This window comes from Stegostoma tigrinum, chromosome 20, assembly GCF_030684315.1.
Source record: "Stegostoma tigrinum isolate sSteTig4 chromosome 20, sSteTig4.hap1, whole genome shotgun sequence".
NCBI lineage: Eukaryota > Metazoa > Chordata > Chondrichthyes > Orectolobiformes > Stegostomatidae > Stegostoma > Stegostoma tigrinum.
The window spans coordinates 56285929-56548180 of record NC_081373.1 but is presented as its reverse complement, the minus strand read 5'-3'; the positions used below and the strand labels follow the sequence as shown (position 1 = coordinate 56548180).

General features: G+C 43.9%; 3 protein-coding genes across 12 annotated transcripts; all 3 read right to left on the bottom strand.

Moving 5' to 3' along the window:
• Positions 1-32695: 32695 nt before the first annotated feature.
• si:ch211-250c4.3 (uncharacterized protein LOC100535981 homolog) lies at positions 32696-217263 on the bottom strand. Of its 7 annotated transcripts, none has more exons than XM_059653181.1 (15): positions 217162-217263; positions 207785-207938; positions 193212-193284; positions 182371-182413; positions 166628-166781; positions 156133-156205; positions 145950-145992; positions 142588-143121; positions 83705-84462; positions 59430-59591; positions 48585-48756; positions 47617-47750; positions 41055-41170; positions 40040-40158; positions 32696-34062 (listed from the first exon to the last, which is right to left on the bottom strand). In XM_059653181.1, the coding sequence occupies exons 8-14, from the start codon at positions 143114-143116 to the stop codon at positions 40062-40064; spliced, it is 1968 nt and encodes a 655-aa protein (XP_059509164.1). In that variant the 5' UTR covers positions 143117-143121; positions 145950-145992; positions 156133-156205; positions 166628-166781; positions 182371-182413; positions 193212-193284; positions 207785-207938; positions 217162-217263; the 3' UTR covers positions 32696-34062; positions 40040-40061. The 7 variants fall into 7 exon arrangements, with proteins under 7 accessions (XP_059509164.1, XP_059509165.1, XP_059509166.1 ...); XM_059653182.1 differs by lacking the exons at positions 207785-207938; positions 217162-217263 and adding exons at positions 197177-197398; positions 198078-198317; XM_059653183.1 differs by lacking the exons at positions 182371-182413; positions 193212-193284; positions 207785-207938; positions 217162-217263 and adding an exon at positions 176005-176106.
• LOC132210776 (arylamine N-acetyltransferase, pineal gland isozyme NAT-3-like) lies at positions 176472-177347 on the bottom strand. The gene has a single exon (XM_059652941.1). It carries the CDS (start codon positions 177345-177347, stop codon positions 176472-176474), a length of 876 nt encoding a protein of 291 aa, XP_059508924.1.
• Positions 217264-217453: 190 nt separating the features above from the next.
• Positions 217454-234766, bottom strand: LOC132210789 (arylamine N-acetyltransferase, pineal gland isozyme NAT-3-like). 4 transcript variants are annotated; one of them, XM_059653189.1, is made up of 3 exons: positions 234369-234766; positions 223518-223570; positions 217454-218509 (listed from the first exon to the last, which is right to left on the bottom strand). In XM_059653189.1, exon 3 carries the CDS (start codon positions 218502-218504, stop codon positions 217629-217631), a length of 876 nt encoding a protein of 291 aa, XP_059509172.1. In that variant the 5' UTR covers positions 218505-218509; positions 223518-223570; positions 234369-234766; the 3' UTR covers positions 217454-217628. The 4 variants fall into 4 exon arrangements, with proteins under 4 accessions (XP_059509172.1, XP_059509171.1, XP_059509173.1 ...); XM_059653188.1 differs by having other exon boundaries at positions 223528-223570; XM_059653190.1 differs by lacking the exon at positions 234369-234766 and adding an exon at positions 224900-224953.
• Between the last annotated feature and the right edge of the window lie 27486 nt (positions 234767-262252).

The window sequence follows — 262252 nt, the reverse complement described above, 5'->3', positions numbered from 1 at the left end:
TTGTTCTAGTAGAGTTGCCATTGTTTCCCTTGTTAGTGGTGTGTCTATTGATGTTTGGTTTATCAATTTTTCTTTAATCAATTCAAGTGTTCCGTTCACCTCTACTTAGAACAGATTAAAAGGACTGAATCTTTTAGATTTCTTTATCCCAATCATCAGGGCATTTTTGACAACCAGTCATTGTGTCTAAAGTTTGATGCCACTTTCCAGTGCACTTTCACCTTGTGGGTGGTAAACGAAAGATGAAAATTACTTTATTCCCAAACTAGTCATCATTTCTTTGAATATTTGCGACGTAAAATTTAATCAGATTATATTTCTTTGGATAATTCACATCTTGTAAAAGAATTAAACTAACTTTTCCTCTGCTATTTTTGTGGTATCTACCGAAAGGTACTGCTTCAGGAAACTTTGTTGAAACATCTATAAATGTTACAAGAACTGAATCCCATCCTTAGTTTTAGGTAGGGGTAGATAAAATCTTTTAAGAGTCTGCAAAAACTGGTACCAGAATTAAAGACACGGGTTTAATTGATGGTTGAGATTTTCCATGACATATGTGACCCCTTCTCTACATTATCTTGGCTAATATATATGTTTAGGATTTTAGTCTGTATGTTCCTAGTACCTAAGTGACTTGCCACTGGAATTTCATAAGCTGCTTTTAATATCTTACTATTTCATTGTGATACTCAGATGAAACTACCACTTCCTGGCCCATTGCACATTCTTCATCAGCTGGAACCCGCAAAACCTTCTCTGTTAACTTTTCTCACTTTCTTCAGGAAAGAGAGGTGTCATGGGTACCCGCATGGGCCCCAGTTAAGCCTGCCTCTTCATGGAGTACATGGAACATTCCTTGTTCCAGTCCTATTCTGGCCCCCATCCACAACCCTTTCTCCGAAACATTGATGATATCATTGTTGCTGCTGCCCCCTCTCATCTGGAATTGGAAACTTCATCAATTTTGCCTCCAATGTCCACTCTGCCCTCACTTTCACCTGGTTTACCTCTGACTCCTCCCTTCCCTTCGTCGACATTTCTGTTTCCATTTTTGGGTATAGACTCACCACTAATACCCGCTACAAACCCACATCCTCACACCCCACTTCCTGTAAAGACTCTATCCCATTCTCTCAGTTCCTCCGTCTCCGTCATATATGTTCAGATGATGCCACCTTTGACAAGAGACCCTCCAAAATGTCCACCTTCTTCTTCAGCCGAGGATTCCCCACTCTGTTTTGACAGGGCCCTCAACCAGATCTGGCCCATATCCTGCACTTTTGCCCTCCCCCACTTCTCTACCTTCCTGCAACAGCGATAGGGTTCTCCTTGTCCTAACTACCATCCCAAGAGCATCCACATCCAGAAGATCATTGGACGCCATTTCTGCCACCTCCAGCAAGATGCCACCACCAGACAGATGTTTCCTGCCCCTCCCTTGTCCGCCTTCCGCAGGGATTGTTCCCTCCGGGACAACCTGGTCCACACTTCCTTCACCCCCAACACTTCCCCACAGCCCTACAGCACCTGCCCCTGTAACTGGTGAAGGTGCAACCACTGTCCATTTATCTCTTCCCTCCCCAGTATCCAAGGGCCCAAACATACCTTCCAGGTGAAGCACCACTTCACCTGCACTTCCTAGAATCTAGTCCATTGCATTCAGTGCTGACAATGTGCTCTCCTCTACATTGGGGAAACAAAGCATAGACCAGGTGACTGCTTCGCAGAGCATCTACGTTCTGCTCGCAAAAGAGATCCTGAACTACCTGTTCTTTGCCACTTTAACGCACCACCCTGTTCCTTGGCCAACATGTCTGTCTCTGACTTGCTGCAGTGTTCTAGCGCAGCTCAACACAAGCTGGAAGAACAAAGTTTGGGGCTGGATGAACACAGCAGGCCAAGCAGCATCTTAGGAGCACAAAAGCTGACGCGGCTTGAGGTGGGAGGAGGGGATAGGTGAAGAACAGGTTAGGCAGGCTGGGACGAGCTGGGGTGGTTTTGGGATGCAGTGGGGGTAGGGGAAAATTTGAAGCTGGTGAAATCCACATTGATGCCATTGGGCTGCAGGGTTCCCAAGCCGAATAAGGTGGATTTCACCAGCTTCAAAATCTCCCCTTCCCCCCACTGCATCCCAAAACCAGCCCAGCTCGTCCCAGCCTGCCTAATCTGTTCTTCCTCTCACCTATCCCATCCTCCCACCTCAAGCCGCATCTCCATTTCCTACCTACTAACCTCATTTCGCCCCCTTGACCTGTCCGTCCTCCCCAGACTGACCTATCCCCTTCCTACCTCCCCACCCATACTTTCCGCCTATCTACTCCTCTTTCCATTTTCAGTCCGCCTCCCCCTCTCTCCCTATTTATTTCAGAATCCTCTCCCCATCCCCCTTTTCTGATGAAAGGTCCAGGCCCGAAACGTCAGCTTTTGTGCTCCTAAGATGCTGCTTGGCCTGGTGTGTTCATCCAGCCCCACACTTTGTTATCTTGGATTCTCCAACATCTGCAGTTCCCATTATCTCTGGAAGAACAATACCTTATTTTCCATTTGGGGACCCAGCAGTCCTCCAGATTCAATATTGATTTCAATAATTTTAAGACCTAAACTCTCCCATTCCCCTCAACAATAAGTATACCGTTTTGGATGCTGTTGAGGGCGATGACTACCAGGGGAAAGCAGTGGGGCACAGGTCTCTGGCACAGAGTCTGTCCCTGCTGCTCAGAAGGGAAGGGGGAAGAGGAGCAGAGCATTAGTCATTGGGGACTCCATAGTTAGAGGGACAGATAGGAGGTTCTGTAGGGACGAGAGAGACTCACAGTTGGTGTGTTGCCTCCCAGGTGCCAGGGTGCGTGATGTCTCTGATCGTATTTTTGGGATCCTTAAGAGGGAGGGGGAGCAGCCCCAAGTCGTGGTCCACATTGGCACCAACGACATAGGTAGGAAGAGAGATGGGGATTTAAGGCAGAAATTCAGGGAGCTAGGATGGAAGCTGAGAGCTAGGACGAACAGAGTTGTTGTCTCTGGTTTGTTGCCCGTGCCACGTGCTAGTGAGGCGAGGAATAGGGAGAGAGATGAGTTGAACACATGGCTACAGGGATGGTGCAGGAGGGAGAGTTTTGGATTCTTGGATAATTGGGGCTCTTCCTGGGGTAGGTAGGACCTCTACAAGCAAGATGGTCTTCACCTGAACCAGACGGGTACCGATATCCTGGGGGGGAAATTTGCTAAGGCTATTCGGGTGGGTTTAAACTAATTCAGCAGGGGGATGGGCACCAAAATTGTAGTTCGACTATAGAAAAGGTTGAGAGTAGGATGGTCCGAAATAAAGTTTCAGGGAAGCAAGATGGCACCGGCAAGCAAGAAGTTGGTTTGAACTGTGTCTACTTCAATGCCAGGAGTGTCCGGAATAAGGTGGGTGAGCTTGCAGCATGGGTTAGTACCTGGGACTTGGATGTTGTGGCCATTTTGGAGACATGGATAGAGCAGGGACAGGAATGGTTGTTGCAGATTCCGGGAGTTAGATGTTTCAGTAAGAACAGAGAAAATGGTAAAAGGGGCAGAGGTGTGGCATTGTTGGTCAAGGACAGTATTACAGTTGCAGAAAGGATGTTTGGGGACTCGTCAACTGAGGTAGTATGGGCTGAGGTTAGAAACAGGAGAGGTCACCCTGTTGGGAGTTTTCTATAGGCCTCCGAATAATTCCAGAGATGTAGAGGAAAGGATAGCAAAGATGATTCTCAATAGGAGTGAGAGAGACAGGGTAGTTGCCATGGGGGACTTCAACTTTCCAAATATTGACTGGGAACACTATAGTTCGAGTATGGGTCAGTTTTTGTCCAGTGTGTACAGGAGGGCTTCCTGACATAGTATGTAGATAGGCCAACAAGGGGCAAAGCCACATTAGCTTTGGTACTGGGTAATGAGCCTGGCCAGGTGTTAGATTTGGAAGTAGGTGAGCACTTTGGTGATAGCGATCACAATTCTGTTATGTTTACTTTAGTGATGGAAAGGGATAGGTGTATACCACTGGGCAAGAGTTACAGCTGGGGGAATGGCAATTACGATGAGATTAGGCAAGATATAGGGAGCATAGGATGGGGAAGGAAACTGCAGGGGATGGGCACATTAGAAATGTGGAGCTTATTCAAGGAAAAGCTCCTGTGTGTCCTGGATAAGTATGTACCTGTCAGGCAGGGAGGAGGCTGTAGAGTGCAGGAGCCGTGGTTTACGAAGGAGGTGGAACCTCTGGTCAAGAGGAAGAAAAAGGCTTATGTTAGGATGAGATGTGAAGGCTCAGTTAGGGCACTTGAGGGCTACAAGGTAGCCAGGAAAGGCCTAAAGGGAGAGCTCAAAAGAGCCAAGAGGAGACATGAGAAGTTGTTGGCGGTAGGATCAGGGTAAACCCTAAGGCTTTCTATAGGTATTTAAGGAATAAAAGAATGACGAAAGTAAGATTAGGCCCAATCAAGGATAGTAGTGGTAAGTTTTCCCAGCCACCATCACTTCTGAGGAAATGTCACCAGTCGTAAATGTTAACTCTTTCTTCCTTCACAGATGCTGCCAGACCTGCTGAGCTTTTCCAACAATTTTATTTTTGTTCCTGATTTTCAGCATCCACAGTTCTTTTGGTTCTCATCAGCTGTTATTTGAAGTGGTCTTCATTTTGGTATTAGTACTTCATCTTTCAAATACTAGTACTCAGGTGTTCTTTCTGACTCAATATTTGAGTAGACTGTTTAGTATAACATTAGTTGATTAATTTGCTACATCACTTTTAAAGTAGATGGCCAAATCCTATCAGCCTCATTCTCTTTACCTTCATCTTTTTTATTTAGATGTTTGAACATTGTGTCAGATAACTGAATTTCCAAGCCTCTCACAGAAGTTTACAATTTGGACGTGAACATAGGAGATATGATTAGTAAGTTTGCACATGACACAAAAATTGGAGGTGTAGTGGACAGGGAGCATGATTACCTCAGAGTACAGTGGGACCTTGATCAGATGGGCCAATGGGCCAAGGAGTGGCAGATGGAGTTTAATTTAGATAAATATGAAGTGCTGCACTTTGGAAAAGCAAATCAGCGCAGGACTTATACACTTAATGATAAGATCATGGGGAGTGTTGCTAAGCAAAGAGACCTTGGAGTGCAGGTTCAGAGTTCCTTGAAAGTGGAGTCGCAGGTAGGCAGGATAATGAAGAAGGTGGTTGGTATGCTTGGCTTTATCGGTCAGTGCATTGAATATAGAAGTTGGGAGATCATGTTGCAGTTGCATAGGACATTGGTTAGGCCACTTTAGGAATATTGCATTCAATTCTGGTCTTCGTGCTATAGGAAGGTTGTTGTGAAATTTGAAAGGGTTCAGAAAAGATTGAGAAGGATGCTATCAGAGTTGGCGGGGTTTAAGCTATGGGCAGAGGCTGAATAGGCTGGGATTTTCCCTGGAACATTGGAAGCAGAGGGGTGACCTTGTGGAGGTTTATAAAATCATGAGGGGCATGGATAGGGTGAATACCCAAGATCTTTTCTCCGGTGTGGGGGAGTCCAAAACTGGAGGGCATAAGTTTAAGGTGAGAGGGGAATAATTTAAAAGGGCGACAAGGGGCAATCTTTTCATACAGAAGGTGGCGTGTGTATGAAATAAGCTGCCGGAGGAAGTGACGGAGGCTGGTACAATTACAACATTCAAAACGGCATCTGGATGGGTGTATGAATAGGAAAGGTTTAGAGGGATATGGGCCAAATGCTGGCAAAGGGGACTCGGTTAGCTTAGGATATCTGGCCAGCGTGGACGAGTTGGACTGAAAGGTTTGTTTCCATGCTATACATCTCTATGAATCTAAACAGAGAACATTTGGCCCATTATGTCTGCACCAGTCAACAAAGACCTGATTATGCTGATCCAATTTTCCAGTTCTTCCCCTTAGCCCTGGACGCTACGAAAGTGCAAGAGAATTATCTAAAAACTACTTAAATGTTATAAGAGTTTCTGACAACCATTTATGTGTTGAGCTGGAGGAAGTGGGTGAGGTCCTTACTTTGCATAGGCATTCACACTGGAGAAGGATATGGCGGATAGTGAGTCTCAGGACAAGTATGTTGAGGTTCTTGGGCAAGTCAATATAAAAAAGGAGATGTTGGGTATTTTGAAAAGCATTAAGGTAAACAAGTTCCCAGGATCTTATGGGATCTATCCTAGAATGCTGAAGTAGGAAAGTGAAGAAATTGCTGGGACCCTGTATGAAATCTTTTTATTCGTTTTATTCACTGGAGACGTCCCATAAGACTGAAAAATAGCCAATGTTGTTCCTTTTTTTAAGAATGGCAACAAGGATAATCCAGGAAAGTACAAGTCATGGAGCCTTGTGTCAGTGGTATGGAAATTATTGGAGAAGATTCTGAGGGATAGGACTTAATCACCTGAGGAAAAATATGGATGTGTTAGCGATATGCAGCATAGCTTTTTGAGATTAGATTCCCTACAGTGTGGAAACAGGCCCTTCGGCTCAACAAGTCCACACTGCCCCTTGAAGCATCCCACTCAGCCCCATCCCCATATAACCCACACACCCCTGAACACTACAGGCAATTTAGCATGGCCGATCCAACTAGCCTGCATATCTTTGGACTGTGGGAGGAAACTGGAGCACCTAGAGGAAACCTACGCAGACACGGGGAGAATGTGCAAACTCCACACAGACAGTCGGCCAAGGCTGGAATCGAACCCTTGTCCCCCGCACTGTGAGGCTACAGTGCTAACAACAGAGCCACCGTGCAGAAAAGGTTTAAACTAAGTAATGGGGAAGAGGGGCCAAACTGGAAATTTAAGAATGAAGTTAAAGGGAAAGTGAGAATACGAGAGGTTAAGAAGGACATCAGAATCAACAGAGCAGAAAACTCAAGAAGGGATCGTACAGTATGGCCAAGTGAAATAGGGATTGATAGGAAGGGTGAGGGGAGAAACAAATTAAAAGTATTATATATGAATGCACGAAGCATAAGAAATAAGGTGGATGAGCTTGAGGCTCAGTTGGAAGTTGGCAAGTATGATATGGGGATAACTGAGACGTGGCTTCAAGTGGACAGGGCCTGGGAAATGAATATTCAAGGCTATACGTGCTATCGAAAGGACAGACTGGTAGGCAGAAGCGGTGGGGTATCCCTGTTGGTGAGAAATAATATTCGGTCCCTTGCGAGGGGGGACATAGAGTCAGGAGATGTAGAGTCAGTATGGATAGAGCTGAGAAATTCTAAGAGTAGAAAGACCCTAATGGGAGTTATCTACAGGTCCCCAAACAGTCGTCAGGAGGTAGGGTGCAGGTTGAATCAAGAGTTGAAATTGGCCTGTCACAAAGGCATCACTACAGTTGCTGTGGGAGATTTCAACATGTGGGTAGACTGGGAGAATCAGGATGGTACTGGACCCCAAGAAAGGGAGTTTGTAGAGTGCCTCCAAGATGGATTCTTAGAACAGCTTGTACTGAAGCCTACCAGGGAGGAGGCAATTCTGGATCTGGTGTTGTGCAATGAACCGGATTTGATCAGGGACCTCAAAGTAAAGGAGCCATTAGGAGGTAGTGACCATAATATGATAAATTTTAATCTGCAGTTTGAGAGGGAGAAGGGAGAATCGGAAGTGTCAGTATTGCAGTTGAATAAAGGGAATCTCTGGAGCTGTGAGGGAGGAGCTGGCCAAAGTTCAATGGTACAATACCCTATCAGGGATGGTAGTGGAACAACAATGGCAGGTATTTCTGGATATAATGCAGAAGGTGCAGGATCAGTTCATTCTAAAGAGGAAGAAAGATCCTAAGGGGAGGTGGGGGCAGCCGTGGCTGACGAGGGAAGTTAAGGACTGTATAAAAATAAAAGAGAAGTATAACATAGCAAAGATGAGTGGGAAGCCGGAGGACTGGGAAGCTTTTAAAGAGCAACAGCGGATAACTAAAAAGGCAATACACAGAGAAAAAATGAGCTATGAAGGAAAACTGGCTAAAAATACAAAGGAGGATAGTAAAAGCTTTTTTAGGTATGTGAAAAGAAAAAAAATGGTTACAACTAAAATTGGGCCCTTGAAGTCAGAAACGGGTGAATTTATTATGGGGAACAAGGAAATGGCAGATGAGTTGAATAGGTACTTTGGATCTGTCTTCACTAGGGAAGACACAAGCAATCTCCCAGATACAGTAGTGGCTTAAGGACCGAGGGTAATGGACGAACTGAAGGGTATTTATATTAGGCAGGAAATGGTGTTGGATAGACTGTTTGGTCTGAAGGCAGTTAAGTCTCCGGGACCTGATAGTCTGCATCCCAGTGTACTTAAGGAAGTGGCTCTGGAAATTGTGGATGCGTTGGTGATTATTTTCCAATGTTCTATAGATTCAGGATCAGTTCCTGTGGATTGGAGGGTGGCAAATGTTGTCCCACTTTTCAAGAAAGGAGGGAGAGAGAAAACAGGAAATTACAGACTGGTTAGCCTGACGTCAGTGGTGGGAAAGATGCTGGAGTCAATTATAAAAGATGAAATTATGACTCATTTGGATAGCAGTAACAGAATAGGTCAGAGTCAGCATGGATTTACGAAGGGGAAATCGTGCTTGACTAATCTTCTGGAATTTTTTGAGGATGTATCTATGAAGATGGATAAGGGAGAGCCAGTGGATGTAGTGTGCCTGGACTTTCAGAAAGCCTTTGATAAAGTCCCGCATAGGAGATTGGTGAACAAAATTAGGGCACATGGTATTGGGGGCAAAATACTGAGTTGGATTGGAAATTGGCTGGCTGACAGGAAGCAAAGAGTAGTGATAAACAGGCCCCTTTCGGAATGGCAGGCAGTGACCAGTGGGGTACCACAAGGTTCGGTGCTGGGACCGCAGCTGTTTACGATATATATTAATGATATAGACGAAGGTATTAGAAGTAATATTAGCAAATTTGCTGATGACACAAAGTTGGGTGGCAGTGTGAAATGTGAGGAGGATGTTATTAGAATACAGGGTGACTTGGACAGGCTAGGTGAGTGGACGGATGCATGGCAGATGCAGTTTAATGTGGATAAATGTGCGGTTATACACTTTGGTGGCAAGAACAGGAAGGCAGATTACTATCTCAATGGAGTCAAGTTAGGTAAAGGGGAAGCACAACGAGATCTAGGTGTTCTTGTACATCAGTCAATGAAAGCAAGCATGCAGGTACAGCAGGTAGTGAAGAAAGCTAATAGCATGCTGGCCTTCATCACGAGAGGAATTGAGTATTGGAGCAAAGAGGTCCTTCTGCAGCTGTACAGGGCCCTCCTGAGACCGCACCTGGAGTATTGTGTGCAGTTTTGGTCTCCAAATTTGAGGAAGGACATTCTTGCTATTGAGGGAGTGCAGCATAGGTTCACAAGGTCAATTCCAGGAATGGCAGGACTATCATATGTTGAAAGATTGGAGCGACTGGGCTTGTATACTCTTGAGTTTAGAAGGATGAGAGGGGATCTGATTGAGACGTATAAGATTATTAAGGGATTGGACACTGTGGAGGCAGGAAGCATGTTTCCGCTGATGTGATAATGGGAACTGCAGATGCTGGAGAATCCAAGATAATAAAATGTGAGGCTGGATGAACACAGCAGGCCCAGCAGCATCTCAGGAGCATAAAAGCTGACGTTTCCGGCCTAGACCTTTCATCAGCATATTTCCGCTGATGGGTGAGTCCAGGACCAGAGGACACAGATTAAAAATAAGGGGTAGGACATTTAGAACAGAGTTGAGGAAAAACTTCTTCACCCAGAGAGTGGTGGATATATAGAATGCTCTGCCCCAGAAGGCAGTGGAGGCCAACTCTCTGGATGCTTTCAAGAAAGAGATAAGACAGAGCTCTTAAAGATAGTGGAATCAAGGATTATGGGGATAAGGCAGGAACAGAAATACTGATTGTGGATGATCAGCCATGATCATAATGAATGGTGGTGCTGGCTTGAAGGGCCGAATGGCCTACTCCAGCACCTATTGTCTATTGTCTATTGTCACAAACTTGGTTTAGATTTTTGAGGAAGTGACAAAAATGATTGAGGGCAGGGTGATAGATGGTGACGATATGGACTTTACCAGGGCCTTTGACAAGGCTCCTAATGGCAGACTGATACAAAAAGTGAAGCCACATGGGATCTGCAGTGAATTGGTAAGGTGGACACAGAACTGGCTTAGTCATTGAAGATAGAGAGCAGTGGTTGAAGGGTGTTTTTCACAGATTGGAGATCTGTGACCACTGATTTGCAACAGGTATCCATGCTGGGACCCCACCCCTTTGTAATATGTATATAAACGATTTAGAGGAGAATGTAAGTGACCCGATCAATACGCTTGTAGACAACACATAAACTGGAGGAGCTACACATAGTGTGGAGGATTGCCAGTAGATACAATAGATACAGTAGGCTAGAGACTTGGGTGGAGAAATGGAGGATGAAGTTTAATCTGTACAAAAGTGAGGTAATACATTTTGGGAGATTAAGGCAGGAGGGAATTATATAGTAAATGGCAGAATTTTTAGTAACATCAACATACAGAGGGATCTAGGTTTACAGTTTCCTGAAAGTGGCAACAAAGTGCATAAGATGGTCAAGGAAGCGTCAGTTGCGGCTCAGAGAGTAAAGTTTGGCAAGTCTTGTTGTAGTTGAGTCGAACTTTAGTTAGGCCACTTTTGGGATATTGTGTACAGTTTATGTTGCCACACTACCAGAAGGATGTGGAGATTTACCAGAATGTTGCCTAGTTTAAACAGTATTAGCAATGAGGAGAGATTGGACAATCTTGGTTTATTTTCATTTCAACATTGATAGATGAGGGGGCGACCTGACAAAATTATGAGAGGTATGGAAAGAATGCATAGTTGGAATCTTTTTCTCAGTGTAGAACTGTCAGTAATGGATGAAGGTAGAGTAGTGGATGTGGTACACATGGATTTAAGTAAGGCTTTTGGTAAGGTATCCCATGGTAGGCTCATGCAGAAGGTAAGGAGACATGTGATAGGGGGAAATGTTGCAGACTGGATTCAAAATTGGCTGATCCTCAGAAGACAAAGGCGATAGTGGATGGAAAATACTCAGCATGGTGCTCAGTTATGAGTGGTGTACCATAGGGATTTGTTCTGACGTACAAGATGATCAGAGGATTAGATAGGATGGACAGTGAAAGCCTTTTTCCTCAGATGGTGATGGCGAGCATGAGGGGACATAGCTTTAAATTGAGGGCTGATAGATATAGGATAGATGTCAGAGGTAGATTCTTTACTCAGAGTAGTAAGGGTGTGGAATACCCTGCCTGCAATAATAGTAGACTCACCAACTTTAAGGGTATTTAAATGGTCATTGTATAAATATATGGATGATATTGGAATAGTGTAGGTTAGATGGGCTTCAGATTGGCTTCACAGGTTGGCACAACATCGAGGGCTGAAGGGCCAGTATTGCACTGAAATGTTCAAAGTTCTTTGGTCTATGTTTTGGGTCCCCTTCGATTTGTGATTTTTGTAAATGATTTGGATGAAGGAATGGAAGGGTGGATTAGTAAGTTTGCGGACGATACGATGGTGGGTCAAGTTGTGGATAGTGCAGAGGGCTGTTCTAGGTTACAAAGGACATTGATAGGATACAGAGCTGGGCTGAGAAGTGGCAGATGGAGTTTAAGTCTGAAAAGTGTGAGGTGATTCATTTTGGAAGGAAAACTTGAAAGCAGAATACGGGGTTAAGGGAAAGATTCTTGGCAGTGTGGAGGAGGAGAGGGATCTTGGGGTTCATGTCCACAGTTCCCTGAAAGCTGCCACCCAGGTGGATAGAGTTGTTAAGAAGGCATACGGTGTGTTAGCTTTCATTAATAGAGGGATTGAGTTCAAGAGCCGTGAAGTTATGCTCCAGCTATACAAAAAACCTGGTTCGGCCACATGTGGAGTATTGTGTCCAATTCTGGTTGCCTCATTACATGAAAGATGTGGGAGCATTGGAAAAGGTGCAGAGGAGATTTACCAAGATGTTGTCTGGAATGGAGGGAAATTCTTACGCGGAAAGGTTGAGAGAGCTAGGGCTTGTCTCTTTAGAACAATGAAGCATGTGAGGTGACTCAATAGAGGAGTACAAAATATCAGAGGTATAGATAAAGTAGATAGCCAGAGACTTTTTCCTCGGGTGAAGGTAGCTATTACGAGGGGGCATAGCTTTAGAGTGAGTGAAGGTTGATATAGGGGAGATGTCAGAGGTAGGTTCTTTACTCAGAGAGTGGTTGGGACATGGATTGCATTGTTGGAGAAGGTAGTGGAGTTGGCCTCATTAAGGCCATTTAAGCGGCTATTAGATAGGCATATGGATGATATGACAAGGTAGGGATGGACGCTAGATAGACCTTAGGTTTAGGGTAATAGTTTGGCACAACATCATGGGCTGAAGGGCCTGTACTGTGCTGTACTGTTCTATGTTTTATGTTCTATGTAATGAGTGGACATTGATTTGATGTAAAATACAGAAAGATTAAAGGAGGTGTCAGAGGCAAGTTTTTTACACAGAGGGTGGTAAATACCCTGGAATGCACTGCCAGAGGATGTGGTTGAGGCGGATACAGTAACAATGTTTAAGAGGCAGCTTGACAGTTATAGGAATAGAGGGATACCGTCTGTATAGAAGCAAAATTATTTTAGTTTAGAAAGGCATTGTGTGTGTGGGCAGGAGGGCCTGTTCCTGTACTGTATTTCCTCTGGTTATTGACCCCTTACAAGTAGAAAAAAGTGTTTTCTATCCAACCTATCCTTAACCCTCATAATTTTATTCAGCTCCACCAGGGCCCAGCTCAAATGACACTACTTCAAGGAAAATTACCCCGGACTACACTAAAAAAAAACCAAAGAACAGCGAGTGCTGGAGATCAGAAACAAAGAGAGAAATTTTTGGAGCAGATCTGGCAGCATCTGTGGAGAGAAAGCAGAGTTAACATTTCAGCTCCAGTGACTTTCCTTCAGATCCCTTCAGTTTTACCAGCAATTTCTGTTTTTGTTGAAGTATATCCAAACTTTGTTCATAGCTCAAATACTTCAACGTAGGGAGCATCCTGGTAAATTTACTCTGCACTGTCTTTAGTTCAATTACATCTTTCCTGCAGTGTGTTCACTAGAACTGCATACAGTATAGCTTTGTTCTCGTATTCTAATCATGAACTAATAAAAGCAAGTATGCATACTACCCAAGCCTTATCTACCTGCCCTACTATCTTCAGGGATCAGTGGATATGCAGACTCAGTTCCCTCAGATCTTCAGTTCTTAGCAAGTCCTAGGACTCAAGGTGTTGCCTTGTTTGTCCTCACAAGTCTAAGCCTCACACTTTTCTGGTTTGAATATCATGTGCCTCTGTTCTGCCCACCTGACCATTCCATTGAAGTCTAATTTCTTCAGCAATATTCAAATCAATAAACTCTTTTTTAAAAACTCGCATCTGAAGTTTATGTTTTCCCATCATAGCCTTGTATTTTACTCCATACAATATATTATACCCTGACAGTAGCCTCCTATTAAACATTGACCAGTCACTAGGAGATACGGAGGTTGGCAGCGGAGGAGGCAGCATAAGGGCTCCTGTGCTCGGGCTTGTCTTTGTCTGCATATTTTTTTCTTTTCCCTTCTTCCCCTTTTGTTTCTCAAACTTAACTGTTAAAGACAGCTCTTCAGCAGGAGGCAATTATGCTAGACTCTGGAGCGGCAGGGATGTCTTCAGAGGCAGCAAAATTACGTAGTCGGTTGGTTGGCCCGTGAACCCAGGAGTGGGACAAATCTTTAACATTGAGGGCTATGGAATACTTCTACATCAACCTTTTACACAGGAACCTTATTCTGATTAATGTAGGCCAAGCCGTGCCATTTAAATAGAATTGGAAATTGTAAGTCCTGTATAATGGCTGATAGCTTGTCCTCACACCCCACATCCTTCAGGGAAGGCAATATTACATGGAAAAGCATGGTGGTGAATTTGAGGTGAGGGAATATCTGTTCCATGACCCAATGCAGCATGTGAAATATTGTGTTATTTTTGTGCATGATGGCCCACAAAGTGACATTTTTAAGGTGACCTCTGATTACTTATGTCTCACAGAGATGACTGTAGTGATTGTAATGAGGTAAGCCAGGTGGATGTCATAAAATATGAGTTCCCTGATTGGGGTTGTTAATCTGGTGTAATCAGGGAGCCCCGGCTATAAGAAATAGACAGAAGTTTCAGAGGTTCTGTTTATTCTGTCAGGTGGCTTTGAGGAAGCTGAATCCATTTCAGGGACTCTCCACATGTAAGTAAAGGGTCACTTGGCGATGGGATTGCGGCCTGTGTGGAGTTATTTCAGTGGCATTAAAAGAAAAACATGCTGCTGAAGAAATTCAATTCTTAACAGTTGTCTTTAAGTCCTGGTGAGTATTTAACATAGAACATAGAACATTACAGCACAGTACAGGCCCTTCGGCCCTTGATGTTGTGCCGACCTGGCATACTGATCTGAAGCCCATCTAATCTACACTATTCCATGTACGTCCATATGCTTATCCAATGATGACTTAAATGTACCTAAAGTTGGCGAATCTACTACCGTTGCAGGCAAAGCATTCCATTCCCTTACTACTCTCTGAGTAAAGAAACTACCTCTGACATCCGTCCTATATCTTTCACCCCTCAATTTAAAGCTATGCCTCCTCGTGCTTGCCGTCACCATCCTAGGAAAAAGGCTCTCCCTATCCACCCTCTCTAACCCTCTGATTATTTTATATGTTTCAATTAAGTCACCTCTCAACCTTCTTCTCTCTAATGAAAACAGCCTTAAGTCCCTCAGCCTTTCCTCGTAAGACCTTCCCTCCATACCAGGCAACATCCTAGTAAAACTGCTATGCACCCTTTCCAAAGCTTCCACATCCTTCTTATAATGCGGTGAACTGTACGCAATACTCCAAGAGTGGCCACACCAGAGTTTTGTACAGCTGCAGCATAACCTCTTGGTTCCGGAACTCGATCCCTCTATTAATAAAAGCTAATACACTGTATGCCTTCTTAACAGCCCTGTCAACCTGGGTGGCAACTTTCAAGGATCTGTGTACATGGACACTGAGATCTCTCTGCTCATCTACACTACTAAGAATCTTACCATTTGCCCTGTACTTTGCCTTCTGGTTACTCCTACCAAAGTGCATCACCTCACACTTGTCCGAATTAAACTCCATTTGCCACCTCTCAGCCCAGCCCTGCAGCTTATCTATGTCTCTCTGCAACCTACAGCATCCTTCGTCACTATCCACAACTCCACCGACCTTAGTGTCCTCTGCAAATATACTAACCCATCCTTCTACGCCCTCATCCAGGTCATTTATAAAAATGACAAACAGCAGTGGACCCAACACCGACCCTTGCGGTACACCATTAGTAACTGGTCTCCAGGATGAACATCTCCCATCAACTACCACCCTCTGTCTTCTTTCAGCAAGCCAATTTCCAATCCAAACTACTATATCTCCCACAATTCCATTCCTCCGCATTTTGTACAATTTCTGGCATCATGCTGTTATTTGTGAAGCTTGATTCATTTGATCGTCCTATAAGACTGGGCCCAGGATGTGGAAATCTGATTTATTTTTGTTGCATATACCTAAGTACAATGAAAAGTTTTGTTTTGCGTGCAGTACAGGCGGATCATAATGTACAATGACATACAGATCATAGGGTGTTTAGGTGGAGAGAAGTATATAAGGTTATGGCTGCATAAGAGGTGCACTAAAGTAAGATCAGCATTAGATTTGAAGTTAGAGAGGCCCATTCAGCAGCCTAATAACAACGAGGAAAAGGCTGTTCTTCAACCTATTGTGTTCAAGCTTCTGTATTGTCTGCCTGATGGAAGAGGTTGGAAGAGATTATAACTGGACTGGGAGGGGTCTTTGATGATGTTGGCTGCCATTCCAAGGCACCGAGAAGTGTAAATGGAGTCCATGGATGGGTGGTTGTCTTGTGTGATGGTCTGGACTGTGTTCACAACTTTTTATGGTCCTGGGTAGAGCAGTGGCCATACCAAGCTGTGAAACACCTAGATAGAATACTTTGTATAGTGCATCTTTGTTGCTGAGGGTCCTTAAGGACATATTTGAATTTCCTAAGCCTCCTGAGGAAGTAGAGGTGTTGTGCCTTCTTGACCATCACATCAAAGTGGGAAGACCAGGACAGATTGTTGGTTATCGTCATTTCTGGGAACTTGATACTCTCAACATTCTCCACCTCAGGCGTTGGTGTGGGTAAAGACATGTCTTTCTTTCTTCCTGAAGTCAATAATTAGTTACTTAGTTTTGCTGACATTGAGGGAGAGATTGTTATCTTTTCATGACCACACCAACTGTTTAATCTCCTTCCTGCATTATGATTCATCATTGTTTTGATATATGTCCTACAACAGCAGTGTCATCAGCAAACTTGTGGATGGTATTCATATAAAATTTGACCACAGTCATGATTGTACAGGCAGTGCAGTAGTGGGCTGAGTATACATTCTTGCAGGATGCTGGTGGTTGAGGATTATCTTGGAGGAAGTGCTGTTGTTTATCTTCTTGCGGTCTGTCAGTTAGGAAACTGAGAAACCAGTTGCAGAGGGTGAAGCCGAGACTTAAGTTTCAGAATTTGGAGATTATTATTGGAAGGAATTGTTTTTCCCAGGTGAATGACATTGGGGTAGATGATAAGTAATGAGTAATTCTCCTGAAGCTTGTGGAGCCATAGCTTTTTCAGTTATTTGGAGCCTAACTTTCCCTGACATACCAGACCCAAAAACTTTTCAAGAATTGATAGATTTAGCTAAGGAATATTACAAACTCAAGTCTCTTCTAATTCTGAGACGGTATCAGTTTTACTCAGCAATTCGAGAACCAGGGGAATCCATATCAGGACTTTTGATTAGGTTAAAGCAACTGGCAGAGACTTGTGATTTTTGTTTAACTCTTAATGAGATGCTGAGAGACTGTTTGGTTTGTGGGATTAATGATGTAGTCGTATAAAAGGACCTACAGTGTGAAGCCCAGCTGGAATTCAAACAGGCACTGCAGCTGGCTATATCTTTGGAAAATATGGCAAGTGGAGCATATGAATTACAGGGCATTCCAATGGAAGTGAAAATACTCACCAGTCAACTGAGCTTGGGGAACACCAGTTGAGTGAAGGCAATTGCATAGCTTCACTCAGGACATATCCTGAACACAGGGACTCTAGGTCAGCCCACAGAAAAACCCCAAAATAAAGCCTCGGCCAAACAATTAAAATTTTCCTCAGGATCCGGACCTGCAAACCAATGAAATTGCTGCTGGTAAATGGACTTGAGACAGCAAACGAGTCCCCTATACCTAAATGGAGTAAGAGAACTCATAGGCCAGTATCCAAGAGACTACACACCCTGGAAAGTCTGCCTACATGTGGTTTGGAACAGTTAAATTGCTCAGCAACATCTAAATCAGAACCAATCAAAACAAACGTGTAGTTAAATGGTCACCCGGTTCTCTTAGAGATCAATACCAGTGCGGTAGTTTCAGCTGTCACAGAACTAGTCTTTAACAAAATTCATTCTGGACTCCAATCCTTACGTTTGCACAAAATCTTGTCTGGACTGAGAATCTATACTGGGGAACCTTTGCAGATTAAGGGTACAACTTTGGTTCTGGTCTCTTACGAGAAGAAGCTGGTTCAGTTACCACTGATTGTAGTAAAAAGCTTGGGCCCAAGCCTGATAAGGTGAATTGGGTTGAGAAAAATTCACCTAGATTGGCTCAACACTTTTCAATGAGAAAATGGCTGACTGAGTGAAGTCCTAATTAAATACCTGGAAGTTTTTCAAGAAGGTGTAGGGACTATCAAAGGAGCCAAGGCCACCTTGCATGTTGACCAGGAAACAATTCCATGATTCTGCAAGGCTCACCCTTTGCCTAATGGGCAGAGGCAGAAATCAGTAGGCTGGGAAGTGAAGGAATCATTAAGCCAGTCCAGTTTGCAGAGTGGGCAGCACCAGTCATACTAATTATCAAGCCTGAAGAGTCAGTTTGCCTTTGTGGGAATTTTAAACAAATGGTAAATTGCTTTTCATAGCTGATTAGATATGTGGAGACGGTTTAAGGAACAGTTGTTGGGAGTGATGAGTAAATATGTCCCTCTGAGACAGGCAAGAAGGGGTAAGATTAAGGAACCTTGGATGACGAGAGCGGTGGAGCTTCTAGTGAAAAGGAAGAAGGTAGCTTACATAAGGTGGAGGAAGCTAGGGTCAAGTTCAGCTAGAGAGGATTACATGCAGGCAAGGAAGGAGCTCAAAAATGGTCTGAGGAGAGCCAGGAGGGGCCACGAGAAAGGCTTGGCAGAAGGAATCCGGGAAAACACAAAGGCATTTTACACTTACGTGAGGAATAAGAGAATGGTCAAAGAAAGAGTAGGGCCGATTAGGGATAGCATAGGGAACTTGTGTGTGGAGCCTGAGGAGGTAGGGGAAGCCCTAAATGAGTTTTTTGCTTCTGTCTTTACGAAAGAAACGAACTTTGTAGTGAATGAAACCTTTGAAGAGCAGGTGTGCATGCTGGAATGGATAGAGATAGACGAAGCTGATGTGCTGAAAATTTTGTCAAACATTAAGATTGACAAGTCGCCAGGCCCGGATCAGATTTGTCCTCGGCTGCTTTGGGAAGCGAGAAATGCAATTGCTTCGCCACTTGCGAAGATCTTTGCATCCTCGCTCTCCACTGGAGTCGTACCTGAGGACTGGAGAGAGGCAAATGTAATTCCTCTCTTCAAGAAAGGAAATAGGGAAATCCCCGGCAATTATAGACCGGTAAGTCTCACGTCTGTCGTCTGCAAGGTGTTAGAAAGGATTCTGAGGGATAAGATTTATGACCATTTGGAAGAGCATGGCTTGATCAAATACAGTCAACACGGCTTTGTGAGGGGTAGGTCATGCCTTACAAACCTTATCGAGTTTTTTGAGGATGTGACTAGAAAGGTTGATGAGGGTCGAGCTGTGGATGTGGTGTATATGGACTTCAGTAAGGCATTTGATAAGGTTCCCCATGGTAGGCTCATTCAGAAGGTCAGGAGGAATGGGATACAGGGGAACTTAGCTGCTTGGATACAGAATTGGCTGGCCAACAGAAGACAGCGAGTGGTAGTAGAAGGAAAATATTCTGCCTGGAAGTCAGTGGTGAGTGGAGTTCCACAGGGCTCTGTCCTTGGGCCTCTACTGTTTGTAATTTTTATTAATGACTTGGATGAGGGAATTGAAGGATGGGTCAGCAAGTTTGCAGACGACACAAAGGTCGGAGGTGTCGTTGACAGTGTAGAGGGCTGTTGTAGGCTGCAGCGGGACATTGACAGGATGCAGAGATGGGCTGAGAGGTGGCAGATGGAGTTCAACCTGGATAAATGCGAGGTGATGCATTTTGGAAGGTCGAATTTGAAAGCTGAGTACAGGATTAAGGATAGGATTCTTGGCAGCGTGGAGGAACAGAGGGATCTTGGTGTGCAGATACATAGATCCCTTAAAATGGCCACCCAAGTGGACAGGGTTGTTAAGAAAGCATATGGTGTTTTGGCTTTCATTAACAGGGGGATTGAGTTTAAGAGTCGTGAGATCTTGTTGCAGCTCTATAAAACTTTGGTTAGACCGCACTTGGAATACTGCGTCCAGTTCTGGGCGCCCTATTATAGGAAAGATGTGGATGCTTTGGAGAGGGTTCAGAGAAGGTTTACCAGGATGCTGCCTGGACTGGAGGGCTTATCTTATGAAGAGAGGTTGACTGAGCTCGGTCTCTTTTCATTGGAGAAAAGGAGGAGGAGAGGGGACCTAATTGAGGTATACAAGATAATGAGAGGCATCGATAGAGTTGATAGCCAGAGACTATTTCCCAGGGTGGAAATGGCTAGCACGAGGGGTCATAGTTTTAAGCTGGTTGGTGGAAAGTATAGAGGGGATGTCAGAGGCAGGTTCTTTACGCAGAGAGTTGTGAGAGCATGGAATGCGTTGCCAGCAGCAGTTGTGGAAGCAAGGTCATTGGGGTCATTTAAGAGACTGCTGGACATGTATATGGTCACAGAAATTTGAGGGTGCATACATGAGGATCAATGGTCGGCACAACATTGTGGGCTGAAGGGCCTGTTCTGTGCTGTACTGTTCTATGTTCTATGTTCTATGTTCTATCCAGTTCTTTGCATTGAGGTTTTATGGGCAAATCTGGCAGGCTGTCCTTATGAAGCTGGACATGATCTATGCATATTTGCAATTGTGGTTAGATGAAGATTACCAGAAGTAGCAACAATTAATACCCCTAAGGGTTTGTACCAATTTATGAGATTTTATGAGACTATTTTCCCACTTGAAAAAGCTTACCTCGAGCGGGAGCAACCTTCATTTTCAGGAGGAGCAAGAGAGAGAGAGCATCAGGAGGCTGCCGGGAAGATCAGTTTACCCACTTTAAAAAGCCTACCTCGAGTGGGAGCGGCCTTCATTTATTTGGGCAGCGGCTGTATGTATGTAGTTCAACTCGGGAAGGGGCCATACTGGACCTGATGTTGGGGAATGAACCCGGCCAGGTGATTGAAATTTCAATAGGGTACTACTTTGGAAATAGTGACAATAATCCCATAAGTTTTACAATACTCATGGACAAAGATGAGAGTGGTCCTAAAGTAAGAGTTCTAAACTGGGGGAAGGCCAACCATACAAAAATTTGGCAGGATTTGGGGAATGTAGATTGGGAGAAACTGTTTGAAGGTAAATCCACATTTCATACGTGGGAGGCTTTTAAAGAGAGGTTGTTTAGCGTGCAGAAGAGACATGTTCCTGTGAACATGAGGGATAGAAATGGCAAGATTAGGGAACCATGGATGACAGGTGAAATTATGAGACTAGCTAAGAGGAAAAAGGAAGCATACATAAGGTCTAGGTTACTGAAGACAGAGGAAGTTTTGGAAGAATATCAGGAATGTAGGGCGAATCTGAAATGAGGAATTAAGAGGGCGAAAAGGGGACATGAGATATTGTTAGCCAACATGGTTAAGGAAAATCCCAAAGCCCTTTATTCATATATAAAGAGCAAGCAGGTTGCTGGAGAAAGGATTGGCCCACTTAAGGACAAAGATGGGAAGTTTTGCGTTGAGTCAGAGAAAATGGGTGACATTCTTGATGAGTACTTTGCATTAGTATTCACCAAGGAGAGGGACATGATGGATGTTGAGGTTAGGGATAGATGTTTGCTTACCTTAGGTCAAGTTGGCATAAGGAGGGAGGAAGTGTTGGGTATCCTAAAAGGCAGTAAGGTGGACATGTCCCCAGGTCTAGATGGAATCTAACCCAGGTTATGGAGGGAAGCGAGAGAGGAAATAGCTGGGGCCTTAACAGATATCTTTGCAGCATCCTTAAACACGGGTGAGGTCCCGGAGGACTGGAGAATTGCTAATGTTGTCCCCTTGTTTAAGAAGTGTAGCAGAGATAATCCAGGTAATTATTGACCGGTGAGCCTGACATCAATGGTAGGAACGCTGCTGGAGAAAATACTGAGGGATAGAATCTATTTCCATTTGGAAGAAAATCAGTTTATCAGTGATAGGCAACATGGTTTTGTGCAGGGAAGGTCATGTCTTACCAACTTAATAGAATTCTTTGAGGACATGACAAAGTTGATTGATGAAGGAAAGGCTGTAGATGTCATATACATGGATTTCAGTAAGGCGTTTGATAAGGTTCCCAATGGCAGGCTGATGGAGAAAGTGAAGTCATGTGGGGTCCAGGGCTAGCTAGATGGATAAAAAAACTGGCTAGGCAACAGGAGACAGAGAGTAGTAGTGGACGGGGGTTTCTCAAATTGGAGACCTGTGACCAGTGGTGTTCCACAGGGATCTGTGCTGGGACCACTGTTGTTTGTGATATACGTAAATGATTTGGAGGAAGGTGTAGATGGTCTGATTAGCAAATTTGCAGATGACACTAAGATTGGTGGAGTAGCAGATAGTGAAGGGGCCTGTCATAGATTACAGCAGAATATAGATAAACTGGAGAGTTGGGCAGATAAATGGCAGATGGAGTTTAATCCGGGCAAATATGAGGTGATGCATTTTGGAAGATCTAATTCGCGAGCAAACTATACAGTAAATGGAAAAGTCCTGGGGAAAATTGATGTACAGAGAGATTTGGGTGTTCAGGTCCATTGTTCCCTGAAGGTGGCAACACAGGTCAATAGAGAGTGGTCAAGAAGGCATACGGCATGCTTTCCTACATCAGATGGGGTATTGAGTACAAGAGTTGGCAAGTCATGTTAAAGTTGTATAAGACTTTTGTTCAGCCACATTTAGAGCACTGCGTACAGTTCTGGTTGCCACATTACCAAAAGGATGTGGATGCTTTGGAGAGGGTGCAGAGGAGGTTCACCAGGATGTTAGACAACAAAATGTGAGGCTGGATGAACACAGCAGGCCAAGCAGCATCTCAGGAGCACAAAAGCTGACGTTTCGGGCCTAGACCCTTCATCAGCATCTGCAGTTCCCATTATCTCTGATACTATTTTAACCTCACCAGGATGTTGCCTGGTATGGAGGGCACTAGCTATGAAGAAAGGTTGAGTAGATTAGAATTATTTTCATTAGAAAGACGGAGATTGAGGGGGGACCTGATTGAGGTCTACAAAATCATGAGGGGTATAGACAAGATGGATAGCAAGAAGCTTTTTCCCCAAAGCAGGGACTCAATTACTAGGGGTCATGAGTTCAAAGTGAGAGGTGGAATGTTTAAGGGAGATATGCGTGGAAAGCTATTTATGCAGAGGGTCGTGGGTGCCTGGAACGCGTTGCCAGTGGAGGTGGTAGACGCAGACACGATAGTGCCTTTTATGATGTATCTGGACAGGTACATGGATGGACAGGAAGCAAAGAGATACCGACCCTTAGAAAATAGATGACAGGTTTAGACAAAGGATCTCGATCGGCGCAGGCTTGGAGGCCGAAGGGCCTGTTCCTGTGCTGTCATTTTCTTTGTTCTTTGTTCTTTGAGACATCCATCTGGGGTGTTGTCAGCCTGTGCATTTTTTCAGCGGACGATTGAGAACATTTTACAAAGCCCAATGCACGTTGCCATTTATCTAAATGATGTGCTAATTACATGGAAGACCAATAAGGAGCACTTCAAGAACCTAGATTTTTCTCCCAGGCTGGTATACACCTTAGAGGGGAAAAAATTGTGTTCTGAGCACCCCAAGAGACCTACTTGTGCTACATAGCTGACAAGACCAAGTTACACCCCTTACAAGATAAAGTGAAGACAATCAAAGGTACCCTGGCTCCCTTGTCTGTACTGGAGCTTAGGTCTTTCATTGGGCTGGTAAATTAATGTGGAAAGTTCATACATAACCAAGTCTCTATCCTGGCACCTTTGCAACAACTCTTAAAAAAAGGGTCAGCCTTGGAAATGGTTGTGTAGGCAAGCCAGAGCTTTCAGGTACACTTGACACACTGTGATCCCAAGAAGGATCTGGTGTTGACATGGATTGAGGTAGTGTAGACTCATAGGTGGCCCAATGGAAAGGAATTCTCAAAAGCATATGCATCCAGGACTTTGGCTATTGCATAGAGTCAAACCACCCAGATAGAGTATGAAGGTTTGGAGGCCATATTTGGAGTCAGGAAGTTACACCAATATCTTTGTGGAAGTGCATTTGTAAAAATAATGGACACAAACCTTAGGTCTACTTAAAGAGGACAAGACAGTGCTGCCCATAGCTCAAGCCAAATTCAGCCATGGGCTGTAATACTAAGTGCATATAATTATGGGTTGGAACTGTATCTGGGGAGCCAGGTAGCAAATGCAGATGCATTGAGCCACCTCCCTCTGGCAGGTACACCTGTGGTGGTACCAAACTGGAAGAGTCCATGATGGTTTTAAATTTTCTGGACACACTTCCAGTTACAGCTGACAATTGGACTCAACATGTTCTGGTCCTGGCAAAACTGAAAGAGCTGGTGGTGATAGTGGAAACCAAAGGGCTGTCACAATCAGTATTAAAACCTCTTTGGACCCGGAGGGACCAGATCACATTAGAGGATATCATATTATTATGGAGACCAAGAGTAATTGTCCCAAGTAAAGGTTACTACCACATACTGGCTGAACTCCAATAGGGTCTTCCAGGTGTTTCTAGAATGAAGGCATGAGATGTTATGCCTGGTCGCCAGGATTGGATGCAGATATAGCTGCGGTGGTGGGGCAGTGCCCAGAGTGCTGACAGGACAAAAATTATTGCCAGTAGCTCCCCTATATTCATGGGAATGGCCAGGTAAAATCTGGACTCAGTGACACGTCAACTATTCAGGTCCTTTCATGGGCTCAATGTTCTTAATCACTGTGGATTCCTACAGTGGCTAGATGTGAGCATAGAGTCATTTGTCAAACAAGGGGACGACAGTAGAAAAACTGCACAATTTGAAATACATGGATTCCCGGAAGTGTCTGTCACATATAACGGGCCATTGCTTACCAGCAGGGAATTTGAGTATTTTCTAGGGTTGAATGGCATTTGTCATATAAGGATAGCTCCATCATCCAATGGTCCAGCAAAAAGAGCAGTCCAACTTTGGAGGCAGGCTTAAGGAAACAGCCTACATCTTCACAAGATACCAAACTGTGCTGGTTCCTGTTTGATTACAGGTCTACCCCTCATGCAAATACAGGCATAGCTCCAGCAGAGTTACTGATGGGGAGAAGACTGCACCAGGTTAAATCTGATCTTCCCAGTCCTAGTTGGGTACGTGGGGTTTGCGGGATGGAGGTGTGTGAAGCGGCAGCAAGAATGCCAATGCCAGAGAAAAGATTCTACTAAGCATGAGAGATAATTTACTCAGGCGATGCAGGAACCATGGGAATGGCCCTGCATGGGTAAGAGGCATGGTCAATGTGAAGTCAGATCCAGTGATGTATAACGTTTGGGTAGCTGTGACGGTTCTGAATAAGCACGTGGACCAAGTGAGAGCTGAAAACTCTCAAAACGTGCCCAGCTCCTTGACAGCGTTTCCAACTATTCTGGAAACTGTGGGTTCTTCTTCTCTTGCGTTGAAGATACCTCGGAATCTGAGATGGACACAGCAGATGTCTTGAAACTTTGCCTCCTTGCATCCTGGCACACTGCCTCCAATCCACACAATTGACTTCCAAGCTTCCCACCAAAGCAGTGAACTTAGACAACTTCCCTTAACTGTCACTGGATTGACTCCCATGACTGTGGCCCACCTCTTGACTGATGTGATGGACAGCCCCAACTGATGGGTAACTGATTTCTGTACGTCTCCCAGACTGACTTACCATGACTCCGTGGATTGGTTTCACTGGACCTGAAGGACTGATTGTGGTCCACTCCAGAGATTGACATATCTTTGCTCCCAGATTGATAACAAATGCTGCTCTTTACTTACTATGCCAGGCTCCCTGACTGATGGCAGAATCCCCTTGCATTGACTGAGGAAGTCTCCACCTTAGACTTTGAAACATGACTATTTGTTTGAAGTACATGCAAATTGTTTACCATTTCGGCTGCTTCACCTGCTGTAAGTTTGAGACTGACACAGTATGGTGCTGTACAGCAACATTTCCTTTTGCTTAAGTGATCACTGCTAGTAACTTTAACAACTGGTATACCAGGCTGCTTCCAATATGAACTCCTTTTTTCCTGAACTGAGGAATCCCCGTGGTTGATAGGGCCCTCAGCTATGTTTGACCCATCTCTCACACTTCTGCCTTCAACCCTTCCCCTCTTCCCAGAATGATAATAAGGTCACCCTTGCACTCATTTTTCTTGACCAGTTTCCGCATTCAAAGTTTCATCTCTGCCATTTCCAATACCTTCAGCAGAATATCACCACCAAAAACAGCTTCCCCTCCCGTTCACTGTCAGCATTTCACAGGGACCATTCCCTCAGTGACACACTGATAGACTCCTCTATCATTCCTGACACTCCCCATGGCACCTTCCTATGCAATCACAGAAGATGTAACACTTATACATTTACCTCCTCACTGCCCAAGTCCCCAAACACACCTTCTACGTGAAGCACTGTTTTACTGGTGCTTCTTTCAATCTAGTCTACTGCACACAGTGAATGGCGAGGCCAAAGGCAGACTGGGTGACCACTCTACAGAACACCTCCACTCTGTCCATAGGAATGACCATGACATTCCAATCGCTTGCCATTTCATTAAACTACCTTACTCCCATGCTAACATTTATGTCCTAGCACTGCTACAATGTTCCAACAAAGCCCAATGTAAGCTAAAGGAACAGCGCCTTAGTTTCCACTGATGTATCTTACAGCCTGAGGTCTCAATATTGAATCCCACAACTTCAGAGCGTGACGTCTGTCCTCCATTTCTCTTGACATCATTCCATTCTCCCGCAGCCATGTCTTGTTTGTATCTTGTTTACTCTGCTCTCAGTAGAGCAGACTAATTTTCTCCTTTTCACACTTTCAATTATATCTCAATCTCTCTGTTACCTCCATTGTCTCCCCTTTTGTCTTTTGCTCTGCACACCCTCACAATCTGTTCCACACGCTCCTCCTCCCCCTCTAACAAAAACATAAAAGCAAATATTTTCCAGTCCCTTTCTGTTCTGAAGAACAGTAATGCTGGACTTGAGACGTTAACTCTGTTTCTCCACAGATACCGCCAGATGTGCAGAGTTCTCCAATATATTATGTTTTATCTATTTCAGATTACCATCATCCTAGTATTTTGCTTTTATAACTATGACAAACTGCCTGGCTTTATGTCTCTGCCAAATGATAAGGCATATACTGCCAGCTTTCAAGGTCTGGCTGAAGGAGTGAAAAAAATACATGGCAAGTCAAGACAAGGCAGAGATGTTGTGCCGGGAAGATTCCCTCCTTCAAGAATGTAGGAACGTCTTTAGCGTGCAGAACTGATCATGTTGGGTTATTCTGACAGTATTATTGGGGAGAGGGGCTGTGTGAACTTGTTCTATGTACAACAAAAATCTTCACTAAGATCAAGACCGGGAGATTAAAATCCTTTTCAAGTAACAGCACAGCAATGAAATTAGAGTGAAGACAGTCCACAATCATTCCAGAAGGTTTCAGAATAAAGTGCTGCACTGAAGGATCTTGACAGCAGGGGGTGCCAGAAAGCTTCTCTGGCAATCTGGGCTTTTCTGTCTTCCCTCAATCCCAATTTTCTGCAGGTTATAGGATGTGGGGAGATCCCATCAAGTCCATGGGCATGTGACACACAGTTTTCTTTAATGGAACCCTGCAAAAATTGGACATTGGGTGAGACAGGAGGCCAGGCTAGTGCCAAGATTGAGTGAAGACATCAATGGGATTGTTGGTGCATATGGACAGGAACAGGAGGGACAGATCTTCCACAGATATGGGGAAAGAAGCCTGAGGCACTGACAAAGAAGGTAGGGTTAGAGCGAGCTATGGAGACAGAACAAAGAAACTTACAGCACAGGAACAGGCCCTTCAGCCCTACAAGCCTGTACCAACAGGCTGCCAACAACTAAAACCCCCTACCTTTCTGGGCACCATATCCCTCTATTCTCATTCTACTCATATATTGTCAAGATGCCCTTTAAAAGTCACAATTGTATCAGTTTCCTTTCCCTCCCCCAGCAGCGAGTTCCAGACACCCACCATCCTCCGTGTAAAAAACTGGCCTCATACATCACCTTTAAACCTATGGCCCCTAATAACTGACACTTCCATCCTGGGAAAAAGCTTCTGACTGTTCAGCCTGTTCATGCCCTGCATAATCTTTTGGACCTCTATCAGGTTGTACCTCAGGGCGGCATGGTGGGTCAGTGGTTAGCACTGCAGCCTCACAGCGCCAGGGACGCGGGTGCGATTCTAGCCTCGGGCGACTGTCGGTGTGGAGTTTGCACGTTCTCCCCGTGTCTGCGTGGGTTTCTTCCGGGTGCTCCGGTTTCCTCCCACAGCCCAAAGATGTGCAGGCTAGGTGGATCGGCCATGCTAAATTACCCGTTGTGTTCAGGGGTGTGTGGGTTATAGGGCAATGGGTCTGGGTGGGATGCTTCGAGGGGCAGTGTGGACTTGTTGGGCCAAAGGGTCTGTTTCCACACTGTAGGGAATCTAATCTAATCAATCTTTGTAGTTCCAATGAGAACAACCAAGTTTTTCCAGCCTCTCCTCATAGCTAATGCCCTCCATACCAGGCAACATCCTGATAAATCTTCTCTGTACCCTCTCCAAAGCCACCACATCCTTCTGGTAGTGTGGCAATCAGAATTGAACACAGTTTTCCAAATGCAGCCTAAATAAGGTTCTCTAAAGCTGCAACATTACCTGCCAATTTTTAACCTCAATGCCCCGGCCAATGAAGGTAGGCATGCCGTATGCCTTGTTGACGACTTTTTCCAACTGCGTTGCTGCTCTCAGTGACCTGTGTACCTGTACACCCAGATCCCTCTGTCTATCAGTACTCTGAAGTGTTCTGCCATTTACTGTACATTTTCCACCTGGATTAGACCTTCCAAAATGCATTACCTCACATTTTTCCAAATTAAAGTCCATCTGTCATCTCTCTGCCCAAGTCACCAACTGATCTATATCCAGCTGTATCCTTTGACGGTCCCCATGGCTATATGCAATTCTACCAACCCTTGTGTCATCGGCACATTACTAATCAGACCAGTTAGGTTTCCTCCAAATCATTCATATATATCACAAATAGCAAAGGTCCCGACACTGATCCCTGAGGAACGCCACTAGTCACAGCCTTCTGTTCAGAAACACACCCTTTCACTGCCACCCTCTGTCTTCTATGACTGAGCCAGTTTTTTATCCATCTTGCAAGCTCACATCTGACCTCTTGCGACTTTACCTTCTGTATCGGCCTGCCATGAAGGACCTTAGCAAAGGCCTTACTGCAGTCCATGTAGACAACATCACTGCCCTACCCTCATTGATCATCTTCGTCACTTCCTCAAAAAACTCAACCAAAGTTAGCGAGACTCGACCTTCCCTTTGCAAAACCATGTTGCCTCTCACCAATATTCCCACTTATTTCCAAGTGGGAGTAAATCTTATCTCGAAGAATCCTCTCCAATAATTTCCCTACCACTGATGTAAGGCTCACTGGCCTGTAATTAGCTGGATTATCATTGCCACCCTTCTTAAACAAAGGAACAACATTGGCTATTCTCCAGTCCTCTGGGACCTCTCCTGTAGCCAACAAGGATGAAGAGGTTTCTGTCAAGGCCCCAACAATTTCCTCCCTTGCCTCTCTCTGGGGTATTCTGGGGTATATTCCATCAGGCCCTGGGGACTTGTCCACCTTAATGATTTTCAAGATCCCAATACGTCCTCTATTTTGACCTAAACATGATCCAAAGTATCTACACACACTTCCCCAAACTCACCATCCACCAAGTCTTCTCTATGGTGAATACTGATACAAAGTACTCCTTCAATACCTTGTCCACTTCCTCTGGCTCCACACATAAATTCCCTTTCCTGTCCTTGAGTAGGCCAACCATCTCCTTGGCTACCCTCTTGCTCTTTATATATGTATAAAAAGCCATGGGATTTTCTTAAATCCTGTTGGCCAATGACTTTTCATGTCCCCTTTTAGCTCTCCTGACTCCTTCCTTAGGTTTCTTTCCATTTTCCTTATATTCCATGTTCCATAAACTTGCCATACTTATCCTTCTTCCATACAAGAATGTGCCAGTCCTGAGCTCCCAGCAACTTGCACTTGAAAGCCTCCCACATACCAGATGTTGATTTGCCCAGAAACATCTGTCTCCAATCTACATTCTTAAGTTCCTGCCTAATATTGTTGTAATTAGCTTTTCACCAATTTAGCACTTGCATCTGACAACCGCACTTATCTTTATCCATCAGTACCATAAAGCTTACTGAATTGTGATCACTGTTCCTGAGTTACTCCTCTACTGAGACATTGACCACCTGGCCAGGCTCATTCCCTAATACTAGGTCCACCCTGGCCCCTTTCCTAGTTAAACTATCTGTATACTGTTTCAGGAAGCCTTCCTGGATGCCTCTTACAAACTCTGCCCCATCTGCAACCAAGCATTAAGTGAGTCCCAGTCAATATATGGGAAGTTAAAATCACCCATGACAGCAACTCTGTTACTTTTACGTCTTTCCAAAATCTGCCTATATGTTTGTTCTTCTATCTCCTGCTGGCTGTTGGAAAGCCTATATAAATCCCTTCCTGTTCCTGAGCTCTACCCATATTGCCTCACTGTATGAGCCATCCAAGTTGTCCTCCCATAGTACAGCTGTGATGACACCTTAACAAGTAGTGCAACTCCCTGACCCCTTTTAAACCCCCTATCCTGCATGAAACATCTGTATCCTGGACCTTAAGAAGCCAATCCTGTCCCTCCCTTAACCAAGTCTCTGTAATAGCAACAACATCATAGTTCCAAGTACTAATCCAACCTCTAAGTTCATCTGCCTTACCAGTTACACATCTTGCATTGAAACAGATGCACATCAGTCCACCAGACCCACTTTGATCAGAAACCACACACTGCCTGCTCTTCCTCTGAGTCTTACTAGCCCTATTCTCTAGTTCTCTTTCAATCAATTCACCTTTGCTTTGATTCCCAAGCCGCTGCCAAGCTAATTTATATCCTCCCAAGTGACACCAGCAAACCTCGCAGCCAGAAAATTTGTGTCCCTCCAGTTTAGTTGTAACCAATCCTTCTTGTACAGGTCCCACCTGGCCCAGGAGAGATCCCAATGGTTGAACAGTTCCAATGTGGTACACAGGCCATGGGAACATGCAGGCAATGATGTTACCCTGAAAAAATGATCAATTGTGCAAACGTGATGGAGCAATGACACCAAACCCCCAACCCGAGTCTCAGAATGTCTGCATTCTCTGGGCTGGAACAGGACCATTTTATTAGTGCAACAGGTGGGTATGCAACAAGTTTCCCACATCCTGACTTTCTTCACCCTGGACTCCCTCAATTTGCTGGCAATGTTTGCAGGATTTCATAACCAGCTTCCCACCAATGTGTCTCCCAGGAGCCCGATGCCAAGAATGTAGGACTGCTGCTTGCCCTCTGCTTTGGCATTTTCCTTGTCATGGCTAGTTCTCATGCCTCTGATGGTGAAGATCTAGAGAGAACCTTGCTGTGTTTGAGTGAGGGGTTGAAAGGTCAAGGTAGGCTTTACCCTATCCTGTGTAAAGTGACGGACCGCGTGTATTGGTCATTGACAAAGATCAGCATTGATTTGACTGTTTGCTGTGTCCAGCTGGCCAAAATTTCTATGAAGAGAGCCATTAAAACAAATAGTTGAAACTTCCTGGTAGCCATTGCTGAAATGGACACCACCACTTTCTCTAAATGGGGATTCACGATCTCTCTCTGGCAGATGCTGACATACTTCCTGTGTTGTTCCACAGCTTCCATCTTTATAGATGACCCCATGATGCTCAGCATCTATATATGGCTGAGCAGAATTTGGTAAGTCCTGCATCATGTCCTGTCGGCCGATGTAGCTTCCGAACATTATGCTGAGATGTGTGTATCTAAACAGGTGGAGAGCGCGTTTCACTGGTTTGACAGTGCTCCCTTAGAGTGTGCAACCTCCTGTGGGGACCCCTTAGCCTCCTCTGACCCCAGCTTCTGTGTCAAGCTTGATTGACCTTCAGGTGATAAACACCATGACTTTGAGCTGGCCAGGATACCAGGCTCAAGCACGTCATGATACTGATGATCATCTTTCAGTTATAGCTGACAGTCTGGCCTCCCTCCTAGTATAACCACCAATAGTAAGCCCGCTGTTGTAATCCCCCACTTTTGTAATGCTCCCATTGTAGTGCTGCATTGTCATATTTCTATTGTAACACCTCAGTTTTAACCACTCTCATTTTATGTCCCTCACTATAATGCACCCATTTTATCCGTCCATTATGATATCCAAATTGTAACCCCCTGACTTAACTGCTACCCACCTCAGTATGCTCCACATTGTAACACTACCATTGTAACTCTGCCATATTGATATGCAAATGATGCAAGGTGAAGTCGGGAAAAACATTCTCGCATAGTGAGTAGTTAAATGCACTCCTGAAAATTTGGTGAAGGCAAGTTTCAATTCAGAAAATCAAGAGGGCATTGGATGATTGTTTAGATAGAAATATTTTGCAAGGATATGGGGATAAAGCAGGAGATTGGCAGAAGGTGATGATGCTCATTTGAAAAGTGAATTGCAGGCAGAAACACCTCCTTCGACACCGTAACAATTCAGTGATTTTAATCCCTGTTATAACGCTGCAATGTAATGCACCCTTTAACTTCCCAATATACTCTCCCATTATAAGCCCCATTTTAACCCACCTACTATAGACTCCTGCCTTTCCATTGTTACCTCCCTGTCTGTAACCCTGCTATTCTAATCCTATTGAACACAGCCTTGTCACCTGCTGCATTAGTGTAATATTTCCCCTTTACACAGACCCATCGCTGTGTGGTCTCTATGGGTGAGGGTAGAGATTAAGGTACGTAAACGCAGCAAATGAAGATTGCATCATTACTTTCCAAAATTCAATTTACTTTGGAGCCACGTCTCATTGTTATTCAATAACTTGACATATTTTTGAATGTTCAACTATTTGAATATTTGCTTTTTTATTAGTACCCAGAACCATCCTAGGGCATTTTGTTGAGTTACATAGAAGTCTGTGACTGACTATTTATGAAATTACACAGATAAAGCTTCACAGTTAGATCAATCTGATAAATATATCTATATATGAAAGATAATGTGTAATAAACTTTTCATAGTATTCACATTGTTTAAAAGCAAAACAACTTTCGAAGAAGAAGGTCTGTTGAGTCATATAATTTAAAACATTTCCGCTCAGGCACAGTATTAATTCTTTCTGCCCTCGTCAATTTTACTGATCAGATCTTGTTGCGGTCTTATCCTTTCTGGGAGATTAATGTAAGACTCCATGTATTGGCCCAATATGGCTATTCACAGTATTTCTTTGGAGACCTGGTGATCCCTTCACTGCCAGTTTTGAAAAGAAATTCCAGGTGTTCAGAGTCAAACCAATTGGGAAACTGCCTCAGTTTAGGCAGAGGCAGAGCCTTCTCCCGGTGTCATCAGGGGAGTATCAGACATTGGCCTCTCTTGACTGGCTTCAGTAAGCAACGACACCCCTTAATTCAAACATGCTGGGGTGGGGGTTGGATTTGAGCATTCTCTCAATGAGCACCACTGCCTTCAGGGTTGGACCTTCAGAATGAACTGTGGGGGCATTGGTGATAATTGAAATAATAGTAACATGTGGAGATTTAAATTGCTGACTAAGGAAAAATGCTGCATAATCTGCAAAAATGTGCTCATTGAAGCCAGTCTCTTCAATGGAACTACCCTAAATATGTCCGAGACCTGTAACCATAGTTGCGATTGAGCCAGAAATCGAACGAAGAAATTGAAAACAATACAAGATAAAGCAATCATTTGACAAAAACAGAAATTGCTGGAAAAGCTCAGCAGATCTGGCAGCAACTATGGAGAGATATCAGAGTTAACATTTTGGATCAAGTGACCCTTCCTCAGAACTTGAGTTAACTCTGATTTCTCTCCACAGATGTTGCCTTTCCCAGCAATTCCTGTTTTTGTATTTCATTTACGCCATCTGCATTTCTTTTGGTTTTTAATCATTTTTGACAATCCTTTTGGCATAACTTGAAGTTGGACTTTTGTCAATTAGTGGATAGTATAAACATAGAAAAGGTTGCTGCACCTCATGCAGTTACAGAGAAGGTGGGATAAACATAGCCTTCAGCATTGCTGACCTGGCTTCTAACAAACTGGTCTGTTTTGTATTTAAAATAACGTTCCAGAAACCCCTGGATGATAGATCAAAGCAGCTACTCAGTAGTGCCAACTGTGCTATGGTGATACTGCAGCCCCAGAGACTGCCCCTCGACTGGATCAGATTGATGGTCACTCGCTGTCGGACTTTCTCTGGACAGTGTTCTTATCTGTAATAATATGGAGCAAATGTCAGATCAATAGAAACAACTGACGTTACATTAGATATCAAATCCATCACGTTATTTGACAGTGATTTTGAAATTCAGTAACATCTAACCCTTATATTTAAACTGGAGGGATCAACTGCATGAGACCAGCAATCTGATAACTAGCTATATCTGAACATTGCTTACACTAAATTCTATAAGTGTAACCCCCAGAATGGAACAGAAACACATGCAATTGATCCTAACTTATATCTTGCAAATGGTAATTTTCAATTTGAAATAATTTTCTCTTGGGGTCTATGCCTTACATGAATTGTAAATATGAACACTACTACTATTGTACTGAAGCGCCTAGGAGTGGAACATACTGGATATATATAGGTTGAATTTAGTTGTACTTTCTGAATTTTTCAAGCTAAAATATCTTGTCGTGCGGCTTCACTAATTTTATGAATATATTTTTGGGAGAAATATTAACAGTGGTACGCAGTCCTGCATCACACTTTAGACTCATTCTTTTGCTATAAATATTTGGCATTGAAACAGTCTTCATGAAAATTTATAACAACATATGATCTCAATGTGTCAAGATTTGAATTGACAAACTACTCAGTTGACTCACAATGTTTATGGTAAAATCATTTCTGACAATTTTTTTTCTCCATAACTGGGGGTACAGACTCGATAGGCTGAAGGGCCTCTTGTGTATTGTATGGTCCTATGATAACTGAAATTTCTATTTTACGAAGAGTTTAACAAAAGAATCAAAAATTATAAAAGTAATAGTTATATGGTTAAATTTACATATTGAGTTATTCCTCTAGCTTGCTAGGGACTTATTAGGAAGATCTCATCATCATTCAATAGTTTACGAAGGTGGGAATATTGTCAATGGGGATTGGGAATTGGAGTCATGTGAGCACAAAGGAAACACAGTTGTAGTTGTTAAATTGACAACATAATTGTTCACATTCTGTGCTAACATCAAGGAAATCCCTCTCATCTCACCTCAGTCAGAAAAGCGCTGCAAAAGTAAAGCATCACATTAGAGACGAAGTGAGACAGTCCAAAAGAGAGTGAGACAAGGAGCTGCACTGCAAATTTTGGTTCCACCTCAGTCCCATTCTCTAAAGGCACCCTATGCAGGGTATGGGCAGAAAGATCAGCGGTCTTTCTTCTGGGTCTGAATGTCCCAGGGTATTCAGTATTTAGGAAGGACATGCAAGAAGGAAAAGATGGTGGAGTGGCATTGCTGCTTAAAGAGGAAATTAACACAACAGTGAGAAAGGATATTAGCTCTGTCAATGGGGAGTCTGTACGGGCAGAGTTGAGAAATACCAAGGGGCAAAAAGCATGTTACAGTTTGATTTTCTTTAGAAAGCATTCGAACAATGTGCATCCATCCCATCACATATCTCCCACGCTGCCCTAACCCCTCTAGAACTGTCCCACCCCCTCCCAGACTGCCCCGAATATAACAGGAGAAAAGTTAGGTGAATAGTTGATGAGTATTTTGCTCTTTTTTCTCTCTGCTTCACGTATTGGTTGAAACAAAGAGCCAGGAAATGATAAACTCTCAGCATAAGACTGGCTAATTAAAGAATTATATTAAAACATACTGAGGATATAGACAGTGCACTGACTGGTACAAGAGACGATCATGTACACCTTGGGTAATAGCTGAGCCTGGGCATCATTGTCCTGGGGCTCCCCTGTGTACTGTGTTACCAGCTGGGTCAGCTCGTGCTCAGGATGTCCAAACTTCTAGAGAAACTGGAGTCTTTGTGGAGTGTTTGGTGATCAACTTTCTCTGGATCATATATTCAGGTGCCCATACCGTGGGCACTGATTGTTTAGGATGGGAGGTGGGTGACTGTCCAGAAAATTAGGAAGAGGTAGGGGGCGTAGGAAGATTTCATGGTGAGTTCTAAAGCAAGTGCTTCATATTGGAACATGTTAGCCTCATAATATCCTGAAGAAGTACAGCCCAAAACAAGGCAGGAGGTTGTGGAGTGGACAGGCCTGTTTGACCAAGCAGCCTGTCTTTCTTTCATGGTTACATCTCTACCTGACAAGGGAGCACAATTTTGTCCAGCCTGTAACAAATGGGCACAGTATGAGCTGGAGTCTATCATTGCTCCCCAAGACCAAGTTTTTATTTAAAATTTTCTAGGTTTTAGTTGTGAGTTGATCTTTGTCACAGTTCCCATTTAAGGAGCTATCACACTTTAATTTGGATTGATTCTGTTTGAACTGGTTCATTTAAAATAAAAAGAGTCAGGAGGAGGTTCAGAGGTTCCCCTGCTTTCTGCAGTCTTGAGGAGCCTGTGTTCCACAGGTACCGAGATCACATGAGGTTGCAGCTCCTGTTTCACTTTTTTAAAGGGTCGAGAAGCAAGGAATGCACTACTGAGGTCATTCTATAGACATCCAAATAGACATAGAAATAGGAAACCAGATTTACAGGGAGATTACAGGGAACAACAGAGTGGTGACTCTTGTAGAATTTAATTATTGAAACGTTGATTTGGGTAATGTTCGGCTAAGCAGAAAGGAGGGAAGGGATTTCTGAAATGAGGTTAGGATAACGTCCTTATTCAGTATACTTCCAGTCTAACTAGGAAGGAGTTAGATCTGGACCGGGTAGCTGGGGGAACAATTAGGTAAGATTGATCATTGTGTAGTGGCTAGATTAGTAGTGGAGAAGAGCTGGGAACAATTATAATTAAAACTTATAAATTGGGAAAAAAAATTCAATGGGATCCGAATGAGTTAGCATAAAGTGGAACTGAAATTTTACAGGAAAATCTGTACAGGAACCACGGCTGATCTTTAAGGAAGAGACGCTTTAGGTGTCAGCTAGGTGCATTCCCGCAAGGACAGAAGGTAGAGTAGCCAAAGTCATGGCTCTATGGATGATGAGGAAATTGAGATTATGATAAAACAGAAAGAGGGTGTATGATGCAGATTCACGTGAATTCTTGAAGTGGGGTGTAGGACAGGGTAGGTGAGGAGGAAATAAGACTGATCAAGAGAGAATATGAGAACGGAAGAGTGATCAACATAAAAGGGAACCCAAACGTCATCTACTGCCCTATAAATGATAAATGGTTTTTGAGGCAGCTTGGAGTCTATGAAGGTAATCTGTTCTGAAGGGTGCAAGGCTAGAATCTTAATGAGCTCTTTTGTATTGTGTTTATTAATGAAGAGGAATCTGACACAATATTAGTGGATGGTGCAGCATTGGATAAGATGAAAATTGAGACAGGAGAGAATACTGGAAAAGCTTGGGATATATAAGCCTGGATAGGATGAATCCCAGGTTGCTAAAGCAAATGGTGGTAGAGATAATAGAGGGGCTTCTCATAATCTTTGAATGAGCCTGAGCTACAAGGATGGTGCCAGAGGAATGGAAAATGGCCAATGTGACACCTTTATTCAAGAGAGGTTGTAAGGACATCCCTACAGGTCAACTGGTCTAAACTCAATGGTTGATGACGTTTTGGAAAACATAATCTGGGGAAAAGAAAATAATCTGAAAGCTTTTGAGTTAGTTAAGAAGAACCAGCACAGATTTGCAAAGTATGATTGACTAATTGATGTTTTCGGTGAAGTATCAGAGCAGGCTGAAGAAGGAAATGCCATGAATGTTGTCTATATGGATTTTAAGAATGTGTCTGACAAAGTAATCAATAAAAGACTAGCTAAAAAAAATTGAGGCTGATGGAATAGGAGAGTTAGTGTTTGACTGAATCTAAAGATGGTTTAAAGAGAGAATGCAGTGGGTTTTGGGAAAAGTTTGTTTATCAGATGTAGCTGGTTAACAGTGATGTTCCTCAAGGGTCAGTGCTAGGATCACTATTTTCTGTATGTAAAAGGACATCAGAGTACAGAATAAAGTTTCAAAATGTGCCAATAATACCAACTCAGAGGAGTTGCAGATGGTGAGGATGGTACCAATTGAATGTAACAGGACATTGATAGGTTAGCAGAATGGCTAAACGACAGATGCAGTTTAATACAGGTAACTATGGGGTGGTGTATTTTGGCAGATGAGAAAGGGAGAGACAATATACAGGTGTAATCTTTGGAGGTGATAGGCATATTGAGAGTGTGATTGTAAAGCAAATGGGATTTTGGCCTTTGCAAAAGGAGACAGTAAGTACAAACTAAGGAAGTTATGCAGAATCTTCATAAATCTCTGGTTGGCTCCATTTTAGGAACATTGTGAGGGTTCTCAAGAAGATGCAGAGGAGATTTACCAAATTTTTTTTAGGAATAGGGCTGGAGTGTCTGATTCAATACAAGGTTAGGGTCAGAAAAGCTGGGGATGTTTTCCTTGGAGCAAAAGTTGAGAGGGGTGTTGACAGTGGTGTTCTAGATTAGGGTATTTTTAGATACGGAACGTGGACTAAAAATGAAGATGTAGAAGATGAAGAGATTTAGCAATAGGCAGAGACCTAGCCCCAGAAGTGAAAATTGAAGCAAAAATTCCTTGAGTAAGTGAAAAGATTCCCATTCCTTGGGCAGCTAATCACAGGCAATGGGAAATACAAAATAGATTAGAGATTTTTTTCCCCTTTATTCATCAACAGGATGAGAGCATCACTGGCTGGGCAGCATTTATTGCCCGTCCCTAATTGCCCAGAGGGCAATGGGTCTAGAGTCACATGTAGGCCAGATAAGGTAGGGGTGGCAGCTTCCTTCCCTAAAGGCCATTAGTGACCCACATGGGTTATTTCCAACAATCAGCAATGGAATCATGGTCATCATGAGACCTTTAACTCCAGATATTTTATTGAATTCAAATTCCACCATCTGCTGTGGCAGAATTTGAACCGGGGTCCCCAGAACATTATCAGGGTCTCTGGATTAACAGTCCAGCGATAACGCCATTGCCTTCCTGAATGAAGGCTGTGTAAACACCATTCAAACTGAATCTGAACTTCAGGAACAGAATGCTGAACTGTTACATTCTATCATTGGTGTCATGCAGCTCAGAGACATTGACAATAGACAAAGAAATTACTATGTGAGCTCAATACATTGGAGTTGTGCACAGAAAGATGATCCATTCACTCACACACACAGACACACACATACACACACACACAGACACACACACACAGACACACACACACAGACACACACGCGCGCATTAATAAGGAAGTGCTGGAAATGGTTGGAGAAGAGACAAAATGAATGGATAACATCTGAGAGCAAAAGACTGAGAGGAAGAGAATGAGGAGCGTGAGAGGGAACAATACTTCAGTCAGATAGCTGTAGTTGAAAGGAGGTTTGGCAGACAGAGGAGAAGGTGGACTGGAAGTAGGACTCCTGTGTAGAGGCAGCACAGTACTGGGAGAGGGTGAGATACGTCTGTGAAGAATACTTACGAATGAGAGAAAGTAGGCAAGGAACAACTCACCCCAACAGCTAAGTGCACAAGGACAAAAGGGCACAGATATTTAAGTGTAGTGGAGGTGCAGTGAATGGCGCTGGGTATGGGTGAGGAGTCTGCTGGGGTTGAGAATTTGCACTGGCGGTGGGTGAGGAATGTAGAGGGGACATGGGAATGGTGCTGGGAGTGACAGGGAATGTGGCTGGGGTAGGCAATGGTGTTGGGGCATGGGGAATGCTGCTTGGGCATGGAGGATGGTGCTGGGAGTGGCAGCGAATGTGCTGGGGGGGGTAGGAAATGGTGTTTGGGGCATGGGGAATGGGGTTAGGAGTGGCAGGGCATGTGCTGGGCATAGGAAATGGTGTTGGGGGCATGGTAATGGTGCTGGGAGTGGCAGAGAATATGGAGAAGCACCTTTTCGAACAGTGCATGAGTGAAAGTTGCAGGGCAATAGGTAATGAATGTGGAAGTGGGGCTGACTGGATAGCTTGACAGGGAGCTGGCATGGATTCCCTCTGAGGTGTAACTGACTCTATGACTCTGTGATATTAATGGAAGCTGAAAGATGAGACTCACTTCACTAAATTTGCCCAAATAATCAGGGAGTGTGCTCCCAGTCACTGTTCCTGTTGAGGCCCCATGCACTGGCAGAATTCGTCTCCTTTATCAGAGGACTGCTTCTTCCGTCTTCGGGCCTAAAGATGGAAACAGATTATTTAACAATGATTCTTCTGTCGTTCTGAACCACCTGCGTGACCCAGGTATGCTTTGTAGCTCAGGCAGTTGGCAGATATAGGCTAGAACCATAACTCTGTCTGTCTGTGCATGTCGGATAATCACTTTGGTTGTTATCTACCTGTTAGAGCATTGCCCTGCCTTTTCTCTGCCAGTGGAACTATCACTCTGCCTGTTCTGTTTTCTTGGAACATCGCTGTCAATTCACTGCCCCCGGGGTTCATTGCTCTGTCTTTCTCTATCCTTGAAGCATCGCTCTGCCTGTTCTGTGCCCCTGAGTCACATCCTAAAGTCTGAAACTGCACTCAGGGGTTTCCTAGAGTATTTGTGGTATCTGATGTGGGAGGCTTGATCAAATGGTAGGATGTGGGCAAGGTTCTCTGACCCCAGACCCTTGGTATGGTCAACCCTGAAGGTCACAGGTATACAATACCTGTCTCTTTACACCAGAATGTGAAGTCAGGCAATTCCCTACTCAATAGTGGCATGCAGAAAGGAAGGGGTCAGAAACATGTCTAAGTGCTTAGAAAAATTCGGTGTAGAAACCTTCATGACAGACACAAACCTGTTTCTTTCCCCACCCCAAGTGAATACACGAAGCATTGATCATTCCCCTTTCTCCCCACCCTGACCCCAACACTTGAGTGCATCCCCTAACACATGGTACACTCCCTCCTCATCCACTGATATCACTAGACATCCATAATACCTTGCCGCCTCCCACCAATTCTAGACAAAGAGACAGTGCAAAATTTAATCCCCCCCAACTTGTGCATGTGGTGCTGATCTGCAAAAGATAATGAAGGAGTAACATACAGCACATTAGGCATTATGCAGGGTAAGAGCCAATAGTTACCTATAAAGCTGAGGGCAGGACTGCTTTAACATGACGAATGAATCTCTGACTGGGCGATTTTTTAACTTGGAATTCCTAAGCAGGAGCTTGATCTTCCCAGTGGATTGGCCTTCCTCCTGAAATGCACAACAGAAAAGATTGACAATGTTCCAGATGTTGTTGAAATACAAACAAAGTGCTGAAGGAGCTCAATGGGTCAGGCAGCGTCTGCAGAGAGAGGAACTGAGTTAATGAGCTGTGTTTCTACCATCGAGGTGGAGCTCAATGGGTCAGGCAGCGTCTGGAGAGAGAGGAACTGAGCTAATGAGCTGTGTTTCCACCATCGAGGTGGGTAGCTTGAGTCAGGACATTTCCCAACCTGGTTTGCCCGCATCCAAATAAGAGCCCTATTGGTTTCATTCTGGGGATAAGCCAGACTGGGAGCCAGCTGGAGTCAGGAACCTCTGTTCCCTGGACATAGATCAGATAGGCTGCCAGGTTGGTAAGCTGGCTAATAGGCCCATTCCAATTCTCGGGGACTTTGCCATGGTTGGTTTAGTCAAACATCAAGCCCTCACCCACATCCATTTACTCCACCTCATGTCTATCCATGAGCCAACTCCTATGAACCCTTTGGAAACTCTAGGCCAGCTCATGATTGCTTCCTTGTCAATCTCAATACATTGATTCCAAGTATCAATACCTGCCAACCTGTGCCCCCCTCACCCATCATTGTCCTAACACCCTGCATGCCAACTGGCCTATTAGTAAATCTCAGGCTTAAAGGTAGACTACTCTCAGATAAAATAATTACAGAGTTCACTGCAATAAAATTAAAACACATCCATTGATAGAAGGCAATTCAACACATTTAAATCTGCATGAATACTTAATCCCTTATGAAAATGTTTGTATTTATAACCCTACCTCAAAGTTAGTAAATCATCTAATTTCCTTTTTAAGTTATAAATCGATCTCCACTATAATAATGATTGGTTTCTTTCCATATCTTATCATGAATAATGTCATGGGGGGGTAGACAAATGAGTTTTGGGGTTTTGATAGGTGAAGTAAGTGAGATGGGGTGGGGAGTAAGTGGGTAAAAGGGGTGGGGATGGGTAGGTGGTCAGATCAGAAGGAGTTGCCGGGTTTGGTTTGGGTCATTAGTGCAGTTGGAGAATGGTTGTGGGGGGGGGGGGCGGCGGCGGCACATGGGGAGATGGCACAGCTGAATGTTATGAGGGCCGACAAAGAGTCCAGGAAAGTTGGACTTTCAGTGGGAGTTTGAGGTTTGAGGTGCATCTAAGGGCTGAGGGGAGTCAACTGGAGGAGGCAGTCAGATTGCAGGGGTTATCCAGGTCAGAGGTCAGTGTAGTAGGCAGACTGGCAGTGAATCGGGGGAGGTTGCATGATGGGGTTTAGTTAGGCCAGGTTGGGGGTGTGGGGGGTGATCGGGGAGCTGGTGAAAGGTCAAGAGGGAGTTAAAAGGTCATTTTCATTAGGGATTAAGTATTCAAGCAGTTTTAAATGTGTTGAATAGCCTTTTATCAATGAATGTGTTTTAACAGTGAACTCTGTAATTGGTATTTAGCTAGACAAGATTTGAAAACAAGAATTAGAATGTCACAATGTTTAATGGGGAACTAGTTGTGTGTGTGAATGGGCACAGAAACAAGTGAATGGGCTTTGCAGTGGATTAAAGCATGGGCATCAAAGTTTTAAACAATATCAGGTTATGATGAGCAGGATGTCAATGACCAGCATTTGAGTGGAATGAATACAAAGTCATAAATAAGGGTTTCAGCTGTCAACAGGCTGGAAAAATGTTGCATTCAGGTGATGTTTTGTTGGTGGGAATATAAGGTCGTTAACATGCTCGCTGTGCTGGCTTGTTTTTGTTCAGACATTTTGTCACCATGCTAGGTGCCATCATCAATAAGGCCTCCGATGAAGTGACATTATTCTACTCCTCTTGGAATTTATATTGTCCAGTCCGTTATGGTGAGTAGTGCCATTTCCGGTCACAATCTGTATGGGTTTGTATATGGGGTCCAATTCTGTATATTTCTTGGTTGCATCACAGGCCAGGACACACTGCAACACTCCAGAACTACGCAGGAAAAAGGAAGAGCACCTATACAAAATCTTCGCTATAAATCAATATCCCCGCAACTTCATCCACAGGCGCCTACTAAATAGACAACAGCAGGAGGACACAGTACGCCCTAACACACTGGCCATGCTGCCCTACATCAAGAACATATCAGAACTGGCAACGAAAATCTTACGACCACTAGGAATCATGGTAGCGCATAAGCCCACAGCCACGCTACTACAAACACAGTGTGTGGGTTTGTATATGGGGTCCAATTCTATATACTTCTTGATTGCATCATCATGGGTTGAGAACTATGCCTCTAGGAACTCCCGCGTGTGACTATGTTTGGCTTGCGCTACTCTGGTTATGATGTCCCAGTTAAACTGATGGCCTTCACTGTTCGAGTGTACTGATATTTGGGAAAGTTCATTGCGCTGTTTTGCTGCTAGCTGATGTTCATGTATTCTGATGGCTAGTTTCCTTCCTGTCTGTCTGATGTAATGTTAATGGCAATCATTGCATGGTATTTTGTAAACTACATTGGTTCTACATGTTGTGGGTATAGGGTCTTTAACCCTTGTGAGTGTTTGTTGTAGCGTGGCTATGGGCTTGTGTGCTATCATGATTCCTGGTGGTCGTAAGAGTTCCGTTGCCAGTTCTGATATGTTCTTGATGTAGGGCAGCATGGCCAGTGTGTTAGGGAGTACTGTGTCCTCCTGCTGTTGTCTATTCAGTAGGCACCTGTGGATGAAGTTGCGGGGATATTGATTTATAGCAAAGATTTTGTACAGGTGCTCTTCCTTTTTCCTGCGTAGTTCTGGAGTGTTGCAGTGTGTCCTGGCCTGTTTAAATAATATCCTAACACAGCTTTGTTTGTGGATATTGGGTTGGTTTCTGTGGAAGTTGAGGATTTGGTCAGCGTGGGTTGTTTTTCTGTATACCAAAGTTTGGAACTCCCCGTTGGTCATATGTTCAAACCTGACATCGAGAAATGGAAGCTGATTGTTTTTTGCTTGTTCTTTCATGTTTTTTGCTTGTTCTTTCATGAACTTAATCCCGGTGAGCCTGTTGTTGATGATGTGGTGGGTCTCTTCTTGTTTAGTGCATTTAATAATTACAAATGCGTTGTGCATGTACTGGATCCACAGTTTAGGTTGAATGTGCAGGAGATAGTGTGTTCTAGTCTTTGAATGCTACTTCTGCAATGAGTCCTGAGATGGGTGACCCCATGGGTACGCCATTGATCTGTTTGTAAACTTGACCATTAAAGACGAAGTGAGTGGTGAGGCAAAGGTCTAGTGGTTTGAGTATGTTGCCACTGCTGATGGAGCTGCTGGCCTGCATTGTTGCTTCGTCTAGTAATGTGGCCAGTGTTTCTTTGGCTAGTGGTATGTCAATTGATATGAATAAAGCTGTAATGTCAAAGGATACCATAACCTTGTTGAAGCTGATTTTTATGTTCTTCAGGGTATCGAGGAAATCTTGGGTTGCGTGGATAGAATTAGGTGCTCCATCTAGCAGGTGTTTTAATCTCTGTTGTCGGTCCTTGGCCAGTTTGTGTGAAGATGTGCCTTGGTAGGGAGACAGTGGGTCTGAGAGGGGTGTCTTGTATTTTTAGGCAGTCTATAGAAGCGGGAGGATGTTTGCGCCCTCTGGCTTCATTCTCATGAAGTCCGTCTTGGTCATCTGTCCTGCATTCATTAGTTGCTTCAGTGTCTGATCCAATTACCTAGCTGTAGTTTTGGGTCTATCGCCACCTGTTGGTAAGTGTTTGTATCTGCAAGCAATGACTCTGCTTTCTCAATGTAGTCTGGTTTGTCCATAATGACGGTCATGTGCCCTTTGTCTGCTGGTAGGATTATGATATTCTTGTCTTTCATAAACTTTTCTCTCTAATGTGTTCAGGGTGTCCCATTCATTCCTTTGGCTTAGTGTGGGGATTATAGTTTGTCGGCTGGCTTGTTATGCTTCATCTGTGAGTTTGTTATCCTTTAATGTATTTTCCAGAGCAGCCATGAAATCTGTTCTGTTCCCATCTTTGTGGTTACAGTTCAGTCTGTGTAATAGAACATCTCAGTTTCTGTGAGTTTCCTGTTAGATAGGTTTCTTATCCATGTGTCTAGTTTGTTGTTGCCCTTGTTTTTGTGGTGGATCAGTTTGGTGAGTTTCTCCTATAGTTCATGTCTTCTCTTAGTTTTGGTTTTGTGTTAATGGTCTGTTCTAGGGTTGTAGTCCATTGCTGGTCCGTAGTGGTTAGATACTGGATTTTTGACGGGCAATTTCTCATTCATACCTGTGGAGTCAATTATGGGCATCACTAATTATTGTTCATAGCATTCTGTGTCTGTTCTGTTCAGCTATTTTGTAGCCTGTGGGTTGTTGAGTGGAGGCTGTATTTCACGCAGTACCTGGTTCCTGAGGCATTTGTGGAGGAAGTGAAGATGTTCACAGGTAGCACTCAGTCGGTTGGTGAAGGTTTCCCAATGTCTGGCAATTTTTTAGAGTGTTGTGCCCGTAGGTGTTAAAGGTTTTTGCAAAGATTTGTAGCTCGGGTCATGGATGAGGTTGTTGACTTGCTCACCGAGCTGGCTTGTTTTTGTTCAGACGTTTCATCACCGTGCTAGGTAACATCATCAATGAGGCCTCCGATGGAGCAATGTTGTTCTACCCACTTAGAATTTATACTGTCCAGTCCATTATGGTGAGTACTGTCATTTCCGGTTCTGCTCTTTATGGATTTGTATATGGGGTTCAATTCTATATGTTTGTTGATTGCGTTATGGGTTGAGAACCATGCCTCTAGGAATTCTTGTGCGTCTCTATGTTTGGCTTGGGCTACTATGGTTGCAATGCCACAGTTAGACTGATGGCCTTCATTGTCCGAGTGTACTAATGTTGGGGAAAGTTCCTCGTGCCGTCTTGCCTCTAGCTGATGTTCGTGTATTTGGTTGGCTATTTTCCTTCCTGTCTGTCTGATGTAATGTGTGTGGCAGTTGTTGCATGGTGGGAATATGACACAAAAGCTGTTAACAGTCTGGTTTAGTGTTGGGCAGTTGTCAGGATTATGTCTGTGCTTCAGGAATGGAGTTTGTGGCAGGGATCAATTCAAGGCTAATCTCTGTTAATTGGGAGTATGTTGTCCAATTTCCACTAACCTGAGGAACTGCATTCATTCTTCACTGACAAAACACCACAGCTCCCTACGCTGCAGTAGTAGTGAAGAGTGAGCCATCAAAGTCTTTGTACTTTGATGGTCTACACAACTCAGCAACTCAGTGGTTGATCTTTATGCATGTTTTAATATTCCCTCTTGTAGCCAAGTTCCACAAGTCAGGAGTGTGATGCAATACTTCCCAAAATACAAAAAACACAAGAAACCTGACACCGACCATGACCCACTTGATTGGCACTACATCCATAAGCATCCACTCCATCCATCACTGAAGCTCAAAAGCAGAAGAGTGCACTATGTACAAGATGCACTGCAGAAATTCACCAAATATCCTTTAGACAACACCTTCCAAACCCATGACCACTTCCATGTAGAAGGATAAGAGCAGCACATACATGGGAATACCACCACCTGCAAGTTTCCCTCCAAGCCAGTCACCATCCTGACTTGGAAATATATTGCCATTCCTTTATTATTGCTGGGTCAAAATCCTGGAATTCCCACCCTACTAGCATTGTGTGTCTACCTACAGCACATGGACTGCAGTTCTTCAAGAAGACAGCTCACTACCACCTTCTCAAGGGGCAACTAGAGATGAGCAGTCAATGAAAATGCTCATGTGCCATGATAGGATCAAAAGAAAGCTTTCTTTAACCAAAAAAACCCAGAAATTGCTGAAGAAGCTCAGCAGGTCTGGCAGCATCTATGAAGGAAACATTCAAGAGTTAACATTTCGGGTCTGGTGACCCTTCCTCAGAACTATGACCCTACCTCTGGACACCTGTTCACCGGACTGGAAACGGTAACTCTGATTTTTTTCTTCACAGATACTACCAGACCTGCTGAGCTTTTCCAGCAACTTCTGTTTTTGTTCCTGATTTATAGCATCCACAGTTCTTTCAGTTTTTATATAGACCAAGAAAAGACCAATGCGTCCCATAGAGTATCTGTAACCTGCTGTAGTTCTATAGTCTCAGTCTGAATCCCCACTTGGGACTTCCTGACAGAGGCACTGTGCTAAATGACTGAACCCAGATCTTCCAGGGTATGCTTCAAAACATCAGCTTTAACTCATTTAACAGGGAAATTGGCCAAGAAACAGGATGCACGGACAGTCACAGGTGTAATGTCAAACCAGCTGGTGGCCCAAGGAGAGTTTCAGAATCTTCTAGTTTCAAAAATGTTTTTCCATTGTAAAACACCAAGTCAATTCAGTAATTTTCTGACAACATTTTCTCAAATCAGTTGCCAACATTTTTAAAAATAATCTCACTGCTCTTCAAAGTGTAATGTTAAAAATCCAAGTTACTCACATCTTGGTGGTCCGGGCAGTGAGAATTGTGCTCACTCAGTCCCTCATGGCCAAGAATCAGGTCTTGCTGACTTAACATTTTTCTGCACATGTGCTTTCTGCTCCAATCTCTGCTGTTTGGCTGTGTATCCTCAGCTGTAATAGAGGCACCATTATGTACCAGATGTGACCTGATCACTCCTGTTCATAGCAAGCTCACTGTTGTCATATATTTTAAACTCAGGACACAGCAGCCTACCCGACCCCAGCTGAGAGCGTGGGGTAAGGGACACCCGACAAACTCTTTGAAGTACTACGTCTGAAAGCTCCCAAGCAGTAATGGCGGCTTCGTTCACACTCTTACCTAAACCCTATTCAGTGTAAACCAGGCAGGGTCAAATCTCCAACGATGGTTGAGTGCACTTTGCATTCAGCAGCATACCCTAATCCACTCACTCATTGCTCAGCAATGTATAAAGCAAAGAACTCTGCTCAACAATAGCCTAAACTGTTCATTCACTCATGCACTCACCCCTCGCTAACTGAGCCCCTCACTCAGCCAGAGGCCTCACTGACTGAGCCATCACTCACTCACCCCTCACTCCCTGAGCACCTCACTCAATCACAGCTCTCACTGACTGAGCCCTCAATCACTCACTCACCCCACACTGACTGAGCTCTCAACCACTCATCCACTCCTCACTCACCACTCGCTTACCCCTCGCTCACTTTCACCCCTCACTCACTGAGTTCCTCACTACTCACCACTCATCCTTCACTTTCCCCTCTCCCACTCTCACTCATTCACTCTTCATTATCTCACCCCTAACTCTCACTCGTCTCTCACTCACTCACTTTCTCTCACTCATCATTCATTCACTCACTCACTCCTGCGTTTGCAAGATTCCATGTTCAGAGACTGAACAGAGTGGTATTTCTGTAAACACAGTGTAGTTGGTGCTGGGCAAGGAGCTAAAGTCAGTGACAGACCTTGTTGGCTATTGCTCTCTGTCCTCCCTATGCTCTGCGCTGTGTTCTCCCCCTTCAAGGCGATCCCGTGGTTAGGAGAGCTGCTGCAAGATCCTATCTGGAGATCAGGGAGGTTTGCCAGACTCTGATAGATCCCAATAGCTCCACACGAACAGTGATTCAGGAAAAAGTCCTGGATGGGAAAGAAAGAAAGGATCACTGTTAGAGAATCATTGTGAAGGACCTCAAAGGACAAGGCACTGACTGCCACTCCCCCTCTGTCTCCCTTCTCTTCCCTCAGTTGTCCCTGTTCCCCATGCCCTCAGCCCTCAACTCCTCAACCCTCCCAAATTCCCCACTCGCCCCCACTTACCCTTTCCACCTCCCCCATTTCCCTCTCGCTCCTCTCTCTTGCCCATTCCCCTCTCTCCAATCCACTTCCCCTATCCCTGACAACTGCATTCCCCACAAACCCACCCCCAACTGCCACTTCCCTCTCTCTCCTCTCCCCCCAACTTCCCCAATCATTATTTGATGCTGAGAATCAGAGGCATAGTGAGGGAGTGAAGAACTGAATTGTTTTGGCGGTACAGACTTGATGGGACAAAAGGTCTGTTCCGTACTGTATGATTTAATGGTTCTATGACCAAAGAACTGGGACCGAAGACTGATGGATTGAGAAATTAAGGGAATGAGGAACTGAGGGTATGAGGGCATGAGGGAGTGAGGGAATGAACTCTAGGAGCTAGGGACTGAGGAAGCAACTGACTGAGGAAATGATAAGCTATCATCAGATTTTTAAATGTTTCTGAGTTGGAAATGTACCACCATGTCCTGCTGATCATCTTTTTGATGATGAAGGCAGTCTGACACAAACAGAAAGGAAGTCGGGAGAGCAGTGTTGTCTTTTAGCAGCTGCATAACAATTAGCCTCCACAAGGATGTCCTGTTTTCCTGTGGGTTCTCAGCTTCAAAAACCAGTGGAACATAGTTCAATAGAAAAACCACACACATGCGCGCGCACACACACACACACACATACATGCACGCACAGACACAGACACGTGCGTGTACACACACACACACACACACACACACACACACAGACACGCACACACATGGACATACACAGACACACACACAAATACATGCACACACACACACGTGCATACACACACACACACACACACACACACACACACACACACACACAGGCAGACATACAGATGTATATATGTACACACACACACACACAACAGCAGACATACAGGTGTACACACACAGGCAGACATACAAATGTGCATACACACACACATACACACACACCACCCAATCTGTAAGACCATTAGATTTAGGAGCAGAATGAGGCCATTCAGCCCATCGAATCTGCTCCACCATTTAATCATAGATGACATATCTCAATTCAGTCTCCTGCCTTGTCCCCATAACCTTGATCCCCTTACCAATCAATAACCTAATTTACTCTGTTTTAAATATACTAAATAACATGGCCTCTGCAGCAATGAGTTCCACAGAGTCACCACTTTCTGACTGAAAAAATTCCTCCTCATCTCAGTTCTAAAGGGTCATCCCTTCACTCTTTGCCTCTACCTGTGGGGCCTCGTCTCTCCTACTAGTGGAAATATTTTCTCAAGTCCACTCTGTCCGGGCCTCTCAGTATCCTATAAATTTCAATCAAATCTTCCCTCATTCTTCTAAAGTCCACTGAGTACAGACCAGAGTCCTCAACCACTCCTCATATGACAAGCCCTTCATCCCTGGGATCATTCTCGTAAATCTCCTCCAATGTCAACAGATTTTTCCTCAGATGCAGGGTCCAAAACTGCTCACAATATTCCAAATGTTATGTGACCAGAGCCTTGTACAGTCTCAGCAGGAAATGTAGGGAATCTAATCCAATCTAATCTAATCTTTGCTCTTGTATTCTAGCCGTCTTGAAATGAATGCTAACATTGCATCTGCCTTCCTTACTGCCAACTGAAGCTTAAAAGAATTCTGAACTAGGACTCCTGAGTCCCTTTGAGCAACAGATTTCCAAAGACTTTCCCTGTCTGGAACATAGTCTAAGCATCTAATCTTCCTAGCAAAATATACAACCTCACACTTTCGCACATTGTACTCCATCTGCCACTTCTTTGCCTACTCTCCTAGCTTGTCCAAATCCTCTGCAGCCTCCCTGTTTCCTCAATGCTGCCTGTCTCTCCACCTATCTTTGTGTCATCTGCAAACTTACCATGGTCCCAACACACACGCACACACACACATCCACACGCACACACAGATCCAGGCACACCTAATCAGACCCATACACGTATACAGATAAATACAGACACAGTTTGACAAAGAAAAAGATCGGCAGAATGGGACCCTAGAGACCCTAACCTTATCGTGCACATACATTGAAAGAGTAATTGTTCAGTGAGACACATACACACGTACACATGCACATAAATAAACCTAAAGATACAGATTGAGGGAAAGAATAAAAACTCACACATACATTAAGGTGAGTGAAAGAGAGAGGTTCCCTCAGAGCTACTTATGTTGTCTCTACCCAATCATATCTTTTATAATAGATTTTAAAATTTCCCCACCACGGATGTCAAACTGGAATAAAGCTCATCTAGTCCAGAGGATTTATCAACCCTTTATACAATTAACTTTTCAAGAACTCTTTACTAATACTAAGATCTTTTAGTCCCTCAGTTTTACAAGCCATTTGATTGCCTATGATTTCTGGGAGATTGTATCTTGTTCTATGAAGACAGGCACAAAGTAATTGTTTATTTTTTTTGCCATTTCTCTGTCCTCCACCATATATTCTCCCATCTTCACTTGTAATGGACCCATATTTGTTCTATCTAATCTCTCCAATTGCACACACCTTAAGAAGGCTTTTACAGTCTGTGGTTCTGCTATATACTCACATTCATATCCTTTTTTTCACTTTCCTCCTAGGTTTCCTGGTCCTACTTTGCTGGGTTCTACTTGCTCCCAATCCCAGATTTTCCCTTTTTCCTGACATTCACATTCCTTTATCTAATGCAATATTTGATTTATTTTGTTAGTCATGGTTAATTCCCCTTGGGATTTTGTGCCATGGAGGAGTGAATATCTATCTCATACTGAGTAGTGTTTCTTTAAATATGAAGTAAAGGTAAAAGATAAAGTGGCTGTAGTCCCAGGGGACCATGGAGCCATTCTCTCATGAGATTCAGACAGTGAAAATGATTGGGGGTGGTTTAACCTGAGCACCACTACACCTCAGGTGAGGATGAAGTTGAAGGCAGGGCCATCATGGTGACTGCAACCAGTACAGGATTTGAACCTGTTGTTGTTAGACTGTATCATAAACCAGCTATCCAGCCCCTTTGTTATATATTAGCTGCTGTCTGTCTCACATTTTTCCAGCTTTTCCCAAAATCACCATTGCCAACTTGCCCCTTATACCCTCAAAGTTTCCTTTGCTCAGATTTAAGACCCTAGTTTCAGAGGATATCACATTGTAATCTGTTATGAAATTATGGTCACTATTTCCCAAAGGCTGCTTTACAGTGAGGTTAATGAGCTCTGTCTCATGACACAACATACAGTCATAGAGTCATTGAGGTAGACAGCACGGAAACAGATCCTTTAGTCCAACTCGTCCATGACGACCAAATATTCTAAACATAGTCCCATTTGCCACATTTGGCCCACGTCCCTGTAAACCCCTACTATTCATATACACATCCAAATGCCTTTTAAAATGTTGAAATTGTACCAGCCTCCACCACTTCCTCTATCAGCTCATTCCATACACACACCATCTTCTGTGTGAAAAAGTTGCCCCTTAGGTCCCTTTTAAATCTTCCCCCTCTCATCTTACACTTATGCCTTACAGTCTTGTACTCCCCAGCCCAAGGGAAAAGACCTTGACTATTCACCCTATGCATGCTCCTCATGATTTTATAAACATCTATAAGGTCACTCTTCAACCTCTGGCACTCCAGGGAAAATAGCCCCAGTCTATTCAGCCTCTCCCTATTGCTCAAACATCCCAACCTTGGTAACATCCTTGTAAATCTTTTCTGAACCCTTCCATATTTCACAACATCTTTCCTATAGCAGGGAGACGACAAGTGAATGCAGTATTCCAATAGTGGCCTAACTAATGTCCTGTACAGCCACCATATGACCTCCCAGCTCCTACACCCAATGCACTGACCAATAAAAGCAAGCATACCAAACACCTTCTTCACCATCCTATCTACCTGTGACTCCAGTTTCTAGGTAGTAGGAACTGCAGATGCTGGAGAATCTGAGATAACAAGGTGTAGAGCTGGATGAACACAGCAGGCCAAGCAGCATCAGAGGAGCAGGAAAGCTGGCGTTTCGGGCCTAGACCCTTCTTCAGAAATTTCTTGGGTGGCGCGGTGGCTCAGTGGTTAGTGCTGCAGCCTCACAGCACCAGAGACCCAGGTTCGATCCCACCCTTAGGCAAATGTCTGAGTGGAGTTTGCACATTCTCCATGTGTCTGCGTGGGTTTCCTCCGGGTGCTCCGGTTTCCTCCCACATTCCAAAGATGTGCAGGCTAGGTGGATTGGCCATGGGGAACTGTCCGTGGTGTGTGGGTTATGGGGGGATGGGTCTGGGTGCGATGCTTCAAGGGGTGGTGTGGACTTGTTGGGCTGAAGGGCCTGTTTCCACACTGTAGGGAATCTAATCTAATCCTAATCTGGCCTCTAGGCCCTCCGCTTCTTCCTGTCCCGCAGGCCCGACCAGTCCCCCTCCACCGACACCCTCACCCTCAACAACTTCTCTTTCGATTCCTCCCACTTCCTACAGACTAAGGGGGTGGCCATGGGCACCTGCACGGGCCCCAGCTATGCCTGCCTCTTTGTAGGTCACGTGGAACAGTCCCTCTTCCGCACCTACACAGGCCCCAAACCCCACCTCTTCCTCCGTTACATTGATGACTGTATCGGCGCCGCCTCTTGCTCCCCAGAGGAGCTCGAACAGTTCATCCACTTCACCAACACCTTCCACCCCAACCTTCAGTTCACCTGGGCCATCTCCAGCACATCCCTCACCTTCCTGGACCTCTCAGTCTCCATCTCAGGCAACCAGCTTGTAACGATGTCCATTTCAAGCCCATCGACTCCCACAGCTACCTAGAATACACCTCCTCCCACCCAACCTCCTGCAAAAATTCCATCCCCTGTTCCCAATTCCTCCGCCTCCGCCGCATCTGGTCCCACGATGAGGCATTCCACTCCCGCACATCCGGAATGTCCAAGTTCTTCAAGGATCGCAACTTTCCCCCCACAGTGGTCGAGAATGCCCTTGACCATGTCTCCTGCATTTCCCGCAACACATCCCTCACACCCTGCCCCCGCCACAACCGCCCAAAGAGGATCCCCCTCATTCTCACACACCACCCCACCAACCTCTGGATACAACACATCATCCTCCGACACTTCCGCCATCTACAATCCCACCCCACCACCCAAGACATTTTTCCATCCCCAACCTTGTCTGCTTTCCGGAGAGACCACTCTCTCCGTGACTCTCTTGTTTGCTCCACACTGCCCTCCAACCCCACCACACCCGGCACCTTCCCCTGCAACCGCAGGAAATGCTATACTTGCCGCCACACCTCCTCCCTCACCCCCATCCCAGGCCTCAAGATGACTTTCCATATTAAGCAGAGGCTCACCTGCACATCTGCCAATGTGGTATACTGCATCCACTGTACCCGGTGTGGCTTCCTCTACATTAGGGAAACCAAGCGGAGGCTTGGGGACCGCTTTGCAGAACACCTCTGCTCGGTTCGCAGTAAACAACTGCACCTCCCAGTCGCCAACCATTTCCACTCCCCCTCCCATTCTTTAGAATGCATGTCCATCATGGGCCTCCTGCAGTGCCACAATGATGCCACCCTAAGGTTGCAGGAACAGCAACTCGTATTCTGCTTGGGAACCCTGCAGCCCAATGGTATCAACGTGGACTTCACCAGCTTCAAAATCTCCCCTTCCCCCACCGCATCCCAAAAACAGCCCAGTTCGTCCCCTGCCCCCACTGCACCACACAACCAGCCCAGCTCTTCCCCTCCACCCAATGCATCCCAAAACCAGTCCAACCTGTCTCTGCCTCCCTAACCTGTTCTTCCTCTCAGCCATCCCTTCCTCCCACCCCAAGCCGCACCTCCATCTCCTACCTACTAACCTCATCCCACCTCCTTGACCTGTCCGTCTTCCCTGGACTGACCTATCCCCTCCCTACCTCCCCACCTATACTCTCCTCTCCACCTATCTTCTTTTCTCTCCATCTTCGGTCCGCCTCTCCCTCTTTGCCTATTTATTCCAGAACCCTCACCCCATCCCCCTCTCTGATGAAGGGTCTAGGCCCGAAATGTCAGCTTTTGTGCTCCTGAGATGCTGCTGGGCCTGCTGTGTTCATCTAGCCTCACATTTTATTATCTTCTAATCTAATCTAATCCACTTTTGAGCTAGTTCTGTATCCAAACAGCTGGATCTCCAAGTATTCCATCATCTAACCTTGCTAACCAGTTAACTATATGGAACCTTGCTGAACATCTTATTGAAGTCCACATAGATTACATCCACTGCTCTGCCTTCAATCCTCTTTAAAACACGATCAAATTAGTGAGACACAATTCCCCATACATAAAGACATGTTGATGATCCCTAATCAGTCCTTGCCTTTCCAAATATATGTAAATCCTGTTCCTCAGGATTCCCTCCAACAACTTACCCACCATCGATGTCAGGCTCACCGGTCTATTGTTCCCTGGCTTTTTCTTACCGCCGTTCTTAAGTAGTTGCACCACATCAGCCAAACCCCTGTCTTCCTGCACCTCACCTGTGGCTATCAATGATACAAATATCTCAGCAAGGGGCCCAGCAATCATTTCTCTAACTTCCCACAGAGTTCCAGAATACACCCCAATAAGGTCTCGAGGATTTATCCATCTTTATGTGTTTTAAGACATCCAGCATAATCTCCTCTAATATATGGACATTTTCAAGATATTGTTTTTTATTTCCCCATGTTCTCTATCTTCCATATCATTCTCCACAGTCAACACTGATGCTAAATAATCATTTAGTACTTCCCCAACTCCTGCAGCTCCAGACATGGGTGACCTTGTGGATCTTTAAGGGCCCTGTTCTCTCCCTAATTACCCTTTTGTCCTTATTGTATTTGTAGAATCCCTTTGAATTCTCCTTAACCCTATCTGCCAAGGCTATCTCATGACGCCTTTTTGTCCTCCTGATTTCCCTCTTAAGTTTACTTCTACTGCTTTTATACTCTTCTAAGGATTCATTTAATTTCTGCAGTCCATACCTGTTATATGCTTCCTTCTTAATTTTGACCAACAATTCAACTTCTCTAGTCTTCCAAAGTTCCCTACACCCACCAGCCTTGCCCTTCTCCATAGCAGGAATACACTGTCTCTGGACTCTTGTTATTTCATTTTTGAAGGTTTCCCATTTTTCAGCCACACTTTTACCCCATCAACTTGTGAAAGTTCTCACCTAGTATTGTTAAAATTGGCCTTGCTCCAAATTAGAACTTTAACTTTCAGATCCAATCTATCCTTTTCCATCACTATTTTAAAGCTAACAGAATTAAAGTCACTGGCCCTAAAATGCTCCCCAACTTACACCTTAGTCACCAGCCCTGCCTTATTTCCCGAGTGTAGGTCACATTTTGTCCTTCTCTAGTAGGCACATCCACATACTGAGTCAGGAAATTTTCTTGTGCTCACTTAACAAATTCCTCTCCATCCAAGTCCTTAATGCTATGACACTCCCAGTCTATGTTTGGAAAGTTAAAATCCCCACGGTAACCACCGTATTATTCTTACAGATAACTGAGATCTCCTTACAAATTTGTTTCTTAATTTCCCGCTGACTGTTGGGGTTCAATAGTACAATCAGAATAAGGTAATTATCCCTTTTTATTTCTCGGTTCCACCCAAATAACTTCCCTGGATGTATTCCCGGGAATATACTCTCTAAATACAGCCATTATGTTATCCCTAATGAAAAATGCCACTCTCTCTTCTGTCTTACACTCACTTTTGATCCTTCCTATGGTATCTATACCCTGAAACATTAAACTGCCAGTCCTAAATAAAAACCGAAAGAACTGCGACGCTGTAAATCAGGAACAAAAACAAAGTTGCTGGAAAAGCTCAGCAGGTCTGGCAGCATCTGTGGTGGGAAAAACAGAGTTAACATTTTGGGTCCGGTGACCCTTCCTTAGAAGCTGCCAGTCCTGTCCATCCCTGAGCCACGTCTCTATAATTGCTAACATATCCCAACCCTATGTTCCTAACCACTGCCCTGAGTTCACCTGCCTTACCTACAGGGCCTCTTGCGTTGAAATAAATGTAGTTTAATTCATCAGTCCTACCTCATTTTCAACTTTGTTTCTAACTGCCCTGTCTGTTTGACTTACTCATTTTCACAACTGCACCAGCCCCGGACTGATCTCTTTCCTCACTATCTCCCTTTGTCCCCCCTGCTTCTGCCTACCCCTTACTAGTTTAAATGCTCTTCAGCAGCTCTAGCAATTCCCCGCACCAGTATATTAGTTCCATTCTAATTCAGGTGCAATCTGTCCTCCTTACACAGGTCACTCCAGCCTCAGGAGAGATTCCAATGATCCAAATGTCTGAATCCTTCTCCCCTTCACAAGCTCCTCAGCCACACATTCATCTGCTCTATCCTCCTATTCCTACCCTCACTACCTCATGGCACTGGCAGTAATCCAGATATTACTACCCTCAAGGACCTACTTTTTAAAGTCCTGCCTAACTTCCCATATTCTCTCCTCAAAACCTCATCCTTTTCTCTTCCTATGTTGTTAGTTCCAATGTGTACAATGATCTCCTGTTGGTCCCTTTCCCCTTTGAAAATATTCTGCACCCTCTCCAATATATCTTTGATCCAGGCTCCAGGGGTCAACACACCATTCTGATGTCTCACTGTTGGCTGTAGAATCGTCTCTCTCCTCTGAATAGAGGGTCCCCTATCACAATCAATGTCTTGGAACCTGACATTCTCCTCATTACATTAAAGGCTGTCTCAGTACCAGAAACCTGTCAGTGCTACATTCCCCTGAGAGTACATCACCCCTTACATTTTCCAAAACAGTGTACTTGTTTGAGGTGGGAATAGCCACAGGAGACTCCTGCACTACCTGCCTCCCTCTCCTACGTTTTATGGAGGTAATTCACCTATCTGACTGTATCTTTGGTTTATCTCCCTCCCTGCAAACACTATCCATCATACCCGCTAGCTCCTATAAATTCCTCATTGCCTCTAACTGCTGCTCCAACCGATCCATGCGATTCGATAGGATTCACAACCAAACACACTTCCTGCAGACATCATCATCAGTAACATGGAAACTCTCCCTAATCTCCCACATCTAACAGGAAGAACATATCAATTTACTAAGGGCCATCTTTGCACCATAACAATCTATAGATCTAGAAAACAGCAGTCTTACTGCTTCTAAAAACACTGCACCAGGCTGACTTAGTACCTATGTTTTTATATTTTTGAAGTTCAATCAAGAGACAGATGTCAATAAAACACATAATAAAACAAAAAAACACTATTCACTATTGTAGATTCAGAAAAGAAAAACAGTAAGGTTACATGTTAAAAAGCCACTTAGCTGCTCCCCTGCTGCGAGTTCCCACACCGATTTCTCCAAGGTCAGCTGTGAATGTCGCTGTTTGTTTATTTTTCTTAGAACAAACACTGATGTCCAGAGATGCTTGAAAACAGACAGCAAAGGTAGCCTCTCTGATAAAAGGTCTAGGCCCGAAACGTCAGCTTTTGTGCTCCTGAGATGCTGCTTGGCCTGCTGTGTTCATCCAGCCTCACATTTTATTAGCAAAGGTAGCAGCTGTGTGGGTTACTGTTGGGTCAGACAGCAGTGTAGGTTTCTTTCTCTTGACAAATGGTTTTAGCCCAAATCATTGACCTCCCTGCTCCTCGGATGCTGTCTGACCCGCCTTGTTTTTCTAGCTCCACATTTATTGACTCTAGCTTCCAGCATCTGCAGTCCTTACTGTCTCTAGATTTCTTTCTCTGTTTAATTTTCTCTCCATGTCGTCACTACCTTTGTTTTCTTCCTTTTTAAAGTAGCGTTGCTTTGATCTTTTTTCCCCAAGTTCCAAAACAATGCAACAGCTTGTAAAACAGTAAATGGTGCTCTCAGAATTTGAGGAAATCAGCTCTAAACACTGAAAGTACCTCAAAAAAGGAGCAGCTCTTACAGTCACAAAAGTTTCCTGTCCTCCATCTTAGATTACCCAGAATCCTTAACTAAATCAAAATTACTCCTTCATTTGTCCTTTAACAAGAAACCCATCTTGATGCAAGCATTAGGAAATCATCTTCCATAGCATTAGCCTTCCCTAATATGCTATTCCAGTCTTTTAACCCAGTCCCTGGGAGATACACACAAGTGATGGGGCTCAACGAGCTGAATTTTTGCAGTCCTTTTGTGACAGTCTGGGAGATGGAATGGCTGGCAAAATAGTGTGGGAAAGATTGGATAGGATGCCACCCACTGGGTGGGAGGCTCCATCACAAGTACTGGGTGAGATGGCAGCTGGCACATCCATCAGGAGTCCAAGTGAATCAGTACGTACAAAGGACCTTCTATCATCATCACAGGACCCCCTCATCTCCTGTCATTCAGCTTGAGGCTTCTGGACATTGGGTGTCCTCACAAGACTGGACTCCCACCAGTTCAAAACTCACGCTGTTTTCTTAAATAGACAAAGACTTTGAACAACAGATGGAGCCTCTTACCTCCTTCATCCTGTTCACCTTGAGCGCTCTCTCTGCGATCCATGCTTGCTTCTGCAACTGCTTGTTTTGGTCCTGCAGTTGGCCTATGGTCTCAATGAGCTGGCAGATGTGCTCCAAGTAGCCCAGGCCTGAGCCCCGATCACCCACCTTTTCCTGGTTCACCTGGGAGCAGAGTTCATGGTCTTTATCATAAAACACAATGGAACACCATAGACAAGTTACAGTCAGCACTGGACAACATTTCTCAAAACTCTTCAGGCCAAACTGATTCTGATTCTACACTAACTCTGATTCTGTGGGAATGCCACTGACAGTAGTTTGTCTGTGGAGTGATGCTGACTGTGTGACTATAGTTGTAACATTGACAGCATGAGTGACGCAGGCAGTGACAGTGTGTCTGTGTGAGTGACATTGACAGTGTGACTGTGGGAGTGACAGTGTGTGTGTAGGAGTGACATTGACAGCGTGACTGTGGGAATGACATTAACTGTATGTCTGCGGGGGTGGCACTGATGATGTGTCTGAAGGAGTGACAGTGAACCCGTGTTTGGGGTGTGACACTGATAGTGTTGCTTTGGGAGTGACACTGAGCATGTGACTGTGGGAGTGACACTGACCCTGTAACTGTGGGAGTAACATGTACAGTGTGACTGGGAGTGACACTGACCCTGTGACTGTGGGAGTGACACTGACCCTGTAACTGTGGGAGTAACATGTACAGTGTGACTGTGGGTGTGACATATACAGTGTGACTGGGAGTGACTGCAGGTTCTTCATAATGCCTAGCTGCAAGTGATGATGCTTGGAATCCTTTAGCACATGGGATTGCTGTTGCTCAAGAAGACAGCTCGCTACCACTTTCTTGAGGGCAACTAGGGATGAGCGATAAATGCTGCCCCAGCTAAAGATGCTCACATCTCTGAACACTTCTTGCAACAATAAATCTGGTTAGACATTCGAAGGAGCTTTGTCACTTTGTTGTTAATTGAAGAAGGGTAAAGTCTTTTAAACCATGTCACGTTTATGGAGATGCTCGTGTGTGTGTGTGTGTGTGTGTGTGTGTGTGTGTGTGTGTGTGTGTGTGTGTGTGTGTGTGTGTGTGTGTGTGTGTGAATGCCTGGGACATTCTGCAGGACTGGGTGAGGTTTGATTTATGAACTTTGGCAAATTTGTTGATCTCAGTCAATTATTATGAGAACCAATATTGCCAATGCTGGGGTCAGAGAAAAGTTGCCAAGTTTACTGACTCAACATGTCTTTTGATCATTACGAGCATCTTATATCCATCATTACAGCAAGCCTGCACTTCTAGATAAAGAAACATAGTGGATTACAGAGTCTGCACAGCTCAGTGTTATTATAGCAATTAAACTCTCCGGATATCTGAGTCTACACCTTCACCCACATGCTTGTACCATGTCATCACACAGCCACTTTCCTTCCTATCCTGTCACATTGTTCAGTAAGAACAGGATTGCAGACAATTTCCCTTCTTCCTGGACTTTCCCACACTAGCTGCACAATTCCAGCACCAGTGGGAACGAGGGCCCATTGTATCAAGAAACTTGAAAATTCCATGCAAGACATTCCGAGCCACGCTCTGACATCATCCTATTCCTCATCAGGTCACCTATGTCTCCTTGCTTCTCAAAGAGTTGCTTGTTTCCTCAGCTGTGATTTCACAGATTAAGAAATAAACAAGAGATCGAATCACAGCCAGGAATGTCCTAAAAAGGTGACCTTAGCAGCTTCGGGCTGGGGTGGGAATGGAATTTGGAGCAGATATACACACCAACCACAAGAACAAGGCACACAGGTTAAGAACAAAGGTGGGAAGGAATTCCAGCCAAATAAAATGTTGAGCAAACTGTTACTTTCTACAGATGATAAAAATGTGCCTCAGCCATTGCCATTCAGTTACTTGGTTCACTAAGGAGTCAGTGCAGTACGAAACATATGAGCTAAAGGTGGAGCCTCTTATATAGATGATAAAACTGACAGGAGGCACAGTGCATGAACAATTTTTTTTAGTTTACGAAAATTTGAAATGACAGGGACTCAACGTGCATAAAGCTAGCAGGATATAAGCTGTGACCACTCCCTGAACCCTGAGGGATGTCCTGTTTAAATCAGCCACCAGGGAGAGGTTTCTTAGGGAGAAAATGACATGCCATTCAGCAGCTGCGAACCAAGAGGGTGTTGGGGTACTGTAACAGAATGGATAGAAGATTGACCAACCAATAGAAGACAGAGAATTGGGCCATTTTCAGGATGGCAACCTGTAACACAGAGTTCAGTGCTAGGGCCACAGTTATTTAGAAGGTATCATAATGATGAGGCAAGTGAATGCACTATCACCAAGTTTGTGGATGAGACAGAAATAGGTGGGGAGGTAAGTAGTGAGGACAACATAGAGTCTGCAGAGGAATAGACAGGTTAAGTCAGTGAGCAAAATCTTGAGAGATGGAATATCATGTTGCAAAATATGAGATTATTAACTTTGGCAGAAGAACCTGAGAGGCAACTTCATTCATACAGAGAGTGGTGCGTATATGGAATGGGCTGCCAGAGAAAGTGGTTCCGGCAGGTTTAATAGCAACATTCAAAAAACATTTGGATAGGTACGTGGATGGGAAGGGTTTACAGAGATATGGACCTAATGCAGGCAATTGGAACTTGCTTAGTGGGCACCATGGTCAGCATGGACCAGTTTGGGCCAAAGGGCTTGTTTCCATGTTGTATTACTCTATGGCTCTATGAATAGAAGAACATAGAACAATACAGTGCGGAACAGGCCCTTCAGCCCTCAATGTTGCGCCAACCTGTGAATTAATCTAAGCCCCTCCCCCTATACTATCCCATCATCATCCTTATGCTTATCCAAGGGCATTTAAACAAGAACTGAATATTATTTAATTGGAGAATGATTTCAGAAAGCTACGGCGCAAAGGTATTTCGGAGTTCTCATCTGAGAATCATGAAAATCTAGAATACAAGTTCGGTAGCTATTAGGGAAGGCAATGGAATGTTATCTTTTATTTCAAAGGGAATGGAGTATAAAAATAGTGTGGTTTTTCCTAAAGGGTCTAGTCTCCACAGTATTTCACTTTAGTTACTACTCAATATTTCATGGTATATTCAAAGCTGTGATAGATTGTTGATACCATGAGGAATCAATGAATGGTGTGAAGAGGGTGGCAAAATGGAACAGAGGCAGAAGATCACCAGACTGATTCCTGGGATCCGGAGACTGGATCGGTTAGGACTATATTCACTGGAGTTTAGAAGAATGAGGGGAATCTCATTAAAAACTATTAAATTCCAACAGGTCTAGCAGGACGAATGTTCCTGATGACTGGGGAGTCCAGAACCAGGGATCACAGTCTAAGGTTACACGGTAAGTCATTTAGGATGGAGATGAGAAATTTCTTCACCCAGAGGGTGGCAAGTCTGTGGAATTCTCTACTACAGAAAGCTGTTGAGACATTGAATGCTTTCAAAAAGGATTGAGATACAGTTCCTAGGGCTAAAGGGATCAACCAGTTTGAGGAGAAAGTGAGAATGGAGTATTGAGTTGGATGTTTAGCCATGATCATACTGAATGACAGAGAAAGCTTGAAAGACTGGATGACCTACTGTTACTTCCCTCTTCCATGTTTCCGTGTTATTTCCTTTTGTAGAAGAATCTATGACCAGAAGGCATAATCTTAGACTAATGGGGTACTCATTTAAGACAGGGGTGTGGGTTGGGATAAGGGTTTCCTAACTTACCATGTGCCTCCCTGTTGATAGAGGACGCAGTTGGGAACAGAGGAAATTACAAAACATTGGCAGTAAAATGTGAGCTTGAAAATCAGCAGCACAGACTTTGTGTCTGTGTTTACAGCCCATGATTTCAACGAAGGGAGATGTTGCGAAGCTGAAAAACTCAGTCCATGATGTGGCAGGAACCTGTACAATTAACCATAGGGCATTTGTTTCACTCCTGCAAAGAACAAGTTCATTTTTGCAGATCACAAAATAGTGCTGGAAAAATTAAGCGGGTTAGGCAGCCTCTGTAGAAAAAAAAACAGACAACTTTTCAGGTTGAAAGCCTTTCAACAGAACTGAACAGAAACCATGCTAAGTTCCCTCAGAATCATATCTTTCAATAAGGTTGCCTCTTATTCTTCTAAACTCCAATGAGTTCAGGCCCAATCTGCTCAAATTCTCCTCCTAAGAAAATCCCTCCATACCCAGGATCAGCCCACAGAACTTTCTCCAGACTGCCTCCCATGCCAGTATATTTTCTGTTACAGTGTGGAAGCAGGCTATTCGGTTCATCGAGTCCACACCAACCCTCTGAGAAGCATCCCAGTGAGACTGGCCCACCTATCTCTGTAACCCTGCATTTCTTATGGCTAACTCACCTAGCCTGCACATCCCTGGACACTATGAGCAATTTAGCATGGCCAATCCACCTAGCCTGCACATCTTTGGACTGTGGGAGGAGACCAGAGCGCCCGGAGGAAACCCACGCAGACACGGGAAGAATGTGCAAGCTCCAAACAGACAGTTGCCTGACTTTGCTTAGGTAAGGTGCTCAAAACTTTTCACAGTCTTCCAGCTGTTGTCTGACTCACCTTAAAGTAGCCTAACGTGTGCTCCCTTTTCAGATACCTGCTGGCAATACAATATATTCCCTCCACTGCTTCCTCTTTATTTTTAACCTGCTCATTATTTCATTTGAGAGTTGTGAGCCAGGGCTAAGTGACAGGAGAGAGCAGGAAGCTGAAAAGAGAAGGTCTGTGAGAAAAAGAAAGGAGGAGGTCTGTGATAGAGTGGAGACCAAGCAAAAGTTAAAAGATTTCATGACACAATGCTGAAAAGATCAGTAATGGATATAATGAAGAAATGAAGTTGTGTCCAAATGAGACATGAACCAATGGAATGTAACATGAAGGGATAAAGAGAAAAAAAAAGTCAAAGAGCAAACAGTGAAATAAAGAAGCAAAATTCACGCACAGCAAGACAGAGGCAGAAGTTATGATATAACATTGTTGAAAATCCAGAATACTGGTAAGTGCTGAGTTGAGTGTTGTTCTTGAACCTGTTGAGTTTCTCTGGAATATGGCAATAGGCAGCGGACAGAGACCACAGAAAGCTCTTCCATTTGGGCTGATAATCATCACTGTCTGTGAAGTGCTTTCCTCTACATGGGAGTCAAATATAAACACAAACCGGGTGACCACTCTGTAGAGACCTCCACTCAGGCTGCACACTGAGATTTGAATTACTTCATAATTTGAAATCTTCACCTTTCTGCCCTGGTGATCACAAAAATCAGGGAAATAACACCAGGAATACTTGGAAATGAAGGTACAGTTTGAAGGATGTAAGGCAGCTAAGACAACATATTTCATTCGCCAGCTTTAATGCTTTTCTCTTTCTGGGTTTGGCTTCCTCAGTTGGTCTTCATCTTATTTTAGGAAATCTTTTTATGATTTAATCCACCCTATCCCAGAGCTTCTCCTGCCCCCCTGCACCACCCCCTCCTCTAATTTAAAATCTCTTCCATTTTTATTTCTGTCCAGTTCTGGTGAGAGGTCACTGATCACAAACATTCACTCTGTTTCTTGTCACAGATGTTGCCTGATGTAGCTTTGTTTTTGTTTTTCTTTCAAATTTCCAATGTCCACAATGTTTGACATTTATATCAACAGTTTTGTACTTCACCATTTCAGCTGTTTCCCCTGGAATGAATGTAGGAACAACACTATGTTACACAATGAGAATAGTCAATCTTGTGCCAAAAGGAGTGAAGCAGTTCCAGCTCATCACTGATCTGCCTCGGGGCTGCATTACTTTTCTGCACAGTCAGATAGTATAGCCTAGTGTCAGCCAGACTGAAGATCAGGTTCTCTCACTTGGCAGGGAAATTAACAAAAACTCACATTTTCTCAAAGTGCTACTGGTCCAACCCCATGTCTAAAGGGGTGACCAGCTATTGCTTTAGATAGCCCGGGTGTTTTTGCAGCTGTTACTGACTTCCTGTCCTTTGTGTCAACTCTGAGATGAAATTCATGTTTAACCATCATAACCGAAGGAAAACGTTGGTTCACTAATGTCTTTTAGTGGAATCTGCTGTTCTTACCCATTCTGGCCTCTGTGTGACTTCAGACCCACAGCAACGTGGTCAAAACTTAACTGCCCTTCGAAATGGCATAGATTTGCTCTTTCTCCCTACAAATTGTGCTAGCCAGTCAGTTAAAGGACAATTTGGAATAAGCAACAAATGATAGCCTCACCAGTGATGGCCATATCCCAGTACAGAATAAAGGAGGACAGTACCTACTTCCAGCTCTTTCTGAAAGCATCACTAATATCCATCCGACGTTGCCAGCAAGTATCACCAGGCTGCAGTGCTTCTACACACAGCTTCGAGGGCCGCTCCCATCTGCAGACTTCTGTCACCTACTCCAATCCCTCAAATCTCCTGCATTGCTTACTTACCTCCCAACACTTATCCTGTCTTTCAGCCTCATGTCTTCTTTCAGTCCCCTACATGATCATAGATCATAGATTATAGAGCAGTGCATTGATATAGTGCAGCCTCTCCCCAATTGTCCCTTCATCTTCACCCCAACAGGTTATGTTAAACTGGTAGGATCCTGAGATATCTAATCTTCCTATGGGATGGGTTGGAGGAAAGGAAGTACATTTTCTGAGGGTGCTTACTTGTCCTAGCTGTTAGCATTGGAAATCCAATGAAGTTGAATGATTTGCATTTTGTTTGTGCAAAAAGGAAAGAAACACCTTAGAGGAATAGGGTTTAATATAGACAGTAGAAGCAATGAGCAGGACATCTAACATGTACTGGAATATAGCACCTTACAAGTTAAAGGTGGCTGGGTTTTTGATATGCTTATAATGGTAAAACAGCAAAACAATGCTGATTGAGTGCCATCACATTCAAAACTATAGACAATAAAGGCTGTTAATGTGTTGGCAAATTTTCGAGTCTAAGATTAAAATTCTGGTATGTACTTTCAGAATAAGGAGCTGATCAAAGACCCAAATTCATGTCTTAATGATCCCAACTGGCATGTGATATTGAATTCATTGGCCCTGAAATGCCACTGCAGTTCTTTTGACTTTCCACCATTTCTCTCTGCCAGTTGTCATTGATTATAGAACAGCCTGGTCACCCTCAACAACTTCTCTTTTGATTCCTCCCACTTCCTACAGACAAAGGGGGTGGCCATGGGTACCCGCATGGGCCCAAGCTATGGCTGCCTCTTTGTAGGTTACGTGGAACAGTCCCTCTTCTGCACCTACACTGGCCCCAAACCCCACCTCTTCATCCGTTACGTTGATGACTGCATCGGCGCCGCCTCTTGCTCCCAAGAGGAGCTCAAACAGTTCATCCACTTCACCAACACATTCCACCCCAAGCTTAAGTTCACCTGGGCCATCTCCAACACACCCCTTACATTCCTGGAGGTCTCTGTCTCCATCTCAGGCAATCAGCTATGAAACTGATGTCCATTTCAATCCCACCGACTCCCATAGCTATGTAGAACACACCTCCTCCCACCCAACCTCCTGCAAAAATTCCATCCCCTATTCGCAATTCCTTCACGTCCGCCGCATCTGCTCCCAGGATGAGGCATTCCACTCCCACACAACCGAGATGTCCGCGCTCTTCAAGGACCGCAACTTCCCCCCACCCCCGCCGCAGTGGTTGAGAATGCCCTCGACCATGTCTCCTGCATTTCCCACAACACATCCCTCACACCCCACCCCTGCAATAACCGCCCAAAGAGAATCCCCCTAGTCCTCACATACCACCCCACCAACCTCCGGATACAACGCATCATCCTCTGACACTTCCGCCATCTACAATCCGACCCCACCACCCAAGCCATTTTTCCATCCCCACCCTTGTCTGCCTTCTGGAGAGACCGCTCTCTCCAGGACTCCCTTGTCCGCTCCACACTCCCCTCCAACCCCACCACACCTGGCACCTTCCCCTGCAACCGCAGGAAATGCTACAATTGCCCCCACACCTCCTCCCTCAACCCCATCCCGGGCCCAAGATGACTTTCCATATCAAGCAGGTGTTCATCTGCACATCTGCCAATGCGGTATACTGCATCCACTGTACCCGGTGTGGCTTCCTCTACATTGGGGAAACCAAGCGGAGGCTTGGGGACCACTTTGCAGAACACCTCCGCTCGGTTCGCAACAAACAACTGCACCTCCCAGTTGCGAACCATTTTAACTCCCCCTCCCATTCCTCAGACGGCATGTCCATCATGGGCCTCCTGCAGTGCCACAATGATGCCACCTGAAGGTTGCAGGAACAGCAACTCATATTCCGCTTGGGAACCCTGCAGCCCAATGGTATCAATGTGGACTTCACTAACTTCAAAATCTCCCCTTCCCCCAATGCGTCTCAAAACCAGCCCAATTCGTCCCCTCCCTCCACTGCATCCTAAAACCAGCCCAGCTCGTCCCACCCTCCCTAACCTGTTCTTCCTCTCACCTATCCCCTCCTCCCACCTCAAGCCGCACCTCCATTTCCCACCTAATAACCTCATCCCGCCTCCTTGACCTGTCCGTCTTCCCCGGATTGACCTATCCCCTCCCTACCTCCCCACCTATACTCTCCTCTCCACCTAACTTATCCTCTATCCACCTGCGGTCCGCTTCCCGCTCTCTCCCTATTTATTTCATAACCTTCTCTCCATCTCCCTCTCTGATGAAGGGTCTTGGCCCGAAATGTCAGCTTTTGTGCTCCTAAGATGCTGCTTGGCCTGCTGTGTTCATCCAGCTCCACACTTTGTTATCTCTGTTGATCCAGTGACACTGAAGGAACAGCAGTATATTTCCAGATCAGAATGGTGAGTGGCTCTGTGGGGATCTTGCAGGTGGTGGTGTTCCCATACATCTGCCGCTCTTGTTTTTCTAAACGGAACAGTCATAAATTTAGAAACTGTAGGAGCTGCAGATGCTGGAGAATCTGAGATAACAAGATGTAGAGCTGGATGAACACAGCAGACCGAGCATCACCAGAGGAGGGTTGACATTTCGGGCCTGGACCCTTCTTAAGAAAAAAAGAAGGGTCTAGGACTGAAACGTCAGCCTTACTGGTCCTCTGATGCTGCTTGGCCAGTCATAAATTTAGAACGTATTGTCTAACGGAGCTTTGGTGAATTTCTGCAGTGCAATTATAGATAATACACACTGCTGCTACTGAGCATCAGTGGCAGAGAGACTGCATGCTTGTGGATGTGGTACCAATCAAGTGGGCTTTTTTCCTGGATGGTGTTAAGCTTCTTGAGTGTTATTGGAGCTGCACCCATCCAGGTAAGTGGTGGGTATTCCATCAGACTCCTGTCTTGTGCCTCGTCGATTGTGATCAGGTTTTGGAGAGGCTGGAGATGACTTAGTCATTGCAGTTTTCCTAGCCTCTATCTTGCTATTGTATCTGTTCCAGCTGTTAGCTTTCACCTCCTTGACGGATTTGTGCAAGTAAGAAGTCCAAAGTTATCCAATTTTACTTCACAAACTTTAGTAAGAAAAGACCTTAATTTGTATGTGGTATTGGGATGTTGGTAAGAAGTTTTTAAGCTGGTGTTTCTTCAGATGTCAAGTAAAGTAATACATTTTTGAGGAGAAAAAAATCACAGGTTGTTGTTGGGATACACTTTACACTGGTGTTCCAGTGAGTCTGGCATTTGGAATAAAGAGAAGGCCAAATTGGGATCCTAATTGGTTAGAAGAATGGCCTGAAGTCAGTTGTCAATTGTCAACACAGGGTTAAGGTTAGGTTATTGGAGGGAGTCCATGACCACAAGACCCTTTGGTTAAGAATTGCAAATTGGACATGGGCTGAGTGTTGCCTCCAGCAAGGGTAGCTACTTATTGCTGGGAATAAACATTTGTCAAAAGGGAACTTGCTAAGGGGCTCCTGTTGGGTGACAAAGTTGGGAGTTAGTAGTTGAGTATTCACTAGGAAGTTAGCACTTAACAGGACATGTGATAATGGGAACTGCAGATGCTGGAGAATCTGAGATAATAAAGTGTGAATCTGGATGAACACAGCAGGCCAAACAGCATCTCAGGAGCACAAAAGCTGACATTTCGGGCCTAGATCCTTCATCAGAGAGGGGGATGGGGTGAGGGATCTGGAATAAGTAGGGAGAGAGGGGGATGCAGACCGAAGATGGAGAGAAAAGAAGATAGGTGGAGAGGAGAGTATAGGTGGGGAGGTAGGGAGGGGATAGGTCAGTCCAGGGAAGACGGACAGGTCAAGGAGGTGGGATGAGGTTAGTAGGTAGGAGATGGAGGTGCGGCTTGGGGTGGGAGGAAGGGATGGGTGAGAGGAAGAACAGGTTAGGGAGGTAGAGACAGGCTGGACTGTTTTTGGGATGCAGTGGGTGGAGGGGGAGAGCTGGGCTGGTTGTGTGGTGCAGTGGGGGGAGGGGACGAACTGGGCTGGTTTTGGGATGCGGTGGGGGAAGGGGAGATTTTGAAGCTGGTGAAGTCCATATTGATACCATTGGGCTGCAGGGTTCCCAAGCAGAATATGAGTTGCTGTTCCTGCAACCTTTGGGTGGCATCATTGTGGCACTGCAGGAGGCCCATGATGGACATGTCGTCTGAGGAATGGGAGGGGGAGTTAAAATGGTTCGTGACTGGGAGGTGCAGTTGTTTATTGCGAACTGAGCGGAGGTGTTCTGCAAAGTGGTCCCCAAGCCTCCGCTTGGTTTCCCCAATGTAGAGGAAGCCACACCGGGTACAATGGATACAGTGTACCACATTGGCAGATGTGCAGGTGAACATCTGCTTAATATGGAAAGTCATCTTGGGGCCTGGGATAGGGGTGAGGGAGGAGGTGTGGGGGCAAGTGTAGCATTTCCTGCGGTTGCAGGGGAAGGTGCTGGGTGTGGTGGGGTTGGAGGGCAGTGTGGAGCGAACAAGGGAGTCATGGAGAGAGTGGTCTCTCCGGAAGGCAGACAAGGGTGGGGATGGAAAAATGTCTTGAGTGGTGGGGTCGGATTGTAGATGGCGGAAGTGTCGGAGGATGATGCGTTGTATCCGGAGGTTGGTGGGGTGGTGTGTGAGAACGAGGGGGATCCTCTTTGCGCGGTTGTGGCAGGGGCCGGGTGTGAGGGTTGTGTTGCAGGAAATACGGTCAAGGGCGTTCTCGACCACTGTGGGGGGAAAGTTGCAGTCCTTGAAGAACTTGGACATCTGGGATGTGCGGGAGTGGAATGCCTCATCGTGGGAGCAGATGCGGCGGAGGCGGAGGAATTGGGAATAGGGGATGGAATTTTTGCAGGAGGGCGGGTGGGAGGACTTGTATTCTAGGTAGCTGTGGGAGAAGCATATTTTCAAAGGTTTGTGCGTTGCCAGAAGAAATCCAGATCAGGGTTAGAATCCAACATTAAGGGCTAAAGGCTTTAAGAGACAGAGCACTGTGAGGTGTATTGCTTGAAAAAGACACCCAAAGGAAGAAAAGCAGTCAGCAAATGGTTGTGAAACATGCAGCTACAGCAGTTAAGGTAAAATGCAAAACTAGAGTTGAAGTCCTAAAGGGGCCTTGTGTTGACATGACAGTTATTAAATTAACATCCCACAGAATGTTGTAGATTGAGAGACAGAGAAAAACTCAAAAGTCCTGGGAACTACAGGAAAGACAAGCTGAAATATGCTGAGTCATTGTACCCACACACCCCACCTCACACAGTGTCAATCTTTATTGTTGAGTGAATCCTTTTAGTTTGCATTTTAAAGCAGTGTTTGTCCTTTTTGCCAGCAAGAAACCTTTTGCAGCTCTGAGGTTTAGTATAGCACTGTGCAAGAGCACTTCACACAGTGCCACTGTCCTGCTTTTTCCTCACAATCCTTCTTCTTCAGATAATGATCCAAATCCCTTTTGAGAGCTTTGATTGACTTTGTCTCCCTCCACTCTGACTCTCCAACAACACATTCCAGACCCTTGCTATGTGAAGAGCTTCCCTTCCTGTCACTATTGCTTCTTCAATGCGTGCCCTCTTCTCAAACTTTTCACGATGGGAACAGATCCTCCTTGGGTACTCTGTGCAGACCCCTATGTTGGAGAATTCTTGTGGAATGTCAGGATCTCTGTATCATGTGTATTCAGGAAGAACACCACTAGTTGTTTTCCGAGATAACAAAGTATGGAGCTGAATGAACACAGCAGGCCAAGCAGCATCTCAGGAGCACAAAAGCTGACATTTCGGGCCTAGACCCTTCATCAGAGAGGGGAATGGGACAGGGAACTGGAATAAATAGGGAGAGAGGGGGAGGCGGACCGAAGATGGAGAGAAAAGAAGATAGGTGGAGAGGAGAGTATAGGTGAGGAGGTAGGGAGGGGATAGGTCAGTCCAGGGAAGAAGGACAGGTTAAGGAGGCGGGATGAGGTGGTAGGTAGGAAATGGAGGTGCGGCTTGAGATGGGAGGAAGGGATGGGTGAGAGGAAGAACAGGTTAGGGAGGCGGAGACAGGCTGGGCTGGTTTTGTGATGCAGTGGTGGGAGGGGAGATTTTGAAACTTGTGAAGTCCACATTGATATCGTTGGGCTGCAGGGTTCCCAAGCGGAATATGAGTTGCTGTTCCTGCAACCTTCAGGTGGCATCATTGTGGCACTGCAGGAGGCCCATGATGGACATGTCATCTGAGGAACGGGAGGGGGAGTTAAAATGGTTTGCCACTGGTTCCCGCAATTCCTGCAACACATCCCTCACACCCCGCCCCCGCCACAACCACCCCCAGAGGATCCCCCTTGTTCTCACACACCACCCCACCAACCTCAATGCATCATCCTCCGACACTTCCGCCATCTACAATCCGACCCCACCAACCAAGGCATTTTTCCATCCCCACCCTTGTCTGCCTTCCAGAGAGACCACTCTCTCCACGACTCCCTTGTCCGCTCCACACTCCCCTCCAACCCCACCACACCCGGCACCTTCCCCTGCAACCGCAGGAAGTGCTACACTTGCTTCCACACCTCCTCCCTCACCCCCATCCCAGGCCCCAAGATGACCTTCCATGTCAAGCAGATGTTCACCTGCACATCTGCCAATGTGGTATGTTGTATCCATTGTACCCGGTGTGGCTTCCTCTACATTGGGGTAACCAGGCAGAGGCTTGGGGACCACTTTGCAGAACACATCCGCTCGGTTCGCAACAAACAACTGCACCTCCCAGTCGCGAACCATTTCAACTCCCCCTCCCATTCCTCAGACGACATGTCCATCATGGGCCTCCTGCAGTGCCACAATGATGCCACCCGAAGGTTTCAGGAACAGCAACTCATATTCCGCTTGGGAACCCTGCAGCCCAATGGTATCAATATGGGCTTCACTAGCTTCACAATCTGCCCTCCCCCCACTGCATCCCAAAACCAGCCCAGCCTGTCTCCGTTTCCCTAACCTTCTTCTCACCCATCCCTTCCTCCCACCTCAAGCCGCACCTCCATTTCCTACCTATTAACCTCATCCCGCCTCCTTGACCTGTCCGTCTTCCCTGGACTGATCTATCCCCTCCCTACCTCCTCACCTATACTCTCCTCTCCACCTATCTTCTTTTCTATCCATCTTCGGTCCGCCTCCCCCTCTCTCCCTATTTATTCCAGTTCCCCGTCCCCATCCCCCTCTCTGATGAAGGGTCTAGGCCTGAAATGTCAGCTTTTGTGCTCCTGAGATGCTGCTCGGCCTGCTGTGTTCATCCAGCTCCATACTTTGTTATCTTGGATTCTCCAGCATCTGCAGTTCCCATTATCACCAGTTGTTTTCCTGACTGGATGCATTAGAAATACAAAATTTTGGCGCATCAACCCCTGGAGACTGCAGTGTGCAAGCCACATGATTATTAACGAAAAATTAAGGGTTATTTTTATTTTCTTTAACTATCATTGTTTATTAAATATAAACACAATGGAGAAGGAGAAAAGCTGTGTGACTGGTCCAAAGATTTCACCAAATAGTTATATTTGTAACTGTTTTGATGCTGTCTTTCTAGAGTGGGGATAAAAAAAGGGACCAAGAAGGTAGAGAAAAGGCATGTGAGGAGGCTGAGCAGGAAAGCGAAAAGATAGAGAGGCAGGGACAGAGATAGAGAAGGATAGAAGAGTGAGGAATACAAATAGAGACAGAAATGCATGATATGGAGATAGCCAGGGAGAGTGAGACAAAGAGTCAGCAGAGTCAAAAAATAGTTTCAGAGAGTGTGCGAGAAAGCAAGGTGAAAGAAAGAAAGAAAGAAAGGCAGTGGCGAAGGAAAGGGAGGGATACAAGTCAGGAGAGAGAGATAGAGAGGGAGGGAGTATTACTGCATATACTTGGCAAGAAATGTGAATAGATAGGTAAAGAGGGTTTCTGTTGCTCAGGGAAATATCAGAACTCTTGAGGAACTACGCCGCATATACATGTGTCAGACTGGCCTGTAAGATACTCCATTGACACAGTGGATGAGAGAATGTGAGTATGGACACTTCATGTTAACCCAGGCCCTATGAGCTCTGAAGGACTATAGGGAATATAACTAATCCCAGCAAAATAAGGGCAAACTGGAGGAAGTACACTGAAAACTGGCATCACTCCTCAGTTTGTACCTTTCCTCTGGTACAGACCGTTCCCAAAGAAGCATGCCAAGATAAATATCACCTGCTGCTGGTGGAACAGCAACTCAGTGAAAGGCATTCCTTGATCTGCCTGAAACCTGATGGTTCTTCAGGACAAAGAGCTGTTGACAAATGAGTGTTGCAAACTTACATGATGTAATGTCTAGGACTATGTGCTGAAGGATAAGCTAAAGCTTGAGGCAGCCATCAGAGAGCCACCATGGGCAAAGGTCATAGTTTGAGGCATTCATGGCACAGTACACAGAGGGATACCATATAAAACTCTCAGCTTGTAATTATCAGAAGACATTACACATGAAGTATTAGTGTACAATAAATCTATAATTATATTGAGGCACCACGTTGTGTGTTTAAAAATACTGATCTGGATTGGACATTATGTAATATTAAATTTAAACTTATGTTAGGTTTTTTTAAATTTCCATGCATAAGCATATTTTTAGAAGAAAAAAGCCTTTGCATATGAATTATCATACCATGAGTATGGATTGTAATCCTAGATCACCCATAGACATGATAAACTTTCAATTGGAACATATTTTTGAAAAAAGGAGCCAAAGGATGACTGCAGATGTAAATTCAATATCTGTCTGGAGGTGAACCCTGGAATGTCACACCTGAGATATCAAAGAAGGAAAAAATGGTACAAGCTGAACTGTATTATCCTGTGAATGTCTCAGACTGTGAACATGATGTACGAGAGACATGTTTGCAGTTTCAGAAATACACAAGGACAGGATTAAAAGCCAGTCTCAAACCTGGTCTGAGTGAGCTAGTGAGCTGAGCTTAAAATAGTATCAGAGATAATGGGAACTGCAGATGCTGGAGATTCCAAGATAATAAAACGTGAGGCTGGATGAACACAGCAGGCCAAGCAGCATCTGAAGGGTCTAGGCCCGAAACGTCAGCTTTTGTGCTCCTGAGATGCTGCTTGGCCTGCTGTGTTCATCCAGCCTCACATTTTATTATCAGTGAGCTGAGCTACTCATTTGTACTAGCTCGGATTTGAGCTCTAGCATGTTCTGAAAGGTGCTGTCGATTTAACCACCCCACCTATCGCCCCTGTGTTGCAGGTGAAGGTATCTATTTCTCAAACTGCTAGAGGCCAATTAACAGGTCAGTCAAAGGGAAATGGGGCAAAAAAATTTCCGTCAAGATGGAAACCCAAGATTCTCAAAATCAGCTTCCCAACTATTAACATCCCACTGTGTACTTTGCACAAACAATCTGAGAGACTATATAGTATATCTTTTAATGTCTTTTTTGGGCTGAACTTTAATTTCTAATTTGTGTGTATGTATGTGTTGTATTATTGTTTCTTGTCATGTTTAGTGACTAATAAATTAACTTTTTTGCTATGTCAAGCCTGGTTAATTGTCTTCTTTTAAATCAAAATTTATTTGGTCTCAGATAAAGGCATCTAGAGAAGGAATGATCCTTTTTAAATGAGCCTAGCTGCATTCCCTGACAGAAGGGTTGATGAATAGAGAAGGTCCCGATCCAAAACTCAACAATTTCAGAACCTTCCTAATGGCCTGGTCAGAGCAAATGGCAATCAGTTATCTGATTTTTTTTTGTGTCACTGCAGTCTCTAATTCAGATAAAATAGATGGAATGTGAAGTAAAATTAAGCTCGAGGTGAAAAACAGAACATCTGCTTTGAATGTATTGCTCAGCTCTAAGCAACATGGTCTCAATACCCAGTATTGTTAATCAGCCTTGCATCAATGGAATTGGAAATTTCATCTTTGAGATTCAATTTAGATTTAAAGTGGATTTAATTTTAATCTTCTCGTGACAGTAAGGTTGATTGAACAGAGCCACCCAGGTTTATCTGTGGTTATATATCTGACCAGGTCATTCTCGATCCACAACAAACCCTGGAGTTGGGGGTGGTAATGGAAACAATGTCAACACCCTCAACATAGGACAGCCCCTTTTGTGTAAAAATGTTAGGAATGTAAACTATTTAATGTTCTACTGACCATGGGAACTGCATTTCCTTCAAACGTTTCAGTTATTTTCTGTTTCGGGATGGCTGGCTACATATTTTTACAATAAAGCTGAAGATTAAAGACAGTGTTAATGACTAAAGGTTACATACAGCTGGGATTTTAAGTTTACTCTTTCTTACTCAGGGATTGTTTTCAAACTGCAGCTCCTTCAGGAATCTTATTATTTGGGCTCAAATAAAGTACACTCTCTCCTCTTATTTCTACAGAATTCATATATCAGCAATCCTGCATTTTCTTCTTGTGCCTGAATGTCAAAACTGGAAGGCTCCGCAGTGTCTGGGTCATCCTTCCCTGTAATGGAAAAACTTCATCTCCTCATCTTCCTCCCACACCTACAGACTTTGAAATGTTAAGCTGTAAATACCCTAACACAAGGCACTATCTTATCTCACACATTCTTGCATCTTGCTGTTTTTGGCTTTAATTTCTGAATCTTCAAAATCCAGCCTTGGGTATTTTGCAAATGTGCTTTCACCAGTGCTCTCATGCACGGAGATGCTGAATTCTGAATGCAAAGCAAGCCCCTGATTCGGACATTAAATTGCTTTGAAACCTCAAACAGTTACAAGAAGCACAGGAGATAACAAAGTGTAGAGCTGATGAATACAGCAGGCCAAACAGCATCAGAGGAGCAGGAAAGCTGACGTTTCAGACCCGAAATGTCAGCTTTCCTGCTCCTCTGATGCTGCTTGGCCTGCTGCGTTCATCCAGCTCTACACCTTGTTATCTCAGATTCTCCAGCATCAGCAGTTCCTGTTGTCTCTACAAGAAGCACATGCCTGTTAATCAGGAAAGTTGCACCAAGAAATTCAGTGGCAGGGCCCATGTCTGTAAGGCTCTTTGCCAAATATGTGTTTTAAGGCTCCTATGTAACTTTTTATAGCTGGTTTTGGGAAAAAGCCACCTACCTGCAGTCTAACATGGCAAATCAGGAAAGAATGCAGAATGCTGCAACACAGAGGGATTTGGCAGTCCTAGCGCATGAATCACTAAAACTTAGCAACCAAATTTATTGGTTAATACAGAAGGGTAAATGGAATGTTGGTCCTTATTTCAAAGGAAATGGAGTATAAAAATAGAAAAATCTTGCTAAAAACCATACAAGATACGAATCAGCTGGAGTACTGTGAACAGTTTTGATCCCCTTATCAAAGGAAAGGTATATTATTATGGGAGGCAGTCCAGGGAAGGTTCATTCAGCTGATCCTTGGAGGGGCTGTGAGATTGAGTAGGTTGAGCATTTTATTTGTTGAATCTAGAAGAACGAGAGGTAACCTTATTGAAACATGATTCACATGGTACTTGACAGGATAGAAACAGAAACAGAGTCTGGAGCCGGAGGGCATAATTTCAGAGTGATTTAAATCAGAGATGAAGAGAAATTTATCTACCAAAGAATCATGAATGTGTGCAATACATTACTGCAGAATGTTGTGACACTACGTCATTAAAATATATAGTCAAGGCTGAGATAGAGATTTTGAATCAGTACGAGAATAAAGGATTATAAGGAAAAAGCAGGAAGGTGGAGTTGAGAATTATCAAACCAGCAATGATCTCATTGTATGGTGCAGGAGACTTGGTGCGCTGAATGGTCTATTTCTTCTCCTATGTCTTGTGGTCTAATGGGACATCTAAGGGAACAGGTCCAAACTAACTATCTTACTTGTTGAGCTAGGAGAAGCAACAATGCTGTTTCTCCCGTTGAAGCCACATCCTGCTAACCACTTCTACACCCCAATGCAATTCCCCATCATCCAAACTCTACCCTGTCCCCTTCATCTTGACTCCTCTCCTTGATTCCCCTGTCCTCCCCCTTGATCACAACCCCTGGATTCAACCTCATCTCCAACCTCTGCTCACTCCTGGCCACTGATTGTGGGTTCAATTGCTCTGTGTTTGATTTTGTGTTTCTGTTTACTAGTGATCCGCTCACTCTGTTTGATTGGTTAAGCCTGGGTGTGGATGCAGCAACGTCAACAAATGGGGTTTGGGGGGCATGGGGGACGTGGAAGATGACAATCAGATAAGCTGCCATTGTATTAAATGGCAGAGCAGACTCAAAGAGCTGAATGGACTTACGAGCTTGAGTAGGTTAATGTTGAAAAGGCTGCAAACTGCTGTTGGTATGGAACTGACATTTTCATACACAATAAAACCTGTTACACACATAGGAGACTGGGGAATATTCCAGTAGCTCACTGAAGACATGTATACATCTGGTACTGTGGTAAGTGTTCTCAAAAATCTCTTCAAGCCAAATTAAACTGTGATGATCGAATGCTATAAATTCCACCAGAGATGCCAGGGCAACGGTGAAAGCATTTAACATATTACAGTGTCTCAGCAATTCGTTTTTACTTGTAAATTTGGCAAAATAGCTAATAAACGAATCCATGACCAAATCACTGAAAAGGCTTCCGTTCCACGGAGTAGGGAATGTTCCCACTGGAGGGTAATTTTTTTTGTCTCTATGATCTTGGGATGTGGATGTTGCTGGCAAAGCCATCGTTTGTTGCCCATCCCTAATTGCTCTTGAACGGAATGGTTTGTGAGGTCATTTCAGAGGCAGTTGAGAGTCACTACATTACTGTCGGATTTATATGACTGGCTAAGGACACCAGAGAACCAAAAAGGTTTTTACAATGAGTGAGAATAGTTTCATGGTTACTGTCAATGAGACCAACTTAAGACCCCACATTTATTAATTGGATTGAAATTTCACCAATTTGCCAGAGTGATGAACCCATGTCCCAACAGCATTAGACTGGAGCCACTGGATTACCAGTAAAAGGGGTGGTCTGGGTCCGCTTCTTTATTCACCTGCCCTCTTGACTGGCTGGTTGCAACAAGGTTAAGCTAGAAAGCACCCCCTCCCTTGTAGAAACCATTTTCCTAATCCAAATGAATTTGTGTTTAGAAGGAGCCAATTTAACCAGGCTTTGTAGAATCAACAAAGAATGATTTATTAATTCGTAAATGCCATTAGAAACACCAAAGCAACACATGTACAAGTGTGGAAATGAGAGGTAAAAGAAAATAAAAGTTGAAAAGTATATACAGATTTCAGAGTCACTCATGATTGTAGAATGCCATAGCTGTTTACTGTGAATGCTACCCATAGCATTGGCATTGGTAGTTGAACAATCAATTTTGATATTCTTGGCTTTGCAGTTTGATTGAATTTTTTTGTCCTGATTTCCCTCATTAATGGCTGGCTGGTGGCATCCATTTACCTGTGTTACAGAGGTATATAATGGCTCAAAACTGTGAACCTCACAGCGCACCAGTCTACACATTAGGGTAACAGGACTGAAGCTCACTTTTAACGCCTGCCCTGTGTATTGTTGAAAGGTGACACACAGTTGTCTTTCTGGCTGTCTGATGAAGGCCTGAGAGGAAACATGGAATGTCACAGCTGAAAAGGTCCCAATTGAACTTCAAACTGAGGCGCTTCAAATGGTGAGATTCACTTCAACAGATAATAAAATGTGAGGCTGGATGAACACAGCAGGCCCAGCAGCATCTCAGGAGCACAAAAGCTGACGTTTCCGGCCTAGACCCTTCATCAGAGAGGGGGATGGGGTGAGGGTTCTGGATTAAATAGGGAGAGAGAGGGAGGCGGACCGAAGATGGAGAGAAAAGAAGATAGGTGGAGAGGAGAGTATAGGTGGGGAGGTAGGGAGGGGATAGGTCAGTCCAGGGAAGACGGACAGGTCAAGGAGGTGGGATGAGGTTAGTAGGTAGGAGATGGAGGTGCGGCTTGGGGTGGGAGGAAGGGATGGGTGAGAGGAAGAACAGGTTAGGGAGGCAGAGACAGGTTGGACTGGTTTTGGGATGCAGTGGGTAGAGGGGAAGAGCTGGGCTGGTTGTGTGGTGCAGTGGGGGGAGGGGACGAACTGGGCTGGTTTCGGGATGCGGTGGGGGAAGGGGAGATTTTGAAGCTGGTGAAGTCCATATTGATACCATTGGGCTGCAGGGTTCCCAAGCGGAATATGAGTTGCCACCCACTGCATCCCAAAACCAGTCCAACCTGTCTCTGCCTCCCTAACCTGTTCTTCCTCTCACCCATCCCTTCCTCCCACCCCAAGTCGCACCTCCATCTCCTACCTACTAACCTCATCCCACCTCCTTGACCTGTCCGTCTGCCCTAGACTGACCTATCCCCTCCCTACCTCCCCACCTATACTCTCCTCTCCACCTATCTTCTTTTCTCTCCATCTTCGGTCTGCCTCCCCCTCTTTCCCTATTTAATCCAGAACCCTCACCCCATCCCCCTCTCTGATGAAGGCCCGAAACGTCAGCTTTTGTGCTCCTGAGATGCTGCTGGGCCTGCTGTGTTCATCCAGCCTCACATTTTATTAAATTGGATTCTCCAGCATCTGCAGTTCCCATTATCACTTCACTTCAACAGATCTCAGCAGAAAACCATCTCCTGTGAATTATGTCCCAAAGTCCAGTTTTTTCCTTCCAGGAATAAAAGGGATTATAAATAAAATGCAAATTGTGGCCTGTTTCTGTTACTGGGCTGATGTGCTAGTGTGCTGTGAAGGTCACAGATTGAAGACAGCCATCTCACTCCAGCATTGCAGGTAAAGGACTTTCTTTAGCTCTGAGCACTGGTGACCAGGTCAGCCAGTGAAGTCCCCATTAAAAAGGAAACAGAACAAAAGACTGTCAGCTAACTGCTGAGCCAAGAATCTCAAAATCAACTGCTTCACTACCAATGTTACCAGTATCACCAAAGTCACCAGCCTCATCTTCACGAAACCGAAAAACTGATTTGTAAATCTTTTTAACTGTTATCTCTTTACCCAATTCATGTTTCTTATCTGTGTGCATGCAGGTCACATTTTATTATCTTTTTCATAAACCTTTCTTTAATTTAAGTAAGCCTGGTTAAATTGGCTCCTTTCAAAATGTAAATACATTTTGATTGGGAAATGGTGTTCACAAGGGAGGGGATCCTCTTTCAAAATAAAGTAATTCAAAGTAAGGCCATTCGGCTCATCGAGTCCACTTTGCTATTTATTCATGGCTGATTGGCATTTCAACTCCACTTACCTGCACTCTCCCCATAGTCCTTAATTCCTTGCGAGATCAAGAAACCGGTCTTGACAACAGAAAGGAATCATGAATGATCCAGGAAAACAGAAATTGGGGATAAAAACAACTTCAATGATCCAAAAATTGATCTGAGTCCAATATATTGGAGTTAAATGTTGGCATGACAAATGGTGGCTAACAAATGATCTACCTTCAAAGAGGCAACAGTTTGGACATGTTCAATTCCCTTAAAAGGGAATTTCAAAGAGGTAGAAATTAAATGAAGAGAAATAAAAGGTAGCAAATAGAATTGACAACCAGGCTGAGTATACTTGCAGGAATATTGAAGGAGGTCAAAGTGGAAATTGTAGAGGCACTGACTATAATTTTTAAATTTTACTTAGACTCAGGAGTGATGCCAGGGACTAGACAATGTTAAATGTTAAAATAAAACAAAGAACTGTGTCTGCTGAAGTCTGGAAAAAGAAACAGAAATTGCTGGAGAAACTCAGTAGATCTGGCATCATTTCTGGAGAGGACATTTCTAGTCCTCATCATTCTCCAGAAATGATGTTAGCTAGGAAAAGCTGGTAAATATGCTGAAGACAGGGAGTGGAAGGGAGGGAAGATTAAAGAAATAAGCATTAGGTGGAGATGGAGCCCAGGAGGAGAGAAAGAACATTTGGCAGACAAAGGGATTGATAATGGTGAGCATGGGAGAAAGAAAAACTGATACCAGGGACTATTATTGGATGAAAATGGGGTGGCCATGCTGAAACAGGCCATGCTATAACAGGGCCTAGGGTATGGGGTGGGTAAAGTATGCAGAGGATGGTGTTCAGGCCTGAAAGCTTTTGAACATGATATTGAGTCCAGAAGGCTACAAAGTCCCCAAGTGGACAATGAGATGCTGTTCTTCCAGCTTGTACTGAGCTTCGCTGGAGCAGCACAGCAAGCCTGAGGCAGTGATGTTGGCCAAGGAACATAGGGGCAATTTTTGTGCACAGAACATAATGCATGTTGTGCAAAGTGGTCACCCAGTCTGCATTTTGTCTTCCCAGTATAGAGCAGACCAGATTGTGAGCAGTGAATATTGTAGACTAGATTAAGTGAAGTGCAGTTAAATTGCTGCTTCACCTGGAAAGTGTGACTGGGACCTGTTACTACACCATCTGCGGTTGCATGTGAAGATACCGTGGGAAGGTGTTGGGAGTGAAGGAGGAGGGAACCACAATGTCCCAGAGGGAATGGTTCCTGTGGAATTCTGACAAGAAAGGGGAGGGGAGAATATCCTTACAACCTTTTACTGAAAAAAAATGATAAAGATAAGCTGAGGAACAACAGGTCAGTTTATCATCCATGTTACAAAATTTCTAGAACAATAATATAGTCCAAAATTAACCAACATACAGCCACAAGTTAAGTGAAGAAAGCCAACATGGATTTCTCAGGGGGTATCCTGTTACATACATTACTTGTTATACCATCTACATAGGGCGGCACGGTGGCTCAGTGGTTAGCACCACAGCCTCACAGCGCCAGGGACCCGGGTTCAATTCCAGCCTCGGGCAACTGTCTATGTGGAGTTTGCACGTTCTCCCCGTGCCTGCGTGGGTTTCCTCCAGGTGCTCCGGTTTCCTCCCACAGTCCAAAGATGTGCAGGCTAGGTGGATTGGCCATGCTAAATTGCCCATAGTGTTCAGGGGTGTGTGGGTTATAGGGGGATGGGTCTGGGTGGGATGCTTCAGGGGGCGGTGTAAACTTGTTGGGCCGAAGGGCCTGTTTCCACACTGTAGGGAATCTAATCTATTGTAGCCTCCGTTATGACCCAAACATGTTACGTTCCCATGTTATGGTGCTTTCCAGTAATATAACCCACCTTTTAAATACTTGCCTGTTCTACCCCTCCTTACCTAGTATCCCCTGTTATGATATTCCCTGTCTATTGTAGCTCCTTATCAACAACCACAACTTTACACTCCCTGCCTGTTAAACCCCCATTTTCTGTGATATCTTTTGGTTGCTAAATCCCTTGTCTATAACAGCTGTCAGCTGCTATGTTCCTTGTCAGTAATGTCACTTATTTGTTACATTCCAATCCTAATATTATCCCCACCTGTCACACTCCTCACTTGTCTTACCTCTTCATCTGTTATATTCCTCATCTGTTATGCACTTTGCACCATACTCACCGTGCCTGTTACATCACCAAGTGCCTGATACACTGCCTTTGCCCTCTACTTGTCTGACCTTACTTGTAACATCTGTTATAGCTCTCGCCTGAAATAACATTTCTTGTTATAAACCCACCTCACCCGCCTCATCCTTCTACTGTTCTGTGTCTGCTCCCCACCCCCTAAATATGTTTTGGTTTCAAAGTTTGAATCCATGGTATCACAGCCTCTTGGTTTCCTCCCTTTCTTGATGCTTTTCAGCGATGAAACCAAATTCGCTTTGAAAACCTTGTAAAACTTCCTAACGTCCAGTTCAGGTCTTCCTGAAACCACACATTATGAACCTTGAGGAAATGTTAGAATAACAAAGGCCTGTCTCACCTGACTTAGCCTGCAGCATTCCTCCATGTAGTCGTTCAGACTGTCGCTTGATGGTCGTCTTTTCAGTGTCTCTTGATTGAGAGGGGTTTCACTTACATGTTTTCCTGCTCCGTTCAGTTTTGCTGCTGAATTGGTGTCTGCAATGACAATTTCAACAAGGGAGACATGCCTGGGCTGGGCCACTTCCTCATTTATAACGGTCGGACTCTGATTCGTGTTTCTGCTGGCGTTGTTGGTCTTTTTCCAATTCGCAGTGGCTGTGGGTAATTTCTTGATCTGCACTGGAGCCTCCCTGGGCCTTGGGTCTTCTTTTGAACACTGGTCGGGGTTGTGACAGTCAGCTGTGAATGGGCAATGCTGAGCTCCCGGGGACAAGGACACAATGCTCAAAGCCATCTCAGAGTCACAGGACGACTCCCTCCGATGCACGTTAAAGCTCTGTTCAGATCCTGAGGGGGTAGACGGAGAGTTCGTGCCGCTGGGCAGTTCAACCCCCGAGTCCTCAGATTCCGATTTATAGAGTTTTAGGATGGAGCAGTTAGACGGCTCGGCGACTAAAGCACACTCTGAGAAGGAGCTCTGGAATCCAGACTTCAATCGTTCTGTGTGTTTATGTGCTTCCTCAGCAGGGTTGGCCTCAGGATTTCCTGTCTTGGCTGGGACTGGATGTGACAGGGTGTCCTCATTCTGTGAGCCATTCTGGAGGGGGGTCACTTTGGTCAGAACCACCTTCTTCTTGCACGACTCCTGTCTCACCACTAGAAACACAAAAGCCACAGGGTCATCAACTTCAAACATACTCAGCTCACACAAAACTATCAAACTCAAACCCACTGCTGGCCATTCATGGAGCTTTACAGCACAGAAACAGACCTTTTGGTCCAATTCATCTGTGCTGGCCAGATATCCCAAATTGATCTAGTCCCATTTGCTGCCATTAGGCCCATATCCCTCTAAACCTTTCCTATTCATATACCTATCCAGATGCCTTTTCAATGTTGTAATTGTACCCATCTTCACTGGGATCTCATTCCATACACACATCACCCTCTGCGTGAAAAGGTTGTTCTTCAGATCCCTTTTATATATTTGCCCTTTCACCTTAAATCTATGCCCGCTAGCTTTGGACTCCCCTACCCAGGGAAAAAGACCTTGCCTATTCACCCTATCCACACCCCTCATGATTTCATAAACCTCTATAAGCTCACCCTCAGCCTCCGACACTATAGGAAAAAAAAAATCCCCAGCCTACTCAACCTCTCCTTATAGCTCAAACCCTCCAATCCCAACAACATCCTTGGAAAATATGAGATAACAAAGTGTAGAGCTGGAAGAACACAGCAGGCCAAGCAACATCTTAGGAGCACAAAAGCTGACGTTTCGGGCCTAGACCCTTCATCAGAAAAGGGGGAGGGGAGAAGGTCCTGAAATAAATAGGGAGAGAGGGGGAGGTAGATCAAAGATGGATAGAGGAGAAGATAGGTGGAGAGGAGAGAGACAAGTTAAAGGAGTGGGGATGGACTTGTCTGTCTCCTCTCGACCTATCTTTTCCTCTGTCCATCTTCGATCCGCCTCCCCCCTCTCCCTATTTATTTCAGGACCTTCTCCCCTCCCCCTTTTCTGATGAAGGGTCTAGGCCCGAAACGTCAGCTTTTGTGCTCTTAAGATGTTGCTTGGCCTGCTGTGTTCATCCAGCCCCACACTTTGTTATCTTGGATTCTCCAGCATCTGTAGTTCCCATTATCTCTGATACAACATCCTTGGAAAACTTTTTTTGGCCCCTTTTAAGTTTAACAATATCTTTCTTATAGCAGGGAGACCAGATTTGAACTCAGTGTTCTAAAAGTAGAATTTGAATTCAGTTGTAAACTGGAATTAAGAATGTACTGATGACCACGAAACCATTGTCAGAAAAACCCATCTGGTTCACTAATGTCCTTTAGGGAAGGAAACTGCCAACTTTACCTGGTCTGGTCTACATATGACTCCAGATCAACAGCAATGTGGTTGACTCTCAACTGCCGTCTGAAATGGCCTACAAAGCTACTCAGTTCAAAGGCAACTGGGGGCGGGCAATAAATGCTGGCCAGCCATCAACACCCACGTCCCGCAAGTGAATTTTAAAAAAAAGTGGCTCTGGGTAATAGAACCAGTGCATGCATAATGGACTGAGTGGCCTCCTTCTGCACCATCACAATTGTCTGATTCTGCTAGCCTGATTAACAACGTTCAATGTCCCCCAACCCCATCCCATGGCCAACTGGAGGGCAGTTTCAGCAGCACTGCCTGGAGCTGGGACTGCATCTGTGGTCACTGTGGAAGCACTCCACACAGCTACTGCAATCTGGTGTTTTGGGTTGTGCTGGAGTCAGTCAGACAGGTCTGAGTGAGGGCTATTGAGGGAGGGAGCAAGGTTTAGCTGCCTACCACAGAGTGCTCAGATGAGCGGGCCTCATCCCCTGGCCTGAAGGGTATAGTGGGGCTCCCAGTGTTCCCCAGATGGTTTCCCTCTGCCAACAATAATGTTAGCACTCACAGAAGGAGGATTATGGTTGGCAACTTATGTAACTGATGGAGAGGAGGAAATACTGCCAGCTTCCCAGCTGCTGGTAAAAATGACATTTGAAGTTGAAGAGTGACCACCAGCCCTTTCCCACCTTTCCTTGCTGCTTTACGGGTCCCGTTGGTGAAGTTTGATCATCTATGGTGGGGGCTAGGGGGTCAGGGGGATTTAAATGGAAAGATGCAGATAGGAGAGTCCATAACCCCCTGATTACCCCCAGGACTTCCTCAGAATGGGAAAAGTCAAGGTCATTCTTTTCGCTCCTGGGCCTGTCCTAGTGTTCAGTGCCTCTGGGATCTCCCGAATACACCAATCAATAAACAGTAAACTGAAATATGTTGTTGTTTGTTCTAGTTTAGAAAAATCCATAGTCACCGTGACAGACTCAGGCAGTGCCCTCTACCCTGGCTACAGGTGGTGTAAGTCCCCCTTGGCTACAGGCAGTGCTGTCCTCCTCAGCTACAGACAGTATCATCTTGCCTCAGCTACAGGCAGCACCAATCTCTTGGCTACAGAAGGTGGTCCACTCCTCAAATAGAGGCAGTGCTGTCCTGCTCCGTTAAAGACAGTACCGTCCTCTCTCAGCTACAGACATTATTGTCCTCCTCAGCTGCAGGTGGTGCCAATCTCCTGGCTATAAGCAGCACAGTTCTTCTCACTTATAGGCATTGCCAAGTACCCTCGCTTGGCTGTTGGCATTGCTATCCTCCTCATGTACGGGAAATTTCATCATCCCTTGGCTACTGGCAGTGCCATCCTCTCAGTTACAGGCATTATCACTCTCCCTTGGCTACAGGCGGTGTTATCCTCCCTGTGTACAGGCAATGCTATCTCTTGACTGTAGGCAGTGCCATTATTCCTGGTTATATACGATACATCACTAACCCCCAGAAATAAATGGGTCTTTCTCTAACGTGCAGGTACTATAAGCTCTAAAGGATGTTTATTGAAGAAGATCTGAGTACAGGAGTAGCAAAGTCTTGCTTCAATTGTATAGGAGCCTGGTTAGTCCGCACCTGGAATACTGTGTGCAGTTTTGGTCTCCTTATTTCAAAACGTTTTATTGCCAAAGAAAGAGTTCAGAAAAGGTTCCCCAGACTTGTTCCCAGGTTGGAGGGACTGTCCTATGAAGAGAGATTGAGTAAACTGGGTCTGTATTCTCCAGAGCTTTGAAGAATGAGAGGTGCTTTCAAAGAAACTTAAAAAATACCTAAAGAGAGAGGTTTGATACTGGTTAGATGGTTCCTCTGGTGGGGGAGTCTGGAGCCCAGGGTATAATTTGGAGAAATTTCATTACTTGTGGGTTGTGAACGTTTGGAAGTCTCTACCCCAGATGGCTGTGAAAGCTGAGGCGCTGAGTATGTTTAATGTAGAGTGATAGATTTCTAGTCACTAATGGTATCAAGGGATATGGGGACAGTTGGGGGGTGGGGGGGAGAAAAACATCAAAGTGGATAATCAGCGACGATCGTATTGAATGGATGGCCTAATCTTGTTCCTCAGATTTGGACCACTGTCTACCTCTTGTGCTAGTTTCCAGTGCAGGGGTGAGAGGGCAGTGACTGCGCTATCATCCTTCACAACATAGTGGGCAATGAGGGTTGTGCTGGGAGTGGCCCCCAAATCGTGAGTTACCAAATCCATGATTCCCACGACACCTGAATCATCAACATGATACAGACCTCAATTTTGCATCTTTATCCATTCACTTGAACTTGCTTAGATAAAAGCTGGCAATAAGTACATATTCCCCAAGCCACACTTGCTCATCATAGCCCGAGAACTAATCCCCAGTCAGTACCCTCTGTCTTCTTCCCCTTAATCCATTTCCAATTCATATATCACCTCTGTGCTCAAGAGTTGGGAACAACTCTTACGTGAAACCTCACTGACTTTTTACATGTTCAAAGACAGACATAGTTAGTTTATATTGCTGTTATTTGGTCCACAAAGCTCAGGGGCCAGAGATGGGAATATTACTGTGTCAAATCAACTCTTTGTAAGTTCACCTCTGAAACCAACTTTCGATACAGTCATTTTAGAAGCATCCCAGATAATCAATCCTTCGCTCATTCAGCAGGAAATGTTTGGTCAATCTGTAATGGCCTGAAACGTCAGCTTTCCTGCTCCTAAGATGCTGCTTGGCCTGCTGTGTTCATCCAGCTCCACACCTTGTTATCTCGGATTCTCCAGCATCTGCAGTTCCTATTATCTCTGTCTTCTCTTCTGTTGGGACTCGGGGATCAATGAATTCTGAGATTAGCTGCATGGTCAATCCAACATGACCCTGTCTGATATAGATGGCAGCGAAGTCTATCAATGTTAAAATCGGGACTGCACCTATGAATCTGGTATCTCAGCAGGAGAGAGAGAGTGTGAGAGAGACAGAGAGAGAGAGAGAGAGAGAGAGAAAGCAAAAGCCAGGGCAGGTAAGAATTGAAAAAGTAGCCTGTTATTTGTACAATCCGGGGCTATAACATGCTCGAAGTTTGATCTTAACACCTATGTATATTAGCCATTAATGCTGTGTAAACCCAGGGGTCAGCAGTGCTAAAAAGTAAGCTTTGATTCATCATCTGATCAAATACTATCAGGAGCAAAAATCTCTGGGATGGTATTTTTTCTCATGGACCAGGTCAGGTGCTGAAAACTGAGGGGAAAGTTTCACACTGAGAAGCAAAAATAATTGCAACAAAACACAGTTCAACTTCATACTATCAGTGTCCCTAAACCCCAGGGACAGCAGCAGTTCAAAAAGTCAGCTCACCTACTCCACAGCAGTTGAAGATCAGCAATAAATGTTGTCCCAGCCAGAAAAGCCCACATTCCATGAAGAAACAATATTTAAAAATTATAGGTACAGATGTGATATGTGTTGAGTGAGTGGGCAAACATCTAGCAGATGGGGTGTCGTGTGTAAGGTTATGCACATTGGAACTGTGGTACATTCAACAGGGGAAGGACTCAGATTAGTTAAGAGAGTGCTGGTGGACTCCTTTGCAAATAGGGTTCAATCAGAGACGTCAGTCCAGCTCACAAAGTATCCCCTTCTGAGTAAATTTTCTGAGGATAGTGTGGAGGACAGGTCACATTCCTGGGCAGCTTTAAACGGCAGTGAGCACAGCCTACTTTAACTGGCAGACTGGCTCTATTACAGTAAATCCACGAAAGCACCACTACATAGAAAGCTCTTCTGCTTCCTACCTTTTTTCCAGGAACCTCCTGCTCCGAAGATGCCATTTCTCCCAAACATCATCTCTCAGGCAGCAACCTTAAAATGTTTCGGTGGCTCTCTGCTTCAGTTTCCAGTCCTCCTCTCACGATACAACCATGTCTGCTGACAATATCCTCAGATGTTTAAACTGGAGGCATTCCAATGCACTGTGTTGGCGGGATGAGATTTGCAATGAAGGAAGGAAGCTGGGTGTGAACAGAACTCAAACACTGGCTGCAGCTTCCACAGCTCAAAGCAGTCATCCAGAAACTGCTGTGAGGAAGGCACAGCTCCCTGCTCGAGAATGCGAGAGGGCTGGGAGAAGGAGGAGGATACCAGCTAATCAGCCCATCCCACAATCCTAAAACTGGACGGGCCAGTCTCAAGCAACCACTCACAGCCTTGCCTTAAGGGGAGGAGAAGATTTGCGGTCACTTAATAAATTCTGAAATAAATCAAAACCCTTCTCATAGCAAATCTGTTAATGCAGAGGAGGAGGTTTCAAGCTGCTCTCCTTGGAAATAGTGTGGATTCTTCTGTTTTCTTGTTTTTATAGCTTTGCCAGAAGCAGGTGCTTCGAGAAGCAGCCCTAGAATTAGCACAACCCAGGATAGTTACCCCAGATTCTTGGTATCCATGAAAAACGTCCAGTGGTATCTTTTAATACTTTGGATAATGAGTAACTTCATAACCATTGTACCGCCTATAGTGAGCACAGGGACAAGTGCTGAGACAGTTGGGCAGGAATGTGCCCTATCAGGCTGAGGCAGCTGGTATGTGATGTTAGTTAAATATTTCCTATGTTTTCGTGACAGCCTCGTGCAAGGCAAGGATTGTGAAGTCAGCTCTTTTGAACAGATTTCCAGCAAAAATCAGCATTGTTTGTCAATCTGGCTGATTATGTGATCATCGTGTCTATATCCAGCACTCCTGGGCCTGACTGTGATTCCTCACACTGCCTTTGTAATGTGAGGGCCCAGAGATTAAGATGTAGGAGCAAGACAGGCCATTCAGTCTATTAAGTATGCTCCGCCACACAATGAGGTCATCACTGATCAGATTCCACTTTTCTGCCTTTTCCCGGTAACCCTCAATTCCGATACAAGTTAAAAATCTTCAGTCTCAGCCTTAAATATACTTAACAACACAGCCTCAACAGTCCTCAATGGTAAGGAATTCCACAGATTCACTTTCCTCACATGGAAGAAATTGCTCCTCGTTTCCATCCCAGGAGAGTGACTCTTGTTCTGAGATTATGTCCTCTGGTCCTTGATTCTCCCATAGGGGAAACAACCTCTTTACATCCACCCTATCAAGTTCCCTAAGAATCTTACATATTTTAATATGTTCACCTCTTGTTCTTCTAAGCTCCAATGAGTACAGGCCTAAACCTAGTCAACCTCTCCTCATAAAAAAAGCCATCCATACCTGACATTAACCTTCTGACTTTGTCTGCACTGCCTCGAATTCCACTATATCTTTCCTTAGGCAAGGGGCCAACAGCTGTTCACAGATTTCAGGCATGGTCTAACTAGTGCTTTGTATAGTTTTAACAAGGCTTCCCAGTTTTATAACCATACCCTTTGAAATAAAGGCCAACATTCAATTTCCCGTCTCTATTACCTGCTGAACTTGAATGAGAACTTCTTGTGATTATGCATGAGTCCTCCCAAATCCCTGAAGGTTGTAGCTTTCTGCAGTCTTACCCTATTTAAATAAAATTCAGCTTCTCTATTCTTCCTGTCTGAATGCCTGACTTCACACGTTTCCAAATGTTTGCTTACTGTCTTAATCTGTCTATATTCCTCTGGAGGTCCTTGGTACCATCCTCACCACTTGCTTCCCTTGTTTCATGTTGTCTAAAACTGTTCTGCTATTACATTTTCGAAATAACAGATATTAAGCTAATTCGCCCATAGTTCCCAATCTTTTGTCTCCTTCCCTTTGCAAATAAAGCTGTTACATCAACAGTTGTCCAGTCCTCTGGGAATTATCCAGAATTTAACTATTACTGGAAAATTTTTACCACTGCATTCACCTTCTTTGTAACAACTTCTAATTTCCAAGGATGCATCTCAGCAAGTTCAAGGGACTTAAGCCCCATTAGTTTCCTTAGTACGGTTTTCTCTAGTAATAGTTACTGTATTTATTTTGTCCTTTAGTTATTTAATACTTTTGGAATGTTGTTAGTGACTTCTACTGTGAAGATGGCTGTATTTAATCCATTCCTCTGCCATTTATTGGTTCCCATTATTATTTTCCCAACCTTATTCTCTAAGGCACCATGTTCACTTTTGCATTTCTCTTCTTTTTTGGATATTTAATGAGTCTTTTGCTGTCCATTTTGATTTTACTGCAAATTCACCCTCAAAGTATATCTTTACCTGTTTTTATTTATTTATTGGTTGGTTTTGGTTTTGAAAACTTCTGTTGGTATAAAACTTTCTCAATTCCCTGGCTTACCACTAATCTTTGCCTTATTTTATGCTTTTTTTAATACTATCTTTAACTTCCCTGAGAAATTCTGGTTGTCTTATTCCTCTCCTGGAATTTTTTTTTCACTGGAATGTACTTTTGTTTTGAGCTTTGGACCATTTTCTTAAATGTTTGCCATTGTTCCTTAATTGCTGCTAAACTCTTTCCCAGTTCACTCTAGCTAGCTTTCCCCTCATTCTTTTGTAAAATCCCTTATTTAAGTTTAGCCCTGTTGTTTCTGACCGAGATTGCTCCCTGTCAAACTGAATGAGAAATTCTATTGTGTTATGATCATTGATTCACTGAGATTACTTATTAAACCTGTCTCATTAGTTCACCAGAACCAAAGCTTGAATCCCTGTTTGGATCCACAGCACATTGTTCTAGACGTTTCCCTGAATACACTCTGATTTATTTCTTGTGGCCAATTTGGCTTTCTCAATTTGTATGAATATTAAAGTCAACCCTGATTAATGTATTACCATTGTTATATGCCTTTGTTATCTCCTGTTTTCTTTTTCTCACTGTCCCACTGTATAACTACTGTTTGGGGAGCTATAGACTACTTCCACCAACATCATCTTCTTGTTAGTTGTTACCTCGACCCAAATGGATTCCCCATCTTCATTTCCAAGATCATTTTTTGCTATTGTACTTATTCCATCCTATAGTAACAAAGCTACCCTGTCATCTTTCCATCCTCAAATAAAGCAAACAACCGTGGATGCTGGAAATGTGAAACAAAAACAAAAAGAGCTGGAAAATATTAGCAGGTCAGATTGTGTCTGTGGGGAGAAAACTGAGTTAACACTTTGAGTCCAGTGACCCTTCTTCAGAACTGATCCTTTTCTTCCTGCCTATCCTTTCAAGTCATATATTCCTGAATATTTAGTTCCCAGCTTTCACCTCCTTGTAACATATCTCGTAATGGCTATAAGTTCATACTCATTGACTCTATTTGTGGCATTAAAGAATCTAACTTGTTCTGAACACCATGCAAATTTCAGTAAAGAGGCATTAATTTGCCCCTTTTATTGTTTTCCTCATTCAACCTTATTTATAGCTGTTTTTCTACATTTGTATACTCTGTCCCTTCCTGTCACACTTTGCGTATCCTTTTTCCAAATAGCTGCCCTGTCATGCTGCCAAATGCTTTTCCTTTGTACGCTCACATTTCCGTTCTTCTAAATCCTCCCCTCTCTAATTGGCTTAAAGCCCTCTTGACAGCCCTGACACTAGTCTCAGCCCAGTTCAAGTGGAGCCTGTCCCATCAGAACATCTCTCCTCTATTCCAGTACTGCTACCAGTGCACACAGACTGAAATGCATTCCACCCAAACCAATTTTTGAGCCATGCATTTAATTCCAAGACTTTGTTTGCGCAATGACAAGGTGTGGAGCTGGATGTACAAAGCAGGCCAAGCAGCATCCAGCTCCACACCTTGTTAGCTCGGATTCTCCAGCATTTGCAGTTCCCATTATCTTTGTTTGCGTTATGACAGTTTGCCCATGATTTGGCTAGTAATCTAAGGTTATTACTTTGGAGATTTTGCTTTTTAATCTAGCTTCTAACTGTTCAAATCTTTTCAGCACAATTTCCTTTCTAATCCTAATACATTGGAATTAATGTGGATGAAGACAACTAGATCCTTAGTCCCAAATTGCTGTCTAGCTGTGAACTTTCTGCTGGGTGCTCCGGTTTCCTCCCGTAGTACAAAGATGTGCAGATTAGGAGAATTGGCCATGTTAAATTTGTGCAGGCTAAGTGGATGATCCATGGTAAATGTAGGGTTATGGGGATAGGGAAGCTGGTCCTGGGTGGGGTGCAGTTTGGAAGATTGATGCAGACTCAATGGGCCAAATGGTCTCTTTCTGCATGGTAGGGATTCTACATTATAGCCAGGGAATTCATTTGGAATGGCAATGTTCTGGAGCTTGGTAAATTTAATAAGGAGGAGGTATTGGATATTTCAATGGGCATAAACGTGCAAAATTTCCCAAGGCCTGATAAGAAGTATCCCAAGCTACTATGGGAGGTAAGTGAGGAGATTGCTGGGGCCCTGGAGGAGATATTTAATATTTCACTGGCCACAGAAGTACCAGATGACTAAAGGATAGCCAATGCGACTCCTTTGTTCAACAAGAACAGCAGGTATAGGCCAGGTTAGTCAAATGTCAGTGGTAGGTTAAATTATTAGAAACAATTGGATTAATTGACACTTGGTAATGTAAGGATTGATTGGGGTAGTCAGCACAGAGGGAGATCCTATCTGACTAATTTAATTGAGTTTTTCGAACGATGACTAAATATATTGATGAAGTTGGTGCAGTTGATGTGGTTTATATGGACTTAAGGCCTTTGACAAGGTTCCAAATGGAAGGCTGGTTCAAAAGGTAAGAGCCCATGGAATCCAAGGCAAGTTGGCAAACTGGATCCAAAATTGGCTTTCAAATAGGGTGTAAAGAGTATTGATCGAAGGTTGTTTTTGTGATTGGAAACATGTGATCAGTGGTGTACTACAGGGATTGGTGTACTACAGGGATTGGTGCTGATTCTTGTTTGTTATCTTGGATGTGAATGTAGAAGGTATAATTAGTAAGCTTGCAGATGAACTGAAAACTAGTAGTGTTGTTAATAGTGAGGAGAATGGTCTCAGGCAAAAGTCTGATACTGATCAGCTGACAAATTGGGCAGACCAAAGCAGGTGGAATTTACTCCTGAAAAGTGTTGAGTGAGGCATTTTTGAAGGTCTAATAAGGGAAGGATATACAAAATGAATGGTATGTCCCCAGGGAGTACTGAGGAATAAAGGGATCTTGATATCCAAGTCCATAAATCCTGAAGCTGTCAGCACAGTAGACGGGGTGGTGAACAAGGGAAAGGGGTTGCTTCATTAGCCAGATGTATAACATAGAAGCAAGAAAATCTAGTTACAAATTTATGAAACATTGGTCAGGCCACAGTTGGAATACAGTTTGTGTTTCCAGTTACCACATAATTGGAAGAACTTGATTGCGCTGGAGAGGAGATTAACCAATATACTGTCTGCAATGGAAAGTCTCAGTTAAGACAAGAGACTGGAGAGACTGGGTTTGTTTTCATTGGAGCAGAGGGGACTGAGGGGGTATCTGATTGTAGTTTACAAAATTATGACGGGCCTAGACAGAGTGGATCGTGAGATTTAGATCTGAGGAAATGTTTTTTTCACCCAGTGGCTGGTAGGAATAAGGAATGTCCTGCTTGAGTGGGTTTTGGAAGGCAACATTTAAGAAGTAACTGCACAAATACTTAAAATGTGAGGGCACAGCAGGCTAAGGACGAAGTACAGGTAAATGGGGTTACTGTGGCTTGGTGTTTGTTGATTGGCGCAGGCATGATGGTCTGAAGGGCCGTTTTCTAAGCTGTCAACTCTGTGACTCTATGACATATTAGTGTCCAGAATTTTCCACATACTGCTGCAGCACCACATCGTCACGTCATTAATCATATTTGGTTTAACTTATACATTAATTACTCTAGATGTTGTGCCATTTACAATTTATTATAAAAAGTCACCAGTACCAATCTTATACTTAACTATGTTACAGAGATAGTAGGAACTGCCGATGTTGGAGAATCTGAGATAACAAGGTGTGGAGCTGGATGGACACAGCAGGCCAAGCAGCATCAGAGGAGCAGGAAAGCTGACATTTTGGGTTGAGATCTGAAGTGTTAGCTTTCCTGCTCCGCTGATGGTGCTCAGCCTGCTGTGTTCATCCAACTTCACACCTTATTATCTCTTATACTTAACTATGATGTGGAGGTGCTGGTATTGGACTGGGGTGGACAAGGTCACAAGCCGGACAACACCAGGTTATAGTTCAGAGATAGTAGAAACTGCAGATATTGGAGAATCTGAGATAGCCCAGTGTAGAGCTGGATGAACACAGCAGGCCAAGCAGCATCATAGGAGCAGGAAGGCTGACGTTTAGGCCTGAAACGTCAGCTTTCCTGCTCCTGTGATGCTGCTTGGCCTGCTGTGTTCATCCAGCTCTACACCGTGTTACCAGGTTATAGTTCAACAGGTGTGGTTGAAATCACAAGCTTTCGGTTCAAACATGCAAAGTCAAGAATCTTGCAATTAGCTGCTTGCTATCAATGATGCACTCTGCACAAACAACCCAGAGATCGATCCATACGTAGTTTATCATTTATTTGGACTCCCTTCTTATCCCAAAATTTGCATGTGTTGTGTAATTAATTCCACTCACATTTCATAACTCACACCTTTGTCAACTCAGGAAAACCTGGTTACATTCGCTCCTTATACAACATAAATTAATTTGGTTTGTGGAGAAAGCTTTTCAGAAGTCAGTACAACCTTACTAAACTAACCTTGTAACTATAAACAGAGATGGGTGAGGGTGGTGGGTGAAGAAAGTAATTCACCCCTCATTAAATTACCTCAATGAGGGATGAAATGCGGGCTTAGCGATTCAGGACAGTGGATAACTTGAGAACCTTGCGCGGATGGGATCTGGGGAGAAATAGACAGTATTGACGGAGGAATGGACTAGAATGGGAGAAGGACACAGAATCCAGGAATCATTCAGAATTGGCCGAGAGGTGGGGAAGACCAGATTGCTGGTTGTTCTGATAAACTGTTTCTTAACCAGAAATAGATGGGGAAATCCAGTCACAAAAATATTAAAATTGAACATTTTTAGCCAGCTTTTGAAAAGCAGCAGGATTAGTGAGGAAGTGCGATATTTGGTGAAAGACAGGAACAAGGAAATCCTGGGTTTTACCTTGGAAGAGATTCAATGTTTTCGAGAACGGAACCCAGATAATCTCTGCTGCTCCAAACGGCCCCGTTCCGAGGGAGCTATCTCCACTCTGTTCAGTTTCAGAGCAGATGTTCATGATGTGGATGAGGAGAATTTGACGAGTTTGGGCGGCCAGCGAAAACAGGAAGGGAGCTGAGGAGTTTGAAGGCGATGAGATGATAAAATAGCGTTGGTTCTCTTGAGATCGAGAGTACTCCCACAACAGAAAAGAAAACATTTCTGAAGCAAACAGTGCGAAAACAAGACCAGGATTGTACGTATGAACACTCAAACTCCCTAATTTCTTCCCCTCCCTACATCATCAGTCATCGCCCCAAACACAGTGTCTGTTACTGCCCAGCACTGGACCCTCCAATGTGAGTCACTCTAGAACATTTGATTGCATTACCGATACAGTTTTGCAAATAATTCTGACAAATTCAACACTGTAAATCCCTCGTTATTTACACATTGGAACATCCCACTCTCTTTACTCGCACAACTTACAATCCAGGTATCCTTGCTAATGAAATTAGCTGTCAGTTATTACCATCCCTAATTGCCCTTGAGAAGCTGATGGTGAACTCATTTATTTATGATTAAGCCCATGTTAGAAAGTGCAGTAGAGTGAGCCTCGAACCATATGTACACTGCGTAGGGAAAACATTCCCTAAAGGGCATCAATGAACCAGATGGGTTGTTACAACAATCTAATGTTTGCATGAGTGCCACGACTGAGCCTAGATTTTAACTTTCTGTTAATGGAACATATATTTCCAAGATGCTGTGGGGGGAATTCAACTTACATCTCCTAATATAGTCCCAGCCTAGGGCTTGCTAGTCTGGCACCGTTGCCACTATATTACTGTACCCCTACAGCTTCAGCAATCTTCCAAATGAATTGGCATTTCTTCTGTCCATGAAATTGAAAAATAGAGCTCAACAATAAAAAACCTCAGCCGCAATTTCTAGGACAATTGTTGTGGGTGGAGAGGGGCGTTCTGATTTGCATAAGTGTGAACCCGATGCGTATGTAAAATTATATCATATCTCTTCAAATAATGCTGATGTGGTTATGACAGCGGAATGGCTGCACTAGATATATTCCAAAGTCTACACTGTTAATCTTTGCAGGACTGATTTTTTTTCTGACACAGTACAATGTTTGTTTCTTCGTCATCCTGGGTGGATGTGTTCAAACAGTACACATACACGTCCAGTCCGGATTTTTGAAGATTACTGCATTGGGTATCTCTAGCATTACGTGAGTGTGTGACATCAACTCCGTCCATGTGGCGTGCACCCTAGATGCTACTTCCATAAGACCTCCACAAAACTAAAAACCAGAGCTGTAAGCTTAGCTCTTGCGAGGTAGTTGTCAGTGTCCTTGCGGTGTTATTTCTCTGTTGAGAAATGTAAAACAGGGCTCTCTGATGAAGGGTCTAGGCCCGAAACGTCAGCTTTTGTGCTCCTGAGATGCTGCTTGGCCTGCTGTGTTCATCCAGTCTCACATTTTATTATCTTGGAATCTCCAGCATCTGCAGTTCCCATTATCTCTCTCTCTCTCTCTTCTAGACCAGCATTGTGTTCCACTCTGTTGACCAGTAAATCATCATTGTGTAAGATCAAGAGGTTTTGCTACCACCATCCTCTGTCTGAATAGAGATCGACAAGATGTTGAAAGAAAACCATTATAATAAAAAGAGACTATTGTCTTAAAAAAGTTGTAGTTTATTTTAAGGTAGCAGCAAAGTACAAGTTGCACCGGGAGAAAAAAAACAGTAAAATTGGTGAATGAGCTATACTGATCTGACTCGTCTTCTATACTTCAAAATGCAGGACCACAGTAGATTCATTTTCAAATGTGATCTTTGTTTTGCTGTCCTTTTTTCTCCAGGAAAGAAACAATAGACATTATTACAGAGAATATGAGGAGGACCTGGATGTTAGATCTTTACTCTTTTGAGATTCTAACCTGTTCTACTACCAGGTCCATATGACACCATCATAGGAGGTGATTGTTACATGGCACTCCTCATGACTAATCCTTTTAGACCCTTTCAACTTTCTTCTGTAATTTTCGATCCTTTTTTTCTGAAATGAATGCACTCCTGCTGTGATACATTTCCATGGTTACAGACCTATAGTACCACACTGACAGTTCTTCACTTATCAGTCTGTACAGTATGTTCAACCTTGGTCCTATATTCCTTTTTCTTTAGCAGTGTAGGGCTGAAATTTCACTCCCAAGCTGGGGGTTGGGTGTTGGGGATGGGGAGCAATGGAGGGAGAGGAGTTGGGGGGACAGAGGTAGAACAGTCCCTGGCTTTGCGAACATGATCAGGTTGAGAGTTTTGGTCTGTGATGGGTGCGGTTCATGCAATTCACAATGGATGACCTGAGGCACAGTGAGGAGGCTGCTAGCTAGGCTGTCTCTGTGCACACACTGTCATTCCTACACAATCTCCATGTCCCATCTATGCCAACCAATGAAACTGCATGCACTATCCCATCTACCCCCACAGACCTTCATACCTACCATCTGAATCTCTGCCCCTCCAATCACTACCCATTTCTGTTCTTAGCTGCTGCACCAACTTAGTGGCAACTCAATGCAATGCATTGCCCACAGCTACCACCATTTTCCTTTACAACAACCATTCCAATTCTATCATGGGTAGACCTCATGACCTAAGTTAAACTAAATAAAACACTATCAATGATGAGGTAGCCAGAACTGCTGATGCTGGAGTCAGAGATAACAAGGTGTGGAGCTGGAGCAGCACAGTAGGCCCAGCAGCATCAGAGGAGCAGGAAAGTTGACGTTTCAGGTCAGGACCCTTCTTTAGAAATGTTCCTCCAGCTCCACACTTTGTTATCACTGTCAATGATGAAAGCAATTCATTACATTTCATTACCATTAGTCTCTTATAAAACAAGCATTGGAATTCAGCAAAAACAAAGTTGCTGGAAAAGCTCAGCAGGTCTGGCAGCAGCTGTGAAGAAGAAGACAAGAGTTAATGTTTCGGGTCCAGTGACCCTTCTGCAGAACTCTGTTTTGAGGAAGGGTCACCGGACTCAAAACATTAACTCTATTTTCTCCTTCACAGATGCTGCCAGACCTGCTGAGCTTTTCGAGCAACTTTGTTTTTGTTCCTGATTTACAGCGTCTGCAGTTCTTTTGGTTTTTATTGGAACTCAGCATCCCACTTCAAAGTGTTTATAGATATGGCGATATCGATCAAGTTATCTAACGACACACTGTAATAAAACAAGGTCGTGAAACTAGCCACACAGCAAACACAGATGTTGTTAACATTGATAAAAAGGTGTGAAGCTGGATGAACACAGCAGGCCAAGCAGCATCAGAGGAGCAGGAAAGCTGATGTTTCGGGGCTAGACCTGCTGTGTTCATCCAGCTCTACACCTTGTTATCCCAAGATTCTCCAGCATCGGCAGTTCCTACTATCTCTGTTGTTAACATTGCATTTTTTTCTCACATACTGAAAGTAAATAAGTTTTAAAATACCTTAACAGTTCTTTTTGACAAGTCTCTCGGCAGTTCTAGTAAACGTATGCCCTCTTTATGCACAGCCATCGCCTTTCAAAAATTCTAAAGGTAATTTTACCTTCCCCAAAGGTTGCTATAATAAAAAAAATGTATCTTAGCTCTTCAAAACAGTGCTTCTATAGGGCAGTGGCAGTTTTAGAAGAAGGTCAAAAATAAAGTGCTTGTGTGTGGTGTTTCGGTCATCTTTACATTACCCACCCCCCCCGCCCCCACAAGCACCCCCTACATGTGAAATAGTAGCTGCTACATTAAGGCATGAGATTCTGGATACCAGCGTCAACAGCCATTTTCATCAGGAGTGGGAAGCTTGCTAGCTTTATGAAAATTCGTAGAAAATTTACAGCATTGCATCTATGTAAACATTGTTTCTTGTTCTACTTTGCTGTGTACGTTATATGATTGAATTCTGATCAAAGTACTCTCCCATTGATATTCCTCGTATCTGCACAGATTCTTTGATTAAAATTAAGACCAAACTGTTTCTTCTCCTGTTGGGTTAGCTACATGCTGGCTGAAAATGCTTTCTTGGATGCCCCTCCATGCCCCTTACCTTTCACTCTGATTTCATTTCAGATAATATTGAATTGGTTAAAATTCCCTACTATAATTGCATTTGTCAATGAGTTGTCTGTATATTTGCTTTTTACCTCCAACATGGGTATTCTATGTGGCAATGCTTATGTTATCCCTCTAAGTATAGGAAACTGGATATGTACATGAAGAATTTATCAGACATTTATTACAACTAATATGTACAAACATTACATTCCTCAGTCACCTAAGTGTCTCGACTTAGTTTAAACTGTTATGTTACAATAGAGGAGCATGCTTCCATTTGAGTGTTATGCTCAAAGTGGTTCTGGGGTAAGATGGAGTACAGGATCTTATACTCTGAGGTCACATGCTACGATATGGTGGTAATATCATGTACATGCCTCTTAAAGGTATACTGATATGCTGACTGTAAGACATAACACAGCGAATATGGCTACTCACACTTCTTTTAATCTTCTCTCTATTGTGTATGGAGACTCTGTGACTTGAAATATTGTTCTGTGATTCCTGTCCTTCTTGAAATCACATTTCTGCAATAGCAATGCCTCATACTTCCAATGTATATCTGTGCCCTCAGATGATCTGTTCAATCCAGTGGAATCCTTAAATTGAATACAAGCTGTCAGCACTGAACAACTCCTTTGGTCTCCACTTTCCAGCTTTTGTTTTCTCTGCCTTCCATACTCACTTAAAAACTTATCTTTCACTTACTGCTGGCTCTGATGAACTGCACACACTGTTCAAGGCCATTTCAATAGTGGTTATCTTTCTTTCATTTTTCTAGCGCATCATCTTATCTGTAAGAAATTGTATCTTTCATTGCTTGAAGATATTGATATATTTTTGTCTAATTCACCAGTTGCCAGTTTTCTGGGCAGTCCTTTTAGAGTTTGATTCCAGCCCGGTGATTGATAACATTTTCAAATCTGTCACATTTTAATGCAGTATCTGAATTCGTATCAGTGATGAAGATTAAAGAAACATTTACATTTATGTAGCACCTTTCCTGATCTCTGGATATACCAAAATGTCCTTTAGCCAATTAAATACTTCTGAGTGTTATTGGTATTGTAGGAACAGGAAAGACAGAAGTGAAATAAATACTAGTCCCAGAAATATTAGAGTCAGTCCATAAACACCATCCTCATGTTATAGAGTCATGAAGTTATACAGCACAGAAACAGATCCTTTGGTCCAACTCCTCAGCGCTGACTAGACATCCCAATCTGACCTAGTCCCATTTGCCAGCATTTGGCCCATATCCTTCTAACCCCTTCCTATTCATATGCCCATCCAGATGCCTCTTCAATGTTATAATTGCATTCACTTTCTACGACTTCCCTCTGGCATCTTGTTCCTTACGTGCATCACACTGCGTGAAAAAGTTTCCTCTCGCGTCTTTTAAAAAAATTTTTCCCTCTCACATTAAATCTGTGCCCTTTGGGTTTGGACTCCCCCACCCGAGGAAAAATCCATGCCCCTCATGATTTTATAAACCACTATGAGGTCACACCTTAGCCTCTGACAGTCCAGAGAAAATAGCTCCAGCCCCTCTCTATAGCTCAAACCCTCTAGTCCCAGCAACATCCTTGTAAATCTTTTCTGTACCCTCTCAAGTTTAACAACATCCTTCCTATATCAGGGAGACCAGAATTGTATGCAGTATTCTAAAAGTGGCCTAACCAATGTCATGCGCAGTCACAACATGATGTTCCAACTCCTATTCTCAATGTCCTGACCAATGAAGATAAGCATGCCAAATGTCTTCTTCACCATGCTGTCTGTCTGTGACTCCAGTTTCAAGGAACTATGTAACCACACCCCTCAGTCTCTTTATTCAGCAACACACCCCAGGGCCCTACCATTGCTCTTGATTTTTCTACCATTAAATTGATTTCTTATCATTCTGATGATTTATCCCCAGAAACTGGAAATTTGTCTCTTAACGTCACTGAATGACACGGTTATATACATCAGGGAAGCAGGGCCCTGAGAGAGAAGTTTGATGCGTGAGTCATGCTGTTAATTATTGGCTGGAACATCCAACATTCCTGATGCTAGTAAGGGCACTTTGCTTCTCTTAAAGGGGAGGTGCACTTCGGCCACTAACACCTGGACAGCAGCTTAAGAGGTGGTTGGGCAAACAGATACTTCAGAGTGCTTTGTCTTTCTTATACACTGCGCTAGAGCTCCAAGAGAGCAAGCAAGACCAGTTCCCTTTCTGCCAAGCTGCTTACCATCACTCCATCATCAGCAGCTTCCTGGGCCCTAAGCTCTGTAAGTCCCTTCCAAAACTTCTCCCTTTCTTTCACTGCTTTTAAGACTTTGTTATAACTAGTCCCCAGATGAGGTTCCCCAATTTGTTACAGTTCTAGACAGGGCACCCTTGTGGAAATCTAAAGAAGAAATTGCAGGGCCCTTAGCAGAGATATTTGTATCATTGACAGCCACAAGCAAGGTTCAGGGAGACTGGAGGATGGCTAGTGTTGTGCCATTATTTAAGAAAGGGTGCAAGGAAAAGCTAGGAGCTACATACTGGTGAGTCTGACATCAGTGTTGGGTACATTGTCGGAGGGGATGCTAAGAGACAGGATTTTCATGCATTTGGAAAGGCAAAGAATGACTGGGGATGGTCAGCATGGCTTTGTGCAGGGGAAATTGTGTCTCACAAATTTGAATGAGTTTTTTGAGGGTATGACCCAGAGGATAGATGTGGGGAGATTGATAAAAGTTGTCTACATGGTACTTAGCAAGGCTTTTGACAAGGCTCTGCATGATAAACTGGTCAGTAAAGTTAAATTATGTTGGATTCAGGGAGAGCTAGCCAAGTGGGTACAAATTGGCTTGATGGTAGGAATCAGAGACTGGTGGTAGAGGTTTGATTTTGGGCTGGAAGCCTGTGACCAGTGGTGTTCTACAGGGATCGGGGCTGGGTCCACTGCTGTTTATCATTTTATATAAATGATTTGGATGAGCACATAGGAGGCATGGTTAGTAAGTTTGCGGATGGTACCAAACGTGATGGAATAGTGGACAGTGAAGAGGTTATGTAAGAGCGCAAGCAGACTTGATCAACTGGGCAAATAGGCTGAGGAGTGGCAGATGGAGTTTAATTTAGATAAATGTGAGGTGTTGCATTTTGGTAGGAAAAGACAGGGCAGAACTCACACAGTTAATGGTAGGGCCCTGAAGAGTGTTGTCGAACAGAGACCTATGGGTTCAGGTATACAGTTCCTTAGTCACAGGTAGACAGGGCGGTGAAGAAGGCATTTGGCACGCTTGCTGTCATTGGTCAGGGAACTGAATAAGTGAGTTGGGATCTCATGTTGTGATTGCACAGGACACTGGTGAGGCCATTTTTGGAGTAATCGCCCTGCCATAGGAAGGACGTTATTAAATTGGAAATGGTGCAGAAAAGATTTATGGGCCAAACTCAGGCAAATGGGACTGGTGAAGGGTCTAGGCCCGAAACGTCAGCTTTTGTGCTCCTGAGATGCTGCTTGGCCTGCTGTGTTCATCCAGCCTCACATTTTATTATCTTAAATGGGACTGGCTTTGCTGGGGAAACCTAGTGACATGGACAGATTGGATTGATGGGTCTGTTTTCGTGCTGTGTGACTTTATGACTCCTGGGTGAGCAGGAATGATTTGCCTCTCCTTTATTCACCCAAAAACCACAACAACATCGATTTTAAAAAGATCCCTTACCTGTGGATACAAGATAAAAGCTTTTTAAAAAGTACTGATCTGTCACTGAGTCATTTGTGAAGAGTAGAAAGTAGTACATTGTGTCTGATATAGGTCCCGTAGTGTTGACATTGGTTGTTAAGCTATCAATTTTGAGATTTTCGGCTTTTCAGGTTGAAATTCTTTTAAGCTGTTTCCTTTCAATGATAGCTGGCTGACAGCACTCAGAGTGAGACATTATCTTTTTCCCTTTCTTGTTGTGCAGGAGAGTTTGATAATTGTTCCCAAACTACAAATTCAGGACACACTAGTCTACACACATATATGTAATGCCATTAATGTACAGAGACAAGGTGTTGCAGATGGATTCTGTTGTCCTTACCAGGTCTGGTCTATGTGTGACTCTAGATCCACATCAATTGACTCCTCAACTGCCATCTGGGCAATTAGGGAAAGGCACAAATTGCTGGCCTAGCCAACTACACCCACATCTCATGAACACACATGAAAAAGTGAAGGACAGGATGTGTGTTATTCTCTTCTGCTCTTTTAAGAATTTGCATTAGAATTAGCTTTATTGTCAGATATACTCAAATGAGTACAGTGAAAAGTTCACAAATCACCACTTATGGTGCCAACTTAGGATCCCATGGGCTTTTTTACCTTTTGCTTTCAGTCTCCCATACAGGACCTTATCAAAACCCTCTCTGAAGTCCATGTAGACATCATCAAAAGTATTGTCCTCACCTACAAACCCGGTCACCTCTTTGAAACAATTTGGACAGACATGATCTCTCCTTAGCAACAACCATGTTAGATGTTCTTGATTAATTCCTGCCTCTCCAAATGCAGATTAATTTTGTCCCTTAGAATTGCTTCCGATAGTTTCCACACAACTGACAGTAGACTGACTGGCCTGTAGTATCCTTGTTAATCCCTTGCCCACTTCTTGAATAATGGTACCCATTGGCTCCAATCCTGCAGCACCTCTGCTCTTCACAGAGAAGAATCGAAAATTATTGCCAGTGCCCCTGCTGTTTCCTCCCTTGTCTCACTCAACAACCTGGGAGATATTTCATCCTGCCCTGGAGGTTTATCTACTTTGCAGCCTGTCAGACCACTCAGAACCTCCTCACTGTCCACAGTAATTTCTTTAACTGTATCCCCGACCTTCTCCCCTACACAGCATTCGTTTAGAACCCTCCCTGTATACTTTGGCTCCACACACAAATTACCACTGAGGTCTTTAATGTGCCCTACTCTTTTCCTTGTTATTCTTTTACCTTTAATGTACTTGTAAAATAACTCAGAATTTTCCTCTATTTTACTTGCCAGTACCTGACATTTCTGTTTTCCTACTTTCTTTTTTTAAAGTTTCCCTTTGCAGATTTGGTACTGCTGTAGGGCTTCTGCTGTTTTGAACCTTCCGTATTACTGATAAGCCTCCTTTTTTCTCTTAATCCAATGCTGTATGTCCCTCAATAGCCATTGTTCACAATTTTTGATCATCACACCATTTTCTTTATTGGAACATGATGGTCCTATACACTCCCTTCTTGAAAACATCTTGATGATGTTGCACAGATTTATCGAAAAGTACCTACCGCCAGCCCAATCTGGCCAAATCATATCTGATTTTATTGAAACCAGTCTTCCCGCAGTTGAGAATTTTTGATCTCAGGTCTATCCTTGTCCTTTTCCATAACAATCTTGAAGCTAATGTAGTTATGATCGCTGTCTGCAAAAGCTCCCCCACTGATACTTCAACCATTTGTTACCTCAAATGAAGTTCAGAATGCCCCACACTGTCTTGTCGGGCCTTGTATGTACTGTCTCCTGATGCAAATTCAGAATTCTGCTCCATCTAAACCTTTCACACTACCCCATGAATGTTGGGAAGTTGAAACCCCTTCCCCCGCCCCCGTCAACTATCAACCATATCTACAAAGGGGAAGGAGTGGTAGAGCAATGTAGAGGGGGTGGGAAACATTCAGCTGTTTAATGCATATTCAGGAGACACATGGTGCTGACAGAATCCTGTTAACACATATTTGGGTAACACTAGGCAGCAGATCCACAAACGTTGCTGTCTTATAACCTGTGCACCCGAGGAATTGACTCCTGACCTCTAGGCAGCCCAGGCTATTTCAATCCAGTGATACTTGATACAACTGTAACGCCAAACTTTCTTTTTTTTAAATCAATTTTATCATACTTTGCTTCGGAACTAACAACTTTCTGATACATATTTATTCATTCGAAGGTTTGTCTTTATCTGACATGTTCCGATAGGAGGACTGACCTTCAGGAAATCTGACACAATCTTTAAGTGTTTGTGCTGCGTGGCATTTGTTAGGAATTCAATCATTACCACCAGGGAAAGTGACAAGTCCAGAGCATCTGCCCCATTTATTATTGCAGCAGTAATTGGAAAATAATGGGAAAACTTCTTTGTGACAAAGGGTGGCTGAGACTGTTCCCCTGTGCAGACCTACAGATAACCCAGAATGACATTTAAGTGCTGCTTCTGAATGCCCTTGAACACCAGTTTCAAACTGCTATACTGTTATTTATCATTGAAACTGTTGAAGTCTGAACAGAACCTCATCCATTGAAAGCATTCCTGGCTACATATCATTTACACATAAAACAAGCTGCAGGATCAGCTCCTAAGCAGTCATGTCATTGCTTCTGATGCAATATTTTCATTTCTTCTCTTTCTACAAGACATATTGGCCCAGATAGAGAGGGAACTTATGAATGATGAAAGTCAGCAAAGTAACATTGAAATGTTAAAACTGTGGAACTATGAGCAAGTATTGAGACTGACTGGTGAGGCAAGAGTTAGAGCTCCACAATTGTCCCTGCATACTCACACACCAGGAGCTGGAACTCTGTGTTTGGCCCCAAAGTCTGTTTACAGTTACTGCCATCTGGAAAAAAACACATGTCCACCTCCATGGAGGAAGCTTGTTATAATTTGCAACCAATGATCTTTTCTTTTCATAGTTTCTCCTAAATAGCAAGTGCTGTTCCCAACATTTTAGAAGAAGTAACAGCTGGATTGTATCTTTCACCAGGTGGCAGTGTTGATGATTTAGACCATGAGTCTGAATGAGAACTGAGGCTTGTGCTGATCAAAGAGGAATAGCTGAGATAAAGAACCAGTGGAGTTTTATCTTTCTTATCTGTGGAGTTCTTTGGAGGATTTTCTAAGTCCATGACGATCAGTCAGGAGCCTCAGTGAAAAATTTACCACACTGACGAGGCTCATTCATTTGTCAAAATAGACAACTGCACACTTTCCCACTATAAACTCTATTTGCCAGATCTCTGCCCATTCACTTATCCCCGTCCCTTTGTTTGAGAGAGGTTACTAAAGTTTCCAAAAAAAGTAATTGGACAGAGTATGAAAAGGGTCAGGAAGATAACTTCACGCACAGCAAATAAGGGGACAGCTATGGAAAGGGGAGGCTCAGTCAGTGCAGGATTGAGGACGTTATATTTAAATGTGCACAGTATACGAAACAAGGTAAAAGAGCCGGTAGTGTAGTTTTGAAATCGGCGGGCCTGATGTTGTGGGTATCATAGAGATGTGGTTGTAAGGATATCAGGGCTGGGAACTAAATGTCCAAGGATATGTGTCCTGTGTAAAGGACAGACAGGTGGGCAGAGGGCATACTTGCCTTGTTAGTAAGGAATGAAATTAAATTGACAGCAAGAATTAATTAGAATTGAAAGTTGTGGGTAGGGATGACACGATGGCTCAGCAGTTAGCACTGCTGCCTCACAGTGCCAGGGACCCAGGTTTGATTCCAACGTCGGGTGACTGTCTGTGTGGAGTTTGCACATTCTCCGTATGTCTGTGTGGGTTTCTTCCGGGTGCTCCAGTTTCTGGATTGGCCATGCTAAATTGCCCATAGAGTTCAGGGGTGTGTATGTTAGGTGGATGATCCATGGGCAATGCACGGTTACAGGGATAGCATAGAGAGGTGAGTCTGGGTGGGATGCTGTTCAGTAAGTCGATGTGGACTTATTTCCATACCGTAGGGATTTTATGAAGTGCAGGAATATAATCAAGATAGCGAATGAAATGCTGTCCTTTATAACTGTAGACAGTGCAAGGATGTAGAGGCTATGCTGCAGTTATACAAAACGTTATTTAGACCCCATTTGGAGTATTGTGAGCCACAGTGAGCCTGGTCACCATGCCTTAGGAAGGATACATTGGCCTTGATGTGGGAGTATATGAATTTACAAAAATGATACCTCGACTTCACAGATAAAGTTATGAGTAGAGATTATACAAATTAAACCAATTCTCTAGAATTTAGAAGGTTAAGGGGTGACCTGATCAAAATCTTCAATATTTCAACAGCAAACCAGATGAAGATAAGCTGTAGCCACTGGTTGGGGATTCTAGGATGAGGCGACATAGTTTAAGAGTTGGGGCCAGACCGTTCAGGAGAGATATTAGGTAGCACTTCTACACACAAAGTGTGGTAGATTTTCGGGACACTCTTCCACAAACAGCGGTAGACGCTGTCCCTTAATTTTTTGTTAAGCAAACGTTTTTGGGTATATGGACAAAAGGCAGCTATATGGAATTAGGCCACAGATCAGCCATGATCTCATTGAATGATGGAATAGGCTCAAGGAGCTGATTCACCTATTCATGTTCCTGTGTTCCTGTTACCTACTTCCCTAAATCAAATGAGTTCTGGAAAATTAAAACCAACTCATCAACTATCTCACTAGCTATTTCTTTTTTCACTTCCTAGGATTAAATCTGTGATTTGTGGATTTGTCACCATGCAATTCCAACAATTTACCTAATACTACTTCCCTGGTAATTTTCTTCAGTTCCTCCCTTTCTCTGAATTTGCGGTTTATTGTGATTTCTGGGTATTTCTTGGATCCTCTCTAATGAAGACCAACACAAAATATCTGTTCAGTTTGTCTGCTATCTCTTAATCCTCCATTAATAATGGAGGATTATCTATAGGCACATATTTTGTTAACTCTTTTCACCTTTTCTTAAATATCTGAAGAAACTTTTCTGAGTTTTTTTATTTTTGGCTAACATTCCCTCGTACTGAGAGATATGATTAGATTAGATTCCCTACAGTGTGGAAACAGGCCCTTCAGCCCAACAAGTCCACACTGCCCCTTGAAGCATCTCACCCAGACCCATCCCCATATAACCCTCACACCCCTGAACACTACGGGCAATTAAGCATGGCCAATCCACCTAGCCTGTACATCTTTGGATAGTAAAAACTGCCAATGCTAAAGTCAGGAATAACACAGTGTGGAGCTAGAGGAACACAGCAGGCCAGGCAGCATCAGAGGAGCAGGCAAGCTGTTGGGACCCTTCTTCAGAAAAATGATTTTTTCTGAATTAGGGTCCCGACCCAAAATGTCAGCTTTCCTGCTCCTCTGAAGCTGCCTGGCCTGCTCTGTTCCTCTAGCTCCACACTGTGTTATTTCCCTCATGCTCTATTTTTTCCATCCTTCATTTATCCTTTCATAATTCTTTACAGTTTTATTTGTATTCTGTCTAACCTTTGATCTATCTCTGTACAATTATGTCTTTTCTTTGAGTCTGATAGTTAACTACAGAGGTCTATTCCTCAGAATTTTCTCTTTTATTGGAATGTATCTATTCTGCAGTTTCTGGAACATCCTCTCATATGTTTTTGCCATTTGCAAGTGGATCTTGTAGGTAGAGGGGATACCCGTTGCATCTTTTGCCACTGTCTTTGCCTGTGGTATAGTTTCCAGGTTTGGAAGATGCTGTCTAAGGAGCCCCAGTGAATTTCTTGGTGGGCTATGATCCCCTGCTAAGAGCCCCTTTCCTGCTTTGTCCGCCAATGTCTGACAGTTTCCCCTGGTCATTAGGGGAATATTTGTGTGTGTCCAAAGCAGAGTAACTGCTTTGTGTAAAACGTTTTTGAAACTAGCTCAAACCCATTGAGGATATGCTGGACTGCTCCCTGTGGACTTAATCAACTTTAAAAAATTCTAGGAAGTACTGAGAAACCAAAGCTATTAAAACCTATCACCCAATCAAAATGAGTAGCTGTTGAATACTAGTTGATGCCTTTAAATAACACGGGAGGGGACCTTCCTGTAGCTGAAGCCTGTTCGGTGGTGCAGGTTGAAAATGGTGTCACCTAGGATGGTCAGTTCCAAATAGTAGCATTGCTGTCAAAACACAGGTACACATTTGTCATGATATGTATACTTCCAACATGCTTCTAATGCCACACAGCCACTTTTACAAAATGTTTGCTGCAATGTTTACTCAATGAGCAAGAACGCCCTTGCCAATGTGTCGGCTTCAATGCATCCCATCAGTGCTCATACATACTACTGATATCAAGTTTGGAATTCTATGCTATTCAGAGTGTCTACCAGACCAGGAGCTAAGCATCTGAACTCTCCCGTGTGTGTTTGAAGAACTAACAGCCAGCTCCATCTTGCTGCAAAGAATGAAGGAGATTAAAACCCAACCAATAGTCTAAGAGCATTCCAGAGGTTGTGGACACTGCAGCGTAATATCTGGAGGGAGTTGATGGAAATAATTGGAAGTATCAATGAAACAATATAAAAGATTGGATAAGGAATGGAAGTGGTCACTGCTGTCATGAGGCAAGAGTTAGTGCCATGAAACAGTGAGGAGTGAACACAAAGTCAAGGGAAGGAAATGTAGAATTACAATCTTCACTGACATCCACAGGTACCTTGGCTTTCTACTTTGAGTATTCCCATGTTCGTGATCCTGAAGGTGTTGAATCAGGAAGAGAAGGAGGAAAGAAAACAGAATGGTGGAAATGATGACTAGGCCAAACACAATGTCCACCGTGACGTTTGTACAGATCCAGAATGGTGTGCTATGTGCAGAACTCACACCTGTCACCACTTGACCTGCTCGTTGTCATTTGGTGTTTTGTGGCAACCCAGAGTCTGCTGCTCACTCTGTGCACTCTTTCTTCCACAGGGAACATAACCCACAATGTGAGAGAGATTAAAGACTGTAACTCTGCCCCATTCAATAGACAATACATTGCAGTTCTTCTGAGAGACAGATTAGGACCCAAATATGAAGCTCTGTAGTATGACATTGAGTGATGTGCCCGGGTTATAGTGAACCTGTAAAAAGGACTAGTTTGGTTGCAACAGGACTATCACATCCAGTTCTGTACAACAATCTTCAAGAAGGGCATAGGCACTTGAGAGAGAGGCAGCGTATAGTAAAGATTCATAAGAATGTTCTGGGGATGAGAAACATTGGTCACAGAGCTAGATTATGGGGAAGCAAAGGCATAGTGATAAAGTCATTGGACTACTACCCTGGAGTCATGGGTTCAAATCCTCTCCCCAGTAGCAGTTTTTAAATATTTAATTTTGATGAATTGAAAACTATTCTTGGTGATGGTGACATTGAAATGATGGTCAATTATTGTAAAAAACCCATCTAATTCGCTGGTGGTTTTTAGGGAAGGAAATCCGTCATCCTCACCTGGTCTGGTCCACATGTGACTCTTGGAGTGTTTCACCCTTGACTGCCTTTTGAAATGGCCCCAGCAACCCTCTCAGCATGAAGGCCGTTTTGGATGGGTGAGAAAAGCTGGCCTTGCCAGTGATGCCTACATCACACGAACAAACAAAGAAAATAAATTGGAGAAAGGCAAGTTGAGAAGGGATGCAAGAGAGATGTTCAAAATCACAAGGTATCTGCACAATGGATTGGGAGGAACTATCCCCACTGGTGGAAGGAGGGAGCATTGATATAATGTCCAATAGAGACATGAGGTTCTCTTTTCAGGCAATGAGTTGTTAGGGTTTGGAAGTTACTGCCTGAGGGAGTGTGGAAATTTCAAATAGGTAATTGGAAAAAATACTGAATGGGAAAAGAGCTTCATAGCTGCAGGGTAAGCTGGGCAGTGGGACGAACAGTGAGAAAAAGCATGCTCTGACCAAATAGCTCCCTTCAGACCTGCCATCATTCTATGATACTATGAGTTGTAATAAAATGATGACCCTGTTAAATACCATGCCTGGACAGTTTCTGGAAAGCTGGTGGTTGGGATGTTTGAAAGCAGAAAAGGGTATTTCATAGTGAGAATGTGCAGTGTATGACCTTCTTCAGAATGAGCTTGTACAATAAGTTAAAAATATTGAGGAAATTAGTTATGGAGAGACCATTTAATTTCATCTTCCCTTACAGTATGATCTCTCTTTTGCCTCCCCTCTTTCCTGTTCTTTCCATCTCTCTCCCTGTTCTACCTCCATACAGAAGCCTCATTTTATCATCAGTCCAGAACAGACAGCATCCTGACAGTTCCCAGTGAAAGACTGACACTTACCAAACCAGCCTTCCTGTTGGGTGCTTTTAAACGTGACCTCCCCCTCATTCACTGCTTGCATTTGTTTCCTCACAGCATCCTATTCTCCAATGCCTCTGCTTTCTGGCAAATCTTTAAAATCAACTTGCTCCACCACAGCTTTTTAATTAGTTTCCTTTGATTTCCTGTCCAGAAATTCTGGACAATAGGTTCTCTGCCTGTTAGCGACCCTAAACTGCCATCAGTGCACCATCTTAAAAGCAAAGGGAAATCTCTTGCGAAAAGAGATTCTGTGAGTTTAGTGAATCTGCTGCCAGCCAGTGGCTGTATCGGGTATTGCAATGTGTTTTCAGCAGGTACAGAACCTTCCTACATTCAGGCAACACATTGTGGTTGGGTTTTCTGGGGAATGCCCCTCTGCTTATTTTATAATGAAAGAAGATATCTCCCTTTTCATTCATGGGATGTAGATGTTGCTGGTGAGGTTACTTGTCACTGGCTGTCGCCACTTTCTGGACCTGTGGATTGTTAAAGTGTAAAGGTGCCCTTTTGTAGAGTGATGTGCTCTTCCTGGTGGATATGAAAGATTAGGGACTGTTTCCATGTTAATGATTATTATGTCTGCAAGAAGTGTGCTTGGTTGCGAATCCCATCGGATCACGTGGATCGGTGGGAGAGGCAGCTAGAGGCAATGAGGAATTTACAGGAGCTGGGGGTGTGATGGATGGCAGTTTTGGGAAGGTAGCAAAACGGCAGGTAGTTAGGTAACAAGGTGTGGAGCTGGATGAACACAGCAGGCCAAGCAGCATCTTAGGAGCAGGAAAGCTGATGTTTCGTGCCTAGACCCTTCATCAGAAAAGTTAGATAGGTGGGTTATCACTAGGAGGGGTAGGCAGGTAGCGAAGGAATCTCCTGTGGCACGCCCCACCTCAAGCATGTATGCTGTTTAGGAAAATGTCAGGTTCCAAGCCATTAATTGTGCAGAGGACTCTCCATTCGGAGGCACATACAGACACCTCTGTGGCCGACAACAAGATATCAGAATGGTGTGTTGCCTCCCTGGTACCAGGATCAAGGATATCTTTGGAGGGCTTTTTTCTTTATTCATTAATGCGATGAGGGTGTCGCAAGCTAGGCAGCATTTATTGCCCATCCCTAATTGCCTAGAGGGCAGTTAAAAGTCAACCACATTGCTGTGGGTCTGGAGTTACGTGTAAGCCAGACCAGGTAAGGAGGGCAGTATGTTCCCTAATGGACTTTAATGAACTAGATGGATTTTTCCGACAATTGACAATGGATTCACAGTCATCATTAGACTTTTAATTCCAGATATTTATTGAATTCAAATTCCACCGTCTGCCCTGGCGGGACTTGAACCCAAGTTCCCAGAATGTAATTTGAGTCTCCGGATTAACAGTCCAGCAATAATACTACCAGTCTATCGCCTCTCCAAAGGGGACAGGGACCATCAGGAGGTCGTTGTATATATTGGAATTAACCACAAAGGAAGGGGAGAGAACGTAGGAAATTAGGTAGCAAGTTAAAATGCAGGTCCTTGAGGGTAATAATATCTGGATTACTCCCAGTGTGACCTGCTAGAGAGGGTAGGAATAGGAGGATAGAGCATATGAATGTGTGGCTGAGGAACTGGTGCAGGGGGCAGGGAAACTTTTTTGGATCATTGGAATCTTGCTGGGGTAGAAATGACCTGTATAAGAAGGACAGGTTGCACCTGAATTGGAGGGAGACTAATATACTGGCAGGGAGATTTACTAGACCTGCTCAGGAGGGTTTAAACAAGTGGCAGGGTGAGGTAGATGGGGAGAGCCCAGGGATGGAGTGAGAAAAGAGATCAGTCTGAAACTAGTGTAGTTTGGAAAAGAAGCAAGTCAAATGGTCAGGCAGGTAGGAGCAAAACAGAGAATGAGGTAAGGCTGATAAATTAAACTGCATTTATTTCAATGTAAGAGATCTGATAGATAAAACAAATGAACTCAGGGCATGGTTGGGAATATGGGACTGGGATATCATAGCTATTACAGAAACATGCCTCAGGGATAGACAGACTGACAGCTGAAAGTTTCAGGGTACAGATGCTAGAGGAAGGTTAGAAAGGGGAGCAAGAGAGAAGGGAGAGTGGTGTTTTTGTATAGGGATAACATTATGGCAGTATTTAGGGAGGATATTCTGGAGAGTACATCCAGGGGAGTTATTTGGGTGGAACGTGAAATAAGAAAAGGATGATCACTTTATGGCGATTGTGCTGTAAATGCCCAATAGTCAGCAGGAAATTGAGAAGACAATTTGTAAGGAGATCTCAGTTAACTGTAAGAAAAATAGGGTGGTCATGGTGTTGAATTTTAACTTTCCAAACATAGACTGGGACTGTCATAGCATTAAGGACTTGGATGGAGAGGAATTTGTTAAGTGAGCACAAGAAAATTTCCTGACTCAGTATGTGGATGTGCCTACTAGAGAAGGACAAAATGTGACCTACAGTTAGGACATAAGGCAGGGCTGGTGACTAAGGTGTAAGTTGGGGAGCATTTTAGGGCCAGTGACTTTAATTCTGTTAGCTTTAAAATAGTAATGGAACAGGATAGATTGTTAAGGGCTTGGATGGAGAGGAATTTGTTAAATGTTTACAAGAAATAGTTTCTGATTCAGTGTGTAGATGTGCCTACTAGACAAGGAACAAAACCTGACCTACTCTTGGGAAATAAGGCAGGGCAAGTGACCGAGGTATCAGTGGGGGAGCACTTTGGGGCCAGTGATCATAACTCTATTAGTTTTAAATAATGATGGAAAAAGATAGACCAGATTTAAAAGTCAGATTTCTAAGTCAGAGGAAGGCCTATTTTGATGGTATTAGGCAAGAATTTGCAAAAGTTGGTTGAGGACGGGTATTCACAGGTGAAGGGCAAGGCTGGTAGGTGCAGGGAATGCTGGATGACTAGAAAATTAAGGCTTTGGTCAAGAATAAGAAGGAAGCATATGTGAGGTTTAGACAGCAGAGATCAAGTACATCCCAAGAAGAGTACAAAGGCTGTAAATGTTTACTTAAGCGAGCAATCAGGAGGGCAAAATGAGGACATGAAATAGCTTCGGCAAATAGGGTTAAAGAGAATCTGATGGGATTCTACAAATACATTAAAGACAAAAAGGTGGCTGTGAAGAAAATAGGGTCCCTTAAAGATAAGCAAAGTCACCTACGTGTGGGACCGCATGGGATGAGAGACATTCTAAAGGAGTATTTTGGATCAGTGTTTACTGTGGAGAAGGATATGGGTGATAGAGAACATGGGGAAATAAATAGTGATGTCTTGAAAAATGTCCACATTACAGAGAGGAGGTGCTGGAATTCTTAAAATGCATAAAGGTGGATAAATCCCTGGAACCTGATCAGGTGTACCCTGGAACTCTGTGGGAAGCTAGGGAAATGATTGTTGGGCCCTTTGCTGAGATATCTGTATCATTGATAGCCACAGGTGAGGTGCTGCAAGACTGGAGGTTGTCTAATGTGGTGCAACTATTTAAGAAAAGCGGTAAGGAAAAGCTAGGGAACAATAGACCGCTGAGCCTGACATCGATGGTGGATAAGCTTGACTTGCAGGGTCTGTCTTTTCCTGGCTCTTGTGATCTCTCGGCTGATGTTAATGGCTCGCTCCATGTCGGTTGTCCAGTCTTGATTGGTAGCTTCCTGGAATAACGTTCTTTGGTGCGTAATTTCTCTGTTGTATTTGTGGAACCGGTTGTGTGCGTCGTTTATTATTACCCCTACCATCTTGTGCCCATTTTGTTCTGCTGCTTTCCAGGCTTGTGGTTTGTCAATGGGTGGTTTGTACTTCACACTGCATGGTAATACCTGGTTCCTCAGGCATCTATGTAGAAAGTAGAGTTGTTCAGGGGTTGTGCTCTCTCGCTTGACGTAGTTTTCCCATTTACTTGCCAAATTGAGTGTGTTGCGCCCGTAGATCTCTAAGGTTTTGGAGTAGATTTGTAGCTCGGGTTGGACAATTGGGGAACCGCAAACAAAAGTACACAGAAAAGCCACACACACAGACCAGGTACTGAACTTCAGTAACCATCCCAACACAACACAAATGAAGCTGCGTGCGAACGCTATTTAAAAGGGCAACAACACACTGTAGCAACACAGAGCTACACCAGGAAGAAGAAGAATACGTCTTCCAGGTTTTCAAGGATAACGGATATCCAGAGAATTGGGTCAGGAACAAAGAACAAAGAACAAAGAAACCTACAGCACAGGAACAGGCCCTTCGGCCCTCCAAGCCTGCGCCGATCAAGAGCCTCTGTCTAACCTGTCATCTATTTTCTAACGGTCTGTGTCCATTTGCTCCCCACCCATCCATGTACCTGTCCAAATATATCTTAAAAAACGCTAACGTGTCTGTGTCTACCACCTCCACTGGCAACGCGTTCCAGGCGCCCACCACCCTCTGCGTAAAGAACTTTCCACGCATATCTCCTTAAACTTTGCTCCTCTTACTTTGAACTCATGACCCCTAGTAATTGAGTCCCCCACTCTGGGAAAAAGCTTTTTGCTATCCACCCTGTCTGTACCCCTGATGATTTTGTAGACCTCAATCAGGTCCCCCCTTAATCTCCATCTTTCTAATGAAAATAATCCTAATCTATTCAACCTCTCTTCATAGCTAGCACCCTCCAAACCAGGCAACATTCTGGTGAACCTCCTCTGCACCCTCTCCAAAGCATCCACATCCTTTTGGTAATGTGGCGACCAGAACTGTACACAGTACTCCAAATGTGGCCGAACTAAAGTCCTATACAACTGCAACATGACCTGCCAACTCTTGTACTCAATACCCCGCCCAATGAAGGAAAGCATGCCATATGCCTTCTTGACCACCCTATTGACCTGTGTTGTCACCTTCAGGGAACAATGGACCTGAACACCCAGATCTATCTGTTCATCAATTTTCCCTAGGACTTTTCCATTTACTGTATAATTCGCCCTTGAATTTGATCTTCCAAAATGCATCACCTCGCATTTGCCTAGATTGAACTCCATCTGCCATTTATCTGCCCAACTCTCCAGTCTATCTATATTCTGCTGTAATTTCTGACAGTCCCCTTTGCTATCAGCTACTCCACCAATCTTAGTATCATCAGCAAACCTGCTGATCAGACCACCTACACCTTCCTCCAAATCATTTACATATATCACAAACAACAGTGGTCTCAGCACAGAACCCTGTGGAACACCACTGGTCACAGGTCTCCAATTTGAGAAACTCCCTTCTACTACTACCCTCTGTCTCCTGTTGCCCAGCCAGTTTTTTATCCATCTAGCTAGCACACCCTGGACCCTTCACTTTCTCCATCGGCCTGCCATGGGGAACTTTATCAAATGCCTTACTGAAGTCCATGTATATGACATCTACAGCCTTTCCCTCATCAATCAACTTTGTCATGTCCTCAAAGAATTTTATTAAGTTGGTATGACATGACCTTCCCTGCACAAAACCATGTTGCCTATCACTGATAAGCCCTTTTTCTTCCAAATGGGAATAGATCCTATCCCTCAGTATCTTCTCCAGTAGCTTCCCTACCACTGACTTCAGGCTCACCGGTCGATAATTACCTGGATTATCTCTGCTGCTCTTTTTAAACAATGAGACAACATTAGCAAGTCTCCAGTCCTCCGGGACCTCACCCGTGTCTAAGGACACTGCAAAGATATCTGTTAGGGCCCCGGCTATTTCCTCTCTTGCTTCCCTCAGTAATCTGGGATAGATCCCATCTATGGAGATGTGTACACAAACAGCATCAGAAAGAGACTACATGCCCCAACACACTCTTCACTCTACCCTATATCAGAAACGCGTCAGAACTCACCACAAGACTCCTACGACCCCTGGGCATCAGAGTGGCACACAAGCCCATGTCAACCCTACGACAACTGCTCACCCGAACCAAGGACCCACTGCCCGCCATGGACAGGACCAATGTCATCTATAAGATCCCCTGCAAAGACATGAGAAATACTACATCGGACAAACAGGAAGGAAACTAACAACAAATGCACGTGAATACCAACTGGCTACAAAAAGACATGACCAATACTCACTCATCTCAATCCACATGGACAAGGAGAACCACGACTTCGACTGGGACAACACCAAGATCCTGGGACAGGCAAGGCAGAGACAGGCAAGAGAATTCCAGGAACCACAGCACTCCACAAAGCATGCTATTAATAAACACATTGAACTTGACCTCATATACATTCCACTAGGAAGGAAACCCGGAAGTGAGGCACTCCATCACAATGGACCCGAGAGTTTAGAAACCAGGTGGAAAAACACACAAAGTCTCATTGGAGGCTGCATTGAGGATGTTACCAAGCATGTTGTCGAAACGTCTGCGAAACAAGAAACCAGCTCAGCGAGCCAACCAGCCTCAACAACCTCAAAAAGGCTGGCTAGATGGGGACTTTTTTCATTGGATTGCAGGAGTACACAGTTAGATGCGAAATGTCAAGTGCTAAGAGAACCAATGAGCAGCCTGGTGCAGTTTCCATGCCTGGCCCTGTGTGTGCAATGTGACCCTGCCACTGTCTTTCAACACTAATTGTCAGTGCATCCTGCAGTGCAAGTCAGGGCTTCCTAAGTGGCCTGTGAGTGGATCAGAAAGATGCCAGGATAATCAAAGAGGCATGGCAAATGCCAGATGCCAATGTCCATGGACAAGGGTTGTGTGAGGCTGGTGCATGTGGATCATGCCCTGAGACACTGTTTGGTTCTGAGCAACATGGAAATGCTTTGGAGCCGGAATCACCAGGTACCCACACTGATTTCCACGTTGAGATTTCTTGATGTTGACCTTGCCTGGCAATAAGATAAGCTGAGTATTAATGAGGTGAGTGGGCAATAGCAAGGCGTTTATCAAGGGATAATCCCCTGAACTAATAATTTTGGGTGGCACGGTGGCTCAGTGGTTAACACTGCAGCCTCACAACACCAGCGACTGGGTGCGATTCCAGCCTCGGGCGACTGTGTGCGTGGAGTTTGCATGTTCTCCCCATGTCTGCGTGGGTTTCCTCCGGGTGCTCCAGTGTCCTCCCACAGTCCAAAGATGTGCAGGATACATGGATTGGCCATGCTAAATTGCCCGTAGTGTTCAGGAGTGTGTGGGTTATAGTGGGGTGGGTCTGGGTGGGATGCTTCAAGGGGTGGTGTGGACTGATTGGGCCGAAGGTCCTGTTTCCACACTGTAGGGAATCTAATCTAATCTAATCTAGTGAGAAATCCACCGCGTTGCTTGTCATAAGTGAGATGCATCTGATGTCAAAGTGGACCTCACTGGATTTCTCATCTGATTCTGCCACAGATCTCACCATAGGCCGCACCAATCAGACCTCAACAAAATTCTGACAATATGTTTCATGGTGGAATGGTGTCCCACCAGAATCAGCAATGCAGCTGAGACAAAGTGTACATTACATCCCTCCATCCATTTAACAAAATCTGGGGAATGAGATTCTGATTGGGCCAAACTTGTCTCCTGTGTCCCTGATGGTGAGTGTAGTTGTAAACAAAGAGCGCATGGATTATGTTACAGTGATCAGCTACAGTAAGTTTTAAAGAACTTTAACACAATTCAGCCCTTCTTTGAACAAGTGAACCAGATTGCCCAACAAAGAGAGAGAGAGAGTCTAAAAAAGTGTTTTATATTGATTTCAATGGGGTAGATTCAATATCATAATGTACACCGTGAGGTAATGCCTGTGAGGCTGAAGTTAACAGATGTGTAATAACTAGCAGATGTCAACTGCACAAACATTTTGTTGCGCTGAGTTAGTGAATGGGGTATAAAATTAGACAGAAGGCAAGATCTTTGATGGTGGGGTCAGATTGCAGATAGTGAAAATGTCGGAGGATGATGCGTTGGATTTGGCGGTTGGTGGGGTGGTACGTGAGGACGAGGAGAATTCTGTACCACCCAAGTACCACCCCACCCACATCATCCTCCAACATTTCCGCCATCTGCAATCTGACCCCACTACCAAAGACATTTTCCCCTCCCTACCCTTATGTGCTTTCCGGAGGGACCACTCTCTCTGTGACTCCCTTGTCCACTCCACACTCCCCTCCAGCCCCACCACCCCTGGCATTTTACCCTGCAACTACAAAAAGTGCTACACCTGCCCCTATACCTCCCCCCTCACCCCCACCCAGGCCTTTTCACATCAAACAGATGTTCACCGATACATCTGCTAATGTGGTATACGCTGTTCGTGTTGTGGCCTCCTCTACATCAGGGAAACCAAGTGAAGGCTTGGGGACTGCTTTGCAGAACACCTACACTCAGTTTGCAACAAACAGCTACACCTCCCATTTCAACTCCCACCCCAACTCCTTGGACGATATGTCCATCCTGGGCCTCCTGAATTGCCACAAATACAGCACCCGAAAGATGCAGGAACAGCAACTCACATTTCGCTTGGGAACCCTGCAGCCCAAGGATATCAATGTGGACTTCACAGGCTTCAAAATCTCTCCTCCCCCGACCACATCCCAAAACCAGCCCAGCTCGTCCCTGCCTGCCTAACCATTCGTCCTACCCCAAACCCCCTCCCCATCTCCTACCCACTAACCTCATCCTGCCTCCTTGACCTGTCTGTCCTCATGGACTGACCTATCCCCTCCCTAACACCCCACCTACGTTCACTTTCACTGGCACTAACCCCGCCTCGTTGACCAGTTTGTCTCCTCTCACCCTATCTTCTCCTCTACCCATCTTCTATCCGCCTCCCCCGTCTCTCTATTTATTTCAGAATCCCCTTCCCCTCCCCCATTTCTGAAGAAGGGTCTGGACCTGAAACATCAAACTTTCCTGCTCCTCTGATGCTGCTTGGCCTGCTGTGTTCATCCAGTTTCACACTGTGTTACCTCAGATTCTCCAGCATTGGCTGTTCATACTATCTCTGAGCTGTTCTTGCACCTGTTGGTGTGTGTGTGTGTGTGTGTGTGTGTGTGTGTGTGTGTGTGTTCAGGTTTCTGTATCTTCTGTTTGAGGGAATAGGTTGGAAGAGACCATTACTAGGGTGGGAGGGGTCTTTAATGTTGGCAGCCTTTCTGCGGCAACGAGAAGTGTAAATGGAGTCTGTGGATGGGAGGGTGGCTTCTATGACGGTTTGGGCTGTGCTCACTACCTTCTGTAGTATGCTGGAGCTTTGATGTTACATCCTGAATGGTGTCATTAAAAAACTTAAAGTCCAACTCAAAAATATTCTCCAGGAAGGGAGCGCCAATCAGGACATTCAGCCCCAACGCGATCAGGAAATGACAGTCCATCTGGAGGATATAGTGAATGAGAGAATCACATAAAAGTGAAAAATGCATTGATTCGGGAAAGACTATAAAGCTGTGTTAAAAATATCTCAAAATGATCTGTGTGTTATATACAGAGGCTGGCTCATTGACCAAGCCTGAGAGAGGATGAGACAGATGCACAAGAGCTAAGTTCCTTCATGGATTATGAATTAATATTTAATCTCTTTGCCAAAGTACAAAAACAGCATTGCCACTGTCAACTCAGAAAACCAGCTCAATCCTATCCACGCCAAATCCCAAATGTGGCACAACTAAGTGGATTGGTTTGACTTGAACAGACTTTGGCAGGAAGAATAGAGGAGCCGAATAGAGAAAGACTGCAGAAAGCTGCAGGACAGAGGGATTTGGGAGTTCTAGTGCATACATCATGAAAAGCCAGCATCCAATTTGAGCAGGTATTAGGGAAGACAAATGGAATGCTGGCCATTATTTCAAAGGGGACAGAGTACAGGTAGTTCTCCTGTAATATAATAGTTGCATTCTTGCATAGCCTTGTGCTACAGAAAACCACATTGTTGGAAAATCGCTGTAGAAAATGTGTACAGCAGAAGGTTTACGTTATCCAAAGAGCTATTCATCAATTGTGTACAGCCAATTTGCATTAACAAAACATGCATTATAACAGAACTACCTGTAAAAAATTAGGAACGTCTCGTTGAAACTATACAAGGCATAAGTCAGACCACATTTGGAACACTGTGAACAGTTCCAGTGCCCTTATCTCAGGAAAGATTAACTGGCCTTGGAGACAACCCAGAGAAGGTTCACAAGATTAATCTTGCATTTGGAGGGACTATCTCAAGAGGAGAGGGTCGGTAGGTTCAGCTTGAACTCTTTCGAACACAGAAGGATGAAAGGAGTCCTCATGAAATGTAGAAGATTCCTAGGGAATTGACAGAGTTGATGCAGAAAGGTTGTTACCTCTTTTGGGAGAGTCAAGGACCAGAGGGAATAATCTCAGATGAAAAGGTCACACACTTAAAATGACGAAGGGGGAGATCTTTGCTAGAGGATAGGCTATCTATAGAATTCTTCAGCACAGAAGGCTGTAGAGATAGTTTGTTAAATATGTTCCAGGCTGAGGTAGACAGATTTTGAATCAGGAAATCGAGGGTCATGGGGAAAAGGCAGAAAAGTAGAACTGAGGGTTATGAGATCAGCCAAGGTCTCATTGAGTTGCAGGACAGATTTGATGTGCTGCACGATCTATTTCTGCCCCTACACCTCACTGTTTTATTTACCAGCAGTGACAGAAAAGAGTACACCGGTGCCAGTAAACCAGGTAGGACACGTTGGATTGATTCCAGATGACAGCTATGTACCATATAACAACAGCTACCTCGATGGAGTAAACTTGAGAGACCATGTATTAAGAAGGATGCAACATGGTCAAGTCAGATAAGGGATCATCCTGAGGTATCCTGTGAGTTTCATAAAATGCCTGTAAATTACACACTGTTAGAGCTAACTGAAAGCTGGCATTAACATTGTGTGTTGGAGAGGGATAGACACTGTATTACCATCAATAAGAAAGAATGTAATTATCAATTTGAAAACCCAAGCACTGTTCATGGGATAAACTGCACCCCCCCATCATATTTACAATCACACCTGCGCAGAAATTAGTGTAAGGAATACAATGAACGGACAATTACAGGAATTTGCAGACAGGTTTGATTATAATGTCCTGCAACTTCCCGAACAGGTGACGAATAAAAGGGATCATTGCAAAATCCCAGAAAGTGCATTCCCACTTTTAGCAACGCAACAAGTACGTTTAATAAAAAGATTGACAATACAAAGATTACCACATGGTGAAAGAATATGTGGAATTGAGTTTTGCATGTGCTTGTTTATTCATGGATTAGAATTTTATCAAATGTCTTCACTTATTGATTATCATGTTTCTGCTAATCTGTGTACAGCAACACAGAAAAAGGATGTATCAACTGCTGGCTCCATTAGTAACTGAACTCAAATGACAACATTTAATGTTCTGAAACTCCAGTGGTGTATACAAAGAGATTACTTTGGATGATTTGCAAAATAAATAAGCAGTAATTAAGGTTCTAGAATATCACTGTAATCTATATTTTAAAGGGGAGTGGCTGTAGGCCGATTTCAGGAAATCACTAATTCTTGGAATCTTTTCTTGTGTATCTAATTTCTGTTTTGCTTTGGCTTCGAAGAAAATCTTAACTCGAGGAAGGCGTCACCAGACCTGAAACATTAACTCTGTTTTTTCCTTCAAGATTCAGCCAGACCTGTTGAACTTGTCCAGCAACGTTGTTTTTGTTCCCAATTAAGAACCTATCTATCTCTGTCTTAAATCTAGAATCCAAAACTAGAGGGCATAAGTTTAAACGTAGAAGGGAAAGATTTTAAAGGGACCTAAGGAGAAACTTTTTCCACAAAGGATGGTGCATGTATGGAGCGAGCTGTGAGGGGAGGTGGTGGAGATGGGTACAATTAGAACATTTAAAAGGCACCTGGACGGGTACATGAATAGGAAGGGTTTAGAGGGCCAAATGCAGGAAAATGTGACTAGATCAGTTTAGAATATAGGGTGGGGTTGATGAGTTGGATCGAAAGTCTGATTCTGTGCTGTATAACTCTGTGACTTGGCCAGCACAGCCCCTCTGCAACAATGAGTTCCACAGAGTCACCATCCTCTGGCTGAAGAAATTACTCCTTATCTCAGTGTTAAACAGTTGTTCCTTCACTCTGAGGCAATGCCCTTAAATCCTAGTCTGTCTTTCTGGTGGAAACATCTTCCTCATATCCACCCTATCCAGGCCTCTCGGTGTTCTGTAAACTGCAGTAAGATTCCCCCCAATCCTTCTAAACTATATTGAGTACAGACCCACAGTCCTCAACTGCTCCTCATATTACAAGCTCTTCATCCCAGGATCATTCTTTTATACCACTTCTGCATCTCCTCCAATACCAACACATCACTTGAGAAAGGATGTACTGGCACTAGAAGTGAGAGGGTTGGCTTATGAGGAGAGATTAAGCGAACTAAGACTGTACTCACTGGAATTTAGAAGAATGAGGGGAATCTTATGGAAACATATAAAATTATGAAGGGGATAGATAAGATAGGAGCTGGGAGGTGGTTTCCACTGGCAGGTGAAATTAGAGTTAGAGGGTGTAGCCTCAGAATAATGGGGAGCAGATTTGGGAGTGAGTTGAGGAAGAACTTTTTCACCCAAAGGGTGAAATTCCCTGCCAAGTGAAGCCATTCAGGCTACATTGTTGAGGGTTTTTAAGGCAAAGATAGGTTTGGAACAGTTAAAGGAATTAAGGGTTATGGTGAACGGGCGGCAAAATGGAGCTGTGTCCATGGAAAGATCAGCTATGATCTTATTGAATGGCAGAGCAGGCTCAATGGACCTGATATCCTACTCCTGCTCCTATTTCTTATGTTTGTATCCCTCCTTAGATAAGGGGCCCAAAATTGCTCACAATACTCCAATTGTGGTCTGACCATAGCCTGAAACAGCCTCAGCAGTCCATCTCTGCTCTTGTATTCTTGCCCTCTCAAAATGAATGCCAACATTACATTTGCCTTTCTAATCAGGAAGTTAATCTTAAGAGAATCCTGAGCCAGCACTCCCACATTCCTTTGTGCTTCAGTTATCTGTAGGCTTTCCCATTGAGGAAATAGTCTACGCCTCTATGCTCCAACTGAAGTGCACACCTGTCTTGTGTCATCGACAAACTTAGCAATAATGCCCTCAATTACAACGTCCAGATCATTAATGTATAACATGAGTATTTGTGGTCCCAACACTGACCCCTGCAGACCTCCATTAGTCACAGGCTGCCATCCTGAAAAATACCCCTTTATCTGCACTGTCTGCCTTCCACCAGTCAGGCAATCCTCTATCCATGACAGTACCGTGCCCTAACACCATGGTTTCTCATCTTAATTAGCAGCTTCCTGTGTGAAACCTCTCCTCGTAAGACAAGCCCTCCAGTACAGGCAGCATCCTGGTAAACCTCCTTTGCACCCTCTCCAAAGCCTCCACATCTTTCCTATAACAGGGCGATCAGAACTGGACACAATATTCCAAGTGTGGTCTCACCAGGGTTTTGCAGAGCTGCAGCATAACCTCGCGGCTCTTAAACTCGATCCCCCTGTTTATGAAAGCCAAAGCACCATATGCTTTCTTAACAACCTTATCCGCCTGGGTGGCAACTTTGAGGGAGCTATGCACTTGAACACCAAGATCCTGCTGTTCCTCGACACTGCCAAGAATCCTGCCTTTAATCCTATATTCAGCATTTAAGATCAACCTTCCAAAATGCAGGGGAAGGGGTCTGGGTGGGATGCTCTTTGGAGGGATGTGTGGACTTGTTGGGCTGAATGGCCTGTTTCCACACTGCAGGGAGTCTATGATTCCTACTGTATGCTTTTGCTTTTATGCTGTCCCTGACTTTCCTTATCAGCACTAACTGCCATATTCTCCCCTAGTATATTTCTTCTTCGTTGGGATGAATTTCTGCTGTCCCTCCTGAATTACCCCCAGAAGCCCTGCTTGCTACTTCTCTGTTTCCCTGCTAGAGTCCTCTCCCAATCAACAATAGCCAGCTCCTCCCTCATGTCTTTGTTGTTCTCTTTATTCAATTTTAATACCATTACATCTGATTCCAGCTTCTCCCTCTCAAACTGCAGGGTGAACTGTATCATATTATGGTCACTGGCCCCTTGGGCTTCCTTAGCCCTTAAGCTCCCTCATCAAATCTCCCTTACTTCACACCGTCAAACATTAAACATTGATTTTAACCCTGGAGGGATTGCGACTTAATGATGCACAAAATTAATTCAATTATATAGCCAGTTCTGAAGAAGGGTCACTGGACTCTAACGTCAACTCTGTTTTCTCACCACAGATGCTATTAGACCTGCTGAGTTTCTTTAGAAATTTCTGGTAGCTGTATTTTAAATATCTGGATTTTGGCCCTGATCCCAAGCATACCCGAATTCAGCTGTGTTTTGACTGGATTTTTTTTACCCTCAATGTTTATGTCAGAGCTATTTCATTGTTTTCAAAGAGTAATTGACCTCATTATATTGACTGCAGTGTCCCTTGAGCTACACGCCAGTGCAGTGTATAAGCTGACACGGGTGGTCAATGAAACGGAATTCGATTGATGGACAATATTCATTTGAGAGACATCAAGGATGGCTCTACAGCCTGATGTTTTCTGAAACAAGCAGATTTTGCTCTGTCTGTCAGAGATGACACTCACCTTTTGTTCTGATTTTCGGTTTTGAGAAACTCAGGAAAGAAGAGTCAAAAGACTGGAATTAGGCCACACTGCTCCCAGAATTCAGTGCTGTAGGCAAGTGGTCAATGGTCCACCAGTGAAGATGATGGAGAGAACAGACATTGATGGAGAGACCAAGTGGAGATACCCCTCCCATGTAGAGTTATTCAGAGACTTGGTCATCTATGTGTCAAAGGTCATTTTACCATTCTAAGGACTTGACTAACCTAACATTTCTTTATCATTTTGGGTAGAGGGTAGATTGATTTGGGGTTAATGTTTGGGCTTTACTAAAGTTGCAACTGTTTCCTTCTTCCCAGATGTATAACCAATTACTGTCCTTCTTCTAATATCTGGGCGTGAATGGGTAATGAACAATTAAACAACTCACTGGAAGGCTCCACAAATACCCCTGCCCTCAATGAGAGAAAGCCCAAAATGTCAGTGCAAATCATAAGGCTGACGCATTCACAGCAATCTGCAGCCAGAAGTGCCTTGTGGATGATCCATCTTCGCCTCTTCCAAAGGTCCCCTTTATCACAGATACCAGTCTTCAGCCAAACTGATTCACTCCACATGATAGCTAGAAATGGCTGAAGGCAAGATAATGCAAAGATTATAGGCCCTGACAAATTTCACAATCATACTGAATACTTATGCTCCAGAAGTTGCCTCACCCCTAGCCAAGGTGTTCAAGTAGAGTTGCAACACTGGCTAATGCTCAACAATTTGGAAAATTGCCCAGGAATGTTCTGTGCACAAAATGCAGAACAAATCCAAACTGGCTAATTACCACCCTATCAGTTTACTCTTAATCATCAGTAAAGTAATGAAAAGTATCATCAACAGTGCCATGAAACAGCACCTGTTCAGCAATAATCTGCTAAGAGATGCCCAGTTTGGATTCTACCAGGGCTAATTCAATTCAATTCAGTTCAACACATTGGCACCACATCCACAAACATCCATTCCCTCCACTACCAGTGCTCAGAAGCAGCAGTATGTACAGGGTGCACTGCAGGAATTCAAGGATCCTCGGACAGTGCCTTCCAAACACATGACCACTCACACTTAGACGAATAAGGAAAGCAGATATATGGAAATGCCTCCACCTGCAAGTTCCCCTCCAAGCCACTCACCATCCCAACTGGGAAATATATTGCAGATCGTTCACTGTCTCTGAATCAAATTCCTGGAATTTCCTTAATGGCATTATAGGTCACAGCACATGGACTGCAGAGGTTCAAGAAGGCAGCTTTCCACCACGTTCTGAAGGGCAATTCGGGACGGGCAATAATTGCTGCCAAGACAGGAACATGTATGTCTCGTGAAAGAGTTAAAAAGAAGGAACTGAGTTGGTATTTTTCATCAATTTTCATAGCGGAAGACACCACCAGCCTACCAGAACTTCAGTGAGTGGGGGCAGAGGTGAGTGTAGTGGCTAGCACAAAGGGGGAGATGTTGGGGCAGCTCAAAAGCATGGAGATGGATAAATCACCTGGAACCAGAAGGACCACACCCCAGGGTTGTGAAGAAGATTGCTGAGGAGATTTTAGAAGCATTGGTGGTGATCTTTCAGGAATCACTGGAGACAGGGACGGTGTCAGAAAGGAAGGGAGGCAGAAGTCAGGAAATTATAGGTCAGCTAACTGACTCAGTCACTGGTAAGACTTTGGAGTTCATTATTGAGGTTGAGATTACAATGTACTTGGAAGTGCAGGTAAAATAGGGCAGAGTCAGAATGGCTTAATCAAGGGGAGGCCATGCCTGACAAATGTTAGAATTCTACGAGGAGATATTGAGTAAGTTAGACAAAGGAGAACCAGTGAATGTGATCTATATATATTTCCAGAAGGCATTTGACAAGTTACCTCACAACAGGCTGCTAAATAAGAGACCATGGTGTTAGGGGCAAGGTACTGTCACAAATAGAGGATTGGCTGACTGGCAATAGGCAGAAAACAGAGATATAGGGGTCTTTTTCAAGGTGGCGCCTGGCTTCGAGTGGAGTTCCACAGGGGTTAGTGTTGGGATCACAACAATGCATGTTATACATTAATAATCTGGATGAAAGAACCGAGGGCTTTGTTGCTAAGGTTATAAATGCCACAAAGATAAATGGAAGGACAGATTGATGAAGCCAGGAGGCTGCAGAAGGACTTGGACAGGCTAAGAGAGTGGACAAAGAAGTGGCAGATGGATACAAAGTGAGAAAGTGTGAGGTTATGCACTTTGGTCGGAAGGGAGGTGTAGATTATTAACCAAATAGAGAAAGGCTTCAGAAATCTGAAGCACAAAGGGGTTTGGGAGTCCGAGTTCAGGATTCTTTTAAGATTAACATGCAGCCTCAGTTGTCAGTTGGGAAGGCAAATGCAGTGTTCATTTCAAGAGAGAAAACAGAAAGGCAGAAATACACTGCTCAGGCTGTGATCAGACCACAATCGGAATAGTGTGAGCAGTTTTCGATTATGAAAGGATCTGCTGGCTTTGGAGGGGTCCAGGAGAGGTTTACAGGAATGATTCTGGTGATGAAGGGCTTGTCATATGAGGACTCTGGTTCTGTGTTCAGTAGAGTTTAGAAAGATGAGGGGGACTCACATTGAAACTTACAGATCCTGAGAGGCCTGGATAGGGTGGGTGTGGAGAAGATGTTTTTGCCAGGCGGAGATAATTTAGAATCCCTGCAGTGTGGAAGCAGGCCATTTGAGCCCATCAAGTACACACCAACCTTCCAAAGAGCATCCCTGTAACCATGCATTTTCCATGGATAACCAACCTAGCCTGCACATTCCTGGACATATTCTTGGGCAATTTCACATCACTCGCCCACCTACGCTGCACATCTTTGGACAGCTGGAACAGCATGTTATAGTTCAAAATGACCTATCTTTTCAAAAACCTCAAAATGACCTTAAATATAACCAATTACATTTGAATGAGGAGAGAACTGGCTAAACTGGATTGGATAAATAGATACAGATGCATGGCAGTAATTAAAGAAAGAGAAACAATTGAAAAAAAGTTTTCAAAATGAGCAACAAAAATATAACCACTGAGAAAAACAAACTTAACAAAACTGATACACCTGAGATACATCTAGGAACACTCTACATTGTATACAAGAGTCAGATAATATGGTGAATAATAGCAGTGAACCTGAGACTTGGAAATACTTATAAACTCAGAAGGGGAACCAAAAATGAGGAGATTCGAGTTTAAACACGTTGATCACATAAAACAACAGATGAAGAGTTTGTTAAGAATAGCCTTCATAGCACATTAGTCCACAAACACGCAGACCAAGGGTTGCAGCTCGTTTTTAACCCATTTTGTGTATTTGTGGAAGGGAATATTCCCTCACATTGCCAAAGAGTCCATGGCTACGGGCTAATTGCTAGAAAATGGAGTTAAGTCCAATCAGATCTTTGTTGACTGGCATCATGAAAGGCTGAATGGCCTCCTTCCATATGTGTAAAAGCCAATGAGAATAGAGAACAGAACCCAAATTATTTACAGAAACATTGAATATTTGGACAATACAATTTTTTATTATCTTTAAAAGAAGTCTGCAGGCCAAGCGTGGCTGATAACATAATTTCTGATCATGGAATTCACTGAATGCTGAAAGATTCCATAAATGAACCCTTGGAATGTTGTTTCTAGTAGGGTCGTGAGGAAACTTCAAAGCTGGAGAGTGACTTCAAAAGACAGACATGCGAGGCTATTTAAGACAAGATAATGTTTCAGGGCTTGAAAGGGTAGTAGCGGATGATATGGTCAATATTTAAGAAACATTTACTTGTGTATTTGTGATGCCATGACATTCAGGTTATGTACCAAGTGCTCGAAAATGGGATTACAATAGATTGGTGCTTGTTTTTGACAGTGCAGACTTGATGGGCTGAAGGGCATCTTTCTGTGCTGTAGACCTCTGGCTAATGTAGTTAACCCTGCTTACCTGAAGATTGGAGGCAGAATGTCCTTGGCCATTGAAGTGTTCCCTGACTGGAAGGGAATAGCCCTGTCTGGTGATTGTTGCGTGCTAACCATTCATCAATTGTCGTAGCATCTGCATGGTCCCACTAATATACCGTGCCTCGAGGCATCCTTGCCTGTGACAATGGATAAATAAGACACTGACACCTCCACACCTGTTCATGGTATTGTAAGGATAATTGAGAGAACCATAGACCACTCTTTGAATGCCAATACCTCCACTGCAACAAACCATACCATGGGCTGATCTGCTATGTGATACAATTTGAATTGAATATCTATCACTCTGCTGAGCTTCATCTTACTGCAGCAGAGTTGCTATTTAAACAAACTACTGTGAACAACCTTCTGCAGATACCATTGTCTACACTCGCAGCAGTATAATGGGCGAAATGCCAAATTCCCAAAATGGAATAGCCCTTATCAAAACATTGGTCATACATTGAAGTGCAAGAATTCAAAGATTAAACAAAACCATCAGAAACTTTAGACATGTGGTTGGACAACAATTGTGAATTGGCAAATGGCGTGACACAGCAAAAAACTGACGTCAAATCAGATTAATGTACACAGAAACAAAGTAACTCAATATTTAACTGAACATAGCTGAAAACACAGCACTCCCACAGAATTATGGACTTATTGGAAGATATCAGACCAACTTCACTGTAGACAAGTCTGGGCATGTTGGTAAAACACAACAATGATCAGAGGTTCATTAGGTCATTGTTAAACTCTGCCACACTTGAGCCCATTAATCCAATTAATCAAGATCTCCTTGTAATATTAGATAACCTTCTTCACTGCCCGTATCAACACCAACTTGATGTCATGAAGTTGTAGAGTCATAGAGCTGTACAGCGTGGAAACAGATCCTTCGTTGCAACTCATCCATGCCAACCAGATATCCTAAATAAGTCTAGTCCCATTTGCCAGCACTTGACCCATGTCCCTCTAAACCTTTCCTACCCATACACACATCTAAATGCCTTTTAAAATGTTGAATATTGTACCAGCCTCCACCACTTTGGCAGGTCATTTCATACACACACCCCCTATGCATGAAAATGGTGTCCCTTAGGTCCCATTTAAATCTTGCTCCTCTCATCTGAAACCATTCTCTTGCGTAAATAACTTTCCACGCATATCTCCCTTAAACTTTCCTCCTCTCACTTTGAACTCATGACCCCTAGTAATTGAGTCCCCACTCTGGGAAAAAGCTTCTTGCTATCCACCTTGTCTACACCCCTCATGATTTTGTAGCCCTCAATCAGGTCCCCCTTAATCTCCATCTTTCTAATGAAAATAATCCTAATTTACTCAACCTTTCTTCATAGTTAACACCCTCCATACCAGGCAACATCCTGGTGAACCTCCTCTTCACCTTCTCTAAAGCATCCACATACTTTTGGTAATGTGGCAACCAGAACTGTACACAGTACTGTATATGTGGCCGAACCAAAGTCTTATACAAATGTAATATGATATGCCAACTCTTGTACTCAATACCCATTCTGATGAAGGAAAGCATGCCGTATGCCTTCTTGACCACCCTATTGACCTGCGTTGTCACCTTCAAGGAACAATGGACCTGAACACCCAGATCTCTCTGTTCAACAATTTTCCCCAGGATTTTTCCATGTACTGTATAGTTTGCTCGTGAATTAGATCTTCCAAAATGCATCAGCTCGCATTTGCCTGGATTGAAATCCATCTGCCATTTATCTGCCCAACTCTCCAATCTGTCTATATTCTGCTGTAATCTCTGACAGTCCCCTTCACTATCTGCTACTCCACCAAACTTCGTATCATCTGCAAACTTGTTAATCAGACCACCTACACCTTCCTCCAAATCATTTACGTATATCACAAACAACAGTGGTCCCAGCACAGAACCCTGTGGAACACCACTGGTCACAGGTCTCCAATTTGAGAAACCCCCTTCCACTATTACTCTCAGTCTCCTGTTGCCTAGCCAGTTTTGTATCCATCTAGCTAGCACACCGTGGACCCCATGTGGCTTCACTTTCTCCATCAGCATGCCATGGGGAACTTTATCAAACACCTTACTGAAGGCCATGTATATGACATCTACAACCTTTCCCTCATCAATCAACTTTGTCATGTCCTCAAAGAATTCTATTAAGTTGGTAAGACATGACCTTCCCTGAACACAACCATGTTACCTATCACTGATAAGCCCATTTTCTTCCAAATGGGAATAGATCCTATCCATCAGTATCTTCTCCAGCAGCTTCCCTACCACTGACGTCAGGCTCACCAGTCGATAATTACCTGGATTATTCTGCCACCCTTCTTAAACAAGGGGACAAGATTAGCAATTCTCCAGTCCTCTGGGACCTCACCCGTGTTTAAGAATGCTGCAAAGATATCTGTTAGGGCCCTGGCTATTTCCTCTCTCACTTTCCTCAATAACCTGGGATAGATCCCATCTGCACTAGGGGACTTGTCCACCTTCCTGCCTTTTAGGATACGCAACACTTCCTCCCTCCTTATGCTAGAGTAAGCAAACATCTATCCCTAACCTCAACATCTGTCATGTCCCTCTCCTTGGTGAATACCAATGCAAAGTACTCGTTAAGAATGTCACCCATTTTCTCTGACTCAACGCAAACCTTCCCTTCTTTGCCCTTAGGTGGGCCAATCCTTTTTCTAGTTACCCTCTTGCTCTTTATATATGAATAAAAGGCTTTGGGATTTTCATTAACCATGTGTGCTAACAAGATCTCATGTCTGCTCTTAGCCCTCTTAATTCCTTGTTTCAGATTCGCCCTACATTCCCGATATTCTTCCAAAGCTTCATCTGTCTACAATCACCTAGGACTTATGTATGCTTCCTTTTTCCTATTAGCTCGTCTCACAATTACACCTGTCATCCATGGTTCCCTAATCTTGCCATTTCTATCCCTCATTTTCACAGAAACATGTCTCTTCTGCACGCTAAACAACCTCTCTTTAAAAGCCTCCCAGATATCAAATGTGGATTTACCTTCAAACAGTTTCTCCCAATCTACATTCCCCAGATCCTGCCGAATTTTGGTATAATTGTCCTTCCCCCAGTTTAGAACTCTTCCTTTAGGACCACTCTCATCTCTGTCCATGAGTATTGTATAACTTACGGAATTGTGGTCACTATTTCCAAAGTATACCCCGACTGTAATCTCAACCACCTGGCCAGGCTCATTCCCCAACACAAGGTCCAGTATGGCCCCTTCCCGAGTTGGACTACATACATACTGCTCTAGAAAACTCTCCTGGACGCTCCTTATGAATTCTGCTCCATCTTGACCCCTAGCACTGAGTGAATCCCAGTCAATGTTGGGAAAGTTAAAATCTCCCATCACCATCACCCTGTTGCTCCTACACCTTTCCATTATCTGCTTACTTATTTGTACCTCTATCTCACACTCGCTGTTGGGAGGCCTGTAGTACAGCCCCAACATTGTTACTGCACCCTTCCTATTTCTGAGTTCTGCCCATATTGCCTCACTGCTTGAGTCCTCCATAGTGCCCTCCTTCAGTACAGCTGTGGTATCGGCTTTGACCAGTAATGCAACTCCTCCACCCCTTTTACCTCCCTTTTACCGCCTGAAGCATCGATATCCTGGGACAACTAGTTGCCAATCATGCCCTCCCCTCAACCAAGTCTCAGTAATAGCAATAACGTCATACTCCCAGGTACCAATCCAAGCCCTAAGCTCATCTGCCTTACCTACTGCACTTCTCGCATTAAAACAAATGCACCTCAGACAACCTGTCTTTTTGTGTTCATCATGTGCTCCCCGACTACTATTCCCTTTAGTCATGCTGACTCCATTATCTAGTTCCCTACAGGTTTTAGTTACTACCTCTTTTCTGTCCAATATTTGGTTCCCATCCCCCTGCCACATTCGTTTAAACCCTCCCCCACAGCATTAGCAAAAGCATCCCCAAGGACATTGGTTCCAGTCCGGCCCAGGTATAGACCGTCCAATTTGTAATAGTCCCACCTTCCCCAGAACTGGTCCCAATGTCCCAAAAATCTGAACCCCGCCCTCCTGCACTACCTCTCAAGCCACACATTCATCCTGGCTATTCTTTCATTACTGCTCTGACTAGCATGTGGCACTGGTAGCAATCCTGAGATTACTACCTCTGAGGTCCTACTTTTTATCTTGGCTCCTAACTCCCTCAATTCTGCTTGTAGGACCTATCCCGTTTTCTACCTATATCGTTGGTGCCTATATGCACCACAGCAATTGGCTGTTCACCCAGCCCTTCAGAGTGTTCTGCAGCCAATCTGAGACATCCCTGACCCGTGCACCTGGGAGGCAACATACCATTCGGAAGTTTCGTTTTCAACCACAGAACCATCTATCTACTCCCCTTACAACTGAATCCCCAATGTCGATAGCCCTGTCACTCTTTCTCCAGCCCTTCTGTACAGCAGAGGCAGCCACTGCACCGCTGCCCAAATAAGAGACTCCCGCTTGAGGTAAGCTTTTTAAACTGGGGAAAACCTACCTTCCCGGCAGCCACCTGGTACTCTCTCTCTCTATCTCTCGCTCCTCCCGAAAATGAAAGTTTTGGACTCTCTCACCCCAGGGAAAAGACCTTGTTTATCACCCCATCCAGTCTGCTCAGAATTTTATAAACGTCTGTCAGGTCACCCATCGGCCTCCAATGCTCCAGGGAATATAGCTCCAGCTTATTCAGCCTCTCCCTGTAGCTCAAACCCTCCGGCCCTGGCAACTTCCTCGATAACCTTAAACCCTTTGAAGTTTCACAACATCCTTCCGATAGCAAGGAGACTAGAACTGTGCACAGTATGCCAAAAGTGGCCGAACCAATCTCCTGTAGACCTGCAACTTGACCTCCTAACTCCTTTACTCAATGCACTGACCAGTAAAGGAATGTACCAAACACCTTCTTCACTATCCTATCTACCTGCAAAGGAACAATGAGCCTGCACTCCAAGGTCTCTTTGTTCAGCAACACTCCTCAGGACCTTACCATCAAGTGTCTAAGTCCTGCCCTGAAATGTCTTTCCAAAATGCAGCACCTCATATTTATCTAAACTCCATCTTCCATTCCTCAGCCCATCGGCCCGTCTGATCAGGATCCCATTATGCTCTTAGGTAACCTTCTTTGCTGTCCACAATGCCTCCAATCCTTGTGGCACACTGTTAGTCACATGCCTCCAATCTGAAAAACAACCCTCCACCACCACCCTCTGTCTTCTCCTTTGAGGCAGTTCTGTATTCCATCTGATATAACCTTAATAACCAGTCTACTATCAGGAACCTTGTCTAATGCTTTACTAAAGTCCATATAGATCATGCACACTGCTCTGTCCTCATCAATCCTCTTTGTTACATTCTCAAAACATTCAATCAAGTTAGTGAGACATGATATCCCATGCACAAAGCTATGTTGCTTACCCATAATCAGTCCTTGCCTTTCCAAGTACATGTTAATCCCTCCAACAACTTGCCCACCACCATCAGGCTCACAGGTCTATAATTTTCTGGCTTCTCCTCACCACCTTTCTTAAATAGTGGCACCACATTAGCCAACCTCCAGTCTTCCAGCACCTCACCTGTGGCTATCAGTAACACAAATATCTCAGCAAGGGGCCCAGCAATCACTTCCCTAGTGCAAACTTACTAACCATCCTTTCTATATTCTCATCTTAATCACTCTGAGGTGTGATGGGACCTGGAGGTAAGTGCAAGGGGAGGTGGTGGGGATGAAACAGCACCAAGGTGCAGAATGTGAACATCCACTCAAAGCTCATTCATTTGATAGTTCATACAGTGCAGAAAAGGCCTTTCAGCACATCGAGTCTGCACTAACATAACTACCACTCAAAGTGCGCTAATTCCAATTTCCTGCACTTGCCCCATATCCTTGAACGTTATGATATTTCAAGTGCTTATCCAAATATCTTTAAAGGTGCAAGGTTTCTCACCTCCACTACCTTCTCAGGCAGTGCTTTCTAGATTCCCACAACCTGCTGAGTTGCTCCTTACTCTAAAACTATGCCCCCTTGTAATTGACCCCTCAACCAAGCTGTTCTCTAGTCACCCTGTCCACTCCCCTCATCATCTTATACACATCAATCATGTCCCCTGTCAGTCTTCTCTCCTTGTAAAGGAAACAATCCAAGCCTAGCCAGTCTCTCCGTATAGCTCAATTTCTCTAACCCAGGCGACATCCTGGTGAACCTTCTCTGCGCCACATCTAATGCTGTCACATCCTTTCTGTCGTGACTTGACCAAAACTGCACATAGTACTCCAGTTGTGGCCTGAGCAATACTCTGTACAACTCCATTGCTTCCTTGATATTATACTCTATGCCACAACTGATAAAACCAAGTGTCCCAAATGCTTTCTTAGCTATCCTGTTCACATGTTGTGCCAACTTCAGCGATCTGTGAATAACTACCCAAAGATCAGTCTGTTCCTCTAAGTTACCCAGTATCCTGCCATTCATTAAATACTCCCCCAGCTTGTTTCTTTGTCCAAAGTGTGTCATCTCATGCTTATCAGGGCTAGATACCATCTGCCAGTGGTCTGTCCATCTGACCAACCCATCTATATCTTCCTGTACTATACAATCATCATCTTTGCTCTGAACCACTCTACCAATCTTGGTCAACAGCAGAAACAGAAATTGCAGGAAAAGCTCGGCAGGTCTGACCGTATTTGTGGAGAGAAATCAGTGTTAATGTTTTGGGTCAAGTGACCCTTCCTCACTCCACCTGAAATGTTAACTCTGATTTCTCTCCACAGATGCTGCCAGACCTGCTGAGCTTTTCCAGTAACTTCTGTTTTGGTTTCTGATTTACAGCATTCTCAGTTCTTTTCATAAAGGTTCCAGTAGTGCACTGCTGGACATTGGCCTCCAGACTCTGGAACAGCCTCCAAGCACTACAATTGTGTCGTTTTGGTAAAACAGTTTCTGATCCATGTCACCATGTTTCCCTGAGTTCCATGTCCTTTATCTGTTCAATCAGCCTCACATTTGGGACCTTGTCAAAAGCTTTGCTAAAATTCATATAAACTACATCAACTGAACTTCCCTTATCCACACACTTGAGCACATTTTCAAAAAAATTCTAACAAGTTTGTTAGATATTGTCTCCCTCTGACAAAGCCACACTGACTATCCCTAATTCATCCATGTCTGGCCGAGTGATTGTTAATTTTCTCCTTCAGAATTTTCTCTGATAGTTTCCCTACCACTGATATGAGATTCACCATTCTGTGATTTTCTGGTTCATCTTCTTAAAAAGTGAAACGATATCAGTGGCCCTTGGTCCTCTGGTACTTACCTGTGGCCAGAGAGGAATTAAAAGTTTGTGTCAGAGTTCCTGCAATTTCCTGCCTCACTTCCCCCAGCAACCTGGGATGCAGTTCATCAAGGGCAGGGATTTGTCCATTTTTAAGCCTGACAGGAACTTCAATACCTCCCCATTTCCCATGTCAAACTGTGCAAGTTTCTCACAGTCCATTGTCTTGAATTCCATATCCATGTTCTCCTTTGCCAGAGTGAAGACCAAAGAGATGTAGTCATTCAACACCCTTCTAATACCCTGCATATTCTCACACAGGTTGCCCATTGGTCCCTAATGGGCCCTACACTTCCCTGGTTAGCCTCTCCCCTTTAATATTTTTATAAAATATCTTAGGATTATCCCTAGTTCTGTTTGCAAGTCCTTTTTCATGCCTCTTTTTAGCTCTTCTAATTGCTTTCTTAAGCTCCCTCCTACACTTCTTGTATTCGTGTAGGGCCGCAGCTAAATCTCTCCCTTTGGATTTGCTAAAAGCCTGACTCTTGCTCATCAAGTTCTGAATTGTCTTAGACATCCAGGGTTCTCTTAACTTATTGGTCTTACATTTGCCAGTACATGTTGGGCCTGTACTCTCCCCAGCTCCTTTTTGAATGGCCATCCATTGCTCCACTGTACTTACCCACAGTCATACTGTGGCCAGGTCCTGCTTTATTTTCATAAAGTCAGCCTTCCATCAATCCAAAGGTGTCTTTTGCAGGTCATCTTTTTCGCCATCCACAACAAATTTGAACTGTACTGTGTTGCAAGATAATAAAATGTGAGGCTGGATGAACACAGCAGGCCAAGCAGCATCTCAGGAGCACAAAAGCTGACGTTTCGGGCCTAGACCCTTCATCTAGGCCCGAAACGTCAGCTTTTGTGCTCCTGAGATGCTGCTTGGCCTGCTGTGTTCATCCAGCCTCACATTTTATTATCTTGGAATCTCCAGCATCTGCAGTCCCCATTATCTCTGTACTGTGTTGCAGTTGCTTTCACTGAAATGTTTCCCCACTGCCACATCAAACACTCCCCCAGCTTCTTTCCCCAGAACCAGATCTAGCACTGCTCTGTTCCTTGTTGGGCCTTCTATGTGTATTGATACAAAAAACTCCCCTGGTTACACGAAATCCAAGCCCCTCTAAACCCTTAACACTATGACTATCCCAATTTATGTTGGGCATGTTGCAATTACTGAAGAATAATTACCCAATTATTTACTCTTACACACCCCTGGGAACTGTCTACATATTAGCTCCTCTATTTCCCACTGACTGTTTGGGAGCCTTAGATAAACTCCCACTGAAGTAGCAGCACCTTTAATGTTCCCAAGTTCTACCCACAAAGCGTCATTTAAAGATCCTTCTAAATGTCTGTCCTTATTGCAGTAACTGGCTCCTTAATTAATAGTGCTGTACCGCCATCCTTTTAACACCCTCCTCTGCCTCGCCTAAAGGTCCTGTAGCCTAGAATGTTAAGTTGCCAGTCCAGCCCTTCCCTCAATTGTGTTTCTGTGATGGCAACAATATGATACTTCCATGTGTTAATCCACACCATTAGCTCATCAGACTTACCTATAAAGAACATGAGACAAAATTCCTTGTATCAGTCACATTTAAATAGTTTATGTGTGAAATCCCTCAGCAAAAGTTATAAACTTATCAAAATTATACAAGATGAAATGGGTAAAAAGATTCACATGTCTTTGATGCTGAAGTTATACATTGAATTGCTTGTTCACCTGGTTTATAAAAATATGGAACTCTTTTGGCTTGTCATCAATTTCTCCTCAGGGTTGATCACCTTTTTGCAGAAACAGCCTCCATTCAAAAGACAGAAATCCCTTCTTCTTGATGCCACTGGCTATAACCCCAGTTTTTGGCTGTTTCTTTTTGCCCCAGAGCAAAAACTGAAGGTTTATAAAGATGGTTTCTCACAGGAGCAGGGTTTTAGATTTGGCTGTTGGATCACAATGAAGACAATCAATTTTGCCAGATAGTGTTGAAGATTCATTTTCAGGTATCCTTGTTTATCCTTTGCTCCTGAAATAGGGGTTTCAATCCTCCTCTGAATAATAAGTTTCAAACTCAAATTTCTGTTCCAGCAATAATGATAGTTGAGAAGCCTCATCCCCAGAGATATTTGAAGACTTCACTGTGGGTTGTACATCCCAGCTGATGATTATTCATGGGCAGGTATTTATCCCTGAGATAATCTTTTCAGGCTACTTTAGACCATCCAGCCATGCTATTTAGAAATTCCTCAGTAGACTGTTGACAGCTTGGCTGTTTTCAGATTAGGTGACTTTAGTAGCCATTTTTGAAATGTCCCAGTTTATTTTGAATTATTTTACTCTGAAACCGAAGTCCAAGACTTTTAAATTACTCGATGAGATTTTATAGCTGAATAGTTTGTATTTTATATTGTCAACACAATAGAGACCAGCCCTCATTGAAACTGAGAAAATGATTTCCCTTCACCCCAATAAAACAAAAAAAACTATGAATTGTCAATCATTTAACTATAAAATTATCAATCTTTAAGCTGATAAATTGATTATTCATTACTGTGCTGTTATTGCACTAATCCTAATGAAATTACAAATTTATTCCCTAATGGATGTGAGTTTGCTCGCTGAGCTGGAAGGTTAGTTTTCAGACGTTTCGTCACCATTCTAGGTAACATCATCAGTGAGCCTCCGACGAAGCGCTGGTGTTATGTCCCGCTTTCTATTTACTCGTATCTTTCTATATCACTCGTATCCTTACATACAGATAAGGAAGGACACCACTTTGATTGGGACAACACATCCATCCTAGGACAAGCCAAACAGAGACACGCACGAGAATTCCTAGAAGCATGGCATTCCAACCGGAACTCCATCAACAAACACATCGATTTGGAGCCAATGTGTTTGTTGATGGAGTTCCGGTTGGAATGCCATGCTTCTAGGAATTCTCGTGCGTGTCTCTGTTTGGCTTGTCCTAGGATGGATGTGTTGTCCCAATCAAAGTGGTGTCCTTCCTTATCTGTATGTAAGGATACGTGTGATATAGAAAGATACGAGTAAATAGAAAGCGGGACGTAACACCAGGGCTTCGTCGGAGGCTCACTGTTGATGTTACCTAGAATGGTGACGAAACGTCTGAAAACTAACCTTCCAGCTCAGTGAGCAAACTCACATCCAGAACCTCAACCTGAGCTACAAATCTTCTTATTCCCTGATGAAATTAGTGATATAAAACTGACAGGATCCCAACCCCCCATAATGTGTTAACTTTCAGGAGAGGAAATATGTTGCTGGATGTTATTATATGGTGAATTGATGTTATTCAATCAGGAAATGAGTGAAATTATTCACAGGCGTTATCTTCTTGTCCAACATCAAGTTGAATGTCTCCCTGAGTACATGTTGTAATTCTTCTTCAGTCAGACTTTTGGAGGTTCTGACATCCGTTCCATCTTTCCCATTGAACATCTTTTCAATGTAGGTTGTACCCTTCAGAATTTTAATGCCATTCTGGGTTTGGTAACAAACATAGGATAATTCTTTAAACATGGCCCCAGGAGTCGTTATTAAATAGGTTAATTTGTCCTGAAAATCCTCAATTTTATAAGGCTTAAGGGCAAAACAAAACAGTTTTTCATAGGCAGGTTGGTTCTGCAGAAACTCACTGTTGCTGCTTTGACCTTCAATGTGAAGTTTCCTTATAGCTTTATCCATGTACCAGATATTGTTCTCTTCAGTCAGGCGGAATGTGCCCGGAAGCTGAGACTGTTCTTTGCCTGATACCAGCTCCAGTGGTTGTCGTAGCTGGTAGGATGATACAAAGCCCACATCAGCAACATAACTCTTAGAATCAATGGTGACTATGAGGATACAATGAGATGGGTAGGATTCGTAACAATCCTTTGCTGGTTTGTACAATCTTGCAGCTGTAAACATCACGTTGTACCCCATCTCCTTTAGTACCCACCAGAATAAGCCATTATGCTCCACACAGCAGCCACCTCTTTGCTTCCTCACCATTTTGTCAAAGACTGCTTCCACATTGACCTCAATTGTTTCTCCACAGTGTGGATTGAGATTTTCATACGGAATAGATGTGACATGGTTTTCAAATAATTTGCTTAGTGTCTCCAGGTCAGCTTTGTTGCAAGGTCCTGTGTAGCCAATTCGTGCAAAATATTCAGAAAGCTTCATCTTCTCTGTGGTAAAGAAAATAAATTAGAACAGAAGACAGAAAGTCCAAATTGTATCCTGTCAAAAGCTAGCGACTGATTAGTGACTTATTTATTTCTTCAATATTTTCTGACTCTTCACCTATTTCTTGATGGCTAATCTTCTGCATACCACCCCACCCCATCATGGTCTGTTTCAGCCATGATCTGGGTCAGTGACACTGCTTCTGTTGAATCATAGTGCGAGAGGGACCAATCAGGATCTCTTCTCTCTCAGTATTAAGTGTTAGAAATGCTAACTTTCAATTATTAATGAAAACACCCTTACACTGAGTTAGAAAAAGGAAGGAAAAGTGTTGCTCTGAGTACTAGCCAGGAACAATTGAAAGGAAATGGGACAAAAGAATTTCAGCTACTGTACAATGCCAAGAATCTCAAAATCAACAGTTCAAATACTAGAGATAGTAGGAACTGCTGATGCTGGGGAATCTGAGATAACAAGGAGTGAAGCTGGATGAACACAGCAGGCCAAGCAGCATCAGAGGAGCAGAAAAGCCAGACGTTTCGGGTCGGGACCCTTCTTCAGAAATACTAACCCAACATAAAGGCTGCGATATTCCACAACGTATTTGTCACAAACAACCCAGCAACTGATCCTTATATCTCAACTTTTACATTGGTTTGGCTGCACTTCTCTTTTCTGATCTGTGTATATTCTTTATGCGTATTCATTTCTCACATTTAGTCAGTAATAAACTCACTCTTTCTTTAATCAATTGGCTCTTTTTAAACATTATTTTTCAGTCTGGGAGAAAAGGTACCCTTTTCAAGACAGTCAAGACACTATCAATGTTGAGGTAACAAAGTGTGGAGCTGGATGAACACAGCAGGCCAAGGAGCACAAAAGCTGATGTTTCAGGCCTAGACCCTTCATCAGAAAAAATGTTGAGGTCCTGCTTTTTAATTTAGGCTTGAAATTCTGAAACTGTCTTGGCAAAACATCATTCTCTGTTCTAATTACAACTTAGTTTTATGTGGACACAATGACTTGATCTGAACCTTCTTGCCCAATGTTCACCTCCAGACAAGCGAATGCTCTTTAGCCTGGCATCACACAGACAACACTCAAAACTCTCGGTCCCAGCTGCAGAGAACAGTATCTATCTCCCTGTGTATACAGTCATCCACTGCTACTATAATCCTTTACAATCCCCTCACTCTGCTGACATCGGACACCACATACGAAAAAGCAGAGTATTATTTAAACTGAGAATGACTACAGAATTCTAAGGATCCAAGTGTTGGGGTGCATGAGTCATAATAAGTCAGAATGCAGGTGTAGCACATAATCAAAAAGTGTACTGAGATACTATCCTTTATTATCAGAGGAACTGAATATAAAATAATAAAATAGACTATGCTGCAATCTTATAGGCACTGGTGACGTCACATAAAATCAAAAAATCCATACACTGTGGAAACAGGCCATTCAGCCCAAATCCATACCAACGCACTCCCCAAGAAATCCTACATTTCCATGGCTAAACCACTTAACCTACACATCTCTGGACACTATGGACAATTTAGCATGGCCAATCCAACTATCCTGCACATCTTTGGACTGTGAGAGGAAACTGGAGTACCTCAAGGAAGCCCACACAGACAGAGGGAGAACATGTAATCTCCACACAGTCACCCGAGGCTGGAATTGAATCTGGGTCCCTGGCATTGTGAAGGAGCAGTGCTAACCTCTGAGCCACCATGCTGCCCCATCTTGAATACTATTTAATGAACGAGGTAAATGTACCAGAATAAAAAATAAAAAAATGAAAAACAATAAACCAGGGTGGTTTACTGAATTAATACCTGGAATGAGTGGACTATCTCATGCAGTGAGGTTGGACAGACTGGGCTGGACTGCTAAAGTATTCCCAACTCAGAAGGAACATTCCTGTCTAGCAGTTGTTGCACAGTGTCCACTCACCAGTCGTGGAAGCTTCTGAACGGTCTTGCCAATATACAATGCCTTGGGGCACCTCTGCCTGCAGCAGATGAGATTGACAACATTGGGCGAGTCACACAAGTACCTGCCGGGAACATAGTGGGCGGTGTTCCCACACATGATAGCACTGCCCACGTCAATGTCCTGACATGGCTTGCAGAGCTTGACATGGCGAGGTCGTGTGGCATTGCGGTCGATGTTGTCCTGAAGGCTGGGCAGTTTGCTGCAAACAATGGTCTGTTTAAGGTTTGCTGGTTGTTTGAAGGCAAGAAGTGGAGGTTTGGAGATGGTCTTGGTGAGATGTTCATCATCATCGATGTTGTGTTGACGGCTGTGAAGAACATAACGTAGTTTCTCTGCTCTGGGGAAATACCAGATGAAGACATGTACTCTAACGGTCATATCGCATGTCTGGATGGCAGTTTCCTTCCCTAAAGGACATTCGTGAACCAGATGGGCTTTTCCAACAATCAATAATGGATTCATGGTCATCATTAGATTTGTAATTCCAGATATTTTATTAAATTCAAATTCCACCATTTGCCATGTGGGATTTGAACCTGGCTCCCCAGAACACTATCTGGGTCTCTGGATTAACTGTCTAGCAATAACACCACGTCATTGCCTCCTTACACACACACTTCCATATGGTTGGCATATATCAAGGACAACAAGGGACCCTGCATTGATCCCACTGGACAATAACCAATTGTCACAGACTTTTACCACCCCCCAAGTCTCTTACCACTAAGCCAAACGGACAGTCGTGCCTGTATCTTTACAGTCTGTGCTCTTGATTCTAGTTTTATATAAAAATGCCATCAGAACTAGGATTGGTCTTACCTCCACTCACCTGTGTCTTGGAGATTCTTCCGGCACTTCAATCACTTCCTGTCCTGTCAATAGAAAAGCGCCCGTGAGTTTTGGATTTCAGAATTCAGTTTCATCAGCAGTGTTCCCAGGCATGGTGACAAAATGTCTGAAGAAAAACAAGCCAGCTCACTGAGCAAGTCAACAACCTCATTCAGTTTCATCCAGTTAGAAAATGGGAGTTTTAAATTACAAATAGATAGACGCAGGGAGTATTTAACAAAATCCTCAACCTTTCAATTTTGTTTGTGAAATTTGGTTGAGGATTGAACCAGACATTTAGCGATTTTTAAAATTGAACACTCTAGGTCAGGTCAGAAACAAGCAGGAGACATTTCAGTTGGCCTAAAATCGCACAGATAAATTGAGGCAACAGGAGTTTATTGCAGACAGGAACACTTCAAACGGCGCAGCACGATGTGGCCTTCCCCCAATTAATCATTACTCATTTAGCCCTGGCATCACTGTTTGGCCTTTTAACTTATTTTGCGATTTTAAAAATGTTTGCCAAGCAAATAAACTTGGCATTTCAGAAACAGTTCCACCATATAGCCCGGAGAACTTCACATCAGATATTTTACCAACACATTAACGCTGGTGTCGCATGGAGTTCTGTAGAATATGCTGTAATCCAGTGACAAAAGAGCTTTCGAAGCACGGATAGAGCAGCATTGTAAACCATTCCAAATTCCGATACCTGAGTTCTGTATTCACTTGTTTTGGTACAATGTCAGAAGTCACACGATAACAGGTTATAGTATCCAAAAGATTTATTTGAAATAACTAAGAGACGGTAAGAATTGCCGATGCTGGAGTCAGAGCTAACACAGCGTGGAGCTGGAGGAGCACCACAAGACAATTCTGCTCACCCCGCCTCTTTGACCTGGCACAACCTATCCATCTTCTCTCCCACCTATCCGCCTCTCACACCTCACTGAACAATCCCCACCACTGCCTAACTGCACTTATGTGTCACCATCCTACCTACCTTCCCCAGCCCCACCCCTCCTCTCTCTGTTTATTTCGGAGCTACCTTCCCCGCTCCCCGTTTCTGAAGAAGGCTCCCGATCCGAAACGTCAATTTTCCTGATGCTGCCTGGCCTGTGTTATTTGAAATCACACAAGCTTTGGGAGTGCAGCCCCTTTGTCAGGTACAGAGAGAGAGAGGAGAGCACACAATTTACAGGCAGAGAAATCAAATATTATATAACTGGTGAGAATGCAGCGTCAGATAGTAAGTCTCTGCAGATGGCCAAGAGAGTTATACAGTGAGTGAAATGTTCATAAAGCTATTGTCAATGCTGTATTTCCGTGACAATTGGGCAGAGTGTTAGGAATGTACACAAGTTGACATCTAGGGGTCAAACACTGAATTGTGGGTGTGAAGCCTTATTCTGAATCTGTCTCAGAATTTTAGCCTGCAATCAGGCTGGTTTTATTCCGAAAGCAAGAATTTATAAGATATCACACTGACTGACTATGGCTACTGTTTTTTCAACAAAATTGCATGTATCTGCAAATAATCAAACATCTTGAATAAAATGATTCACCCCACAGATTTATACGTGCATGTGCTTGAGAGGGAGCACGTATAAGAGTGTGTAATAAGTAATTCAAAACTTACCAACTTATTAAGGTGGAGAAGTAATAACAATCTATCGAGGTAATGCTGTCACAACAGGAAAAGCAGGAAGATTTTACAGATACAGAATAGTGCGGTGGGATCATCTGTTGATCTTATCCATGGAAGATGGGCTCAGCAGTGATCTTGGGTTTGTGTTGCACTGCAGGGGACTCCACCATACTGTTCTGAACAAGGCCTCACACCTATAATTCAGTGTCTGACCCGAGATGTCACCTTTGTACGTCCCTATCGCTCTGCCTGATTGTCATGCCAACACAGCATTGACATTAGCATTATAAACACTTTATTCGCTGTATAATTCTCTTGGTCACCTGCACAAACTTATTATTTGACACTCCACTCACACCGGTTGTATGATCTTTTGATCTCTCTACCTATCAACTGTGTCTCTGTGTGCGCTGTGCCCTCTCACTGCACCCAACGAAGGGGCTGCGCTCCCGAAGCCAGTGGTTTCAAATAAACCTGTGGACCGATGTCGGGAACGGTCTGACGTTGTTCGCCCGGTCCAACACCGACAACTCCACGTGGAAAATCCCTAGAAAATTCTAACAGGACTAGATAAACATCAGTATGTTCCTGATGACTGGGGCGTCCAGGCTAGGGATCACAGTCTAAGGATATGTGGCAAGCCATTTAGGACTAAGATGTGGAGAAATTACTTCACCTAGAGAGTGATGAACCTGTGGAATTCTCTGCCACAGAAAGTGGTTGAAGTCAAAATATTGAATATTTCCAAGAAGCAGTCAGATACAGCTTTTACAGGTAAAGGGACAAGTGCTTTGGGAAGAAAGAGGGAACAGGGATGATCATCCACAATAATATTGAATGGTGGAGCAGGCTGGAAGGGCCAAATGGTCTACTCCAGCTCCTATTTTCTATGTTCCTTTCAGCAAAGTATCAGAAAGAGCTGAAAGTAAGCAGAAAAAAAATCTTATCGATATCTCTGATTGAGGTTGGTGTCAGTGCTGTGTTTCACTGACGTGAGTTCATTGCTGAAAAGTGATGTAAATTTGGAAAAGGGGACAAGCAAAGGTTCAGAAGAGAGATAAGGGTGAGTTTTCTCACTTTAACTGTGGGGCAAACTTGGATCCAAAGGTACTAGGTACTAAAGGTTAGCTAAGCAACTCTTCTAGAGTTGATTTCTCTTTTTTTTTCCCAGCACAGCTAGCCGAGTCAGTAGAAGGAGTAGACGTCCACAACTTACAAAAGCAATTCTCTTTTTTGAAAATAAGTTAACTGGAAGCTTAAAACAGACAAGCTGAAAAGATCTGTCTCTCTTGGTAAAGTATATCTGCGAACTGGATGACCTTTCAAACATCTGTCTTTATTAGGCTCCGATGAACAGTCATCTAGAATTGAAACATTACCTTGCTGTCTCTCCGTGTACATGCCTGAACTGCTGTAATTTCCAGCATTTTTTGTGTTTTCAGTGCAGATCCTAGCATCTGCAGTAATATGCTTCTACAAGTCTTTAAATTACCTCATAAACCCTAAAAGCTGAATATTCTTTCATTTAAAGTCTTAAATCTAACAAACATGTTAAGTGAACTGAAGGCTGGTCTAAAAATTTTCCACCACTCCAGAGGCAGTCAGCATTTCAGACTGGTGGTGTACTGTAAGGTTATTCTCTGTGTGTATTTTTAGGTTATTCTCTATGTCTCTTCCAGCTAATCTCTGACCCTGATTTATCATGCTACTATTTTGCTTTCCTGCCTTGGCTGTACCACTTCATTTGCTACAACTACCCAAGCTTAATCCCCCAGCTCCTTTGTTCAGTTTGAAGTCCTTTACTTTCCTAGTTATACTGTTTTGCTAGAACACTGGTCCCAGCATGGAATGGAGGAAATTTCCCAATAATTGAGTCCAACAGTACTCTCCCAAGTACTGATGCCAGTTCCCCACAAACTGGAACCTATTTCTCCAACAGCTATCTTGAAGCCACAAATTAATTTTACTGATCTCATATGCCCTCTGCTAATTGCCTTGTAGCTAAGGTAATAGTCCACCACTTGAAGTTTCTCTCCTCAATTTGGAACTGTCTCTTAATGCTGTTTAAGCAGAACATCTTTCATAGTTGTAGCTATATAATTGGTACTACACGAATTACAACAAGTGGGTACACTCTCCCGCCAATTCAAGTTCTTGTCCAGCCCTGAGCACATGTCCTGAACCTTGGTACCAGGTGGAAAACGCAACTTTCTGGGCTCATTTTCTGACTGTGCAGATCAGGGTCTATTCTCTTTACATTCCTTTTTACTTTGTCAGTTTGAATGCCTTCCTGTACCACAGTGTCATGGTCAGGTAGCTCTTCCACCCCTGCAGCCATCAGTCTCAAGCAAATAAGCAGAAAGAATGTGAAACCTGTTGAACAATTGCAAAACTGAGGCTGTGAATACCTTTACCTGCCTCCCTTGGAATCGTGCCATCTCTTCCTTGACCACTGATCAATAGAGAATAGATAATAGGTGCAGGAGTAGGCCATTCGTCCCTTCAAGCCAGCACCACCATTCATTATGATCATGGCTGATCATCCACAATCTGTATCCTGTTCCTGCCTTATCCCCATAACCCTTGATTCCACTATCTTTAAGAGCTCTGTCTTATCTCTTTCTTGAAAGCATCCAGAGAGTTGGCCTCCACTGTCTTCTGGGGCAGAGCATTCCATATATCCACCACTCTCTGGGTCAAGAAATTTTTCCTCAACTCTATTCTAAATGGCCTACCCCTTATTTTTAAACTGTGTCCTCTGGTCCTGGACTCACCCATCAGCGGAAACATGCTTCCTGCCTCCACAGTGTCCAATCCCTTAATAATCTTATACGTCTCAATCAGATCCCTTCTCATCCTTCTAAACTCAAGAGTATACAAGCCCAGTCACTCCAATCTTTCAACATATGATAGTACCGCCATTCTGGGAATTGACCTTGTGAACCTACGCTGCACTCCCTCAATAGCAAGAATGTCCTTCCTCAAATTTAGAGACCAAAATTGCACACAATACTCCAGGTGCGGTCTCACCAGGGCGCTGTACAGCTGCAGAAGGACCTCTTTGCTCCTATACTCAATTCCTCTTGTTATGAAGGCCAGCATGCCATGAGCTTTCTTCACTGCCTGCTGTACCTGCATGCTTGCTTTCATTGACTGATGTACAAGAACACCTAGATCTCGTCGTACTTCCCCTTTACCTAACTTGAATCCATTGAGATGGTAATCTGCCTTCCTGTTCTTGCCATCAGAATGGATAACCTCACATTTATCCACATTAAACTGCATCTGCCATGCATCCATCCACTCACCTAGCCTGTCCAAGTCACCCTGTGTTCTCAAAACATCCTCCTCACATTTCACACTGCCACCCAGCTTTGTGTCATCAGCAAATTTGCCAATATTACTTTTAATGCCTTCGTCTATGTCATTAATGTATATCATAAACAGCTGCGGTACCCCACTGGGCACCGCCTGCCATTCTGAAAGGGCCCCATTTATCACTACTCTTTGCTTCCTGTCAGCCAGTCAATTTTCAATCCAAGTCAGTATTTTTTCCCCCAATACCATGTGCTCTAATTTTGCTCACTAATCTCCTTTGTGGGACTTTACTAAGGCTTTCTGAAAGTCCAGGTACAGTACATCCACTAGGTCTCCCTTGTCCATCCTCATAGTTACATCCTCAAAAAATTCCAGAAGATTAGTCAAGCACGATTTCCCCTTCGTAAATCCATGCTGACTCTGACCTATCCTGTTGCTGCTATCCAAATAATTTCATCTTTTATAATTGACTCCAGCATCTTTCCCACCACTGACGTCAGGCTAACCCGTCTATAATTCCCTGTGTTCTCTCTCCCTCCTTTCTTGAAAAGTGGGACAACATTAGCCACCCACTAGTCCGCAGGAACTGATCCTGAATCTTTAGGACATTGGAAAATGATTACCAATGCGTCCACAATTTCTAGAGCCACCTCCTTAAGTACCCTGGAATGCAGACCATCAGGTCCCGGGGACTTATCAGCCTTCAGACTTAACAGTCTATCCAACACCATTTCCTGCCTAATATAAATTCCCTTCAGTTCGTCCATTACCCTCGGTCCTTCAGCCACTATTACATCTGGGAGATTGCTTGTGTCTTCCCTCATGAAAACAGATCCAAAGTACCTATTCAACTCTTCTGCCATTTCCTTGTTCCCCATAATAAATTCACCTGTTTCTGTCTTCAAGGGCCCAATTTTAGTCTTAACCATTTTTTTTCTTTTCGCATTCCTAAAAAAGCTTTTACTATCCTCCTTTACGTTTTTGGCCAGTTTGCCTTCATACAGTTTTTCTCTGTGTATTGGCTTTTTAGTTATCTTCTGTTGCTCTTTAAAAGCTTCCCAGTTTTCCAGCTTCCTACTCATCTTTGCTATGTTATACTTCTCTTTTATCTTTATACAGTCCTTACCTTCCCTCATCAGCCACGGCCACCCCTTAGGATCTTTCTTCTTCTTTGGTGTGAACTGATCCTGCACCTTTTGCATTATATCCAGAAATACCTGCCATTGTTGTTCCACTGTCATCCCTGCTAGGGTACTGTACAATTGAACTTTGGCCAGCTCCTCCCTCATAGCTCCATAGTTCGCTTTGTTCAACTGCAATAGACACTTCCGATTCTCCCTTCTCCCTCTCAAATTGCAGATTAAAACTTATCATATTATGGTCACTACCTCCTAATGGCTCCTTTACTTCGAGGTCAAAACAGAAGACCCTCTCCTAAAAGGCATGACCACCCTCCTGGTATAAAACATCCAGGTAAGTGCTCCCCTCCGTGATGCAGTGCAATGTCTGGGGATTTGCCTCCAACTCAAGCTCTCAGCAGAAGGTGCCTCCTGCATTAGATCTTTCAAAACAAAAACACCTCTCATTTGCCCAGATTCTCTGCTCAGGTTTCCAGCCTATTTATATCCTGCTGTATCCTCTTGCAATCCTCCTCACTATCCCCCAATCTTCATGTGGTCTCTAAACTTGCTAATCAGGCCACCTACACTGTCTTCCAAATAGTTTATGTTACAAACAACAGGGGACCCAGCACTGATCCCTGTGGAGCATCACTGGTCACAGGCCTCCAGTCAGAAAAACACCATTCCATCACTACTCCATCTTCAATGACTAAGCCAGCTCTGTATACAGCTCTTAACAGCTCACAGCATATTTCCATGTGACTTTACCTTTTGTATCAGCCTGCCATAAGGGGCCTTTATCAAAGGCCTTGATACATATATAGACCCCATCCACTGCCTGCCGTCAATCATCTTTATCAAAAAGCTCAATCAAGTTTGAGAGACATGACCTTCCCCACACAATACCATGCTGCCTAGCACTAGTAAGTTCATATTTTTCGCTAAATGTGAGTAAATCCCATCCCTAAGAATCTTCTCCGATAATTTCCCTGCCATTGATGTAAGGCTCACCAGCCTGAAATTTCCCAGATTATCCCTGTTGCCCTTCTTAAACAGGAACGTTAGCTATTCTCCAGTCCTCTGGGATGTCTCCTATCACTAAAGAGGATTTTAAACTTTAGGAATAAAATAGACCTTAACCACTTAGTGGATACTCGCCAAACAGTGAGACCTCAAGGGAGTGATGTTCTCAATTGATAAGATCAAAGCTGAAAAACCAGAATAAACCCAAGGAGTCACACAGGCTCAGCAAGAGATGGTCATGTCTCATTCTCAGCTGTGGTGTCAGGCTCTTAAATCATCAGAACCCCAAGGATCCTGGGGAGTAATTGTGGGTCTAATGCTGGGGAGGAAGGGTGGCGGGGGGTGGGGGTTATGGTATATTTGGGTCAGTTAGATGAGGGTGTACAGGTACAGGTTAGTGAAGGGTGATTTGGCTCTGGGTGTGGAACATATTGTTGGTGTCCAGATGACTAATGGATATAAGAAATATTAGGAGTGGGTCACCTGGCCTTTTAGCTTGCCCGCTCTGCACAGATGCTGTCTGACCTGCTGTGGTTTCTAGCATTTTGTTTTTGTTTTCAGTACAGATTCCAGCATCTGCAGTAATTTGCTCCTACATCTGCTACTCAACAAGGTCATAACTTGACAGAACATAACTCAAACTTTACCACTCCTGCTGTATCCCTTAACTCCTACAAATAGACCAATCTCTGAATTTACTTGATACCTGAGCAGCCGTAGCTCTCTAAAGCAGTGATTCCAATGATTCACAAACCTGAGTGAAGAAATTCCATTTCAAGCCCACTGACTCCCACAGCTACCGAGAATACGCCTCCTCCCACCCACCCTCCTGCAAAAATTCCATCCCCTATTCCCAATTCCTCCGCCTCCACCACATCTGCTCCCAGGATGAGGCATTCCACTCCCGCACATGCCAGATGTCCCAGTTCTTCAAGGACCGCAGCTTTCCCCCCACAGTGGTCGAGAACGCCCTTGACCGCGTCTCCTGCATTTCCCGCAACACATCCCTCACACCCTGCCCCCGCCACAACTGCCCCCAGAGGATCCCCCTTGTTCTCACACGCCACCCCACCAACCGCTGGATACAACATATCATCCTCCGACACTTCTGCCATATACAATCCAACCCCACCACCCAAGACATTTTTCCATCCCTATCCTTGTCTGCCTTCCGGAGAGACCACTCTGTCCGTGGCTCCCTCACACTCCCCTCCAACCCCACCACACCTGGCACCTTCCCCTGCAACCGCAGGAAGTGCTACACTTGACCCCACACCTCCTCCCTCACCCCTATCCCAGGCCCCAAGATGACCTTCCATATCACGCAGATGTTCACCTGCACATCTGCCAATGTGGTATATTGTATCGCTTGCACCCGGTGTGGCTTCCTGTACATTGGGGAAACCAAGCGAAGGCTTGGTGACCGCTTTGCAGAACACCTCTGCTCGGTTTGCAACAAACAACTGCACCTCCCAGTCGCGAAACATTTCAACTCCCCCTCCCATACCTCAGACGACATGCAGTGCCACAATGATGCCACCCGAAGGTTGCAGGAACAGCAAGTCATATTCCGCTTGGGAACCCTGCAGCCTAATGGTATCAATGTGGACTTCACCAGCTTCAAAATCTCCCCTTCCCCCACCGCATCCCAAAACCAGCCCAGTTCTTCCCCTCTCCCCACTGCATCACAAAACCAGCCCAGCTCGTTCCCTCCCCCCACTGCATCCCAAAACCAGCCCAGCCTGTTTCTGTTTCCCTAACCTGTTCTTCCTCTCACCCATCCCTTCTTCCCACCTCAATTCGCACCTCCATTTCCTACCTACCACCTCATCCCACCTCCTTGACCTGTCCGTCTTCCCTGGACTGACCTATCCCCTCCCTACCTCCCCACCTATACTCTCCTCTCCACCTATCTTCTCTCCATCTTCAGTCCGCCTCCCCCCTCTCCCTATTTATTCCAGTTCCCTCTCCCCATCCCTCTCTCTGATGAAGGGTCTAGGCCCGAAACGTCAGCTTTTGTGCTCCTGAGATGCTGCTTGGCCTGCTGTGTTCATCCAGCTCCACACTTTGTTATCTTGGATTCTCCAGCATCTGCAGTTCCCATTATCACTGAAGAAATTTCCCCTCATCTCAGTGCCAAATAATCAATTCGACATTCTCAAACAGAGCCCTTGTTACCAATTTTAGTTTGATGTTATAGATGTTACAGAAATATGGGATCGCTCTCACCGCCCCACACCTGGTATCTGGGACACACTCACTGCACTTTCTCAGTTGTCGCTGGTGAGATCTGCATCACAGGAATGCATTTTCATCCAGTTAGAAAACAAGGCTTTCGAAAACACTAATAGATAGACTCTGGGGTAAAGCATCAAACAGCGCCAAAATACTGCATCTAAATTCTGTTTTCATTTTCTGTTTGTGAAATCTGGGTCCGAAATGAGCCAGACATTTAGCGACTCTTAAAATCGAACACTCCAGGCCAGGCCAGAAACAAGCAGACGTTGCAGAATCACAGTAAACCCAAACACTAAAAACATTCAATCTCTTCATGACTTCCTCCAGTGATCAACGGGATTTTCTGGTTTAATTTTCAGTGAGTATAGGTGGACCGAAGCCCTTCAAGCAGGACTAATTTTCAGGGAGAATTTTCTAATTCTGAAGAAGGGTGCAGACCCGAAACGTCAGCCTCCTGGCTCCTCTGATGGTGCTTGGCCAGCTGTGTTCATCCAGCTCTCCACACCCTATTACCTTGAAAGGTAATGAATGTTGTTTTGTGAATCTGATCGAACCCTCCCGTTTGGGGCAACCACAGGAACGCTTCAAACTGCGGAACACCATGCGACCTTCCCTCAATTAATCGTGCTGTTAGCACGGGATGGCCTTTTACCTCGTTTTGTGAATTTTAAGAAAAGTTTGCTAAGCGCAGAAAAGGAACACAGTTAGAGCAATACTTGCCACTTCTGAAATAGTTAGATCATAGACAGAGCATTATTCTAAACTAGCCCAAAACCCGATAGCTGAAATCCGCATTTACTTGCTTTGGTAAAATGTTACGAGAAAATATCTACCTGCAAGTCAGCAAATCTGGCAATCTTCCATCGCTTCAATCCAGTCAGGGATCTCGACAAGAGTGTACTGTGCCTTATTAGACAATCACAGAAAGCATATCACATAAACTGAAATCAGACACTCCGCTCCGTAAATTGCACGTAACTAAGCAGTTGCCGGAAAGAGAGAGTGGTAGAGAAAGGAGGCAAACTGCACATAGGCAATATTAAGAAACATAGATGAGAGTAGGAGGGGCTCAGGGGTAATTACACACAAATCCATGGAATACACGTAGGACTACATATCGGATAGCCAGCACCGGAAGCGTCCACTTGTTGGGACCATCCTATGAACATGTCGATGACCCACTGGAGTTTTCTCCCATGTTGAAGTTGGTTGCCTCGACAACAAAGCAGCTCTCAAGCCAGCCAACCTCTACACCCACAACCCGAGCTACAAATCTACTCCAAAACCTTTCCTCCCGTGTTTTCTCAATTAAATCTCAAAGCCAAACATCTGTTCCCTTTTACGTCATATTTGTTCTTTCCCGAAATAAAAACCGAAAGAACAGCAGATGCTGTAAATTAGGAACAAAAACAGAAGTTGCTGGCAAAGCTCAGCCGGTCTCACAGCATCTGCGAAGAAAAAAAGAAATCAGAGTTAACGTTTAGGGTCTGAAGAATCTGTTAACTCTGATTTATTTTCCTTCACAGATGCTGCCAGACCCCTGCTGAGCTTTTCCAGCAACTTCTGTTTTTAAGACTATAAGACATAGGAGCAGAAATTAGGCCATTCAACCCATTGAGCCTGCTCTGCCATTCAATCATGGCTCATAAGTTCCTCAACCCTATTCTCCCACTTTCTCCCCGTAACCCTTGATCCCCTTGATAATCAAGAACCTATCTATCTCTGTCCAGGCCATTCAGTATTCTGTAAGTTTCAGTTAGATCCCCCCTCATCCTGAGTATAGTTCCAGAGTCCTCAAACGTTCCTCATATGTTGAGCTTTCCATTCCTGGGACCATTCTCATGAATCTCCTTTGAACTGCTCCGGAGCCAGTACATCCTTCCTGAGATATGGGGCACAAAACTGCACACAATAGTCCAAATGTGGCTGACCAAAGCCTTATAAAGCCTCAGTAGCACATCCCTGCTTTTATATTCAAGTCCTCTCAAAATAAAGGCCAACATTGGATTTGCCTTCCTGACTACTGACTTAACCTGCAAGCTTATCTTGAGAAAATCCTGGACTAGAACTCCCAAGTCTCTTTGCACTTCAGACTTCTGAATTTTCTCCCCATTTAGAAAATAGTCCATGCTTTTATTCTTTTACCAAAGTATATGACCTCACACTTTCCCACATTGTACTCCATCTGCTACTTCTTTGCCCACTCTCCTAAGCTGTCCAAATCTTTCAGCAGCCTCCCCACCTCCTCCATACTACCTTTCCCTCCACTTATCTTTGTATTGTCTGCAAACTTAGCCAGAATGCCCATAGTTCATTCATCTCGATCATTAATGTACAAAGTGAAAAGTTGTGGTCCCAACACTGACCCTTGCGGAACACCACTTGTCACAGGCTGCCATCCTGAGAAAGACCCTTTTATCCCCACTCTCTGCTTTCTGCCAGACAGTCAGTCTTCTATCCATGCTAGCACCTTGCCCCTAACACCATGGGCCCTTATCTTACTCAGCAGCCTCCAGTGCGGCACCTTATCAAAGGCCTCCTTGAAGTCCAGGGAGATAACATCCATTGGCTCTCCTTGGTCTACCCTGCTCATTACTTTCTCAAAGAACTCTCGCAGATTTGTCAGGCATGACCCCCCCCCCAACTTGATTAAATCATGCTGACTTTACCCTACTTTACCATACACTTCCAAATATTCAGAAATCCCATACTTTACAATAAACTCCAATATCTTACCTGTGACCGAGGTTAGGCTAATCAGCCTGTATTTTTCCATCTTTTGCCTTATTGCCTTTTTAAACAGGGGTGTCATGTTAACGATTTTCCAGTACTCTGGGACCCTCCCTGACAGGAGCGATTCCTGAAAGATCACCACTAATGCTTCCACTATCTCTTCAGCTATCTCCTTTAGAGCTCTGGGGTGTAGTCCATGTGGTCAAGGTGATTTATTCACCTTCAGTCCAATTAGTTTAGGCAGCACCTTTTCCTTGGTGATGGCCACCAGAGTCAGTTCTGTCCCCTGATTCTCTTGAATTTTTGGGAGATTACTTGTGTCTTCCACCATGAAGACTAATGCGAAGTAATTATTCATTTCCTCAGCTATTTCCTTGTTTCCCACTATTGTCTCTCCACCGTCATTTTCCAGTGGTTCAATGTCCACTTTTGCCTCTCTTTTTCCCTTTATAAATGTAAAGAAATGTTTACAGTCGACATCTATATTACTGGCTAGCTTACCCTCATATTTAATCTTCTCCCCCTTTATTTCTTTTTTTTTTTGCCCTCTGTTGGTCTTTGTAAGCTTCCCAATCCTTTGATTTCCCACTGCCCTTCACCACATTATATGCTTTCTCTTTTGCTTTTATGCTATCCCTGACTTCCTTAGCCAGCCATGGTCGCCTCATCTTCCCTGTACCGTGCTTCTTTTTCCTAGGGATGAATTTTTGCCGTGTCCCCTGAATTACTCCCTGAAACTCCTGCCATTGCTGTTCACTGTCTTTACTGCTAGGATCCTCTTCCAGTCAATTCTGCCCAGCTCCTACCTCATACCTCTGTAGTCGCCTTTATTCAACTTTAATACCGTTACCTCTGATTCTATCTTCTCCCTCTCAAATTTAGAACCATTACCTTAAGCTCCCCTATCAAATCTGCCTCATTGTAAGGAGGTATGGGATAAGGGGAAATGTGGCAGATTGGATTCAATATTGGGTGACCCTTAGAAGACAAAGGGTGGTAGTGGATGGAAAATATTCAACATGGTGCTCAGTTACGAGTGGTGTACAACAGGGATCTGTTCTGGGTCCTCTTCTATTTGTGATTGTTGTAAATGATTTGGATGAAGGAGTGGAAGGGTGGATTAGCAAGTTCGTATATGATACAAAGGTGGGTCGCGTTGTGGATAGTGCAGAGGGCTGTTCTAAGTTACAAAGGGACATTGATAGGATGCAGAGCTGGGCTGAGAAGTGGCAGATGGTGTTTAACCCTGAAAAGCGTGAGGTGATTCATTTTGGAAGGACAAAATTGAGAGCAGATTACAGGGTTAACGGAACGATTCTTGGCAGTGTAGAGGAGCAGAGGGATCTTGGGGTTCATGTTCACAGTTCTCTGAAAGCTGCCACCCAGGTGGATAGAGTTGTTAAGAAGGCATATGGTGTGTTAACTTTCATTAATAGAGGGATTGAGTTCAAGAGTCGTGAAGTTATGCTCCAGCTATACAGAATTCTGGTTTGGCCACATCTGAAGTATTGTGTCGAGTTCTGATCACCTCATTATAGGAAAGATGTGGAAGCGTTGGAAAAGGTGCAGAAGAGATTTACCAGGATGTTGCCTGGAATGGAGGGAAGGTCTTACGAGGAAAGGTCGAGAGAGCTAGGGCTTTTCTCTTCAGAACGACGAAGGATGAGAAGTGACTTGATAGAGGTGTACAAAATGATCAGTGGTATAGATATAGTGGACAGCCAGAGACATTTTCCTGGAGAGGAGTTAGCTTTTACGGGGGGGCATAGTTTTAAATTGAAAGGAGATAGATATCGGGGAGATGTCAGAGGTAGGTTTTTTACTCAGAGAGTGTTTGGGGCATTGAATACATTGCCAGGGAGGATAGTGGAGTCAGCCTCATTAGGGCCGTTTAAGTGGCTATTAGATAGGCATATGGATGATAGTATAAGGTAGCGGTAGCGGTTAGACAGACCTTAGATTTCAGGTATAAGTTTGGTACAACACTGTGGGCCGAAGGGCTTGTACTGTGCTGTACTGTTCTATGTTTTTTGTTTTATTGCACAACACTAAACCCAGTATTACCTGTTCCCTCATGGGCTCCACCACCAGCTGCTTCAAAATGCCATCTCGTAGACATTCCATAGGGTCTAGGCCCGAAACGTCAGCTTTTCTGCTCCTAAGCTGTTGCTTGGCTGGCTGTGTTCATCCAGCTCCACACTTTGTTATCTCAGATTCTCCAGCATCTGCAGTTCCCATTATCTCCTTTTCTCGCAATCCACTACCAATATGATTTTCCCAGTCCACCTGCATATTGAAATCCCACATGATCACTGTGACATTGCCTTTCCTTCACACCTTTTCTATCTCCTGGTGTATCTTGCGCCCCAGCTCCTGATTACTGTCTGGAGGCCTGTAAACAACTTCAACTTTGGCTTTTTTACCTTTGTGGTTCTGCAATTCTACCCACACAGATTCTATACCATCTGACCCTACTTTGTTTATTCCTACTGATTTAATTTAATTTCTTACTAATATACCCCCTTGGCCCACCTGCCTGTATTTTCGATAGAATGTATATCCTTGGATATTCAGTTCCCAATCCCGATCCCCTTTAAACCATGCCTCTGTGATGCCTACCACGTCTTACCTGCCAGTTTCAATCTGCGCCACAAGCTCATTTACCTAATTCCTTATACTGCATGCATTCAGATATAACACCTTCAGTCCTGTATTAACCATCCCTCTTCTCATTTTCATTCATTTTTCCAGTGTCTGATTGCTAGCCCTTTCCAAGCACTGTTTGTGTCTGTGCTGGAGACTATAATAGCCTCTCCTGAGTTCTCCTTCCCTATCATCTCTTTCATATTTTTCCACATAGTTGAATCCACCACCACAGAAGTTAGCCTGCTGCTTTTTTACCCCACTGGGGCATTCCCTACACCCCCATTATCTACTTTAAAGTCCTGTTGACCAGCCTATTTACCCTTTTCACTTGAACATTGGTCCCAGCTCGATTCAGGTGGAGACCGCTTCAGCAGTACTGATTCTTCCTGTTCCAATACTGATGCCAGTGCCCCATGAAAACAAGCCCCTCTTTCCTGCATCACTCCTGTAGCCTTATTCTCATGCCCTCTGCCAATTAGCACATGGGAGGAGTCTTTGATGTTGGCAGCCTTTCTGCAGCAATGAGATGTGTAAATGGAGTCCGTGTGTGGGAGGGAGGCTTCCATGATGGTTTGGGATGTGCAGTCAACCTTCTGTAGTGAACTGGAGCTTCAGTGTTATACCCTGAAAGGTGCAGTTAAAAAACTTAACTCAAAAATATTCTCCAGGAAGCGAGCATCAAAAAGGACATTTACTTTCAAGGAGATGAGGGAATGACAGTTGAAAAATGCATTGATTCGGGAAAGACAATAAAGCTGTGTTAGAAATAGCTCAAAATTAAGCCCTGCTTGCTACTTCTCTGTTTCCCTGCTAGAGTCCTCTCCCAATCAACAACAGCCAGCTCCTCCCTCATGTCTTTGTAGTTATCTTTATTCAATTTTAATACCATTACATCTGATTCCAGCTTCTCCCTCTCAAACTGCAGGGTGAACTGTATCATATTATGGTCACTGGCCCCTTGGGCTTCCTTAGCCCTTAAGCTCCCTCATCAAATCTCCCTTACTTCACACCGTCAAACATTAAACATTGATTTTAACCCTGGAGGGATTGCGACTTAATGATGCACAAAATTAATTCAATTATATAGCCAGTTCTGAAGAAGGGTCACTGGACTCTAACGTCAACTCTGTTTTCTCACCACAGATGCTATTAGACCTGCTGAGTTTCTTCAGAAATTTCTGGTAGCTGTATTTTAAATATCTGGATTTTGGCCCTGATCCCAAGCATACCCGAATTCAGCTGTGTTTTGACTGGATTTTTTTTACCCTCAATGTTTATGTCAGAGCTATTTCATTGTTTTCAAAGAGTAATTGACCTCATTATATTGACTGCAGTGTCCCTTGAGCTACACGCCAGTGCAGTGTATAAGCTGACACGGGTGGTCAATGAAACGGAATTCGATTGATGGACAATATTCATTTGAGAGACATCAAGGATGGCTCTACAGCCTGATGTTTTCTGAAACAAGCAGATTTTGCTCTGTCTGTCAGAGATGACACTCACCTTTTGTTCTGATTTTCGGTTTTGAGAAACTCAGGAAAGAAGAGTCAAAAGACTGGAATTAGGCCACACTGCTCCCAGAATTCAGTGCTGTAGGCAAGTGGTCAATGGTCCACCAGTGAAGATGATGGAGAGAACAGACATTGATGGAGAGACCAAGTGGAGATAGAACATAGAACATAGAACAGTACAGCACAGAACAGGCCCTTCAGCCCACAATGTTGTGCCGACCATTGATCCTCATGTATGCACCCTCAAATTTCTGTGACCATATACATGTCCAGCAGTCTCTTAAATGACCCCAATGACCTTGCTTCCACAACTGCTGCTGGCAACGCATTCCATGCTCCCACAACTCTCTGCGTAAAGAACCTGCCTCTGACATCCCCTCTATACTTTCCTCCAAACAGCTTAAAACTATGACCCCTCGTGCTAGCCATTTCTGCCCTGGGAAATAGTCTCTGGCTATCAACTCTATCTATGCCTCTCATCTATGCAGCTTGTATGGAATGAGCTGTCACAAGTAACAGTGGGGGCTGGTACAATTATGACATTTAAAATACCCCTCCCATGTAGAGTTATTCAGAGACTTGGTCATCTATGTGTCAAAGGTCATTTTACCATTCTAAGGACTTGACTAACCTAACATTTCTTTATCATTTTGGGTAGAGGGTAGATTGATTTGGGGTTAATGTTTGGGCTTTACTAAAGTTGCAACTGTTTCCTTCTTCCCAGATGTATAACCAATTACTGTCCTTCTTCTAATATCTGGGCGTGAATGGGTAATGAACAATTAAACAACTCACTGGAAGGCTCCACAAATACCCCCGCCCTCAATGAGAGAAAGCCCAAAATGTCAGTGCAAATCATAAGGCTGACGCATTCACAGCAATCTGCAGCCAGAAGTGCCTTGTGGATGATCCATCTTCGCCTCTTCCAAAGGTCCCCTTTATCACAGATACCAGTCTGCAGCCAAACTGATTCACTCCACATGATAGCTAGAAATGGTTGGAGGCAAGATAATGCAAAGATTATAGGCCCTGACAAATTTCACAATCATACTGAATACTTATGCTCCAGAAGTTGCCTCACCCCTAGCCAAGGTGTTCAAGTAGAGTTGCAACACTGGCTAACGCTCAACAATTTGGAAAATTGCCCAGGAATGTTCTGTGCACAAAATGCGGAACAAATCCAAACTGGCTAATTACCACCCTATCAGTTTACTCTTAATCATCAGTAAAGTAATGAAAAGTATCATCAACAGTGCCATGAAACAGCACCTGTTCAGCAATAATCTGCTCAGTGATGCCCAGTTTAGATTCCGCCAGGGCTAATTCAATTCAATTCAGTTCAACACATTGGCACCACATCCACAAACATCCATTCCCTCCACTACCAGTGCTCAGAAGCAGCAGTATGTACAAGATGCACTGCGGGAATTCAAAGATCCTCGGACAGTGCCTTCCAAACACATGACCACTCACACTTAGACGAATAAGGAAAGCAGATATATGGAAATGCCTTCCAAACACATGACCACTCACACTTAGACGAATAAGGAAAGCAGGTATATGGAAATGCCTCCACCTGCAAGTTCCCCTCCAAGCCACTCACCATCCCAACTGGGAAATACATTGCAGATCGTTCACTGTCTCTGAATCAAATTCCTGGAATTTCCTTAATGGCATTATAGGTCACAGCACATGGACTGCAGAGGTTCAAGAAGGTAGCTTTCCACCACCTTCTGACGGGCAATTCGGGACGGGCAATAATTGCTGCCAAGACAGGAACATGTACGTCTCGTGCAAGAGTTAAAAAGAAGGAACTGAGTTGGCATTTTTCATCAATTTTCATAGCGGAAGACACCATCAGCCTACCAGAACCTCAGTGAGTGGGGGCAGAGGTGAATGTAGTGGCTAGCACTAAGGAGGAGATGTTGGGGAAGCTCAAAAGCATGGAGATGGATAAATCACCTGGAACCAGAAGGACCACACCCCAGGGTTGTGAAGAAGATTGCTGAGGAGATTTTAGAAGCATTGGTGGTGATCTTTCAGGAATCACTGGAGACAGGGAGAGTGTCAGAAAGGAAGGGAGGCAGAAGTCAGGAAATTATAGGTCAGCTAACTGACTCAGTCACTGGTAAGACTTTGGAGTCCATCATTGAGGTTGAGATTACAATGTACTTGGAAGTGCAGGTAAAATAGGGCAGAGTCAGAATGGCTTCATCAAGGGGAGGCCATGCCTGACAAATGTTAGAATTCTACGAGGAGATATTGAGTAAGTTAGACAAAGGAGAACCAGTGAATGTGATCTATATATATTTCCAGAAGGCATTTGACAAGTGACCTCACAACCGGCTGCTAAATAAGAGACCATGGTGTTGGGGGCAAGGTACTGTCACAAATAGAGGATTGGCTGACTGGCAATAGGCAGAAAACAGAGATATAGGGGTCCTTTTCAAGATGGCGCCTGGCTTCGAGTGGAGTTCCACAGGGGTTAGTGTTGGGATCACAACGATGCATGTTATACATTAATAATCTGGATGAAAGAACCGAGGGCTTTGTTGCTAAGGTTATAAATGCCACAAAGATAAATGGAAGGACAGATTGATGAAGCCAGGAGGCTGCAGAAGGACTTAGACAGGCTAAGAGAGTGGACAAAGAAGTGGCAGATGGATACAAAGTGAGAAAGTGTGAGGTTATGCACTTTGGTCGGAAGGGATGAGTAGATTATTTTCCAAATAGAGAAAGGCTTCAGAAATCTGAAGCACAAAGGGGTTTGGGAGTCCGAGTTCAGGATTCTCTCAAGATTAACATGCAGCCTCAGTTGTCAGTTGGGAAGGCAAATGCAGTGTTAGTGTTCATTTCAAGAGAGAAAACAGAAAGGCAGAAATACACTGCTAAGGCTGTATAAGGCTCTGGTCAGACCACAGTCGGAATAGTGTGAGCAGTTTTCGATTATGAAAGGATCTGCTGGCTTTGGATGGGTCCAGGAGAGGTTTACAGGAATGATTCTGGGGATGAAGGGCTTGTCATATGAGGACTCTGGTTCTGTGTTCAGTAGAGTTCAGAAAGATGAGGGGGACTCACATTGAAACTTACAGATCCTGAGAGGCCTAGATAGGGTGGGTGTGGAGAAGATGTTTTTGCCAGGCGGAGATAATTTAGAATCTCTGCAGTGTGGAAGCAGGCCATTTGAGCCCATCAAGTACACACCAACCTTCCAAAGAGCATCCCTGTAACCATGCATTTTCCATGGATAACCAACCTAGCCTGCACATTCCTGGATATATTCTTGGGCAATTTCGCATCACTCGCCCACCTACGCTGCACATCTTTGGACAGCTGGAACAACATGTTATAGTTCAAAATGACCTATCTTTTCAAAAACCTCAAAATGACCTTAAATATAACCAATTACATTGGAATGAGGAGAGAACTGGCTAAACTGGATTGGATAAATAGATACAGATGCATGGCAGTAATTAAAGAAAGAGAAACGATTGAAAAAAAGTTTTCAAAATGATCAACAAAAATATAACCACTGAGAAAAACAAACTTAACAAAACTGATACACCTGAGATACATCTAGGAACACTCTACATTGTATACAAGAGTCAGATAATATGGTGAATAATAGCAGTAAACCTGAGACTTGGAAATACTTATAAATTCAGAAGGGGAACCAAAAATGAGGAGATTTGAGTTTAAACACGTTGATCACATAAAACAACAGATTAAGAGTTTGATAAGAATAGCCTTCATAGCACATTAGTCCACAAACACGCAGACCAAGGGTTGCAGCTCGTTTTTAACCCATTTTGTGTATTTGTGGAAGGGAATATTCCCTCACATTGCCAAAGAGTCCATGGCTGCGGGCTAATTGCTAGAAAATGGAGTTAAGTACAATCAGATCTTTGTTGGCTGGCATCATGAAAGGCTGAATGGCCTCCTTCCATAAGTGTCAAGGCCAATGAGAATAGAGAACCGAACCCAAATTATTTACAGAAACATTGAATGTTTGGACAATACCATTTTTTATTATCTTTAAAAGAAGTCTGCAGGCCAAGCCTGGCTGACAACATAATTTCTGATCATGGAATTCACTGAATGCTGAAAGATTCCATAAATGAACCCTTGGAATGTTGTTTCTAGTAGGGTCGTGAGGAAACTTCAAAGCTGGAGAGTGACTTCAAAAGACAGACATGCGAGGCTATTTAAGACAAGATAACGTTTCAGGGCTTGAAAGGGTAGGAGAGGATGATATGGTCAATATTTAAAAAACATTTACTTGTGTATTTGTGATGCCATGACATTCAGGTTATGTACCAAGTGCTCGAAAATGGGATTACAATAGATTGGTGGTTGTTTTTGACGGTGCAGACTTGATAGGCTGAAGGGCATCTTTCTGTGCTGTAGATCTCTGGCTAATATAGTTAACCCTGCTTACCTGAAGATTGGAGGCAGAATGTCCTTGGCCATTGAAGTGTTCCCTGACTGGGAGGGAATAGCCCTGTCTGGTGATTGTTGCGTGGTAGCCATTCATCAAGTGTCGTAGCATCTGCACGGTCCCACCAATATACCGTGCCTCGGGGCATCCTTGCCTGTGACAATGGATAAATAAGACACTGACACCTCCACACCTGTTCATGGTATTGTAAGGATAATTGAGAGAACCATAGACCACTCTTTGAATGCCAATACCTCCACTGCAACAAACCATACCATGAGCTGATCTGCTATGTGATACAATTTGAATTGAATATCTATCACTCTGCTGAGCTTCATCTTACTGCAGCAGAGTTGCTATTTAAACAAACTACTGTGAACAACCTTCTGCAGATACCATTGTCTACACTCGCAGCAGTATAACGGGCGAAATGCCAAATTCCCAAAATGGAATAGCCCTTATCAAAACATTGGTCATACATTGAAGTGCAAGAATTCAAAGAATATTAAACAAAACCATCAGAAACTTTAGACATGTGGTTGGACAACAATTGTACCAAGCACAAACATGAAATGGTGTGACACAGCAAAAAACTGACGTCAAATCAGATTAATGTACACAGAAACAAAGTAACTCAATACTTAACTGAACATAGCTGAAAACACAGCACTCCCACAGAATTATGGACTTATTGGAAGATATCAGACCAAGTTCACTGTAGACAAGTCTGGGCATGTTGGTAAAACACAACAAGGATCAGAGGTTCATTAGGTCATTGTTAAACTCTGCCACACTTGAGCCCATTAATCCAATTAATCAAGATCTCCTTGTAATATTAGATAACCTTCTTCAATGCCCGTATCAACACCAACTTGAAGTCATGAAGTTGTAGAGTCATAGAGCTGTACAGCGTGGAAACAGATCCTTCGTTGCAACTCATCCATGCCAACCAGATATCCTAAATAAGTCTAGTCCCATTTGCCAGCACTTGACCCATGTCCCTCTAAACCTTTCCTACCCATACACACATCTAAATGCCTTTTAAAATGTTGAATATTGTACCAGCCTCCACCACTTTGGCAGGTCATTTCATACACGCACCCCCTCTGCATGAAAATGGTGTCCCTTAGGTCCCATTTAAATCTTGCCCCTCTCATCTGAAACCATTCTCTTGAGAACAAAGAACAAAGAGCAAATAAAATTACAGCACAGGAACAGGCCCTCCAAGCCTGCACCGATCGAGATCCTTTGTCTAAGCCTATCATCTATTTTCTAAGGGTCTGTATCCCTTTTTTCCCTGCCTATCCATGTACCTGTCCAGATACATCTTAAAAGACACTATCGTGCCTGCATCTACCACCTCCACTGGCAACGCGTTCCAGGCACCCACCACCCTCTACGTAAATAACTTTCCACGCATATCTCCCTTAAACTTTCCTCCTCTCACTTTGAACTCATGACCCCTAGTAATTGAGTCCCCACTCTGGGAAAAAGCTTCTTGCTATCCACCTTGTCTATACCCCTCATGATTTTGTAGCCCTCAATCAGGTCCCCCTTAATCTCCATCTTTCTAATGAAAATAATCCTAATTTACTCAACTTTTCTTCATAGTTAACACCCTCCATACCAGGCAAAATCCTGGTGAACCTCCTCTTCACCTTCTCTAAAGCATCAACATTCTTTTGGTAATGTGGCGACCAGAACTGTACACAGTACTGTATATGTGGCCGAACCAAAGTCTTATACAAATGTAACATGACTTGCCAACTCTTGTACTCAATACCCGGTCTGATGAAGAAAAGCATGCCGTATGCCTTCTTGACCACCCTATTGACCTGCGTTGTCACCTTCAGGGAACAATGGACCTGAACACCCAGACCTCTCTGTTCATCAATTTTCCCCAGGATTTTTCCATGTACTGTATAGTTTGCTCGTGAATTAGATCTTCCAAAATGCATCAGCTCGCATTTGCCTGGATTGAAATCCATCTGCCATGTATCTGCCCAATCCTCCAGTCTATCTATATTCTGCTGTAATCTCTGACAGTCCCCTTCACTATCTGCTACTCCACCAACCTTAGTGTCATCTGCAAACTTGTTAATCAGACCACCTACACCTTCCACCAAATCATTTACGTATATCACAAACAACAGTGGTCCCAGCACAGATACCTGTGGAACGCCACTAGTCACAGGTCTCCAATTTGAGAAACCCCTTTCCACTATTACTCTCAGTCTCCTGTTGCCTAGCCAGTTTTGTATCCATCTAGCTAGCACACCGTGGACCCCATGTGGCTTCACTTTCTCCATCAGCATGCCATGGGGAACTTTATCAAACACCTTACTGAAGGCCATGTATATGACATCTACAACCTTTCCCTCATCAATCAACTTTGTCATGTCCTCAAAGAATTCTATTAAGTTGGTAAGACATGACCTTCCCTGAACACAACCATGTTACCTATCACTGATAAGCCCATTTTCTTCCAAATGGGAATAGATCCTATCCATCAGTATCTTCTCCAGCAGCTTCCCTACCACTGACGTCAGGCTCACCAGTCGATAATTACCTGGATTATCTCTGCCACCCTTCTTAAACAAGGGGACAAGATTAGCAATTCTCCAGTCCTCTGGGACCTCATCCGTGTTTAAGAATGCTGCAAAGATATCTGTTAGGGCCCTGGCTATTTCCTCTCTCACTTTCCTCAGTAACCTGGGATAGATCCCATCTGTACTAGGGGACTTGTCCACCTTACTGCCTTTTAGGATACGCAACACTTCCTCCCTCCTTATGCTAGAGTAAGCAAACATCTATCCCTAACCTCAACATCTGTCATGTCCCTCTCCTTGGTGAATACTAATGCAAAGTACTCGTTAAGAATGTCACCCATTTTCTCTGACTCAACGCAAAACTTCCCTTCTTTGCCCTTAAGTGGGCCAATCCTTTTTCTAGTTACCCTCTTGCTCTTTATATATGAATAAAAGGCTTTGGGATTTTCATTAACCATGTGTGCTAACAATATCTCATGTCCACTCTTAGCCCTCTTAATTCCTTGTTTCAGATTTGCCCTACATTCCCGATATTCTTCCAAAGCTTCATCTGTCTACAGTCACCTAGAACTTATGTCTGCTTCCTTTTTCCTATTAGCTCGTCTCACAATTACACCTGTCATCCATGGTTCCCTAATCTTGCCATTTCTATCCCTCATTTTCACAGAAACATGTCTCTTCTGCACGCTAAACAACCTCTCTTTAAAATCCTCCCAGATATCAAATGTGGATTTACCTTCAAACAGTTTCTCCCAATCTACATTCCCCAGATCCTGCCGAATTTTGGTATAATTGTCCTTCTCCCAGTTTAGAATTCTTCCTTTAGGACCACTCTCATCTCTGTCCATGAGTATTGTATAACTTACGGAATTGTGGTCACTATTTCCAAAGTATACTCCGACTGTAATCTCAACCACCTGGCCAGGCTCATTCCCCAACACAAGGTTCAGTATGGCCCCTTCCCGAGTTGGACTACATACATACTGCTCTAGAAAACTCTCCTGGACGCTCCTTATGAATTCTGCTCCATCTTGACCCCTAGCACTGAGTGAATCCCAGTCAATGTTGGGAAAGTTAAAATCTCCCATCACCATCACCCTGTTGCTCCTACACCTTTCCATAATCTGCTTACTTATTTGTACCTCTATCTCACACTCGCTGTTGGGAGGCCTGTAGTACAGCCCCAACATTGTTACTGCACCCTTCCTATTTCTGAGTTCTACCCATATTGCCTCACTGCTTGAGTCCTCCATAGTGCCCTCCTTCAGTACACTGTGATATCGGCTTTGTCCAGTAATGCAACTCCTCCACCCCTTTTACCTCCCTGTCTAGCCCGCCTGAAGCATCGATATCCTGGGACAACTAGTTGCCAATCATGCCCTCCCCTCAACCAAGTCTCAGTAATAGCAATAACGTCATATTCCCAGGTACCAATCCAAGCCCTAAGCTCATCTGCCTTACCTACTACACTTCTCGCATTAAAACAAATGCACCTCAGACAACCTGTCTTTTTGTGTTCATCATGTGCTCCCCGACTACTATTCCCTTTAGTCATGCTGACTCCATTATCTAGTTCCCTACAGGTTTTAGTTACTACCTCTTTTCTGTCCAATATTTGGTTCCCATCCCCCTGCCACATTAGTTTAAACCCTCCCCCACAGCATTAGCAAAAGCATCCCCAAGGACATTGGTTCCAGTCCGGCCCAGGTATAGACCGTCCAATTTGTAATAGTCCCACCTTCCCCAGAACTGGTCCCAATGTCCCAAAAATCTGAACCCCGCCCTCCTGCACTACCTCTCAAGCCACACATTCATCCTGGCTATTCTTTCATTACTGCTCTGACTAGCATGTGGCACTGGTAGCAATCCTGAGATTACTACCTCTGAGGTCCTACTTTTTATCTTGGCTCCTAACTCCCTCAATTCTGCTTGTAGGACCTATCCCGTTTTCTACCTATATCGTTGGTGCCTATATGCACCACAGCAATTGGCTGTTCGCCCACCCCTTCAGAGTGTTCTGCAGCCAATCTGAGGCATCCCTGACCCGTGCACCTGGGAGGCAACATACCATTCGGAAGTTTCGTTTTCAACCACAGAACCATCTATCTACTCCCCTTACAACTGAATCCCCAATGTCGATAGCCCTGTCACTCTTTCTCCAGCCCTTCTGTACAGCAGAGGCAGCCACTGCACCGCTGCCCAAATAAGAGACTCCCGCTTGAGGTAAGCTTTTTAAACTGGGGAAAACCTACCTTCCCGGCAGCCACCTGGTACTCTCTCTCTCTATCTCTCGCTCCTCCCGAAAATGAAAGTTTTGGACTCTCTCACCCCAGGGAAAAGACCTTGTTTATCACCCCATCCAGTCTGCTCAGAATTTTATAAACGTCTGTCAGGTCACCCATCGGCCTCCAATGCTCCAGGGAATATAGCTCCAGCTTATTCAGCCTCTCCCTGTAGCTCAAACCCTCCGTCCCTGGCAACTTCCTCGATAACCTTAAACCCTTTGAAGTTTCACAACATCCTTCCGATAGCAAGGAGACTAGAACTGTGCACAGTATGCCAAAAGTGGCCGAACCAATCTCCTGTAGACCTGCAACTTGACCTCCTAACTCCTTTACTCAATGCACTGACCAGTAAAGGAATGTACCAAACACCTTCTTCACTATCCTATCTACCTGCAAAGGAACAATGAGCCTGCACTCCAAGGTCTCTTTGTTCAGCAACACTCCTCAGGACCATCAAGTGTCTAAGTCCTGCCCTGAAATGTCTTTCCAAAATGCAGCACCTCATATTTATCTAAACTCCATCTTCCATTCCTCAGCCCATCGGCCTGTCTGATCAGGATCCCATTATACTCTTAGGTAACCTTCTTTGCTGTCCACAATGCCTCCAATCCTTGTGGCACACTGTTAGTCACATGCCTCCAATCTGAAAAACAACCCTCCACCACCACCCTCTGTCTTCTCCTTTGAGGCAGTTCTGTATTCCATCTGATATAACCTTAATAACCAGTCTACTATCAGGAACCTTGTCTAATGCTTTACTAAAGTCCATATAGATCATGCACACTGCTCTGTCCTCATCAATCCTCTTTGTTACATTCTCAAAACATTCAATCAAGTTAGTGAGACATGATTTCCCATGCACAAAGCTATGTTGCTTACCCATAATCAGTCCTTGCCTTTCCAAGTACATGTTAATCCCTCCAACAACTTGCCCACCACCATCAGGCTCACAGGTCTATAATTTTCTGGCTACTCCTCACCACCTTTCTTAAATAGTGGCACCACATTAGCCAACCTCCAGTCTTCCAGCACCTCACCTGTGGCTATCAGTAACACAAATATCTCAGCAAGGGGCCCAGCAATCACTTCCCTAGTGCAAACTTACTAACCATCCTTTCTATATTCTCATCTTAATCACTTATGTAAATGACAAACAAAAAAGTGGGCCCAAAACCAATCCCTGTGGAACACTGATAACAAAGTGTGGAGCTGGATGAACACAGCAGGCCAAGCAGCATCTCAGGAGCACAAAAGCTGATGTTTCGGGCCTAGACCCAAAACGTCAGCTTTTGTGCTCCTGAGATGCTGCTTGGCCTGCTGTGTTCATCCAGCTCCACACTTTGTTATCTTGGATTCTCCAGCATCTGCAGTTCCCATTATCCCTGTGGGACACTGTTGGTCACAGGCCTCCAATCCAAAAAACAACTGTCCACCATCACTATCTTTCTCCTGCCATTAAGTCAACTTTGTATCCTATTGGCTTGCCCACGCTGAGTCCCATATGATCAAAGTTTATTAATTAGTCTACCAAACAGAACCTTGTCAAAGGCCTTACTGAAGTCCAAGTCCACAATGTCTACCACTCTGCCCTCATCAATCTTCTTGGGTACTTCCTCCAAAATTCAATCAATTTGGTGAGGCATGATTTCCTTTGCAAAAAAAAACCGTCCTGACTATCATACTCATGTGATCTTCAGACAGTTGCAGACTAAAGGTCAGACAAGCCTCTCAATTAACACGAATATAGTCTTGCCTCCAAATAAAGATCCCACGTTCTTGTTCTGCGTTCTGTTGTGCAATTTGTGTATTTGTGCTAAATAGAAAAATGCAATGCATTCTACCAGAATCACATGTAATCTTTCTCAGTTCATGCTTTTGAAATGTCCTCTTCAATTTCACCTCGTCTCTGAGGTGTGATGGGACCTGGAGGTAAGTGCAAGGGGAGGTGGTGGGGATGAAACAGCACCAAGGTGCAGAATGTGAACATCCACTCAAAGCTCATTCATTTGATAGTTCATACAGTGCAGAAAAGGCCTTTCAGCACATCGAGTCTGCACTAACATAACTACCACTCAAAGTGCGCTAATTCCAATTTCCTGCACTTGCCCCATATCCTTGAACGTTATGATATTTCAAGTGCTTATCCAAATATCTTTAAAGGTGCAAGGTTTCTCACCTCCACTACCTTCCCAGGCAGTGCTTTTTAGATTCCCACAACCTGCTGAGTTGCTCCTTACTCTAAAACTATGCCCCCTTGTAATTGACCCCTCAACCAAGCTGTTCTCTAGTCACCCTATCCACTCCCCTCATCATCTTATACACATCAATCATGTCCCCTGTCAGTCTTCTCTCCTTGTAAAGAAAACAATCCAAGCCTAGCCAGTCTCTCCGTATAGCTCAATTTCTCTAACCCAGGCGACATCCTGGTGAACCTTCTCTGCGCCACATCTAATGCTGTCACATCCTTTCTGTCGTGACTTGACCAAAACTGCACATAGTACTCCAGTTGTGGCCTGAGCAATACTCTGTACAACTCCATTGCTTCCTTGATATTATACTCTATGCCACAACTGATAAAACCAAGTGTCCCAAATGCTTTCTTAGCTATCCTGTTCACATGTTGTGCCAACTTCAGCGATCTGTGAATAACTACCCAAAGATCAGTCTGTTCCTCTAAGTTACCCAGTATCCTGCCATTCATTAAATACTCCCCCAGCTTGTTTCTTTGTCCAAAGTGTGTCATCTCATGCTTATCAGGGCTAGATACCATCTGCCAGTGGTCTGTCCATCTGACCAACCCATCTATATCTTCCTGTACTATACAATCATCATCTTTGCTCTGAACCACTCTACCAATCTTGGTCAACAGCAGAAACAGAAATTGCAGGAAAAGCTCGGCAGGTCTGACCGTATTTGTGGAGAGAAATCAGTGTTAATGTTTTGGGTCACGTGACCCTTCCTCACTCCACCTGAAATGTTAACTCTGATTTCTCTCCACAGATGCTGCCAGACCTGCTGAGCTTTTCCAGTAACTTCTGTTTTGGTTTCTGATTTACAGCATTCTCAGTTCTTTTCATAAAGGTTCCAGTAGCGCACTGCTGGACATTGGCCTCCAGACTCTGGAACAGCCTCCAAGCACAACAATTGTGTCGTTTTGGTAAAACAGTTTCTGATCCATGTCACCATGTTTCCCTGAGTTCCATGTCCTTTATCTGTTCAATCAGCCTCCCATTTGGGACCTTGTCAAAAGCTTTGCTAAAATTCATATAAACTACATCAACTGAACTTCCCTTATCCACACACTTGAGCACATTTTCAAAAAAATTCTAACAAGTTTGTTAGATATTGTCTCCCTCTGACAAAGCCACACTGACTATCCCTAATTCATCCATGTCTGTCCGAGTGATTATTAATTTTCTCCTTCAGAATTTTCTCTGATAGTTTCCCTACCACTGATATGAGATTCACCATTCTGTGATTTTCTGGTTCATCTTCTTAAAAAGTGAAACGATATCAGTGGCCCTTGGTCCTCTGGTACTTACCTGTGGCCAGAGAGGAATTAAAAGTTTGTGTCAGAGTTCCTGCAATTTCCTGCCTCACTTCCCCCAGCAACCTGGGATGCAGTTCATCAAGGGCAGGGATTTGTCCATTTTTAAGCCTGACAGGAACTTCAATACCTCCCCATTTCCCATGTCAAACTGTGCAAGTTTCTCACAGTCCATTTTCTTGAATTCCATATCCATGTTCTCCTTTGCCAGAGTGAAGACCAAAGAGATGTAGTCATTCAACTCCCTTCTAATACCCTGCATATTCTCACACAGGTTGCCCATTGGTCCCTAATGGGCCCTACACTTCCCTGGTTAGCCTCTCCCCTTTAATATTTTTATAAAATATCTTAGGATTATCCCTAATTCTGTTTGCAAGTCCTTTTTCATGCCTCTTTTTAGCTCTTCTAATTGCTTTCTTAAGCTCCCTCCTACACTTCTTGTATTCATGTAGGGCCGCAGCTAAATCTCTCCCTTTGGATTTGCTAAAAGCCTGACTCTTGCTCATCAAGTTCTGAATTGTCTTAGACATCCAGGGTTCTCTTCACTTATTGGTCTTACATTTGCCAGTGCATGTTGGGCCTGTACTCTCCCCAGCTCCTTTTTGAATGGCCATCCATTGCTCCACTGTACTTACCCACAAAGAGCTGTTCCCAGTCATACTGTGGCCAGGTCCTGCTTTATTTTCATAAAGTCAGCCTTCCATCAATCCAAAGCTGTCTTTTGCAGGTCATCTTTTTCGCCATCCACAACTAATTTGAACTGTACTGTGTTGCAGTTGCTTTCACTGAAATGTTTCCCCACTGCCACATCAAACACTCCCCCAGCTTCTTTCCCCAGAACCAGATCTAGCACTGCTCTGTTCCTTGTTGGGCCTTCTATGTGTATTGATACAAAAAACTCCCCTGGTTACAAGAAATCCAAGCCCCTCTAAACCCTTAACACTATGACTATCCCAATTTATGTTGGGCATGTTGCAATTACTGAAGAATAATTACCCAATTATTTACTCTTACACACCCCTGGGAACATCGATTTGGAGCCAATGTGTTTGTTGATGGAGTTCCAGTTGGAATGCCATGCTTCTAGGAATTCTCGTGCGTGTCTCTGTTTGGCTTGTCCTAGGATGGATGTGTTGTCCCAATCAAAGTGGTGTCCTTCCTTATCTGTATGTAAGGATACGAGTGATATAGAAAGATACGAGTAAATAGAAAGCGGGACGTAACACCAGGGCTTCGTCGGAGGCTCACTGTTGATGTTACCTAGAATGGTGACGAAACGTCTGAAAACTAACCTTCCAGCTCAGTGAGCAAACTCACATCCAGAACCTCAACCTGAGCTACAAATCTTCTTATTCCCTGATGAAATTAGTGATATAAAACTGACAGGATCCCAACCCCCCATAATGTGTTAACTTTCAGGAGAGGAAATATGTTGCTGGATGTTATTATATGGTGAATTGATATTATTCAATCAGGAAATGAGTGAAATTATTCACAGGCGTTATCTTCTTGTCCAACATCAAGTTGAATGTCTCCCTGAGTACATGTTGTAATTCTTCTTCAGTCAGACTTTTGGAGGTTCTGACATCCGTTCCATCTTTCCCATTGAACATCTTTTCAATGTAGGTTGTACCCTTCAGAATTTTAATGCCATTCTGGGTTTGGTAACAAACATAGGATAACTCTTTAAACATGGCCCCAGGAGTCGTTATTAAATAGGTTAATTTGTCCTGAAAATCCTCAATTTTATAAGGCTTAAGGGCAAAACAAAACAGTTTTTCATAGGCAGGTTGGTTCTGCAGAAACTCACTGTTGCTGCTTTGACCTTCAATGTGAAGTTTCCTTATAGCTTTATCCATGTACCAGATATTGTTCTCTTCAGTCAGGCGGAATGTGCCCGGAAGCTGAGACTGTTCTTTGCCTGATACCAGCTCCAGTGGTTGTCGTAGCTGGTAGGATGATACAAAGCCCACATCAGCAACATAACTCTTAGAATCAATGGTGACTATGAGGATACAATGAGATGGGTAGGATTCGTAACAATCCTTTGCTGGTTTGTACAATCTTGCAGCTGTAAACATCACATTGTACCCCATCTCCTTTAGTACCCACCAGAATAAGCCATTATGCTCCACACAGCAGCCACCTCTTTGCTTCCTCACCATTTTGTCAAAGACTGCTTCCACATTGACCTCAATTGTTTCTCCACAGTGTGGATTGAGATTTTCATACGGAATAGATGTGACATGGTTTTCAACTAATTTGCTTAGTGTCTCCAGGTCAGCTTTGTTGCAAGGTCCTGTGTAGCCAATTCGTGCAAAATATTCAGAAAGCTTCATCTTCTCTGTGGTAAAGAAAATAAATTAGAACAGAAGACAGAAGTCCAAATTGTATCCTGTCAAAAGCTAGCGACTGATTAGTGACTTATTTATTTCTTCAATATTTTCTGACTCTTCACCTATTTCTTTATGGCTAATCTTCTGCCTACCACCCCACCCCATCATGGTCTGTTTCAGCCATGATCTGGGTAAGTGACACTGCTTCTGTTGAATCATAGTGCGAGAGGGACCAATCAGGATCTCTTCTCTCTCAGTATTAAGTGTTAGAAATGCTAACTTTCAATTATTAATGAAAACACCCTTACACTGAGTTAGAAAAAGGAAGGAAAAGTGTTGCTCTGAGTACTAGCCAGGAACAATTGAAAGGAAATGGGACAAAAGAATTTCAGCTACTGTACAATGCCAAGAATCTCAAAATCAACAGATCAAATACTAGAGATAGTAGGAACTGCTGATGCTGGGGAATCTGAGATAACAAGGTGTGAAGCTGGATGAACACAGCAGGCCAAGCAGCATCAGAGGAGCAGAAAAGCCAGACGTTTCGGGTCGGGACCCTTCTTCAGAAATACTAACCCAACATAAAGGCTGCAATATTCCACAACGTATTTGTCACAAACAACCCAGCAACTGATCCTTATATCTCAACTTTTACATTGGTTTGGCTGCACTTCTCTTTTCTGATCTGTGTATATTCTTTATGCGCATTCATTTCTCACATTTAGTCAGTAATAAACTCACTCTTTCTTTAATCAAGAAAGCCGGCTTAAATTGGCTCTTTTTAAACATTATTTTTCAGTCTGGGAGAAAAGGTACCCTTTTCAAGACAGTCAAGACACTATCAATGTTGAGGTAACAAAGTGTGGAGCTGGATGAACACAGCAGGTCAAGCAGCATCTTAGGAGCACAAAAGCTGATGTTTCAGGCCTAGACCCTTCATCAGAAAAAATGTTGAGGTCCTGCTTTTTAATTTAGGCTTGAAATTCTGAAACTGTCTTGGCAAAACATCATTCTCTGTTCTAATTACAACTTAGTTTTATGTGGACACAATGACTTGATCTGAACCTTCTTGCCCAATGTTCACCTCCAGACAAGCGAATGCTCTTTAGCCTGGCATCACACAGACAACACTCAAAACTCTCGGTCCCAGCTGCAGAGAACAGTATCTATCTCCCTGTGTATACAGTCATCCACTGCTACTATAATCCTTTACAATCCCCTCACTCTGCTGACATCGGACACCACATACGAAAAAGCAGAGTATTATTTAAACTGAGAACGACTGCAGAATTCTAAGGATCCAAGTGTTGGGGTGCATGAGTCATAATAAGTCAGAATGCAGGTGTAGCACATAATCAAAAAGTGTACTGAGATACTATCCTTTATTATCAGAGGAACTGAATATAAAATAATAAAATAGACTATGCTGCAATCTTATAGGCACTGGTGACGTCACATAAAATCAAAAAATCCATACACTGTGGAAACAGGCCATTCAGCCCAAATCCATACCAACGCACTCCCCAAGAAATCCTACATTTCCATGGCTAAACCACTTAACCTACACATCTCTGGACACTATGGACAATTTAGCATGGCCAATCCAACTATCCTGCACATCTTTGGACTGTGAGAGGAAACTGGAGTACCTCAAGGAAGCCCACACAGACAGAGGGAGAACATGTAATCTCCACACAGTCACCCGAGGCTGGAATTGAATCTGGGTCCCTGGCATTGTGAAGGAGCAGTGCTAACCTCTGAGCCACCATGCTGCCCCATCTTGAATACTATTTAATGAACGAGGTAAATGTACCAGAATAAAAAATAAAAAAATGAAAAACAATAAACCAGGGTGGTTTACTGAATTAATACCTGGAATGAGTGGACTATCTCATGCAGTGAGGTTGGACAGACTGAGCTTGTTTCCGGTGGAATTTAGAAGAGTGAACAATGCCTTATTTAAAGTGTACAAGATTGATACAGTGAGTCTTGTAGATGAGCCCAGATCTAGGGGTCACTGTTTAAAAAGTACAGGTTGCATTTTTAGGACAGAGGTGAGGAGAATTTTTCTTCTCGCTGAGGGTTGCTTAACTTTGGGTTTCGTTGCAACTGAAGACAGTGGAGGTAAGGGCAATTAATATTTTAAGACAGTCATGGCTGGATTTTTCTCACACAAGGGAATCAAAGGTGATGAGATGTAAATTGGAATGTGGAATTGGGAACACAAACAGATCATCCATGATCTTTTTCAAAAGTAGTGCAGGTTTAAAGGGCCAAATGGTCTACTCCTAACTTGTATGTTCATGTAAAAGAACATAGTGCTTCTGTTGCTTCTAAATTTTTAATATACAACATGACCAGTATCTTTCTAAGCAGAATCTACAAAGCTCTGCATTTTCCGTCTCCTAAAAATATCTTCACTGCTTCCTCTGATGTGGAACCCACAGATAGCACCTGTATTTCACTGGCTAATTTCTGTCTCTAACCTAGAAAAACAGGTCAAACTGACTCCACTCTACCTGCGTCATTGCTCAAAAGACATGTTGTCAAGAGCTTTTCATCTTGTCATCATCAGGACAATTTGCAAGACAAAAACGTTTACAAGTGAGCAAGCAACATTTATACCATTGGGGACAAGAGTGGTAATTGGCTGCTAAATGGACTCTGACTGGCAAAGGTATTGCCAGGGAAAATGGACTAGTTTATGATGATTGGCAGATATGTTTAGGTTTTAAATAAGGCCAGTTGAATCCAATTGATCAAGGCATCCATTTCAGAAGGGAACGAGCATACGGCTGATACCTATTTTGTTGAGTTAAAATAGGCACACATGTCTTTCTGTCCTGCAAGATCCTGTAACAATTTATGTAGCTTCTAGTATATGCAAACATACAAAATCTGCAAGCCCAAATGACAAACCTAAATCACTTTTTCGCACACTCACTTCTTCAGGGAATGTTTCCAATTGTGGATTCACATCGAATGTTGGAATTCAGTGCCAGCTGATTGGGTTTGATTGGTACCCTCTGTGTTTGGAAGAGCTGGAGGCACATGCTCTTTGATTCAATCTGCCAGTCTTTGGGACATGCGACCTACATAGCCCGAACACCACGGGCTTCGTCTTTGGAGCAATAAGCATTTGTGGACAAATGCTTCTGCAGATCCAAGTGCAGTGCACTCAGTTTCTTCTTTACCCACAGTAAATGTTAATCCTCAATGATAAATTCCAACACCTTCCTCATGAAAGGCATAGAGTTAACTGACCTGTAGTTTCCTATTTTCTGCCGTCTTCCCCTCTTTGAATAATACTTCCCACTCTCCAGTCTAATACAGCACTTCCAGAATCTGGTGAATTTGGGAGAATTTGCAACAATGCATTTACACCCTCATTAAGCACCAGTTTCAATATCCTTGATGAGGTCCATCAGACTTAGGGACTTAGAAGTTCACAGCTCCAACAGTTTGCTCAGTAATACTTCCCCAATGATTGGTAATTTCACCAAGTTTCCCCTTTCCTTTCAGTATTAGTACTGGAAGTACCAGACTGGCAAGTGTACTCTATTGGTCGTATCCTACGTCTGTCTTCTGAGGATGTTGTTGCAGTTTTTCACTGTGGCATGTTGGAACTGGCAACTGATGAGTTGAGAATCATCTCCTGTCCTTATGAGGGCAGGGAGGTGCTATTGTTGGACTGGGGCAGGCCAACACAAAGCTCACAGGACACCTGGCTATAGTCGAACAGGCTTCTTGGAAATCAGAAGCTTTTAAAGCGTAGCCCCTTCATCTGGTCAAATGAGACAGAAGCACACAAACACAGATTTTATACGCAGAGATCAAGGGCAGAGGGATCATACAAATGGGGTGAGTGGATTATCATAAATTATTCAGGTGATGGCGTTAAAACAAGACAGGAAGGAAGTATGGTGGGGTCACATGTATTGGGAGATGAATTTAAGATCACGGTCTCAACCTGTCTTCATGTGTACAGAACTTAGCTATCAGTTTCAGCTCAGCGATTCTGTGTTGTTTGTATCTTGAAGGGTGCCCTGGAGACGCTCAACCAAAAATTGGAGGCTGAGTGTTCTTGACTGCTAAAGTATTCCCAACTTAGAAGGAACATTCCTGTCTAGCAGTTGTTGCACAGTGTCCACTCACCAGTCGTGGAAGCTTCTGAACGGTCTTGCCAATATACAATGCCTTGGGGCACCTCTGCCTGCAGCAGATGAGATTGACAACATTGGGCGAGTCACACAAGTACCTGCCGGGAACATAGTGGGCGGTGTTCCCACACATGATAGCACTGTCCACGTCAATGTCCTGACATGGCTTGCAGAGCTTGACATGGCAAGGTCGTGTGGCATTGCGGTCGATGTTGTCCTGAAGGCTGGGCAGTTTGCTGCAAACAATGGTCTGTTTAAAGTTTGCTGGTTGTTTGAAGGCAAGAAGTGGAGGTTTGGAGATGGTCTTGGTGAGATGTTCATCATCATCGATGTTGTGTTGACGGCTGTGAAGAACATAACGTAGTTTCTCTGCTCTGGGGAAATACCAGATGAAGACATGTACTCTAACGGTCATATCGCATGTCTGGATGGCAGTTTCCTTCCCTAAAGGACATTCGTGAACCAGATGGGCTTTTCCAACAATCAATAATGGATTCATGGTCATCATTAGATTTGTAATTCCAGATATTTTATTAAATTCAAATTCCACCATTTGCCATGTGGGATTTGAACCTGGCTCCCCAGAACACTATCTGGGTCTCTGGATTAACTGTCTAGCAATAACACCACGTCATTGCCTCCTTACACACACACTTCCATATGGTTGGCATATATCAAGGACAACAAGGGACCCTGCATTGATCCCACTGGACAATAACCAATAGTCACAGACTTTTACCACCCCCCAAGTCTCTTACCACTAAGCCAAACGGACAGTCGTGCCTGTATCTTTACAGTCTGTGCTCTTGATTCTAGTTTTATATAAAAATGCCATCAGAACTAGGATTGGTTTTACCTCCACTCACCTGTGTCTTGGAGATTCTTCCGGCACTTCAATCACTTCCTGTCCTGTCAATAGAAAAGCGCCCGTGAGTTTTGGATTTCAGAATTCAGTTTCATCAGCAGTGTCCCCGGGCATGGTGACAAAATGTCTGAAGAAGAACAAGCCAGCTCACTGAGCAAGTCAACAACCTCATTCAGTTTCATCCAGTTAGAAAATGGGAGTTTTAAATTACAAATAGATAGACGCAGGGAGTATTTAACAAAATCCTAAACCTTTCAATTTTGTTTGTGAAATTTGGTTGAGGATTGAACCAGACATTTAGCGATTTTTAAAATTGAACACTCTAGGTCAGGTCAGAAACAAGCAGGAGACATTTCAGTTGGCCTAAAATCGCACAGATAAATTGAGGCAACAGGAGTTTATTGCAAGATAATAAAATGTGAGGCTGGATGAACACAGCAGGCCAAGCAGCATCTCAGGAGCACAAAAGCTGACGTTTCGGGCCTAGACCCTTCATCAGAGAGGGGGATGGGGGGAGGGAACTGGAATAAATAGGGAGAGAGGGGGAGGCGGACCGAAGATGGAGAGTAAAGAAGATAGGTGGAGAAGGTGTGGGTGGGGAGGTAGGGAGGGGATAGGTCAGTCCAGGGAAGACGGACAGGTCAAGGAGGTGGGATGAGGTTAGTAGGTAGCTGGGGGTGCGGCTTGGGGTGGGAGGAAGGGATGGGTGAGAGGAAGAACCGGTTAGGGAGGCAGAGACAGGTTGGACTGGTTTTGGGATGCAGTGGGTGGGGGGGAAGAGCTGGGCTGGTTGTGTGGTGCAGTGGGGGGAGGGGATGAACTGGGCTGGTTTAGGGATGCAGTGGGGGAAGGGGAGATTTTGAAACTGGTGAAGTCCACATTGATACCATTAGGCTGCGGGGTTCCCAGGCGGAATATGAGTTGCTGTTCCTGCAACCTTCGGGTGGCATCATTGTGGCAGTGCAGGAGGCCCATGATGGACATGTCATCAAGAGAATGGGAGGGGGAGTGGAAATGGTTTGCGACTGGGAGGTGCAGTTGTTTGTTGCGAACTGAGCGGAGGTGTTAGGAACACTTCAAACGGCGCAGCACGATGTGACCTTCCCCCAATTAATCATTACTCATTTAGCCCTGGCATCACTGTTTGGCCTTTTAACTTATTTTGCGATTTTAAAAATGTTTGCCAAGCAAATAAACTTGGCATTTCAGAAACAGTTCCACCATATAGCCCGGAGAACTTCACATCAGATATTTTACCAACACATTAACGCTGGTGTCGCATGGAGTTCTGTAGAATATGCTGTAATCCAGTGACAAAAGAGCTTTCGAAGCACGGATAGAGCAGCATTGTAAACCATTCCAAATTCCGATACCTGAGTTCTGTATTCACTTGTTTTGGTACAATGTCAGAAGTCACACGATAACAGGTTATAGTATCCAAAAGATTTATTTGAAATAACTAAGAGACGGTCAGAATTGCCGATGCTGGAGTCAGAGCTAACACAGCGTGGAGCTGGAGGAGCACCACAAGACAATTCTGCTCACCCCGCCTCTTTGACCTGGCACAACCTATCCATCTTCTCTCCCACCTATCCGCCTCTCACACCTCACTGAACAATCCCCACCACTGCCAAACTGCACTTATGTGTCACCATCCTACCTACCTTCCCCAGCCCCACCCCTCCTCTCTCTGTTTATTTCGGAGCTACCTTCCCCGCTCCCCGTTTCTGAAGAAGGCTCCCGATCCGAAACGTCAATTTTCCTGATGCTGCCTGGCCTGTGTTATTTGAAATCACACAAGCTTTGGGAGTGCAGCCCCTTTGTCAGGTACAGAGAGAGAGAGGAGAGCACACAATTTACAGGCAGAGAAATCAAATATTATATAACTGGTGAGAATGCAGCGTCAGATAGTAAGTCTCTGCAGATGGCCAAGAGAGTTATACAGTGAGTGAAATGTTCATAAAGCTATTGTCAATGCTGTATTTCCGTGACAATTGGGCAGAGTGTTAGGAATGTACACAAGTTGACATCTAGGGGTCAAACACTGAATTGTGGGTGTGAAGCCTTATTCTGAATCTGTCTCAGAATTTTAGCCTGCAATCAGGCTGGTTTTATTCCGAAAGCAAGAATTTATAAGATATCACACTGACTGACTATGGCTACTGTTTTTTCAACAAAATTGCACGTATCTGCAAATAATCAAACATCTTGAATAAAATGATTCACCCCACAGATTTTTACGTGCATGTGCTTGAGAGGGAGCACGTATAAGAGTGTGTAATAAGTAATTCAAAACTTACCAACTTATTAAGGTGGAGAAGTAATAACAATCTATCGAGGTAATGCTGTCACAACAGGAAAAGCAGGAAGATTTTACAGATACAGAATAGTGCGGTGGGATCATCTGTTGATCTTATCCATGGAAGATGGGCTCAGCAGTGATCTTGGGTTTGTGTTGCACTGCAGGGGACTCCACCATACTGTTCTGAACAAGGCCTCACACCTTTAATTCAGTGTCTGACCCGAGATGTCACCTTTGTACGTCCCTATCGCTCTGCCTGATTGTCATGCCAACACAGCATTGACATTAGCATTATAAACACTTTATTCGCTGTATAATTCTCTTGGTCACCTGCACAAACTTATTATTTGACACTCCACTCACACCGGTTGTATGATCTTTTGATCTCTCTACCTATCAACTGTGTCTCTGTGTGCGCTGTGCCCTCTCACTGCACCCAACGAAGGGGCTGCGCTCCCGAAGCCAGTGGTTTCAAATAAACCTGTGGACCGATGTCGGGAACGGTCTGACGTTGTTCGCCCGGTCCAACACCGACAACTCCACGTGGAAAATCCCTAGAAAATTCTAACAGGACTAGATAAACATCAGTATGTTCCTGATGACTGGGGCGTCCAGGCTAGGGATCACAGTCTAAGGATATGTGGCAAGCCATTTAGGACTAAGATGTGGAGAAATTACTTCACCTAGAGAGTGATGAACCTGTGGAATTCTCTGCCACAGAAAGTGGTTGAAGTCAAAATATTGAATATTTCCAAGAAGCAGTCAGATACAGCTTTTACAGGTAAAGGGACAAGTGCTTTGGGAAGAAAGAGGGAACAGGGATGATCATCCACAATAATATTGAATGGTGGAGCAGGCTGGAAGGGCCAAATGGTCTACTCCAGCTCCTATTTTCTATGTTCCTTTCAGCAAAGTATCAGAAAGAGCTGAAAGTAAGCAGAAAAAAAATCTTATCGATATCTCTGATTGAGGTTGGTGTCAGTGCTGTGTTTCACTGACGTGAGTTCATTGCTGAAAAGTGATGTAAATTTGGAAAAGGGGACAAGCAAAGGTTCAGAAGAGAGATAAGGGTGAGTTTTCTCACTTTAACTGTGGGGCAAACTTGGATCCAAAGGTACTAGGTACTAAAGGTTAGCTAAGCAACTCTTCTAGAGTTGATTTCTCTTTTTTTTTCCCAGCACAGCTAGCCGAGTCAGTAGAAGGAGTAGACGTCCACAACTTACAAAAGCAATTCTCTTTTTTGAAAATAAGTTAACTGGAAGCTTAAAACAGACAAGCTGAAAAGATCTGTCTCTCTTGGAAAAGTATATCTGCGAACTGGATGACCTTTCAAACATCTGTCATTATTAGGCTCCGATGAACAGTCATCTAGAATTGAAACATTACCTTGCTGTCTCTCCGTGTACATGCCTGAACTGCTGTAATTTCCAGCATTTTTTGTGTTTTCAGTGCAGATCCTAGCATCTGCAGTAATATGCTTCTACAAGTCTTTAAATTACCTCATAAACCCTAAAAGCTGAATATTCTTTCATTTAAAGTCTTAAATCTAACAAACATGTTAAGTGAACTGAAGGCTGGTCTAAAAATTTTCCACCACTCCAGAGGCAGTCAGCATTTCAGACTGGTGGTGTACTGTAAGGTTATTCTCTGTGTGTATTTTTAGGTTATTCTCTATGTCTCTTCCAGCTAATCTCTGACCCTGATTTATCATGCTACTATTTTGCTTTCCTGCCTTGGCTGTACCACTTCATTTGCTACAACTACCCAAGCTTAATCCCCCAGCTCCTTTGTTCAGTTTGAAGTCCTTTACTTTCCTAGTTATACTGTTTTGCTAGAACACTGGTCCCAGCATGGAATGGAGGAAATTTCCCAATAATTGAGTCCAACAGTACTCTCCCAAGTACTGATGCCAGTTCCCCACAAACTGGAACCTATTTCTCCAACAGCTATCTTGAAGCCACAAATTAATTTTACTGATCTCATATGCCCTCTGCTAATTGCCTTGTAGCTAAGGTAATAGTCCACCACTTGAAGTTTCTCTCCTCAATTTGGAACTGTCTCTTAATGCTGTTTAAGCAGAACATCTTTCATAGTTGTAGCTATATAATTGGTACTACACGAATTACAACAAGTGGGTACACTCTCCCGCCAATTCAAGTTCTTGTCCAGCCCTGAGCACATGTCCTGAACCTTGGTACCAGGTGGAAAACGCAACTTTCTGGGCTCATTTTCTGACTGTGCAGATCAGGGTCTATTCTCTTTACATTCCTTTTTACTTTGTCAGTTTGAATGCCTTCCTGTACCACAGTGTCATGGTCAGGTAGCTCTTCCACCCCTGCAGCCATCAGTCTCAAGCAAATAAGCAGAAAGAATGTGAAACCTGTTGAACAATTGCAAAACTGAGGCTGTGAATACCTTTACCTGCCTCCCTTGGAATCGTGCCATCTCTTCCTTGACCACTGATCAATAGAGAATAGATAATAGGTGCAGGAGTAGGCCATTCGTCCCTTCAAGCCAGCACCACCATTCATTATGATCATGGCTGATCATCCACAATCTGTATCCTGTTCCTGCCTTATCCCCATAACCCTTGATTCCACTATCTTTAAGAGCTCTGTCTTATCTCTTTCTTGAAAGCATCCAGAGAGTTGGCCTCCACTGTCTTCTGGGGCAGAGCATTCCATATATCCACCACTCTCTGGGTCAAGAAATTTTTCCTCAACTCTATTCTAAATGGCCTACCCCTTATTTTTAAACTGTGTCCTCTGGTCCTGGACTCACCCATCAGCGGAAACATGCTTCCTGCCTCCACAGTGTCCAATCCCTTAATAATCTTATACGTCTCAATCAGATCCCTTCTCATCCTTCTAAACTCAAGAGTATACAAGCCCAGTCACTCCAATCTTTCAACATATGATAGTACCGCCATTCTGGGAATTGACCTTGTGAACCTACGCTGCACTCCCTCAATAGCAAGAATGTCCTTCCTCAAATTTAGAGACCAAAATTGCACACAATACTCCAGGTGCGGTCTCACCAGGGCGCTGTACAGCTGCAGAAGGACCTCTTTGCTCCTATACTCAATTCCTCTTGTTATGAAGGCCAGCATGCCATGAGCTTTCTTCACTGCCTGCTGTACCTGCATGCTTGCTTTCATTGACTGATGTACAAGAACACCTAGATCTCGTCGTACTTCCCCTTTACCTAACTTGAATCCATTGAGATGGTAATCTGCCTTCCTGTTCTTGCCATCAGAATGGATAACCTCACATTTATCCACATTAAACTGCATCTGCCATGCATCCATCCACTCACCTAGCCTGTCCAAGTCACCCTGTGTTCTCAAAACATCCTCCTCACATTTCACACTGCCACCCAGCTTTGTGTCATCAGCAAATTTGCCAATATTACTTTTAATGCCTTCGTCTATGTCATTAATGTATATCATAAACAGCTGCGGTACCCCACTGGGCACCGCCTGCCATTCTGAAAGGGCCCCATTTATCACTACTCTTTGCTTCCTGTCAGCCAGTCAATTTTCAATCCAAGTCAGTATTTTTTCCCCCAATACCATGTGCTCTAATTTTGCTCACTAATCTCCTTTGTGGGACTTTACTAAGGCTTTCTGAAAGTCCAGGTACAGTACATCCACTAGGTCTCCCTTGTCCATCCTCATAGTTACATCCTCAAAAAATTCCAGAAGATTAGTCAAGCACGATTTCCCCTTCGTAAATCCATGCTGACTCTGACCTATCCTGTTGCTGCTATCCAAATAATTTCATCTTTTATAATTGACTCCAGCATCTTTCCCACCACTGACGTCAGGCTAACCCGTCTATAATTCCCTGTGTTCTCTCTCCCTCCTTTCTTGAAAAGTGGGACAACATTAGCCACCCACTAGTCCGCAGGAACTGATCCTGAATCTTTAGGACATTGGAAAATGATTACCAATGCGTCCACAATTTCTAGAGCCACCTCCTTAAGTACCCTGGAATGCAGACCATCAGGTCCCGGGGACTTATCAGCCTTCAGACTTAACAGTCTATCCAACACCATTTCCTGCCTAATATAAATTCCCTTCAGTTCGTCCATTACCCTCGGTCCTTCAGCCACTATTACATCTGGGAGATTGCTTGTGTCTTCCCTCATGAAAACAGATCCAAAGTACCTATTCAACTCTTCTGCCATTTCCTTGTTCCCCATAATAAATTCACCTGTTTCTGTCTTCAAGGGCCCAATTTTAGTCTTAACCATTTTTTTTCTTTTCGCATTCCTAAAAAAGCTTTTACTATCCTCCTTTACGTTTTTGGCCAGTTTGCCTTCATACAGTTTTTCTCTGTGTATTGGCTTTTTAGTTATCTTCTGTTGCTCTTTAAAAGCTTCCCAGTTTTCCAGCTTCCTACTCATCTTTGCTATGTTATACTTCTCTTTTATCTTTATACAGTCCTTACCTTCCCTCATCAGCCACGGCCACCCCTTAGGATCTTTCTTCTTCTTTGGTGTGAACTGATCCTGCACCTTTTGCATTATATCCAGAAATACCTGCCATTGTTGTTCCACTGTCATCCCTGCTAGGGTACTGTACAATTGAACTTTGGCCAGCTCCTCCCTCATAGCTCCATAGTTCGCTTTGTTCAACTGCAATAGACACTTCCGATTCTCCCTTCTCCCTCTCAAATTGCAGATTAAAACTTATCATATTATGGTCACTACCTCCTAATGGCTCCTTTACTTCGAGGTCAAAACAGAAGACCCTCTCCTAAAAGGCATGACCACCCTCCTGGTATAAAACATCCAGGTAAGTGCTCCCCTCCGTGATGCAGTGCAATGTCTGGGGATTTGCCTCCAACTCAAGCTCTCAGCAGAAGGTGCCTCCTGCATTAGATCTTTCAAAACAAAAACACCTCTCATTTGCCCAGATTCTCTGCTCAGGTTTCCAGCCTATTTATATCCTGCTGTATCCTCTTGCAATCCTCCTCACTATCCCCCAATCTTCATGTGGTCTCTAAACTTGCTAATCAGGCCACCTACACTGTCTTCCAAATAGTTTATGTTACAAACAACAGGGGACCCAGCACTGATCCCTGTGGAGCATCACTGGTCACAGGCCTCCAGTCAGAAAAACACCATTCCATCACTACTCCATCTTCAATGACTAAGCCAGCTCTGTATACAGCTCTTAACAGCTCACAGCATATTTCCATGTGACTTTACCTTTTGTATCAGCCTGCCATAAGGGGCCTTTATCAAAGGCCTTGATACATATATAGACCCCATCCACTGCCTGCCGTCAATCATCTTTATCAAAAAGCTCAATCAAGTTTGAGAGACATGACCTTCCCCACACAATACCATGCTGCCTAGCACTAGTAAGTTCATATTTTTCGCTAAATGTGAGTAAATCCCATCCCTAAGAATCTTCTCCGATAATTTCCCTGCCATTGATGTAAGGCTCACCAGCCTGAAATTTCCCAGATTATCCCTGTTGCCCTTCTTAAACAGGAACGTTAGCTATTCTCCAGTCCTCTGGGATGTCTCCTATCACTAAAGAGGATTTTAAACTTTAGGAATAAAATAGACCTTAACCACTTAGTGGATACTCGCCAAACAGTGAGACCTCAAGGGAGTGATGTTCTCAATTGATAAGATCAAAGCTGAAAAACCAGAATAAACCCAAGGAGTCACACAGGCTCAGCAAGAGATGGTCATGTCTCATTCTCAGCTGTGGTGTCAGGCTCTTAAATCATCAGAACCCCAAGGATCCTGGGGAGTAATTGTGGGTCTAATGCTGGGGAGGAAGGGTGGCGGGGGGTGGGGGTTATGGTATATTTGGGTCAGTTAGATGAGGGTGTACAGGTACAGGTTAGTGAAGGGTGATTTGGCTCTGGGTGTGGAACATATTGTTGGTGTCCAGATGACTAATGGATATAAGAAATATTAGGAGTGGGTCACCTGGCCTTTTAGCTTGCCCGCTCTGCACAGATGCTGTCTGACCTGCTGTGGTTTCTAGCATTTTGTTTTTGTTTTCAGTACAGATTCCAGCATCTGCAGTAATTTGCTCCTACATCTGCTACTCAACAAGGTCATAACTTGACAGAACATAACTCAAACTTTACCACTCCCGCTGTATCCCTTAACTCCTACAAATAGACCAATCTCTGAATTTACTTGATACCTGAGCAGCCGTAGCTCTCTAAAGCAGTGATTCCAATGATTCACAAACCTGAGTGAAGAAATTCCATTTCAAGCCCACTGACTCCCACAGCTACCGAGAATACGCCTCCTCCCACCCACCCTCCTGCAAAAATTCCATCCCCTATTCCCAATTCCTCCGCCTCCACCACATCTGCTCCCAGGATGAGGCATTCCACTCCCGCACATGCCAGATGTCCCAGTTCTTCAAGGACCGCAGCTTTCCCCCCACAGTGGTCGAGAACGCCCTTGACCGCGTCTCCTGCATTTCCCGCAACACATCCCTCACACCCTGCCCCCGCCACAACTGCCCCCAGAGGATCCCCCTTGTTCTCACACGCCACCCCACCAACCGCTGGATACAACATATCATCCTCCGACACTTCTGCCATATACAATCCAACCCCACCACCCAAGACATTTTTCCATCCCTATCCTTGTCTGCCTTCCGGAGAGACCACTCTGTCCGTGGCTCCCTCACACTCCCCTCCAACCCCACCACACCCGGCACCTTCCCCTGCAACCGCAGGAAGTGCTACACTTGACCCCACACCTCCTCCCTCACCCCTATCCCAGGCCCCAAGATGACCTTCCATATCACGCAGATGTTCACCTGCACATCTGCAAATGTGGTATATTGTATCGCTTGCACCCGGTGTGGCTTCCTGTACATTGGGGAAACCAAGCGAAGGCTTGGTGACCGCTTTGCAGAACACCTCTGCTCGGTTTGCAACAAACAACTGCACCTCCCAGTCGCGAAACATTTCAACTCCCCCTCCCATACCTCAGACGACATGCAGTGCCACAATGATGCCACCCGAAGGTTGCAGGAACAGCAAGTCATATTCCGCTTGGGAACCCTGCAGCCTAATGGTATCAATGTGGACTTCACCAGCTTCAGAATCTCCCCTTCCCCCACCGCATCCCAAAACCAGCCCAGTTCTTCCCCTCTCCCCACTGCATCACAAAACCAGCCCAGCTCGTTCCCTCCCCCCACTGCATCCCAAAACCAGCCCAGCCTGTTTCTGTTTCCCTAACCTGTTCTTCCTCTCACCCATCCCTTCTTCCCACCTCAATTCGCACCTCCATTTCCTACCTACCACCTCATCCCACCTCCTTGACCTGTCCGTCTTCCCTGGACTGACCTATCCCCTCCCTACCTCCCCACCTATACTCTCCTCTCCACCTATCTTCTCTCCATCTTCAGTCCGCCTCCCCCCTCTCCCTATTTATTCCAGTTCCCTCTCCCCATCCCTCTCTCTGATGAAGGGTCTAGGTCCGAAACGTCAGCTTTTGTGCTCCTGAGATGCTGCTTGGCCTGCTGTGTTCATCCAGCTCCACACTTTGTTATCTTGGATTCTCCAGCATCTGCAGTTCCCATTATCACTGAAGAAATTTCCCCTCATCTCAGTGCCAAATAATCAATTCGACATTCTCAAACAGAGCCCTTGTTACCAATTTTAGTTTGATGTTATAGATGTTACAGAAATATGGGATCGCTCTCACCGCCCCACACCTGGTATCTGGGACACACTCACTGCACTTTCTCAGTTGTCGCTGGTGAGATCTGCATCACAGGAATGCATTTTCATCCAGTTAGAAAACAAGGCTTTCGAAAACACTAATAGATAGACTCTGGGGTAAAGCATCAAACAGCGCCAAAATACTGCATCTAAATTCTGTTTTCATTTTCTGTTTGTGAAATCTGGGTCCGAAATGAGCCAGACATTTAGCGACTCTTAAAATCGAACACTCCAGGCCAGGCCAGAAACAAGCAGACGTTGCAGAATCACAGTAAACCCAAACACTAAAAACATTCAATCTCTTCATGACTTCCTCCAGTGATCAACGGGATTTTCTGGTTTAATTTTCAGTGAGTATAGGTGGACCGAAGCCCTTCAAGCAGGACTAATTTTCAGGGAGAATTTTCTAATTCTGAAGAAGGGTGCAGACCCGAAACGTCAGCCTCCTGGCTCCTCTGATGGTGCTTGGCCAGCTGTGTTCATCCAGCTCTCCACACCCTATTACCTTGAAAGGTAATGAATGTTGTTTTGTGAATCTGATCGAACCCTCCCGTTTGGGGCAACCACAGGAACGCTTCAAACTGCGGAACACCATGCGACCTTCCCTCAATTAATCGTGCTGTTAGCACGGGATGGCCTTTTACCTCGTTTTGTGAATTTTAAGAAAAGTTTGCTAAGCGCAGAAAAGGAACACAGTTAGAGCAATACTTGCCACTTCTGAAATAGTTAGATCATAGACAGAGCATTATTCTAAACTAGCCCAAAACCCGATAGCTGAAATCCGCATTTACTTGCTTTGGTAAAATGTTACGAGAAAATATCTACCTGCAAGTCAGCAAATCTGGCAATCTTCCATCGCTTCAATCCAGTCAGGGATCTCGACAAGAGTGTACTGTGCCTTATTAGACAATCACAGAAAGCATATCACATAAACTGAAATCAGACACTCCGCTCCGTAAATTGCACGTAACTAAGCAGTTGCCGGAAAGAGAGAGTGGTAGAGAAAGGAGGCAAACTGCACATAGGCAATATTAAGAAACATAGATGAGAGTAGGAGGGGCTCAGGGGTAATTACACACAAATCCATGGAATACACGTAGGACTACATATCGGATAGCCAGCACCGGAAGCGTCCACTTGTTGGGACCATCCTATGAACATGTCGATGACCCACTGGAGTTTTCTCCCATGTTGAAGTTGGTTGCCTCGACAACAAAGCAGCTCTCAAGCCAGCCAACCTCTACACCCACAACCCGAGCTACAAATCTACTCCAAAACCTTTCCTCCCGTGTTTTCTCAATTAAATCTCAAAGCCAAACATCTGTTCCCTTTTACGTCATATTTGTTCTTTCCCGAAATAAAAACCGAAAGAACAGCAGATGCTGTAAATTAGGAACAAAAACAGAAGTTGCTGGCAAAGCTCAGCCGGTCTCACAGCATCTGCGAAGAAAAAAAGAAATCAGAGTTAACGTTTAGGGTCTGAAGAATCTGTTAACTCTGATTTATTTTCCTTCACAGATGCTGCCAGACCCCTGCTGAGCTTTTCCAGCAACTTCTGTTTTTAAGACTATAAGACATAGGAGCAGAAATTAGGCCATTCAACCCATTGAGCCTGCTCTGCCATTCAATCATGGCTCATAAGTTCCTCAACCCTATTCTCCCACTTTCTCCCCGTAACCCTTGATCCCCTTGATAATCAAGAACCTATCTATCTCTGTCCAGGCCATTCAGTATTCTGTAAGTTTCAGTTAGATCCCCCCTCATCCTGAGTATAGTTCCAGAGTCCTCAAACGTTCCTCATATGTTGAGCTTTCCATTCCTGGGACCATTCTCATGAATCTCCTTTGAACTGCTCCGGAGCCAGTACATCCTTCCTGAGATATGGGGCACAAAACTGCACACAATAGTCCAAATGTGGCTGACCAAAGCCTTATAAAGCCTCAGTAGCACATCCCTGCTTTTATATTCAAGTCCTCTCAAAATAAAGGCCAACATTGGATTTGCCTTCCTGACTACTGACTTAACCTGCAAGCTTATCTTGAGAAAATCCTGGACTAGAACTCCCAAGTCTCTTTGCACTTCAGACTTCTGAATTTTCTCCCCATTTAGAAAATAGTCCATGCTTTTATTCTTTTACCAAAGTATATGACCTCACACTTTCCCACATTGTACTCCATCTGCTACTTCTTTGCCCACTCTCCTAAGCTGTCCAAATCTTTCAGCAGCCTCCCCACCTCCTCCATACTACCTTTCCCTCCACTTATCTTTGTATTGTCTGCAAACTTAGCCAGAATGCCCATAGTTCATTCATCTCGATCATTAATGTACAAAGTGAAAAGTTGTGGTCCCAACACTGACCCTTGCGGAACACCACTTGTCACAGGCTGCCATCCTGAGAAAGACCCTTTTATCCCCACTCTCTGCTTTCTGCCAGACAGTCAGTCTTCTATCCATGCTAGCACCTTGCCCCTAACACCATGGGCCCTTATCTTACTCAGCAGCCTCCAGTGCGGCACCTTATCAAAGGCCTCCTTGAAGTCCAGGGAGATAACATCCATTGGCTCTCCTTGGTCTACCCTGCTCATTACTTTCTCAAAGAACTCTCGCAGATTTGTCAGGCATGACCCCCCCCCCCAACTTGATTAAATCATGCTGACTTTACCCTACTTTACCATACACTTCCAAATATTCAGAAATCCCATACTTTACAATAAACTCCAATATCTTACCTGTGACCGAGGTTAGGCTAATCAGCCTGTATTTTTCCATCTTTTGCCTTATTGCCTTTTTAAACAGGGGTGTCATGTTAACGATTTTCCAGTACTCTGGGACCCTCCCTGACAGGAGCGATTCCTGAAAGATCACCACTAATGCTTCCACTATCTCTTCAGCTATCTCCTTTAGAGCTCTGGGGTGTAGTCCATGTGGTCAAGGTGATTTATTCACCTTCAGTCCAATTAGTTTAGGCAGCACCTTTTCCTTGGTGATGGCCACCAGAGTCAGTTCTGTCCCCTGATTCTCTTGAATTTTTGGGAGATTACTTGTGTCTTCCACCATGAAGACTAATGCGAAGTAATTATTCATTTCCTCAGCTATTTCCTTGTTTCCCACTATTGTCTCTCCACCGTCATTTTCCAGTGGTTCAATGTCCACTTTTGCCTCTCTTTTTCCCTTTATAAATGTAAAGAAATGTTTACAGTCGACATCTATATTACTGGCTAGCTTACCCTCATATTTAATCTTCTCCCCCTTTATTTCTTTTTTTTTTTGCCCTCTGTTGGTCTTTGTAAGCTTCCCAATCCTTTGATTTCCCACTGCCCTTCACCACATTATATGCTTTCTCTTTTGCTTTTATGCTATCCCTGACTTCCTTAGCCAGCCATGGTCGCCTCATCTTCCCTGTACCGTGCTTCTTTTTCCTAGGGATGAATTTTTGCCGTGTCCCCTGAATTACTCCCTGAAACTCCTGCCATTGCTGTTCACTGTCTTTACTGCTAGGATCCTCTTCCAGTCAATTCTGCCCAGCTCCTACCTCATACCTCTGTAGTCGCCTTTATTCAACTTTAATACCGTTACCTCTGATTCTATCTTCTCCCTCTCAAATTTAGAACCATTACCTTAAGCTCCCCTATCAAATCTGCCTCATTGTAAGGAGGTATGGGATAAGGGGAAATGTGGCAGATTGGATTCAATATTGGGTGACCCTTAGAAGACAAAGGGTGGTAGTGGATGGAAAATATTCAACATGGTGCTCAGTTACGAGTGGTGTACAACAGGGATCTGTTCTGGGTCCTCTTCTATTTGTGATTGTTGTAAATGATTTGGATGAAGGAGTGGAAGGGTGGATTAGCAAGTTCGTATATGATACAAAGGTGGGTCGCGTTGTGGATAGTGCAGAGGGCTGTTCTAAGTTACAAAGGGACATTGATAGGATGCAGAGCTGGGCTGAGAAGTGGCAGATGGTGTTTAACCCTGAAAAGCGTGAGGTGATTCATTTTGGAAGGACAAAATTGAGAGCAGATTACAGGGTTAACGGAACGATTCTTGGCAGTGTAGAGGAGCAGAGGGATCTTGGGGTTCATGTTCACAGTTCTCTGAAAGCTGCCACCCAGGTGGATAGAGTTGTTAAGAAGGCATATGGTGTGTTAACTTTCATTAATAGAGGGATTGAGTTCAAGAGTCGTGAAGTTATGCTCCAGCTATACAGAATTCTGGTTTGGCCACATCTGAAGTATTGTGTCGAGTTCTGATCACCTCATTATAGGCAAGATGTGGAAGCGTTGTAAAAGGTGCAGAAGAGATTTACCAGGATGTTGCCTGGAATGGAGGGAAGGTCTTACGAGGAAAGGTCGAGAGAGCTAGGGCTTTTCTCTTCAGAACGACGAAGGATGAGAAGTGACTTGATAGAGGTGTACAAAATGATCAGTGGTATAGATATAGTGGACAGCCAGAGACATTTTCCTGGAGAGGAGTTAGCTTTTACGGGGGGGCATAGTTTTAAATTGAAAGGAGATAGATATCGGGGAGATGTCAGAGGTAGGTTTTTTACTCAGAGAGTGTTTGGGGCATTGAATACATTGCCAGGGAGGATAGTGGAGTCAGCCTCATTAGGGCCGTTTAAGTGGCTATTAGATAGGCATATGGATGATAGTATAAGGTAGCGGTAGCGGTTAGACAGACCTTAGATTTCAGGTATAAGTTTGGTACAACACTGTGGGCCGAAGGGCTTGTACTGTGCTGTACTGTTCTATGTTTTTTGTTTTATTGCACAACACTAAACCCAGTATTACCTGTTCCCTCATGGGCTCCACCACCAGCTGCTTCAAAATGCCATCTCGTAGACATTCCACAGGGTCTAGGCCCGAAACGTCAGCTTTTCTGCTCCTAAGCTGTTGCTTGGCTGGCTGTGTTCATCCAGCTCCACACTTTGTTATCTCAGATTCTCCAGCATCTGCAGTTCCCATTATCTCCTTTTCTCGCAATCCACTACCAATATGATTTTCCCAGTCCACCTGCATATTGAAATCCCACATGATCACTGTGACATTGCCTTTCCTTCACACCTTTTCTATCTCCTGGTGTATCTTGCGCCCCAGCTCCTGATTACTGTCTGGAGGCCTGTAAACAACTTCAACTTTGGCTTTTTTACCTTTGTGGTTCTGCAATTCTACCCACACAGATTCTATACCATCTGACCCTACTTTGTTTATTCCTACTGATTTAATTTAATTTCTTACTAATATACCCCCTTGGCCCACCTGCCTGTATTTTCGATAGAATGTATATACTTGGATATTCAGTTCCCAATCCCGATCCCCTTTAAACCATGCCTCTGTGATGCCTACCACGTCTTACCTGCCAGTTTCAATCTGCGCCACAAGCTCATTTACCTAATTCCTTATACTGCATGCATTCAGATATAACACCTTCAGTCCTGTATTAACCATCCCTCTTCTCATTTTCATTCATTTTTCCAGTGTCTGATTGCTAGCCCTTTCCAAGCACTGTTTGTGTCTGTGCTGGAGACTATAATAGCCTCTCCTGAGTTCTCCTTCCCTATCATCTCTTTCATATTTTTCCACATAGTTGAATCCACCACCACAGAAGTTAGCCTGCTGCTTTTTTACCCCACTGGGGCATTCCCTACACCCCCATTATCTACTTTAAAGTCCTGTTGACCAGCCTATTTACCCTTTTCACTTGAACATTGGTCCCAGCTCGATTCAGGTGGAGACCGCTTCAGCAGTACTGATTCTTCCTGTTCCAATACTGATGCCAGTGCCCCATGAAAACAAGCCCCTCTTTCCTGCATCACTCCTGTAGCCTTATTCTCATGCCCTCTGCCAATTAGCACATGGGAGGAGTCTTTGATGTTGGCAGCCTTTCTGCAGCAATGAGATGTGTAAATGGAGTCCGTGTGTGGGAGGGAGGCTTCCATGATGGTTTGGGATGTGCAGTCAACCTTCTGTAGTGAACTGGAGCTTCAGTGTTATACCCTGAAAGGTGCAGTTAAAAAACTTAACTCAAAAATATTCTCCAGGAAGCGAGCATCAAAAAGGACATTTACTTTCAAGGAGATGAGGGAATGACAGTTGAAAAATGCATTGATTCGGGAAAGACAATAAAGCTGTGTTAGAAATAGCTCAAAATGATCTGTGTGTTGTATACACTGGCAAGCTTGTGACCAAGCCCGAGGGAGGATGAGTCAGACACACAAGAGCTAAGTTCCTTTAAGGATTATGACATAATATTTACCCGCTTTGCCAAAGTACAAAAATAGCATTGCCACTGTCAGCTCAGAAAACCAGCTCAATCCTATCCACGCCAAATCCCAAATGTGGCACAACTAAGTGGATTGGTTTGACTTGAACATACTTTGGCAGGAAGAATAGAGGAGCTGAGTAAATAGAGAAAGACTGCAGAAAGCTGCAGGACAGACGGATTTGGGAGTACTAGTGCATACATCATGAAAAGCCAGCATCCATTTTGAGTAGGTATTAGGGAAGAAAAATCGAATGTTGGCCTTTATTTCAAAGGGAATGGAGTACACCTAGTTCTCCTATAATATGACAGTTGCTTTCTTGCATGGCCTTGTGCTAAAGAAAACCGCCTCAGAAAATTGCATTAAAGGGAAATCTCTTTAGACAGAAGGTATATAGCAGAAGGTTCACCTTATTCAAACAGCATCCACTATTCATGTCACAGCCAATTCGCATCAACAAAACATACATTATACCTGTAAAAAACTAGGAAGGTCTTGTTGAAGCTATACAAGACGTAAGTCAGACCACATTTGGAACACTGTGAACAGTTCCAGTGCCCTTATCTCAGGAAAGATTAACTGGCCTTGGAGACAACCAGAGAAGGTTCTTGCATTTGGAGGGACTATCTCAAGAGGAGAGGGTCGGTAGGTTCAGCTTGAACTCTTTCGAACACAGAAGAATGAAAGGAGTCCTCATGAAATGTAGAAGATTCCTAGGGAATTGACAGAGTTGATGCAGAAGGGTTGTTACCTCTTTTGGGAGAGTCAAGGACCAGAGGGAATAATCTCAGATGAAAAGGTCACACACTTAAAATGATGATGAGGGAGATCTTTGCTAGAGGATAGGCTATCTATAGAATTCATCAGCACAGAAGGCTGTAGAGATTAGTTTGTTAAATATGTTCCAGGCTGAGGTAGACAGATTTTGAATCAGGAAATCGAGGGTCATGGGGAAAAGGCAGAAAAGTGGAACTGAGGGTTATCAGATCAGCCAAGGTCTCATTGAGTTGCAGGACAGATTTGATGTGCTGCACGATCTATTTCTGCCCCTACACCTCGCTGTTTTATTTACCAGCAGTGACAGAAAAGAGTACACCGGTGCCAGTAAACCAGGTAGGACACGTTGGATTGATTCCAGATGACAGCTATATACCATATAACAACAGCTACCTCGATGGAGTAAACTTGAGAGACCATGTATTAAGAAGGATGCAACATGGTCAAGTCAGATAAGGGATCATCCTGAGGTATCCTGTGAGTTTCATAAAATGCCTGTAAATTACACACTGTTAAAGCTAACTGAAAGCTGGCATTAACATTGTGTGTTGGAGAGGGATGGACACTGTATTACCATCATTAAGAAAGAATGTAATTATCAATTTGAAAACCCAAGCACTGTTCATGGGATAAACTGCACCCCCCCATCATATTTACAATCACACTTGCGCAGAAATTAGTGTAAGGAATACAATGAACGGACAATTACAGGAATTTGCAGAAAGGTTTGATTATAATGTCCTGCAACTTCCCGAACAGGTGACGAATAAAAGGGATCATTGCAAAATCCCAGAAAGTGCATTCCCACTTTTAGCAACGCAACAAGTACGTTTAATAAAAAGATTGACAATACAAAGATTACCACATGGTGAAAGAATATGTGGAATTGAGTTTTGCATGTGCTTGTTTATTCATGGATTAGAATTTTATCAAATGTCTTCACTTATTGATTATCATGTTTCTGCTAATCTGTGTACAGCAACACAGAAAAAGGATGTATCAACTGCTGGCTCCATTAGTAACTGAACTCAAATGACAACATTTAATGTTCTGAAACTCCAGTGGTGTATACAAAGAGATTACTCTGGATGATTTGCAAAATAAATAAGCAGTAATTAAGGTTCTAGAATATCACTGTAATCTATATTTTAAAGGGGAGTGGCTGTAGGCCGATTTCAGGAAATCACTAATTCTTGGAATCTTTTCTTGTGTATCTAATTTCTGTTTTGCTTTGGCTTCGAAGAAAATCTTAACTCAAGGAAGGCGTCACCAGACCTGAAACATTAACTCTGTTTTTTCCTTCAAGATTCAGCCAGACCTGTTGAACTTGTCCAGCAACGTTGTTTTTGTTCCCAATTAAGAACCTATCTATCTCTGTCTTAAATCTAGAATCCAAAACTAGAGGGCATAAGTTTAAACGTAGAAGGGAAAGATTTTAAAGGGACCTAAGGAGAAACTTTTTCCACAAAGGATGGTGCATGTATGGAGCGAGCTGTGAGGGGCGGTGGTGGAGATGGGTACAATTAGAACATTTAAAAGGCACCTGGACGGGTACATGAATAGGAAGGGTTTAGAGGGCCAAATGCAGGAAAATGTGACTAGATCAGTTTAGAATATAGGGTGGGGTTGATGAGTTGGATCGAAAGTCTGATTCTGTGCTGTATAACTCTGTGACTTGGCCAGCACAGCCCCTCTGCAACAATGAGTTCCACAGAGTCACCATCCTCTGGCTGAAGAAATTACTCCTTATCTCAGTGTTAAACAGTTGTTCCTTCACTCTGAGGCAATGCCCTTAAATCCTAGTCTGTCTTTCTGGTGGAAACATCTTCCTCATATCCACCCTATCCAGGCCTCTCGGTGTTCTGTAAACTGCAGTAAGATTCCCCCCAATCCTTCTAAACTATATTGAGTACAGACCCACAGTCCTCAACTGCTCCTCATATTACAAGCTCTTCATCCCAGGATCATTCTTTTATACCACTTCTGCATCTCCTCCAATACCAACACATCACTTGAGAAAGGATGTACTGGCACTAGAAGTGAGAGGGTTGGCTTATGAGGGGAGATTAAGCGAACTAAGACTGTACTCACTGGAATTTAGAAGAATGAGGGGAATTTTATGGAAACATATAAAATTATGAAGGGGATAGATAAGATAGGAGCTGGGAGGTGGTTTCTACTGGCAGGTGAAATTAGAGTTAGAGGGTGTAGCCTCAGAGTAATGGGGAGCAGATTTAGGAGTGAGTTGAGGAAGAACTTTTTCACCCAAAGGGTGAAATTCCCTGCCAAGTGAAGCCATTGAGGCTACCTTGTTGAGGGTTTTTAAGGCAAAGATAGGTTTGGAACAGTTAAAGGAATTAAGGGTTATGGTGAACGGGCGGCAAAATGGAGCTGCGTCCATGGAAAGATCAGCTATGATCTTATTAAACGGCAGAGCAGGCTCAATGGACCTGATATCCTACCCCTGCTCCAAATTCTTATGTTTGTATCCCTCCTTAGATAAGGGGCCCAAAATTGCTCACAATACTCCAATTGTGGTCTGACCATGGCCTTATACAGCCTCAGCAGTCCATCTCTGCTCTTGTATTCTTGCCCTCTCAAAATGAATGCCAACATTACATTTGCCTTTCTAATCAGGAAGTTAATCTTAAGAGAATCCTGAGCCAGCACTCCCACATTCCTTTGTGCTTCAGTTATCTGTAGGCTTTCCCATTGAGGAAATAGTCTACGCCTCTATGCTCCAACTGAAGTGCACACCTGTCTTGTGTCATCGACAAACTTAGCAATAATGCCCTCAATTACAACGTCCAGATCGTTAATGTATAACATGAGTATTTGTGGTCCCAACACTGACCCCTGCAGACCTCCATTAGTCACAGGCTGCCATCCTGAAAAAGACCCCTTTATCTGCACTGTCTGCCTTCCACCAGTCAGGCAATCCTCTATCCATGACAGTACCGTGCCCTAACACCATGGTTTCTCATTAGCAGCTTCCTGTGTGAAACCTCTCCTCGTAAGACAAGCCCTCCAGTCCAGGCAGCATCCTGGTAAACCTGCTTTGCACCCTCTCCAAAGCCTCCACATCTTTCCTATAATAGGGCGATCAGAACTGGACACAATATTCCAAGTGTGGTCTCACCAGAGTTTTGCAGAGCTGCAGCATAACCTCGCGGCTCTTAAACTCGATCCCCCTGTTAATGAAAGCCAAAGCACCATATGCTTTCTTAACAACCTTATCCGCCTGGGTGGCAACTTTGAGGGAGCTATGCACTTGAACACCAAGATCCTGCTGTTCCTCGACACTGCCAAGAATCCTGCCTTTAATCCTATATTCAGCATTTAAGATCAACCTTCCAAAATGCAGGGGAAGGGGTCTGGGTGGGATGCTCTTTGGAGGGATGTGTGGACTTGTTGGGCTGAATGGCCTGTTTCCACACTGCAGGGAGTCTATGATTCCTACTGTATGCTTTTGCTTTTATGCTGTCCCTGACTTTCCTTATCAGCACTAACTGCCATATTCTCCCCTAGTATATTTCTTCTTCGTTGGGATGAATTTCTGCTGTCCCTCCTGAATTACCCCCAGAAGCCCTGCTTGCTACTTCTCTGTTTCCCTGCTAGAGTCCTCTCCCAATCAACAACAGCCAGCTCCTCCCTCATGTCTTTGTAGTTATCTTTATTCAATTTTAATACCATTACATCTGATTCCAGCTTCTCCCTCTCAAACTGCAGGGTGAACTGTATCATATTATGGTCACTGGCCCCTTGGGCTTCCTTAGCCCTTAAGCTCCCTCATCAAATCTCCCTTACTTCACACCGTCAAACATTAAACATTGATTTTAACCCTGGAGGGATTGCGACTTAATGATGCACAAAATTAATTCAATTATATAGCCAGTTCTGAAGAAGGGTCACTGGACTCTAACGTCAACTCTGTTTTCTCACCACAGATGCTATTAGACCTGCTGAGTTTCTTCAGAAATTTCTGGTAGCTGTATTTTAAATATCTGGATTTTGGCCCTGATCCCAAGCATACCCGAATTCAGCTGTGTTTTGACTGGATTTTTTTTACCCTCAATGTTTATGTCAGAGCTATTTCATTGTTTTCAAAGAGTAATTGACCTCATTATATTGACTGCAGTGTCCCTTGAGCTACACGCCAGTGCAGTGTATAAGCTGACACGGGTGGTCAATGAAACGGAATTCGATTGATGGACAATATTCATTTGAGAGACATCAAGGATGGCTCTACAGCCTGATGTTTTCTGAAACAAGCAGATTTTGCTCTGTCTGTCAGAGATGACACTCACCTTTTGTTCTGATTTTCGGTTTTGAGAAACTCAGGAAAGAAGAGTCAAAAGACTGGAATTAGGCCACACTGCTCCCAGAATTCAGTGCTGTAGGCAAGTGGTCAATGGTCCACCAGTGAAGATGATGGAGAGAACAGACATTGATGGAGAGACCAAGTGGAGATACCCCTCCCATGTAGAGTTATTCAGAGACTTGGTCATCTATGTGTCAAAGGTCATTTTACCATTCTAAGGACTTGACTAACCTAACATTTCTTTATCATTTTGGGTAGAGGGTAGATTGATTTGGGGTTAATGTTTGGGCTTTACTAAAGTTGCAACTGTTTCCTTCTTCCCAGATGTATAACCAATTACTGTCCTTCTTCTAATATCTGGGCGTGAATGGGTAATGAACAATTAAACAACTCACTGGAAGGCTCCACAAATACCCCCGCCCTCAATGAGAGAAAGCCCAAAATGTCAGTGCAAATCATAAGGCTGACGCATTCACAGCAATCTGCAGCCAGAAGTGCCTTGTGGATGATCCATCTTCGCCTCTTCCAAAGGTCCCCTTTATCACAGATACCAGTCTGCAGCCAAACTGATTCACTCCACATGATAGCTAGAAATGGTTGGAGGCAAGATAATGCAAAGATTATAGGCCCTGACAAATTTCACAATCATACTGAATACTTATGCTCCAGAAGTTGCCTCACCCCTAGCCAAGGTGTTCAAGTAGAGTTGCAACACTGGCTAACGCTCAACAATTTGGAAAATTGCCCAGGAATGTTCTGTGCACAAAATGCGGAACAAATCCAAACTGGCTAATTACCACCCTATCAGTTTACTCTTAATCATCAGTAAAGTAATGAAAAGTATCATCAACAGTGCCATGAAACAGCACCTGTTCAGCAATAATCTGCTCAGTGATGCCCAGTTTAGATTCCGCCAGGGCTAATTCAATTCAATTCAGTTCAACACATTGGCACCACATCCACAAACATCCATTCCCTCCACTACCAGTGCTCAGAAGCAGCAGTATGTACAAGATGCACTGCGGGAATTCAAAGATCCTCGGACAGTGCCTTCCAAACACATGACCACTCACACTTAGACGAATAAGGAAAGCAGATATATGGAAATGCCTTCCAAACACATGACCACTCACACTTAGACGAATAAGGAAAGCAGGTATATGGAAATGCCTCCACCTGCAAGTTCCCCTCCAAGCCACTCACCATCCCAACTGGGAAATACATTGCAGATCGTTCACTGTCTCTGAATCAAATTCCTGGAATTTCCTTAATGGCATTATAGGTCACAGCACATGGACTGCAGAGGTTCAAGAAGGTAGCTTTCCACCACCTTCTGACGGGCAATTCGGGACGGGCAATAATTGCTGCCAAGACAGGAACATGTACGTCTCGTGCAAGAGTTAAAAAGAAGGAACTGAGTTGGCATTTTTCATCAATTTTCATAGCGGAAGACACCATCAGCCTACCAGAACCTCAGTGAGTGGGGGCAGAGGTGAATGTAGTGGCTAGCACTAAGGAGGAGATGTTGGGGAAGCTCAAAAGCATGGAGATGGATAAATCACCTGGAACCAGAAGGACCACACCCCAGGGTTGTGAAGAAGATTGCTGAGGAGATTTTAGAAGCATTGGTGGTGATCTTTCAGGAATCACTGGAGACAGGGAGAGTGTCAGAAAGGAAGGGAGGCAGAAGTCAGGAAATTATAGGTCAGCTAACTGACTCAGTCACTGGTAAGACTTTGGAGTCCATCATTGAGGTTGAGATTACAATGTACTTGGAAGTGCAGGTAAAATAGGGCAGAGTCAGAATGGCTTCATCAAGGGGAGGCCATGCCTGACAAATGTTAGAATTCTACGAGGAGATATTGAGTAAGTTAGACAAAGGAGAACCAGTGAATGTGATCTATATATATTTCCAGAAGGCATTTGACAAGTGACCTCACAACCGGCTGCTAAATAAGAGACCATGGTGTTGGGGGCAAGGTACTGTCACAAATAGAGGATTGGCTGACTGGCAATAGGCAGAAAACAGAGATATAGGGGTCCTTTTCAAGATGGCGCCTGGCTTCGAGTGGAGTTCCACAGGGGTTAGTGTTGGGATCACAACGATGCATGTTATACATTAATAATCTGGATGAAAGAACCGAGGGCTTTGTTGCTAAGGTTATAAATGCCACAAAGATAAATGGAAGGACAGATTGATGAAGCCAGGAGGCTGCAGAAGGACTTAGACAGGCTAAGAGAGTGGACAAAGAAGTGGCAGATGGATACAAAGTGAGAAAGTGTGAGGTTATGCACTTTGGTCGGAAGGGATGAGTAGATTATTTTCCAAATAGAGAAAGGCTTCAGAAATCTGAAGCACAAAGGGGTTTGGGAGTCCGAGTTCAGGATTCTCTCAAGATTAACATGCAGCCTCAGTTGTCAGTTGGGAAGGCAAATGCAGTGTTAGTGTTCATTTCAAGAGAGAAAACAGAAAGGCAGAAATACATTGCTAAGGCTGTATAAGGCTCTGGTCAGACCACAGTCGGAATAGTGTGAGCAGTTTTCGATTATGAAAGGATCTGCTGGCTTTGGATGGGTCCAGGAGAGGTTTACAGGAATGATTCTGGGGATGAAGGGCTTGTCATATGAGGACTCTGGTTCTGTGTTCAGTAGAGTTCAGAAAGATGAGGGGGACTCACATTGAAACTTACAGATCCTGAGAGGCCTAGATAGGGTGGGTGTGGAGAAGATGTTTTTGCCAGGCGGAGATAATTTAGAATCTCTGCAGTGTGGAAGCAGGCCATTTGAGCCCATCAAGTACACACCAACCTTCCAAAGAGCATCCCTGTAACCATGCATTTTCCATGGATAACCAACCTAGCCTGCACATTCCTGGATATATTCTTGGGCAATTTCGCATCACTCGCCTACCTACGCTGCACATCTTTGGACAGCTGGAACAACATGTTATAGTTCAAAATGACCTATCTTTTCAAAAACCTCAAAATGACCTTAAATATAACCAATTACATTGGAATGAGGAGAGAACTGGCTAAACTGGATTGGATAAATAGATACAGATGCATGGCAGTAATTAAAGAAAGAGAAACGATTGAAAAAAAGTTTTCAAAATGATCAACAAAAATATAACCACTGAGAAAAACAAACTTAACAAAACTGATACACCTGAGATACATCTAGGAACACTCTACATTGTATACAAGAGTCAGATAATATGGTGAATAATAGCAGTAAACCTGAGACTTGGAAATACTTATAAACTCAGAAGGGGAACCAAAAATGAGGAGATTTGAGTTTAAACACGTTGATCACATAAAACAACAGATTAAGAGTTTGATAAGAATAGCCTTCATAGCACATTAGTCCACAAACACGCAGACCAAGGGTTGCAGCTCGTTTTTAACCCATTTTGTGTATTTGTGGAAGGGAATATTCCCTCACATTGCCAAAGAGTCCATGGCTGCGGGCTAATTGCTAGAAAATGGAGTTAAGTACAATCAGATCTTTGTTGGCTGGCATCATGAAAGGCTGAATGGCCTCCTTCCATAAGTGTCAAGGCCAATGAGAATAGAGAACCGAACCCAAATTATTTACAGAAACATTGAATGTTTGGACAATACCATTTTTTATTATCTTTAAAAGAAGTCTGCAGGCCAAGCCTGGCTGACAACATAATTTCTGATCATGGAATTCACTGAATGCTGAAAGATTCCATAAATGAACCCTTGGAATGTTGTTTCTAGTAGGGTCGTGAGGAAACTTCAAAGCTGGAGAGTGACTTCAAAAGACAGACATGCGAGGCTATTTAAGACAAGATAACGTTTCAGGGCTTGAAAGGGTAGGAGAGGATGATATGGTCAATATTTAAGAAACATTTACTTGTGTATTTGTGATGCCATGACATTCAGGTTATGTACCAAGTGCTCGAAAATGGGATTACAATAGATTGGTGGTTGTTTTTGACGGTGCAGACTTGATGGGCTGAAGGGCATCTTTCTGTGCTGTAGATCTCTGGCTAATATAGTTAACCCTGCTTACCTGAAGATTGGAGGCAGAATGTCCTTGGCCATTGAAGTGTTCCCTGACTGGGAGGGAATAGCCCTGTCTGGTGATTGTTGCGTGGTAGCCATTCATCAAGTGTCGTAGCATCTGCACGGTCCCACCAATATACCGTGCCTCGGGGCATCCTTGCCTGTGACAATGGATAAATAAGACACTGACACCTCCACACCTGTTCATGGTATTGTAAGGATAATTGAGAGAACCATAGACCACTCTTTGAATGCCAATACCTCCACTGCAACAAACCATACCATGAGCTGATCTGCTATGTGATACAATTTGAATTGAATATCTATCACTCTGCTGAGCTTCATCTTACTGCAGCAGAGTTGCTATTTAAACAAACTACTGTGAACAACCTTCTGCAGATACCATTGTCTACACTCGCAGCAGTATAACGGGCGAAATGCCAAATTCCCAAAATGGAATAGCCCTTATCAAAACATTGGTCATACATTGAAGTGCAAGAATTCAAAGAATATTAAACAAAACCATCAGAAACTTTAGACATGTGGTTGGACAACAATTGTACCAAGCACAAACATGAAATGGTGTGACACAGCAAAAAACTGATGTCAAATCAGATTAATGTACACAGAAACAAAGTAACTCAATACTTAACTGAACATAGCTGAAAACACAGCACTCCCACAGAATTATGGACTTATTGGAAGATATCAGACCAAGTTCACTGTAGACAAGTCTGGGCATGTTGGTAAAACACAACAAGGATCAGAGGTTCATTAGGTCATTGTTAAACTCTGCCACACTTGAGCCCATTAATCCAATTAATCAAGATCTCCTTGTAATATTAGATAACCTTCTTCAATGCCCGTATCAACACCAACTTGAAGTCATGAAGTTGTAGAGTCATAGAGCTGTACAGCGTGGAAACAGATCCTTCGTTGCAACTCATCCATGCCAACCAGATATCCTAAATAAGTCTAGTCCCATTTGCCAGCACTTGACCCATGTCCCTCTAAACCTTTCCTACCCATACACACATCTAAATGCCTTTTAAAATGTTGAATATTGTACCAGCCTCCACCACTTTGGCAGGTCATTTCATACACGCACCCCCTCTGCATGAAAATGGTGTCCCTTAGGTCCCATTTAAATCTTGCCCCTCTCATCTGAAACCATTCTCTTGAGAACAAAGAACAAAGAGCAAATAAAATTACAGCACAGGAACAGGCCCTCCAAGCCTGCACCGATCGAGATCCTTTGTCTAAGCCTATCATCTATTTTCTAAGGGTCTGTATCCCTTTTTTCCCTGCCTATCCATGTACCTGTCCAGATACATCTTAAAAGACACTATCGTGCCTGCATCTACCACCTCCACTGGCAACGCGTTCCAGGCACCCACCACCCTCTACGTAAATAACTTTCCACGCATATCTCCCTTAAACTTTCCTCCTCTCACTTTGAACTCATGACCCCTAGTAATTGAGTCCCCACTCTGGGAAAAAGCTTCTTGCTATCCACCTTGTCTATACCCCTCATGATTTTGTAGCCCTCAATCAGGTCCCCCTTAATCTCCATCTTTCTAATGAAAATAATCCTAATTTACTCAACTTTTCTTCATAGTTAACACCCTCCATACCAGGCAAAATCCTGGTGAACCTCCTCTTCACCTTCTCTAAAGCATCAACATTCTTTTGGTAATGTGGCGACCAGAACTGTACACAGTACTGTATATGTGGCCGAACCAAAGTCTTATACAAATGTAACATGACTTGCCAACTCTTGTACTCAATACCCGGTCTGATGAAGAAAAGCATGCCGTATGCCTTCTTGACCACCCTATTGACCTGCGTTGTCACCTTCAGGGAACAATGGACCTGAACACCCAGACCTCTCTGTTCATCAATTTTCCCCAGGATTTTTCCATGTACTGTATAGTTTGCTCGTGAATTAGATCTTCCAAAATGCATCAGCTCGCATTTGCCTGGATTGAAATCCATCTGCCATGTATCTGCCCAATCCTCCAGTCTATCTATATTCTGCTGTAATCTCTGACAGTCCCCTTCACTATCTGCTACTCCACCAACCTTAGTGTCATCTGCAAACTTGTTAATCAGACCACCTATACCTTCCACCAAATCATTTACGTATATCACAAACAACAGTGGTCCCAGCACAGATACCTGTGGAACGCCACTAGTCACAGGTCTCCAATTTGAGAAACCCCTTTCCACTATTACTCTCAGTCTCCTGTTGCCTAGCCAGTTTTGTATCCATCTAGCTAGCACACCGTGGACCCCATGTGGCTTCACTTTCTCCATCAGCATGCCATGGGGAACTTTATCAAACACCTTACTGAAGGCCATGTATATGACATCTACAACCTTTCCCTCATCAATCAACTTTGTCATGTCCTCAAAGAATTCTATTAAGTTGGTAAGACATGACCTTCCCTGAACACAACCATGTTACCTATCACTGATAAGCCCATTTTCTTCCAAATGGGAATAGATCCTATCCATCAGTATCTTCTCCAGCAGCTTCCCTACCACTGACGTCAGGCTCACCAGTCGATAATTACCTGGATTATCTCTGCCACCCTTCTTAAACAAGGGGACAAGATTAGCAATTCTCCAGTCCTCTGGGACCTCATCCGTGTTTAAGAATGCTGCAAAGATATCTGTTAGGGCCCTGGCTATTTCCTCTCTCACTTTCCTCAGTAACCTGGGATAGATCCCATCTGTACTAGGGGACTTGTCCACCTTACTGCCTTTTAGGATACGCAACACTTCCTCCCTCCTTATGCTAGAGTAAGCAAACATCTATCCCTAACCTCAACATCTGTCATGTCCCTCTCCTTGGTGAATACTAATGCAAAGTACTCGTTAAGAATGTCACCCATTTTCTCTGACTCAACGCAAAACTTCCCTTCTTTGCCCTTAAGTGGGCCAATCCTTTTTCTAGTTACCCTCTTGCTCTTTATATATGAATAAAAGGCTTTGGGATTTTCATTAACCATGTGTGCTAACAATATCTCATGTCCACTCTTAGCCCTCTTAATTCCTTGTTTCAGATTTGCCCTACATTCCCGATATTCTTCCAAAGCTTCATCTGTCTACAGTCACCTAGAACTTATGTCTGCTTCCTTTTTCCTATTAGCTCGTCTCACAATTACACCTGTCATCCATGGTTCCCTAATCTTGCCATTTCTATCCCTCATTTTCACAGAAACATGTCTCTTCTGCACGCTAAACAACCTCTCTTTAAAATCCTCCCAGATATCAAATGTGGATTTACCTTCAAACAGTTTCTCCCAATCTACATTCCCCAGATCCTGCCGAATTTTGGTATAATTGTCCTTCTCCCAGTTTAGAATTCTTCCTTTAGGACCACTCTCATCTCTGTCCATGAGTATTGTATAACTTACGGAATTGTGGTCACTATTTCCAAAGTATACTCCGACTGTAATCTCAACCACCTGGCCAGGCTCATTCCCCAACACAAGGTTCAGTATGGCCCCTTCCCGAGTTGGACTACATACATACTGCTCTAGAAAACTCTCCTGGACGCTCCTTATGAATTCTGCTCCATCTTGACCCCTAGCACTGAGTGAATCCCAGTCAATGTTGGGAAAGTTAAAATCTCCCATCACCATCACCCTGTTGCTCCTACACCTTTCCATAATCTGCTTACTTATTTGTACCTCTATCTCACACTCGCTGTTGGGAGGCCTGTAGTACAGCCCCAACATTGTTACTGCACCCTTCCTATTTCTGAGTTCTACCCATATTGCCTCACTGCTTGAGTCCTCCATAGTGCCCTCCTTCAGTACACTGTGATATCGGCTTTGTCCAGTAATGCAACTCCTCCACCCCTTTTACCTCCCTGTCTAGCCCGCCTGAAGCATCGATATCCTGGGACAACTAGTTGCCAATCATGCCCTCCCCTCAACCAAGTCTCAGTAATAGCAATAACGTCATATTCCCAGGTACCAATCCAAGCCCTAAGCTCATCTGCCTTACCTACTACACTTCTCGCATTAAAACAAATGCACCTCAGACAACCTGTCTTTTTGTGTTCATCATGTGCTCCCCGACTACTATTCCCTTTAGTCATGCTGACTCCATTATCTAGTTCCCTACAGGTTTTAGTTACTACCTCTTTTCTGTCCAATATTTGGTTCCCATCCCCCTGCCACATTAGTTTAAACCCTCCCCCACAGCATTAGCAAAAGCATCCCCAAGGACATTGGTTCCAGTCCGGCCCAGGTATAGACCGTCCAATTTGTAATAGTCCCACCTTCCCCAGAACTGGTCCCAATGTCCCAAAAATCTGAACCCCGCCCTCCTGCACTACCTCTCAAGCCACACATTCATCCTGGCTATTCTTTCATTACTGCTCTGACTAGCATGTGGCACTGGTAGCAATCCTGAGATTACTACCTCTGAGGTCCTACTTTTTATCTTGGCTCCTAACTCCCTCAATTCTGCTTGTAGGACCTATCCCGTTTTCTACCTATATCGTTGGTGCCTATATGCACCACAGCAATTGGCTGTTCGCCCACCCCTTCAGAGTGTTCTGCAGCCAATCTGAGGCATCCCTGACCCGTGCACCTGGGAGGCAACATACCATTCGGAAGTTTCGTTTTCAACCACAGAACCATCTATCTACTCCCCTTACAACTGAATCCCCAATGTCGATAGCCCTGTCACTCTTTCTCCAGCCCTTCTGTACAGCAGAGGCAGCCACTGCACCGCTGCCCAAATAAGAGACTCCCGCTTGAGGTAAGCTTTTTAAACTGGGGAAAACCTACCTTCCCGGCAGCCACCTGGTACTCTCTCTCTCTATCTCTCGCTCCTCCCGAAAATGAAAGTTTTGGACTCTCTCACCCCAGGGAAAAGACCTTGTTTATCACCCCATCCAGTCTGCTCAGAATTTTATAAACGTCTGTCAGGTCACCCATCGGCCTCCAATGCTCCAGGGAATATAGCTCCAGCTTATTCAGCCTCTCCCTGTAGCTCAAACCCTCCGTCCCTGGCAACTTCCTCGATAACCTTAAACCCTTTGAAGTTTCACAACATCCTTCCGATAGCAAGGAGACTAGAACTGTGCACAGTATGCCAAAAGTGGCCGAACCAATCTCCTGTAGACCTGCAACTTGACCTCCTAACTCCTTTACTCAATGCACTGACCAGTAAAGGAATGTACCAAACACCTTCTTCACTATCCTATCTACCTGCAAAGGAACAATGAGCCTGCACTCCAAGGTCTCTTTGTTCAGCAACACTCCTCAGGACCATCAAGTGTCTAAGTCCTGCCCTGAAATGTCTTTCCAAAATGCAGCACCTCATATTTATCTAAACTCCATCTTCCATTCCTCAGCCCATCGGCCTGTCTGATCAGGATCCCATTATACTCTTAGGTAACCTTCTTTGCTGTCCACAATGCCTCCAATCCTTGTGGCACACTGTTAGTCACATGCCTCCAATCTGAAAAACAACCCTCCACCACCACCCTCTGTCTTCTCCTTTGAGGCAGTTCTGTATTCCATCTGATATAACCTTAATAACCAGTCTACTATCAGGAACCTTGTCTAATGCTTTACTAAAGTCCATATAGATCATGCACACTGCTCTGTCCTCATCAATCCTCTTTGTTACATTCTCAAAACATTCAATCAAGTTAGTGAGACATGATTTCCCATGCACAAAGCTATGTTGCTTACCCATAATCAGTCCTTGCCTTTCCAAGTACATGTTAATCCCTCCAACAACTTGCCCACCACCATCAGGCTCACAGGTCTATAATTTTCTGGCTACTCCTCACCACCTTTCTTAAATAGTGGCACCACATTAGCCAACCTCCAGTCTTCCAGCACCTCACCTGTGGCTATCAGTAACACAAATATCTCAGCAAGGGGCCCAGCAATCACTTCCCTAGTGCAAACTTACTAACCATCCTTTCTATATTCTCATCTTAATCACTTATGTAAATGACAAACAAAAAAGTGGGCCCAAAACCAATCCCTGTGGAACACTGATAACAAAGTGTGGAGCTGGATGAACACAGCAGGCCAAGCAGCATCTCAGGAGCACAAAAGCTGATGTTTCGGGCCTAGACCCAAAACGTCAGCTTTTGTGCTCCTGAGATGCTGCTTGGCCTGCTGTGTTCATCCAGCTCCACACTTTGTTATCTTGGATTCTCCAGCATCTGCAGTTCCCATTATCCCTGTGGGACACTGTTGGTCACAGGCCTCCAATCCAAAAAACAACTGTCCACCATCACTATCTTTCTCCTGCCATTAAGTCAACTTTGTATCCTATTGGCTTGCCCACGCTGAGTCCCATATGATCAAAGTTTATTAATTAGTCTACCAAACAGAACCTTGTCAAAGGCCTTACTGAAGTCCAAGTCCACAATGTCTACCACTCTGCCCTCATCAATCTTCTTGGGTACTTCCTCCAAAATTCAATCAATTTGGTGAGGCATGATTTCCTTTGCAAAAAAAAACCGTCCTGACTATCATACTCATGTGATCTTCAGACAGTTGCAGACTAAAGGTCAGACAAGCCTCTCAATTAACACGAATATAGTCTTGCCTCCAAATAAAGATCCCACGTTCTTGTTCTGCGTTCTGTTGTGCAATTTGTGTATTTGTGCTAAATAGAAAAATGCAATGCATTCTACCAGAATCACATGTAATCTTTCTCAGTTCATGCTTTTGAAATGTCCTCTTCAATTTCACCTCGTCTCTGAGGTGTGATGGGACCTGGAGGTAAGTGCAAGGGGAGGTGGTGGGGATGAAACAGCACCAAGGTGCAGAATGTGAACATCCACTCAAAGCTCATTCATTTGATAGTTCATACAGTGCAGAAAAGGCCTTTCAGCACATCGAGTCTGCACTAACATAACTACCACTCAAAGTGCGCTAATTCCAATTTCCTGCACTTGCCCCATATCCTTGAACGTTATGATATTTCAAGTGCTTATCCAAATATCTTTAAAGGTGCAAGGTTTCTCACCTCCACTACCTTCCCAGGCAGTGCTTTTTAGATTCCCACAACCTGCTGAGTTGCTCCTTACTCTAAAACTATGCCCCCTTGTAATTGACCCCTCAACCAAGCTGTTCTCTAGTCACCCTATCCACTCCCCTCATCATCTTATACACATCAATCATGTCCCCTGTCAGTCTTCTCTCCTTGTAAAGAAAACAATCCAAGCCTAGCCAGTCTCTCCGTATAGCTCAATTTCTCTAACCCAGGCGACATCCTGGTGAACCTTCTCTGCGCCACATCTAATGCTGTCACATCCTTTCTGTCGTGACTTGACCAAAACTGCACATAGTACTCCAGTTGTGGCCTGAGCAATACTCTGTACAACTCCATTGCTTCCTTGATATTATACTCTATGCCACAACTGATAAAACCAAGTGTCCCAAATGCTTTCTTAGCTATCCTGTTCACATGTTGTGCCAACTTCAGCGATCTGTGAATAACTACCCAAAGATCAGTCTGTTCCTCTAAGTTACCCAGTATCCTGCCATTCATTAAATACTCCCCCAGCTTGTTTCTTTGTCCAAAGTGTGTCATCTCATGCTTATCAGGGCTAGATACCATCTGCCAGTGGTCTGTCCATCTGACCAACCCATCTATATCTTCCTGTACTATACAATCATCATCTTTGCTCTGAACCACTCTACCAATCTTGGTCAACAGCAGAAACAGAAATTGCAGGAAAAGCTCGGCAGGTCTGACCGTATTTGTGGAGAGAAATCAGTGTTAATGTTTTGGGTCACGTGACCCTTCCTCACTCCACCTGAAATGTTAACTCTGATTTCTCTCCACAGATGCTGCCAGACCTGCTGAGCTTTTCCAGTAACTTCTGTTTTGGTTTCTGATTTACAGCATTCTCAGTTCTTTTCATAAAGGTTCCAGTAGCGCACTGCTGGACATTGGCCTCCAGACTCTGGAACAGCCTCCAAGCACAACAATTGTGTCGTTTTGGTAAAACAGTTTCTGATCCATGTCACCATGTTTCCCTGAGTTCCATGTCCTTTATCTGTTCAATCAGCCTCCCATTTGGGACCTTGTCAAAAGCTTTGCTAAAATTCATATAAACTACATCAACTGAACTTCCCTTATCCACACACTTGAGCACATTTTCAAAAAAATTCTAACAAGTTTGTTAGATATTGTCTCCCTCTGACAAAGCCACACTGACTATCCCTAATTCATCCATGTCTGTCCGAGTGATTATTAATTTTCTCCTTCAGAATTTTCTCTGATAGTTTCCCTACCACTGATATGAGATTCACCATTCTGTGATTTTCTGGTTCATCTTCTTAAAAAGTGAAACGATATCAGTGGCCCTTGGTCCTCTGGTACTTACCTGTGGCCAGAGAGGAATTAAAAGTTTGTGTCAGAGTTCCTGCAATTTCCTGCCTCACTTCCCCCAGCAACCTGGGATGCAGTTCATCAAGGGCAGGGATTTGTCCATTTTTAAGCCTGACAGGAACTTCAATACCTCCCCATTTCCCATGTCAAACTGTGCAAGTTTCTCACAGTCCATTTTCTTGAATTCCATATCCATGTTCTCCTTTGCCAGAGTGAAGACCAAAGAGATGTAGTCATTCAACTCCCTTCTAATACCCTGCATATTCTCACACAGGTTGCCCATTGGTCCCTAATGGGCCCTACACTTCCCTGGTTAGCCTCTCCCCTTTAATATTTTTATAAAATATCTTAGGATTATCCCTAATTCTGTTTGCAAGTCCTTTTTCATGCCTCTTTTTAGCTCTTCTAATTGCTTTCTTAAGCTCCCTCCTACACTTCTTGTATTCATGTAGGGCCGCAGCTAAATCTCTCCCTTTGGATTTGCTAAAAGCCTGACTCTTGCTCATCAAGTTCTGAATTGTCTTAGACATCCAGGGTTCTCTTCACTTATTGGTCTTACATTTGCCAGTGCATGTTGGGCCTGTACTCTCCCCAGCTCCTTTTTGAATGGCCATCCATTGCTCCACTGTACTTACCCACAAAGAGCTGTTCCCAGTCATACTGTGGCCAGGTCCTGCTTTATTTTCATAAAGTCAGCCTTCCATCAATCCAAAGCTGTCTTTTGCAGGTCATCTTTTTCGCCATCCACAACTAATTTGAACTGTACTGTGTTGCAGTTGCTTTCACTGAAATGTTTCCCCACTGCCACATCAAACACTCCCCCAGCTTCTTTCCCCAGAACCAGATCTAGCACTGCTCTGTTCCTTGTTGGGCCTTCTATGTGTATTGATACAAAAAACTCCCCTGGTTACAAGAAATCCAAGCCCCTCTAAACCCTTAACACTATGACTATCCCAATTTATGTTGGGCATGTTGCAATTACTGAAGAATAATTACCCAATTATTTACTCTTACACACCCCTGGGAACATCGATTTGGAGCCAATGTGTTTGTTGATGGAGTTCCAGTTGGAATGCCATGCTTCTAGGAATTCTCGTGCGTGTCTCTGTTTGGCTTGTCCTAGGATGGATGTGTTGTCCCAATCAAAGTGGTGTCCTTCCTTATCTGTATGTAAGGATACGAGTGATATAGAAAGATACGAGTAAATAGAAAGCGGGACGTAACACCAGGGCTTCGTCGGAGGCTCACTGTTGATGTTACCTAGAATGGTGACGAAACGTCTGAAAACTAACCTTCCAGCTCAGTGAGCAAACTCACATCCAGAACCTCAACCTGAGCTACAAATCTTCTTATTCCCTGATGAAATTAGTGATATAAAACTGACAGGATCCCAACCCCCCATAATGTGTTAACTTTCAGGAGAGGAAATATGTTGCTGGATGTTATTATATGGTGAATTGATATTATTCAATCAGGAAATGAGTGAAATTATTCACAGGCGTTATCTTCTTGTCCAACATCAAGTTGAATGTCTCCCTGAGTACATGTTGTAATTCTTCTTCAGTCAGACTTTTGGAGGTTCTGACATCCGTTCCATCTTTCCCATTGAACATCTTTTCAATGTAGGTTGTACCCTTCAGAATTTTAATGCCATTCTGGGTTTGGTAACAAACATAGGATAACTCTTTAAACATGGCCCCAGGAGTCGTTATTAAATAGGTTAATTTGTCCTGAAAATCCTCAATTTTATAAGGCTTAAGGGCAAAACAAAACAGTTTTTCATAGGCAGGTTGGTTCTGCAGAAACTCACTGTTGCTGCTTTGACCTTCAATGTGAAGTTTCCTTATAGCTTTATCCATGTACCAGATATTGTTCTCTTCAGTCAGGCGGAATGTGCCCGGAAGCTGAGACTGTTCTTTGCCTGATACCAGCTCCAGTGGTTGTCGTAGCTGGTAGGATGATACAAAGCCCACATCAGCAACATAACTCTTAGAATCAATGGTGACTATGAGGATACAATGAGATGGGTAGGATTCGTAACAATCCTTTGCTGGTTTGTACAATCTTGCAGCTGTAAACATCACATTGTACCCCATCTCCTTTAGTACCCACCAGAATAAGCCATTATGCTCCACACAGCAGCCACCTCTTTGCTTCCTCACCATTTTGTCAAAGACTGCTTCCACATTGACCTCAATTGTTTCTCCACAGTGTGGATTGAGATTTTCATACGGAATAGATGTGACATGGTTTTCAACTAATTTGCTTAGTGTCTCCAGGTCAGCTTTGTTGCAAGGTCCTGTGTAGCCAATTCGTGCAAAATATTCAGAAAGCTTCATCTTCTCTGTGGTAAAGAAAATAAATTAGAACAGAAGACAGAAGTCCAAATTGTATCCTGTCAAAAGCTAGCGACTGATTAGTGACTTATTTATTTCTTCAATATTTTCTGACTCTTCACCTATTTCTTTATGGCTAATCTTCTGCCTACCACCCCACCCCATCATGGTCTGTTTCAGCCATGATCTGGGTAAGTGACACTGCTTCTGTTGAATCATAGTGCGAGAGGGACCAATCAGGATCTCTTCTCTCTCAGTATTAAGTGTTAGAAATGCTAACTTTCAATTATTAATGAAAACACCCTTACACTGAGTTAGAAAAAGGAAGGAAAAGTGTTGCTCTGAGTACTAGCCAGGAACAATTGAAAGGAAATGGGACAAAAGAATTTCAGCTACTGTACAATGCCAAGAATCTCAAAATCAACAGATCAAATACTAGAGATAGTAGGAACTGCTGATGCTGGGGAATCTGAGATAACAAGGTGTGAAGCTGGATGAACACAGCAGGCCAAGCAGCATCAGAGGAGCAGAAAAGCCAGACGTTTCGGGTCGGGACCCTTCTTCAGAAATACTAACCCAACATAAAGGCTGCAATATTCCACAACGTATTTGTCACAAACAACCCAGCAACTGATCCTTATATCTCAACTTTTACATTGGTTTGGCTGCACTTCTCTTTTCTGATCTGTGTATATTCTTTATGCGCATTCATTTCTCACATTTAGTCAGTAATAAACTCACTCTTTCTTTAATCAAGAAAGCCGGCTTAAATTGGCTCTTTTTAAACATTATTTTTCAGTCTGGGAGAAAAGGTACCCTTTTCAAGACAGTCAAGACACTATCAATGTTGAGGTAACAAAGTGTGGAGCTGGATGAACACAGCAGGTCAAGCAGCATCTTAGGAGCACAAAAGCTGATGTTTCAGGCCTAGACCCTTCATCAGAAAAAATGTTGAGGTCCTGCTTTTTAATTTAGGCTTGAAATTCTGAAACTGTCTTGGCAAAACATCATTCTCTGTTCTAATTACAACTTAGTTTTATGTGGACACAATGACTTGATCTGAACCTTCTTGCCCAATGTTCACCTCCAGACAAGCGAATGCTCTTTAGCCTGGCATCACACAGACAACACTCAAAACTCTCGGTCCCAGCTGCAGAGAACAGTATCTATCTCCCTGTGTATACAGTCATCCACTGCTACTATAATCCTTTACAATCCCCTCACTCTGCTGACATCGGACACCACATACGAAAAAGCAGAGTATTATTTAAACTGAGAATGACTGCAGAATTCTAAGGATCCAAGTGTTGGGGTGCATGAGTCATAATAAGTCAGAATGCAGGTGTAGCACATAATCAAAAAGTGTACTGAGATACTATCCTTTATTATCAGAGGAACTGAATATAAAATAATAAAATAGACTATGCTGCAATCTTATAGGCACTGGTGACGTCACATAAAATCAAAAAATCCATACACTGTGGAAACAGGCCATTCAGCCCAAATCCATACCAACGCACTCCCCAAGAAATCCTACATTTCCATGGCTAAACCACTTAACCTACACATCTCTGGACACTATGGACAATTTAGCATGGCCAATCCAACTATCCTGCACATCTTTGGACTGTGAGAGGAAACTGGAGTACCTCAAGGAAGCCCACACAGACAGAGGGAGAACATGTAATCTCCACACAGTCACCCGAGGCTGGAATTGAATCTGGGTCCCTGGCATTGTGAAGGAGCAGTGCTAACCTCTGAGCCACCATGCTGCCCCATCTTGAATACTATTTAATGAACGAGGTAAATGTACCAGAATAAAAAATAAAAAAATGAAAAACAATAAACCAGGGTGGTTTACTGAATTAATACCTGGAATGAGTGGACTATCTCATGCAGTGAGGTTGGACAGACTGAGCTTGTTTCCGGTGGAATTTAGAAGAGTGAACAATGCCTTATTTAAAGTGTACAAGATTGATACAGTGAGTCTTGTAGATGAGCCCAGATCTAGGGGTCACTGTTTAAAAAGTACAGGTTGCATTTTTAGGACAGAGGTGAGGAGAATTTTTCTTCTCGCTGAGGGTTGCTTAACTTTGGGTTTCGTTGCAACTGAAGACAGTGGAGGTAAGGGCAATTAATATTTTAAGACAGTCATGGCTGGATTTTTCTCACACAAGGGAATCAAAGGTGATGAGATGTAAATTGGAATGTGGAATTGGGAACACAAACAGATCATCCATGATCTTTTTCAAAAGTAGTGCAGGTTTAAAGGGCCAAATGGTCTACTCCTAACTTGTATGTTCATGTAAAAGAACATAGTGCTTCTGTTGCTTCTAAATTTTTAATATACAACATGACCAGTATCTTTCTAAGCAGAATCTACAAAGCTCTGCATTTTCCGTCTCCTAAAAATATCTTCACTGCTTCCTCTGATGTGGAACCCACAGATAGCACCTGTATTTCACTGGCTAATTTCTGTCTCTAACCTAGAAAAACAGGTCAAACTGACTCCACTCTACCTGCGTCATTGCTCAAAAGACATGTTGTCAAGAGCTTTTCATCTTGTCATCATCAGGACAATTTGCAAGACAAAAACGTTTACAAGTGAGCAAGCAACATTTATACCATTGGGGACAAGAGTGGTAATTGGCTGCTAAATGGACTCTGACTGGCAAAGGTATTGCCAGGGAAAATGGACTAGTTTATGATGATTGGCAGATATGTTTAGGTTTTAAATAAGGCCAGTTGAATCCAATTGATCAAGGCATCCATTTCAGAAGGGAACGAGCATACGGCTGATACCTATTTTGTTGAGTTAAAATAGGCACACATGTCTTTCTGTCCTGCAAGATCCTGTAACAATTTATGTAGCTTCTAGTATATGCAAACATACAAAATCTGCAAGCCCAAATGACAAACCTAAATCACTTTTTCGCACACTCACTTCTTCAGGGAATGTTTCCAATTGTGGATTCACATCGAATGTTGGAATTCAGTGCCAGCTGATTGGGTTTGATTGGTACCCTCTGTGTTTGGAAGAGCTGGAGGCACATGCTCTTTGATTCAATCTGCCAGTCTTTGGGACATGCGACCTACATAGCCCGAACACCACGGGCTTCGTCTTTGGAGCAATAAGCATTTGTGGACAAATGCTTCTGCAGATCCAAGTGCAGTGCACTCAGTTTCTTCTTTACCCACAGTAAATGTTAATCCTCAATGATAAATTCCAACACCTTCCTCATGAAAGGCATAGAGTTAACTGACCTGTAGTTTCCTATTTTCTGCCGTCTTCCCCTCTTTGAATAATACTTCCCACTCTCCAGTCTAATACAGCACTTCCAGAATCTGGTGAATTTGGGAGAATTTGCAACAATGCATTTACACCCTCATTAAGCACCAGTTTCAATATCCTTGATGAGGTCCATCAGACTTAGGGACTTAGAAGTTCACAGCTCCAACAGTTTGCTCAGTAATACTTCCCCAATGATTGGTAATTTCACCAAGTTTCCCCTTTCCTTTCAGTATTAGTACTGGAAGTACCAGACTGGCAAGTGTACTCTATTGGTCGTATCCTACGTCTGTCTTCTGAGGATGTTGTTGCAGTTTTTCACTGTGGCATGTTGGAACTGGCAACTGATGAGTTGAGAATCATCTCCTGTCCTTATGAGGGCAGGGAGGTGCTATTGTTGGACTGGGGCAGGCCAACACAAAGCTCACAGGACACCTGGCTATAGTCGAACAGGCTTCTTGGAAATCAGAAGCTTTTAAAGCGTAGCCCCTTCATCTGGTCAAATGAGACAGAAGCACACAAACACAGATTTTATACGCAGAGATCAAGGGCAGAGGGATCATACAAATGGGGTGAGTGGATTATCATAAATTATTCAGGTGATGGCGTTAAAACAAGACAGGAAGGAAGTATGGTGGGGTCACATGTATTGGGAGATGAATTTAAGATCACGGTCTCAACCTGTCTTCATGTGTACAGAACTTAGCTATCAGTTTCAGCTCAGCGATTCTGTGTTGTTTGTATCTTGAAGGGTGCCCTGGAGACGCTCAACCAAAAATTGGAGGCTGAGTGTTCTTGACTGCTAAAGTATTCCCAACTTAGAAGGAACATTCCTGTCTAGCAGTTGTTGCACAGTGTCCACTCACCAGTCGTGGAAGCTTCTGAACGGTCTTGCCAATATACAATGCCTTGGGGCACCTCTGCCTGCAGCAGATGAGATTGACAACATTGGGCGAGTCACACAAGTACCTGCCGGGAACATAGTGGGCGGTGTTCCCACACATGATAGCACTGTCCACGTCAATGTCCTGACATGGCTTGCAGAGCTTGACATGGCAAGGTCGTGTGGCATTGCGGTCGATGTTGTCCTGAAGGCTGGGCAGTTTGCTGCAAACAATGGTCTGTTTAAAGTTTGCTGGTTGTTTGAAGGCAAGAAGTGGAGGTTTGGAGATGGTCTTGGTGAGATGTTCATCATCATCGATGTTGTGTTGACGGCTGTGAAGAACATAACGTAGTTTCTCTGCTCTGGGGAAATACCAGATGAAGACATGTACTCTAACGGTCATATCGCATGTCTGGATGGCAGTTTCCTTCCCTAAAGGACATTCGTGAACCAGATGGGCTTTTCCAACAATCAATAATGGATTCATGGTCATCATTAGATTTGTAATTCCAGATATTTTATTAAATTCAAATTCCACCATTTGCCATGTGGGATTTGAACCTGGCTCCCCAGAACACTATCTGGGTCTCTGGATTAACTGTCTAGCAATAACACCACGTCATTGCCTCCTTACACACACACTTCCATATGGTTGGCATATATCAAGGACAACAAGGGACCCTGCATTGATCCCACTGGACAATAACCAATAGTCACAGACTTTTACCACCCCCCAAGTCTCTTACCACTAAGCCAAACGGACAGTCGTGCCTGTATCTTTACAGTCTGTGCTCTTGATTCTAGTTTTATATAAAAATGCCATCAGAACTAGGATTGGTTTTACCTCCACTCACCTGTGTCTTGGAGATTCTTCCGGCACTTCAATCACTTCCTGTCCTGTCAATAGAAAAGCGCCCGTGAGTTTTGGATTTCAGAATTCAGTTTCATCAGCAGTGTCCCCGGGCATGGTGACAAAATGTCTGAAGAAGAACAAGCCAGCTCACTGAGCAAGTCAACAACCTCATTCAGTTTCATCCAGTTAGAAAATGGGAGTTTTAAATTACAAATAGATAGACGCAGGGAGTATTTAACAAAATCCTAAACCTTTCAATTTTGTTTGTGAAATTTGGTTGAGGATTGAACCAGACATTTAGCGATTTTTAAAATTGAACACTCTAGGTCAGGTCAGAAACAAGCAGGAGACATTTCAGTTGGCCTAAAATCGCACAGATAAATTGAGGCAACAGGAGTTTATTGCAAGATAATAAAATGTGAGGCTGGATGAACACAGCAGGCCAAGCAGCATCTCAGGAGCACAAAAGCTGACGTTTCGGGCCTAGACCCTTCATCAGAGAGGGGGATGGGGGGAGGGAACTGGAATAAATAGGGAGAGAGGGGGAGGCGGACCGAAGATGGAGAGTAAAGAAGATAGGTGGAGAAGGTGTGGGTGGGGAGGTAGGGAGGGGATAGGTCAGTCCAGGGAAGACGGACAGGTCAAGGAGGTGGGATGAGGTTAGTAGGTAGCTGGGGGTGCGGCTTGGGGTGGGAGGAAGGGATGGGTGAGAGGAAGAACCGGTTAGGGAGGCAGAAACAGGTTGGACTGGTTTTGGGATGCAGTGGGTGGGGGGGAAGAGCTGGGCTGGTTGTGTGGTGCAGTGGGGGGAGGGGATGAACTGGGCTGGTTTAGGGATGCAGTGGGGGAAGGGGAGATTTTGAAACTGGTGAAGTCCACATTGATACCATTAGGCTGCGGGGTTCCCAGGCGGAATATGAGTTGCTGTTCCTGCAACCTTCGGGTGGCATCATTGTGGCAGTGCAGGAGGCCCATGATGGACATGTCATCAAGAGAATGGGAGGGGGAGTGGAAATGGTTTGCGACTGGGAGGTGCAGTTGTTTGTTGCGAACTGAGCGGAGGTGTTAGGAACACTTCAAACGGCGCAGCACGATGTGACCTTCCCCCAATTAATCATTACTCATTTAGCCCTGGCATCACTGTTTGGCCTTTTAACTTATTTTGCGATTTTAAAAATGTTTGCCAAGCAAATAAACTTGGCATTTCAGAAACAGTTCCACCATATAGCCCGGAGAACTTCACATCAGATATTTTACCAACACATTAACGCTGGTGTCGCATGGAGTTCTGTAGAATATGCTGTAATCCAGTGACAAAAGAGCTTTCGAAGCACGGATAGAGCAGCATTGTAAACCATTCCAAATTCCGATACCTGAGTTCTGTATTCACTTGTTTTGGTACAATGTCAGAAGTCACACGATAACAGGTTATAGTATCCAAAAGATTTATTTGAAATAACTAAGAGACGGTCAGAATTGCCGATGCTGGAGTCAGAGCTAACACAGCGTGGAGCTGGAGGAGCACCACAAGACAATTCTGCTCACCCCGCCTCTTTGACCTGGCACAACCTATCCATCTTCTCTCCCACCTATCCGCCTCTCACACCTCACTGAACAATCCCCACCACTGCCAAACTGCACTTATGTGTCACCATCCTACCTACCTTCCCCAGCCCCACCCCTCCTCTCTCTGTTTATTTCGGAGCTACCTTCCCCGCTCCCCGTTTCTGAAGAAGGCTCCCGATCCGAAACGTCAATTTTCCTGATGCTGCCTGGCCTGTGTTATTTGAAATCACACAAGCTTTGGGAGTGCAGCCCCTTTGTCAGGTACAGAGAGAGAGAGGAGAGCACACAATTTACAGGCAGAGAAATCAAATATTATATAACTGGTGAGAATGCAGCGTCAGATAGTAAGTCTCTGCAGATGGCCAAGAGAGTTATACAGTGAGTGAAATGTTCATAAAGCTATTGTCAATGCTGTATTTCCGTGACAATTGGGCAGAGTGTTAGGAATGTACACAAGTTGACATCTAGGGGTCAAACACTGAATTGTGGGTGTGAAGCCTTATTCTGAATCTGTCTCAGAATTTTAGCCTGCAATCAGGCTGGTTTTATTCCGAAAGCAAGAATTTATAAGATATCACACTGACTGACTATGGCTACTGTTTTTTCAACAAAATTGCACGTATCTGCAAATAATCAAACATCTTGAATAAAATGATTCACCCCACAGATTTTTACGTGCATGTGCTTGAGAGGGAGCACGTATAAGAGTGTGTAATAAGTAATTCAAAACTTACCAACTTATTAAGGTGGAGAAGTAATAACAATCTATCGAGGTAATGCTGTCACAACAGGAAAAGCAGGAAGATTTTACAGATACAGAATAGTGCGGTGGGATCATCTGTTGATCTTATCCATGGAAGATGGGCTCAGCAGTGATCTTGGGTTTGTGTTGCACTGCAGGGGACTCCACCATACTGTTCTGAACAAGGCCTCACACCTTTAATTCAGTGTCTGACCCGAGATGTCACCTTTGTACGTCCCTATCGCTCTGCCTGATTGTCATGCCAACACAGCATTGACATTAGCATTATAAACACTTTATTCGCTGTATAATTCTCTTGGTCACCTGCACAAACTTATTATTTGACACTCCACTCACACCGGTTGTATGATCTTTTGATCTCTCTACCTATCAACTGTGTCTCTGTGTGCGCTGTGCCCTCTCACTGCACCCAACGAAGGGGCTGCGCTCCCGAAGCCAGTGGTTTCAAATAAACCTGTGGACCGATGTCGGGAACGGTCTGACGTTGTTCGCCCGGTCCAACACCGACAACTCCACGTGGAAAATCCCTAGAAAATTCTAACAGGACTAGATAAACATCAGTATGTTCCTGATGACTGGGGCGTCCAGGCTAGGGATCACAGTCTAAGGATATGTGGCAAGCCATTTAGGACTAAGATGTGGAGAAATTACTTCACCTAGAGAGTGATGAACCTGTGGAATTCTCTGCCACAGAAAGTGGTTGAAGTCAAAATATTGAATATTTCCAAGAAGCAGTCAGATACAGCTTTTACAGGTAAAGGGACAAGTGCTTTGGGAAGAAAGAGGGAACAGGGATGATCATCCACAATAATATTGAATGGTGGAGCAGGCTGGAAGGGCCAAATGGTCTACTCCAGCTCCTATTTTCTATGTTCCTTTCAGCAAAGTATCAGAAAGAGCTGAAAGTAAGCAGAAAAAAAATCTTATCGATATCTCTGATTGAGGTTGGTGTCAGTGCTGTGTTTCACTGACGTGAGTTCATTGCTGAAAAGTGATGTAAATTTGGAAAAGGGGACAAGCAAAGGTTCAGAAGAGAGATAAGGGTGAGTTTTCTCACTTTAACTGTGGGGCAAACTTGGATCCAAAGGTACTAGGTACTAAAGGTTAGCTAAGCAACTCTTCTAGAGTTGATTTCTCTTTTTTTTTCCCAGCACAGCTAGCCGAGTCAGTAGAAGGAGTAGACGTCCACAACTTACAAAAGCAATTCTCTTTTTTGAAAATAAGTTAACTGGAAGCTTAAAACAGACAAGCTGAAAAGATCTGTCTCTCTTGGTAAAGTATATCTGCGAACTGGATGACCTTTCAAACATCTGTCTTTATTAGGCTCCGATGAACAGTCATCTAGAATTGAAACATTACCTTGCTGTCTCTCCGTGTACATGCCTGAACTGCTGTAATTTCCAGCATTTTTTGTGTTTTCAGTGCAGATCCTAGCATCTGCAGTAATATGCTTCTACAAGTCTTTAAATTACCTCATAAACCCTAAAAGCTGAATATTCTTTCATTTAAAGTCTTAAATCTAACAAACATGTTAAGTGAACTGAAGGCTGGTCTAAAAATTTTCCACCACTCCAGAGGCAGTCAGCATTTCAGACTGGTGGTGTACTGTAAGGTTATTCTCTGTGTGTATTTTTAGGTTATTCTCTATGTCTCTTCCAGCTAATCTCTGACCCTGATTTATCATGCTACTATTTTGCTTTCCTGCCTTGGCTGTACCACTTCATTTGCTACAACTACCCAAGCTTAATCCCCCAGCTCCTTTGTTCAGTTTGAAGTCCTTTACTTTCCTAGTTATACTGTTTTGCTAGAACACTGGTCCCAGCATGGAATGGAGGAAATTTCCCAATAATTGAGTCCAACAGTACTCTCCCAAGTACTGATGCCAGTTCCCCACAAACTGGAACCTATTTCTCCAACAGCTATCTTGAAGCCACAAATTAATTTTACTGATCTCATATGCCCTCTGCTAATTGCCTTGTAGCTAAGGTAATAGTCCACCACTTGAAGTTTCTCTCCTCAATTTGGAACTGTCTCTTAATGCTGTTTAAGCAGAACATCTTTCATAGTTGTAGCTATATAATTGGTACTACACGAATTACAACAAGTGGGTACACTCTCCCGCCAATTCAAGTTCTTGTCCAGCCCTGAGCACATGTCCTGAACCTTGGTACCAGGTGGAAAACGCAACTTTCTGGGCTCATTTTCTGACTGTGCAGATCAGGGTCTATTCTCTTTACATTCCTTTTTACTTTGTCAGTTTGAATGCCTTCCTGTACCACAGTGTCATGGTCAGGTAGCTCTTCCACCCCTGCAGCCATCAGTCTCAAGCAAATAAGCAGAAAGAATGTGAAACCTGTTGAACAATTGCAAAACTGAGGCTGTGAATACCTTTACCTGCCTCCCTTGGAATCGTGCCATCTCTTCCTTGACCACTGATCAATAGAGAATAGATAATAGGTGCAGGAGTAGGCCATTCGTCCCTTCAAGCCAGCACCACCATTCATTATGATCATGGCTGATCATCCACAATCTGTATCCTGTTCCTGCCTTATCCCCATAACCCTTGATTCCACTATCTTTAAGAGCTCTGTCTTATCTCTTTCTTGAAAGCATCCAGAGAGTTGGCCTCCACTGTCTTCTGGGGCAGAGCATTCCATATATCCACCACTCTCTGGGTCAAGAAATTTTTCCTCAACTCTATTCTAAATGGCCTACCCCTTATTTTTAAACTGTGTCCTCTGGTCCTGGACTCACCCATCAGCGGAAACATGCTTCCTGCCTCCACAGTGTCCAATCCCTTAATAATCTTATACGTCTCAATCAGATCCCTTCTCATCCTTCTAAACTCAAGAGTATACAAGCCCAGTCACTCCAATCTTTCAACATATGATAGTACCGCCATTCTGGGAATTGACCTTGTGAACCTACGCTGCACTCCCTCAATAGCAAGAATGTCCTTCCTCAAATTTAGAGACCAAAATTGCACACAATACTCCAGGTGCGGTCTCACCAGGGCGCTGTACAGCTGCAGAAGGACCTCTTTGCTCCTATACTCAATTCCTCTTGTTATGAAGGCCAGCATGCCATGAGCTTTCTTCACTGCCTGCTGTACCTGCATGCTTGCTTTCATTGACTGATGTACAAGAACACCTAGATCTCGTCGTACTTCCCCTTTACCTAACTTGAATCCATTGAGATGGTAATCTGCCTTCCTGTTCTTGCCATCAGAATGGATAACCTCACATTTATCCACATTAAACTGCATCTGCCATGCATCCATCCACTCACCTAGCCTGTCCAAGTCACCCTGTGTTCTCAAAACATCCTCCTCACATTTCACACTGCCACCCAGCTTTGTGTCATCAGCAAATTTGCCAATATTACTTTTAATGCCTTCGTCTATGTCATTAATGTATATCATAAACAGCTGCGGTACCCCACTGGGCACCGCCTGCCATTCTGAAAGGGCCCCATTTATCACTACTCTTTGCTTCCTGTCAGCCAGTCAATTTTCAATCCAAGTCAGTATTTTTTCCCCCAATACCATGTGCTCTAATTTTGCTCACTAATCTCCTTTGTGGGACTTTACTAAGGCTTTCTGAAAGTCCAGGTACAGTACATCCACTAGGTCTCCCTTGTCCATCCTCATAGTTACATCCTCAAAAAATTCCAGAAGATTAGTCAAGCACGATTTCCCCTTCGTAAATCCATGCTGACTCTGACCTATCCTGTTGCTGCTATCCAAATAATTTCATCTTTTATAATTGACTCCAGCATCTTTCCCACCACTGACGTCAGGCTAACCCGTCTATAATTCCCTGTGTTCTCTCTCCCTCCTTTCTTGAAAAGTGGGACAACATTAGCCACCCACTAGTCCGCAGGAACTGATCCTGAATCTTTAGGACATTGGAAAATGATTACCAATGCGTCCACAATTTCTAGAGCCACCTCCTTAAGTACCCTGGAATGCAGACCATCAGGTCCCGGGGACTTATCAGCCTTCAGACTTAACAGTCTATCCAACACCATTTCCTGCCTAATATAAATTCCCTTCAGTTCGTCCATTACCCTCGGTCCTTCAGCCACTATTACATCTGGGAGATTGCTTGTGTCTTCCCTCATGAAAACAGATCCAAAGTACCTATTCAACTCTTCTGCCATTTCCTTGTTCCCCATAATAAATTCACCTGTTTCTGTCTTCAAGGGCCCAATTTTAGTCTTAACCATTTTTTTTCTTTTCGCATTCCTAAAAAAGCTTTTACTATCCTCCTTTACGTTTTTGGCCAGTTTGCCTTCATACAGTTTTTCTCTGTGTATTGGCTTTTTAGTTATCTTCTGTTGCTCTTTAAAAGCTTCCCAGTTTTCCAGCTTCCTACTCATCTTTGCTATGTTATACTTCTCTTTTATCTTTATACAGTCCTTACCTTCCCTCATCAGCCACGGCCACCCCTTAGGATCTTTCTTCTTCTTTGGTGTGAACTGATCCTGCACCTTTTGCATTATATCCAGAAATACCTGCCATTGTTGTTCCACTGTCATCCCTGCTAGGGTACTGTACAATTGAACTTTGGCCAGCTCCTCCCTCATAGCTCCATAGTTCGCTTTGTTCAACTGCAATAGACACTTCCGATTCTCCCTTCTCCCTCTCAAATTGCAGATTAAAACTTATCATATTATGGTCACTACCTCCTAATGGCTCCTTTACTTCGAGGTCAAAACAGAAGACCCTCTCCTAAAAGGCATGACCACCCTCCTGGTATAAAACATCCAGGTAAGTGCTCCCCTCCGTGATGCAGTGCAATGTCTGGGGATTTGCCTCCAACTCAAGCTCTCAGCAGAAGGTGCCTCCTGCATTAGATCTTTCAAAACAAAAACACCTCTCATTTGCCCAGATTCTCTGCTCAGGTTTCCAGCCTATTTATATCCTGCTGTATCCTCTTGCAATCCTCCTCACTATCCCCCAATCTTCATGTGGTCTCTAAACTTGCTAATCAGGCCACCTACACTGTCTTCCAAATAGTTTATGTTACAAACAACAGGGGACCCAGCACTGATCCCTGTGGAGCATCACTGGTCACAGGCCTCCAGTCAGAAAAACACCATTCCATCACTACTCCATCTTCAATGACTAAGCCAGCTCTGTATACAGCTCTTAACAGCTCACAGCATATTTCCATGTGACTTTACCTTTTGTATCAGCCTGCCATAAGGGGCCTTTATCAAAGGCCTTGATACATATATAGACCCCATCCACTGCCTGCCGTCAATCATCTTTATCAAAAAGCTCAATCAAGTTTGAGAGACATGACCTTCCCCACACAATACCATGCTGCCTAGCACTAGTAAGTTCATATTTTTCGCTAAATGTGAGTAAATCCCATCCCTAAGAATCTTCTCCGATAATTTCCCTGCCATTGATGTAAGGCTCACCAGCCTGAAATTTCCCAGATTATCCCTGTTGCCCTTCTTAAACAGGAACGTTAGCTATTCTCCAGTCCTCTGGGATGTCTCCTATCACTAAAGAGGATTTTAAACTTTAGGAATAAAATAGACCTTAACCACTTAGTGGATACTCGCCAAACAGTGAGACCTCAAGGGAGTGATGTTCTCAATTGATAAGATCAAAGCTGAAAAACCAGAATAAACCCAAGGAGTCACACAGGCTCAGCAAGAGATGGTCATGTCTCATTCTCAGCTGTGGTGTCAGGCTCTTAAATCATCAGAACCCCAAGGATCCTGGGGAGTAATTGTGGGTCTAATGCTGGGGAGGAAGGGTGGCGGGGGGTGGGGGTTATGGTATATTTGGGTCAGTTAGATGAGGGTGTACAGGTACAGGTTAGTGAAGGGTGATTTGGCTCTGGGTGTGGAACATATTGTTGGTGTCCAGATGACTAATGGATATAAGAAATATTAGGAGTGGGTCACCTGGCCTTTTAGCTTGCCCGCTCTGCACAGATGCTGTCTGACCTGCTGTGGTTTCTAGCATTTTGTTTTTGTTTTCAGTACAGATTCCAGCATCTGCAGTAATTTGCTCCTACATCTGCTACTCAACAAGGTCATAACTTGACAGAACATAACTCAAACTTTACCACTCCCGCTGTATCCCTTAACTCCTACAAATAGACCAATCTCTGAATTTACTTGATACCTGAGCAGCCGTAGCTCTCTAAAGCAGTGATTCCAATGATTCACAAACCTGAGTGAAGAAATTCCATTTCAAGCCCACTGACTCCCACAGCTACCGAGAATACGCCTCCTCCCACCCACCCTCCTGCAAAAATTCCATCCCCTATTCCCAATTCCTCCGCCTCCACCACATCTGCTCCCAGGATGAGGCATTCCACTCCCGCACATGCCAGATGTCCCAGTTCTTCAAGGACCGCAGCTTTCCCCCCACAGTGGTCGAGAACGCCCTTGACCGCGTCTCCTGCATTTCCCGCAACACATCCCTCACACCCTGCCCCCGCCACAACTGCCCCCAGAGGATCCCCCTTGTTCTCACACGCCACCCCACCAACCGCTGGATACAACATATCATCCTCCGACACTTCTGCCATATACAATCCAACCCCACCACCCAAGACATTTTTCCATCCCTATCCTTGTCTGCCTTCCGGAGAGACCACTCTGTCCGTGGCTCCCTCACACTCCCCTCCAACCCCACCACACCTGGCACCTTCCCCTGCAACCGCAGGAAGTGCTACACTTGACCCCACACCTCCTCCCTCACCCCTATCCCAGGCCCCAAGATGACCTTCCATATCACGCAGATGTTCACCTGCACATCTGCCAATGTGGTATATTGTATCGCTTGCACCCGGTGTGGCTTCCTGTACATTGGGGAAACCAAGCGAAGGCTTGGTGACCGCTTTGCAGAACACCTCTGCTCGGTTTGCAACAAACAACTGCACCTCCCAGTCGCGAAACATTTCAACTCCCCCTCCCATACCTCAGACGACATGCAGTGCCACAATGATGCCACCCGAAGGTTGCAGGAACAGCAAGTCATATTCCGCTTGGGAACCCTGCAGCCTAATGGTATCAATGTGGACTTCACCAGCTTCAAAATCTCCCCTTCCCCCACCGCATCCCAAAACCAGCCCAGTTCTTCCCCTCTCCCCACTGCATCACAAAACCAGCCCAGCTCGTTCCCTCCCCCCACTGCATCCCAAAACCAGCCCAGCCTGTTTCTGTTTCCCTAACCTGTTCTTCCTCTCACCCATCCCTTCTTCCCACCTCAATTCGCACCTCCATTTCCTACCTACCACCTCATCCCACCTCCTTGACCTGTCCGTCTTCCCTGGACTGACCTATCCCCTCCCTACCTCCCCACCTATACTCTCCTCTCCACCTATCTTCTCTCCATCTTCAGTCCGCCTCCCCCCTCTCCCTATTTATTCCAGTTCCCTCTCCCCATCCCTCTCTCTGATGAAGGGTCTAGGCCCGAAACGTCAGCTTTTGTGCTCCTGAGATGCTGCTTGGCCTGCTGTGTTCATCCAGCTCCACACTTTGTTATCTTGGATTCTCCAGCATCTGCAGTTCCCATTATCACTGAAGAAATTTCCCCTCATCTCAGTGCCAAATAATCAATTCGACATTCTCAAACAGAGCCCTTGTTACCAATTTTAGTTTGATGTTATAGATGTTACAGAAATATGGGATCGCTCTCACCGCCCCACACCTGGTATCTGGGACACACTCACTGCACTTTCTCAGTTGTCGCTGGTGAGATCTGCATCACAGGAATGCATTTTCATCCAGTTAGAAAACAAGGCTTTCGAAAACACTAATAGATAGACTCTGGGGTAAAGCATCAAACAGCGCCAAAATACTGCATCTAAATTCTGTTTTCATTTTCTGTTTGTGAAATCTGGGTCCGAAATGAGCCAGACATTTAGCGACTCTTAAAATCGAACACTCCAGGCCAGGCCAGAAACAAGCAGACGTTGCAGAATCACAGTAAACCCAAACACTAAAAACATTCAATCTCTTCATGACTTCCTCCAGTGATCAACGGGATTTTCTGGTTTAATTTTCAGTGAGTATAGGTGGACCGAAGCCCTTCAAGCAGGACTAATTTTCAGGGAGAATTTTCTAATTCTGAAGAAGGGTGCAGACCCGAAACGTCAGCCTCCTGGCTCCTCTGATGGTGCTTGGCCAGCTGTGTTCATCCAGCTCTCCACACCCTATTACCTTGAAAGGTAATGAATGTTGTTTTGTGAATCTGATCGAACCCTCCCGTTTGGGGCAACCACAGGAACGCTTCAAACTGCGGAACACCATGCGACCTTCCCTCAATTAATCGTGCTGTTAGCACGGGATGGCCTTTTACCTCGTTTTGTGAATTTTAAGAAAAGTTTGCTAAGCGCAGAAAAGGAACACAGTTAGAGCAATACTTGCCACTTCTGAAATAGTTAGATCATAGACAGAGCATTATTCTAAACTAGCCCAAAACCCGATAGCTGAAATCCGCATTTACTTGCTTTGGTAAAATGTTACGAGAAAATATCTACCTGCAAGTCAGCAAATCTGGCAATCTTCCATCGCTTCAATCCAGTCAGGGATCTCGACAAGAGTGTACTGTGCCTTATTAGACAATCACAGAAAGCATATCACATAAACTGAAATCAGACACTCCGCTCCGTAAATTGCACGTAACTAAGCAGTTGCCGGAAAGAGAGAGTGGTAGAGAAAGGAGGCAAACTGCACATAGGCAATATTAAGAAACATAGATGAGAGTAGGAGGGGCTCAGGGGTAATTACACACAAATCCATGGAATACACGTAGGACTACATATCGGATAGCCAGCACCGGAAGCGTCCACTTGTTGGGACCATCCTATGAACATGTCGATGACCCACTGGAGTTTTCTCCCATGTTGAAGTTGGTTGCCTCGACAACAAAGCAGCTCTCAAGCCAGCCAACCTCTACACCCACAACCCGAGCTACAAATCTACTCCAAAACCTTTCCTCCCGTGTTTTCTCAATTAAATCTCAAAGCCAAACATCTGTTCCCTTTTACGTCATATTTGTTCTTTCCCGAAATAAAAACCGAAAGAACAGCAGATGCTGTAAATTAGGAACAAAAACAGAAGTTGCTGGCAAAGCTCAGCCGGTCTCACAGCATCTGCGAAGAAAAAAAGAAATCAGAGTTAACGTTTAGGGTCTGAAGAATCTGTTAACTCTGATTTATTTTCCTTCACAGATGCTGCCAGACCCCTGCTGAGCTTTTCCAGCAACTTCTGTTTTTAAGACTATAAGACATAGGAGCAGAAATTAGGCCATTCAACCCATTGAGCCTGCTCTGCCATTCAATCATGGCTCATAAGTTCCTCAACCCTATTCTCCCACTTTCTCCCCATAACCCTTGATCCCCTTGATAATCAAGAACCTATCTATCTCTGTCCAGGCCATTCAGTATTCTGTAAGTTTCAGTTAGATCCCCCCTCATCCTGAGTATAGTTCCAGAGTCCTCAAACGTTCCTCATATGTTGAGCTTTCCATTCCTGGGACCATTCTCATGAATCTCCTTTGAACTGCTCCGGAGCCAGTACATCCTTCCTGAGATATGGGGCACAAAACTGCACACAATAGTCCAAATGTGGCTGACCAAAGCCTTATAAAGCCTCAGTAGCACATCCCTGCTTTTATATTCAAGTCCTCTCAAAATAAAGGCCAACATTGGATTTGCCTTCCTGACTACTGACTTAACCTGCAAGCTTATCTTGAGAAAATCCTGGACTAGAACTCCCAAGTCTCTTTGCACTTCAGACTTCTGAATTTTCTCCCCATTTAGAAAATAGTCCATGCTTTTATTCTTTTACCAAAGTATATGACCTCACACTTTCCCACATTGTACTCCATCTGCTACTTCTTTGCCCACTCTCCTAAGCTGTCCAAATCTTTCAGCAGCCTCCCCACCTCCTCCATACTACCTTTCCCTCCACTTATCTTTGTATTGTCTGCAAACTTAGCCAGAATGCCCATAGTTCATTCATCTCGATCATTAATGTACAAAGTGAAAAGTTGTGGTCCCAACACTGACCCTTGCGGAACACCACTTGTCACAGGCTGCCATCCTGAGAAAGACCCTTTTATCCCCACTCTCTGCTTTCTGCCAGACAGTCAGTCTTCTATCCATGCTAGCACCTTGCCCCTAACACCATGGGCCCTTATCTTACTCAGCAGCCTCCAGTGCGGCACCTTATCAAAGGCCTCCTTGAAGTCCAGGGAGATAACATCCATTGGCTCTCCTTGGTCTACCCTGCTCATTACTTTCTCAAAGAACTCTCGCAGATTTGTCAGGCATGACCCCCCCCCCAACTTGATTAAATCATGCTGACTTTACCCTACTTTACCATACACTTCCAAATATTCAGAAATCCCATACTTTACAATAAACTCCAATATCTTACCTGTGACCGAGGTTAGGCTAATCAGCCTGTATTTTTCCATCTTTTGCCTTATTGCCTTTTTAAACAGGGGTGTCATGTTAACGATTTTCCAGTACTCTGGGACCCTCCCTGACAGGAGCGATTCCTGAAAGATCACCACTAATGCTTCCACTATCTCTTCAGCTATCTCCTTTAGAGCTCTGGGGTGTAGTCCATGTGGTCAAGGTGATTTATTCACCTTCAGTCCAATTAGTTTAGGCAGCACCTTTTCCTTGGTGATGGCCACCAGAGTCAGTTCTGTCCCCTGATTCTCTTGAATTTTTGGGAGATTACTTGTGTCTTCCACCATGAAGACTAATGCGAAGTAATTATTCATTTCCTCAGCTATTTCCTTGTTTCCCACTATTGTCTCTCCACCGTCATTTTCCAGTGGTTCAATGTCCACTTTTGCCTCTCTTTTTCCCTTTATAAATGTAAAGAAATGTTTACAGTCGACATCTATATTACTGGCTAGCTTACCCTCATATTTAATCTTCTCCCCCTTTATTTCTTTTTTTTGTTGCCCTCTGTTGGTCTTTGTAAGCTTCCCAATCCTTTGATTTCCCACTGCCCTTCACCACATTATATGCTTTCTCTTTTGCTTTTATGCTATCCCTGACTTCCTTAGCCAGCCATGGTCGCCTCATCTTCCCTGTACCGTGCTTCTTTTTCCTAGGGATGAATTTTTGCCGTGTCCCCTGAATTACTCCCTGAAACTCCTGCCATTGCTGTTCACTGTCTTTACTGCTAGGATCCTCTTCCAGTCAATTCTGCCCAGCTCCTACCTCATACCTCTGTAGTCGCCTTTATTCAACTTTAATACCGTTACCTCTGATTCTATCTTCTCCCTCTCAAATTTAGAACCATTACCTTAAGCTCCCCTATCAAATCTGCCTCATTGTAAGGAGGTATGGGATAAGGGGAAATGTGGCAGATTGGATTCAATATTGGGTGACCCTTAGAAGACAAAGGGTGGTAGTGGATGGAAAATATTCAACATGGTGCTCAGTTACGAGTGGTGTACAACAGGGATCTGTTCTGGGTCCTCTTCTATTTGTGATTGTTGTAAATGATTTGGATGAAGGAGTGGAAGGGTGGATTAGCAAGTTCGTATATGATACAAAGGTGGGTCGCGTTGTGGATAGTGCAGAGGGCTGTTCTAAGTTACAAAGGGACATTGATAGGATGCAGAGCTGGGCTGAGAAGTGGCAGATGGTGTTTAACCCTGAAAAGCGTGAGGTGATTCATTTTGGAAGGACAAAATTGAGAGCAGATTACAGGGTTAACGGAACGATTCTTGGCAGTGTAGAGGAGCAGAGGGATCTTGGGGTTCATGTTCACAGTTCTCTGAAAGCTGCCACCCAGGTGGATAGAGTTGTTAAGAAGGCATATGGTGTGTTAACTTTCATTAATAGAGGGATTGAGTTCAAGAGTCGTGAAGTTATGCTCCAGCTATACAGAATTCTGGTTTGGCCACATCTGAAGTATTGTGTCGAGTTCTGATCACCTCATTATAGGAAAGATGTGGAAGCGTTGGAAAAGGTGCAGAAGAGATTTACCAGGATGTTGCCTGGAATGGAGGGAAGGTCTTACGAGGAAAGGTCGAGAGAGCTAGGGCTTTTCTCTTCAGAACGACGAAGGATGAGAAGTGACTTGATAGAGGTGTACAAAATGATCAGTGGTATAGATATAGTGGACAGCCAGAGACATTTTCCTGGAGAGGAGTTAGCTTTTACGGGGGGGCATAGTTTTAAATTGAAAGGAGATAGATATCGGGGGATGTCAGAGGTAGGTTTTTTACTCAGAGAGTGTTTGGGGCATTGAATACATTGCCAGGGAGGATAGTGGAGTCAGCCTCATTAGGGCCGTTTAAGTGGCTATTAGATAGGCATATGGATGATAGTATAAGGTAGCGGTAGCGGTTAGACAGACCTTAGATTTCAGGTATAAGTTTGGTACAACACTGTGGGCCGAAGGGCTTGTACTGTGCTGTACTGTTCTATGTTTTTTGTTTTATTGCACAACACTAAACCCAGTATTACCTGTTCCCTCATGGGCTCCACCACCAGCTGCTTCAAAATGCCATCTCGTAGACATTCCACAGGGTCTAGGCCCGAAACGTCAGCTTTTCTGCTCCTAAGCTGTTGCTTGGCTGGCTGTGTTCATCCAGCTCCACACTTTGTTATCTCAGATTCTCCAGCATCTGCAGTTCCCATTATCTCCTTTTCTCGCAATCCACTACCAATATGATTTTCCCAGTCCACCTGCATATTGAAATCCCACATGATCACTGTGACATTGCCTTTCCTTCACACCTTTTCTATCTCCTGGTGTATCTTGCGCCCCAGCTCCTGATTACTGTCTGGAGGCCTGTAAACAACTTCAACTTTGGCTTTTTTACCTTTGTGGTTCTGCAATTCTACCCACACAGATTCTATACCATCTGACCCTACTTTGTTTATTCCTACTGATTTAATTTAATTTCTTACTAATATACCCCCTTGGCCCACCTGCCTGTATTTTCGATAGAATGTATATACTTGGATATTCAGTTCCCAATCCCGATCCCCTTTAAACCATGCCTCTGTGATGCCTACCACGTCTTACCTGCCAGTTTCAATCTGCGCCACAAGCTCATTTACCTAATTCCTTATACTGCATGCATTCAGATATAACACCTTCAGTCCTGTATTAACCATCCCTCTTCTCATTTTCATTCATTTTTCCAGTGTCTGATTGCTAGCCCTTTCCAAGCACTGTTTGTGTCTGTGCTGGAGACTATAATAGCCTCTCCTGAGTTCTCCTTCCCTATCATCTCTTTCATATTTTTCCACATAGTTGAATCCACCACCACAGAAGTTAGCCTGCTGCTTTTTTACCCCACTGGGGCATTCCCTACACCCCCATTATCTACTTTAAAGTCCTGTTGACCAGCCTATTTACCCTTTTCACTTGAACATTGGTCCCAGCTCGATTCAGGTGGAGACCGCTTCAGCAGTACTGATTCTTCCTGTTCCAATACTGATGCCAGTGCCCCATGAAAACAAGCCCCTCTTTCCTGCATCACTCCTGTAGCCTTATTCTCATGCCCTCTGCCAATTAGCACATGGGAGGAGTCTTTGATGTTGGCAGCCTTTCTGCAGCAATGAGATGTGTAAATGGAGTCCGTGTGTGGGAGGGAGGCTTCCATGATGGTTTGGGATGTGCAGTCAACCTTCTGTAGTGAACTGGAGCTTCAGTGTTATACCCTGAAAGGTGCAGTTAAAAAACTTAACTCAAAAATATTCTCCAGGAAGCGAGCATCAAAAAGGACATTTACTTTCAAGGAGATGAGGGAATGACAGTTGAAAAATGCATTGATTCGGGAAAGACAATAAAGCTGTGTTAGAAATAGCTCAAAATTAAGCCCTGCTTGCTACTTCTCTGTTTCCCTGCTAGAGTCCTCTCCCAATCAACAACAGCCAGCTCCTCCCTCATGTCTTTGTAGTTATCTTTATTCAATTTTAATACCATTACATCTGATTCCAGCTTCTCCCTCTCAAACTGCAGGGTGAACTGTATCATATTATGGTCACTGGCCCCTTGGGCTTCCTTAGCCCTTAAGCTCCCTCATCAAATCTCCCTTACTTCACACCGTCAAACATTAAACATTGATTTTAACCCTGGAGGGATTGCGACTTAATGATGCACAAAATTAATTCAATTATATAGCCAGTTCTGAAGAAGGGTCACTGGACTCTAACGTCAACTCTGTTTTCTCACCACAGATGCTATTAGACCTGCTGAGTTTCTTCAGAAATTTCTGGTAGCTGTATTTTAAATATCTGGATTTTGGCCCTGATCCCAAGCATACCCGAATTCAGCTGTGTTTTGACTGGATTTTTTTTACCCTCAATGTTTATGTCAGAGCTATTTCATTGTTTTCAAAGAGTAATTGACCTCATTATATTGACTGCAGTGTCCCTTGAGCTACACGCCAGTGCAGTGTATAAGCTGACACGGGTGGTCAATGAAACGGAATTCGATTGATGGACAATATTCATTTGAGAGACATCAAGGATGGCTCTACAGCCTGATGTTTTCTGAAACAAGCAGATTTTGCTCTGTCTGTCAGAGATGACACTCACCTTTTGTTCTGATTTTCGGTTTTGAGAAACTCAGGAAAGAAGAGTCAAAAGACTGGAATTAGGCCACACTGCTCCCAGAATTCAGTGCTGTAGGCAAGTGGTCAATGGTCCACCAGTGAAGATGATGGAGAGAACAGACATTGATGGAGAGACCAAGTGGAGATAGAACATAGAACATAGAACAGTACAGCACAGAACAGGCCCTTCAGCCCACAATGTTGTGCCGACCATTGATCCTCATGTATGCACCCTCAAATTTCTGTGACCATATACATGTCCAGCAGTCTCTTAAATGACCCCAATGACCTTGCTTCCACAACTGCTGCTGGCAACGCATTCCATGCTCCCACAACTCTCTGCGTAAAGAACCTGCCTCTGACATCCCCTCTATACTTTCCTCCAAACAGCTTAAAACTATGACCCCTCGTGCTAGCCATTTCTGCCCTGGGAAATAGTCTCTGGCTATCAACTCTATCTATGCCTCTCATCTATGCAGCTTGTATGGAATGAGCTGTCACAAGTAACAGTGGGGGCTGGTACAATTATGACATTTAAAATACCCCTCCCATGTAGAGTTATTCAGAGACTTGGTCATCTATGTGTCAAAGGTCATTTTACCATTCTAAGGACTTGACTAACCTAACATTTCTTTATCATTTTGGGTAGAGGGTAGATTGATTTGGGGTTAATGTTTGGGCTTTACTAAAGTTGCAACTGTTTCCTTCTTCCCAGATGTATAACCAATTACTGTCCTTCTTCTAATATCTGGGCGTGAATGGGTAATGAACAATTAAACAACTCACTGGAAGGCTCCACAAATACCCCCGCCCTCAATGAGAGAAAGCCCAAAATGTCAGTGCAAATCATAAGGCTGACGCATTCACAGCAATCTGCAGCCAGAAGTGCCTTGTGGATGATCCATCTTCGCCTCTTCCAAAGGTCCCCTTTATCACAGATACCAGTCTGCAGCCAAACTGATTCACTCCACATGATAGCTAGAAATGGTTGGAGGCAAGATAATGCAAAGATTATAGGCCCTGACAAATTTCACAATCATACTGAATACTTATGCTCCAGAAGTTGCCTCACCCCTAGCCAAGGTGTTCAAGTAGAGTTGCAACACTGGCTAACGCTCAACAATTTGGAAAATTGCCCAGGAATGTTCTGTGCACAAAATGCGGAACAAATCCAAACTGGCTAATTACCACCCTATCAGTTTACTCTTAATCATCAGTAAAGTAATGAAAAGTATCATCAACAGTGCCATGAAACAGCACCTGTTCAGCAATAATCTGCTCAGTGATGCCCAGTTTAGATTCCGCCAGGGCTAATTCAATTCAATTCAGTTCAACACATTGGCACCACATCCACAAACATCCATTCCCTCCACTACCAGTGCTCAGAAGCAGCAGTATGTACAAGATGCACTGCGGGAATTCAAAGATCCTCGGACAGTGCCTTCCAAACACATGACCACTCACACTTAGACGAATAAGGAAAGCAGATATATGGAAATGCCTTCCAAACACATGACCACTCACACTTAGACGAATAAGGAAAGCAGGTATATGGAAATGCCTCCACCTGCAAGTTCCCCTCCAAGCCACTCACCATCCCAACTGGGAAATACATTGCAGATCGTTCACTGTCTCTGAATCAAATTCCTGGAATTTCCTTAATGGCATTATAGGTCACAGCACATGGACTGCAGAGGTTCAAGAAGGTAGCTTTCCACCACCTTCTGACGGGCAATTCGGGACGGGCAATAATTGCTGCCAAGACAGGAACATGTACGTCTCGTGCAAGAGTTAAAAAGAAGGAACTGAGTTGGCATTTTTCATCAATTTTCATAGCGGAAGACACCATCAGCCTACCAGAACCTCAGTGAGTGGGGGCAGAGGTGAATGTAGTGGCTAGCACTAAGGAGGAGATGTTGGGGAAGCTCAAAAGCATGGAGATGGATAAATCACCTGGAACCAGAAGGACCACACCCCAGGGTTGTGAAGAAGATTGCTGAGGAGATTTTAGAAGCATTGGTGGTGATCTTTCAGGAATCACTGGAGACAGGGAGAGTGTCAGAAAGGAAGGGAGGCAGAAGTCAGGAAATTATAGGTCAGCTAACTGACTCAGTCACTGGTAAGACTTTGGAGTCCATCATTGAGGTTGAGATTACAATGTACTTGGAAGTGCAGGTAAAATAGGGCAGAGTCAGAATGGCTTCATCAAGGGGAGGCCATGCCTGACAAATGTTAGAATTCTACGAGGAGATATTGAGTAAGTTAGACAAAGGAGAACCAGTGAATGTGATCTATATATATTTCCAGAAGGCATTTGACAAGTGACCTCACAACCGGCTGCTAAATAAGAGACCATGGTGTTGGGGGCAAGGTACTGTCACAAATAGAGGATTGGCTGACTGGCAATAGGCAGAAAACAGAGATATAGGGGTCCTTTTCAAGATGGCGCCTGGCTTCGAGTGGAGTTCCACAGGGGTTAGTGTTGGGATCACAACGATGCATGTTATACATTAATAATCTGGATGAAAGAACCGAGGGCTTTGTTGCTAAGGTTATAAATGCCACAAAGATAAATGGAAGGACAGATTGATGAAGCCAGGAGGCTGCAGAAGGACTTAGACAGGCTAAGAGAGTGGACAAAGAAGTGGCAGATGGATACAAAGTGAGAAAGTGTGAGGTTATGCACTTTGGTCGGAAGGGATGAGTAGATTATTTTCCAAATAGAGAAAGGCTTCAGAAATCTGAAGCACAAAGGGGTTTGGGAGTCCGAGTTCAGGATTCTCTCAAGATTAACATGCAGCCTCAGTTGTCAGTTGGGAAGGCAAATGCAGTGTTAGTGTTCATTTCAAGAGAGAAAACAGAAAGGCAGAAATACACTGCTAAGGCTGTATAAGGCTCTGGTCAGACCACAGTCGGAATAGTGTGAGCAGTTTTCGATTATGAAAGGATCTGCTGGCTTTGGATGGGTCCAGGAGAGGTTTACAGGAATGATTCTGGGGATGAAGGGCTTGTCATATGAGGACTCTGGTTCTGTGTTCAGTAGAGTTCAGAAAGATGAGGGGGACTCACATTGAAACTTACAGATCCTGAGAGGCCTAGATAGGGTGGGTGTGGAGAAGATGTTTTTGCCAGGCGGAGATAATTTAGAATCTCTGCAGTGTGGAAGCAGGCCATTTGAGCCCATCAAGTACACACCAACCTTCCAAAGAGCATCCCTGTAACCATGCATTTTCCATGGATAACCAACCTAGCCTGCACATTCCTGGATATATTCTTGGGCAATTTCGCATCACTCGCCCACCTACGCTGCACATCTTTGGACAGCTGGAACAACATGTTATAGTTCAAAATGACCTATCTTTTCAAAAACCTCAAAATGACCTTAAATATAACCAATTACATTGGAATGAGGAGAGAACTGGCTAAACTGGATTGGATAAATAGATACAGATGCATGGCAGTAATTAAAGAAAGAGAAACGATTGAAAAAAAGTTTTCAAAATGATCAACAAAAATATAACCACTGAGAAAAACAAACTTAACAAAACTGATACACCTGAGATACATCTAGGAACACTCTACATTGTATACAAGAGTCAGATAATATGGTGAATAATAGCAGTAAACCTGAGACTTGGAAATACTTATAAATTCAGAAGGGGAACCAAAAATGAGGAGATTTGAGTTTAAACACGTTGATCACATAAAACAACAGATTAAGAGTTTGATAAGAATAGCCTTCATAGCACATTAGTCCACAAACACGCAGACCAAGGGTTGCAGCTCGTTTTTAACCCATTTTGTGTATTTGTGGAAGGGAATATTCCCTCACATTGCCAAAGAGTCCATGGCTGCGGGCTAATTGCTAGAAAATGGAGTTAAGTACAATCAGATCTTTGTTGGCTGGCATCATGAAAGGCTGAATGGCCTCCTTCCATAAGTGTCAAGGCCAATGAGAATAGAGAACCGAACCCAAATTATTTACAGAAACATTGAATGTTTGGACAATACCATTTTTTATTATCTTTAAAAGAAGTCTGCAGGCCAAGCCTGGCTGACAACATAATTTCTGATCATGGAATTCACTGAATGCTGAAAGATTCCATAAATGAACCCTTGGAATGTTGTTTCTAGTAGGGTCGTGAGGAAACTTCAAAGCTGGAGAGTGACTTCAAAAGACAGACATGCGAGGCTATTTAAGACAAGATAACGTTTCAGGGCTTGAAAGGGTAGGAGAGGATGATATGGTCAATATTTAAAAAACATTTACTTGTGTATTTGTGATGCCATGACATTCAGGTTATGTACCAAGTGCTCGAAAATGGGATTACAATAGATTGGTGGTTGTTTTTGACGGTGCAGACTTGATAGGCTGAAGGGCATCTTTCTGTGCTGTAGATCTCTGGCTAATATAGTTAACCCTGCTTACCTGAAGATTGGAGGCAGAATGTCCTTGGCCATTGAAGTGTTCCCTGACTGGGAGGGAATAGCCCTGTCTGGTGATTGTTGCGTGGTAGCCATTCATCAAGTGTCGTAGCATCTGCACGGTCCCACCAATATACCGTGCCTCGGGGCATCCTTGCCTGTGACAATGGATAAATAAGACACTGACACCTCCACACCTGTTCATGGTATTGTAAGGATAATTGAGAGAACCATAGACCACTCTTTGAATGCCAATACCTCCACTGCAACAAACCATACCATGAGCTGATCTGCTATGTGATACAATTTGAATTGAATATCTATCACTCTGCTGAGCTTCATCTTACTGCAGCAGAGTTGCTATTTAAACAAACTACTGTGAACAACCTTCTGCAGATACCATTGTCTACACTCGCAGCAGTATAACGGGCGAAATGCCAAATTCCCAAAATGGAATAGCCCTTATCAAAACATTGGTCATACATTGAAGTGCAAGAATTCAAAGAATATTAAACAAAACCATCAGAAACTTTAGACATGTGGTTGGACAACAATTGTACCAAGCACAAACATGAAATGGTGTGACACAGCAAAAAACTGACGTCAAATCAGATTAATGTACACAGAAACAAAGTAACTCAATACTTAACTGAACATAGCTGAAAACACAGCACTCCCACAGAATTATGGACTTATTGGAAGATATCAGACCAAGTTCACTGTAGACAAGTCTGGGCATGTTGGTAAAACACAACAAGGATCAGAGGTTCATTAGGTCATTGTTAAACTCTGCCACACTTGAGCCCATTAATCCAATTAATCAAGATCTCCTTGTAATATTAGATAACCTTCTTCAATGCCCGTATCAACACCAACTTGAAGTCATGAAGTTGTAGAGTCATAGAGCTGTACAGCGTGGAAACAGATCCTTCGTTGCAACTCATCCATGCCAACCAGATATCCTAAATAAGTCTAGTCCCATTTGCCAGCACTTGACCCATGTACCTCTAAACCTTTCCTACCCATACACACATCTAAATGCCTTTTAAAATGTTGAATATTGTACCAGCCTCCACCACTTTGGCAGGTCATTTCATACACGCACCCCCTCTGCATGAAAATGGTGTCCCTTAGGTCCCATTTAAATCTTGCCCCTCTCATCTGAAACCATTCTCTTGAGAACAAAGAACAAAGAGCAAATAAAATTACAGCACAGGAACAGGCCCTCCAAGCCTGCACCGATCGAGATCCTTTGTCTAAGCCTATCATCTATTTTCTAAGGGTCTGTATCCCTTTTTTCCCTGCCTATCCATGTACCTGTCCAGATACATCTTAAAAGACACTATCGTGCCTGCATCTACCACCTCCACTGGCAACGCGTTCCAGGCACCCACCACCCTCTACGTAAATAACTTTCCACGCATATCTCCCTTAAACTTTCCTCCTCTCACTTTGAACTCATGACCCCTAGTAATTGAGTCCCCACTCTGGGAAAAAGCTTCTTGCTATCCACCTTGTCTATACCCCTCATGATTTTGTAGCCCTCAATCAGGTCCCCCTTAATCTCCATCTTTCTAATGAAAATAATCCTAATTTACTCAACTTTTCTTCATAGTTAACACCCTCCATACCAGGCAAAATCCTGGTGAACCTCCTCTTCACCTTCTCTAAAGCATCAACATTCTTTTGGTAATGTGGCGACCAGAACTGTACACAGTACTGTATATGTGGCCGAACCAAAGTCTTATACAAATGTAACATGACTTGCCAACTCTTGTACTCAATACCCGGTCTGATGAAGAAAAGCATGCCGTATGCCTTCTTGACCACCCTATTGACCTGCGTTGTCACCTTCAGGGAACAATGGACCTGAACACCCAGACCTCTCTGTTCATCAATTTTCCCCAGGATTTTTCCATGTACTGTATAGTTTGCTCGTGAATTAGATCTTCCAAAATGCATCAGCTCGCATTTGCCTGGATTGAAATCCATCTGCCATGTATCTGCCCAATCCTCCAGTCTATCTATATTCTGCTGTAATCTCTGACAGTCCCCTTCACTATCTGCTACTCCACCAACCTTAGTGTCATCTGCAAACTTGTTAATCAGACCACCTACACCTTCCACCAAATCATTTACGTATATCACAAACAACAGTGGTCCCAGCACAGATACCTGTGGAACGCCACTAGTCACAGGTCTCCAATTTGAGAAACCCCTTTCCACTATTACTCTCAGTCTCCTGTTGCCTAGCCAGTTTTGTATCCATCTAGCTAGCACACCGTGGACCCCATGTGGCTTCACTTTCTCCATCAGCATGCCATGGGGAACTTTATCAAACACCTTACTGAAGGCCATGTATATGACATCTACAACCTTTCCCTCATCAATCAACTTTGTCATGTCCTCAAAGAATTCTATTAAGTTGGTAAGACATGACCTTCCCTGAACACAACCATGTTACCTATCACTGATAAGCCCATTTTCTTCCAAATGGGAATAGATCCTATCCATCAGTATCTTCTCCAGCAGCTTCCCTACCACTGACGTCAGGCTCACCAGTCGATAATTACCTGGATTATCTCTGCCACCCTTCTTAAACAAGGGGACAAGATTAGCAATTCTCCAGTCCTCTGGGACCTCACCCGTGTTTAAGAATGCTGCAAAGATATCTGTTAGGGCCCTGGCTATTTCCTCTCTCACTTTCCTCAGTAACCTGGGATAGATCCCATCTGTACTAGGGGACTTGTCCACCTTACTGCCTTTTAGGATACGCAACACTTCCTCCCTCCTTCTGCTAGAGCAAGCAAACATCTATCCCTAACCTCAACATCTGTCATGTCCCTCTCCTTGGTGAATACTAATGCAAAGTACTCGTTAAGAATGTCACCCATTTTCTCTGACTCAACGCAAAACTTCCCTTCTTTGCCCTTAAGTGGGCCAATCCTTTTTCTAGTTACCCTCTTGCTCTTTATATATGAATAAAAGGCTTTGGGATTTTCATTAACCATGTGTGCTAACAATATCTCATGTCCACTCTTAGCCCTCTTAATTCCTTGTTTCAGATTTGCCCTACATTCCCGATATTCTTCCAAAGCTTCATCTGTCTACAGTCACCTAGAACTTATGTCTGCTTCCTTTTTCCTATTAGCTCGTCTCACAATTACACCTGTCATCCATGGTTCCCTAATCTTGCCATTTCTATCCCTCATTTTCACAGAAACATGTCTCTTCTGCACGCTAAACAACCTCTCTTTAAAATCCTCCCAGATATCAAATGTGGATTTACCTTCAAACAGTTTCTCCCAATCTACATTCCCCAGATCCTGCCGAATTTTGGTATAATTGTCCTTCTCCCAGTTTAGAATTCTTCCTTTAGGACCACTCTCATCTCTGTCCATGAGTATTGTATAACTTACGGAATTGTGGTCACTATTTCCAAAGTATACTCCGACTGTAATCTCAACCACCTGGCCAGGCTCATTCCCCAACACAAGGTTCAGTATGGCCCCTTCCCGAGTTGGACTACATACATACTGCTCTAGAAAACTCTCCTGGACGCTCCTTATGAATTCTGCTCCATCTTGACCCCTAGCACTGAGTGAATCCCAGTCAATGTTGGGAAAATTAAAATCTCCCATCACCACCACCCTGTTTCTCCTACACCTTTCCATAATCTGCTTACTTATTTGTACCTCTATCTCACACTCGCTGTTGGGAGGCCTGTAGTACAGCCCCAACATTGTTACTGCACCCTTCCTATTTCTGAGTTCTACCCATATTGCCTCACTGCTTGAGTCCTCCATAGTGCCCTCCTTCAGTACACTGTGATATCGGCTTTGTCCAGTAATGCAACTCCTCCACCCCTTTTACCTCCCTGTCTAGCCCGCCTGAAGCATCGATATCCTGGGACAACTAGTTGCCAATCATGCCCTCCCCTCAACCAAGTCTCAGTAATAGCAATAACGTCATATTCCCAGGTACCAATCCAAGCCCTAAGCTCATCTGCCTTACCTACTACACTTCTCGCATTAAAACAAATGCACCTCAGACAACCTGTCTTTTTGTGTTCATCATGTGCTCCCCGACTACTATTCCCTTTAGTCATGCTGACTCCATTATCTAGTTCCCTACAGGTTTTAGTTACTACCTCTTTTCTGTCCAATATTTGGTTCCCATCCCCCTGCCACATTAGTTTAAACCCTCCCCCACAGCATTAGCAAAAGCATCCCCAAGGACATTGGTTCCAGTCCGGCCCAGGTATAGACCGTCCAATTTGTAATAGTCCCACCTTCCCCAGAACTGGTCCCAATGTCCCAAAAATCTGAACCCCGCCCTCCTGCACTACCTCTCAAGCCACACATTCATCCTGGCTATTCTTTCATTACTGCTCTGACTAGCATGTGGCACTGGTAGCAATCCTGAGATTACTACCTCTGAGGTCCTACTTTTTATCTTGGCTCCTAACTCCCTCAATTCTGCTTGTAGGACCTATCCCGTTTTCTACCTATATCGTTGGTGCCTATATGCACCACAGCAATTGGCTGTTCGCCCACCCCTTCAGAGTGTTCTGCAGCCAATCTGAGGCATCCCTGACCCGTGCACCTGGGAGGCAACATACCATTCGGAAGTTTCGTTTTCAACCACAGAACCATCTATCTACTCCCCTTACAACTGAATCCCCAATGTCGATAGCCCTGTCACTCTTTCTCCAGCCCTTCTGTACAGCAGAGGCAGCCACTGCACCGCTGCCCAAATAAGAGACTCCCGCTTGAGGTAAGCTTTTTAAACTGGGGAAAACCTACCTTCCCGGCAGCCACCTGGTACTCTCTCTCTCTATCTCTCGCTCCTCCCGAAAATGAAAGTTTTGGACTCTCTCACCCCAGGGAAAAGACCTTGTTTATCACCCCATCCAGTCTGCTCAGAATTTTATAAACGTCTGTCAGGTCACCCATCGGCCTCCAATGCTCCAGGGAATATAGCTCCAGCTTATTCAGCCTCTCCCTGTAGCTCAAACCCTCCGGCCCTGGCAACTTCCTCGATAACCTTAAACCCTTTGAAGTTTCACAACATCCTTCCGATAGCAAGGAGACTAGAACTGTGCACAGTATGCCAAAAGTGGCCGAACCAATCTCCTGTAGATCTGCAACTTGACCTCCTAACTCCTTTACTCAATGCACTGACCAGTAAAGGAATGTACCAAACACCTTCTTCACTATCCTATCTACCTGCAAAGGAACAATGAGCCTGCACTCCAAGGTCTCTTTGTTCAGCAACACTCCTCAGGACCTTACCATCAAGTGTCTAAGTCCTGCCCTGAAATGTCTTTCCAAAATGCAGCACCTCATATTTATCTAAACTCCATCTTCCATTCCTCAGCCCATCGGCCTGTCTGATCAGGATCCCATTATACTCTTAGGTAACCTTCTTTGCTGTCCACAATGCCTCCAATCCTTGTGGCACACTGTTAGTCACATGCCTCCAATCTGAAAAACAACCCTCCACCACCACCCTCTGTCTTCTCCTTTGAGGCAGTTCTGTATTCCATCTGATATAACCTTAATAACCAGTCTACTATGAGGAACCTTGTCTAATGCTTTACTAAAGTCCATATAGATCATGCACACTGCTCTGTCCTCATCAATCCTCTTTGTTACAATCTCAAAACATTCAATCAAGTTAGTGAGACATGATTTCCCATGCACAAAGCTACGTTGCTTACCCATAGTCAGTCCTTGCTTTTCCAAGTACATGTTAATCCCTCCAACAACTTGCCCACCACCATCAGGCTCACAGGTCTATAATTTTCTGGCTTCTCCTCACCACCTTTCTTAAATAGTGGCACCACATTAGCCAACCTCCAATCTTCCAGCACCTCACCTGTGGCTATCAGTAACACAAATATCTCAGCAAGGGGCCCAGCAATCACTTCCCTAGTGCAAACTTACTAACCATCCTTTCTATATTCTCATCTTAATCATTTATGTAAATGACAAACAAAAAAGTGGGCCCAAAACCAATCCCTGTGGAATACTGATAACAAAGTGTGGAGCTGGATGAACACAGCAGGCCAAGCAGCATCTCAGGAGCACAAAAGCTGACGTTTCGGGTCTAGGCCCGAAACGTCAGCTTTTGTGCTCCTGAGATGCTGCTTGGCCTGCTGTGTTCATCCAGCTCCACACTTTGTTATCTTGGATTCTCCAGCATCTACAGTTCCCATTATCCCTGTGGAACACTGTTGGTCACAGGCCTCCAATCCAAAAAACAACTGTCCACCATCACTATCTTTCTCCTGCCATTAAGTCAACTTTGTATCCTATTGGCTTGCCCACGCTGAGTCCCATATGATCAAAGTTTATTAATTAGTCTACCAAACAGAACCTTGTCAAAGGCCTTACTGAAGTCCAAGTCCACAATGTCTACCACTCTGCCCTCATCAATCTTCTTGGGTACTTCCTCCAAAATTCAATCAATTTGGTGAGGCATGATTTCCTTTGCAAAAAAAAACCGTCCTGACTATCATACTCATGTGATCTTCAGACAGTTGCAAACTAAAGGTCAGGCAAGCCTCGCAATTAACACGAATATAGTCTTGCCTCCAAATAAAGATCCCACGTTCTTGTTCTGCGTTCTGTTGTGCAATTTGTGTATTTGTGCTAAATAGAAAAATGCAATGCATTCTACCAGAATCACATGTAATCTTTCTCAGTTCATGCTTTTGAAATGTCCTCTTCAATTTCACCTCGTCTCTGAGGTGTGATGGGACCTGGAGGTAAGTGCAAGGGGAGGTGGTGGGGATGAAACAGCACCAAGGTGCAGAATGTGAACATCCACTCAAAGCTCATTCATTTGATAGTTCATACAGTGCAGAAAAGGCCTTTCAGCACATCGAGTCTGCACTAACATAACTACCACTCAAAGTGCGCTAATTCCAATTTCCTGCACTTGCCCCATATCCTTGAACGTTATGATATTTCAAGTGCTTATCCAAATATCTTTAAAGGTGCAAGGTTTCTCACCTCCACTACCTTCCCAGGCAGTGCTTTCTAGATTCCCACAACCTGCTGAGTTGCTCCTTACTCTAAAACTATGCCCCCTTGTAATTGACCCCTCAACCAAGCTGTTCTCTAGTCACCCTATCCACTCCCCTCATCATCTTATACACATCAATCATGTCCCCTGTCAGTCTTCTCTCCTTGTAAAGGAAACAATCCAAGCCTAGCCAGTCTCTCCGTATAGCTCAATTTCTCTAACCCAGGCGACATCCTGGTGAACCTTCTCTGCGCCACATCTAATGCTGTCACATCCTTTCTGTCGTGACTTGACCAAAACTGCACATAGTACTCCAGTTGTGGCCTGAGCAATACTCTGTACAACTCCATTGCTTCCTTGATATTATACTCTATGCCACAACTGATAAAACCAAGTGTCCCAAATGCTTTCTTAGCTATCCTGTTCACATGTTGTGCCAACTTCAGGGATCTGTGAATAACTACCCAAAGATCAGTCTGTTCCTCTAAGTTACCCAGTATCCTGCCATTCATTAAATACTCCCCCAGCTTGTTTCTTTGTCCAAAGTGTGTCATCTCATGCTTATCAGGGCTAGATACCATCTGCCAGTGGTCTGTCCATCTGACCAACCCATCTATATCTTCCTGTAATATACAATCATCATCTTTGCTCTGAACCACTCTACCAATCTTGGTCAACAGCAGAAACAGAAATTGCAGGAAAAGCTCGGCAGGTCTGACAGTATTTGTGGAGAGAAATCAGTGTTAATGTTTTGGGTCAAGTGACCCTTCCTCACTCCACCTGAAATGTTAACTCTGATTTCTCTCCACAGATGCTGCCAGACCTGCTGAGCTTTTCCAGCAACTTCTGTTTTGGTTTCTGATTTACAGCATTCTCAGTTCTTTTCATAAAGGTTCCAGTAGCGCACTGCTGGACATGGGCCTCCAGACTCTGGAACATCCTCCAAGCACAATTGTGTCGTTTTGGTAAAACAGTTTCTGATCCATGTCACCATGTTTCCCTGAGTTCCATGTCCTTTATCTGTTCAATCAGCCTCCCATTTGGGACCTTGTCAAAAGCTTTGCTAAAATTCATATAAACTACATCAACTGAACTTCCCTTATCCACACACTTGAGCACATTTTCAAAAAAATTCTAACAAGTTTGTTAGATATTGTCTCCCTCTGACAAAGCCACACTGACTATCCCTAATTCATCCATGTCTGTCCGAGTGATTATTAATTTTCTCCTTCAGAATTTTCTCTGATAGTTTCCCTACCACTGATATGAGATTCACCATTCTGTGATTTTCTGGTTCATCTTCTTAAAAAGTGAAACGATATCAGTGGCCCTTGGTCCTCTGGTACTTACCTGTGGCCAGAGAGGAATTAAAAGTTTGTGTCAGAGTTCCTGCAATTTCCTGCCTCACTTCCCCCAGCAACCTGGGATGCAGTTCATCAAGGGCAGGGATTTGTCCATTTTTAAGCCTGACAGGAACTTCAATACCTCCCCATTTCCCATGTCAAACTGTGCAAGTTTCTCACAGTCCATTTTCTTGAATTCCATATCCATGTTCTCCTTTGCCAGAGTGAAGACCAAAGAGATGTAGTCATTCAACTCCCTTCTAATACCCTGCATATTCTCACACAGGTTGCCCATTGGTCCCTAATGGGCCCTACACTTCCCTGGTTAGCCTCTCCCCTTTAATATTTTATAAAATATCTTAGGATTATCCCTAATTCTGTTTGCAAGTCCTTTTTCATGCCTCTTTTTAGCTCTTCTAATTGCTTTCTTAAGCTCCCTCCTACACTTCTTGTATTCATGTAGGGCCGCAGCTAAATCTCTCCCTTTGGATTTGCTAAAAGCCTGACTCTTGCTCATCAAGTTCTGAATTGTCTTAGACATCCAGCGTTCTCTTAACTTATTGGTCTTACATTTGCCAGTGCATGTTGGGCCTGTACTCTCCCCAGCTCCTTTTTGAATGGCCATCCATTGCTCCACTGTACTTACCCACAGTCATACTGTGGCCAGGTCCTGCTTTATTTTCATAAAGTCAGCCTTCCATCAATCCAAAGGTGTCTTTTGCAGGTCATCTTTTTCGTCATCCACAACAAATTTGAACTGTACTGTATTGCAGTTGCTTTCACTGAAATGTTTCCCCACTGCCACATCAAACACTCCCCCAGCTTCTTTCCCCAGAACCAGATCTAGCACTGCTCTGTTCCTTGTTGGGCCTTCTATGTGTATTGATACAAAAAACTCCCCTGGTTACACGAAATCCAAGCCCCTCTAAACCCTTAACACTATGACTATCCCAATTTATGTTGGGCATGTTGCAATTACTGAAGAATAATTACCCAATTATTTACTCTTACACACCCCTGGGAACTGTCTACATATTAGCTCCTCTATTTCCCACTGACTGTTTGGGAGCCTTAGATAAACTCCCACTGAAGTAGCAGCACCTTTAATGTTCCCAAGTTCTACCCACAAAGCGTCATTTAAAGATCCTTCCAAATGTCTGTCCTTATTGCAGTAACTGGCTCCTTAATTAATAGCGCTGTACCGCCATCCTTTTAACACCCTCCTCTGCCTCGCCTAAAGGTCCTGTAGCCTAGAATGTTAAGTTGCCAGTCCAGCCCTTCCCTCAATTGTGTTTCTGTGATGGCAACAATATGATACTTCCATGTGTTAACCCACACCATTAGCTCATCAGACTTACCTATAAAGAACATGAGACAAAATTCCTTGTATCAGTCACATTTAAATAGTTTATGTGTGAAATCCCTCAGCAAAAGTTATAAACTTATTAAAATTATACAAGATGAAATGGGTAAAAAGATTCACATGTCTTTGATGCTGAAGTTATACATTGAATTGCTTGTTCACCTGGTTTATAAAAATATGGAACTCTTTTGGCTTGTCATCAATTTCTTCTCAGGGCTGATCACCTTTTTGCAGAAACAGCCTCCATTCAAAAGACAGAAATCCCTTCTTCTTGATGCCACTGGCTATAACCCCAGTTTTTGGCTGTTTCTTTTTGCCCCAGAGCAAAAACTGAAGGTTTATAAAGATGGTTTCTCACAGGAGCAGGGTTTTAGATTTGGCTGTTGGATCACAATGAAGACAATCAATTTTGCCAGATAGTGTTGAAGATTCATTTTCAGGTATCCTTGTTTATCCTTTGCTCCTGAAATAGGGGTTTCAATCCTCCTCTGAATAATAAGTTTCAAACTCAAATTTCTGTTCCAGCAATAATGATAGTTGAGAAGCCTCATCCCCAGAGATATTTGAAGACTTCAGTGTGGGTTGTACATTCCAGCTGATGATTATTCATGGGCAGGTATTTATCCCTGAGATAATCTTTTCAGGCTACTTTAGACAATCCAGCCATGCTGTTTAGAAATTCCTCAGTAGACTGTTGACAGCTTGGCTGTTTTCAGATTAGGTGATTTTAGTAGCCATTTTGAAATGTCCCAGCTTATTTTGAATTATTTTTACTCTGAAACCGAAGTCCAAGACTTTTAAATTACTCGATGAGATTTTATAGCTGAATAGTTTGTATTTTATATTGTCAACACAATAGAGGCCAGCCCTCATTGAAACTGAAAAATGATTTCACTTCACCCCAATAAAACAAAAAAAACTATGAATTGTCAATCATTTAACTATAAAATTATCAATCTTTAAGATGATAAATTGATTATTCATTACTGTGCTGTTATTGCACTAATCCTAATGAAATTACAAATTTATTCCCTAATGGATGTGAGTTTGCTCGCTGAGCTGGAAGGTTAGTTTTCAGACGTTTCGTCACCATTTTAGGTAACATCATCAGTGAGCCTCCGACGAAGCGCTGGTGTTATGTCCCGCTTTCTATTTGCTCGTATCTTTCTATATCACTCGTATCCTTACATACAGATAAGGAAGGACACCACTTTGATTGGGACAACACATCCATCCTAGGACAAGCCAAACAGAGACACGCACGAGAATTCCTAGAAGCATGGCATTCCAACCGGAACTCCATCAACAAACACATTGATTTGGAGCCAATCTACCATCCCTGAGAAAAAGAACAGGAAGTGACATCACCAACGTAGGAAATGACATCACCAACCCAAGGAAACCTAACCAGATAAATAGAAAGCGGGACATAACACCAGGGCTTCGTCGGAGGCTCACTGATGATGTCACCTAGAATGGTGACGAAACGTCTGAAAACTAACCTTCCAGCTCAGCGAGCAAACTCACATCCAGAACCTCAACCTGAGCTACAAATCTTCTTATTCCCTGATGAAATTAGTGATATAAAACTGACAGGATCTCAACCCCCCCATAATGTGTTAACTTTCAGGAGAGGAAATATGATGCTGGATGTTATTATATGGTGAATTGATATTATTCAATCAGGAAATGAGTGAAATTATTCTCAGGCGTTATCTTCTTGTCCAACATCAAGTTGAATGTCTCCCTGAGTACATGTTGTAATTCTTCTTCAGTCAGACTTTTGGAGGTTCTGACATCCGTTCCATCTTTCCCATTGAACATCTTTTCAATGTAGGTTGTACCCTTCAGAATTTTAATGCCATTCTGGGTTTGGTAACAAACATAGGATAATTCTTTAAACATGGCCCCAGGAGTCGTTATTAAATAGGTTAATTTGTTCTGAAAATCCTCAATTTCATAAGGTTTACCCTCCTGCAAAAATTCCATCCCCTATTCCCAACTCCTCCGCGTCCGCTGCATCTGCTCCCACGATGAGGCATTCCACTCCCGCACATCCCAGATGTCCAAGTTCTTCAAGGACCGCAACTTTCCCCCCACAGTGGTCGAGAACGCCCTTGACCGCGTCTCCCGCATTTCCCACAACACATCCCTCACACCCCGCCCCCGCCACAACCGCCCAAAGAGGATCCCCCTCGTTCTCACACACCACCCCACCAACCTCCGGATACAACGCATCATCCTCCGGCACTTCCGCCATCTACAATCCAACCCCACCACCCAAGACATTTTTCCATCCCCACCCCTGTCTGCTTTCCGGAGAGACCACTCTCTCCGTGACTCCCTTCTTCGCTCCACACTGCCCTGCAACGCCACCACACCCAGCACCTTCCCCTGCAACCGCAGGAAATGCTACACTTGCCCCCACACCTCCTCCCTCACCCCTATCCCAGGCCCCAAGATGACATTCCACATTAAGCAGAGGTTCACCTGCACATCTGCCAATGTGGTATACTGCACCCACTGTACCCGGTGTGGCTTCTTCTACATTGGGGAAACCAAGTGGAGGCTTGGGGACCGCTTTGCAGAACACCTCCGCTCAGTTCGCAATAAACAACTGCACCTCCCGGTCGCGAACCATTTCCACTCTCCCTCCCATTCTTTAGATGACATGTCCATCATGGGCCTCCTGCAGTGTCACAATGATGCCACCCGAAGGTTGCAGGAACAGCAACTCATATTCCGCTTGGGAACCCTGCAGCCCAATGGTATAAATGTGGACTTCACCAGCTTGAAAATCTCCCCTTCCCCCACTGCATCCCAAAGCCAGCCCAGTTTGACCCCTCCCCCCACTGCACCACACAACCAGCCCAGCTCTTCCCCTCCACCCACAGCATCCCAAAACCAGTCCAGCCTGTCTCTGCCTCCCTAACCTGTTCTTCCTCTCACCCATCCCTTTCTCCCACCCCAAGCCGCACCTCCATCTCCTACCTACTAACCTCATCCCACCTCCTTGACCTGTCCGTCTTCCCTGGACTGACCTATCCCCTCCCCGCCTATACTCTCCTCTCCACCTATCTTCTTTTCTCTCCATCTTCGGTCCGCCTCCCCCTCTCTCCCTATTTATTCCAGAACCCTCACTCCATCCCCCTGTCTGATGCGGAGACATTTCAGTTGGCCTAAAATCGCACAGATAAATTGAGGCAACAGGAGTTTATTGCAGACAGGAACACTTCAAACGGCGCAGCACGATGTGACCTTCCCCCAATTGATCATTACTCATTTAGCCCTGGCATCACTGTTTGGCCTTTTAACTTATTTTGCGATTTTAAAAATGTTTGCCAAGCAAATAAACTTGGCATTTCAGAAACAGTTCCACCATATAGCCCGGAGAACTTCACATCAGATATTTTACCAACACATTAACGCTGGTGTCGCATGGAGTTCTGTAGAATATGCTGTAATCCAGTGACAAAAGAGCTTTCGAAGCACGGATAGAGCAGCATTGTAAACCATTCCAAATTCCGATACCTGAGTTCTGTATTCACTTGTTTTGGTACAATGTCGGAAGTCACACGATAACAGGTTATAGTATCCAAAAGATTTATTTGAAATAACTAAGAGATGGTAAGAATTGCCGATGCTGGAGTCAGAGCTAACACAGCATGGAGCTGGAGGAGCACAACAGGACAATTCTGCTCACCCCGGCCTCATCCCACGCCCAACCCTCCCTCTCACCCCTGCCTCTTTGACCTGGCACAACCTATTCATCTTTTCTTCACCTATCCACCCTTCCCTCCTCATTGACCAACCCCCATCCCATCTCCCTACCCACACTCACTTTTACTGGCTTCATCCCTGCCTCCTTTACCTGTCCGTCTTTTATCCATCTATTTGCTCCAGTATCCATCTGCTATCACCGAATCCCCGCTCACTATTTATTTCAGAGGCCCCTTCCCCTTCCGCATTTCTGAAGATGGGTGCAGACCTGAAACTCCGGCTCTTCTGCTGCTCTGATGCTGCCTGGCCTGCTGTGTTCCTCTAGCTTGACACCTTGTTATCTCAGACTCCAGCATTGGCAGTTCGTACTATCGCTGAGAATATTTAAGAGACAATTTATAGCATAACTGGGATAAACAGAAACATCTATTAAGATTAGAGATAATGGGAACTGCAGATGCTGGAGATTCCAAGATAATAAAATGTGAGGCTGGATGAACACAGCAGGCCAAGCAGCATCTCAGGAGCACAAAAGCTGACATTTCGGGCCTAGACCCTTCATCAGAGTCTGATGAAGGGTCTAGGCCCGAAACGTCAGCTTTTGTGCTCCTGAGATGCTGCTTGGCCTGCTGTGTTCATCCAGCCTCACATTTTATCATCTATTAAGATTGGTTTGCGCTGTCAGTTTTATTCTTGTTTCAGTTGAAATCAGTTGTTTTCTTTAAAAATATTTGCCATTACAACAGCAAAATATTGCAGTAACTAAAAACTTGATGCTGGAAATACTCACCAGGTCTTTGAACATTGTTGGTGTGTATTTATATTTTCTCTGTATTGTAATTTACAATATAAATTTGAGATAGCTGCGAAAGGCTGGCTTCTTGAAACACTAGTTTTGGACTGTAATAATCTTTCCTGCAGTTCACAATTCACAACAGAGGCATGTATGTAGTGTTTTAGAGTGAGGACTCATCATGGGTCCTGACCCCAAAGCCTAGGCCTTGATGCCAAGCCTCCTCACTTGCCCACATTGGAGAACCGAAGTGCAATTTGACATAACCAATGTTAAGTGTCTTGCAAGTAATCAGTGTAAAGTGACTCTTCTCTCATGCTGAAATTCAGCAAATCCAATCAGTTTCAATCTCCCAATTTTTTCAACCTCCAGTCAAGGGATCTGAATGGAATGTGCTGCAATGGACTGGACAGTTGTGGGGGAATACCACACAAACTGGTATCAGGGTCCTCCTCTGCGCCTCATCGACAGTATAACGTTATGGAACTTGTGCAAATAAGTAAGTCTACTGCAGATGAAATGTGGCTGAGGAGACGGCAAGAGGGAATTTTGCGCTGCTAACTTCAGCTAAGGACACTTTGAAATGCAATTTTGAAGCAACAACATTAATAAATTGGTGTCCCTCAATTATTTTGTACTCAAATTGTTGCTGGTTGTCCAATATCACTCTTTTCAATTCAGTATCTGCTTGTATGTGAGGGTGTCTGTTTCACATCCCCAACTACCCTACATTTCAGAGTTGTGAAATAAATCCTGCTTCTAGCTTAACTTTATAACAACGCCATTGCAGTCATTTCAGAGCCCCCAAATAAAGGGTTTTTCTCACAAAGTGTCCCGACCCGAAATGTCAACTTTCCTGCTGCTCCGATGATTCTTGGCCTGCTGTGCTCCTCTACTCTAGATGCGTAATCGCTGACTCCAGCATTGGCAGTTCTTATCATCTCCGGTTTTGACTGATTTATTGTCACGTGTGCCGAGGTACAGTAAAAAGCATTGTAAGCAGTACAGGCAGATCATAGTAAGTAAGGATGCACAGATCAGAGGTTGTAAAAAGACTTGGAGACGTACTGGGTGTATTGCACAGGGCACGCACTGGACGAGATCAACATTAGCAAGATCAGCTTTATTTGAGGCTAGACTGTCCATTCAATGGTCTAATAATGGCCAGGAATAAGCTGTTCCTGAACCTGCTGGTGTGGTATTCAAGCTTCTGTATCTTCTGTCTGATAGAAGAGGTTGTACGAGATCATTACCTGGGTGCCAAGGGTCTTTGATGATGTTGACAGCCTTTCAGTGGCAGTGAGCCATGTAAATCGAGTCCATGGATGGAAGGTTGGCTTCCGTGATGGTCTGGGCTATGCACACCACCTTCTGTAGTTTCTCACAGTCCTGGGCAGAGCAGTTGCCATGCCAGGCCATTATGCTCCTGAACAGTATCTTTTCAATGGTGCATCTGTAGAAATTGGTGAGGGACCTTATGGACATGCCAAATTTCTTGAGCTGCCTGAGAAATAAGAGGCATTGCAGTGTCTCCTCGACTGTTGCATCTACATGTGAAGGCCAGGACTTCATCACTCCAAGGAACTTGATCCTCTTCACCCTTTCAACATCAGTTCCGTTGATGTAGATGGGGGTGGTGTTCTCCTCCTTTCTTTCTAAAGTCAGTGATCAGTTCTCGAGTTTTGTTGATGTTGAGACAGATGTTATTCTCATTGCACCACATCACTAAGCCCTCCATTTCCCTGCTGTATTTTGCCTCGTCGTTAGCTGTCCGTCCTACTATGGTGATGTCATCAGCAAACTTGTAGCTGGCGCTCATTTGGAATTCGGCAGCACAGTCTCAGGTGTGCAGGGAGTACGGCAGGGGGCTGAGGACACATCTTCAGGGGGAGTTCCAGTGTTGACTGCTATTTTGGAGGAGGTGCAGTTACTTATCCTCAATGATTGTGACCTGTGGGTCAGAAAGCTGAGGATTCAAGGTCATGCAGTTCTGAGATCAGTCTGGAGGGGTTACTGGTCTCGAAGGCAGAGCTGTAGTCAATAAACAGGAGTCTGATGTGGGTGATCTTGTTGAGCAGATGTTCCAGGGATGAGTGTAGGGCTAAGGATATGGCATCCACTGTGGATCTGTTGTGTCAGTAAGCAAATTGTAGGGGGATCAGGCAGACTGGGAGACTGGAGTAGGAAAACACACCACCACTCCTTAAGAAAGAAGAAAAAATAAACTGCAATCTGCTTCGTGACAGGCTGAAAATAATGAGGTTTAATTTAAAACTTAAAATCTGTCTATAAATCAGCTTTCTCTTGGTTTATTTATTTCACCATTCTGAGGTGCTCATTCCCACATCTTTCAGCTCATTGTTCAGTCTGTAACCTTATCGGGTTATACTGTCATAGAATTGAGTTGGGGTCCCAGCGGCTTGTAGTTGCATTTTAAAACTGGAAAGTCATTCCCTCAGTGAACCTCCCAATATCAATATGACTGATTTTGGTGGTTATTCAGATGCTCTGCTTTCAAGACACAATGATGAGGAAAAGACTGATAATGACAACTTCCTCTACTATTCTTCAGGAAGCAAAGCTTAATGATGTTTGAGAATTCAACAACTCATGTGGATGGACAATTACCCTGGGGATTTATCTGGGTGAGCTATTCACTTGGGAGAGCAACTCATAATCTGAGTTCTAGATATTATCAGCAAGCACAATAAAGATTGTGATGTTCCAAATGGTAATATGTCTAGACACTATTTGAAGGTGAATCTGTGGGGATCAGGAACAGGGGCACAAGTGAAAGTGAATCCTTTAGGACATGTTAAATATGTTTCATCACAGAGTATAAAACCATAAGACATGGGGCATAGGTCGACTGTTGGGACCAAATAGTCTCCTATGCTTTTCAATAAGATCATAGCTGATGCTAACTCCACTTTCCTACCTTATTCCTCATAATCCTTTATTCCGTCACTGATGAGAAATCTGCATATCACATCTTTAAATATAATTAATGATCCAAATTCGACAGACCACTGCTGTAAAAAATTCCACTGATTCACTAACCTCAAACAGACGAAATTCCTTCTCATCTCTACCTTAAATCTGGCTATGGATATTAAAAGTTGAATATTGGCATCGCTTAAAAA

Excerpts from the sequence above, each read along its gene's own strand:
- LOC132210776 (XM_059652941.1), bottom strand. The coding sequence starts at position 177,347 with ATGAAGCTTTCTGAATATTTTGCACGAATTGGCTACACAGGACCTTGC.
- LOC132210789 (XM_059653189.1), bottom strand. The coding sequence starts at position 218,504 with ATGAAGCTTTCTGAATATTTTGCACGAATTGGCTACACAGGACCTTGC.
- si:ch211-250c4.3 (XM_059653181.1), bottom strand. The coding sequence starts at position 143,116 with ATGAAGCTTTCTGAATATTTTGCACGAATTGGCTACACAGGACCTTGC. Across the intron at positions 59,592-83,704 it reads AATGCTGCAGGCTAAGTCAG|GTGAACCAGGAAAAGGTGGG; the intron begins GTGAGACAGGCC and ends CTCTGCTCCCAG. Across the intron at positions 47,751-48,584 it reads AGAGAGCAATAGCCAACAAG|CTGAGGATACACAGCCAAAC; the intron begins GTCTGTCACTGA and ends CCTCTATTACAG.